This window comes from Netta rufina, assembly GCF_964035555.1.
Source record: "Netta rufina genome assembly, chromosome: 2".
NCBI classification, from domain to species: domain Eukaryota; kingdom Metazoa; phylum Chordata; class Aves; order Anseriformes; family Anatidae; genus Netta; species Netta rufina.
The window spans coordinates 33,531,152-33,819,509 of NC_140124.1; the positions used below are offsets into that span (position 1 = coordinate 33,531,152).

The 288,358-nt window shown below is 40.5% G+C and overlaps 3 protein-coding genes and 1 long non-coding RNA gene across 6 annotated transcripts in view; 2 read left to right on the plus strand and 2 right to left on the minus strand.

The window, feature by feature from the left end:
* Window positions 1-14,514: 14,514 nt before the first annotated feature.
* RAPGEF5 (Rap guanine nucleotide exchange factor 5) lies at window positions 14,515-175,524 on the minus strand. 3 transcript variants are annotated; one of them, XM_084282859.1, is made up of 26 exons: window positions 174,224-175,524; window positions 144,570-144,620; window positions 143,357-143,463; window positions 142,244-142,365; window positions 140,559-140,718; window positions 135,006-135,072; window positions 125,689-125,737; window positions 110,280-110,356; window positions 104,660-104,785; window positions 78,583-78,686; window positions 78,175-78,263; window positions 50,030-50,108; window positions 48,823-48,967; window positions 47,515-47,612; window positions 46,746-46,776; window positions 45,720-45,798; window positions 42,653-42,802; window positions 39,931-40,028; window positions 38,050-38,172; window positions 36,630-36,808; window positions 33,769-33,859; window positions 31,275-31,325; window positions 30,089-30,176; window positions 26,841-26,905; window positions 21,303-21,357; window positions 14,515-18,149 (listed from the first exon to the last, which is right to left on the minus strand). In XM_084282859.1, exons 1-26 carry the CDS (start codon window positions 174,431-174,433, stop codon window positions 18,031-18,033), a joined length of 2,613 nt encoding a protein of 870 aa, XP_084138985.1. In that variant the 5' UTR covers window positions 174,434-175,524; the 3' UTR covers window positions 14,515-18,030. The 3 variants fall into 3 exon arrangements, with proteins under 3 accessions (XP_084138985.1, XP_084138986.1, XP_084138987.1); XM_084282860.1 differs by lacking the exon at window positions 104,660-104,785; XM_084282861.1 differs by lacking the exons at window positions 104,660-104,785; window positions 110,280-110,356; window positions 125,689-125,737; ... (4 more) ...; window positions 144,570-144,620; window positions 174,224-175,524 and adding an exon at window positions 100,698-100,724.
* Window positions 175,525-260,313: 84,789 nt separating this feature from the next.
* On the plus strand, window positions 260,314-263,565 carry IL6 (interleukin 6; the record flags this gene model as incomplete). Its single annotated transcript, XM_084281596.1, has 4 exons — window positions 260,314-260,565; window positions 260,666-260,779; window positions 260,943-261,089; window positions 263,374-263,565. 4 exons carry the CDS (start codon window positions 260,314-260,316, stop codon window positions 263,563-263,565), a joined length of 705 nt encoding a protein of 234 aa, XP_084137722.1.
* Window positions 263,566-273,651: 10,086 nt separating this feature from the next.
* TOMM7 (translocase of outer mitochondrial membrane 7) lies at window positions 273,652-278,342 on the minus strand. The gene is made up of 3 exons (XM_084307029.1): window positions 278,187-278,342; window positions 275,041-275,089; window positions 273,652-273,873 (listed from the first exon to the last, which is right to left on the minus strand). The coding sequence occupies exons 1-3, from the start codon at window positions 278,287-278,289 to the stop codon at window positions 273,858-273,860; spliced, it is 168 nt and encodes a 55-aa protein (XP_084163155.1). The 5' UTR covers window positions 278,290-278,342; the 3' UTR covers window positions 273,652-273,857.
* Window positions 278,343-278,357: 15 nt separating this feature from the next.
* The window catches only part of LOC311222641, an 11,218-nt gene continuing 1,217 nt past the window's right edge, over window positions 278,358-288,358 (plus strand). The window contains exons 1-5 of the long non-coding RNA XR_014619364.1: window positions 278,358-278,440; window positions 279,277-279,347; window positions 281,992-282,027; window positions 283,170-283,266; window positions 284,630-284,785. This is a non-coding gene — a long non-coding RNA (uncharacterized lncRNA). The remainder of the gene's footprint in view (window positions 278,441-279,276; window positions 279,348-281,991; window positions 282,028-283,169; window positions 283,267-284,629; window positions 284,786-288,358) is intronic.

Genomic DNA, 288,358 nt, shown 5'->3' on the forward strand with positions numbered 1-288,358 from the left:
GCTGGCCTGGCACACTTTGTTACTGATGAACTAATTCTGCAAACGGCAAAGAAGGAAAGTCCCAGATTGGTTGGCCTCTCTTACTCTATGCTCTCTTCCTACATGAGGAGGTTCAAAGATGAAAATTAGCCTGGCTGACATGGGAAAGATCCTTCTCTTATGGTAATTTCAACAGAAAACTTGGCTTCTACCTCCTCCAGCCAGCAAAAATTGTGCCTGAATGAAATGATGTCGTCCCCAACATGATTACAAACTGGACTCACAGCAATTGTAGGACAGATTTTACAAAAATGCCCACAAAGTCTCAGCAGGAATAGCAATGAAAAACTCAGTTATTCCTAAACATTTGCGCACTTTGATCACAGACTGCTCATGACACAAAGGGGTCTGTACAAAGGAAACAGATTTTGAGGCCAGCAGCCCCGAACTGTGAGTCTGTAGCCATTCAACACAACCCAACTTAACTCACTTTTCCCACCATGAAAGGACCATGTATTCTGCTCTGATCACACCATAACGTGGGGCTAGTTCACCAAAAAGATACCAAAAAGCTGGGGGTTTATGCCAGAGCTCAGAAAATTATCAGCTGTTCAGCCAGCAGCCACAACCCAAACTCCTGTTCAAAGAGCCCCTGAAGCCCATGTACATCACAGAGGAAACAACATAAAGGAAAATCAGAAACATTTTGGCATAGACTCAACTCCCAGGAAGACCCTGTCTGTCTGATGCACAACTCACATTTCTTCTGCTCCCATGCCACACCAGATGTCTCATCAACATTGTATTTCTAAACCACTAATAAAAAACTCAGTGCTATACCCAAGAGATATACTTTTGCCCTGGCTGCTGTTTGAGGAGAAAAAAAAAAAAAGTAAAGTGTGCTTGCACTCCCGTGAAGGTTATGAAGAGCTTTAGCATTTTCACAATTTCCTTGCATAACACTACATGAATTTAGAAAGGCCATTTAGAAATTAGTGAAAATAAATGAACTTGTAAGTACTTTTTGATTCGTTTTCTCTCCTAGAAACTGCTTCCCAACTTGTGCTTTTATTGGGAAAATACTGTCATAAAGTGCACGTGGGTTTATTTCAGTCTTAAAGACAATTTCAAATGCATGTACTAAAAATGTAAAACTCCTGCTGGCTGTTTAGAATAAGACCAAGTTCCTCTTCCATTCCTTATGCCACAACTTTTCACTCTCCTAAGGCTTTCTTCAGCACAACTATTTTCCTTAAGTATTCCTTGTATTACCAATGTATTGCACCATCAACCCTGCTTACTCAATCTACTTTCTTCATTCAGCGTGCCACCAGCAATTCTTCAAATGCTCTTCACATGCTGATGTCTCCCCTGGATTTGGGCTTCCCAAGTCACTTTAGCCTGGTTTTCTAAAGAAAGGAGACTGATGTAATACTATCATCCATTTCTGCTGAATTACTCAACCTTAACTCATGAATTCTTCAGCCAACAGCGACTTAACTTGATATACAAATTTCTCATGTTTTCTGAGGAGTTGCAACTGAAGAGAAGAGAAAGACTCAAGATAATATCTTCTCCCTTCCCGTGAAGAACTGTCAAGTGAGGTCCACCTCATCAGCAGCAGGCCATACCAAGCTAGGGCTGAGCTGTGATGCACGTAGCCTGTGGCTGTCCGAGCAAAGAGCTGAGGGTGCTGAGCCCTGGGGGAGGTGGGCAGAAGGAGAGTCAGTGCTGAGGGTGGAAAGAGGGGAGAGAGGCTGAGAATAAACTGGTATACAGGGAGAAAAGCAGGGTCTGTCACAGTGGATATGCAGCAGGATAGAAAGCATAGAAATTAACATAGAAATCACCAATTTAAAAACAGGTTTCATTAATTTCACTGTTCACAGAACAATATGTTTAACAAAGAAACTAGTATTCAGCATCTCATTGGTACTATATTGGTGGGCTGGGGAAAAATGGAAAGAAGTGGATTTTGAAAAAGAAAAGTATTTTTCTAACTCAAACCTGAAGTCAGTGTTGCTGACAACACTGAAATCTGCAACATCATTTATGAAGGAAATTATGTCCACAGTGCAGAAACTACAGGTAGAGGGTAGTATTATTACCTTGCTTCAAATAACGACAAATAGATATTGTGTTAAAATAAAACTGTTGGAAGCAAGAATAAGAAAATCTTTTGAAAAGTTCTGAAGAAAATGCAGAAAGTGGTTTTGATCCTGGCACACTCCCACAGAGTATTTTGACATCTCTTGGTGAAAATTTGCTGTTTCAGGGTAGCGTGAGAGGCACTACCACACAGAAGAGGAAGGAAAAGAAAAACCAGTAAAAGCAAAACAAAATAACTCTTCTCCTGCTGCCTTCCTTCCCCCAGGGCAGGGGAAGGGTGCCCAATGACTGCCCAAGCAGCTCAGATCATAGCTGGATGTGAGAGATAACCTCAGCCCTACTGAGTAATTCCATGCAGAGATCACTGGGGTTTTTCACTGTTCAAGGAAGGAGCTAATCCCAGTAATTTTAACTTTCTGGTTTACTTGTAGGTAATCTAATTTGTGGAATTGATACTGTTCTTTAGCAAACTTGCCGTGTTGTGTAAAAAACTACTCATGGCACATTATGAGAAGCAAGCACTTGTTTAATGAGATTCTTTTATCCCTTGAAGATGTATACATGTTTGTATGTTATGCAGTGAGATGAAATTCAGGTTTTCATATCACAGCATCTGATTAACACAAATCAATTATCTCTACTGAAAAGAGGCAAAATTGTACCCAGATATTGCTGCTTCTTCCTACTGCCAGTGCCTGACATTTGTGGAGAGTATCAGGTTGGATCTGAAAGTGTGTAACAGTATTTGTGCTGAATTAATATGGAAAATAAACTAGAAGAAAACATTCAATTTTCAGTGTTGCCTGAAAATATTGCCTTGGCAAATTGCATGGAAGATATGAAGATATGACATACAATTCTAAAAGAAAAAATCCCTCCAAAAATTAGAAAAGGCCACAAAATGTCTCTTTTTATTTCCTCCTTCTTAAAAAAAAAAAATGTATTCTCCCTGCTTTCTCCCTCCCCTAAAAAATACCATCTTTTTTTCTCCTCTCCTGACACCCTTTAATTAATGCTCTTTTTTGGTGACACTGCACACTGTGGATTGCGTGCAGGAGTGGATGCATACCCCTGCTGAGCAATCAGGCACCCTGCAGGGCACAAACAAAAAGCCCCAGTGTCCGACCCGGCTGTCTCCTATGAATAGATCGCCCTTTCTTTATTAGGGTAAGAGATGTGCAAGTGCCTGTGTGTGCTGGATTTGGAGAGGAGAGATATACATCTAGGCAGAAATATAGTATGTCTTGGGGAAATTTCAGAATGTGACAGACATCACTTGGTTCTAAAAGGGATTTGGGGCATGCAATATTTACAATGTTTCTCAAGAAGGGCCACCATCACCCCAAACCAAAACAAATGGAAAACCCCCCAAAAGACATCATGTTGCTTCTCTGTTGATGCTGAGGTGTGTCAAACCTGCCACTCACCACCTCATCTGTCCCCCAAGGGTGGCCTAGCATCAACTGCCAGGTGTGGGAAATACAAAATCTTGGAGGCAATGAGTTGACACATGGGTCAAGGGATGCCAAGAAGACACATGCCAAGGGATGCAAAGAAGCTGCTTTGAAAGTTAAATTTCTGCAGTAAAAGGGTAAAATCTGAAAGGCACTGGAATACAAATGTCATCAACGGAGGCTTGGTCAGCAGCTTAGCTCACCTACACAACTATATATCGATGATTGGTACTTAAAGCCAACGGGATATTAAATTTCAGAGAGCAGGCGCTGGAATAACTTTATCCTGACATTACATCTGATGTGCCAAACACAACATACCACTCAAACAATGCTCTTCTCTCTGCTTTATCTCAGCTTAACCCCCATCATACCTGGCACACTGAAAGGAGGGCAGGTCACAGAGGAAGAGTTAAAATCTGATTCATGCCACCTGATGCATGAAGGGACACATGGTTACTTGGGGCACCACGAAGCACAGTCAGTAAGAATTTGAATACGCATGAGTTAAACCATTAAATTATCTACCTTTCAGCTGTGCCAACCTGTCAGTTTCAAAAGGATTATCCTGAAGGTAAACAGATATAAATAAATAAATAAATAAATAAAAGATCTAACACCACCGTACTTGGTCAGGTTACACTGCAAAAAATCCTGAGGATGTATGTTGTAGACTGGAGTCTTAGTTCTCATTCTAGCTCTCCTGAAATTAGGGAAACCCTAACTGCATTGGCAGAAGATTTAGTGACTATGGGCTCAACATTATGGCAACTATACAAGGAAGAACTGGCATTAACAGAGCAGGGCTATCCCTGAAGCTCTGACAGCCACTGAGCCTGAACAGTCAAGGTGCTGCAATGCAACTTTTGTGTACCCAGAACTAGGTGCCCTGCACATTGTACAAACACCGCGTATCACATCACGGGCTGTGTTCACACTGTACCAGCCCGCAAGTAGCAGTGAAAACAACAAAACCTCTGTTTCATCTCATGATATCTGATAACTACAGCACCAAATATGTAGGAATCTGATTAATTTTACAGTGTTAAACTGAGCTCTTCACGCTTTGTCCAGTAACAAGGCAGAGTTGCTAAGTGGCCGATAAGGAGTTCCATCATGCCCTTCAAGAAAGCAGAGGGCGTGGAGGATCATGCCAGCTGAAGTTGTGCTGTTGAAGGGCTGATGGGTGGTAAAAATGCTGGACTGAGGCTCAGGACATAGAAGGTCAACCCCAAACTTCCACATGCTCTAACAGTGGCTTCAGGCACACCAGCTAGAACTAAAACCCCTAAAAATCTCAGATGCTACAAATTTAGCACCAGCATCAGTGCTGGCTGTCCCCTTGGCCACCCGGAGGCTACACCTTGTGTCCACAGGACTTTGTGCACCTTAGGCTGAAGGCACTGAACAGATACAGAAAGGGCTCTGAGCACAGGACCAAAGCCCAGGCTTCCCCTGCCCCTGCCCAGCACACAGCCAAGAGCTTATCAGGATGCAGAGTCTGGCTCCCTCTTGTGCTCTGTCCTTTTAACGAATTAATTTGGGAAATACAATGCAGTGGAATATTTTTAACGGGTTGTCTGCAAGTGCCTCTAACATGGGGTTGGGGCACTCATAAACACTGTGAACTGGAAACCCTTCAGGTAAGGAGTTCATCTCCCCAGTCATTTGTTTAAACATGTTTTGGAATAGAAAAAAAATAAAAATAATAATAAAAAAAATAAATAAAAAGTGGAATAAGAATGCTGAAAGGGTTCTAATATTTCTAATCTTTTTTTGCAGATTTCCCTTTTCCACCAAGCCTCAGCTTATGGCTTGTCAACCTGGGCACATTTGCATTTGTGCAGCGCAGCAGGGAGAAGCCACTTCTCTGTAGCGATGTCTGCTTCAGAAGCCGCAGCAGCAGCTCTCTGCCAACATCTAGGTTAGAAATTTCCAAGGCAGAAGCTGAATGGCAAGACATGACATTTCTAATGTTTTACAGAAGGTGTCATTGTTGCGCTGCTCTGTTTGACAAACTCCTTCTGACTGTTCTGTAGCACACACAGCAAGTCACTTCAGAAAATGAACCTTTCTTTTTTTCCTTCTCATTCAACTACAGTCTATCCCATATTAAATGCAAGACAGGTTTCCTCTCACAGAGTTTGACCTTCGCAGAATAGACACTGAAGGCTACTTCTCCAATCCATTTTTAAAGATTAATCAAGGGTGTGTAACTTCGCAAAAATGTTGCCTTAAATTTCTGGTAATAATGGGAATTCTGCTTGAACCATAAAAAGCACATTGAAGCCAGTGTGAAACTCATTATACCATGTTATCTACCTTGTCTAGCACACCTGTATCGAGGAGGACTTTGAATAGGGGTAGCCAGCAGGTTCCCGAGGGCTGCTAGAGATGTTCCCCATTTGTTTTCAGGAGCCTCGGTATTCCCAGTGCCCATGTCGTGATCAGAGACAAGTTATCAAAAGACCAGTTATCAAAAATACCCCAAACGCCATTCCTCTCTGAAGAACTAGAGGGGGAAAATCGATTATGTATAAAAATAATGAGAGCCTAAATTAGCTTCTGCAGCTGCAGAGGAAGGGCCTAGGATGCCAAAAGCCTGAGTTTTACTGTGTTTTTATACACTCCTGCTTTATCAGCATGGTCCAGAGTCATCCCTGCCACCAGTGCTGCTGTAGTTACAGTTGATGTGATGCCTTTGTTCCAATGCTTTTGCTTCAGAAGAACTGAGTGTGATGATGCCACTTCCCCAAGTCAAATTCTGCCATTGACACTCACCTCACCCGTAAATGATTTTTGACTCTCCATGTGTTCAGCAAAGCCCATAAATGATTCTTGTACTTAGCAAAACAACTGAAAAACCAGGACCTAGAAACAAGCGCAGAATGAGGTGAGGACTACTTTTCCTGGAGAGAAATGTGTCAGTCAGTACCTAAACCCTGCTACTGAGTAGAAGAGCAAAGTCTGATCAAGTTGCCTGCCACAACTAAGGTTACTCTTTGCTTGTTTGCACACAAATTGAGGAAATAGTAAATACTTATCTGTATGTTTTTCAGGTGTGAGCTTACCCAGGATCTCTCAGGGATGGCAGGTATATGCCCTTAACCCCTGACAGCACATCTGTGAAATATTTTATGGTCCTCTCCCTTATGAGAGGGGGCTCATAATAAACTATTATCCGTTGTTGGGACTACTTTTGGCAAGGTGAGAACAGCTAAAACACACTGCCAGCTTCCAATTAGTGGCAGCTCCACCTGCAGAAGTCCTCTCCTGAGCGCAGAAGCCCCTAGATGGCGCTGCGATATTCCTCTTCCACTCGGCAGCACCGAGTGCTATCTGAAAATAGTTTTTTCCCCCCTTTTCGTTTCATTTTTACACAACAGAGTGAGAAAGTAATAAATAAATATATACAAAATAACCCTATCCAAATATCAGTTCAAATTACTTAAGCTTAATTCCACGTTACTACTTGAAAACAAGGCAGGAAACTTGATCTGATTCCCATCCAACCTGCTCCAACTAGAAATGTCTTTTTATTGATTAAAAGCCAGTCCAAAATGTTGTTGCAGTAAAGTATACCTGCACTGCTATCTGCTTTGTGTAATTGCTGTTCTGCCATTCTGTTATATTCACTGGTGCCATCCTGTTATATTCAGATTGTATCGTCTTGCTGGGCCAGACAAGATTTAAGACTTCCATAGATCTTTCATTTTGGCAGCCCCAAAGCATTTATGCTCCTTCAGAAAAGATGCTGTAAGATAGTCAAGCACCGGTCTTTGCACTGTGAAATATCCAGGATAGAAATAGGACAGATGCTCAATTTCTGTTCCCCTGATGTTCATTTTCTGTTCCTTGTTCCACTTCTCCATACAGCAGCCGAAGACATAAAAAGCAAGAAAGCAAGCAAAAAAAGACATACACACCCCAATTACAAATATTGAATGGCACTGCTGTTTTACTGGTAGTAGTCAGCTCGGAACAGGGCAGCACTAACATTAGGACATCAGCAATAACATTAGGTAAAAGCAGGAACAGGCTCATGACCCTGGATCAATGCGTTGCCAGCTCTACCAGCCATTAAACCTTGAGGAGGAAAAGCAAGTTGTGCTATTGTTACCTTGCTTGAACATGCTCACACGCTGATTCCTATGACCTGCAAAATTGCCACTGGGCATGAGTTAATGTAGCATTGGGCACGAACTGGCTTTCTGCCTGCCGCAGAGCCAAGGAGCTGGGGAGCAGTGCTGCACCCTCCTGCCTGACTCCCTCGCATCTCTCCCAGCTGCCCTCCACGTTCCCCTCAGGCACATAATTATTTCTGAAGCCTTCATTACACTTTCAGGTTTGGATGAATGAGTTTCAAGTACTAGAAAGTTAACAAGGGATAAGACAGAGCAAGCAAATGAGACATTTTCTTTTTTAGAAACTAGGTTAAGAATGCTTCCTCTTCTCCCTCAATTGTATCAGCAGCAAATTCATGCTCCCACAAGCACAGGTTACTACAAACGTGATTGCTGACATAAAGGAGAACAAAACTCAAGCAGAATTTATATTCATAGTTCCTTCTTTTGCCAATTACCTGATAGTGCGATCCTCTGCACAAGACAGGACAGGATTTTCCTAGAGCCAATTATCTGCTTTTTGGTCACAGTATGCTCTTGCTGGCATTCAGCCTGAGATATTGCAATGTAAGGAATACAAAAGTAACCCTCTCTTCAACCTCTCTTTAACAAAGATATTCACAGAAAAAAATAAAACCATTAAACTATATAGTAGTGAAACCCAAGCCAGTAAGATCTGGTTGCTGTTTTGGCAGACTGGGAGGCCCAGGGAGCAAACTACTGCTAGTAGCAGCCTGCTGAGAAAGATGTTAGGGTGAAGATTGGAGCCATGACTGTAGCAAGCAAGGAGAAACACCAGAAACCGCCCCCAGGAAGAAGGACTCTTTTTCTACCAAAAGGGGTTGCTCTGAGGAGCCTGAGAAAGGTGCTCCAGCTTTCTCCAGCTTCTAAAATGTCCCCTCAGGTCTGTGGTTGTTGTCTGTGGTATCTGACTCTATGCATATCAGCTTTCCTACACTAAAAGTGACTTGTGTCCTTAGGCTCGTCACAGAGTACATTACTTGGGCAACCATCAGCCAGCCAAAGGGAAGAGGAAGTTGGTTTAGGAGAAGCAGCAGATGTGGAAAGCTTGCTCAACCCTGTGGTTGAGTTTCCAGTCCCAAGCGGAAGATCTATGCCATCCCTGGAGGTGTTTGAAATGTGTGTGGATGTGGTACTTAGGAACATGGTTTAATGGTGGACTTGGAAGTGTTAGGTTGATGGTTGTATGTGATGACTGTAAGGGTCTTTTCCAACCTAAACCTAGATCATGATTTGCGAGTGACCTTGGCCAAGCCTCTTTGCTGCTCTCTTAAGTTGCTGCATGTATGAAACAGGTACAGTTATTTCTCTCTGCCGATGGTGTCTCTTAATCTTTGTGTGCTTTCGGATCCCTCTAAATGCCACTAAGTGAATAAGATTTATTGACATTTCTTTTATCTGCTGTTCACAAGCACCTAAGCCCAGGAAAAAGCAAGTGTTAACAGCCCTTGTCACCGCCCCAGGCTGAGCAGTGACAATCTCTGTGACCACAGTCACAACAGCACAGCAAATACACTCTGGGGAGATCCCATAATGAGCTGCAGGATTTAGTGATAGGATAGAGTTAACAAGTTGTGTGTGTTTTTTTTTTTTTAATAAGAGGGTTATTACGTAGAGGAAGATTGCCTTGAGATGAGTACATCTCCCAGGTTCATGATCTGGCTTAGCCTGCAGGCTCAGAAGCAGTGGCATTGTGCTTCTTCATAACTATAAATGATACATGTATGATAAAACTGCAGTTCTCCCAGTCCCTAAGTCACATCAAAATCTAGTTATTATTTTGGGGGAAATTCAGATTTTCCCAGAGTCCCTAAAACCCGCAGCTGCCACTGACCAGCAGCAGAGATGTTCAGCCTTTCTGAATTTTACTCCTTTTAGTAGTCACTGACTTCCAACCAGTGACTTGTAACATGACTGATTCCCAAATGCTCCATTGTTTTATGTGTTTGCAGCTTCCCTGTGACACCATATGCCAGCTCCAGCTGGCTGGCCCCAGTGTGCTCAGTCACTGACCCAGCTGTGCACATGGGGGCACTGCAGAAATGGGGAATTTGGGGTGCTGTGCCCAGGGTGAAGAGGACATGACCCATGATGGCAGAGAGATTGCAGACCAGCCCCAAAGCACCTAGCCCAGGTGCAGCACTGCCCCATGTCTGCTCCAGGGGACAACCCAGCAGGGCTGTACCTTCTGGCCTCCTGACAGATACACCTGAGAGATCTGAAACCAGGAGCAACCTGTTTTCCTTTCACAGTGCAATACATTTGCAGCACATTGTATTTGGGATCAAAGCCCAGCAATGCTATACAAAACAGCTTAACCTCCTGCTTTTCAGAGGCCAGGTGAACATAGCTGCAAACAAACACCAACAGAGCACATGTACAACAGCACCTTCCTCAAAACCAAAACATACAAACAAAAAACAACCACCACCATCAACAAAAGCACTCCTTGGGCTCACAGAACTGCTACTTGGATGAAACACCAAGCTCAGCATTGTGTTATTAACCCAGCAGGAAGGGAATTTGCTTGCTTCTGTCAAATGCATACAGACAACTCTGTGGCATGTTTGAAGAAGCTAGCCCAAGCCAAATGCTCACGTTGCAGCCAGCAGCTTTGGATGAGATGCTGACTCGGGGGGCTACTGGCAGATGAGGAGGTGGAGGTCTTTATTCCCATTAGCATCTGTCCTAAGTGAATGTGCCCTCTCATCATAAAAGCTGGAAACTAAATCCAGGGGGAAAAGTGCACAAAAAGGCTGAACAGATAATCACATCAATCCACTTAAATGGGAATCTGAGTCAACAGATCTAATAAACGGGGGTCAGCGGACCACACAGATGACAGGAGCCTTTCACAGCTGCACTATGGCCTTCAGTCCCTCGAGATCACACAGGCAGTTTTGATGCAATAAACTGTCTCTCCAGGCACAGGATTTCACCACTAGATGTCAACGGTATCTGAGTTTTGGAAAGGGAAGCTACAGCTACGAGCAGGTTGGCTGCAGGAAAAGTTTGTTCAAACTGGCAGCAGCTTTTGCTGGAAGCAACCACACCAACCAAGTCCTCTCCTTGGTCAAAACAATGATGTGCTCCTTACTGAGATGCTCCCTGTAAGAACCCTGCCTGTCTTTTCATAAAACTTGGCACTGGCAGTTTCTTCTCTAGTTCTTGTCAGGAAATGATACCTACCTTTGCCATGCTGATATCACTCAACTTCCCCAGAAAGCCTCAGCATTTAGCCCAGGTCTCTCCTTATTTGCACTTGCACAAACCCAGATCAAGCCTCCTGGACTCACTCATATCACTCTGAGAATTAATCCACACTGGCAAAAAGCATAAAAATAAAATGTAATTGGCTAAACCGAATTATACTATTCAGCAGAAAATCTTATTTAAAATTAAAGTTAGTTACTTCACTTAAAATGAAGTAAACCTCATCAAATAAACAGTAAGCAAGAATGTCTATATTAATTCTATACTATTTTGAACTCATTCAAATCATTCCTAGTCAAGTCATATGCCTCTCTGATAGTTCCTATCATCACATCATCATTTGTTTGGACTTACATAGAGGCTTCCAACCAACAATCAATAGGTTAACGTAACTCTCCATTGTTGCTCTGAATGAAAGGGGAGAGATTCCCTTACAACAGTAGCTGGGTTTGTTTCAATGGAAGCTTTTTCTGAGGTGTTTGACATAACCATAAGATTCCACATTTTCAGGGGATTTAAGGCTGACAAACCGTCACCCTGAAATGCTGAGCCAAATCCCTCAACAGAAGTTTGTTTGTCCTAGTCACCTCCACTGACAGCACACATCATGGGAGCAGGCCTATGCAGGAATCAGGCCCAAGTGGCCTCAGCAGCAGTTTAATTGCTCATCAAGCAATACAAACCTTCTTCATGCATAAAAGAGAGCTTGCACAAATATTTGTTAAAAGCCTGTACAACTTACTGTGGAATTGCTTGATCTGGGGTTTGATGTTCACCATCCTTTGTCTTCCCTAGGTTTGAATCATCACTATTTACATTTCTTGGTAAATTCCCCTCCAGCTCTGTGCTCTCAAGCCATCTGTCACAGCTGGTGGTGCCTCTCTCAAGAGACCCTTAGGTTAAATGGGTGACTTCTGTCAGTGTCACTTCCCCATGACAAGTAAGGCTCCGTCAAACCCATATTCCTGTGGAGAGGAAAGGACCTGCACCTGTGACAGAGCAACAGCAGGAGGCCAAGGCAAGAACCCAACCTGCTCAAGTTTTAGAAGCCTTGACAACTTTCTGCAAGAATTCAGGTGCAAGACAAAAGGAAAGCCTGTTCCAGATATCATGCAGTCCATACCCTGTCTTTCCACAGAAGTAATTATTTAAATCAATCAAGGGAAGCTACCACAGTAACTGTCCTTTGGTGTTCTTCTGCTCATTTAGTTCTGCTTAAAGTCTTCATTTCTTACTCATTTTAGACTTGTGCTTCTCCAACCTTCTGTAAGTTAAAGAATGTCAAAGAACTTGCTACCAAATCTTATTCTAAACATTGCTGAATCAATATTTCTTAGCACCCCCAGGACTGCTCTGATTCCGTCCTTCAGAGATAGCTGAAACTTTACAGAGAGGAATCAATGGCACCAGGACCTTAAGGCACACTACAGCTAGTCCACACACGCAAGGACAAACTGCTTATACACAAACCCTGCATTCTCCACTTCTCCCAACAAGTTAATGACTTAAACAGGCCAATATACAGGTGCAATCAATCAGACCCACAAAGAGCTTCCCCTTCACCTGCTGGGTTTATGTGGCCTCCTGAATAGCTCTTCTCTCTCTCCTGAGACCCAAATTAAATGGATCTTAAATGCTTTCTCTCGCTTGCTGTGTTTTTATCAATGATAAGGACAAAAATTACCTCTACCTTGAGGATTCCCCCTGGGGAAGCAGGACCAGGAAAGAGTTAGCAGCACCCTTCAGAGCAAAGGAAGCTTTCTGAGGCTTTCAGGATTGTCCCCCTTTCCCTCCTTTCATAGTCTGCCTGGGATAGGAGAGGGATGGAAGATAATGCTGAAGCCCAGCCAGTTCCCAAAACTGCAGAGTCTAGGATGATCTGTGAAGGATGGTGCCTCTGCAAATCACTGGCAGTACAGACCTCTGAGGTGGTGGAGTGAAAATGGCAGTGAAAGCTAAAAGCCAGTATGCAGACTGCATCATCCCTGACCTCCGAGGCTGGGCACATGCCAAAGCTCACTTTCCCTAGGCTTTCTGGACTTTTATAAAGGTCTTATGAAGTCCACCAGCCTTCTTCCAGGCTGGAGGGAAAGCAGAGGAAAATATTTATCTCCTTGCTTCAGACTGTTTATTTGCCCCATGTCTTCAGGCCTACACTGATAGATTAACTGCACTGTGTGATTCTCTGATACCTGATACAGCCACGTATTTCAAGGTATTACTGTAGCTACTTGTGCTGTCAGTGTGACATGGTGGTCGCTGTAGGAGCCGTAAAGGCTGAGTGCTGGAGCCCGAGGAGGTGTTGTTTAACCTGCTGCTTTGGGCTGTGTTGTGTGTGTGCTCAGCTGCCTTCCCCCCGGCAGACGAGAGCATGACCCAGGGCAGGTGCCCACTGTGGCATGGAAACCTGCTGAGATGTGAAACAGAGCAAATATTCAGGTTTATTTTTCAGGCTTGGCTCTTTCTTACACAGAGAAGAGGGAATCACCTCTGCACAAGGCAGGCAGACTGCCTCAGGGCAGGCCAGTCCTGTTTTGTACAGTTCACCCCAGCAAACTGCCCCCACCTGCTTCCTCTTGCCTTCCCATGGCAGCTTAAACTACATGTTTTTGCCACTGAAGCTCTTTTTTTGGTTGAGAAAAACAAGGGAACCCTTGCCTTAATAATTCAGCAAAATGGTTTGAAGGAACCACGTTTAGAGATCAGCTGCTGAGTGTGGCAGCCTCTTCTTATGGCTCTTCTAGCACAGCTGGAGCTGAGGCACCTGTCCTCAGTCCTACGTATCTGCATGGTCCTGACAGCATGGAAAAATCTTTAAACGATGTTATAGAGCTGTATCAACATTTTGGGCTTGTACCATTTCAATTATTCCAGTTTCAATTATTATACACCCTACCTAGATATCACGCTGTCACACGTACTTTGTTGATCAAGTTTAAAAGTCTAGGTAAGGTTCAGCCACTTAGAGGATGAAGCACTACCTGTTTATAAAGCACTTCAAACAGACATCACACCATAGGTACCAAGTGTTATTTGTGTGTGAAATAGCCAGGCTTGGCTTAGTGGTTCATAGTTTATGAGTGGAAAGGATGGAAGGAGCAGACAAGCCTCAGGTGCATTACAGAACACTCACTGCTCATTGCAGGCTCTGACTTTCACACTCCAGACAAGCTGAGAGAAGAGAGAGGAAACTGGAGAAGCAGCAGCAAGGACAAATGATGAGAGGGGAAAGCATTTGCTCCCCTCACTAAGAGGATCAAGTGCTGATAAGCAGACTCCGGGGAATTTGAAGATAGATGTACTCCCCTCTCCCACAGGGACTTCTCACCGTGGCTCTAGGCCCCTCTTAGACTGTGTGGTGATGATAAGGAACAGCTGAGACCCCGTTAATATAATCTCTGCTTCTGAAATCACCTAGTATTTATCAGCATCAGCAAGACCCACCAACCAGAGAGGTACCAGTGGCTCTGAATAGAGCCAGGCTCCCAAGCCAGGCACTGCATCCACCTCACAAACACAGCGAGGGGCTACGGAGTTGAATAAGTATGAGCATAAAATATTCTGGTTTGGAATAAAAAGGATGTGCGATAGGCAGGAAGGCACAGAGCCCAGTCTTCATTAAGGTAGTTTTTATATTTTGAAAAGCAATATTAAAAAACACTGGAAAATGCAAGATAAGTGTAACAGTTGCTTCTACAAGTTTTAACCTTGTATTGCTTGGCCATTTTGACATATAAATTATTGCTTACTAGCTCTCATAAATACACAACACAATTAATATGTACAGAGGCAGACAAGCATGAAATATGAAAAGGAAAACATTGGCAACATTGATTCTGGTAAATCAGATTATTTCATACATACCAGGTCTCATAGCGGTGGATAACTACTAGCTGTAGTCCCTGAGAAGTTAGGTAAATACCTTGATTTGGGGTTTTCTGTTTTATTACTTTTAATGCAAGCTGACAGCATTATGGCACTCAGAGAGAACATAACAGGCAGGTGTTCTTACCTCAGCTCACTGACTTCATCCCAGTATTTCTTAACAGTGTAATAAGATGACAATAAATAGGCTATGCAAATAAATATTACTCTGCTAAAATGTTTAGTATTTACATCTTTCTTTGTAATTTTACAGCCACATATCTTATTGTTTCAATATATTTTTTATTTTTATTTTTTTGCCAGTGTCATGCAAATGCAGTTAACTTCTATCTGAAATGGGGTTAGAATCAAACAAATAATGGAAGCATCTACATTTGATGCAGCAAAATCACACATCAGATGTGTAGGGTGACCTAGCTTTTTCCTTGGTTTTGTCTAATTACTCCTCCTAGCTACTCATGAAAATATGCAGAATATTTAACCTCAGGTGTCACTGTGATATACTGAACTTACAGGATTCATGGATTTTATCCATGTAACATAAATGTGGTATTGGGCAAGGATGAAGTTTAAAAATCACAGTTTTACCTGTGCTGGGCCCCGGGAGAGGCTATGTAGTGCCCCTGGCACTTTCACATGGTTTGTTTCTCCTCCCACCACACCTTCAAAGTGCCTGCCAGTCCAAAGCCCAGCTCTGCAATACTTCAGGTGTTGAAGGAAGACTTTGACAGGCCTTTTTGTTTGTTAGACACATTATTTGGGCTACTTGCCTTTCTTCTAGGTAACAGTTTAAAGACCCATATTTTCAATGTGAAATTGATGCACCAAAGTCGGTCCCTCAGACCATCAAGTCATATTTAAATAATAAAGGCCACTACAAAAATTAGTTTGTAAAGTTTTAAAAAATAGTCCAGTTAGCCAGAACTTGGATAACATGCTTAGTGCTGGCTTTGTGCCTTCAAACTGATTTCATGCCAGCTGTAAGGGACAGACAACACCCGATTCAGTATGAAGTTACAGTGGTGCAGAAAGCCAATGCTCAGGCTGGCTTGAAGCCCACTGGTACATTACCCAACAACTTACTTCAGCCAGTTTGAACTGGCAGTGAGGAGCCTTCAAGCTGGCTTTAGCATACTTTCAAATTAAAGCCAGAGCAGTTGTCTTTTTTATTTTTTTTTCCTCTCTTCTTTCTTTTCCTTTATTCTTCTCCGGCACTGCTGCTGCTTCAACAGCAGTAACCACCAAAACTATCACAGAGCTGAATGCAGTGAACTGCAAGTACTTTCTTATGCTCCCTCTCCCACAGTTTTCAACAGAACAACTTGTGGAATAGCATTATAACATATGTGCTAATGCATGCAGTCAGGTCTACATGCAGGCTCTTAAAAATAACATTGTAGTAATGAGATTTCACAAGGGGGAGCTCAAAAACCAGCAGACAATGCAGGTAATGCATCTAAGGGTGGGGATTCAGGGAGTGCTGGAGCCAGAGGAAGAACTGCAACAAAACAAGAAGCAAATTCAACCCATGGTTTGTGTTCTTACACTGCAAAAAGGGAGTCCACTGCAGCTAGTATACTCATCTGAACAGTTTTGGTCTGTTTGCACAAAAGACTTATTTACAATATGTGCAGTCACATCTACAGAAGAACATAGGAAATTTTTACTCCATGGCCAGCAAGAGTTTATTTTTTTTCTTTCTTTTTACTGGGTAAAAAGAAGATTTTTTTTTCTTAAAAAAAAAAATCATATAGTATTTGATAATAACAAAGTACAAGCAAATACATTTCTGAAACATCTGTTTCCTTTACAATAGATCTATACAATATTTCACAGATGGGAAAACTGAATGCATTCTACAGATTTTCCCCACAGACTACTTATTAAAGCTGCTTTTTAAAAATCCCTTTAAACCAGAGATAACACAATGATGAAGAGCATGCTAGTTCAGTAGATCCACATTTCAGTAAAGGAGCATCTTCTTGGACATCTTCCTCACATGTAAAACATAGGATAGAGATGGGCAGAGTGGTGCAATGTATCCACCTCCCTGCTCTGCAAAGGGACTGTTACTGCATGTCTGTGTATGAACGAGAGTGCCAGGCAGAGCAGCACACATTATTTTGTGTAACTTCTTCATGCTGAAAACCGGAGCTATGGTGAGAGCAGTGTGTAGATTTAGGTCAGTTGTAGACAGGACTTTAGAACTGCTGCCTCAGTACGTGCCCTGAAGTACTACTTTTAACTACATGAAAATTGGCTAAGGAAAATGTGTGAGGTGCACAGAAGCAGAAAGGGACCCTAACGCCAACAGCCTGGTGTTACACTGGTACCCTGCAGGGTGTACAGTGCTGTTCTTTAGGAACTGGAAGCTTGTGTGAGTTAGGTGAAATCTTACCTGCTAAAACAGAGCATTTCCAGAAGGTTAGTCAGGAATGTAGGTGAGCCTAGGCATTGCCTCTGAATTGACACAAAGGAGGGTGTAATACAAGCTGAAAAAAAGCAGCTCCTCTATAACAGTCTATAACCCTTTAAATGCAGTTAGTACTAAATCTGAGATAAATGAAAAGGAAGAAAGTAACACATTTTTTGTGTACAAACAATTGTGTCCAGAAACTGCAACAAAAGTGGATTGACTCCTACAGTGTGTTTTATAAAGCAGATTCCTAAGGGGCCATTACAGTATCAACTGTTTACTGACCTCCAAATCATGACACACTCTTGAACTTCACCTGGTGTGCTGCCTTTTTATGTTCCAGTCCTTGGTTGTCCACACTCATCCCAAAAAAGATGCTCTGGTGGATGCAGGGGAGCTGCCCGGATTGCACAGTATTTTTGGCAACCTTGAATTAGCGAGGTACACACTGCAACCAACTGCGAATCCCCTTGCTTCATGTTGCTTGCTGCAATGGTTTGCTGCTGTGATGTGACGCTTCCTTTCTTTCTAATACTGGCAGAATCTGCATTGAAAGCTACACTGGACCAAACAATATTTTCACAGAAACCAAGCTCTTGAGCTCAAAGAACACTGCTCCGCTTGGTGATGAGCGGGGACAGCACCAAGCTTGCCCTGCAGCTCTGTGAGCAGCTTCTTTGCTTGCTCTGCCCGATTTTCCTGTGCATGTTGTGTGAGCTACTGATAAAACTCAGTAAACTGTTCTCGTATAGGGAAGCAACATGCTTGGCATAAACATTCACTTAATTCAAAGTGCTGCAGTTACAAGGTTATACGAAGCTGTGTACGCTCACACGCGTGGCTCTATCCTGTGAGAAAGCTCGAAGAGAGCTTGCTGGTTGTCGATGACATGCAGGTGGTGGACGTATGGCTTCAGTTCATGGTGCTCTTTTGAAGGAACTTCATTGCCTACAGGACAGAGAAAGGGAAGGAGTCAGAGAGCTGCACCTTGCCTGCTACTCATTTCTGCATGCCAGCGACACAAAGGACTTGCTATTTCAGTGCAACCCATGAGGTAACAGCTAGATACAGGAAAGGGGAGGAGGAAGGAAGAAGTAGCCAACACCAGACAGCTTGCACACATGTAGGCAGAGCAGGAGGGGCAGGAGGGTGGCAGGACACTGAACTTCCCAGGAGGAAGATGTGCTGCTGCTGGGAACATGGGCGGCATGTCCCCTGCCAGGGCAATGCAAGGGCTCCCTCGCAGAGCAACAGGTAACCCTGAGCAGGGGTGGGTGATCCAGCCTGTAACTCCTCCACAGTTTCAGAACAAATAGGTAAGACAGCAGGCCCCCGAGTCATTTCCTTTGGAGAAGGTGAAAGGCAACAGTGCAGCAGATGGATGCTGAAGTTCTTCAAAGCTGCTCTGCAGGCCCCTGGGTTTTCATCTGTTAAGCTTTTGATTTCTGTCTAATAACAGAATCTCGCTGCTCTTTCATGGGAGCTTATATGGCAAGAGGAATTAGCTGCGCAACTTGCAAATTCAAGGGTGGCTTGAAGAGCGTGTGTTTTCTGCTACAGTTGTTAAGCTTGGCACGAGCTTTTGGGAACTCACTGCTTGTGAAACCTCCCAGCCGGCAGAGGCAGAAAAGGAAAAGCTAAATCCACTGCTACTGAGACAGGCAGAGAAAACAACAAGATGCATTGCCCTCCATTGCTGACTGCTAACAAACTGGCGAAAGCTGAAGAGCTCTGTTCCAGTCCTTGTCCTCAGGGAATTTTTAATAACATTACCATAAATTAAAGGAGAAAACCCTTAAAACTCCCCAAACCAATCAGCTTAACTTGCACGCTCCCTCCCTCTCTTTTGTTTCATTATCATCCTTTTTTCCACACTCTCCAGCTACATGAGAAGCTTTCCAGGAACCAACCATCCTACTTGTTTCTACTGAGCACTGTTTGATGCTATGCAAGTAACATGAGATGTCAAAGCAGCAGCTTCTGCATGCAGCTGCTAATGGTGTTCCTGGGAAGCTATTTTTAGGAGCTATTTCTAAGCACCTATCTGACTTCAGAAATGTGGGAGAGAACAGGACAATGTGATAAATCTGTGTCAGAATATATCAGTGACCTTTCTGGTGCTGGGGAATAGATCACAGCAGCTGTGCTTCATGTATTGAAAAACATTAGTATTTCTCATTAACACCTGAAATTACAAAAAGCTTCAACTGTGTTATTTGTTCAGGCTGCTTTGACTGATTTTGGAAATGCTATTATTTGTTTTCAGGATATAAAAGCATTGTTTCCATTAAAAATGCATTTCAATCTTACTTGGAACCTAATCAGCTTCTGATCCAGAAAGACACTTAATAGACATGATACAGTTCATAAACAATAATAATATTCCTTGCTTGGCTTTGTTTGAATTCTTTCCTACAGTAAGATGCCTGCTGCTCTCAGGCCAATCTGGGAGTTGATGCAGTAGAAAGATTCACATTCCTGAGAGCAAAATAAGCCCACTAGAAAAGGAAACTGTCCATAAAGTCTCGATAAATATTCAGTGAATTCATTTCATGCCTAAACGAATCTAACCAAAAAAAAAAAAAAAAAAAAGTGTGCCTACAGGGATATCTGTATAAGCTGCTTTTTAATGCCAGCTTCACAATAAATCAAGTCTGTGGTAAAATAAAATAACAATGTGTACTTCAAACTACCAGATTATATGATAAATCTCAGGTATTAACCTTAGATTTATGTTGCAACACTTACAAAACCTCTCATAAAAATAAAATAAAATAAAAAAGCAAAGATGAGATGAAAGCTTTGCAAAGAAGCTGAAAAAAATTCACCTCGTTATAAGGAACCAATGCTACCATTTTATAATGCCGAATAAAAGACATTTAACATAGAAATATGGGTTGGATTATTCATTATTTTCTTCAGTTTCTGGTTTAACAGAAGAAAAACAAAAATGTAATTCTTCTCCCATTCTTTCTGTATGTAAGTATCAAAATAACATAAAAACCATAGTAAGCAACCTTTCTTTTTTAAAAAGTCAGTGCACATGTGCAAGTAATTTTATAGAAAAAAAATTATCAAAAATCTTAATAGTATCTATAGTTCTATATGTGTGTACCTATAGTTCTATATGTGTGTAAATGTATTTATACACAATTTATTTATTTATTTTTGTCAGTGTCTCTGCTGCCAGCTGCTGAAAATACAGCTGCAAAGAAGATGGTTCAAACTTTCTCCATAACCATGAAAATCCCACATTCATGCTACAGCACAGTTCTGAAGCTCTTTGGAAAAGAGGTTTTAGTGGCCTCAGTAAATTACATATTTAGTGTGTTTGGCTTAAAAACTCTAACCACTTCCTTAAGAACTGTGGTGTTTGTCCCCATCCTGTGTTTAACCCCTCTGCAGAGAATGAGAATTGCTGAGGAGAAAAACAAACAAGGTTCCTCCTGTGTTACCAGCAGAAGAAAGCAAGCTAGGGTCTTCTAACATGGGCCTTTAGGGTTTGATTCTCTGGTGTCTAATGCTTCCGTGGTGTCAGTCTCTCCAGAACAGACTGAGGTAACTGAGTTATAGCTGGGAAACTGAGAAACAGCAGCCTCCTTTATTAAGTGCAGTTTGCACATCTACACTTGTATCTTGTTTTATCATTCCCAGTATTTTGGGAAGGTAGTAATTTTTGCAGGAAAATCATTTATATATATATATATACAGAAATAAATCTGGAAATGTTCTACGAACATTTTGTAAAGTAAAACTTTATCCAACTCTGGTTACTGCTGCCTTAACCTTCCAGAAATTACATCCCCTCTTGCCAGTTGCTTAAGTAGCTGGCAATATTTTTTTGCTGCTGAAATAAAGCAAAGCAAGTGGAAAGGAAGGAAGGAAGGAAGGAAGGAAGGAAGGAAGGAAGGAAGGAAGGAAGGAAGGAAGGAAGGAAGGAAGGAAGGAAGGAGGGAAGGAGGGAAGGAGGGAAGGAGGGAAGGAGGGAAGGAAGGGAGGAAGGGAGGAAGGGAGGAAGGGAGGAAAACCAAACAAAACAGAAAATACAATCACCCCCATGTCTGTAAAAAGGCAAATCAAGGAGCAAATCTGTCTACTTACCAAACTGGTTATTTCTGCAATGTCTCAATGATCGAACAGTATCTGCAATCATGTGCTGCAAAGACACATAGATAAAACATCAGTGCAAAAATCAGAGATGGCTTCTGTCATTAGAAAATCCTGAAAAGTCTCCTCACCTTATCCTGTAAAGCAAAAATCAACTGTAGTAAAGTAGTAAATGAGAACAGTGGGGGAACAACAGAAAGGCTACCCTGCTCTCTGGCTCAGTGGTAATATATGATGAAACAAGGTTAGTTGAGGAGGTCCTTATTGGTATTGCACAGATTAAATGAGAACAACTCCCAAAGAGCCCATGGAAAGCAATAATGAAAAACAGCCATACAATTACTTATTTTTTGTTCTCATGACTTTTATTAAACCGAAAGGCTACAAGAGGAAAGTCGTGCAGATTAGCTGGGTACTTCTGCATCCAACTCCTGTCTTTAGTGCATTATCCAGGGCCTCCAGTATTCTGCAACCACTCCTTCTGTATCCATGTGTTGTCTAATTGGGCTGCAAGCTCTCTGTAGCCCAGCCAAAACCTCAGCATATATCCATATGCTGCCTAGCACAAGCAGGTCCTAGTGTCAGTTAAGCAGTTTTCTGTAGTAAGATAACCAACACACAAAAATACAGCCCACATCCCAGATAGACAAAACACCCTAACATCTCCACAGACATTTTCCAAGGCATGGCATTCTGTTTAAAAAAAAAAAAAAAAAAGCTGTTGTTAACAGGAATATATTATTCTCTTGCCTTCCAAAAGGAGAATTTTGTCCCATTTTGGCAGAACGAAGTGTAAGCACAGTAAATGACTTGGAACCTTCCACACTCACAAGATACCTGTCTATAGAATACGGAACAAAAAGCATTCCTAGGTAATTAGAACAGCAAGTTGTGTTGTGGAAGAACATAAGTAATAACGAACCAGTCTTCCCCTATGTGTCTCAGAATGATGTACTTTTTAATTTATTGGGCTTTCCAACTAAAGAAGAAAGATTTTAATGCTCTGAGAAAATGAAGTCCTGGAAAAATGAAATGTGAAGTCAGAATACCACTGGAAAAAAAAATGACTTTTAACAAAGTATTAATGATGGTGCTGCAGAATTCACCTTCAGTTGATGCTGGAACAAAAAATATCTTTAAATTTGAACTTTAATTCTTCTTTCCAATCCATAAATCAGAGGTAAGAAAGATTAAGAAAGATGCATTTGTAGTTGTCAACTTCTCTCCATTTAGTGTGGGGCCATGTACAATGTTTCAGCAGCTATTTATATTCAGATTCCCTCATGGTAGAATAATTAAACCATCTTGGGATCATTGGTTACAGAATCATAATTCATCTGAAAGACTGCTGCAACAGCCATACAGCGGTGCCACAAGAACTGGAAATGTCTTGCCTTGGCCATTCTCTGGAAGAATATCATGGTAGTGCAGGTAGGAAATTCAGGCTACATGAGAGATTTCTCTTCAGTGCTTCTTAATACACTCCTGCAAGTATTTTTCCTCCCCTGAGTTACAAATATCTGTCCATTTTACAGTTCCAACAAATCATAACTCATGATACATGGTTTACTTTGATATGGCATTTATTTAAAACATTGTCATTTTACTGTTCTTCTGAGGTACAGTAAATTTTGGATATTCATTTAGATTACGCAGAGGAAATAAAAGGTTTAAGTCTGGTTTCTCATTCAGGCTCAGGTCTTCAACCTACAAAAACTGGAACTGTTCACTACAAATCAGCAAAGTAAACTCATTTTCACTAGATTTCACCCATACATCTGTTGAAGCATTACTCTTATTTATTTGATTGCTTCAGTGATAGAAAAGTGAAAACATACAGAATTTGGCCAACAACTTCTCACCAAATCTGATCAATGATTTAAGCAAATTGCTTAACTATTCATTGCAAAACTGTTCATGGTGTTCTTACATCTCCCTCAAAAATAAACAGAGATGGAACAGATTACCTGTCCTCAGCAAAATATGTATAAAATCAGAATGACATAGAACAGCTCTTCTCTCAACACTCAGGGAGTAGCTTACAGAATTCCTCTGCAGGAAAGCTTATCACAGGAAAAACAGCTTTAATGGAAACTTCACATTCAGTGAATCAATTTTTAAAATATATTTTTGCTACATGTTGTACTTCATTTGCCATGCAATCACACAATCTCTTGTGCTGATGTTCTTGCACCGATTATAATGAAGTTCCCAAGCGATGTCCTTCATGGTCAATAGTAGCTTTCCCAATACTCGCACAACTTCCACCACTGCTGCCACTGTGATATTTCTAACTTAGGAACATAGAATGTGTTTCATAGTTTTCAGCTGCTACCCTTTGAATCTAGCTCCTAGAATTAAGAGAACCCCCCCCCCTTACCACACACACTCTCATTCTTTGCTGCTTCTTTTATCAGTCAGTGTGGGGTCCATCGCAAGATAGCTTCTGAAGGTGATGCTGTGGTGGTGAAGAACTTATTTGTGTAACACCCTATTAAAGCAGAATCCCAAATCTCTCTTCTTTACTAGCCCAATTAGAGCGTCTGTCCATTTCCAACTCTCTGGGATCCAATTGTAATACAGAAAATCAGCTTACTCATCTGCAAAGTAAATGCTATTTCCTTACTGTTTAAACAGATGCTTGCGTACCATTAGTGTGATGAATAACACATTTCTTGTGGGTTTTCAGCCTCCCAGCTACCTAGGATCATTAGCACTCCTTTAACTGATGATAGCAAAAGCTCAGTCTTGGGAATTGTACAGATATTTGGGGGTTGGGGAAGGTTGAAAATCTTCAGCTGCATGTACAGTTTTCACTGCTGAAGATACTATGTAAGATGGCATTATCTAAAACGGTAATGGCCACTGACCTGTATTAGAGTTTGTTGAAGTGTATCTAAGACATGTCATTGTTAAGATATGGGTGATGCCTGCCTACTGAAAAAAAAAATTGAAGCCACAATTCAGGGAAACTACTCAGTAAATACACAGGAAATCTTCAGATGTAACGGTATAAGACTGCCTTTTCATTTATAGATGAAGAGTATATGGAATTAAATAGCAATCTAACTCTATTGTAGACTAGAGTTTACCCAACATTTAGTTAAATAAACCACTGCAGTCCCTTCAAATTTTGCTATTACTGGGTAACATTCCAAAGACAAAAGGTCATTTATTTTTCTACTCCTTGCAAATTCTTTTCTTTATACTTTGAATTAACTTTATCTTCACTGCAATCACGTAATGTCAAATCAAGTTCACTCATGGTAGGATTTTGTGGCAATGATGGCTTAAGAATATAAAATAAGCAGGGACTGCAGTAAGAGCTTATATATTTTATTAAACCATCTGATATTGTTGGAAAAAACAATGGTTCAGACTAACAAGTCTTCCTTCAGGTCAAGTGCTTAATGCAGACCTGAAATATTTCAAAAGTACTGACTCAAATGAAGACATAATAAACAGTCTTTGCTTTGAAATTCATAAGCAGAATCTCTACGTATTTATGACAGTGAGTAAATTCCTTCCCCAAAGCAGTAATCTGCTATGGTAGAATAATTCTTTTCTTCTTTTTCTGCAACAGCAAATTTGCAGGTGAGGTTCCGCAGCTTGACCCAAACTAAGCAGGAGTCAATGTCAACCCTAATTTTTCTCAAGCGGTCAGAAAGTGCTCAGCACAGTAATAAAACACCAGAAAAGACTTTCTTCACTGGGACAAAGCCTTTACAAGTAGAAAAGAAACATGGACATATACACGGTGATGTGTGAAGCACCTTGTTAGTACATTCATGCCCAGAGACTAAATACCTCAGAATCCAAATGAACCAGTGTGATACATATACTGTCTGAGTTTCCCTACACTCCTATTTAAATCTCTTCTAAGCTTCCACTTCTGTAGCTTGCACTGTTGTCTGCATTCATATGTACACAGGACTTGTGACAACCATGAGACAACATGTTCCCCAGGGTGTGATCTGACTAACAATTTGGAGGAAGTGTCAGTGTTAGCAACCCTCACCCCACCACCATCACACAGACTCTTCCCCCATTTAAGATGCCCCATTTATCCTTTTACATCAAAAAGGTGAAATCCTGGTTCACTGAAGTCAATTAGCAAAGATCCCACCACCTCTGGAGACAGTGGTGATAGGAAGGATAAGAAATCTTACCAAGCAAGCCCACCATACATTAAATGTATACATGACATTAAACAAACAAACAAGGTCTGGCTAAGATTGAAATAAGAATCATATCGTATATTTCCACTAAATTAATATATGGGCCAGTGGGGGGATTTCAGTAACAATTATTGTGCATCAAGGGCTAGTTTAATTTACATGTTAATTGGATGTACTTCCAAGAGGCAATGAAGAAGAACATGCTAATGAGTTTTATGCAAACACCTAAAGGTCAAACAGTTAATGGACTTGGGACAAGGAAACCTTTCATTAAATGCAAATCAGTGATCTCCTAAAGTCTGCAACAAGAAAAGGTACGGGAATCAAATAGAAAACACAAAAAGAGGATCTCAGGTTCAAAAGACAAAGTCTACATCTGCTTATAAGTTGAAAGACAATATAAGTTATGTTAGGATGTGAAAAAAAAAAAGTTCAACATCTGGTTCATGAATAACACCCTGTTTGCATGTTCATTCTTGAATAAGTGTAAACACATGATGAAAATAGGTAGGAACAACCCTTGGAACAACCATCTGGACTCACAGTGCCATTGCATATCTAGAGAAACCAGGAAGAACATTTTGGTTTCTTGATCAAATAGGCCAGACAAACAAAACCAAAACTTCTCCTTGCCAACACTCTTCTGATATATTAGCTATGGTTTTCAGTGCTACAGAAGTGTTATCAACAAAGAACTAGTGCAAATGAGAAAAATCAAAACTCCATCTGGAATATCATGCCAGCATAGATGTCACAGCATGTATAGAATAGATGTACCCAAGGATACTTCTATTATTTGCCTTCCATATAACAGTTAATATAGTAATACGTACAGTCAGATTAATTCACATTTTAGGTATTAGTATCTTCATCATCTAACCTAGATCATAAATTTTATTTTAATTTGAAATCCCTGGAATTGGCGTACCAGGCACTAGTGTTAAACTGGACCCACCTTCTCTATGGTGCCTTAAGAAAATATAAAACAACTCAGAGAAAGCTCAGGCAGGTGGACTTAACTGAGTAGAAACAGTCCACAAGGTGGTGTAAAGGAACAGGTCTCTTTGGGAATGAACTGAGTGGACTGTGTGGCACTGATGCTGGATACCACTGTCTCAACTATTTTACAGGACAAAAGGAGGGAGGAAGGAATGAGAAGATTAGAGGAGGAAGGAGGCAGGGGAGTTCAACTGATGGCTGTCTTATCCTGTTTGCTCTTTGAAGCAGCAGAGCTAACCTCTGTTTACTTCCTCTTCTTTCACTCACAAGTAAACCTTTTAGTCTTATAAGAGGGGGAAAGGGAAGAAGAGAATGAGAATTTCTATGAAAAACAGGAATGACAAAATTAACTTACCAGTTTTTCAAAATTAACAAGGTTATCCAGAAATGTTTTATTTCCTTCATGGATGAATGTTACATCTGAAAAAAAAAATATATATAAGGGAAAATAATTACTTTTCATGACTTTGTGGTTCAGTACAAAGAAATAAAATGACTAAACAACAATGAAAAAAAAAAAAAAGAGGAAAATATCCCACAAAGGATGGCCACAGTACCTTACAAAAAGGGAACAAAAGCTTGGCATGATAGACTTTACATATACATAGCAATAAGAAGATTTTCAAGTGAGAGCCCAGATTTCTTCCTGCTCTCTGCACCATGTGGGATCGATCCAGCCACACTACTCATGGCCATGCCCAGGCAGGGGCTGGCCAGTCCCTGAGCCCAGAGCTCCAAGGGGGCACAACTACCAGGCATGGAGTCAGCTCTGACTCCCCTTCATCTCCCTCTGTAGGGCAGCATCACTCTGAAGTCCCCACAGCGATGTGGGCTACAGCAGTGACCAGACAGTGAGGTTAAACACAAGTGACTAAACTAGAGTTGAAACCCTAGGTTGGAGTAAGCATTGTGGCTAGGCAAACCCCAGGGAGTTAAAAGACTCTTACACAGCATTGTTGGAGAGAATTTGCAAAGGTAAAAAAAGGTCAGTGAGAGGAAAAGGAAAAGGTTTATATTTGTCTCCAGGAAGGGAACTGAACACACTGTAATGAACTGGAGGGGAAAGAAAAAAATAAAAATTAAAAAAAGAAATCAGGCAAAACAAACATTGTGAGGTTAAAATTACAATTAAAACTGTAACTGGAGGTCATTTTTTTTTCCATTTTTCTTATGCCTGCTAGGACACGAAGCAACACCTGCCTCAGACATGAAATCCTGAGGTCATGGACAGACTCCCTATGGGGACTGAAACTCTGCCTCCCGTGGTGCATCCTCTGGGCAACAAAAATACTGTCAGAGACATCAGTCAGGGGTGTCAGGGGACATCACCACCACCCATACCCCCCTATCACTTCCCTCCTGCTTTAGCTGTGCACCGCATGGATGCACATGTACCCATGAGGACCAGGAGCAGCCAGCACTGGTTTAACGAGATGGGACTCTGTCACTATTACTTCATAAGTCACAGCTCTCTCTCTGCTGAGGTGCCAACCTCCAGTACACCAGTGTAACTGCACATCTCAACATTACCCTGTGCTCATCTCCAGGACTCCTTCTCATGTCCACTTGGTCCCCAAGCTGAATGCTAGTTTCGGATGGGTTTAGGACAGGAACCTGCAGCTGACACTGACGGTTGCTTTACCAACCTCTGTCATCCTACCCCAAAACAGCCAACCTGATTTATTTCCTTTTGTTTCAAAGATTCACTCTGTGCCTGAGGGAGGTTTTGTAATTGCTTAGAATGGAAATGGTAATGGCTCAATATGAGGTTGGAAACCCGAGGCTGGGACTCATTAGGCAGAGCTCTGCCTAAGGGGTGGATGGGGAGCCGAGATCTACTCAGGGACTCCTCAGCAAGTGGGGCAAGCGTGGGGATACGCTGGGCATGCCTCCAGCGCCTCTCTGCTTTTGGGTGGAACCCTAAAAAATCAGAGGGGAAGCAGGGAACAGGACCATCTGCACGTCCTCCACCTTTGGGGCACCCGGGGAAAAGGACACGGAAAGGACACAGCTTCAGGACCAGGCTGGCAGGCAGGCATTACTTGTCTCTGTATCAGTGCAGTGAAAAAACGTCACTTCTAATGAGGAACTTCTACTGGAAGCAGAAATTTCCAGACAGCTTTTTAAGTCTGTGACTGCAATGGATATCTCTCAGGGTGGAAGGAACAGAAATTTGCTTTGCGGCCAACAACTAAGAGTCTAGATAAATTCAGTGGAGCAGAAAATTGCATCTGAGCTATGTTGTAATGGTACAACACAGCATTTTATTGCATATTTGAAAAATCTGCCTGACTTTCTCATGCTGTCTGTGCTGTAAGAGAGCTCTGCATTTACATTTAATTAACTTTAAAAGGACATTCTGAAGTTATTTTTCATAATTAGTGAAAGGTTTATACTGATTTTTTTTTCTTGAAACAACTTTTCTTCCTCTTGTGTTGAAATACAGTTAATTTGTTGACTTATTAATGATTTCTGTGCTATTGATGCTTATTTTATTGGTCTTGTAGATAATTTTAATACAAACACGTTTGATACAGCATGTAGTCACATGTACTGTACAATACATTGAGAATTACCAGCCAGGGCAACATCTCCTTATGGATCACTGTATTGAAGAAGCTTACTGTATCATTTTGCAGTCTCCTTGTTATATCCAACACACTTTAGAGACATGAGAACATGCTGCATGAATGCACTTATAAAAACGTGCATGCTTTTATACCCTGTATTGCAACGCTGTGCAAACATCATTGCTACAAGTTACTTGTTTATATTTGCCTTCTTTTGAAGTCTTGATAATTGTATCCATCAGAATTTATGTAAACTCCTTTGATGCATGCAAAGAAGAGAAGTGCCTTATGGCTCCCAAACTGTCACCAGCTTGTTTAGAGACCTGTCTTCAAACATTTTAAACCTGCAGTAGTAGCAGCTTAGCATAAACAGCCTAACGAGAACACTTTCCAAATAAAGGACTAATCAAATGAATTTGTCATGTTCAAGACAAGACGATTAATAATTAATGACGCTGAGATAATGGAGTATTTGAAATACCTGCCACTGAATTAGCTGCCCAACTAGCTGAGTTAAGCAAGCAGTTTTATTGTGTATCTCAGACCTACAGGAGGCTTGACAACCCTCTCCTCTCAGGACAGAGGAAGGGGGCAGATCCTGTTCTGCATAGCTTTACAAAATCTGTAACACCAGTCAGTTTTGCTTCAAGGAGGCCAGGCAAACCCTCCCAACAGCAGTGTGACCATGGTTGCTTGTGTGCATGCAGCCTGCAGGACACACAGCACTGCTGTCTGCCTGACAGCCTCAAGGGGATGCAACTGCAGCCACCACAGGCTGCTCTGCCCATGCCTGCCAGGGAAAGCACTGCCATTTGAAAACCTGTGTGAAAATTGCCATTTTCCCCGTCTTAAAAAGCAGCTGTGTTTATTGTTATCAAGACTGAGCACTATCTTGTAGGTATCCTTGCGTCTGTCACACACATCATAACCCCATGTGAAGGAAAAATCACCTTTTAATTATATTAACTAACCATCACAAATTTCTGTACACGCACTGACATGACAAAAAAGAGTAGACAAGCTTCAACAATACCTTTCAGAAGTAAGGGCATGAAGGGAATTTTCGGAGATTTCATTTTCTTGAATGCATCTCTGTAAGCTTTGTGATTCAGAGAAGGGTCCTACAAAACCATTTGGGTAATAGAGAGAAAAATCAATAGGCTATAAAAAGAGCAATTCTAAATCCATTATCGGCTTACAATCTGAACATGACTTATATATAAAAAGGTTTCTTCGGAAACGAGGTAGATAAAGGTTTTCTAAACTAGGTGACTTACTAAACTGAACAGGAAATGTAAACAATGAAAACAACAAAAGCAATTATGTTCCTCCAGATGAAACAGTTCTAAAAATGGAGTAAGCTGCAGAACAGATTCACTTTGCTCTATGATTTCCCCACAAATTTCTATTAGCAAAATCTCTTCAGCTTACTTTCTAGCACTGATTATACCCTTGGAATATATTGCCGATTAATTTCTTCTTAAAAAATAAACACCTCCTTCCTTGCTCCCTCTCACCCAATAACCAAGAAACAAAACTGCCTAGTCTCAGATAAAAGGAACATATTGGACATTGTCAAAGAAAATAAGAGACTATGTATCATCAGTGTTGTGTAATTCAAAAACTCATCTCAATTTCCTCTATGAATAAGCGGTTTTGTACACCAGCTCACAGACATCTTGAAAACATGTTAATTGATAAAGGACTCAAAGTGCAAAAGCATGACAATTGTTAAAGGCTGGATTTCATGCTCCCTGCACTAGGCAGCGATCTCACCAGGCATCCAGCTCCCTGACAGCCAGAGGAAACACTTGTTTACTCAGCTTTAATAATGGTGAAAAAGATCCCGAGCCTCTGATTTTTTATTTTATTTTTTTAGCTTTTTAAAACTACCCTCCTTGTCTTCTGATATGCAGCACATTTCTTTGGATAGAGGACGATTAACCACCACAGCAACAGAACAGTTTCCAAACTGGTACTGGTGAACTAGCGACAAGTTTGCCTCTCTCTGCCTTTCCTCCAGCAGTCAGGAACAGGGCTTGTTTCTTTTTTGGAGACCACCTCTGAGCTCTGGAGAGCTTTGTGGCCTATGGCAAACCTCAGATGTGATGTAACCAAGTTTCAGCTCCAGATAATGACAGACGGTCTTGAAATAAATTACAAAGAAGAATGGCAAGTAACAACAAGCAACTCTGTTGGGCTGTCATCACTGTACTTACTGTCAAACTTTCCAGTTCAGTGAAAAGTTTCTTGAACTTCCCAGGAATTTTCTGAAGTGGGGAACACAGAGAAAAAAAAAAAAAAAGAAAAAAAAAAAAAACAAAACAGTAAATTTGATTTTAAAAAGTAGAAAAATGTTTATTATTTTTTTCTTTCTTTCCATGAGACTGATTTTTTGCACTTCCTCAGGCAGTTACTTCTGCTTCTCAGCTCTAAACACCCTACTTACAGACCTGAACATAATGCCTGTGACTGAAGCCTTGTCTCCACACTTTCACCATTCTTCTACAAAAAACTGCATGTTAGCAGCCATTTTTATTTTCTTGCCCAGCGTCCATATCTGTTGTATTTATCAAGATAGAAATAGTAGCACTGACTGAGGATTCAGATTCTGTAATCACAACCAGGTTAAATATTATTTTTATAATTGCTCTCTCTCTCTAAACTATGGGCTCTGGAAATGAATTGGCATAACTCTCAGTGCTTTTCAATACACCACCCTGGTGCTTACCCATGGTATTCCATGCTGCTCTCAGAGAACGAGAACTTCCCTTAAAAAACGAGTACCCCGTCTCTGAGGTCTCATCCTAATCCCACAGGGAATTGCACAAAATGCCCTCCTTGGGAGCTCAGGTACAACATAACTTCTTCCTTCATTCCCTATATGCTAATGCCTGCTCTATTCCATAAGCATCCACTCTCTAAGATGCTTTAATGGATTCATCTCATACTCAAAGCAATTGTTGTTCAATTTGAATTTTGCTTATTGTATTTCTGACTTGAAGACGGGTGTGTGGACCTGAATGTTTGCGTATCTTTTTTCCAGCTACACTAGTTAGCTCAAGTAGAATATATCCCCTTACTACAAATCTTGCCTTGCCTGTGTACTTAGACCACAACAGCCACGATGACACTACCAAAGAGATTTAGAACAATTAAGATTAAGTGGATGAGCTGTACGATTAAAATGCAAAGATAACTGAATGTGGAATTGCAATTGCACTTTTTTAATATCTTCAATCAGTGAATCTTAGGCTCATTAAAACACTGCATAGTGTGGAAAAAAAAAAAAAAAAAGTAGAATATGCTCAGGGTATATTACTTATTTAAGAATTCAAGTGCAGAACCAATATAGTTTAGTGTGTAAATTGTTGCTTAAATTTAGGTGGCTTCATTTACATGTGTAAGTAATTATAATTAATTTATAAACATTGCTCTACTTTCTAGAAGTCACATTACTAATGCAAATAACCTTCTGCTTTTGAAATTTCCAGTGCAGTAAATTTTTATAAAAAACACATGCAACTTCATAAATATTTTACACACAGGAACTTGACATATTTACAATGATACATATGCAGAGGCACTCCCTGTTCAGACAAGCAATACATTTTGTTCTTCCCAGAGAAGAACATCTGTGGCACACGATTTTCAGAGGGGTCTCACCGCACTGGAGAGCTCTGTGTGCTTGCAGGCTGGAGACACTTACACCACCATTGCCACCTGTATTTAGCCCCTTCCACTCTCCTACCAAAGCCCAAAGAAAAGAGATGAAGTCAACCCATAAGAGGGCAAATGTTCCCTCATGGGCAAGGCATTTTAGTAGCTGGAGAAACAAGGGGTTTCTGTATTGTTTTCCTCAGGTGTGTATTTTTTTCCTTTTTTTTTTTTTTTTTTTTTTTTGCTTTAACTGTTATTTGAAATAGCCTTGCTTATCCAAGTCCCTGTAAACTCCATCCCAAAGCAGCAGTCATTGCCCTCATTTCTCTACATATTTCTCTACATGCCAATGTCACTGACATACACGGTGATGTTTTCACATGCATGATTTCAGCTAAGAGGGAAAGACTTCACTGGACTGTGTTAGATAGCTTTGTGACCCTTCAACGGCCATTGGGTTTCAGCTGTTGGTGCTCAAGGGCATCTCCAACAAAGGAGATCACAGTTATTCTTTTTTACTTTGTGTTACATGTTAATTTTTTTGAGTACTGCCCACTTATGGTGCTAGGCGGGTGGCAAGGGATGAAATTTCTCTGTATATTACATTAAATGACTTCTTCCTCCATTTTAGTTTCATCAGCAAAGATATATATACCTTGAATAAATGAAATTATTCCATAATAAGGTATGCTTTGTTTAGAACCAATCTTATAAGACTTTCTTATAAGACTTTCTGTTCTGACATATATTTAAAATGCTAAGATAATGTACCTGACTTCCCCCCCATCCACACCCACCCCCTTCTTCCACAAACGGGTAAGATCTCCTTGCTTTGCTCTTATTTAGAAACTCTGGAAAGGCATATTTAGTTTTATTTGAATGGCTGTGTACCTACGGCTTCAGGTCACAGTAAAGTTTCTCTTGTGGCATTTGCCCTCTGTTAGATTTCAGCATGAAAAACAAATAATTAGGAAGAAAAGGCAATTCACCAGTACACAACATAGATGAAAAATGTTTTTGACAGGGTCTAAAAGATACAAAGATGTGTCTTACCTCCCAGGTCTGAGACAGCCGGCTGACAGACGCAGTGTTGAGACCCATAACAATAGCAAAGAATGAATTCAGATTTCTTTGGGCTTTACAGCTGTGGAATAAAAATATGAATGCTGTATTCTGATTTTTGTCCTCAGAATAAGAGATAAATGGAATGCACAGGTATCCTAGGTTACTGAGCCCAATTTCAACTCTCAGCACTAACATACAATCATCTTCCACATAATGAACTCATTAAATGTCCTATCATGGCCACCTGCAGTCTAGGTGATGTGGTCTCTAAGAAGTTTTTTAGTACACATTCCACTGTCTCATCAACCCTGTTGTTGGCAGGTTATTTTTCTTCCTTTGCTGTCAGAAGTAATTTTCCCTTTTCAATGTCCAAGTTACTCTCTGCTGTCCTTTACCATACAGAATAATTCCTTGACCTCTATTGTGTTGTATTATAAATATTTTCATCCCCTCTTTCATCTTTTCTGTAAATTGTACATCATTGGTTCCTTCAATTTTTCCTTGTGGTCATGGAGAGCAATCTATTTCTCTATATTGCTATTATCTTTCATTGAATTCTTTGTAATTCATTTTAACTTTTCTCCCTGCCCTACTTCTTACCAAGGAGATATGTGAGACAGTGGGAAAAGAAGGAGAAGCACAATTACTGCTTCACCTCTAAGTTCTTACATCTTTCTCCTATGCAAGTATAAAACAAATATAAAATATATTTACTTGGAACAGCGTCACACTTTGTCCTTGTCTTTAATTTGTCATCTATTATCACCCAAAGACCTTTGTCACAGCACTGTTCTTTACAATCACGCAGTTATTTCTTCAGCTCAGTATTAGCATTCCCTAGCTGAATTACTTTGCATCTATCTAAATTAAATCTTATCCCACTGTTGTTTGCACATGCCACTAGACTCCTTAGATCATTCTTTTTTTTATTTTTTTTTAAATCCTCCAATGCATTTGCAATCCCTCATCATTTTTATTGTCTGAAAATCTGATTAATGTTCAATTTACATATCCCTATAAATAAGTTGCAGTTTGCACTGGTTCCAATAGTGGTCCCTGTGGAATTTGCTTGATACCTCTATTCTTCGATGTTTCACTACATACAGTTGGCCCCTGCTTATTTCTAGTCCATTAGGAAATTTGAAATCCTGAAATAAAAAGATGTGTGCGTGTAAGAGAGAATCCTCGTAAGATGATTTTAGGTATGAGTGAATCCACTGTCTTCACTGGATTAATCACCGTGGAAAAGCACACGCCAAGGCCTTAGACTGGAAACTCTCTGGCACTTGTTACAAGTTTATATAAAGCTCACACTAAAGAGGCATAACATCTATAGATGGCACATCTCTCACTTAACTTCAAGTGTCGTGTCTTGAAGTTAAAAGAGAAAACAGGGAGCAGTCAGAGCTGCTCTCAGCTCCCTACCTCTCTGCCTTGGTCATAAACAAAACAGCAGGGCTGCTTGTGGCTGCACATAGCACACTATTTCTCCACCCTAACTTGTCCAGAATTTATGAGATATTATAAGGTTTTGTTTTAGAAAGATGATTTTTGGATTAAAACAAGACCTCAGCGAACTAGATACTGTCCTATTTGTATAGCAGTATGCAGATTTTGACATAACTGATCTGATGGGTGCTTCTCCAGTGCACTGGGAGAGCCTGACTTCCATTTACTGACAACTGTATTTAGTTTCCACAGCTTCAACTATTCACTTAACAGACACAGAATTAATTCACATAGAGAAAGATTCTAGTCTGGAGACAAATATATCCCTATTCATGTGAGACATATGAAACTTTTCTTGGAATGCAAATTAACACTATTGTGGTGCAAGCAAGGCACACAGAACCAACCAGTTTTGACGTAACTGGACCAAACTTGGCCATTGATAAGGCAGAAAATGAAAGCAGTACTGTATACCCCAGAACTTGCAACCTAAATCAAATCACATTTATGAGTTACACTAGATTAGATTAGAAAAATTCATTTCACCAAAGGCACTGCTTCAGTAGAGAACAGCCTTTTGTATGTAACTGCTTTGCAAATTAAATCAACCCAGTCGATGAGGGGAACAAATTATACATTTTCCATGAACATGCATATTCAAATATTGCAAAAGACCAACAAGTGGAGAAAGGCAAGAAGAATGGTTGCACATATTTAAATTGCTCCATTCCCTTGGTTACCCAAATAAGAATAATTACAGAGAGAAGAACTCTCTGTCTATAGTATATGTGTATTTTGTTCCAAGGCATAGAATAAATGCCAGTACTACTTACTAATAGTGCAAGAATAGACTGCCATATCTAATTAGGGAAGAACCTCTGCCCTCCCCTTCCCTTCCCCCTTCCTCCCCCACCCATTTCAAAAAATTAAAAGAGTATTCCAAACTTTTGGGAAAGTTTGCATGGGGCAACAGCTTACTGAAGCGAGTTTTCTCTCTAGAGGTAGGCCTTTAAAACAGTTTTCTGGTTCTCTTGTAGTCTTTGGAGAATGAGTGTTGCTGCTCAAATGTTTTGCAACATGCCTCCTCAGGTTAGCCCTGCTAAGAAAGGAGGTAGCCCTACATCATCATGTATTTTGCAGTTGATGCTGCAAATACACTGGCAGAGTAGCTGGGGAAGATTTGAACATCATACACTCCACCACATCTAATTTTGGCCTGTATTTGCTGTCGTTGTTTATGTTCTGTTTTATCTAGGTATGGTTACTACATTCTTAGAACTCAGGATGGCAAATTAGGTTTTTGTCTTTGCTTTGCACCTAATTCTCTTTTCCCACCATATATATAGATATATATAAAGCATTTGAATTCAAGGATTTTTGTTGCAACTTTAGTAACTTACTGGGCAGCAATCTTGATGAACTTTTTGACCAACTGTACACGTTTGCAGAGCTGGCTGCAGAGGAGTATCTCAGTGGCAACCCAAAGCTGGACCTCATTGCATCTTTGAAGCAGAAGACTGAGATTCTCAGTGTTTTCAGCACTGCCCTGTCTGCTGAATGTGAAGTATATGAGCTCTTGCTGGAAGACATTGTCAATATTATTAGGGATACAAAAATGACTTAAATATAAAGAAGTTATAAATTATGACAAATATTTCTGAGACAAGACTTGGATACAAATGGCTATTTTTTATTGTCCATGAGCCAATCACAAATGATTCAGTTTTTGGTTTGGCTTAGCAGTCTAGAGGCTTATTACAGTATTCAGGTGAACTGGAAGTCCTGCAAGATGTACTTTTCTTTTAAGATTTCCTGCAGTTCCACTTCTCATTTCAGGAAGATACAGGACATAACTAATCTGTCTCTTTCTGAATTTCATCACTTCTGTTCCAGCAGGAAGAAGCAACCAAATCCCAGAGCACTGCAGAATTTGAAAAATTTCCACTCCTATTTCTTGCTAAAAATGGCCAAATTTTCATGAACAGAAGCATGGGTCTTGCTTTCTGTGCAAAGAAAAAATATCTTGACTAGCTCTGTTTTGAAGTGTCTAACCTTAGCAAAAGAACATGAAATAAAAGATCAAGGAAAGCATCTGATGAGAGGCAAGGGAATTTCCCAGTCACTTTCTCAGAAAGTCATCACACTTTTCACTGAATGATATTTTCAAGTGACATTTTGTACTGTTAGCTGTGTGTTTTACTCAGAACCTCACAGCAGAACCTATCAAAGTCATTGAAACAATCCAAAGGGCACTGAAGTGGGATAGTATGACATTTTATAAAGCCTGCCCGGTGTTTTTTTATTTCATTGAAACCTAACCAGAGCAGTAATGTGAACATCTAACTTGCTGAAATAGTGATTTTTTTTTTTTTTTTTTTTTTGTATGTGTGTGTGATTAAAGTGAAATCAAGGTCACTTATTCATAGAGTCCTGTATTTACTGGAATATTGTTGAGTGCAAAGGACAATTTGCATCCACAACACATTAATACAGACAGTTTTTAGAGAATAATTGTGATCTTTTACTCTCTTGAGGCAAGTTTCAATAAAACCCACGATGTATACAGGGAACGTGAGATGCACCACCACAGGGAAGTTACAAACCTTTGTCAAACTTTTGCAGTATCAAGGATTACAACCCATGTCTTGGACCTGATTCAATACCACAACTACTGAGAACTGTGACATCATATTGTCATGACAGTGAACCAAGAACCAAGGAATACCAATGCTCCAAAATCCTGGTGCAATATCAAGACACCAAAGCAATATACTGCTGCATGAAAACAATGTACATTGAAGCGAGCATGGTGCTCCTCACCTCATGAATTGCATTGAAGAGGCTCCAGTCAAAATTTGTTAGTTCTAAGGCAAGATCCCAGGTGTTGATTCCCAAAATTCTCACAGACCGTTGCTGCAACTCCTCATTTTCAGCAAATGGGTTCTAAATAATTGACAAGAACAAAAAATTCTGAGCAAATGCCAAAAGCTTCACAATGAAACAGATGTTAGACCAAGGTACAAAACAGAGCTGACTGAGTAAGTAATCTTCTAAGTGCACTGAGGTGTTTTTTTTCCACACTAATCAAAATCAATGAGTTATAGCCTATTTAATAAATAGCCTGAAACAAGAATTGGTCAATAGGATCAATGATTTCCCATTGGATTTGGATTTCTCCTTCCCTTTCTCTTATTCTCTCTAAACCTTAAGTGTAGAACACTGACCAAACAGGTAATGAACATAATGAAAATATAACTTCTGAAATTATCAAGAAAGTAAATTTTGACACCAGGAAATTTTTGTATTACAAGGTAAAGGAATCATCATGCAAACACACCAGCTCCAGAATAAATATACAAAACTTGCCACCAATCCACATACATTTACAAACAGCATAAATTCAACATAATTTACTCCAAGTGCAGTTGCCAACAAATAGTAAAACACTGCAGGTTCTGACTCATAAAAGTTACTTAGGTTATCACTGTGGAGTTCACTGGTATCGCCAGTATTAAGGGTCATTTGAATTTCCATTATTAGCTCTGATTTTCAAAGGTTTGTATTTCTTTTGGTTTTTTTTTTTTTTTTTTTTAACCTCATCAGTCTGAAACCTGGCACATGAACCATCTGCCAAGATGAAAGATTATTCTTATCAGTTAAGCCATTACTTTGGTGCTATATTCTTGACAGTTACAGCAAGTTTTGCTATTTTTATTATGCAACTAATGAAACTAGATTGGCTGTCACCTGTCTGTACTAGAAACCCTTCCTTAATATTAGCATTTTTAGAGGTGGCTAGAATGCTGGAGATAATGGGGATGACAGATTACAATGATATCAGCATGTCAGCTCTTCAGGGCACATTGATCCAACAAAATGTAAATAGACATTTCTCATTGCTAGGATGAATGCACAGATACTTGTGCTGACAACAAATAGAAGTCAGATGCAATACTGTCCCTGCACTTTCCTCGAAGCATATGAATAATTAGCAGAAAAGATTAAATCTTGGAGTTGCTGCCTCACTGAGGTTTGGGGAAAGCACAGGGAGAGAGATTTTTCAATCCCATTTCCTGAGGACAGAGGGAATGAGAGAACTTCTGCCTTTCAACATGCTTCCCTCCCCAGCACCAGAGACATGGAAAGACAGAAAAACGGAAGAGAAAAGGAGATGCCACCAGCCACAAAATAACCATGTGGATGCCACAACACTGTGGTCATGCTGATACTCAGTAATTTTGGTAAAACTCACACTACATATATACATAACTACATGTAGTAATTCCACATTTGTAGGTTTGTAGAGTTTGTCTTCCACCTTCTGTAACTCTATACTAGCTATTTTATGTATCGTAAAAGCACAAGGGCTAAAAAAAGGAGTTGTGAGCTTTGAAGTAATCCTCATCTCAGTCAGCCCTGTACAACCACAAGCCAGCTTTTCTAGGCTGACATAGATTGAAAGATTTAAGCTTTATAGAAGCTTTGGTATATTTGAAATTGATGAACAAATTCCATTACTGTTCAGTCAAATAACTGCTGTTAATGCAAGATTTTTTTTTCAGGTATAGAACAGCTTAGTAAGCTTCACTAAGGAACTGAAAAATAAGTCATGTACTGAAAACACACTCTTAAATGAATAGGAAGCCCTTGATCTGGAGTCAGACACATAAAAAATTGGAAGTACAAAATACACATCCTTACCAAAGAATCAGTCAGATCTTTTCGGTAGACAAACATACGACTCGATGATTCAAAAGATTTTGAGATGGCCAAGTCATTTGGTTGTAGTTCATGTTTTTCTTTAAAAATAGAAAATAAAACACACAAGCTTCAGAAAAAGGAGTACAAGCTTCATATAAATACGAGAAAAAAACATTACAAACATATTTGTAAAGCCACTTATTTATTTTTTTTTAGAACATAACTAAGCATTAAACACACATATACCAATCATGGTTTCATCATCTCCACACTATTCTGAATAATAAAAGAAAAATGTCTCTGATGGTGGACGAGAGCACAAAGTCTTCCATAACCTGCTTTCAGTGTGGACTTCACAGAGGATAGAATGGAAAGAGACCCTTACATTTTCTAGTCTAACCTCCTGTGCATTAGTGAACATTTCATTTCAACCCAGTGGATCTACCACAAATGCAGTGACTTCAGTTAAAGCAACGTGTCTCATCCTCAAGAGACTGACCTGCTGTGTGTCACAGGCAGAAAAAAGAACAGGGGTGGAGAACTCATCAGTAACTGTTCAACCCATAGAGCAGAGGAATAACTGGGAAAAAAAGGGTCCTTGTTAATTAATTTATGTAGAGAAATGATTCCTCTAGACCTTTACCAATTTATTTACTAACCAGCAGGACACACCAAACAGCCAGCAAAGAGAAAGGACTTTTTTTCTCCACTCACTGGGCAGCGTTCTGCTCTGGGCAATTTCTCTGGGCAGAGAAAGGTGGGGGGGGGGGGAGGGTGAAGATCCAGAACACAGCTAAACACTCATGCCTTAGGAAAACTGTCTCTTCCTGCAGGCTCCAAGTAATCTTCTGGAGACCTGACGCGAAATTTGATTACAGTCACTGTATTAATGTAGATCCAAAAGCACGACAAGCATGTTGACAGCTGACTTTTCATGGCCTATGAGGGAGGGGTAGAAGCAGGAGTCTGAGTGCAAAACATCATTACTAACAATCCATTTTTCCCCTTCCTGTGCTCACACTGATGCCAGAAACATTCATGCTGAACTACCAGTATGTCCTTTCAAGATAATTTTGAATAAAAAGACCTTGCTTGTTCATTTAAAGAGTACAATAAAAACACATTCTTCAATGCTCAACCTGTTGCCCTCCAAGTGGATGGTGGATGACAGCTCTGAGTCACGCAAACAGTGAAAAACAAAGGAAAAAATAAAGCATTGGCAGGCTGCTGTTTATTGCACACAGCACACAAGTGGCAATGCATAGGAACAAGGATACTGAAACTGTGCTATCTCCAATTAATTCGTTCCATGTGACCAAACAGCATTTTGGAAATTACAATGGTCGTGTACAAATGATAGTCCTATTGTACCTGCATTTTAATGATTTCTTCTTATTGAACAGCCAAATGGCAGTGACTTCTTTTTTCTGTGGCTTTCTTAGGAAACAATGCAGTCTAGAGATAATAGCATGTTTCATTATTTATGAATTGCTGGTTTTCTTTAGATAACTAGGTAGTTAGCACCAGATTTATTGCTATCAGAGCAAAACTTGCTCTGCTCCTGACCGGGAGCAAAACACCCGAAGAGTAACAGCAGCAGAATGATCTTGCAGTGCTGCAAAATGCAATGGACTCGAGTTTGGGCACACACAAGGGTAAAACAAGTACATCTGCAAGTGATGTAACCCAGTTGGCCAGGACGCCTACATGTAATGCTCCCGTGTGGCTGCTCCACGCCCCGGCTCTCAATTGCCAGGGCAGGGCGCCATCTCCTTGCCACCCACACCAAAATCCTGCAAAAAAAGGTTATTTAATTGTGTTTGACATGGGGGAGGGAAAATGTGACCTCCACTTCTGAATCAGATAAACAGAACAAGCCAGCATTTGTCTGTATTTCAAAGAAGTAAGACTGAATGCAGTGTCTTTACAGGTTTGCCCTTTGTCTTGGGATCCACACTGGTTAATGCTGGCTGAGAGCACAGCACAGGCATTCTCAAGTCTTAGCCCTTCTTTGCAGGTCCAGCTTATCCTTTCCATGTACCTAGTTACATCACTTCCTTTATTTTCAATAAGAAAAGATACCGCAATGAAGAAAACAACCTGACCAGTGATTTTAAGGCCTGACAGACACCAAATAAAATCTTGGCTTTTGGCTGGTCCCTAGTGTCAGCCCACAATCAGTCTGATCCTCCACGTAAAGACAATAAGCCTTTCTTGGTAAATGAGAAACACTGAACTAACAGGCAAAAAATGTCAGTCATAAGCAATACTGCCTCAGTATCTTGACTGTGCAAATATATGTCTCCCTCCTTTCTCCTGGAGAATATTCATTCCCCATGCTGTAAATAAGAAAGCAGTCACACATACAGTATTTGCTATTCCCTTTTATATTTTAAAAGCAAACCATGCCTCATTGCCTTCCAAATTAATTTAGATGTGAAAGTAGATTTATCTGTGGGGAACAAAAAAAATATCTTGTAATACTGATGGATACGGACAGTCCTTTGCACTCCCTTCCCAGCATGGAAACACCGCATCCGGCAGGACCCAAGAATGAGCAGTTGCCATGGGAACGACTCTGGGATGCAGCTCCTCATTGTTCCCTGGTCATCCAGCTGTGGGCCCATGCAGGAACAGCTGTATACTTGCACCAGAAAATGTCAGCCCTCCCTTAAGGTGATGCACTAAAGGGTGAGTAATTGGATGAAGGAACGGTATTTACCACCAGAGAACGTGACTGTCACCAGTGCCAGCTCCTCCTCTGGGTACTGGATCTTTTCCGCTATAATCTTCAGTATCTCCTGTGCCGAAGCGGTTACTTGAGCTTTCACGCTGACATAGGAGTGCTCCGTTATATACACGCGGCAGAATACTGCACAGAGGAAGAAAGGCAGGCTCAGCAGAAGTCAGAGACCCTAGCAGAAAAGGGGGGAACGCACATACCCAGTCTCTGCAATACCCAAGCTGCAGGAAGGGCTACTCCCGCACCCTGACCAACAGGGATGTGAAACTAAGCACCAACCATCACCATTTTCCCCCTCACCACCCCCTCTTCCTGGGAGATGACAGGGACAAACAGATGCATTTCCATGGATGCATGTCAGCAACACCTACTCAAGAGCTCCTACCATGAGGATGCATAGCAGACAACCTCCTCTGCTGTCTATTTTCTCTGCAAACTCAGCTGTTACCACATTTTGCCCCTTCCTTTTAGGTTCAGATAAATCACCATTCTTCTGCTGCAGAAACTATTTTGCCCCTCCACTTTCACCTGGAGCAGTAAGTTCCTCAAGAGACATCTAAACTACATGCACTGTCGGGGTATGTTAGCACCAGCAGAGGCTGCCTGAACTGCAGTGCAATTTGTTCCAAAACTCTCTTCCTGAGTCACTTGCAGCACACATAAAAGGGACTGGTTTGGAGAAATTCCCTGGGCTCAAAACTTCCACGGAAGTCCAAGAGTTGTTTAGGCTCTGGGAGGGAGATTCCCATCAGTAACGCTGTGGTTGGCTCAAGCGGTACCTTGTTTCTGCTATGAAAATGATGTACGCTCCCTGTTTCCCAGAATTTTAGTTTTTTTTTTTTTTTTTTTTTTTTCTTTCTGAGTTTGCTGTAGCCAGATATTTGAAATACAGCTGCCATACTTAAAAGGAAAGAAACAGACCTGCAGACTGGCACAGATGTTTCAAAATGACATCTGCTAATGAAAATTGCCACAGCTCTGGATTCCTTACTTGCTTAAGTGCTTGAAATTTTCATTTTCTTCTACTTAAGTGGTTATTGCAGACAGGCTGCTACCATGACAGTATAAGATAATAGTATTCTTCTCCAGAAATGTTGTATTTTTACTGACAAATGTATGTAGCAATTTTGCCTGTTGTACAAATCTTCACAGCTTCAGGGCACTGTCATTAACTGAGACCATGCCAGAAGTGGTTAAGAACTCTATCTTACTGAGCATCTTTTTTGTGTTGTAGAAAAGAAAAACAAAGATAAGAAGGAAGGAGGAACTTAACATTTAACCTTGGGGAAGAAAAGTCATTTGATTTTATATTTTTTTTCTTAACCTATATCTGCTGGCAGACAGTAAATCAGGTGCTCATCGTGTGTCAGAATCTCTCTTCAGAATGCATAAAACTAGTGAAAAGGTAGATATATCAAACTGCACTCTAAATTACAAGGTAGAAAAAAAAATAAATAAGACAGCAATATTTGGCCTCCATATACAGAGCACAACACAACTTGCCTACAGTGAATTTGTTTGAAAACTCCACCTCTGCCATTTGGGAGGGGAAAGCGACAGCAATATATTAACTTATAATTGAGCTGTTGACATACCCTTTATTTAGCATCGAACCAACCTACAAAATCAGGTCCCTGAGAACAACTATCGTACTGATCCTCTTTCCATCCACAAATCCATGATCTTTATAGGCATGGACCATGACATCCCTTCAAGAGCCTACGCTGCCCCTCAGTGAGATGCAGGAGGGAATGCCACCAGGAGGCTGTGGGCACGGGCTGTAAACAACCCTGAGAGGTAACATTATATTAGGAGATAAAATGCTTCTAGTCTGACCTCTGGCCCTGAGGGCAAGAGGCATGGTGTGGCTTGGACAAACCCATCCTCTACAAGCACCATCTCTTGGCAGCACTCCACAGCCCATCCCATTTCCCTCTGTCACACCCAGGCATCTCTCTCCTCTCCCCAGCCCCACTTTTTCTATTTCATTTCCTCAGTACCAGCATCTTCCATGGCTCACGCTCACAAAGAGAGAGAGCAAAGCTATTTATGGCCTTGCTGGGTTCTACTCTTCTTGTCCCTATGGCCATGGGATCTGTCCCCTCTCTTGTGCCAGCACCTTTCCTTCTCATGAGCGGTGTCAGACTTTTTAAGAAGAAAAATGGATGTGGGGGTTCTCATCCAGAAATTACATTTTCAGAAGCAGCTTCGTCAGCCTAAACCTCAAGAAGATTTTCAGGCGCAGAAAGAGGCTACCTATCAGCAGAACATAGTGTAGAAAAAGACTTGGCACTAATGGAGCTGTTTTCTTGCCATGTCACAAATGAGCACTAAAAATATCTTGACTCAACATGAACTTGTGGAGTTTTGTTCCCAAGGAGAAATAAAGATTTGTTGTTAAAGGGCAAGGTTTCCCAGGAGAGAATTTTTCTGCCTGTTCTCTGCTCGTTTGCGTGGTGTTATTCTCCTCTCTGCCTACTTCCTCTTGAAGGCATTATGGGATAGCAAGAGCTTAATTTTATTATTGCATTACCAACAACGAAGGGAAGTCATATTTTGAAATGGTTGACATTAAAGCATAGTGGCATCTCAACCTCCAGAAGGAAAGGTTTTTGAGGAGAGAAGGAACTGACACCAGTTCTCAGAGTTAGCAGATCCTGCCCCACTTAACCTGACAGGCTCATTCACCTCTTGCACCAAACATCTCGGTCAAGAGACTGAAATCATGACACAGGGCAGGAATAAAGTCTGTTGGATAGGCTGCCTCTCCTGTGAATCACATAGCTCAGTCACAGAACCACTGGAGGAACTGGGCGGGGGAAAGCCCTTGAGGTATCATTCTACCACTGAGACCCTGCAAAGCTGGAGTTGGAAAGATAATCTTCATACAGCCAAACCTTTCTTGTTTGTGGCCCTAGGGTTCTGTTCAGAATCTGTATGTCCCATAATGTGTACCTTACAGGCAGCCCTTACTCAGAAACAATTTTGCCCTGACATTTAAAGGCAGCGCACTAGGCTTTTCCCCCACTCTTTCAGTCATACTTACTTTCTTCTGCTTCATTCATGGTTCCTCTGTGCTGCAGCCAGCTCTCCTTTAGACTGAACTGGTGGAAAAAGGTTTTATTCTGTGAGGGAGTGGGGGAGGAAAAAAAAAAAAAAAAGAAAAAAAAAGAGACAACAATGACTCTCTGCATTCCTGCCCTTTACAAAGCAGTAATTCACAGAATATAGCATTCAGCGCATACATCTGGCCAAGAGGTTTCTGTATAGGAAATCCACCCACCCTTTCCTGGATCAGTAAACTGGGAGTTGCTTACTAAATAATGGCAAAGGTGGGAATTTCTGAGGAAGTGAGATGTGCCTAGACCAAGCAGCCTCGACATTTCAAGGTTATTTGTAATCACGCACAGAGTTAATTTCTTATGCACTTATTCTTATATACATTTCCTATGTACCAATCAGCCTACCTGGCAATTTCACTGTTCTGCCCTCTACATTTCTGCAGTAACATTTTAAGCTTGTTATACGCTACAGCTTCAATCCAGAAGACTTCACTAGCTCAGCAGTTCACCTCTGCAAAGTTCATACATAAACATTCTCCAGTTGCATCTTTTACCTCTGGTTAAATAGACAAATCCATGTTCTTCTCTTTCTTTCTTTCTCTGTCCCTGTCACAACAAATCCCCCTTTACTCTGTTTACTTGCCACCTGCAGTCAACGCCTGTGCTCAGGCTGGTTTGCCGCATCTATCCAGCCAGGCAGGATGTGCTCCCAGACCTTTGTTGTTCAAAATATTCAACACTGACATCTCAGGACGTATTGTTAAGATGATAATACTGTCAGAGCCACTGCAGGTTAGTTCACACAACTGATATCTAGGCTACACTGGCAGGAAAAAAAAAAAAATCCTTAAGTAATGTTGCAGGTCTAGCCTCACTGATGTATCCTGTCATGTTTTTGGTCACCCGTCACTTTCAACTGAGACACCAAGAAAAGACGTGAAAGTGGAGAGGAGGAAAGAAAGTGAGATTGTAAGTTAGCTAGCAACCAGCAAGAAACAGGCTTGTGTTACCTTTCGGTGTGGTGAATATTCATCTACAGTGCTGAAACAAAAAGGAAAATCCATATCATTCTTTCCATTCAAAGATTAGGAAGTTCTAGCTATCTAAGTTTACAACATAAAAAAGCTTTTTTTAACATTAAATGTTCACCAGAGCATAGCTGCAGAGCTCCTTCAGTGAAAGCTAAGGGCATCTGACTCAACCAGAAAACTCTTCTGTGAATTGCAAAGTCAATGCAGAAAAAAGAAAGTCTGTGAGATCCCAGAGGACACTGATACCAGTGCCAGCCAGGGTCACAGCTCTTTCAGTTTCCCAAAAGGACAAATCACAGAAATGATTTCATTTGTTAGAAAAATGTGCCGAGGAAATATCTTTCACAAATACAGTAATTATTAGTAAAACAGTAACCCTAACGCAACCACTGCAAAAGAGATTTGCTTCTCAATACTGCAGGGAAGAGGAGAGAGAATGCATTGTTTGAAGTCAAAGACTGCTGGTTCTGAATTACATTTTGCCAGTTTTTCCACACACTACTGCTTTACTTGGAAATCATCACAACCAAAATTGATGGGAGCAATTGTAGAACACACTTCACCCAACAAACATCAGATAAAATGGAATAATCTAGCTTTACTTTAGAGACGAGATGTATTGTAAAAATAAATACAGTATTTGTATCACTCATCCCTTTATCTTTACTGAATTCCAGCAAGATGCCAACAAAAATAAATTACACTTTAAATAAAATGAGCTTTGATCACAAGTATAATCAATACTTACTGACGACGATGCATCCCAAGTATTTTCTGAAATTCCTTCAGTTCCTTCTCAAGAATGGGATATTCGTATACATCATCTAATACATTCCGGTATATCGTCTACAAAATAAAATAGTATCTGCAAACATCTGATAACTCAAAAATAAATCTAAGGTGCCACATCAGTAGTCTAAATCAATTCAGGCACTAGCCTACTGAAATAAGTTTCATCCTTGTTTTTATGCAATCAGCAGAGAATGTCCCTATTTAAATTTTCAGGCTAGTTCAATGCTCAGTTTGTCTTCAGAGAAGCACTCTTTTTATCAACACCAAGTGAAAAAGTAAAACGTTGAACTCACTAGTCTACAAATAGAAAGATAAAATGGCACTTATGGCTGTTACATGAAATGTGGATTAGTTCTGAACAATCCATTCAGAAGCTTTAGGACATACCACACCATCACCACTCATACAAAATGATGATAATTTGATTTAGACTTTCAAAATAAATGTTCTTCTTCACTTCCTCATGTTTGCAGGCATTTTAAATTGAGTCAAGACTTTCTTCAAATTTAGTTAAATATTCATTTTTTTACTTGAGTGAATGACTGAACAGAGCAAAAAGGCCCTCAGGAAGATCTCCAGTTACAAGACAAAGTTTTCAAGAAAGGTGAAAGATCAATCCTACAAATTCTCTCAAAATACTTTCATTTTTCTATCAGCAGGGAGAAAAAAAAATAAAAATAAAATAACATAAAAATCAGCTAGATCTAATAGATCTTGGACAAGTGAAGACATGGCTATTTGGCAAGTATAAAGTTTTGGTACTCAGATACTTGCTAAGAGGGGCAGAATATTTATGCATTTAATAAAAATGCATAAAGCTGTGTTTTCAATATACAAACATTGTGGAATACCATTATACTCTTCCTTGTACCTCAGACAAAGACTTCAAAACTTGCCCTTCATCCATGATCAAACTGACTGTAGACCCTGTTCTGGAAGACCAGTGTGTCTAAGGAACCTCCACAACTTTGTAGTTTTATTTCCTACCCTCTTTATTTTTCCCCATTTTCTAGACTGCATGTACTTTTATAATTTTCATACCTGAAAGTAATGTTTTTTTCATTTTGAATATATGAATAACAGATGCATGTTCAACATGACTTCCTCTAAGGCATTAAGGAAAAACATGCAAAAAAACTATAAATAGATATTTAGAACTAATCTTAAATATGAAAAATTATGCTTTTTTAATTTTCGCTGTTGAGGCTTTTTAGACAAAACATGGTAATTAAACACTGAAATGCATCAGGAACTGTTTCAATACCTTTAAAAATTGTTTTAAATGCTCATCTTCATGTAACCAGTCTTTATAGAGAGAAGTCCACTGAGAAACCAAATGCAAAACTTTCCGTTTCCTACAGGATACATCAGAGTCGTCTTCTTTCCCTTGATAGTTCTTTGCACAATAGGTACAGTAGGTTAAGGGAAAAATATACTAAGGGTTCACCGAAACTTCACTGAATCAAGTGACGGAAAAAACTTCATAATCACCTTGTTTGTTGTTTAGTAATTAAAGTTTTTTTCACTAAACTGTTCAGTTTTAAATGCATATTTATCCTCTTTGAAACATTAGGAATTTCAACTTTTTGGAATGAAATACTCAGCAATAGAAATGTCATTTCATTCCCTGTGTCAACATGATTTTTTTTTCCTTTCTATACTAGAGAGAGAAGTCTATAAAACGTAAAAACGGTTTAAAAGGAGTTATACGATGTTGAGTCATATCTTTCCTGTAGAAGTGGGAATGATCCTTTGTCCTGCACACAGATGCCAATTTGAACATCTGTATGAAGGAGGACAATGCATCATTACAACAACAACAAAAAATGAGCAGAAGAAGTCAGTTCTTTTTCCCTGCACAAATTATACTATCTGCAGAAATAACGCTATTCAGAAAAAAAATGGGGGGGGGGGGGAGTAAAAGAATCTATTTCCACTATTGTTATCTATTCACAAAGTAGAAATACGAAATGACACAAGGAACTCACTTTATACATTGTTCCTGTCCCTTCACTATTCTTTTTTTCATTAAGTGAAAAGATTATGCTTTCACGGCAAAAAGAAAAGAAAGTAAAAAAAGAAGGTTCATTTTATACCTGCAAGATCATTCAAGCAATACACCATAGCTTATGGAAATAATTGGAAATAGGAGAAAAAAAATTGTTTTGTCTCAAAATGATTTATATATTGTATCAAAATGACAAAAGGTACAGACATTGTAGAATACTTCATTTTTTTTCCTCTTAACATATTCTGAAGTATATTACACAAGTATTCTAAGAATTTACATTTATGTTCTGGGTATTTTTAAACCTGAACTTAAATGTTATTTTTGTAAAAGTTATGAAGATTTATATAGCTTTAAAAAAAAAAAAAACAGCATTTGCACTGTTGTTATGAATTAGGCCTGACAGTATACAAACATAGGTGTCACTGTGTGACGCCTGCTAATACAACACTTAAAAGGATATTGCCTCAGAAGAGCCTGGCACAAGTCATCAGTTGTCATGAAAACTGTGTACGTGAGAAGGAAGTCATCCAGGAGAGTTTCTGCAGAGGAAGACAAAAAATAATAAGGTACAATATACTGTTGAAAGGAAGAAGACCATATCTGTTATCTATTCCTGTGTGCATGGCAGGAACAGGAACTCAAAAAAAAAAAAAAAAAAAAGCCTAAAGAATACATCACTGGTTTGAAGACTGTTTCACACAGTTAACAGTATGTTTCCACTGCAGATGAGATCCTTATTTAACAAGCACATCAACTCTCATAGAGACAAAGAGTAGAAATATGCACAAAATAAGCCAGAGTTCAGCACTAAGAATCCTCATCATAAACACCACCACCCTGGTTGATTCTGCTGGATGGTTCCAGCCAAGCAACCTTTCCACCAGATAAATTGTTTTAAAATTTCAGAAGACAAGTTTTTACTAATAGAAGATGGAAAACTGTGATTGCCATGTACGGTGATGAACATCTAGGCATAGTTTTTGAGAAGCATGAACTACGCATATTGAAACCTTTAGCTGGTTTAGCTTGTATGCAACACTAAGTGCTGGGACATTTACTCTACGGTTTACTTAATTATATTATTCAAGTTATTTTCTGCTTCTGACATTCCTCCAAATGGTTTCTATCAGTGTTACTAAAACGACCTGAACGTACTTGCTGACAAAGCATTTCTACCCACTGCAATGTAGGACCTCAGGTTGTCAGGACAAGCAGTACTGCCAATTCAGACCTCAATAGAGCTTTCTCATTCCTCACTCCTATGCCACACTAATTTTAGGATTTCTCCAAACCTTTCCTACATACAGTAGTCACAAGAGGGAAGGTTGAAAGAACTAGGTTTGCTCTAAGATGAGAGGGCTCAGGAGGAATCTTGTGGTGGTCTTCAACAGCTCAGTGGCAAGGTAGAGATAAAGCCTAACTTTTGCCAGGAGCATGTAATGTAATGACAAAAGAAAACCATCAGACACAGATAAAAGGGACTTTTTTTTTTTTCCTTTTGAGGATGGACAACCACAGGGACAAGTTGCCCAGACAGACTGCAGAACCTCCAACATCAACAATATTCAAAGCTTGCTGGGGCACCACAGCCTGATCTTACTAAAGCTGCTTTAAGCAAGGGTTAGACCAGATGGCCTCCAGAGGTCCCTTCCAAAGAAAACTGCACTATAACTCAAACAACTTTGCTTCTAGTGCTAGTTAATCACTCATACATGATGTGTGATCTCAGAATTAGTTTTTATTTTGTTCACAAACACAATCTTTTAGTTTTCTGCAAACAGACATGAGAATTATGCCAGTCATTTTATGCCCAAAATAAAAATGACAGTTTTTGTCATTGTTGTTGTTGTTTGTTTGTTTGTTTGGATAAAACAATGCATTTTTTCTTGAAACTTGAGGAGTCTGCATTCACTGTGTTTCTTTGACTTCCAGCAAATACTCTGTGTTCCCTTTAACAAGAAATCAGTTTTGCACCACCTGCTTTACCAGATGAGAACAGGAGCATAAAGAGAGGCTGACAGATAAAGGAAATTCTGGTTACTTTTATTTATATCTATCTACCTATTTATTTATATCTATCTATCTATATATAGATACACACACACACACACACACTTATATATATTGTGAGGAATAAAGAAAAATTAGATTGACGACTAAAAGAAAATGATTAAATAAAAAAATCATGAAGAGAAATTAAAAAAATAGCATCGCAGGCTTTTGCATGAAGAAAGACTTCTTCCAAAGGCAGCTTCTTTCTTTTTCAACTATTACTGTGCTATATTACGGTATTATTTATATAAATACATAAATAAAAATAAATAAATAAATAAAAAGTATTTATTTTAGAGCAAAAATACTTTAGTGGTATTACTAGTTGTTATTAGTTAGCTATTACTAGTAATTGCTACCAGTACTCAGTTGTGATTTAAGTGATGGATTTACAGCTGTAGAGACTGAAGGACAGAACACCCCTCACAGGATGAAGATAGCTGTGCCCTCATTTCCGTATGTTGGCTTCCTCACTATTTGTTTATGATGTGGTCCAGTCCAAGCTAGTGCTTGTGTGCATGTGTGTAACTGAGAGCAACCCAGCAGCTTTTCATACTAAGGCTGTAATTTCACAATAATTTAGGCCAATTTAAGTCACAGCTGCCTTGGACCTCCTTGTCAGTAAATTGACCTCTTAGATGAGGTGCAGAATGGCAAGAAAAATTCATCCATGTATCATTCAGAGCCAGATATCATGTGAATATCACATGGATGGATGGCTAATGACATCCCACCCTGCGAGCACAGGATTCAAAATACAAATAATAATAATAATAATAAATCTAGATCAATGCCTTTTGCCCAGTAGTTCTTAAAAGACTCCTGATGTGAAGAAGCATAGCTAAAGCTCCTTGTATTCACTAATAAAACAAGTGGATTCTTTATATTTCACCAGCATTGCTTAAAAACTGTGGAAAGTACTATCTCTGTATAAAACAAATGTTTTGTCTCAGTAAATGAAAAAGATGTTGTGAACAGCTTGTTCTCTATCTAAAAGGCCTTCTATTCATTCTTTTGCATGTCTTTTGGATGATGCAATGCAGCTACTAAAGTTGGAGATTTCACAAACATTTATTTGGAAACTGTTGTTCCTGGAGCCAACCACCACATGTAATCTCTCATTTTAGTTCTTGACCAAACTACATGTATGTGCAGTGATACTCATGAAGTCAAAGGTACGGTTACAACAGATTATTTCCACAGTTGTCCGTTCTATATTGGTGATGCCAAAGCATCAACAATAAATAGCCATATATTCAGAAGAGAAATGAAGTACTAGCTGAAGGAAAGCTTCAATCCTTATCAGTGAACTTGAGGAATTGTTCAAAATACTGTGACTTTATCATACTAACTGGTGTTAAAATACCAATACAAAAAATTATTTTTAATACAGATCATGTGTTTTCCAGATGTCTGTTATCAATTCTTTTCCAATCTCAAAGTGTTAGGATAGGAAGAAAGGCTGGTTTTGATATGATTTGAGTTTTTGCTTAAACTTTTTGCACAAACAGTGTTATAGATATTACTAATGCAATTCTTTTTAAAACAAGTGACAATTAAAACTGTTTATTTTTTCAGATGTCCCACCAACTCTTTTTAAGCCCTCCGTTCAACTCAGACATACCTCTATCTGTTCAGTCTCTAGCTTCTAACGACTTTATCATAATAAGGTATACCACTCAGCCAACGCAAAGTCACAGAGTGGTTACTTTTTTTTTTCTTTTAAATACAAAGGAAATGCTAAGAAGTCAATATATTATGATTCCTGTAGTTTGTGTATAGGCTGCATTTCTTCAAATTGCCTCTGAACTTGTTTAGAGTTGTAAACCCTAAAGGAATATTTTGAACAAAAAAGTCTAGATTATACATGTGATCCATTAATAGCATCACTCATCTGTTAAATTACCTTAACAAGTAAGCAATGAAAATGCTTTTGCTAGATTAAATATCTATTGCCAGTCATCACATAAAGACTTTGTAATAATATTCATATTTTAAAACACCTGTACTAACTTGCATGTATTTCCCTTAAGTAGATATGTACAGTTCACTCTACATATCTTCTGTATTTTCTTCTCAAATGCACTGTAATTTAAGATAATTCCAATATAGTTTTATATGCCATAGCAAGGACACAAAATCTAAGTGCTCACTGATTCTTCAAAAATAATCTCTTCAACACAAACAATTGCAGGCTTCTCAAATACTTTTTGAAGAGTAATGTGCTCTCAATTACTAATTTGTTGGTCTTAACCTGCAACCAGAGAGAAAGTCTAGGCAAGAGACAATTTATTCACAGCAAATTATTTGTTCTGTGCTCCTAATGGACACTTAGAAGAGTACATGTCAAGAGGAAGGGCTTTAAGTGTACAAGTTGACCTAATAATTATGAACAAAATTCTTTCTGTTTTTTCCTCTTTAGTCATGGTTGATTTAAGAGTTTAAAAAAAAAAAAAAAAAAAAAAAAAAAGCAATTCCAGTCATCATTAATTATTTACAGTGCACCATACACCCACTCATAATTGCAGTGAAGTACCTCAGCTTTTAAACTTTACTGTCCCAGTTTCTGCATAAATTTGTGACCACCTTCCCTAGTTTTTCTGGTATTTATAATATCTAGTGAGAATAAAATGCACAGTAATAGCTGAAAAAGAAAAAAAGCTGCCTTTGGAAGAAAAGTCTTTCTTCATGCCAAAGCCTGTGATGCTATTTTTTTTTTTTTAACTTCTCTTCATGAATTTTTTATTTAATCATTTTCTTTTAGTCATCAATCTAATTTTTCTTTATTCCTCACAATTTACCTTTATTTGGTTAAGCAATCACTACAAAGTATGCAGTCAGCTTGCAGCTATGGAATATTTCATTTCAAAGACAATTTCAAGCATTTTAAAGATTCATTGAGACATGCAACAGAAACACCATGTGTTCAATGGGCTACTGCTCTTGCAGCTCTTTGGGGGCAGCCTTAGGCAGTAAATCTCACCACACTGAATGTGTGCTTTCACCACAGGCATAAAAATAGTAACAACTACAAAAAGTGCACTGTGCTTATTTGTTATTAAATAGTCAATTCACACCAGCTTCTGCTGAGACAGGTTCTCACAGGCTGTGTGTCTTCCCCCAGGTGAAAAAAGGCAATGTAGACATTGCCTTTACTGGCAGCTCTTAGTACCCTTCTTCCAGACTTTCTGCACTAAGTCCTTCTGCAAGATATGTTCAGGATGGGTAAGGGATGGAGAGAGCAGTATATAGGCATGGGATGCCCTGATGCACATGGATATCCCAGGGAACATTTGCTTTCAGTTGGCAACTGGAAGACCTAGAAAAGACATCTACAAGAGAAGTTACAGCTGTACTGCATGTGTACAGTGATGGGATCCAATGGCAACAACAATCTGGCTGGGAACAGGGGTCTTGAGTCCCAGAGACAGTAAACAGTCATATATTTGCATAACCAATCAGTTGTACCTTCCCATGTCCTTCAAAAAATCCACAGGATTCCCTGCTGCTTTCCATGTGCCCTCTTAAATGAATAGATCATACCCTTTCTCTCTGAGGGTGCAACTCTACAAATTTTAACCCAGTGTGAGGGCATATTTTTTTATATATGCACAATTTTAAATGGCAGGAGTGTAGAGTGGGTTTCTCACATGAATTTACACAACAAATTTTATTTCTTTCTTCTCCACTGTCTTCTCTAGACAGGGTATCAATTACCAAGGCTGAGAAAAGAAATGAATAAAGAGCTGTAGCCAGAAACCCTCTGTGGTACACCTTTAGGAAACCAGCACAGGCAGTATACTTTTATGTCTTTGGTATGTCTAAGACCTGTAAATTAATCTCAAACTTGGACATTTTCTTAAGCTTGCATAGTGGTACAAGGCATCAGGGGAGCATTATGATATTAATAACTTGTTACAGAAATGTGGAAAGAGACTTAATCTAAAGGATCTTAATCTTTGTCAAATGAAATAGAAGTTAAATTATTTTTATGAAATTAAATATTTTAGCTATCACATAAAATGAATTAAGGAAGAGAAGAAGTAGAGAAATATTCCAGTGCTACAGATAGCTACACCTAACTACCTTATCAATTTGTATATCCAAGTATTATTTACTAGCATGGGTTTAAACACACTTGTGTACATCATCACAGCTAGAACACTACACGTATACTCTATACATATTTACGTTATGAATATGTTCAATAGATCAAACTATTCAGAGTACACCTATTGCTAATATTAGACAACCTATCCAGCTAAGCCAGATATAACTGCTCCTAATGCCAGCACTGAGTCATTAATCCCTTTATACCCACAAGAAGAGATAACCTGATGACAAACTCCAGTTTGTTCTGGTTTTCTGATCACCCTGTTACATCCTGAATAGTTGTTGTTTTGCTGCTTCTCAATTTCTACCAACCAAAAAACTACCAGTGAAAAATAAGCCAAACACGTCTCCTTCACAAACAGATTGCCCTGATGACAAGAACCCTTCTCTTTTCATATCTGACCCTACAAAGCAACTTTTTACCTCTCGTTCTTCTTACTCTATGGTGTTTCTGTTTCCATTTTCTTTCTTTGTTATTACATGCTTATTTAAATATTAAGAAAAAATACATTTATGCAAAACATCTGCCCAACAATATTTTAAATATACAATGCATAATTTTGTTTCTAGTAATTACATTGTTTACAAAAGGTAACTTGCTCTGTATAGAGGGGTACAAACATACAGGCTCTGTGCCTATAGACTCTGTATCCCTTTATCTGCGGATTGCCTATGTCACGTACTGTTAGTTATTAAGAGGGTAATAGTGAAATCTTAAACTGTAAAGAAAAACAACTAATGTAGTTTTTTGTAAAGCTTATCACCCATTCTGAATATAAATCTCTTTCACTTCGCACTGTACAAATCCATTGTGAATGGTTGTGAAAGAATTATAGAAAGATTTAAGGGTTTTTTAGACCTGTATTCCACATTAAATCGGATTACAAGAAAATACAGATAAAGTACTGGAAAGCAAGTCTTTTTCCACTTTATGTAAAGTAGGTGTTCAGCTTTCTCTGAGGATTTGCTTGAGGAGACCAAACCTAGATGGAGAATGCAGAGGAAAAAAAAATCATCTAAAAAGCCTGAAAGAACAAGCTTCTGGAATTCACAGTTAATTCGTAAGTTAAAACTTAATGAGCTTTTACAGTGTCAAGTTCACAGCCCTTACTCTTGGATTTCACTATGAGTATGTGAAGAACTAAGCAAAAGGGTGAAGAATTCTTGTCTTGGGTTAGAAGGACAACTCTCAAAACCCTCTGCTTTCCCAGCCAAGGAAATTACTAAATACCCTTACTCTTCAATTTACCTCTCATTCTCAGAAAGGTATCAAACAGAAAGAGATCAGAAGATCTCCTCCATCCTGAGGCATGTTAAAACCTGAGTATAATATATTTAGTGGGCAGTGCATAGGAACTCCAGCAACATGAACTCTTAGTTGGAGTTACACACACATTTCTCAAACATCAATGCAAACTCTAAGTTTCATGCAGGAATTAGACCTCTTTGCTCTTTAGAGTGTGGCGGGGTGGGAGACTTTTTTTGGGGGAAATATGTTTTAGATAACATATAGAAAAAATACAACAGCTGTAACCCTTCATCTACGCCATCTCTTATTTGTGACTATGACATGCAAACACAATGGTATAAGCATACAGACATCTCCTGTGAAGTTCCTTATTTTAATGAACTAATCAGTGTTAACCAGAATTCTAAATTTAAAAATCACCAACAACTTCAAAATTTGTTCTTGCATTCACTGTGTCATCCCTACCTCACATGACCAGCCACTTTTCCTTAGCATTTAGTGAGGCTCACCCTACTGAGTGTGTTAGAAAAAAAAAATCCTTCAGTGTTTTATATCTTCCTGTCTATGAGTTAAATGTTGGACTCAACAATGCTAATGTATCTTGTGACCTCAAGACACAATCAGAAAAATGTGGGATTTTTTTTTTTTTTAATTTTATTTAAGAAAATACTCAGAGATGGGGTTAGCAATACCATAATGTTCAGAAATGGTTAAAACTTGTATTTCTCACAATTGCAGAAAAGCAGCCGTATGAGATAGGGTTACAGCTGGGCAAACAGACAGATGAAATCCCCGTGCTTGAGTAAAATGAATGCTGATTGCTTACTGTTCTGCAGGGAACAGACATTTTTTGCTATTTTGAATATGTACTTACTGAGTTCAAATTAAACTAGATGAGGGCCACAGCAATGCATTTGCAAGTTTTTGTGCCTCTCAGTGCTGAAAGCTCTTAAGTTCGACAAATTTTTTGTCATCCCTCTTACTCCTTTCCATAAAATGTGAAAAATTATAATCACACCTCAAGGTGGAAGCTGCTACACGTAGTCTCTGGTTCACATAATACTATGCAATGCCCTGAAACCTTTCAGCAATGCAAATGCATGTCCAGCAAGTTGTAGCTAGTAATCAGAAAATTGCTCGTTCTGCAGAAATGGAAAAAACGATTTGAGGGCAACTCCTTTTAAAGATAGAAGTTTCTCAATAATCTGTAATTCCACAGCAATTTACTAAAAATGTCAGGATGTCCCTCAGTACAAACAGTAAATGCAGACTGCTATCATTACTGTCTGATCTAGCAAGATACCATTCATAACAGCAAGGGTGCTGAGTAGTCCCAAATTCCCCTTGCCTTCAGCAGATGGCAGTGGCACTCAGGACCTCACAGGATTAGCCCTTAATCCAAAAATCAAATACTCCAGAAATGCTATGCCACTATGGGCACAGCTTGAAGCAAAAAATGAAAATCACGTTGAGAAATAAAGGTCAATATATAATTTGCTGCTAATGTATTAAAACAATTATAGTAGTTATGTCATCTAACCACTGAAGCTCTGAGAAATCAATGTGCAAAGGAATAAAGAGCAAGGCATTTATTTCTGTCGTTAGGTTAGAAAAAGAAAATATAAGGGCAAGATATTTAACCTGTACAACCAGAATTTTTATTAGAGCACAAAAATTGGAACTAGGAATAATTTCTAAGGTCACCTCCCAGTGATTTCTGGCAGTATTTTAACATCTGCAGAATTAATCAAACACATTCTGTCTGGTAAGGTCAAAGATCCTCCCGAAGTTGCATTCCAGTTGCTGCTATCATACATACTGGAGCAGTTTCATATTTTGTTAGAGGGACAAAAAGCCCTGAAACCACAGGCATAGAGCAAATGTCAGACTTGTCTAGCTTTAATGAGGCACTAATTTTTTTTTTCACATAGTCATCTGAAATCTGAAGCTTTTTTTCCCCCCTCCAGGTAGGATGGAGCCGTGGTGATTAATGTGCAGCTATAATGGTCTGGGTTATTTGAAGTTACAGAACAAATCCACTACACCTTATACATTTTAAAGTATTAGAAATATTGCCTATAGCTCTAACCCTAAGATATTGCTACTTTTTTTTAAAAAAAAAGAAAAAAAAAACAAACTATTGTAACTAAACCACTCAAGCCTACCATGCAGTGAAACTTCAATTGACAGCAGACTGAGATATCTAAAATATGTGCAAAGTATTCCCATCAGCCTAGCTGCAGAAAGAAGCCAGTCCTTGCTCGCCTCTCCAGTCTCCCGAAGTACTTCAGGAAAAAAAAAACACAACATCCTCTCCTTCCATTGATTGTTTCTAATAAGCCAGCCAGGCCAGGAGTGCCTGGAGCAGCAGGATGGAGGATAAAAGATTTAATGGTTCCCTTTCATCTATCTGCCTGCAGCCAGCTGCCTCGTGGGGCAGGGGAGGTAGGCATGCAGCAGTAACAGCGCAGCACACTGGATGGTCCTCGCTTGTTCTTTACCTCCAGCAGACACACAGCCCAGTCACCCACTTGTCTTGGTGAAAGTCAGATAAGTGCGAGACAATTTTCTATTTCTTCTTTTAAATGGACTTCTTTGTATCCCTGCCCTCACCCTCACCTCCAGGCACCCAAAGAGGTGCCAGGCTTTCCAGCCCTGGTCCTCAATGACACAATGTCCAGGTGCCACTGTCACCTCCTCAGGGGGGGCTGAGAGCTATGTTGGAAAACCAACTGCTTGGAAAAAGCAACCTTCAGATCTGGTGTCATATCAAATACATAAATACTGTCACATCTTCAAAACGAGATTGTGTGTTCTTTTTTGGGTCTGCATCTTGAGCTACTTTAGAAGGACCTAATTTTCAATGGCATTTCCCAGAACAAGAACTAAAATCTTCTGTTGATGTCCCCAATACATCTATAAAAATAAATGAGTAATTTAAAAAATCTTAATTGGCAGTATTTTCAAATACTACTGCCACCTACATTTTTAAATGTAGTGCCTAATGACAGGCTCTAAAAAACAACTACATTTGGACAATATCCAGTCAAGTCAATTACAATGACAAGTACAATGTAGGGACCAGAATAAACTCCACACTGGAGCATCACATGGGTAAAGAACAAGCCAAAAGGCATGTGGAAATGCCACCTCTCAAGCTTTGCAGGTCAGGTGCAATGCCTACAATTCAGCATGCAGCCTTACCCCCACCACATCCGCTGTTAACTGCTTTCCATACCAACTAGAGCAATATGTCCCTGGAGGGAACAGAAATGTACAGATCTGCTCTGTGTATTTTGAAAAGTGTTTAGCAAGAAACTTTGATCCATTATTTTCCCCCTACAAAGAAGCAAGGGGAAATTTCTTTGTGCTTCAGCCCGGGGAAGGAGATATAAGAGGAATCTTGTTTGCCCCTGGGACCCAAATTATCATAAATATGCTAAGCAGCATGAGCTCCACAACATGTGGCACAGGAACACGTGCAATAAACATCACCATGTCTCTTCAGGGACACAGAGAATGACAAAGCCTCCACAGGCAAAAAGATCCTGGCTTCTACAGAGTTGGCAGAACTGCATACAAAGGGAACGATAGTGTTTGCATCCAAACAAGAACCACGGGATTTGGTCCAAACCTCCGCATAAAATGGCAATAACATGTACGGGACTAACAGACAGATAACTCACAGATTTCTCTTCCAGCATGCCAAACAGCAATGCACTGGGTCAAATGACATCTTTGTTGTATACGGTTTCAGATGAGGTTAGGGTCTCACATTGGCAACTGTGGTACCCTGCCACGCAGCCTCGGGCACAGTAACCCACATCCCAACATCTTCTGCCTTATGAAGGCAAAAGGTACAGTGAAGGTGCCGCATGGTTGGTGTGTGCACACATCTCCACAGAATAAAACCCCAGTGAGGAGTGTCAGAGCTCTCATAGGGCAGCCATGGTTTGCCTCCCCACACAGTGAAAGGATTCCAAAAAGAAACAATATATGTCATGATGGTGGCGTTAAACCATAATTTTACATTAATTGTAGGCTTGCATACATACATATAGTCTTTAAATTATGAACCTGAAATTGCACTTGCTATACTGAGACACCCAAATCATTCCATTGAGTGGTTAACATGTAATTAAAGACAGCTTTTCTCCTTATTATTACTGACAATTATAATGGAAGACAGAGAAATAAAAAAGCCTTGTACATAGTCTATATGTGTAGTAAGAATATCTATCAACTTCAAACTACAGAGTTTGTCAGTACAACCTTGTCCTGACAGCAGAATGAAAGAAAAAGAAAAGGTTCCCTTTTGCACTGTTTAAAGATCACACAGGGGTAGGTGAGACACAAGGAATATACATTATTTGTTGTACAGCTGCTTGTGAGCATTAAAATACCTGCACAGCTATTTTATTCCCTGCAGCAGCAGAACTGTGTTACTGCACATGGACCTTTGGCTACTTATATACATGATTCTTCAAAGTTAGAAAGTGGGGATATTAAGCAAATACTTGATGAAAATCCAGTGGGGTGATTTTCTAAAGGTGAATACTCACTTTTGCCATTATTTCAGATTTTTTAGTGCTACTTAACAACTTAGTTATAAAAAAATACAATCAGAAAACAACTCTTAGATAAACATAACTTTGCACTCCTTAAAGACAGTTTTTTCTTTTGTATCCTTCTTTTTCAAGTCTTTTGTGACACTATCTCTCATGCACAACCTGTAAAGCATCTAACACAACAGATACATTCTCTATCCTGTAGAAATTGTTCTGTTTCCCCCTTCATCCACCCTGCCAGCTGTTCTGTGGATTTCCATGGGGCACAAAGGAATTTCCTTGGCTGAGATGCAAATTGTACCTTCCTGCACAAGCATACTCGAATCTAATGCAGTGTTTAGGATTAAAAAAAAAATAATTAACTTCAATAATGGATATAACATTGCATTAATCGGGGCCTCTTTGCTCATAGGCTCATTGACCATGTTTCACCACTACACAACAACTGGCAGTGACTAGCACTTGTTACCATCTCTCATTTCTATAGCTCTTTTTGTCCAGAAGTGCCAGGACGGTTTTCACAAAACATATGAGCCTTATTTTTCCAGTATTTTTAAAGTGTTCCAGAAGGGGAGGCATGCAAGGGCTCGGCAGCAGCACCAGCTGTGGCAGGAGGTACTTGCCAAAGCTGAGATGACGAACCCAGGGTCCTTACTCATCAACCCTGGGTAACATGCAGAGAACACCTGAACATTTGGCCTCCTACCAGTGAGCCAAAGCCACCAAATTTATCAAATTCAGAAAGTGAACCCAATGCAAAGTGCCTTTCACTTTCAAATTTCCAAACCCTTTTCAAATCAAATCGGCTAACAACAGCACAACTTCTACAACACCTTTCCAACACATTAAATGTATTATAATTTTCTTCAGAATGTCATTTTCTTTATTGTTCCTTAAGGGATGACCAAAGCTCACACAATTGTTAACAAATTTCAACTAAATTTGGGACAGGGGCAGCAAATTCTCAAAGATAATAAGTTGCTACAAATAATGAAATCAAGTTCATCTGTAGAAGAGAGTCAAATTATTCTCTCATTCAAGTAAAGGCTGCATGCAAGAACAGCTATGTCTTCAGACATGAAAAAACTCAGTCAGAAGAGATGAAGTCATACTGCCTCAAGCTGCTCCTGGTAGGACTGTTTCTTTGATTAAAAGATACCATCTCCAGCACTGGGACTACTAGTATCACTGAGATATTCTCCTTATTTAAAATTCTGCAAACTGTGTCCATCTCAGTTTCTCTAACAAGGTGGCCTATTGCTGCTCTTCTCATCTCTGCTGCACTAGGCTGCTGTATCTTGCCTTAGTGCAGCCTAGAAATTCCCAGGGCAGAGCACTCTCCTGCTTGCATAGCACCAGCCACAGACAGTGTGGCTGCTGAATGCCCATGTATATGTAAAATGGCTACTCAATATATTCCTGCATTTGTTTCTGTGAATAGCTGTGTTGTTGTTTTTGTATTTTTTTTCTCATTAAACTGCTTTACTTATTTAGTTGGTTATTAAGGCCAATTACAAAAATCCTTTTTTTTTTCTCCCCCACTGAGAAGCAATATCCTTTCCATACTATTCCTAGTTATTCTGCAGAAAATCACCAATTACATGATGTCTGTCTCCTCAAACAGACTGCAAGAACTTGTCCACAGGCACAGCCTGGTAACCGACAGCTTCTTTCAGCTCATATAGCAGTAAGCATGTGTTTACTTTTGTTGAAAGTCCCTGCAGGAGAAGGTAGCAAGGCATCTTAAAGGAAGACTGAGGATTACATACATCTCTTCAGCTAGCTAAATACCTCCTATAGAAAAGCATACATTTAAAAGCAGATTTCAAAATCATTTTTCAGAAACACATCAGCAGTTACAGTAAATATACAGGAGTTGGAATCAATTCTATTAGGAGCTGCTGCTTCAAAGACATAGCAGTCCACATCCCAGAAGGACAATGAAGTACAATATGCAAGCTCATTTAATCACTGTATCCAATTACATGGAGGAATAAATCATCACGCACATAACTATGTCTGAATTTTAAAAAGTAAATAAATCATGAGTAGTCAAACCAAAAACTGTGAATGTCTGGATTCACAGATTAGCAGGGTAAGCGGTGCATTTACTTCCCATTTGAAATAAGAACATCCAAAAACCATTAACATCACTGAATTATTTTAAGATAAATACAGAAGCTGCCTTTTTTCTGTTCAGTTTGGGGTTTGAATACGTAGACTGCCTTTCCCTGCAGTTGGTTACACAAAGTGGGGTTTTATAACCAATGCTCTTCACTGCCTTTGACGTTGGTGGTTGTTCTAAGTTACCATGTTTGGTTTCATTTCAGTGATTGTAAGCATTTCCTATTGTAAGCGACAATACCCCTACAGCACACAGGCAACAGGCTTATTTTACACTAACTCCTTTCAGAGATCCCAGGAGTCCACAAGCCAAATCCTCACAAACATTGACCTCAACTGAGCTTGTATGTGGTCTAATGACGGACCTCCCTAGCCTCTCTGCCCTGATTGATGCCTAGGACTCCCCTTCTTCTAGAGAACTTCAGAAAAGGAGCAGGCACTTCCGCTAATCCCAGAAATAATGGGGCTTTGGGCAACTGTTCTGGCCTTTTGCTGTTAAATTCTATACGACAATACTTTCTAGGAGGCACTGAATTCTCTCCATTTGTCAAGAAAACACAGTACAGCAGTTTCCTCCAAAGCTGATGGTGTTTTCATGTCTTTCGGATGCTTTTATAAAACTGCTATTGAATATTTATCACTCTTTGTAATCAAGTACATAGCTCTAACTTCCCAAACTGCATCTACTAACCTGGATTCCCTGAACAGATTTCCAGTCCTTTAAACTGAGATGTTAAATCAAATGCCCTACGGCCCATCCGCATGTCAAAACCCTCAACTGAATATGAAGATCTGACTCATTAACACTAACAGAATCTGCATGCAGACATCAAAGAAAAAATAAAAAGAAGAAAAAAACACCGTTCAAAATATTTACAGAAGCTCCATAAGCAACCCATGAGATGTGCTGAAACTTTTGCCTAGGGAGAGGGGCCATTAGACTGAAGAGAGTAGGAAAAATTCCCTTAAGCCAGCAACAGCACATTGAACTCAGGAAAATGTTTTTTGCTGCTTTGAAAGAGAAGAGAAATATTTGGGAGTACTGAAGGGGTTGGGAACACATGGGGATAGGCTGTGCTTCTGCTGGTGCAGGCTCTCCCATCCAGCAGGCCTGGGCAGGCAAGCTGGTCCCCACAGAGCCAGGGAGAGCCTGGAGCACAAGTTGCTGCAACACAAGCAGGCTGCAGGCAAAGTGTCCTTTCCTCCTTAACGCTCCCAGGACTGACAACCCAGACCCCAAAAACTCCACATATGCGCTTGGGGGCTTCTGCCCATGCCAAGCTTCAGGTGGCCAAAGGGCAGGGGTGTACGGGACGCAGAGGGCAGAGAGGACAACAAGGGGCCTGCAGCGCAGCACGTAGTGGGATGGAAATGAGATGGAGGAAGCACAGTACAGGGATACAATGCAGTCACCTAGAGAGGCTAAATATTTTCATTTGCCCATTATTTGTGGTTTCTGTGCTTTGGGGCACGCAAAACATCACAATACGCTCACTGCTGCTTTGAGGACTTGAAAGAAAAACCCGTGACAAGAGGATCCTACAAATGCTATTTGTTTGTGGCTGTTTTCTGCTGTTGTTTGTTTGCTGCTTCCAGCTTGTGGCCGTGCATCCCGTATGCTGTACTAACAGTAACAACAAACAAAATCGCACAGACAAGGCTCGCTTTGGGGTGGGGAATGAAACCCAACAAAGGCTTCATTATTGTATTGATGTTGGGGCTCTGAAGTCATGACTGAGAAAGAACAAAACCAGTATCTGGATTTCTGTTTGTAGCTGCAGCGGTTCCTAGAGATATGCTGTAAACCCCAAATCCTAAGAAATGAGGGTGGGGGGAGGTTAAAGAAAAGCAGGTTGTTGAATTGGTAGGGCATGGTGGGCAGGAGGAGGAGGGATAGCAGCATGCGGGGACACAGGGTGCAAAAAAAAAAAGGAAATAAATTGAAAAGCAGTAGAAGGTGAGGTATAATGGCCTCCAGCAACCCTGGGTTAGACAGCATGATTTCTTCATGATTACATTCCTAATTTGGTAATTTATATCTCCATCAAAACTCAAACTCAAACAAAGGAATAAAATCACAATTCATCCCAACTGTTGTCACAAGAATGTATAAGTTTTATATTATAGCTTCCATCAAAATTAGATCCATCAATGCTGCCATTTTATTTGCATTGATCTATTTTTTCCTATCCTCCCACCCCCCAATTTCTTTCCCTTCAGTGCCCTTGAAAACAAGCCATCACATTTTTACTTCAGAGAAAGAGTACTGATTTGGTGTCGGAAAGATCTCACAAGCATTTTTAACTGAGACAAGGTCATCTCACAATCTCAGTCTGACTCAGGAGACGCTATGTGAGCTACTGCCACAGCTACAACTCACATAGGTATTTTTCACCTTGTCTGAGAGATGGGAATACCAATTTACTTTATTGCAGTAACTGATGCTATTCTGAAAAGCTTTCTGCCAGAAGCAGCTATAGTCCATGAGTGCAACTGACACATCATGAGAAACCTTTGGCTGCCAAAGTGGTGTAATTCTACTCCTATTTCAACCTGTGAAAGGATCAAAATTGTCTTAAAAAAAAACATGCAGAACTGTCTTCAATGCCAGCCACACAAACTCCCTTAAAAGGTGCCATATATCCCAGCAGATACAAAACCGGATCAAGCCTTTCCTTTTGCAAAAGCTGTAGCAATTTAAAGCCTGCATTGTGCATCAACACAAACTTGTAAGCTCGTAAAGTTTCTGAATTTATGCAAAGTGCTCTCTGTTCCATTATTTCCTGGTTAGACAGGCACCTCAGCTTTCACTAAACTATTCTGATTACAACCATCTATTCCTACATCCAATAGCTGATCTTCTGGATTGCCCGTTAAAATAAAAAACAACAGCAAGATAACATAAACCAGATCAGAATACCAGCCAACCACATCCAGCATGAAGCCAATATGGCTGCAAGTAAGTTTTGTCACAGATGCTCTTTCCCCTTTTTTTTAACTCAGTCATGGTAGAGAGAGCACCAGTCAGAGCTACTGCAAGGCACAGCCGACCTCCATCACACTTCATAACCCAGGGCATGTTGCAAAGGAAATAGGAAGAGCGAGGACAGAACTTTGTGGAGGATGAAACAGAGAAGCAGCAGCAGTCTGAATCAGGACATCGCAGTCACCGCTATGGAACTGCGTTACGTGGGGTGAAAACTTTTCTGGCACCAGCATGCCTATCCCACAGACAAGAGTTCTCATGCAAAAGTGTTTATTCAACTGTAGAACAAGCACAGGCATTTGCTGCTGTAATCCAGCTAAGGGGAGCACTTTTTAAGGGAGGTCTTAAGAGCCTGCAGAAAGCTTCATCAGGCACTACGCATATGGAAATAACCAGAAATCTGTTCCAATTAATGGCTCATAAATAGGTCCTTGGCCATGGCTTTTTGTTCTTAATATACCTGGGTGTCCTCTGAGCACAGGGATTTATAGAAAATGCTAAAGTGAACGGTTGGAAAGAGAACAACCGCATCAGCATACTGTACAGCAAAGTATCACCGAATGGTAATAAAAGGGCGTATGATAGGTAGCTTAGTGAAGTAACAATAATTGTAGCTTGGCTATCATCCAAAACAGCCCTGGTCCTGCTCACGAAAAGACCAAGGCTACTACTTCCATAATACCGTGAAACTGTTTGAACTGAGGGCATGTTAAGGAGGATTGCGGGGGAAGGAGGAATTAACAGCATGAGAGTAAATTTAGTTCACAAGGGGAAAAAAGCAGCTTTGAAGAACAGATTTCTTTCAGCTTTTTCACACACAGCCTCAAAGCACAGGTCTTCAGTCTGCCAGTGAATCCATCCTTCCACCCTGTGGGCGGGGAATGAACACGCTCTTTATATTCCTCAGAAAATGTTAATCTCACAAAAAAATCATTGTGCTGTAGTGACATTGAGCACTGGAAACACTGGAATTCAAAGCCTGAAGACAGTGCATGAACTGTATTCTTGAACGCAAAAATGCAGTGAGCAGTTCAAGATTTTATGTTTTCAGTATTCCTACAAGAAAACTCCCCCACCTTTGCAGTCATCTTCCCCAAAAAATCTTTCAGAGAACCATATCCAAGATTTACAATTTTACACAGAGGCAGATCTCAGGAACGATGGCTTTGCTCTGTTCTGCAGACAAGCTTTCTACTTAGCAGCCATCACACAAAGTGCTAATAGCACGACAGGAGTCATTAATGTACAAACACCCTACTTATGTCGGCAGGCGGTGAATTGCTGTGATGTGGGAGAGGAACACACAAAGAGAGCACTGAAAATATCAGCCAGCTTTCAACAGACTGCAGCAATGAGAGGCTGAAGATCAGGGTTTGAGAATGAAAAGGGAGGAAAGGAGGACAACCACAGAGGAGGGTGAGTAAATACTGAGGGAAGATGCGGGACTTGTGGTGAAGGGCTCCGTGGCTGGGGTTCCCAAAGGACTGCATGGTCAGTGGCTCCTGTTGAAGGAACAGGATGTGCAGATACAACACAAGAAGCAGCAATGCTGATATTTTGATTTTGCCTTTCCAGTTCCTACTCTCACTGTTAAACAACCTGCCAACCCACACACAATCTGCTGCTGCTCCTTAAAGGGTCAGTAATACTTTGTTTATTTCAGACTTAAAGAAACACTTCACTCTTCCACCACCCCCAACAAATCAGTGGCTGCAATAAGAGACATTCCCTTATTAATCACGTCTCACTTCTTCTCTAGTGGAAACCATAGCTTCGAGATAACTGTATGTTTTAGAATTAGTCAACTTCTTGAGCCACATTCTAGGAAAACCTGAAGACAGGGCTGTATGTGGGTGCTGAGAGGACCTAGAAAATCAGGTCAGTTTCACTGTAGGGATTGTCTCTCCCTTCATATATTTCTTGTTAGTGGTTTAAATCTGTTGCTGCAGGGGAACTGAACCCAAGTAGACAGGAAACAAGTAAGAGCACAGTTTAGACTCATCTGACCATTTGGCCGCATCTTTGCATCAAGTCCACGTCAGCGTTGACCTTCTTCGCTTAGACATCCTTATGGATCCCTAGGACATGGTCCTGTCTCCTCTGTTCCTTCTGCCCAGCCTCCCAGGGGACAAGGCTCACATTCCCCTCCAGTTGACAGATAATGGAGAATGGCTACAGCAGACGATGTTGCACTGTGCTGTGTACTTAAAGGGGCTGAACTCTGGTCTGCATCTGCAGGGCATGACATGGGTTGCAACAGAAGAAATCTGGCATGTTTTGCCTCCAAATTTGCAGCTGTCAAACTGAGCAGACCTTCTGTATAGCATTTAAGCCAAACAGGGAATCAACCCAACTGGCTGGCATTCTAAGACGACATCTGCCTTGTCAAGAGAGATCTCTTTGGTACCAACACTGTGCAGCAATTCAGTTTTCATTTTTGTCCATATGGCCCTCAGTCCTAACCATCAGATCGGAGAACACTACTTACTTCTGCTAGGTTTGACTCTGACCAGCCACTCTTGAATTATTTGAAAAAGATTCAGGCTAAGGAGTACATTAAGGGGCAACCTCTACTACTCTTTCATCGCTAAAATACAAGCACTTCTATAAAATAAAGCCATGCAAGGATTTTTCTATCCCTTTCATACTCACTTTTTGGCTTGACAACACAAGGCAATCAACAATGATCAAAAGTACCATTTTGAAAAAAATTTCCAAAAGAATATTTCTCAAATATACAAATGTCTCTCTACAATCTCAGCTACGTAATGTATATATTAATTTGAAGATACATGTGACCATCCACATATTTGAAACATTTACTCCATTGGTTTGGTAATTCATTTCTATTTCCTAGACTTCCAATGACATTAGGGCAAGAATGATCTTACAAGTATCTGATTAAAACTCTTTAGGGCCATACTTGGTTTTCTAGAAATCTTACCAAATTCCCAGTGTCAAAGCAACCTGTCTCACAGGTAACTCATCAAAATGTTTACATCATCCAAGTCCACTCTGCAGTACAACGAATTAACATATTCTGCCTTTTACAACTTAAAAACAAAAAGAGCATCTTTCACTGTTGGAAGAAAATTATTCACCCCTAAAAAGTTCTCCTGCTAGACATGTGCTTGTCAATTCCTTTCTACTTATATCACAAAGATCAGCAAGCCCCCTTACAGTACTTAAAATATACATCTTCATAATAAATTATTTTACACTAGGCTTTTATGGTGTTTCCTTATCACTTTCTCACATAGCAAAAGGTGACAACTAGCTATAATGAACCACAGAAGTAGAGGGAAAAGTCTGAGAAACTAAAGATATTATGATCTTATTTACCTAAAACACAAAATACATGAAACAACTGGGGCCCTACCATCTCCCACCAAAACTATTCTTGCACAGGATACCAAAAGTTTATTTAGGTGCATGAGGTGCCTAGGTGCTCCTGGGCACACTGAAACCATGCGTTTGCTTGATGGCTACCCTTGGTTCCTTTCCCTCCTCGAAAGGGTCTGCTTTGCTAATTAGGCTTACCATATGAACATTGTTTGAGGTGATGAACTGTAAAATACCACCAGCTTCTACGGAGAGAGCCCTGACTGCTGAGACAACAGGATGGGCATCATTCCCAGGCTGACTTCAGGAAACCGTGCAGCAGGAAGGCTGGGTTCATGGAAACAAGGGAGCAGACAGAAGTGTCTGCCCACAGCATCATGAACAGGAAATTGCCCAGTGTGAGCAGAGGGCTAAGGATTTTAGACCTCACTGTATACAACGGTGCAACAATCCAGGAGCAGCATTTATCATTATCTGCCTTTCCAAGAGACTGACCTAAACTAGTTCCTGAGCGCAAATGGAGGGGAAAAAAAAAAAAAAAAAAAAAAAAAAAAAAGCAACAGACTTTTTCAGGCTTTGCATCCTCACTTCCCAGAAATAACTGCATGAACTCCTGCCAGGAGACGGTATCTTTGACACATTCCCCTTGCTGGCATTTCCTATTAGCCTAGGCACCGCAGCGTGTGACACGCTGTCTGTAGTGAATCCCAGACACGACACTCCTTCTGCAGGCTGATTCAGCTAACTAATGTGACAGAAAATAACCCCAGCAAAGAGAAAAAATATAGTTTCCTATGACGATATATCTGCTTGGCCCAAGGTCAAACCAAGTATATCAGAGGAGAACAGGCTACATGATGGTGACCAGGTGGACCAACGGAGGATGTCACGTCTCCCTATTTGAGCAGAAGCCAGTGCCTTGGTCCCAGCACAGGGTTCATGCCTCCCTGGTCCCAGCTCCAGGCACCACTGGGCCATTCAGCATACTCAGCTTAGCAAAAAACTGCTCACCCTCTTCTGCCAGCTGAGCTAGTACCTTGCTCAGCTAACCCAGCCGCAGGAACCAGTGCCTTATAATGTATATATAACCTTAAATTCTGATCCACTGCTTGCAAACTGCAATGTGCTACATGCCAAGCACCCAGTCAGATCAAGGATCCCCAAAAAACAGAAACAGGTCTTGGACAGGGGCCAATAGAGGATGTCCAGAGGAAGAAAATTACAGCAACATAAAAAAAAAAAAAAAAAATGACAAATACCTATTTGTCTTTCTCTCTCCGTTATACCCTCCAAACTTCCAGCAACTGGCAGTGTAGACTTCCCAAATAGAAGTTATATTCACATCACTGAAGTTTTGGATTTTTTGCTATGACTGTGCCTTATTTGTTTTCAAACCCTTCCAGACCTTGGTTTCCACAAAATACTCACAACAGTTTCACAGTTTATTTGTGCATCATATTAAAGAACAAACAAAATAAACAAAAAAAAAATCACCACCACCAAGTTCCTTACTACGTATAAAACCAAAAATTTCACTGTATTACAAAAGACTTCCTAATTAGAAGCAATGAATAATTTTTCCATATTCACCTTCCCCACGTAAGCCATGGTCTTATAGACCACACTATATCCCCTCCTTTGCAGATACTGCTTTCATATTCTGAACAGCCCTAGACTATTTAGTCTCAGATACATTTAATCTATACTTCTACTCACCCTTGCTGCCCTTTCATGCTTTTTCTAGTTCATTTACAACCTTTCTGAGCCATGGGAGAAGAAGGAACCAGATGATACATACCATAGAGTTACACAATAGTGTAACTATGGTTCTTGCTGGTCTTCTTTCCTAATTGCCCCAAATATCATTTTCCTTTTTCATCAATGCTGAACAGAATTTTCCAAGAACTATCTACACTGTCTCCAAAGACCTATTTTCTGCATGGTACTTGCTATTTCAGCACCTCTGCTGAATATGGATGATAAGGATTTCCTTTTCTCCATGTTAGAGAATTCATTACCTTGCATTTATCAAACTTGAATCTCATCTGCAATTTCATCACCCAGTTGTGCAGACTTTTACTCCTTTTATCTTTCTTCAGCCACAGGGCTGGTTTGAGTGGGCCCATTCCCAACTCGTATTCCCAGTGTCACATTGCCCAATTCTTATTACTTTCATGAGGCTATTTTTGAGTTGGATCTGCTTCCTCATCTAACCTACCTTTCAGAGACAGCCCAGTTAAGCTTGTCAGTATGACAGTACGATGTGACTGCTCAAACAGGTGGTCAGAGGCAGGGATAACAGGGCATACAAGAACATAACCTTGCATGGCCACCAAAAATGAAGCCATGGCTTCATTTATCATGAGATCCTCAACCAGTTAACAAGTTAACATTATCAGTACGTTCAGTTAGCTCAGCTTTCATCCCACTCAGCAGCACCCCAGTCTCCACCAGCAACTTCTCTCCATTTTGATCACTGGCAATTTACCTTTCCTTTCCCTCAGCGCCATAATCCTGCATGCATTTCTTCCTTCTGCTTTTATGGGAATGCTACCCAGTTTCCCAGTGGAAAGCCATAATCTGAGCCATGTTCAGCAGGTAATTTCAACTCTGGTAAGTACAGCTGCTAGAGGGACAGGTCCTTCCCTCCTGCTGCCCTCACTTCTTTCCCACTCTGTGCAGCCCTCTCCCTTGTGGCAGGGACAAAGCTTGTGCCTCTGAAAGATTCAGTGGATCAGGAAAATGATCAGTCTAAAAACCAGTAATTTAGTATTTCCTGGGTTGGTGTCAGCCGGGATCCACAGCAGGCTGGACCAGCACAGCAGAGGGATTGGTGCGGCAGCAGCAATGAGTGGTTGCGGAGGGCTGAGCTGCTGCTTTCAGATGTAGCTGTAGCATCAGTTTATGCTGGAATAATGGATTGGTAAAATGACAACCTTATTGCTTAGATGCTCCCCAAATAGAACTATTTCTTTTAATTGGCATCACATTTCCCACCTTCCACTGCCACTGAAGCTGATTTATATGATAGATTACACGGCACTGTTAGGAGTTCAGCAATTTCATATCTGAGTTCCTTTAGAAGTCTTTGGGGAGTAACATCTGATCCCAGTGATTTGTAACTATTCATTTTATTGATTTATTCTAAACCTACTTCTACTGACACTTCAATTTGAGACAGCTTAGACTCATTGTGCATGAAGAAATGGTCCTGCCCAGGAACCTCCCTGAGTTCCCTCGCACTGAACACCGAGATAAACGATTGCTTCAGCTTTCTGCTCTTGTCACACTGACGTTGCTCCGTGCACATTAACTCTGCTAAACTCCTGTTCCTCAATACAGGCATGACAGTAATATGCATTTAGTCACTTCAGTTCACCCAATTTTCCCAAGACTTTGGGGAAAAGTTTACAAAGATGGTCAGAATGATGACAGACAGCATTTCAGTACAAATGACTAGCGAGAGATAGGGCCAGCAGAATTCTATTTTCTCCATACTAAAAGCTGGAAAATAGGATCACAAACTGTTAGGCAAATATTTACTCTCCCTGACATTAGTCCCCCATGCATCAGATATACTTCTGTTGATTTTGTGGCAGTCATAGGAGTACGCTTTATGACACCTTTTACTCATCAGGAACAAGGCATAGTGAGCAAGAACATTCTTTACAACAAAGAAACAAAAAGCAATCAGATATTTTTTTTTCTAGGATTATTAAATAAAAGACAATACCTGAGAGAGGCAGCGCTGTAACCCTTTTTGGCAGCACCATTTAGCAGTTCTCTGACTATGACTGCTTGTATAAGACAGTACCATTCTCCTAAAAAGTCACATATAGTTCCTCAGAAGGTGCCTTACACAACATCAAAGCACTACATGTCCAAGTGTAGAAGCAATGGATTAAACAAAGGTAACCTTTATTTAGGTAGCACTTCCAGTACAAATAGGCATGGTCTGAGAACATTTCCTGCATGCTAGGTTATGATCTGAAATCTCCAACTGCTTCTGTGTGAGGGGAGAGTTCCCACTAATCCCAGGACCATCTACAGCTCCAAATAAAATGGCACAGCATGGTACAAAGGTCATTACTCCTTTCCTCCCTATTCTGAAGACATTCAGATTACACCTTTCCACACCTATTTTAGCTAGGTCATGAGGATTCACCCTCTTTTTCTGTCCCATTAACTCTTCTCCAGGTTTTCATCACCTGCTATCCTAATTTCTGCAATAACCCATCTGACAACAGTATCATGCCTCTCCTTTCACCACAATCCTTTTCACTGAGTCCATTAAAAAGATCCATCAGTTAAGATGGACACCATCACATGTTGTTCCAGTCATATCATTCCTCTTTTACTTCCTTTCTACAGATCTCCTGCTGCTTCTTGCCCTCAAAGACCTTCACTAATCAGTCTCGTCTCCCTACTCACTCCCCAATAATGAATCCCATGATAGGGAGCTAAAAGGAAGGTAGTGTCATTTGACATGATGAGGGGAGATGATCTTCTGTTTCAGCAGTGTTCAGCTTAAGCTGCTTGAGAGAAATGGTCTAGTGGACCGAAGGAAATGGCCTGTGGGATGCAGGCAGGCATGAGGAAGTACCAATATGGGTCATTCCAGAGGCCATCAAACCTTGAACACAATCACTCCAAGGCAAGATGGTATGTTTGAATAGCAACCAGACAGAGGATACTCGAAGACTAGATGAGATAATATTCAGGAAAGGAAATGCTGCTCATGTCCAGGAAAGAAAAGCTTTTGCAGGAAAAGACAACAATTTTGAAAGAAGAGTTTTAGTTATCAGGAAGGGATTAGAGATCCTGAGACGCTAAGATTTGGCCTCTCAGAGATTACTCGTTCAAATCCTCATCCTTGATGAGGATTAGCCAGGAGGTATGCCTAGCATTTTCTGCTTGGATATTGACATATATGAAGGGCCTTACTGTTCAACTCTAAAAACTTCCAACTGCCCTCTAAACTATGCACTCAGCAGACACCCCCAGTGACTCCAACAATCAGAAATGATTCAAAAAGTTGTTAGTTACAGAAACAGAAAAATTTTCAGCCATCTCACAGTAGGAAACAAAAAGAACAGCTTTCTTTGGGGGTACATGACAGTTTATAGCAACTCAATGAGATGAAAACTTTCTCCCTTTGAGATGGAAGAATGTAGATTTGTTGTGGCATCATCTTAAACTGGGACTTGTAGCTTAAGATGATGCCAGAGAAACTCACATATAATATAGCCTAATATAGACATCACCAAAAAACCCTGTCATTAACCAGTTATTAGGTACAAAACCTTGAAAAGTCTTGCAAACCTCAGGCTTTCAAGACATCCTTGCCAGCAGAAGTCATCCGAGCTACAGGCTAGTCTGGGTGTGCACACTGCAATGTCCCATTTAGCATCCTCAGTTGCTGTAACAGTGTTCAATCTCTTCAGGCTGGGTGAGAGAAGGTATCCCCAACTCTATATTTTGGCAGCTCTTGTGAAAGAAGAATGCTTAAGGTATCTTACTACAGGTTTAGTGGCAGCTGAAAGGAGCCTTGAGGCCTGGGCTGGCCCACAGTTAAATATACTCCAGACCATCCCCAAATCTCCCAGCAAAAAAACAAACAGCTACCTGCTGACTTGGCCTAGGAAATGGCGGGTGGCTGGAAGCAATACGTGGAGCATCATTCAGCCATGTCAGTGTATACAAAAAGCGGTGCTCCATGACCATGCTAGCCCCAGGGGACAGCGGATATTTGCTGTTATGACCACTGAGGGGCTGCTCTTACGATTTGCTATACAAAAGCTGGGAACGAAAACATGCAGAGCACCCCTCCCTGAGAATCAGTGCAAAGGGTCAAACAGAACAACAGCCCCATATGCACGAGCATATGTGACAACTGCTCTTTCCCATATTCCATGCAGCACAAATAAGCAAACCCGGCTGGGGGCTGCAGGGAAAACAGGAGGCCAAAGAAGTCATCCTGCAACTGGCAAACCAACAGCAGGAGCAGCAGCTGGGTACAGCAACATCATCCTTTTATGTTCCACAAAGCCATGCCTGGGAAGACACAGACTTGCAGGACCCTGAAACTCAACCATCCTCGGAGATAGGCCAACCTGCAACTACAAGAACTACCTGCAAAGGACAGCAAATCCAAGCAGATAAACCACAGAAGGATGCCTTCAGGTGCACATGCAAAGATGTGCTCACTGTACAGCCAATATCCCATACCTCCTTACATCAGCTGCTACCCAGTCTGCAAAACAGACTGATCAAAACTGTCATGGAGGCACCCACCTCACAAACACTGGGAAACAACTCCTGAAGGGTTTTATTTTTAAATTCTATACTACCAGATTAATAAAGTCAGACCAATAAAAAATAAATAAATAAAAAATAAAAAATAATAAATAAATTAAAAAAAAAAAAAAAAAAAGATTAACTACACAAGGAAGTGGAGAGCCATCGGGCAAGGTTTACCACACTTCGTTGTGATGGAAAAAAAAAAAAAAAAGAAAAAAGAGGAAAAAAAAGAAACCACAACTACTTTGTTGCATCCCTGGGATCCAGCTAATCCTGGACACAGAACAGAGCTAATTGCTTCTTTCTCAAAGGAGATGTGATAAGGCAAGAAGAGGTGAGGAGAAGCCAATCAGCCTCTAAATACACTGCCATCTGCTAACAACCAGTCTAGTAGTGGCTTTAGCATTTGTTTGGAAGGCACTTTATCAGCCCCTCTCCCTAACAATAAGAACAGGTTTATGAACTGCCTCCCGGTGATGCGAAGAGGGGGAAAAAAGAAAAGGTAGGAAACGTGAGGATATGTTCAGTACCTAATGCTTTTCATAAGGAGCACTTTGTATTTAAAACCCCTGAAATATAATGCATAACACTAGTGAAAATCTCATTGTTTTCCAGCAAGATTATGAGCTTACAAAAGAAGCTGGAGCAGTCCGTGAGGGCGGGTCGCTGATGTCCATCAATGTGCAGGTGATAAACATTCATGGGGGAACTTATTCTGCATCTAACATTTGACCTTAAGGGTCAACGAAGGACCCTCACTGCGGTGCCAAGAGCTGGCTCAAGTAAATCACAGAGCTGGACTGACCACATCTCTGCAAGAGAAACAATCAGAGCCTCTCTCTGCACTAAATATTAATGTCTAGACAGACAAAAGCAGCACTAGGAATATCATAATAATATCGCCACCAGACACTCCGTATATTTCTTCAGGGCATCCATTCATCTTCGCCAGGAATATGCCTATTGTCCCACATTAAACTAATGGCTTGTTCTGAGGACCCAGTCCTGACGTTCCTCTGGGAATCACAGACGTTATTTATATTTTCAGTCACTTAAAAGGATTAAAGTGTGTTTATTCTCAGTAATCTCATTTGTAGAGGGAGAGATATACAGGCATCAGGAGTATGCGTTTTAACCCCGTTGGGAACAGCCAAATGCCAGGCTCTTTTTCCAGCCAGCTCTTCCTTGGCTCTTCAGAATTTGGGATCTCTGCAACTCTCAGCAGCCTGGTGATTTTGGGATGGGATCTCTGCAATTGTCACTAGCCCGGCTACTTCCATTCAAACTAGCTAGGAATTGCATGTTGCAGGCACTCCTGACAAACTGCCACAGCAGCTCTGGTGACAGCAAGCTGTGCGTATAGCCAAGAGATCCAGCTGAAAATTAAACTGCATGTCAAGTAGCCCGATCAATATAATAATTGCTCCAGGCTGGAACAAATTACAGGCTCCGGCTGAAGACACCCGAGTAGAGCATCAGGCTGCACACGCTGTTATCCTGGCTTATGAGAAAATTTAGAAGCCGCCTTTATGAAACGGAAAACATGCCGAAGCACTCAGGGGGAGCACGGTGAGGCTGCAGCGCTCACCCAGTGGTCCGGGGGATGCTTTAGGGCTCGGGGAACATCTTGTGCGGTTACAGCCGCGTCCAGCGAGCTATGCACAAGCCGCCTGCTGCTGAGCTGCGCCTCCCGGTGACCGCAGGCTCTCGTTGCCCTCTCTTTGCTCCTCCGGTTTGCACGGCGGGTACCCAAAAAGCTGCAGCCGGCTTCCAGCCGGGGGTACCCGGGGCCGCCCCCCGTCCGTTCCCCCCCGTTCCCATCCCGGGAGAGCTCCCCAGGGCCGGGGGTCCCGTCGGGGCTCGCTCCTTACCGGTGTCTTTGTCCTGCGCCGCTTCCAGGTGCAGATCGCTCAGGAGATGCTCCAAAATCTTCTCCGGCGTCCCCGCCACCACCACGTACCTGTCGGAAAGCAGAGAGTCCCCGGAGTCATCCTCGGTGGAGGACTGCGAGCGGCTGCTCCACTCGTCCTCCTCGTCCTCCTCGTCGATGTACTTGAAGTAGGGCACGTCGAAGGTGGGCAGCGGCCGCTCCCCCGCCAGCGCCTCGGGCACCCGCGCCCTGCCGCTGCCCATGGCCCCGCACGGCCCCGCACGGCCCCGCAGCGCCCCGGGCCGGGGGCCGCCGCCGCCTGGGAGCGGAGCGGAGCCCGGCTCAGCCCGGCCCGGCCCGGCCCGGCCCGGCACAGCGCTCCCAGAGCCCGGCTCAGCCCCGTCCTTACCTCCCGCGCCGCTCGGGGGCCGGGCTGCGTGACCACACCTTCCGCAGCACCAGCGCCGCGCCGGCCTCCTCCCGAGCCCGCTCGCCGCCGCCTCCATCCTCCGCCTGCCGTGACACAGAGAGAGAAAAGGGGGGGAGAGGGAAAAAAAAAAAAAAAAAAAAAGAAAAAAAAGAAAAGAAAAGGTCACGGTCAGCGCCTGCCCGAGAGGCCCGGCCCCAATGGCAGGATGGGGTTAACGGGGGGGGGTCTCTTTGGGGCAGCGCCCTGCGCTGGTTCCCAGGGGGATGTGGGGTTTCTGTGTCCCCGGGATGGGGTAAATTGAATTTTCCAGCGGCCAAATGCAGCGGGGAAAAAGAGCCCGAGGGCTGCCCGGCGCTCCGGTGCCGGCTGAGTGTGCGTTCTGCACAGCTTCCCTCCCGCCCTGAAACAAAGGCAATAAAAGCGGTGGGGCAGGCACGCAACAAAAGCCGCTCTCCAAACGCTTCTTGGGCAACCCTCCCTCCTTCTTATAAGGCAACTTTTTAACTCGGGGACCAGCCGCCCGGCAGCAGGGCCCACTGAGGCTCGGCTGAGGGACTCGCCCCTTCTGCCCCCAGCACCCAAAGGCGGCTGGCCCTGCTGAGCAGGAGGCTGTTGCTGCATGTGTGTGTCAAGGGCACAGTACCCAGCAGCAACGAAGACTGGGAGTAGCCTAAAATTTTCTGAGGAACACATCTCGGCAGCACAAGGGAGAGAAACTCCTTTACCGTCCCCCCTTTCGATTATTTTATTTCTGAGACCCGGTTTAGTCTGACTGCCACCTCTGGTTGTCAGTGGGTGCAGGCATGTCCAAAGATGCAGCCCCTGCCCTGAAGAAGTTTTCTTTATCAGTAAACAACATGTAGAATTGATCTATTAAATTTCTGCAAGGTCAGACGTACAGGTACCGAGCCAATTAATGTCAGATATTCATTGTAACACTCCCAGGGGACAGTACTGAGAAGACACGGTACAGGAATACTGATGCATAATTGTAATCTTCCATTTCACCAGCCCTGTTTTTTTTTGTTGTTGTTGCCTACATATATGAAAAGCTGCAATGAAAGAGGCGACGAAAGAGAAGGAGTGCGAGAACAAGAATCAGGCAAAGCATTAAAGCCACTCAGTAACAAGGGGGTTTATACAAACATACATCTCTCCATTTCTCTCTGTCTCTCCTCTGGCATCCTCTAAGACAGCCCTGATACTCATCTCCCTGTGCTCACTGACATGGCAAACTGCAGCATATATGGGGCATGCATGTGATGGATGGTGCTGTGTTCGTACAAAGCATCTATATGGGAACGGGTTTTAAGCGTATCCATACACATTTACATACAGGAGCAGCTGGCAGCAAGTCAACAGTGAGCACAGGGAGAACGAAAGCTATATTGTAATGAAAGGACATTAACAATGGTCTGTTCTGGAAGACAGTGTTCCTGCTTTAACATCCCACCAAGCAGAATTATTTCCAAAAAAAAAAAAAAAACCCTCTTGGATAACTGTATGCAAATTAACTGCATACAGCACCCCGGTGGTGAGATTCTCATAAGGCTCTTCTTTTTGTCCTTTCATCATTTTCAAGGAAGAGTAAAAAACAACCCCTTTTATCAGGAAGGAAAAAAGTGTGCAAAACTAAGGCCAGTCAGGTTCGATTTGGATTTTCATTGCCTATAATAATTATTTCCATAAAAGGGGAAGGATAGGGAATTTCTTTATTTGGCTATCATCTGTTATAAATAATTTCACTTTAAGGAAAGAATTATTGCTTCATTAAAACCCTACTTATGCATGACATAATTTTGTGTTCAGCCAGGCCCTTTAATCATACTGCAAGCAACAACAATTAACCTGAACAAAGCAAAGCACAAAGACAAGTGCTATGTATTCTCCCAGTTTTACAAGTTCTGATTTCACTACCGATATTATTCTGAAATGACATAATGGCATGCTTCATTTATTGGAATCCTGAATGGTTTGTGAAATAATTAATTCTTGCTGGAATACAACCAGGCAGCTCTCAGCGTGCTCCATCTACAGCCAGTGGCAGATGAGGACAAGGATGCCAGGGGCCCCCAAGTGACAGCAGCATGTATTGAAGAGCAAGGCAGCACCCTAGCTGAGTCCCTAAAAGTCAGCACGCTGACTCAAGTGACATTTTCATCATACTGTCAATTAACAATGAAACCTGCCAGCACTTTTCCAGACCATTACACAGCCTTAAGAAGCCTGCACCAGCCTCGAAGGAGCAGAGCAGCTCAGGGTTGCCATCTCTCCCCCTTTATGGATGGGAAGATGAGAGGCCATCCCAAGGCACTGCTGTAGATGATCAGTGGCAGAATCACAACTCAGGCTCAGGTGGGTGACACTGGCACCTCATCCCAGAGCCTCCTGATGCTGCCTACTTGGCATTTACTTTACTTTGTATTTGTATGTTTACATTTGTGGGTTTGCAGAAGCACATCAGTAGGGTGAAGAACACCAGAGGTGTTGTAGAGGTTAATCGTTGTCTCCCTCCATACGTGGCCTTGAGCAAGTCACTTCCCCAGACTCTCCCATACCTCAGTTTTCTCTTCAGAAGCACCATTTGCTCCTATGCTACACACATGCTAGGAATGTTTATTTCACATTTATTACAGCTTTTAATTAATCATCTCACCTCTTGATAGCTAAACACAGCACTCTCAACCTCTACACTACTTACTGGCGGGCGCTTTGAGCAAGCAGGAAGGCCCTCTGGACTTGGCAGATCTTTTGACCACTATTACGGTCAAGTTTCCAGTGCTCTCATCTATCTTTCTCCTACGGAGATAGGCCATTTATCTCCCGGGTAATATATTTTAACAGCAGACAAGCACTACCTTTTTTTTTTCAGCATGAAAGGAAGCCTGGGGTGGTATAAATATTTATATGCTTACTGGAATGAGACACTGGGACTCCTTGCTTAGCGGGCCTTAACTTGTGCAGGTTACGCTTTGCATGGGTAGGAATATGACCCTCTGAATTACCACTGAAGTAGAAGAAAGCAGAGGTACCTATGACAGCGTTGCAAATAGCCTTGGTGTGCCAGTTTCATTAAGGAAAACACTTGACTTCTGCTTTTTCTGCTATTGGCATGGAGGAACCTGATCTGTGGCCAGTGCAGCCAATAACTTGGATATCAGTCAAGGACATATCCGTGTCTCTTAAATTCCTTAGTTTGGACTTGCAATTAATTGAAACAGGAGCCAACACAGAGAATGTGCTGCCTCTAGCTACTAGAAACATCCACTGCTAGAAATAGAGTTGAAAAGCTACCGTACGTCCTAACAGCTCTTGGCAGCCCACTCCTTCTTAAAAAGAACAGTGCTCTGCAATGGACACGGGCTGTTCAGAAGCCTGCTCCTTTGAGTAGAAATTTCATTTTCACATAACTCCTCCACGGAACAGGACATCTGTGCAAATATTTTGTTAATTTTAGCCATTAATGAAGCACCTGCTATATTGAAACACCACCAGCTAGCAAGGCAAAATACGCACTTCCCAATGACATAGCTTCAGTATCTGTACACCTGCTTTTTAAATAAAAGGACCTGATCCAAGTCTACCCAGGTCCAGAGAGTCTCTCACATTGTTGATTTTAGTGGGTAAAGTAACACAGAAATTAAGAGAGAAACTGAATAAAGGCATCTGTAAAATTAATGGAACACCAAAAATCTAGCCTGCATACAGATTTTCCTGCTGCCAAACAAGGGAGCAAAAGCAAAGAGAAGAATCTTTGAGCAATAAGCAACATAGCAAACTTTACACAGACTATCTGCTTCAAAATCACATTAAATAACAGATACTGACTTCTCAAGGAGGGCAAGAACATTTTGTTTTCATAGCACAGTTTGGTAAAACTGACTCAACGCAATCAGATAATGCTGATCACTTCTGCCTCTTTTCTTTTGATGCTGGTGCCTGGGCATGCCCTTGAGAGGCACAGGAAAAGTCTAACATGAAGGATTCCTGGGGCTGTTTGTGTTCTGAAGAGGAGTCCCCCCTCAATGAACCCATGCAGCTTCCCTGCACACAAGTCCCATGCCCACGTGGAAATAGTTCTGTGTAAGACATGTGAAATGCAAGGGATGTTGGAAGGGGCTTGGAAACACAAGGGAAGCTGCTCAAGTAGGTGAAAAAGCAGGACAAAAGCCATCAAATAACAAGATCCTCATGTCAGCAGACTGATACTTTTCATGGACAGGTAGAGTTTTGCTTAGTTGTTGTAATCAATCCCTGGCACATATTACCCATTCAAAAAAGGAGTTACAAGAGCACAGTCAAGAAAAAAAAAAAAAAAGTCACGTCCAAAAACAGGGAAACACTAGTTGTTATTCTTTAATTTAGCTCCTTTGGGAAAAAAACAAAAACAAAAACAAAACAAAACAAAACAAACAAACAAACAAACAAACAAACAAAAAACACTCTGCCCTGTTCCACAATACAGCTCTGCTTTGTTCAACATATGATAAGGAGTCCTCCTGGGTCAAAGCTCAGACAAAATGCCTGTACAAATTGTGAAATGCCTGTATAAACTGTGTTTTTTGGCCTCTGACTTGGCCAATTGGGGTGGATATTCATGAAGATGGCAAAACCACAACCACCACAAAACACCACCAAAGACTATTCCCCAACGGGATTTCAAATCCCTCTTCAGAAGTACAAGGGCATAAGAGCTTTTCAGAGAAACTTCAGCCTTTTTTTTTTTAAACACAGCAAAATGGTATTTACATCGAACTTCACTCTTAGCAGCCGCTGAACCATGTTGGCTACATTTTTTCATTAAAATCTGAGGCAGACACCTTTCAGAACAAGCAGATAAGGCTTGACAATCTCATACACAACTGAAAATAGATTTTCACAATGTGAGGCATTTGCAAATGCTAGTAGTACACAATGAAATTAGTCCTAGCTATAAGATACGAACATATTTACATTACCTACATAAAGTCCAAAAAAAAAAAAAAAAAAAAAAAAAAAAAGCCATCCTATTAACAGCTTCTCCTATAAAGAGACACTCTTTCAGACAGCATCTATCAAAGACCAAAGATGATTGCCTGCTTACACTTTGCTATGTTCTTCACTTGAATCTCTTATTGTGGAGAGTGCAGATTTAGATTTAAAGTCACCAAAGTACAAATAGATGTACAAAAATGGCCCTATTCTTTACAGGATATCCCTCCTTGTTTGACAGGAAAATGGAAATGAACATATCACAATTAAAGTGGAGATGGACTACAGTATCTCTGATCTCTGTGGATAATACATCTCAGAATGTGTTGCAGTATGTCACTGAGTTTCGAGAGACCAATATCCCCATTAATAGGCTTGATTCACTTTCAACTACAGCAGGAGAAAAGCATTTCAAAGTTACCAGCACATCTTAACTGAGCTATATAAGGAAGAGACCAGTAAATATTTTCTCTGCAGTCTTTCTTTATTCTCAAAAGATAGAAATAAAACATAACCACTGTTCCACCTCTACTTAAAATATCACAGCAGGAAACATTTTAAATGGGACTGCCTATTTTGTAGTCAGTTGCATGACCGCCACTTTTTCCAAATTTCAAGGGAAAAACTGCCTTATAGTACTGCAGGAACATCAAAAGCATCTTTTCATATAACCATTCTTACAAATAAAAAAAAAAATGCACAAAAGGTTATGTTATTTTACTTCACTCTAAAGTATAGCTCACAGAATACTCACATTTCATTTCATTATTTTTGTCATCTCATGAACTTTTATCCCATTCCTCTTTGTACTTTAATATTTTTGTTTCTCTGTGCAGGTGTTAAATCTGCTTTTGAAGCCATGTGCTAATCCACAGCATACTGGGAGAAACAGAAATCCACTAATGAAAAATTAACATGGCTAACACAGGGATTTCATTGTAGCTCTTGGCAACTTCTGACCAGTCTGGAAAACTACAAAACAACTGAAATGATTCAAACACCATCTCCCCAGCAAAGGGATCATATCAAAACTTCCTGGTGGCCTCATGCTGAGCTATCTGTCTCAGCAATGCACAACAAAGAGCCCATACCCTGTTGAACAGAACCTGCTCTGAATTTCTTTGCAAGCAATGGGGAAACAAGCATGAGCCACATTTTGACAAAAACAAAAAAAATAAAATAAAAAATAAAATCCTTTGTTGCTGAAAATAATTTTGAGCATCACATTCAATAATACCCCAAGTAAGCCCTGTAACAAAAATTGTTGGAGCTGTCATCTGCATACTGAGCATGTGCTGCAAAGACAACGTTAATAACAAGTTACCCTTGTAGAGGGGTCAAAAGGATAGTGCTGGTAAAACAGAGATGACAGACAACAGGCATCAGGGAAAAGATTAATATCCCTACACAGTCATACATCAAGGAACTCAATTTTTGCCTGTAATCCCAAAACTGCTGAGAGTAGGATTATTTCTGCTTTTCCTATCACTGAGAAGAAAGAAACCGCTCATGGGGATAGGGCACTGCTAAATGCAAGTCTTTATGTGAGCAGAAAGGTCCTGGGGCAAAAAAGCCTCAGTCGCCTATGTTCCCAAGCTCGATCAGTGGTCCCACTGCAAGCAGTATTGGGGCTTCATCGTGTAGGCCACTTAAAAACATAAAAATCTGTACAGTTCAGGAAAGACAAAAGGAGCAATAGAAAAAGTGCCTTTCACAACAGGTTAGCGACAATGAGTCCAAGCTGAGTTCTCTGTACCCCTGTTTGTCCTCTGTTACCTCAGACTATTGCCATTTGAGGCTAAAACATATTTATGGATTGGGGTTCAATGCAAGGAAGCAATACCTCTAATGCAGGAAAAAGAGCATATTTACTAAAATAACATGAAAGAAAGCATTACTGGAGTCACAACCACAAAAGTAATGATACCGTAGCCTTAACCCTCCACACCTCTTTGTTGGGTAATGAAAAATGTGTTTTTGAGACAACTGAAGGTTACGCATTTCGGTTTTCCCTTTCTTTGAGCACACACTCTTCATAGCTCTTAGGAGATAAGTTTGACAGCCTGACAGAGTGCTGCCACCTCGGCAAGGACAACCTAGGAGACCTTCCCTCTGTAACCACACAAAAGCTGAGGGGGAAAAAAAAGGTAGGAGGAGGAGGGGGGACCGAAAGACAAAAGGCATTAGGCAGTATTTATATTGTTATAATTCTCTCACAGACAGCAGGGCAGCACTTATTTCAAAAACACCAGGATATGGGAGAATTGGAGGCTGGAAGCTGAGAATACGTGTATTTGTAAACAAACAAACAAACAAGCAAGCAACACACCGTGCAATATAGCAGGGCAAATTAATGTGACTTGAGAACAAAAGGGGCAGGTGCCAACTATCTCTTCCAGTTGCCTTGCAATGAATTGTGGTGGTGTGAAGCTGGCTGGACATTTTCCAACACAACTTTTTTTTTTTTTCTGACTGAGAAAATGTGGATTCCCCAGAACTGAAATTCTGCCAGGACATGTCAGTTTGAAGAGAAACCAGGCTGCCAGGCTCTCCGCATGCCTGCCTCATACCTCAGGCTGGCAGGGCTTTGGATTCCCCAGCCCCTTGCAGCTGGAGCCTGCACGTCCTCATCCCAAGGTTTCCAGAGTAGGTAGCAGGAGAATTAAATCTCTATTTCTCCTCTAATTTTGCAACTGTATTATTTTCACCTGAATCAGATTTTTTTTCCCCCAGGGAATGTAAAGCTTCCTACAGGACAAAAATCCTAGCACCAGATGCAAGTCTCTCCCTTGCATTTAGAGATGAAGCAAGAGATCAACCCGCCAGCTGCTGACACGAGTGTCTTCCAGTGCTGTAGCAGCAGAAAAATGCATAAGGAAAATAACATGATGACTAAAGTACTGCTTGTCTAGGAAGAGGGAAGAACTGAAGGATTCACCCCAGATACCCCAAGATTCATACTATGTGCTGTTATTATGATGTGCCTTAGGGAAAGAAAAACCAAAGACAATTGATATACAAAAGCTCTACTTGAGAATAGCCTCAACATCAGAAGGGTTAAATTCCCAGGATATAAGGGCAACTAGATAACAAACTGATTAACATCCAGAAGAGGTGGAACTTAGCTCCTAAGGCAGTCCACATACAGCTTTCACACAGCCATGAAAACTGCAGAAGATAACTAATATTAGTTGATTGCATTTATTACCGTAGACTAATATTCACCTTGGTAAGGACACATGTGCAAAGGCTTTACAACCTTTATAATGGGCGTAGCACTTTCTCCTGAAAGAATGGAGGAGATATAGCAGTAAATATATGATGCTGTCAGCTTTACGGTGCTCTAATTACCAGTGTTGGGCACCTACAGCTTCTAAGTCAAACAGACAAGATGGTTAATCTCTTTCTTTGCCTTTCACACCAATTTATACATGGTGTGAATTAAAATATTGTTTTAAAAAACTGACATCCTGTCATTGTCTACCAGAGAAACCTTTCTCTCTTACTTTTGGTCCATAGCACATCTCAGTGCTGACAATACCATTATTCTAATAATAATAATATCAAAAAGTAATTTTTTAATTAAAAATAAATATATATGCTATCCACATTAAACCAGAAATCCAAATGTGGAAGATTACAGCTTGCCTACTATACTGAGGTGCTGTTCATTACATTTATCACTGTAAGGCACATACACTTCTCTGAAGCCCCTATGCTCACAGAAGAAAGCAGTTGATTTCTCACAGTCAAATAGTCAGCAAAGGACCTGGTTCAGGCCTTGCAAACAAAATAATATCTAAAAATGAGAACACTAAATAAAGTCATTGAGCTCATTTTCATCAACTTCAAAACCAAAATCTCTCAAATGCACTGACGTTTAACAGCAGCATCTAACAGAGAGTGTGAAAAAGCACTGAGTAAGGCATTTAAAAAAATAATTAAAAGCTAATGTTGAAAATAAAACCAATTTACTTAACTTCCAGCCAAACAGTAAAAGTTACAAAGTAGAGTTTATATCCTGTGTTTTGGTGTTTTTTCCAACTAAGTTGGATATAATGCTATGATTTCAAAAAAAAGGACAAATCACCATTAATATAATTTTCTTGGTTTTAGATGATGGTTTCAGCTCCCCCCAGAATAGCCTGGAATGGCCACTGTTTTTACTAATGCTTTCTAGTAGTTCTTTTCTTGCTTAATTAATTCATACATCTGAATCATTCAAAAATAGATAAGCCTCTAATCACTTGCAGGCTTGATAATGTATCCTAAGTAGATAGCAATGTGTAGAGCACACAAGGAGGCTGTCAAAAAGAAAGGAAAAATGGGGTAGAAGGAAAAATAAAGCTCAATCCTTCCATCTAATAGCAGGAGGTTTGATTCTGCATCTATTACATGGGATAAAATGCTCACTGACTTCAACACAGTCTACTACAGAAATGAGAGAAATCATGCTGCCTCTATATAAGATTAAAAAAATGTTACATACATGAACAAGAGCAAAAGAAAGGTTTTGTTTTTTATTTTCTTTTCCTTTGCTAGAAGATTTGTTGTCCACATTTAGCAAAAAGTATTAAATGAAAGAATTGGGAGGGGAAGGAAGGTAAGAGCAGGTTAACAATTAACCAGCTGTTGTGAGCAATAATTCATTCAAAAGTGAAGGTTACAACACAAGCAAGAAATTTTGTTGCAAGTTTACAACAACAAAAAATATGTTTTTATTTCTCCTGTTTTATGATTTTAAATAATCAGATATTATTTTTATTTTGCTCCAGACAGGATAATGCATCTGATTCTTAACTACTTATATGCTCTAAAAATGTGTTTCAGTATGAGTGTTGGGAGTCTCCTCTCTGCTTCCTTTAGATAATACAATTGTGTCCAGCTATAGGAGGAAGGTAAGTTAGTTATACCGAAAGCAATCTCAACATTTATTCAAGTTATGGAATGGAAAAATGCATAGTTACCATGGCAACTGGTAAATCACATGGTATCTGCAATGAGATGCAAGGCATCTTGAGTAAACACTCATACGACTGCCCGTGTGTCCTCACAATGTTCCTTTGTCAAGGAACATGCATAGAAACCCCAGGGTCTAGATAGTACTGTCCCTTCTGCAAAAAGTTGGTACAAGTAATTCAAAATTTTATTTCTGCATGGGATAATTTAATTGGATCAGTCATTAGAACTGAAAGGAATACTGGGAAAATAATTAAATAAATAAATATTTCACTAGGATGCACCTCAGTCAAAACTATGAAAGCTTGAAAAATGGTGGAGTGTACCCCTCAACATCACTTTGGTCCTTGGCACCAGGAGACCATTCACAATAGCACTAGAAAAAAATCTTCCTGATGGAACGAAGAGCTCACAGACAAGCATCAGCACATCCCACTTGGGCAGCTGAAGCTGTTACTGCCTCCAGCCATCTGCCCCACCCTTCTCATGGATGTTGCCATCCCCAAAACAAGGACATCTGATCTACCCTTGAATCAGTCCTGAACCACGCTGCTGCATGCTTTTCCAGGCTCTGATATTATCAGCAGCTAACATACAGCCTCTCCCTGAGGGGGCCTTCCCTTCTCTCAACCCTTGACAAAGATAGCTCTCTCCAGAACAATCCCCTCCAACCATATTCCTCTACTGCCAGTCACATCCACAAAGCACCTAAATATCCATCACTCTCTGGGCTCTGACTGTGGTTTCTCCAACCACTATCATGCCCCAACAAGGTTCCCTATGCATCCTTTTAATCCACCAGATTCCTGAGCAATCTCCCTTGGATTTTTCCTCCTTTCTCTACTTCCTTTCTCCTCTCTCAAAATATCTCCTCCTTCTTGACCTCCTGAGCAACCTGAAGTTGTGTCACCTGTAAGAAGAGAGAGAGAGCAATAGCACGATGCCACTTGCTAGCTTCTGCAAATGTCCACTGACAAATATCTTCTCCTGATCCCATTCTCCTCCTCACAGGACATCCCATCACCACCAGACAGCATCACACAAAGTCCCCGTGACAGCACCCAAGAAATACTGAAGCTCTCATGCACCTCTGATCTTGACCCCTCTTTCCCCATTCATCGATTAGACGCCTTCCTGACTTCCATAGCTTTATAAAAGTTATATAGCTTTATACAGTTTTACACTCTTTTTGTGTATAAACTTGAGATCTCACCTATCTTCCCCCTTATTCAGGAAATTACTTTTATAGTTGTATGTCTCAGAAAGTCATCCTATCTCCTAAGTCATGCCAGTAATAACTTCTTAAACCTGTTCTCTTTGCTGTTGCTGGGCTCTTCCTTCCCATCCAGCTGGCCATTTGCTGTTTGACCTGAACTTTGACAGTTAAGGAGATGCCACGGGTGAAGAAGAGACATGCTCTGGAATTCATCAGCTGTCAGAGAGGATTTGAGTAAAAGAAAGATAAAATGAGATGTGTGAACAAATGACCAGGTCTTAACTCTCTAATAGAACCCTGTGGAGAGGGTTACAATATCCAAGTACTCCAGGGAAATAACTAATGATCCTTTCTTCAGTTCAGTCATGTTTCAAGAAGCAATTGCCTGACTTACTAAGTGCTTGAGACTGCCTCAGTAATTGCAATGATTTATTTTATGCATCATCATAACTACAGCACTAGGTCGGAAGGACTTGTGCCTTATGGATGCCTTGAATTTTAACATAGCCATAGGAGGATTAGGAGATTGCAGTCATAAAGACAGAGCCCACAATAATTCAACAACGATAAAAAATGACAACGTTTATAAAATCTTATGTATCTAAAACATTAGGCTTATGTAAAATTTTTAATAAAATCAATCCTAATTTCAGATGGTTTGAAACAGAAGCAGTTTACAGTTTCCTCTGCTCCCTTGAAATGCAAGTGATCACAGTCTAACATTCGTAAAGATCTGCTAGGACTTTTTTTCCCCTCTGTTTTATACCTCTATCTATCCCAGAGGAAAGCATCCCTCCTCAAAGCCATCTACACTCAGAGTTTGCACTGGAGTAGTGCAAGACCTTAGTCTTCTGGGCAGTCATTTGGCATATGAGTTATAACCTTTACACATAGCTACTCACTCTCCCTACCATGACAATGCTGTACCAAAGAATATTTTGTGAGGTTATACATCTGTGATGAACGTGGATATATTTGCATAGCAACAAAAGGGTTTGATTAGCAGCTTCTCAGGAGTCTGCATTCTTGTGACATTACTTAATGCTGGCCTCTAGTCACCTTTCCTTTTAGCTACATGAGGCTTCACTGGAACAGAAGGACATTTTTAGGATAATGATAATTGAAAGTGCTGTCATCACCAGAACTTTCAGGCTGTTTGGAGACCTTGAAGACAATTCCCCTCCAGTGCCCTAAACTGTTCCCCCAAGATAAATGTAGCAAAAGTATTGCTAATCTTCAGCACTGTTTTTCCAATTGCTTGTGCTTCAAGGCTAGCAGTGTGCAGAATACAAAGCTAACCCAGTTTTCAAGGTCAAAATGAAAAACACCAATGATAGTCCACAGTAACTTTCATTCATTTGGTATTCAGGATGCATTCTTTCTGAATATTATATCAGAAAATAATTGCCAATTCATCAGATTTTAAGCTTTGGCTTATTAAAAAACAGACTATGCTAAAAGTAAAATGCAGTTTTTTCTTTGATCTGATTAAGATGTTTCTATACAGCATTATCTAAGCCTCTAATTATCTGTATCTTTATATTATCTCATTTGTTATTTAAATATAAGTGTATTCATAACAATCCATTTTGATGGAAAACATTCATATACTAAAAAGTGGTAAAGCAATAGAAGTCAAGATGCTGAATGTCAAGATGATAGGGTCTATAAATGAAAATGTTTCTCTACTTTGTGTGTGCCAGGAAAACAAGAGCTCACACGACATTTGGCAACAATTTTCCATGATGAAGCAAATCTTCGTGGCTTTCATTTTCCTAAAAGCCCCGGTCTATTTAGAGTTAGCTCCTTGCCCTTAACAATGCAAGACAGATAAAGTTCATTAAATATATTGTCTAAGGTAGCAAAGAGAAATTTTGCTATAGCAGTATGTGCATCGGAAAATCAGAAGGGAGAAAAATAAAAAAATAAAAAAGATCGGAACAAATTATTTGTTACAAAAGCAAAAGTGGTACGGGCATTTTGATACTATGAATTGTGCTGCATTAACAAAATTGCCAAAATAAATCCTAACCACAATGGGAAGTATTATTAGGTTCTTAATCAATAGGATCTTTTTTCAAGGAGGCTGGGCACCCAACTATATGACGCAGATCTTTTCCATGCACAAGAGAATTGGAATACAGGAAACCACAGCTTTAATGAATTACAAGGAAAATTGCAAATGCCTGTGAGATTATAGCTAATTTTCACATTATAATGGTCAGCCAACTTTTACAGCTTGTTGGTATTTCTGCTGGAAAGCCAAACCTTCATTTCTCCTTACTGCAGGTAAGACATGATTTTCTCCAATAATTAATGACTAAATTGCTTTTATATTACTATCGTTATTTTTATTTCCATTCTTATGGTATCCTTACTACGTATTGAACATCATGCAAATTAAAAACTAATAGCATTTTAGAACAAGACATATGCATGATTTACTGTATAGCTTTTGTCTAATACAAATATTTACTATTTTCATGTCACGGCAATGAAAACAGTACGTGTCAATTGATTAACAAGTAAATATTAGCTGGAGTTTAACAGCTGCTGTCAGGGAAAACAGTGAAGTAGAATTATATCATCTTTCCCTGTACATTAGAAAACTAACTTTTGTAATATGGAAGAGACAGCCATATCCGTACGAATACATAAGGGCATCTATAACAGCCAAGGGTGCAAGAGTGAGAGCAGAGGAGTTACTGGGAGCAGAGGAGTTACTGGGACCACACAGCCACCCACATCTCTGCAAGAACAGAGCAATTCTGTTTTATGAATGGCTATGGGTCCCTTACAAACTAATGCAGGTGCCTACCTGTCTGCTGTAAAACTGGAATGTGTTCCTCCAGTGCCAGCATTGATTACTGCAAGGAAATGCCCAAAATTGAATAAAACCACTCAACTTTTAGAGGTCTCCTGCAATGAAGGCTATGGCTGTTCCTCTTGAGCAAAAAAAGTAAGGAAGTACCTGATTAAGGTCCTATAAGGTCCTAGCCTGGTGGCCAGGCTCCGCCACCAGCCTTTCCTTCTCAGGGAGCCAGCTATGGCCCCATGTACCTTTGAAGGGTTATCTGCAAGGTAGCCCAGTGACCAGACAGCCTGCACATATCGCTTCTTCCAGCAGCAGGCACTGGCTGGAGAGAGCAGGAAAAGGTGACATTCACAGCTCTGACATCCCTGAGGTAGGGGCACAAAGGTCTGTGCAGGTCTCAAATGCAATTCCCTATATTCAGGTTTGCTGTGAAGAACTGGAAAGGAGACTGAAATATTTCATAAACTCCTAGAGGAAAAAACTGATACAATCTGAAGAGATAAAGAAGAGAAGGGTGTCACAACAGACAGATCACCAGGAGAAAGTAGTTTCTTTGTGTTAAACTGAGACTGTGTGGAAATGACTGCTTATTTCTACAGCATGAATAAAAAGGTTCCATAAGTACTCCTTGTAGGCAATCAGCTTTGATTTTGTCAAGGTTTGCAGTCTATTTAATGAATAAATATGGACAGCATGAGTTAACATTGGCACATATCTCTACAGAAGAGAGAACCGGGGACCATGAGCACCCTAAGTTCCTTGGTGGAGGAAGGCTGCCACATCCTTAATGAAATCATAGGAAAGGTCCCAGATGCAAGATGCCATCATCTGCAGTTATCTGGGTTCCCAGCAGGGTATCAGGCACTGCTCAAACTCCTCTGGAAAATCTTGTGATGCCAGAGATAAAGCAAGCAGGACATTCCTCACCCTCCACTCCAGGCTTGCTTCTGCCTCTGTGGGGAATGGGAGTAAAGAACCTACTGCAAAGAGAATTTTGTTTAGAAGCTACCTATTTATTTTAAACAAGTTCATTGCATCTAGGGAGAAAAAAAAATCAATATAGCACAATGATTAGCTCACTAAAGGTACTGTGTGTAGACTGATTATTTAGACAGACTGAATCAATCTGTTGATTCCACTGAAAAGATTCAAATTGCACAGGTGGGGAGACAAAGCCAGAGGGTTGGTATACTTTCCAGCCACGTGCCATCCACACAAGGAAACCTGGGCCTGAATGTGTCTGCTTTTTAGCTTGAAACCTAAACAGCAATGCTTTGCATGTGAGAATTGAAACTGGCCTCTTCACTCCAGCCAGTTCTGATGAGGGTCTTTTCCCTTGATCCTGACCTTATTGGTTCTCTCCATTAGCCTGCTAAATATGGCCGAAGAACATATTTTATAAACACTTAATTGGTATACTGTTGTAGTTTTACACAGTTATTTTTAAGATTCCTGTGGTGAACAATCCATTATTTTCCATAACAAAAGTGTGTACTAAAAAAAGTCTGAAGTGATATTGCATTAGCACCCCTGAAAGGGGAAGAGAAACTGTGATATTTCAACCAAACCAAAAAGGTGATGTACATTCACATTTGGAGCTAGTTCCCTACCCTAACAAAAGAGCAGAATCTCCTTGGTTCTTCCCAGCACTTGCCAAAACAGAACTGCTGCTCCTGACAGAGCACGCCCAGGACTGCTCCCATCACCTCCCAGAGAAAATGGTGAAGAATGAAGGGCTGGTGCTCTCCATCTGCTACTCCAAGTGAGACAGCAGAGTCAGCCAGATGTGTAGGGGGCAGAGCTGATGCACAGCCAACACAGGGGCTCTATGCCTCTTCCTTGACCAAACAAAGCTGTATAAATCACTATCATCACTTGTTCAGGGCTTACCTCAGTAGGGAGCTTAGAAATCCATCTAAGGCATGCTCTTCAGCAAGCCTTTAAAGGAAATACCTGATGCTATTCATGATCTTCCTGTGTTAGGTCATTCTATTATTTTCCAAGTCACCAAATGAGGCTAAAGTACTTTTTCCTTCAACCAGCACCGCCTGTCACTTCCACACATTGGAGTATTCCCTACGCTGATGTGCACCTTTCACTCACTGAGCAACTAAAAAGCTGGAAACTGCTTGCCACATGATATCAGAAAGTAAACTCGAGGAAGGCTGCAAGGTCATTGCTAATTTCAAACCCTATTTCATGTTTCTAGATGAAACATCTAATTTAAACTTTTCGCTGGGTAGTTAAGACGAAATCCATGCATATGCACTTGAGACCTCATTTTTACATGCTGTGAATTAGAATACAGAAGGTGCTGCACACAGCAGTAGGAACACTAATCAAGGAAGGAGAGGGGAATACCCACTTTGATTTAGAGAAGGACAGTCAGCAAAAATACCACTAATCGCCTGGGTTTTCATTCCTTTGCTCTTTGAGCTGCCACATACAACCAAGAAAAATGAATTCAAGTGGTGTATTAACTGCTACCAAATCAGCATTCTCCACAGGTGACTGTGTCAAGCACATATTGCAAAATGCCACCACCTTCCAAGGCTACAATGCAACGGAAGCGTTAGACCCCAAGGGCTATAGCCTGCTCTCCCTGAAAAACACCTATTAACATCAGCAGGGGCTGAATTAAGCTTTATAATGCAGACAGGCACAGTGAGTGACAGAAAAGCTATAGCAAGAGGATAAGATTTGCACATTTTAGGGTTGTATCATGATTCAAATAAATAAATCCTGGAGAAAATAAATAAATAAATAAATAAATAAATGCAAGGTCAAGTTGTCTTTCCTTTCTTGTTCTGAAGCCCTTGATGCAAATAGGCTGACTCTGGTAAAGGGGAGGCAGCTGAATGAAAAGGAAAGGCTAAGTTTTCACGCCAGCATGCTCCAGGTGATCTTGCCTGCAGGAACAAATGCTGATGGCATTTATTCCAGTGAGGTCATGACACAGGTTGTCAGACATCTGCAGAAAGATAGGTTGCTCTGGTAGCTGGGAAGGATTGTGGTGCCAGCACAGCAGTACCTGCAATCAAAGGAGACCTCACCTTGGCTGGGGCATCCTGCTGCTGGAACCACACCGACTTCTGCAAGGGCAGCTCTTACTGCAGAACATGCTCTGGTGCAATTTCTGCTCAAAACATGAGCAAACTAACATGTACAAACAATGTCAGTCCGCAGGAAACATGTTCACTTGTTTAATGACACTAGCCACATGTCTCCTGCATTACTGGCCCAAATCTGAACTTGAGTGGAGCTGAAGGTTCTTCTTGAATATATATATGAGAATATGAGGGAGGAAAAAATAAATAAAATATATATTTTATTTAAAAAAAAAAAAAAAGGAGACTAGAAGTCCTGAATCCTTTTGAATGACTGTTCCCTGGACAGGCTACCAAATCTCAAACATCCTCCAGAGAGGATGATGTGGTGAACAGACAACAGCTTCTGGCTTGGCAATGGTTTTCCAGTTACCTTCACTGTTTCATCTCACCCAGGTCCACACTGTGAGCCAGTGAGCTGAAGCCAGACATCCTTGATTGGTTTCAATTCCAAGAGAAAAGAGAGTAAAGCAATGAGTGACTCAAAAGCTCTGCATCACTGAAAGGTGAAGGAAAAAAACTACTACTCCTGAACTTCAAAAGCTGCTTGGAATTTCTGACTTAAGTTTGCAAGGTACACATACATGGCACTAGCAACTTTTTGGTTTTAGTCTTCCTGAATTTAGATAACAAACCACCTTAATCTGACTGAGAAATCCAGGCGCTTTTCCTATTCAGAGTTCCCAGGACAAGCATAAAGGTAATTGTACAGAAGTAGGTGGCAGGATACACCCACTGTATTATCAGCATAACTGGGAATTTATCTATGTCATGAGTCAGAAAAATGGAGAAAAGAACATTCAGAATGTCATCAGATGGACTGGTCATAAAAACAAAGGGACAGAACAGTAAATTTAGATGTGGAAAACATTACAATGGGTGCTCTGAATTCATAAACTGGTAGTCTGCTTATCTAATTTTATGTAAGTGTTTGGACAGTCTGGAAACATAAGCAGGTAAGTGGTTCATACAATTTGTTTCTACACAAATGAGTAATAATGAGTCTTGGGAACAAAAGAAAGAAAAGGATAAGAGCTAATACGGCTAGCCGCTACAAAGGTTTGGGCTGGAGAAAGATCTAGGAATTATGCAGATGGATAAAACTTCAAAACAAAAAGAAAAAGTTCCAGGGAGGATAACGAGAGGGCCCAAGCCCAAACAGGATGAATGTATTCAAGCTCTCATCAAGAAGAGGCTGCCGTCAGCAGCATGGCAGCTATTGCCAGCAAGGATCATCTTGGTCACTGCATCTCACTCCCATCCCTTACCCACTTCCCTGTAGCATGTAGGAAACTGATCTGATTGAAAACCAACTCCATCAGAGAGGTGCATGCATTTTATTTTTCAGCAGGATTATTCCCCATGCCCATTCATGAAGCAGCACCAGATGGGGCTGGGAACAAGGTGTTGGGAGTGGTAGAACCCCAGGCTGCTCAGTGACTGCAACTGCTGGCCTTGCTGCTGCCCTGCTCAGGTTTGTAAGATATCTCCTCCCTTGCCCTCAGTAGCTCAAAGTCCAGCCCGCCTCCAGCTTGCTGGGATGCCCAAACCGTATCTCAAGGATCTCAAAGCAATCTATCAACACTAATTACCGCAGGTTTTATAGCACCCTTTCAAGGTCCTGCTGTTCAGGACCCCATTTTATATCTGGGTAAACAAAGGTGCAGAGAAGGGACAGGACCTAGAGAAGGTTACATATTAAATAACCAATAGAGTCAAAAATAAAATCCAAGTGTTGGGACTCCCAGCATTCAGTGTTAGCCTGTGGGATACCACTTGCCCTTTTTACCCCCTCCGCCCCATTAGCTAAACTATTGTCACATATAGGAGTGAGTCATCACCCACACCAAAGAAAGCCCAGCAGGCAAAATGTGCGCATGGAATTTCCTTCTATACAAAGTCCTTTAATGTTACAGAATAAATCAAAGAGGCACAAATTAGGCTTTCTTTTCTTTTAAGTGCTAGGCCAAGCATCTGGAGGAAAGAAAGTATTATGGGAATACAGAACCTGACTCAAAGGAAAAGAGTGAGTTTCCCAGTATCCTGCACATGCTCCCATCCTACACGCACAGCACATCATGTGAGCACAAGCGTGAATCTCCTCCGTTGTGGGATTTTTTACAGGAAGAAGGACCTTACCACCTCACTGTCTCTTTGCACAGCTGGCAATTGGGCGTTATCATCCAAAACATGGGCCACATTAAGCACACTCAACAAAAGGAATAGTAAATTCTCTTAAAAACATAGGAAAATAAAAATACTTTTATATAAAAAAAAAAAAAAAGCCTTTCAAGAGACTGAAGCAAAACTTTTTTCTACCAGCCAAGCAATCCCCATTCTACATCTGAGCAGTTTCCTGTTCAACTTTTTTGAACAGGAAATTTTTTTCAATCGCTGTTCAACTTTTTCCATTTCAAAAAGATGCCTGTGCCTGTTCCACACTGAAAAGATCCTAGGACATGCAGAAGTCTTTTCTTCTCAAAAGATAAAGAGGTTGGCTTACCCAGAGCAGGTGATCACCTGGGGCTATGTATTCATTCCAGCAGATGAAAGATCGACATTCAGGAACAGGACACGCTCTGGAACATGACAGAACTAATCCGTGTCCCTGTTCCTCCTCATTCAGGCTAGAGACTTGAACTTCAGGTTACCTCCATGGCAAGCATGCACCTATCTCTTAATTGCTTACTCTTAATCAGAGCAATAAACTGACAACCTCACTGATTGACTTTTTTGTTGCTGTTGTTTTTCTTGGCTTTTAGTTGAAGTCTACAAAGTCAAAATTGCAAACATCTTTCCCTGATACAGTTGCCTCTGCTAACGCTGTAGGACTGAAGAGATACGTAGGAAAATAGCTAAATTCCTTCTGTTCCAATGATTTCAGATATCTATACAATCTCATCTCTATTTAAGCCACAAAAGTTCCCACAAACACTGACTGTGCTATCTCTGTTATGTCCATTTGATCCACAGTTCTGCTGCAGATACAAAATAACCTCCATTATAATAAGAGGGACACAAAAACAGTAAATCTACACTCAAGGCACCTAATCGATCTACCCCAGCCAGAGAAGACGTAACAAAAGTAATGATGAGGTATTTTTAAAAGTAAAGCACAGATTTCAGTCACCTTCTGCATTCAGACATCATTGGATATCACTTGTTTTAAAGAATATTTTTCATCCAAGCCCTGATTTCTGACAACCAAACCAATGACTGCATCAGCACGAGGACATCGCTTTGCCAAGGTAATGACCACTGCAGCTCCGGGCATGTCCTGACATTCATTCTCCTCGCTTTGCAGGCATCCAGCTGGACAGATAGGTGCACCCTGAAATAACCTTGATGTCTCATGGCTGGAATTTCCTCAAGAAATTCTTCAGTTGTGAGTAATCTGTACAACCCCAGGCTCTAAATCGTTAATCTTCTTTTGTAAGCATTTTAACAGCCTCAGCCCGTCCACGAACCTGCTTCAGTGAGCAAATCATCTGTCTTCTTAATGAGACCACTGATTACAAAAGTTAGTGCCCAGTAAATTAACAAAACTGTCCTTAAATATCTGTTGTCCTTCTGAAAATGTACCTGCCTTGCTATGATATAGCTCTTTCATCTTGAATTGGCTAAGTCACAGAATCAATACCTTCAAGCTGTATGTATGTTCATACTTTTAAACAGCGTGTAACTCTTATTAATACATACATTAATCTGTAAAGGGATTACCAGATTTAGGAAACACTTCCCTCCCCACCAATGCACTGAGGTACTGAAATAGCCCCAGATAAGAATATAATTTATGCAGTTGAATAAATGGATTTTTATTCTTCGGTTGGTCTCTACACATTAGAGAATTGTCAATTTTCTTTGAACGTTAGTGTGAATTTGCAATTCTCATCTGACTATGAAAACAACAGTATAACCTAGAGAATATTTTCCCTGTGTTGCTGAGGTAAAAAGACTTTTACAACACTTTTACAGTTTTGTTAAGACAATGACTTTATAAAAGGATGGGATTTTCTTAATCAGTTCAACACTTCGTTGAATTAGTAACTGGAAATACTGTACAAATAGCATCAAGTCCCTTACAAAGGCATTATTTAAGTGAACCTGAAGGTGCTTAAAAGAAGGTCCAAAAGAACATATAATGTAGATGCATATGCATCTCAAATGTACACTTGACCAAAAAAGCAATGACAAATTATTTCAAATAGCTTTATGTACAGAGCTTGTTTTCTATATTATAACTTAAAGGAATGAAATATTTAGATAATATAAAAACACAAATATCCCATTTTCATTTTTCCCAGGCTTATGAGCACAATTTGCTTGTAATGATAAAATTACAACTGCAAGCTTGCGTGGTTATTTTTAGTCTAGCCCACATTTGAAGTTAAAATAACTTCTGTGCATTTTAGGCAAGTAAATAAAATAACATAAAATGGTTATCAACACATTTTTACCTTGTAGGAATGAGACATCTCAGAGAAGAAGCTGATCTGCCTATTTAGAAGCTTATTTACTACTACTTACTCATTAGCAAAACTGAAGTTTAGGAAACCTAACACATATGGTAGGTTCATTGCCTTAATTAAGAACCTTATTCTAACACATTAACAAGTGAGAATGGGAAAAAATCACTGTAAATTAGTTTTTGTTTTACTCAACAAGTCTGTAAGCACTATTACAGTTAGAGAATTTTGCAAACAGTATATTCACTAGAGAGGAGTTTGGCACTGTGCTGCAGAAGTGTCTCAAATTCCAATATACCTGTCTAACCTGGTCATAACAAGCTTGTGGTGCCAGAAACAAATAAGCAGTTCACATACAATAGAGCTTGTGGACAAAAGTTTTTAAATTATAAAGAAAAAATAGAAAAGAAAAAAAAATAAAAGAAAATAAAATAAAAGAAAAAAAAAGATAGCACATACCACAAACCTGAAACTAAAGAAGTATGGACTTTCTGACTTGGATGTTGTATGAAGTATGAAGTAAAAACATAAGCATTTACAAAATCAGCATATATATGTACCCCATTTTGTGCCATCCAGAACACATCCAGGCCCAAGGACCCTGTTATCTCTGCCACCTCAATTCCTAAATGAGCTGTTTCCTCCTGTGAACCACCCAGCTGACACATTTCCCCTCTCCCAGACCATCTGCTTTTCTTTCTGAGAAAAAATAATTGTATTTCACCTCATTCTGAACCAGCAGCCCAAAGCAATGAACGTTTCACCTGCCCACTGTAGGCCACAGACCACAGCCCCCAGCATCATACCTTGAAAAACACAGTTAGGTATATCTGCCCCAAAGCCTCTGCACTGTAGGAAGACCAGGCACTTTTGATTCCCCAGTTTTCATTTACCTTTCCTACATGAGTCAAGAAGCTCCATTCCCAGATCCAGTTTAAGTTGGTCATTAGTTACTGGAGCCACAGAAGGGCTTACCAGCCCTGCCACAGACTAGATCCCCATCACACTCAGTGCTACAAAGACAGGCAAGGTTCTTTTCCCCAAGCAGCTCCACACCTCATCCATTTTATAGGAAAAAGCTATTGGGTACATTGGGTACCACATTCTTCAGTTGACAGAAAAAAAAATGAGAGGTTGTACTAGTCTGAAAAGATCTGTTTTAGAAACACAGTGAGTAGCAAGAGAGGAGCCACAATTCCATCTTCCTGGCATTTTTACATGAGTGGGAGGTGTGGAATATAGTCCACTTAGACTTGAAGTATGCATATTCAGAATTTTAGCCCTGTGCTCAAGGTTCTTTGTTTTTTATTTTCTCCTTTTCACATCAGACATTTCCTTTTCACATTATGACATGAGGAAATGGCCTGAAGTTATGCTAAGGGAGGTTTAGATTAGATATCAGGAAGAATTTCTTCATGGAAAGGGTGGTTAGACACTGGAACAGGCTGCCCAGGGAAGCCGTGGAGTTTCTTTCCCTGGAGGCATTTAAGAGATGAGTGGATGTGACACTAAGGGGCATGGGTTAGTGATGGACTTGGTAGTGTTAGGCAGATGATCGAACTTGGTGATCTTAAGGTCTTTTCCAACCAAAGTAATTCTATTATTCTATTCCATATTCCCAGTAGACAACAAATCAAAACTCCATTTTGAGCCCCAATACCCCCTCGGCCATCTAGGAAACAGCAGTTTTAGGCCCAGACCTAGCCAGCCAGCTCCTGCCGTGCTGAATGAGGGGCCCTGCGGCATGCTCGTGCATTGCATTTACAGAGCGAACGGCAGCCTTCTGAGGAAGGCCGACCATCCGTGAAAGCGCAGCTTGAGCTCACCAGGAGGGAACGCTGGTGAAAGCTTTAGTGCAGAGAAGCTTGCTGAGAAATGAGGGTCCTGTGGAGAATGTGCCAAGAGGCTCTGTTTTACTGCCTACAGGGAGCGTGCATTATCCTGTGTTTCTGAGAAAGCAATCTAAGAGAAAGCTAAATGCTTTTTAAAAAGAAGAAAGAAAGAAAGAAAGAAAGAAAGAAAGAAAGAAAGAAAGAAAGAAAGAAGGAAAGAAGGAAAGAAGGAAAGAAGGAAAGAAGGAAAGAAGGAAAGAAGGAAAGAAGGAAAGAAGGAAAGAAGGAAAGAAGGAAAGAAGGAAAGAAGGAAAGAAGGAAAGAAGGAAAGAAGGAAAGAAGGAAAGAAGGAAAGAAGGAAAGAAGGAAAGAAGGAAAGAAGGAAAGAAGGAAAGAAGGAAAGAAGGAAAGAAGGAAAGAAAGAAAGAAATGCTACACATCAGTTTGTAAGGACACCACACCCTGAACATGTTGTTCCTCAAACATTTCGACTGAGCACCAGGGATTGGGCAGTAAACTGATGCCAATGAATCTGCCATCACTCCCGCAGCAGCAGGACTGGGGGGAGCTCCAGAAGCCCACAGACAGGCAGCACTCCCAGCAATAACCTGCTGCTCTGCTCCTCAGAGAAGAGCAGGAACAGCTGCCTGCAGGAGTGAACTCTGCCCAGAGCCAAATCCTGCCACATGCGCCAGAGCAGCTCTCGGATGGGAAGGGAGGGAGAGGAAGGGATGGACACTCACATCTTCCTGAATGTTCATGACCTGAGTTCCCACTGCCCCCACCAAGGCAAGGCTTTTTTTTTTTTTCCTCCCAGCAGCAGTAAATTACTTGACTAAGCTAAATTGAGAAGCCTGTGCCACACCTTTCCCACATTCAATGGTGCCTTTCTGGTGTATATTCCTAACGAAATAAGTGAGCTGGGGTCTTAGTGCCCACACTGAGGGCTGCAAGCCTCTCTCACAGCTGGGCATGGGCTGCCAGGCCAGTAGGTAACAGCCACATCACCACCCACCCTACAACCAGCAAAGTGCAGAACAGGGTGGGGGGAGCACACTGAAGCTTGTTATTGCCAGTGCTAGCTGTAAGATGCTCCCCATCTAGAAATAAAGGGCATATGAGGAATGACCTGTACTTGGGCTGCAAAGGCTCTCAGGCAGCTTTTGTATTTCCTGGCACTCCTAGATCTAAAGGCACATCGTTACCCAAGAGCAATAACTGCTGTGTTATACCACCCAGTAAGAACATGAGCAGCTCGCTCGAGCTGCTGCTAAACTGGAGCCATTCAAGTCCTAAGTAGCAGCTATTGCAAAGCATCATACTTTTCAAATGAGAAGAAAAGCTGAGCGCCTCTTTCTTTTCCATTTTTAGAGCTGTGCTGTAATCTGCATAGCTGCAAAACCACAGCTGACACCCCACCACCCTCTGCAGTGACTGGAGTAAGCAGCAAAAACACTACTGAATTTTTGGACTATCCGTCCCAATATACCCTTCTCCCCTCTGCCCACAAAGCCTGTAATCTTGCTTCAAAATCCCAAAACACAATTAGGAACCTTTCCTGGCTTAAAATCTTCTTTGCTTAAGCTCCTAAACTTTTAATTGCACTTTGCTGATACGGTTTATAGATATATGGAAATTCTGCCAGCTGTCCACGGCCAGTGAATCAGCTGAGGAACAATTCAATCTCAGGGATTTGCGCCTGGCTAATTACTCTCCTCCCTTGTGCGCACCTACTGATACAATTGCATATTTAACTACATGAGACTAGACCGTATGCACTGCTGAACAGAACTGCGTGAAGCTCCGAAATAAGAATTCATCTCTCTCTTTTTCCTTTGTACAGCCTTACTTCAGTAGGAAGGAGCTTGCAGAGGAGCTGAAAAGTAATTCTTTTTTAAAGCGTAAGTCTTTCTTCTGCTGCCCAGCAAGTAGAAAATGGAAGAAATTACATATATATGACAGCAAGATACACGAGGACAAGGTAGGATTTTTGTTGTTTCTTGCAGTTATTAGCCTGGGCACCTTTAGCTGAATATGCAATCAGAATAGAAATCTTTAGCAGGAGAACAAAACTAGGATACATTGTGCTATAAGCAGAGTAGTCATGTTTTAGTGACTTTTCAAATCCAGTTATTAACATTTGAATAAGTGCTTTCAGGAGCATTAAAGAGAATACTGCTTTTTTTAGTATAACTTTGGTTGAAAGCACTTTTTTTTTTTTTTTTAAATGAAACTGCTGAACTCCCTATCCTTTTTAATTCACTCTGAAAAGCTCCAGCCAATGCTTCTTTCCAAAGCAGCAAAGTAATTTTCTTTAAGATAAATTAAATATTTTAAGCACTCATATTCCTTATGTGTTGTATAAACACATCCTAAAAAGGACAAGAATTTCATAATCACTAACAACAATTTGGTGTTAAGCATCCTGAAATAATCTGCTTTTTCATCACACATAAGATATTAATAATAGTAACTGACCGTTACTGACAACATAATAATTTAAGTGTGCTGACAATTATTGAATTCAATGCACTTCAGAGAAATGTAAATGACAGAAGAGAACAGCTGTAGCCCCATGACTAATGTGTGTCCTGGAATCTGACCATCAGCTTTGCTATTTCAGTTTACTGACCTAAATCTCCCTCCCCTACCAGAAACAAACAAGAAAACCCAAACAAGAAATGTCTTACTTGTTCAGTCTTCTCTGGTTGTTTTCTATCCGCCTGCAAAAACTGACAGTTTTCTCGTGCCAGCTTCTGGACTAGCTCAATCCGTCCAATGTCATCTCTTTCCTGAAGCTTGCACAAAACCCCTGCCTTAAGGGTGGGAGAAAGAGCAAACAGATACTTAAATCCACAATCCCAGGACATGGCACTGCCACAAAATTTCAACCTTAAAAGAAATGCATCTGTTTTATCATATTTGCTGGAACTCCGTGCCGCTCACTAAACACAAAAGGGATCGCTGCTCCCTGGGAAACAACTCAAGAGCTGAGGCACATCTGAACCTCCAAATGTGACTACTTTGGAGGAACGAAGGCAGGGCTAACTAACTCAAGTGCTACTATGTGTGCAACTGATATGCTGTGTTTTGTTTGTTCCTGTCAGCCTGTTTCCTGTTACATCAGAACAAGCGCAAGAGGTTAAAAACTCATGGGAAAGTTAGCCAGGAACAGCCCTGGAAAAAGAATGAAGCGCAACACAGTCACTCCTAAAAATAACAGGCTGCAATTCCCATCGCTCCAGCTCCACCAATTTTTCATGTATGCAAGCTGTAAGAGTTAAAAGAAAGTTGCACCGCATTTAAGTATTCTACTTAAAATAAATTATATAGTCCAATTCTGTTTAGGATAGAAAATGAGATTTACTTTAAAAACTGTGCTAGAACTACTTTTTAGCTGATATTCTGCCAGTTATACAAGCTATGCTGATAGCATTTCACCATAACATGCAGCACTGGTTGTTTTATAACAAGGTTGTATATATAAATTCAGATTCATGCTTGCACACAGGTACACCAGACCCATGCCTTAGAAAGTCAGCTGACAGGCTAAATTGCTCACTGAAAAGTCAGTGGCTAATATTACTATCCATGATATGGTCATGGATATAGCCTCTGCATCAAGAACTGGCTCGATGATACTGCACAGCTTTTATTAACCCAGATGTTTCCTGATAGTACTGCATATGCCTTGGCATGTGGCACAGCTATGTTATTGCTATATGACTTCAGAGGCAATCTGCAAATAAATCTTTATCCTCCACACTTGTCTTTCTACTACTCATCCTGAGTTTTATTGAATCAGTGTTTGCTCAAAAATTCATAAAACATCTTGCCAGTCAGGACCAAAACCCAAGGATGTACTGACCACCACCCCATAGTGCCATGCACTTCCTGACCCTCCAGCCTTGAGAAACTCCTGTCCATGACAGCTGAAGGTATGTGAGTGCTCATCTGAGCTACTGATCCTATAGTCTGCTGTTTTCTCCAAGAAAGAAGAAAACATGGATTAAAAGTTCTTCAGCTGGAGAGGGTAATGAATCCACTTTCTGAGTACCTGCTTCAATGCTGATGGGAAAAAAAAAAAAAGAAAAAAAAGAAAAAAAGTTCCCCTTTTCATTCTTACCAAGTGATTTGAAAGAAAAATTTACATGCCTACATTCCTCCAGTCTGGATGAATCTCCTCACAAGCCTCCATCAGTGACTTGTACTCTAGAGAAGGAAAGAATTTGGGATACAGCCTGTGCTTCACATGTTCTATGCTTCATCCCCAACTTCCTGAGGCACAAAACCTTTTCACATAATGAATCTAAGCACTGGTATGAAGGTCTGAAATCCACCAAAAAATAAGGAATTGCAGTGCCAAACTTGAAGATCCTTACATTTTCTGTGAGATTAGCTCCTCATCTCCCAAATCAAGGATATGGATTTATTAGCCAACTTTGACACACTTGTCACCTGCAGATCAGGAGTGAGATGGATTTTATTAAATGCAGAAGAATACAATGAACTAGTTGTCCAGACTCTCTTTAATCAATATAGAAGAGGTACCCATGAAGGGTAATATTTTTATTTATTTAACTCTACAGTACTTTTTAAAATAGCCAAATGATTTCTTTCCTAAAACTCACATTTTTCTCCACTAATATACACAGAGAGCCTAGACCATTATCACAGATTTGGCTGATGTGGGGACATCAGCTAGAGCCAAGCCAGCTTATTTCATGGCTTATGGATGCTTCTAGCAGAGTGTAACATCTGTGCACTCTAATCCCCACAGGCTTATAGGTTAAGGACAACTCAAAGTGTTATGGCTTTGGGACTATAAAGATTTGCAGCCTCTCTGGATTTGGGCTATAACTACTGTAGGGGCACTTTTCACACCTTTACATTGCACCCAAGAAGTCAGACCATGATCTACATGAGGCATGGATGGTTACGTGTTCCCATTCTTCAAATGTCAGATATCCAACAGGAATGCCCCACTCAGTCTGCTGAACAAGTATTGATCTCCAGCCTGCGAAGCAATACTTAAAGGCTAAAACTCTTATTTTAAGCTGAGGAAGAGGGATTTCACTTTGGAGGGAACAACCAGCTTCAGGATGTTCAAGTGGAAGAAACATCCTGGAAAAAGGCTACTTTTTGAGCACATGGCCCTCACCCCCTTTCACTGTGTGTTCAGGCAGAACATGCTATTGCTTTCTACACAGATAAGCATCCCACGGAAGAAGTAACACTAGCTACAAGCCCGTTATCCCTGCCACAAATACTGTCTGTATTCAAACTGAGAATTTCTTTAAAGAATTCTGTTATCCTCCTGCTTCAAATAACCACCAAGTAGAGACATTACTTTTTAGCATGTGCCTACTCCCCCCACTGTTTTTTAATTTAAAGAATTGTAAAGAATGGGAAAAATATATTTATTATATTGGGCTGCTGGAGGATAAAAAGTCAACTAAAATTTTCTGAGAAAGTTAGAGTAATATCAAGTTAAGCATACTTATTTGGCTCTGGCAGTAAATAACACTTAAAACACAAAAGTCTAAATATGCTTTTTCATAATTAAGAAGGAAAATACAAATCCCTCACTCTTAATTTCATTTTCCTCAATTATACTGACTTTCCACTATAAATCTTTCTGCTTAATAATATAAGAAACCATCCATCTCAACTAATTAATTGATGACAGCTTCTAAAAGCTGGTTGTGAAGATACTGTTAGTCTCATATTACTGGTCATTTTCACTTGTCAATATGAATTTAATTTTCAAGTAATACCTCTAAAGCTCTTAGGCAAAAGGGTAAAGACCAGAAATCCTACTTGTAAAATGCAATTGCAATCTGTATTTTCTGCAGGCACACAACCTACACAATCCTGCATGCTCAAATGTTTGTGCTTAGCCCTCTGATTCAAGTATATCAGCAGAGATGCAAGTACTAACCTATGTGAAGGTGAAAAGTATGAAATTGCATATTTTAACCAGCTTTAACTTTCTGAATGATAGCATAATGTAGGAGCTTTACAGTGAGGTTTCACTACCATTCACAGCACAAAAGTACTATAATAAAGGTGTTTATGGAATATTTGAAATGGAATAAGGTAAAGAAAGTGAATTAGTCAATACTCAGGTTGGAAATGGAAAAATGCGGACAATACACTTTCTTTTTCAGCACATCCCTTTTAAAATATTTCATCTGCAAAAGCCATAAATGAATATGCTAGTAATGATATGGAGGTGAATTAAAACATCCCCATGATGACAGGATGGCACACTGTTTATAGCATGCTCACTTTCAAAAATCCCTGTACTGAATTTTCTCCACATTTCAAACAGTTTTGTAACCTAACTCCAAGGCATGACAATTCTATACTTAACAGAGTAGAGTTTAGAGCAGGCACCACACCCTGAAACTTTGCTAACAGAAGAGATTTTTTTCCCCACTGTACCTCTGTCTCTGTCTGCATCTTTTGAAAATAATGTAATTATTACAGGCTTCACCTTTGATCAACCTGAAAACTAAGAACCATACACCACTGTCTAGACAGATCATTTGCTTCGCTCCAAGTCACTTGCATGGTCTCGCTAAAGTGAAAAAATCATTCACACCCTTAACCCAAACTGTATTCAGTGTTTGCAGAATGTCGTTTTTATGGGACTAATGAACAAATTAGAGCTACAGTTGCTTTGACAATGCCACTGCTGTCTTCCCCGTTGAGTACTTCAACACTTCTGTTAACTGCTCAATTAATAATTAATTTTAAATGTGTTTCAAATTCTTGTAAACTTTAGAAGGCGATTTACAACCAAATAAGATCTGAGCAAAGAAATACCAACAATTAATTCTTATGTTTTTTTGGTCATCTGCCTATGCAATCTTACTAGCTGTCTACTTATGAGCTTTGAGCACACATTGTAGTCTTTTCTTTCATATCTCTTATATAAACACAAACAAGTGTTTCCCCAAAATAATAATTACAAACATAAAGTAAAACAGAGCATTTATGAAAAATGGAAAAGAAAATGGTAAACCAGATTATTTTTTGTCAGTGATGTTAGTGCACACACAAGTGTAAGAGGACTGACCTTCTTTGTCACACTGATGTCATTTAGGAATCAAAGTTAGGTAACAAAATTTTCATGCCTTAGGGCTCCTACACTTTTTTCTTTTCAAAACAGATTAGTGACTTGCTGCAATTAAGAACAGAAAAGCAAAGGTCATTTCTGAACACCTTGCTCAAGTACTACTGTGAAGACTGTGCTAAAAGTCCCAGTTCCAGGCTGATACAAGAGGTATGTCCGCATGCTCCCAGGCTCTTGTGCCTGCACCCTCAAGGTGTCTGTCATGATCCCGGTCTGCTACAGAAGGTGTCTGCAGTCTCTTCTGCACTCACAGTGCTCAAGAGAACCTGTACCTCTAGAAAGACACAGGTATTGCTGACATGGGTGCAGGGCTTGTACCTATTAGAATGCTGTTAGTCAGACATCAATGCAAATCCTGCTTCTCATAGATCATAGCTGGCAAAACGTAAAGAAAGAAATCAGAGACAGGAACAACAAGCTGTATGTGTCAGGAAAAGAAAAGGTGACAACTGGTGGGAGATATAAGATTTTCAAGAGGTACAGAGAATTAAAAAAAAAAAAAAAAAAAGTCAAAAATGGGAGAAATCAATTTTAAAGTAGAAACAATAATCAGTACCAGTACAAAGATTAATATAGTTATGCTTGCTCAGTTTGAATGAGTGAACTGAATGACTGAATGAACTGAAGATTAATCAAAAAAGATTCACAAAATCAAAAGGGGTAAGAAATCCCACAGTAAAATACTTGAAAATGTAGTTAAATTTCTTCTGAGTAATATCTAGAAGCATGCTTTGGTTGTAAATGAGGGCAGTTAGGGAAGGAAAGAAAAAAGGTTGTTGCTTATACTCAAGTGACTCTTAAGTATCCTCATTTTATTGCATGTCTACTTACAGTGATTAAATTTCAATCAAAATGTCATATGCCCTTGCCTCTTAAACACATCTCATTTTATTTTCACATCTGGTATATGCTACGTGTATTATCTAGAAAGAGCAGAGAGAATTTAAAAATGCTGCCCGATTTCAACATCATGGGATTAATTCCCAGGGTGATCATCAATCTTATTCTAAATAGTCACATATGACATGATCCAGCAGACTTTCTCTTTCCTATGGACTCCCCACATTGGGGCAAATCCATTTCCCAGTGCTAAAGAGCTATCAGAAACAGATCCTTCAACTTGTAGATCTGAAAAAGTCTCTGAGATGCTGTTAATCTTATACATTTACCTGAGCATCAGAGGTATCCTTGAGCTCTTCTAGCCCTCTTTTTTCTTGACTGTTGTTTTCTTCATTTTGATGAATTGCTAAAATAAGAAAGAAAGAATGTATTGGAAGTGTGTATGTTCTAATCACAGGAAGCCCAAAGCAGCATGGCCCAGGCTAGATCAAACATAACAAACATGGTTCCAAATTTAGCTTTCTAATTAAGTCATCGAGTGGTTTTGGACTGACTTCTATATACCTTATTTTACCAAAGCACTAAAATGTAGTATTGAATAGGTATATTCCTGCTGCTGTATTATTCCTGATAAAGAAGTGCAATGTAAGGAAACTCCCATCTTTTCTATATCTTATAACAAGACTTAATGACTCATGACGAATGAAAAACAGACATCCCTTTATTTTCATTTTATTGCAGAAGGTCAATTCAGACTAAACAAAATAACCAGATTTATCCCTCATCTCAACCTTGGAAAATTCTATGTAAGCAGTGATCTCAATCTCAAATACCACCACTATCCATGAAAATCATTTCCAAAAATAAATGGTAACAGAAGACGGTCTATTGAAGATTATTCACAGCTAGCTCAATAAGAGAAACCTGTAGTTTAGCTCAATCAACACCACTTAACACCAGCAGAGTTTTGCCAGACTTCGGAGAAAAAAGTTTTAGATCAGACATGAACTGTGGAAGGGCTGAATCAGAGATATCAGCTTGTCTATAGCTTAAGAAACAGGGACCACTTTTGGAGGGACACATCAGACTTGTTTTGTAAACAGATGTATCTATAGGGTGCAAAAGTACCTACAGAGCCCAAGTGGAACCCCTTCCAGTCAACACTCCCTCCTACAATATTTTGGTGGGGGGACAGCAAGCCCTCAGCCATTCTGAAATGTGACACACAACAGGGAAGTCAGATAAGACTCAATGAAACATGTGAGAAGTGACTTTTCTTACAACCACCACTCTCAAATACCATTGTCCTTTTTCTACACACTAAATGACTTGTCCATAATAGCTGTAACCACAAAAGCATCCTTGAAGTGACAGAGCTCGCCTATCCCAGCTTCATCAGCCACCTTCACCAAAGCTGTCCTGAGCTCTCAGCCTGAACCTTTAGACACAGCCAGGTTACCGCAGCTGAGCTGATGCAGGTAACTGGTGCCATGAGATCTGGCTTGTTCAGTCTGCTGCAGACACAAGGTAAAGTTCGTTTAAACCTCCAGCAGCATCCAGCACCTTAAAAGAAAAGTATCTTTAGACTCTTCATGAACTCTAAGGATACGGATTTATTTTCTTTTTACTGCAGGATATCTGTTGATATTGCTATGCCATAGAGGTTGCAATTCTTCTTTCTTCCTGCACGGTTATATCATTAAAATAAATAAATAAATAAATAAAAAGTAATACAGATGCAATTATAAAAAGAGAAAAAAAGTAATTTTGTCAACGCAATATATTCTATTCGATTTTTTTTTTAATCCACTATCTAAAGAAAACAGAGGTCTGATACAAATTTGGACTAGTGGCTTTGCTGACACCATTTCACCAGCCAACCTCTGAAATTCAGGGTGAATGCTGAAAATACCAGGTTAGTCTCTAGTTGTAACACAAATCATTTATAATTGGGGTTAAATCACAGTAGTCTTCAAAGCCAGGTGAAACCAAAACATGATTGTGACACTGCTGGAAAAGTAACAATCCAGTAAAACCATAACTGGAGTTCCAGCCTCAAAAGCCTTGTGTGGCCCCTGCTTTCCTATCCCATGGTTTCTCAAGGCAACCTACTCCAAGCAGCCATGCCAGAGGCTCTGTGCAGCCCCTTCCCTTGTAGTCCCAGCCTTCCTCCTCCCAGAGCTGCAGGGCATGAAGCATTCAGGGTATGGATGTGCTGAACGTGACTCAGAACAACAGACATGAGACAGGAATGTTGCAATGCCAGAAGGCAGTAACGAATGCTAAAAATACATTTGTTTGAGCATTTGTGAATTGCTCAAATCTATGGCTGTGACAGAAGAAACACATTTCCCTAACTCTCCTTTTACTTTCCTCGTTTTTCCTAAAATCGATTTGTGCTAGCCACTGATGGCCAAAGCATCCCCTCAGATGCTGGCTGCTACTCATGGCATTTTAAGCAACCAGGTGATCTCCATGGGTCCAGGCAGCTTCTCCCACAAGCCTGAGCAGGTGGGGATGCTGCAACCAGCTGTGATGGGGAAAAGGTTGGTGGCTGATAACCAGTTCCCTGCTGCTCTGCTATGGGTGTCCCCACCCTTGCCCAGGGCCAGGGCCAGTGCCCAGACCTACTTTGACCAAAATGAACCAGCCAACCTTAGAGAAAGAGCACACAGCTGCTACCCCAGCTGGTGAATAGAGAGGGGACAGTACTAGTGACAACAGCAAGCACCAATGGCTGTGGGAAATTGCATCTTGCAGCTAGCCCAAAGAAGAGGAAAGTGCATGTCCACAGCCTCCGCAGTTACAGACAGCTTCAGGAGCTGAACAATTTTAGCATGAGAAATTTTACAGCTGATGAGAAAATGGACTCAGTTTAGACATACCCTAAATGAACCCATGATTTAAAAAAAAAAAAAAAAAGTTGTTTTTGTTTTGTTTTTAACCAGCAATTTCACAGCTCAGCTCTAAAAACGCTGAAAAAGTTCATAATCCAAACACAGCTCCCCTTGGCTTCAGTGTTGTTTAGACTGCATGAGGAATGTAGAAAAGAACCAGTAAATATTTTCATAAAGGAAAAAAAATAATCCTAGACCTTCCAGTGATGTGTCCCTAGCCCTCTTGGGAGGGAGGGAGCAGAGTCAGCCTCTTTTTCATGACATTTCCATCACAAACCTGATTGGGTAAGAGACAGGGAGGACACAACAAACCAACAAACACACAAGAACCAACTACAGTTTGAATCCTTTAGCTACATCGAGGGAGTAATACTGAAAGAATCACACCATCTAATACCTTGTTTTCCAACAAAAGAATACAGTCCCTTGAGAACTGAGGTGGCCGTATTGGCAAATAACAAGCCTAAATTATATTTTCATGGTTTCTGTGTGAAAAGATTATTACATGTTTTGTCTATATATAAAAAACAGAACAACAACAACAAAACACCATGAATCTCTTAAAATATTCCTATAGGAATACCATACACCTATTCCATGGGTCATCACACACACACACACGATACAAATTGCTGTATCTCTGTACACAGCCTGCATCCTAACCCAGTACCAACTCACAGACATCCCATGACATGGGACGTACACAGGTTTATGTGTGCAAGAATTCCCACGCAGGAAACCAACCTGTGGCTGTGGCCTCAGCACTGCCCTAACAGGCTCTTGTGCATGCAATAAGTGTTCAGCCATAAAGTATAAGAATTCAAGGGTAATTTCCCACTTACTCTCAGTTGCCTTAAATTTTTGACTAAAAAGACTTGGCATTGCAAATTCTACTGAAGGAAAAGCAACAGGAAGGTTAGGGTGGGATGGGAAATTATTTCCCAGGCAAGTGTTGATTCTGGGACAGCTCCCTAAAACTGTGATGTGTACATGCAAAAAAGTTGTGAATTTTGGAGCTGGGCCAACCACTGCCTTTACTGCCAGCATAAACCCTGATTCTCTCCTTATGATACGAATGCTCCAGCACATCTGACAAAGTAGCAACACCACAGAAAAGCAAAGGGGGTCTACCCTGGTCTGTATACAAATGTATAGTGACCGGCCCCCTTTTCTACCTGCAGCATTTCTCCTCCTTTGGTCTACGGGAAAGGTCACCATGAATGAAAGAAAAAGATGTTAAATGAGCATTAGCTTGTTAATGTGCAGCTCAAATGCGTCCATTTGCAACTTAGCCTAAGGAATTCATGATGTTGACTTTTCTATGGTCACTTCAGGATCACAAGGGGCATCATCTGATTTGAGTTCCTTGAGTCCCTGTGGACCACAGCTGAGGTCTAGCTAGAGGACTCTTCTATAAAACTAACTTTGGAATACAGAGTTCTTGTAGGAGAGAGCTTTATCCTTTAGCAATCTGATTTCAGCTCATTAAATCAGCAGAAAAAAATAACAAAGAAATAAGAAGGAAAAGTAAATCATGTACTAGCTATGTCAGCAAAGTCAGCCATCACAAGGGGATTAGAAGGGAAAGGGAACACAACCATCACTGATACAGGAACCAAGCACATCCTTTGTGTCAACATTTCTGACCCACAGTGCTCCCCTGCTTTTATGGCCTCACCACAGAGTTTAAAGCAAATTTAAGATTCATCTCCCTCAGCAGCCTGGAGAATCGGAGGCATGCCAAAGAGCTCCCTGCTAGCCTGCCTGGCATGCAGCAGGGTCCCAAGAGCCACCCCCAGCACCGAGTGCTGTCTTGTGCCTACAGAAGCATCACTGCCAGGGGATTCAGCATTGCACAGTGTGCTGCCCCCCAAGATGTTGCTCTGTACACCCCATACTTGAAGGTAAATTGTGTTTGATGTACAAGATTTTTAGAAGTCACATCATACAACACGTACTTTGTGCTACACAAAACAGCAGAATCTTTTGCCTGAGTGAAAGTAGAAAGGACAGTTTAAAAAAAATAATAATAAATCCATCCATAAAAAAGTCCTGGAACCCACAGCATTACAATCTTCCCAGAGGCTTTGCTCTATTGTGCAGCAGCACGGCTTTCTTCCTCTGCCATAAATGAAGTTTCTTCTTTCTACCCCTTCTGGCAGCGAAGATAACCTTCCCCAGACAAACCCCTGCGCTATCGGCGCTGCAACCAGCCCCACCAGAACAATACCACCAGGAGAGGTGTGAACTTCCTCCCTTTGGCTTAATAGGGTGTGAACTCTGAGAGCTAATTATTTAAACGCTGCAGAGGGGACGCCACCACCATTAACCATTTTGCTGCTGGACAGCACGACACGGCAGGCAGGGACATCTGTTCGTCCTACACTCAGCTCTGCATCACTGCTGGCTGTCCCACACCCTGCCACCCTTGCTGATCCCTCTCTGAACAGACATAAACCTGGGTCCACAACCTTAAACTAGTCTGGGTTTGATGCCCTGGTTGAGAACGAAGCACTTTGGCAGCAAGCAGCAGAGGGGACATCATGCCAGCTGGCGTTGCCACAGCTTCAGCCCCCAAAATCATTGTGACCAACAGCTTCAGCCCCCAAAATAAGTGTCTGCCCAACCATGGGACCAGGATCTTTTTTTCCTAGGGCAAAGGGCACCTACATACCCTCCACAGATGGGTGGCAGGCAACACCTTGGCACTTGGTAAAGAGCCTATCACTGAATAGAAGAATTCTGTTTATTTGACAAGCCAGCAGATTTTCACTGCTGGATAGTTATAGGCTATTTTTCCAGCCTTGTCAAACTATCACTGCTGAAAAGACCTCAGGAATCTGCAAGAAAATTCCCTGGGGGAAAAGTCCAATGCTCTGAATCTCCAGCAGCCTGCACCAGTTGATTTATCATCAGCTCTTGGGAAGTTCACAACTTCTAGCATTCTTCTTATATCCCACATTTTTTAGAGGCATGTTTCTTCTCTTTCTGTTTTTCTCTCCCTCCTTTCCCTCCTTCCCCCCCCCCCCCTTTTTATCCAAAGGAAGTTTCCAACATGAAACTTCTCAGAAAAAAAAAAAAAAAAAAAGGCATTTTTAAAAATCATATGATTCTAAGCCCAGTTCATGTTTTTTGAAAACTTTATTATTTTGAACAATGGAGCTTGTGATATCCCTCCATCCCTATGGAGGGCATAGAGAGGGCTCTACAGAGGTTGGTTACTATGGCAGCTCAGGGCTGTATGACGCTGTCATGTTTGCTGATGCTTATTAATTTATCAGAGTGGGGAAAAAAATAATAGTTCCAGTTGATACAGTTGGGGAAAATAACAGACAAGTCCTCTAGCTTATTACACAAGGCACTAGAGCTGAGTGGTGGGAAGGAGATGAGCAGCAAGTAAATGTTTTACAAAGCTCAGGTCTGGAGGACCATTTAAGCCAGACCAGATCTTCATACATACTGCTGTGTTTTCCTAGTTTTATTGCAAATAAAATGGGGAAAAACAACAAGCACGGAACAACTTTGAAATCTCCAAAAGCTGCGTATAAAACACAGTGATAATCCCAGGAATTAAACCCTCCAACTGAGAATTGGTTCCTTATTTACCATGAAACTGTAATCTTTTCCCAGAAATTACTGAAAAGAGAAAGCTTTTTAAGCTCATCCTTAACATGATTTCTTTTATTAGCAATACAAAAATTGCCTTTGAGCTTTCTCATTCCTTGCCACTATTTCTGCATATATATATATATGCAAATCATTGTACAGATTTCCCTTTTCTGAGTACACTACATATCTCTGAAACAGTTGGCAGGCCCTTGGGGGGGTGTTGCCCAGACAGCTGTGCAATCAGCTGAGTAAATCAGCTAATTAAAGAAACAAAGAAAATGCAAAAATTATTAAAGAGTCTCCAGCTTACAGCCTTGTTCATCACCTTTGTATCTAAAAAGGCACAGCAAGCATGGAATGGAATAAAGTTGCTTGTAAATTTGGGAATGAACTATTGCAAAATTGACAATGATGCTAGTTTCTCTCAAATACTAATCTGAGAGTGATGATACCTATGCTTTGTATCTTAAATCAATTTCATATAAATTAATTCTTTTTTCTTTTTTTTTCTTTTAAATGACAGAAACATGAAATGTAATGTCGGTTTCATAACAGATTTCAGTATGTAAAAAATGGTCATTAACTTCTCCTTGACCTTAGGTATAGAACTAATATTGAATTTGCAGAGAGGCTCATTATGCTCATCTAGTTTCCATTCAGAAAAATAAGTTCCCAAGGGTCTTAGTGCTACAAGCCATTTTTCAGATCTGAAATAGGAAACAGGACTCCTGAAAATTATGCAAAAAAAACATTTCCTCTCATTGCAGAGTTTATCAAAAAGGAACAGATAAGAGCAAGGGTAGGAATCAAATCTAAACAGAGCAAAGCCAGACTGGTAAGAACGGAGGCTGACAGATGTAGATTTGATCTTTCTGAACCACACATCATTAAGTCATGGTCCCTTTTCACTGCATCTGAATGACCATTGGAGGACAAACCTCAGTTTAAATGAGACTTCCTCCTCCCTGTGTTATATAGCCATTGTAAATTAAAGAATGAGTGCACAAAGTAGAGCAACCAATATTTCCCAACTCAAGCTATGTGGCCAGCAGCCTTTGCTACTATTCTTTTCACATTCTAGTACAATGTTTTTGTTAGAAATTTCTGTTTATTTTATTTATCAGAACTGAACCCTTTTATCTGACTTTGAAGGCCCATATTTCATTCAAGATTGTGCTGTGTTAGAAGACCATGATTTATAAAACCATTGGCTAAACAAGATGGGCATTTCCTGCTAGATAACCAGCCACCACTGATTTACCTGGCCAGGGGAGATTTGGTTTTAATTTCCTGATATGTTGTAACACATACAAAGGAAAAGCCACATTTCACACATGCTTTGTGAACATATGACCTCATATAATTTTTTACCAAGGAGAAAAGAAGTGGAAAATGAGTTGCAAACAATATAGGATTATGTAATGTTAAGTGATGTTCTTTGTAGCAATAGCAGCTCAAGGAAAACCATTCAACAGCTGAATACACAAAAATTTTACCCAGTGTTTTTAGACATTTCTTCTCATCAACATATTTAAAATTAATTAAAAAAAAAATCAAGCAGCAACAAATGCATCTCTAAAAAAGCTGCCTGAAATGAGATGCTGGAAGAGTGGAGGAAATGGAGCTGGGAAATGTTCATACAGGCATGCAGAGGGACAGTGACAGAGCAGGCTGGTGCAAAGTGAAACTTCACTCTCTATTCCATGGAAATAACCTATGGGCACGGCCAGGAAAGGAACAGGAAACAAAGAGGACTCTGAACAAACACATTCTGTGAACTCTGTAAATGCCTCTCCCAATGGACTGAAAACAAAACTTTCACCTGGGAACTGTTTTTTGCATGATTATTTTCATTTTGACCTTACTGTGCAATCTCTTACCATGTATTTGCAAAACATCAATCATTTATGCAGCTATTTTGCATTGCTCATTTTCATGTATGCACCTTATAAATCATGCAGAAATAATGATGTCTCAAATTCTGAAACTACAAAAAACAGAAATCACTGGGTAGTATGAACCAGGTGGTCATTGACACAGCACAGCAGAGCTCTATGCGTGTCCCACACTCTGTCCCTGGTTGCAGAGCACAAAATGCTCCGCTTACCAGTGTTGGAGGGAGCCTGACTCCATCTTCCTGAAGTGCTGCCTGCCTACATGATTACTTCTCTTCAGAGCACAAAATCCTAGAAGCACAATGTAACTTTAAAAATATCACTGAATATGTTTTCAAGTACAACTTTTAGGCTGAATAGGAAAAGTAAAGGTAAAGTTACTGAGCCCAATCTAAAGCTCAGCACGTGTGCACTTTGATTTTGAGCATTTTGTAATTTATCTCCAGGATAAATTACAGAACCATAGAATCATTCAGGTTGGAAAAAACCTCTAAGATAATCTAGTCTAACATTTAACTAAAGTCCACCACTAAACCATGCTACTGAGTCCTACATGCACACGTTTCTTGAAGACCTCCAGGGATGGTGGCTCAATGTCTTCCCTGGGCAGCCCATTCCAATGCCACACAACCCTTTCAGTAAAGAAATTTCTCCTAACGTCCAGCCTAACCACATTCACAGAAGAAATCCATCTTATTCTACATATTTTGCTAAGTTTGACCCTTCCTTTCAAGAACTTGATGGTTAGTGGAATTAAAAGTTGTAATGAAATAAGGTCTTACTTAAATCAAGTAAATGAACCCACTGGCAACAGACCTAAGGGGACACAAAAGCAGCATGATATTTTTGATATAAATGTTGTGTTGTAACCTTTCCCTACCTTTCAAACTCTCTCAATTTTTCCACAAAGGAAAAAGTACACGTCTGTAGCACATGACTGCCATTTTGTTCTGTGAATGGGAACAAGTTCCTCCAGTCCCTGAGGTTTTTCAATGGCAGAAAATAAGTGATAATAAAATGTGCCCATTTCACAGAGGTATTATATATCTACTTATTTACAAGACTTGTGTCTTTAAAGAGTACCTAATATGTTCCAGATTAAAACATAATATGGAACTGCTCCAGTCTTTGGTGACCTTGGATCATGTATTTTTAACTTCATTTTCAAGTATGTGTACCACTCCAAATTCTCAAGGTTTTCTGCATCTATATAACAACTCTTCTACAAGGAAATAATGACAACATAGAACATTCATACAGCATTAACTGACTTTTTTTTTTTTTTTTTTTTCTAATTCTTATGGAGGAAAGTTACTAGGAAGTCTCACAATGATATGTGCTACTTTAGGAAAAGGGCTAAGTGGTCAAGACACAGCTTCCTGAGTTAAGTAAGCTGATAAAACAGCTCAATGCTGCCAAAAGGCACATTTCTGGGCTCCTTCCCACATCCAGCTCCCCAGCCCATTGATAAGAAGCTGCCTCCCTTGCTTTGTACCAACTCCAGCACGTCTCAGCCCTGCAGAACAGCACTGCACACACATCTGACAAAGTGTGAGCTCTTCACACCCACATTCAGGGCAAGGCGAGCAGGAGCACCCCTTCTGGAAGCACTGAACTGTCCAATTTGCTCTGCTGCAAAGCCACACATCAATGTGCCACATTGATGTGTGGCTTTGCAGCAGAGCAAAAGCCACACATGTTTGTTGGCACACAGGCTGCTCAGTGTAGTCAGGTCTAAAACCATCTGTGCAGATCTGCCAAGAGGATCTAAAGACACTGAGTAGCAGGGAGGAAAAAAAATCACATATAAAGTCCAATACTGACAAATGGAAAATAACGCCTATTGGAAAAATCAGATGTAACTGTATGAGGACAACAAGTAGTGCTCAATCACAACTTTGAACAGTTTGGTTTTCTAAAACATATTAGCTCAATACTTAGTAGGGATCAAAAAGAAAAATATGAAAAAAAAAAAAAAAAAAAAAAGAGGATTAATAATTAATTGAAATGTTACAAAACAGAATGCTATAATACCATTTTAACTTCAGTATTAACTCCTGCCTGCATAAACTTGGGTGCTTCCACATGTTAAATACTGCATGCTGTTCTGACTGCCCTCATCTCAAAACAATATAATAGAAGACAATGCAAAGATTATCAGAATCAAAGAGATTTAATATAAGGAGTGACTAGTGTTTTAGCCTGGAAATGAGACAACTCACTGAGGTTATGACAGAAGGGCACAAGATAGTGAACAGTATGATGACAGATTGGAAATGGATTATTCACCATTTTACATAACCAAAAAGTTGTATCACAATACACTGAGGGTCATGGTGAATGCGCTTAAAACAATCAAGAAAAAATATGCTTTCACATACCGCACACATGAACTGTGGGACTCACTGCCACAAGATGTGAAAAAGGTCTGAAGTTAAGTGGGTTCAAAAAGCAATTTGACAAATTAATGGAAGGAAGGTCCACCAAGTGCTGCCCATCTCAACAGTGTGAGTACAGCAAGACAACTCTAGCACAGCCCGGTGGATGCTGAGTGAGCACATCAGAAAGACTGCTTGTACTCGTTCTGTTTCCCTGCCCTAAGCATCCTCGAGTCATCACTCACAGTGGGATCAGAGCTGGGTGGACTTTTAACCTGACTCAGCCTGGCTGCTAGCGTGTTTTTAACCAGGCTGACTTTGCCTGGAGTGCATTTAAGTACAGCCATGCAAACAGCTCTGACAGCCGTGCTCAAGAGGTGGTACTGCGGCTGGAGAAAGGAAGAGCTGTTCACAGCTTGTTTTCCATTCATGTCGGCAAAGCTCAAGCCCAATGACTGGTTCGCATTGAATTGTCTGCCCCAAAATGAAAATACTAAGCACACCGCATAGACAACCGAGTTCTGACAGAAGCAATGCAAAAATAAAGGGGAAGGGTGGATATGCATAGATGTAAATCAGTATTAAGAGGGAGGCAATCCACAACATCTCAATAGAGTTAATATATTGCAAACTCATATTATTATAAAAAAAAATATATATATATTGCTTGTCAATTTAAGAATGGTATGACCAAAAAGTATCTAACGATGTTATGCAAAACTGAATCACGTTCCTAAGAGGAAGCAAAAATGCACACAAGAGCAAGGGCTTTTGTGGTTGCCCTGCAGGGAGGGGAGAAGTGACCCCCTGCTGGCTGCTTCCTTTAGATATAAAGTTAAAGGAATTTGCTGGGCAATGCCAGGAGTACAACTAGGTTCATGCACACAGATGCAAGGCTTCCTGCTTGTTGACAGGATTAACTCGAGCTCAGAGCATCCACCTGACAGACTTTGATCAGCTCTGATGTATCTGTGTAGCTACACCACTGGCTAGAGTCTCCAGCCTTAGGCTGTTTGCTGCATTTTCTCCTTGTTTTAGCCACCATTTTTAACACATAAGGAACATGTCATGAGCCATGACAAGCAATTGAGATAAATGCCAACCCTTGTAAACCTTCAGAATGGAGGCTATATGTGTTCCAGCACACTCGCAGAAGCGATCAGAAACCAGAAAGGTATAAGTAAACAAAACAATTATAATGCCAAGTACCTGCAATTAAAAACAAAGTTGTCTTCTTCTCCAGTTATTTGCTTCCCCAAGACCTGTTACCAAACTGAGGTTGACAGCATTTAATCTATTTATTTCTGAAGTTAACCAAGAACAATTTTAATGCATTTTTTAATAAGCCACAGAGAAGTGCATAAGCTCATTTCCTCCTCTTAGGTCAGCTTTATCATGAGAGCTTTATTCTATTGAAATATAAATGTGTTTTCTGGTTAACAGTGTTACTAAAGTCCATCAAGACTTCACGATTACAGACATGAGTTTTACCCCAATTTTTAGTTCTGTTTACAAAGGAACTACTGATGCTGAGTTCCCTCTGCATGAGGGCTCTCAAGTACCTATCCATCTGCTTTCACCTTGCTATTGGAGTGGTATAAGTGCAGTGTTCATTTTAAATAAGAGAAATAAAAAAGGGAAGTCTTTTCCACAGCTTACAATCTTTTCATTCCTCAGGTTCTGCATTTTTCCTTCAGCCATTTGCCAGTTTTATGTTTTTCTCTTCTTCTCCCACCCCACAATAAAGACTAAAGAACACCTCTGGAGGAAAAGCATTCTCCTCCACGCCCTACAGGCTTCATTTTCTGCTAGCTGACATTCTCCATCAAGCCAGATCCTGTGCTAGCATGAATTTGATACTCTGCCCTGCCCCACATCAGGCTCATCGCTCTGCCTTGGTTTTCAAAGCATTTTGTCAGTAGATACAGACAGCATCTAAATCTCTGAGCTGAAGCAGCCATTCTGACCCAAGAACTCAAACAGCTATAATCACTGCTTCTCATACACTGAATCTCTTCTACCACTGTGTAGCAGCCCAAGCTTCATTTCAATAAAAACAAACTGCTTGTTTCACCCTGATAACCAAAGGCAATGTTTCCAAGCACAGCAGATATTAGTGGTTGGACCCTATTCACCTCCTGCAGAGGAAGCTGAGGTGCTTGTATAGCACTTTTCATGCAGTGTGGCCCAGCGATTACTACGACAGTCCTTGACATGTAATATTAAAACTTTTATCAGCCAGTTTTTCTAATGCAATTAAATCACCCAAAAGTGCCTCTCTAAAGGCAGAGGTATATTCAGAAATTAAAGTAATTTAGAAACAAATTACACAGTCTTTTTATTAAGAAGGAAAATACTCTTTTTTTTTTTGCTCTTACTGGTAATGCTAAGAAGCTGTCCAGGGAAAACCTTTTGAAACACTGTAATTTAAAAAACACCAAGCCATCAAAAAGCAGTACGGTGGAAATTTCTGCTTTGGTTTTCATGCTGCAGACCTCTAGGAAAGCTTTTGGATACTGATGTAAAAAAATAAAAATAAAAAGCACTCAGGTTCCACCCAGCCAGGTAGGATGATGCCCATAGCCAGCCTTCATCAATCCCAGGACATACAAACCTGGCACCCACATCATTCACACCAGCCTGGAAGCAAACCAAGGCAGCTGGCCCAATAGCCATGTGCCGCTCTTTTAATGCCAAAATCAACTCTGTCTGATCTGTGTTGGTTTATTTCCTGGAATTATATGGAGTCTTGGACAAGGTTAGAAGAACAATATCTTAGAAAGATACTGTGGCTTTTAGCTCCAGAAGTACTTTCTGTGAAATATGCTTTAGTTCACCAGGCACAGCATTGCTCACAACAACTGCTATGCTGTGAACTTAACCATCAGCAATAAAACAAATAAGCATAATCAACCACCCTAATTTACTTCACTCCTACTGTAGTAAACGCATTAACTTAAATTAGTCCTTACAGTTATGCCTGTTCAAGTAGCCATATTTTTTTTTTACAGTCATCCAAGATGAGGCATAAAGAAATGCAAATTTCAAAAACAAGCGTGTGCTAGTTAAACTGACTAAAGAGGTATCTTTTGTCCAGATCTAAACCGATATTGCTGGTGTTTACATTAATGTGTTAGGAAAGCCTGGTCAGCACTTTCCAGCTCTACAGGGAGCTTTGTTTATTTAAGGCTGTGATTTTTAACTAAAATATTTCTACCTGCTCCCTGTGTTCTGCTTACTCTCCTGCAGCTCATTCCTGATCCGGCTGCCCATCCCATTTTGTACTGACACAACTGCTTATGGAGCCAAAAGGAAATGAGATGCTAATTCAGGTTAAAGACAACTCGTTTGGGGAATAAGGTTTTGTTTGTTAACAATAGCAGTAATAATATTTGCCGACACAACTGAAGAGGAGAAATAGAAACAGAGATTTCTTGGAGCTGTAAAATGGCTAAGTACAAGGTACGTGGAACCACTCTCTTAACATATTTTATGGCAAAACAAAAGGAATCTTCCAATCCTCCTTATAATAACCTGTTCTGCTCTGCACTAAACCAGAGCAGAAGCATTTCCATGTTCAGACATTAACATTGAGGTGGGACTGGGGTGACAAAAGGTGAGGGTAAGCAGGTGAGGGGTGTTGATGTTTTTGAACTACTACAGCAGCCCCAGAAGCAAAGCTGTGACACTCACAGAAGCAGCTCAGGTCTGAATCCACGATTCAATTTATGATTACCTTCTGCGGATTTACATTTACAGATGGCAATGGATGTAACCTATGGGTACTTCTATTTCAAGACCAACAGGCATCGCAGTGTCTGCAATATTTTTGTAATACTTATATTTGCATACAGAAATATTTGCAGATATGCCAACCACATCTTCTGGTGTCTTTAGTTTAAGATATTTTGTGTGTAGCATATAATAACTTTTGTGCTGTGCTTGCAAGCAGCAGGTAGACAGACATACAAATCATATGACACCATATTGGTTACAAGTCAGAAAATAGCTCAAAGTCCAAGATCCATGATCTCAACTTCTAGCAAAATCACTGAAGTCACAAGAGATGCTTCATAAAAATAGTCCCAGAGACCTTAATAGCTTTGGGAACATGCCAATAAAATTTAAGTCAATTCCACCTCTGGTTTACTGTAGTAACACATTCAACTCTCCCTTTGCCACAGGTGTTTCGCCCTCTCTGCAGATTAACTATCCTACAGGTGTAGACACTGTAGAGTTAACTCTGTATTGAGTCAAGTAGATTTCTTTACTCTGGTGTAGTAGTGTTGTGTTTTTTTAAAACTCTCAGGCAGAGCTAAGAAAGTGGTTGTGCTGATAAACCCTGACAAAGCTGAGATGACCATGTGTCTTAGTATTTCTTTACACTGTATCACCAACATGTGCTCTAGTGTTTATATTCTGAGAGGTTTTACAGTAATCCACTTGGCTTTTCCCTTCTACTGCCCTGATAACAGAGAATTGCCTTCATAGCCCTCTGTATGTACCAGAGGAGTCTTAAGAAAAGCATTTTCTCAACACATAAAGTTGGTCTTTTGCTTTAGAATAAAGAAACTCACCTGACATGGCAGGTAAAATACAGCAAAGATGGCATGAAATACAGGGCCATAAAAGCAAACACAGGAATTTTGTTGTTGTTGTTGTTCTTTTATAAAGTGGAAACCCAGAGATAAAGATGACATTGGCCAGAAAGAGACCCAAGTTCAATTCAACCATAACATTCAGATTTTATCAGATAGGCCATTAGATGTGACAAGTGAGGGGGAGTAAAACTTCACAGTAATTGCACTGTGCTGTGTACACAGATTCTCCAGTGAGAGAGGAACAAGGTCTGCTATCTTTGCTTCCCAATGTTAATGAGACAGCAGTGAAAATTCAAATACTTCAATAACAAAAAGGAACAATGTTATAAAAACCTCTCTAAAGTCCAATCTGACTCACCTGACTTCCTTGCTTTCAAGGCAATGACAGCAGCCAGCTCTCTCTGTACCTAAAATACCAGGAAAGGAAATGATGGTTATTGTTACTGATACATAGTAAAACAAACACATAAAAAAAAAAAAAAAAAAAAAAAAAAAAACATTGGAAAGATACAGGCTATCAAGCCTTTGGAGCAGTAAACTGCACACAGAGTTATGCAGATAGTTTTGGAACTACAGTCACTTTTTCTAACAAATCTATTTCTTCTTCAGATGGGAATTCTGTGACTTTTTTTAAAAAAAAAAAAAAAAAAAAAAAAAAAAAACTTTAATTTTATGTAAATACTTCACATTCCTTAGGGAGGTGGGCAATCCAGTAGCCTGGTCTACAGCATATCCCGTTCACAAACACACACTTAAAGCTTCTTCCTTGCCTTGTTAAATGTTTGCTCTACCTCTACTGAACACACTTGTAATTCTGGACTTTTGTGCGACTCTAACATAGGTGCATTTTCCATGCTGAGGTTTGTGGATATAACCAAAGTTCATTTTTGGAGCCTTCAGGAGGGAACAACCTCTCCTAATAGCATGACTGAGTATTTTAGGACCAAAATTTAGCTTCAAACAAACAGGCAGAAATAGGAGCTATATGGTTTCCACATCTACAGGTTATATTACTAGACTGTGATGAAATAACCCTGCCATGCTAGCCATCTCCCTTCCTCAGCCTCCTGCTTCTGCATTCCCTTTATTTTCTCTATAATCTCTACACTGTCAAACAGTCTCATTACCCAGCTCAGCCCTATACCTACTTCCCTCTGTAGGTCTGTTCCTTATTCTATCAGTAAAGTTCAATAGTATGCATTATTTTTATACTTTATGCTTCTCACTGCCATTGTCTATCCCCCCTGCAGCTGCCTCAAGTGCTCTCCATCTGACCTACAACACCCCAGATGCTCTCCTGCATACACCACAACTCTTCCCTTCCTCTGTCCTATACTCTTGGGCTCTTTTGTACACCTGGCAGCTTCTTTCACCCTCCCCCATTCCCCAAGGCAGAGTGTCCTTAGTGTAACAAAATAACTTTGGGACACTCCAACTGTTTTTCTATGGATTTTTTTATCTCTCTGTACGAAGGCTCTTGCACTGCATACCAGCCATCTTGCCTAGCAGACCTATGCACAGCTCAACACTGTTCTGAAGCTGAAGTTCTGGCATACAGTTTCTGAGAGCATATGACATTTAAAACATCATTTGCAAGACATGGGGTATGGTCAGTATAAGGCATTACTCCCACAAAAAGTTCCTGTAGTAATACAATCACTAACAACTGTCAACATCCCGCTCTTACCACTCAGAAGAAAAGTTTGAAGATATGAAACCAGAACAGTTGATTTTACATTGCTCTGAGCAAAAAGGCAAAGTGCAGTGGTTACTAGGAGAAGACAAAATTGCCCAGGACCTCTCAGTATAATGGTAACCCCTGCATCTGCTGATCAGATACAGAGCAGCCACCCAGGAACATGCTCTACATGGAGCAGAAAGCACTCATACCAGAGGCCACATCCTTCCTCTACTTGCATACTTCCTTCCCTTATGGCAAAGGACAAGGGAGCTTTTTTGCTGTCTTTGCAAGGTACAAGGATATTTTCTACTCCTTGATACTACCCCTTGGAGAGGGATGGAGTTTTCTGGCACTCCAAGCAGGAAAATATGAAGACAGTGCCACAGATTTCTTAAATGTCGTCCTGTTTCCAGCACAATTGTGCAAGCTGGCAGTATTACCTTCCCTTCCTTCCTTCCTGTACACTCATTCCCATGTCTGGAGAACCGTTAATCATGTTTAATGTAAGCATAAACTGCAAGTATAATGGGAAAGAACATTTGTTTTTTTTTGGCAAGACAACTTGTGTGCTTACTTGCAGCAATTAATATACACTAGTAATGATACATGCATGCTATCCAGAGTTAGAGTGGGATTTTCAATAAAAGCCCAAGTTGTTTCTGAATAACAACACCGAAATTTCTCTTGGCAAAATGCTCAGACATCTCTCCCTTCATTAAACTCAGCAGGAGGTATCGACGTCAAAGCCCCAATCCTGGTCTATTCTCCCAGGTTACTGACAGTACAAAACAGTGCACTGATGTCTCATCTTTATCTTTTAGTGTTTTAAAAATATGTTATCTCAAGATTAGCCTTGGGAGACACTACAATCTGCAACAGTTGTAAACATTTCAATTAACCCAATCAAATAGAATTGGAAAAATGCCCTCTTCTCAAAAACAGAAGAAAAAACAACATTGTGCCATCCAGCAATTATATTTACAGTATTACTTTTGCTTATAACATAGTACATTCTAAGTGTTTGAAAGACGGTGCTAATATCACATACAATAATACAATTTTTCTGTATTTTTTCCACGATATGCAAAATATCTAATTTTTTGCTGTAAGCCAAGTGGGCAGCTAGCACTGAATTTGATCTGAGCAAAAACACTAAGATGAAACAGTTGGAAAAAATGCCCCTCTAGTCTTAATATTAAGCAAATGTTCCTTCACCAAAGGGTTTCATCCTGTCTGTCTGAGCTCCCTCTCATAGGATTCACCCAAGTCACAAAGAATTGGTGCTGATGAGCATCCTTCTAGTTTTGCCTGATGCCCCTAGATTTCATACTCTATGTGCTTTTGTCTGTTTTAGCGTAAGCATATTTGGCATCTCTGCTGGACATGCAATTCCTATGCATCATTACACCAATGGAAATCGGTGCACAACAGTCATTCCTCACTGCACATATGCCACACATTATCATACTTCTTCCTAACAGGATTTCAGTTACTGCCTGTTTGACAAAATCGATAGTTGCACATCACATTGCAGATAATAATCTAGACTCAAAGTAAAACATGTATTCACACAAGAGCTGTGCCTACCACAATAAATTAAGATATTAAATATAAAAGATTGGTTTATACATGTAGCTTGTTGCTACAAAGCAAACACTGTCTAAATAGCATCCTGTTTTGAGTAGCAATGCAGATGTCAAGACTGATTCAGCTTAAATGCTAGCTTACCACAACATGTTTACAGACATATTACACCAGTCAAAAAGAGAACATTTTGTTTGTTGTAATCATATTACCACATCTTGCTAAGTTTTCTTTTTGCAATAAGAAAGAACAAAAGCATTCACATAAGTACCCACTTATGTTTGCTTGATTAAATACAAATTATATTTTATATGGTGAATCTTCCTACCTTTAAATGGCAGGTGGATATTTCTTAAAAAATATATATATACATATATATATATAATTTTATATATAAGTCACACAAGTGTGAAACCTGGGGAGCTAAGGTGATGTTTTCATAAAGATCATATGATAATTCAGGTTGGGAGGGACTTAAGGAGGTCTCTAGTCCAATTGCTGGTTCGAAGCAGAGTCAGCTATGAGAACAGAACAGGTTGCTCAGGATTTTCTCAGTCTAATCTTGAAAGCCTCCAACAATTGAGGAAGCAATCTCCCTTGAAAGTCTGTTCCACTGTTGTAGTTCCTCACAACAAGAAGTTTTCTTTCCTTGCATCCAGTCTGAATCTCATTACAATCAAGCCAAAAGCCCAGCTTTATCTCCTTGGTATGTTCCCCAAAGGCCCTGGCAGGCTGTTGTTAGGTCCTCTTGATGCCTTTTCTTCTCCAGGCTGAAGAAGCCCAGCTCCCTCAGCCTCTCCTAACTACGCAAGTGTTCCAGCCCCAACCACCTTGGTGAACCTCCAACGGACTTGCTCCAGGTTATCAGTCTTTCTAGTATTGAGGCCTCAGAACTGCATGCAGTATCTTGACATGGTCTAATGAGTGCCATGTAAAGGAGGACAATCACTTTCATCACTTTACTAGCTATACTCCTGTTAGTACACCCCAGGATGCTGTTGGCTGTCTTTGGTTCCAGGGCTCACAGCTGGCTCACGTTCAACTGGTATCCACCAGGACTCCCATATCCTTTCCAGCAAAGTTGCTCTCCAGTCAGGCAGACCCTGACCTGAATTGGTGCAAGAGGTTAACTTGCACCAGGTGCAGGACTCAGCATTTGTCCCTGATGAAATTCATGAGGTACTGTTGGTCCATTTCTCCAGCATGTCCGGCTCTCCCTGGATGGCAGCCCTGCTTTCCAGTATACAGTCCTCAACTTGGTCTCCTCTGCAAACTTGATGAGCAAGCAAGACTTCATCACCTCTTCCAGGTCATTGACAAAGACACTTAACAGGTCAAACACCAGCCCATCAGCAACCCTCTTGTTGCCAGCCTCTAGGTAGAGTACAGTTCATCAGCTGTGAACCTCTGAGACACACCACAGAAGCAGACTTAAACCTGTCCGGTTGTCCAGCCATTCAGACTACAACTCTGCTCAATCAGCTAATGACAGGGCAAGGGGGAATGGTTTTAAACTAAAAAAATTTAGGGGAGATTTAGATTAGAGGTTAGGAGCAAATTCTTCACTCAGAGGGTGGTGAGGCACTGGAACAGGTTGCCCAGAGAGGTTGTGGATGCCCCATCCCTGAGGGTGTTCAAGGCCAGGTTAGATGAGGCCCTGAGCAACCTGATCTAGTGGGTTGTGTCCAGGCTTATGGCAGGGGTGTTGGAACTAGATGGTCTTTGAGATCCCTTTCAATCTGAGCCATTCTATGATGATTCTACGCTGTTCTTCTCTTATCCATGAATCTGGTCATTTTCTCACAGAGCGCATAGTTTTGCATCTAGTGGAGAGTTCATACCACCTCTACTTTTTTCTGTCTAGAGCAGTCTTTTGTGAAAGTATTCCAAACCTCAACGTGCCAAATAGGACTTCAGGTCTAGATACAAAGTGGCAATCCTTAGAGAATCTCAAAATGAAATCCTGCAAGAGAAAGCTCTCAACAGTGGGGTTTTGAAAAAGAGTTTAATTCACTCTTTGCACCTTAAGAAATGAAAGTTTGGTGGACTCTAAATAAATGTATTACCTGAGTGACTATCTAAAGTACCAGGAAACTGTATTTGCCAGGTGCAATGCATTAACATCCTGATATTCTTTCTTATCCTATCACAAGGTGATGTAACAGCATTGCAGGGAAGCATTCATAGCCATCCCAGAATGCTCTAGTTTTAACAGTGCAACAACACATTGAATACGAAGCTGTTTTTTGGGACATGACATGGAATGCATGACAGCTCTGGAATGCCTCTTTAAACCCAGGAACAATCAGTACTTTTTCTTAAAAATTCACTGCTCAAAAGATTATCCAATGCAAACCTATTTCAAATGGCATTTTAGACTGCTTGCATGTCAACTGTTTTTGCAGGTTAAGTTTGATGTTGTCAGTGCCTCATTGTAATGAAGCATATGATACGAGCATAAAATTTGATGGGCTCCATTCAGTTACCTTCACTGACTCTGCTTCTTCCACTGCAGAACAAAGAGTAAAGAAAAAATGAGAGCCCACCAAGTTAATTTCTTGTCTTTTGTATCACACTCTGCTCTTCAAAGAGCTGAATTGCATGCTTTATGCACAAATTAAGATGAGAAAGAAACCTCTGCAGTTTTTTCCTACAGCCCTACTGACTTTGCATCATTTGCCACAGCTATCGCTATTATCTTCTATGATCTCAATAGCCATTGTTTGAAACCAAAAGTGCATTTCCCTAACTAATCATTTGAGACTGGCTGAATCATCAAAAAAATATCAAATTGTGCAGTGAACACAAAAAAATGGAGTTATATAAAAGAAACAACACCTGGTAACAAAGAACACTAGGGGGTAAGTAATAAGAGAAAGGCCAACGTGGAAAGACAGACCACGGTAAAGAAAAAGAGGTGGAAAAAGGAATTTGCCAAACTCGTGCAAGTGCCTGTTGTCTGTGCTAGTCACGCTATACTCCCTTTATACAGAATAAATGCATTACCATTGCAGCCTAAGATATGTTTATTATTCACAGAAGCAGACTTCCAAAATTAATTACACATTCAGCATCCTAAAAACACCTATTTCTACTGACTGTATGGAGTGCCTTGGAAAACTAGATCAGATGTAGATGTCTGCCATATGGTCACTTATATTTAGGTGAAGTGAGTTCCACATTTTGCAACAAAAAAAAAGCTTCTACAGGGATACAGAAATAAAAATTAGACCTTACAGGCATGCATGCTTACAAGCTTTCCCTGCCATTTCAGATGCTAAAACAGTGATTTCTATTTTAGGCACACAGATACTTCCAATGTTGCTCAGGGTGTATCCTCACAATCAGTTTAGTTTTGCAAGTCTGGGAATTCAATTTCCAAAAGAGAAAACCTGGCAGAGAAGCATCCTCCTGACCTGATACAGAATGTTTCAGTCCATTACAACAAAAGCAAAGAGAAAGTAGAAGAGACAGTAGAAGAGGCTGGTATGCCCTGTTCCCTGTTGGGATTTGAACCTCCATACCTAGAAATACATTAAAAAGTCAAATCTGATCTCCAACTGCTTTAATGCTGGTCTGTAGATAAGGTTTTTCACTTCTGAAATGCTAGTCTGAAGAGTATTGTGAGCAGGATTCTGAAGTATGGATTCTTCGAGTAAGAGTGATTTGATTCTGTAGAAAATACAAGGATATTCATTGAGCCAAAAAGCAAGACAGTGTGAACAAATTTTCAGTCACGGCTAAGAACTTCATGTTTGGTTTCCCGCTCCTCCTCACAGGACTCTTTTTTTCTCCCCATCACAAATTCTAAGGCTGATAGCTAAAAATATTGAGAACCTATACCTTGTTGAGGACAGCACTCTGCGGAACAGTGAAAGTTGATGATTCAAAATGCCTTGAGAAACATGAAGGCTCTCCATAAAGTCTTAGTATTTCAGATCCCAGCCAATTGGATGGAGGAAAAGTGGGAGAACAATATTATATGCCATTTTCTCTTAGAGGGGGAACTTCATATACAAATGTTAATATTTGAAGGATTCTGCTCTGGTCTCAATTTTTTTGTGTGGCTGGGTTGTGTTTTTTTTTCTTCCTATGGTTGGACTAGAAAATCATTATGAGAGCTTGTAGGGTTTTCTGAAAAGACAGAAAATGAAGGGAAAAAAAAAAAAGATCAGTCTTTTTGACACCACTGTGGCAATGAATGGGCCTCAGGCCACCTAGAAATGCAACTGCCTAACTTTTCTTCAGTTAGTTAGCTACAGTCATAAAACAGCTCATTAAAAATAAAACAAAATTGAACATGTGCCCTGTTGCTGGAAATCACCAAGGATGTAGTTCAAAGTTTTGACCGTGCAAGATAGATGTAAAGTACTCTGAACTCACTGTCGATTACTCACGTGTTTAGGGATATGCATTTTCCTCAAGTGCATCCAGTAAGTTAGATCCAGTGCTTAAACTTGGCATGTCAATGTGTTTTGTTGATTACTTCTCTTTCTTAAACTGATAAAAATATTTTGTTCTTCTACTTTTGAGAGTGGATGCTTTTGAGGTATACTGACAATGTTTGTTGTTGGTGGGTTTTGAGTGAGGTTGTGTTTGTTTGTTTAAAGATATGACTTTGCAATAAGTATTTTTCTATTTTATCTCCCAATAAAACTAAAAATGGAGGAAAGCAAGTCTGAGTTCTTTCTTCTCTCTTGTTCAGTGTCAGGAGAAAAAAAAAAAGTAGAAAAAAGCAAGGAATTTGAATATAAAGAAAATGTAAAAAAAATAAAGAGCAGTTTACAAACCATAGAATTTTCTAATCTTACAGTTTAAATTATTTTGTTTAGTTTATTGAGCATTCAGAACCATTTGTCTTTACACAACTTAATACAAATTCTCTTTTCTTTCCCTTTTTCAGAGTTTCATCATATTACTTTATTAATTTTACTTTTTCTTTTTTTACTTACTCTTTTCCTCATGCTTTTCTTCATGAAAACTTTTTCACCCTACCTGGCTCACTGTCATATCAGTACCTTCTCATGTACAGAAAACAGAACTAGCACTAATTCTATGTTTTGTTTATATTATGATTTAGAGGTGTTGAACCTTATTATCACAAAATCATCTGAGAGAGTAAGGAATTTTCTTCTTATGTCTAAGTGGAATTACTTGAACATCAGTTTGTACCCATTGCTTCTTGTTCTGTTGTAGGACACCACTGTGAAGGGGTGGCTCTGTCTTTACTCTGTTTCATCAGGCATTTATACCCACTGCTAAGATCCTCCCTGAACCTTCTCCAGTCTCTCAGTTTCTCCCAGTTTTCTCAGCTTTTCCTCTTCTGTCAGATACTCTAATCCATTTATCATTTTATCATCTTCATGGTCATTTGCAGCATTCACACTAGTATGTCCATGTGTTTCTTGCACTAGGAATCCAAAACTGGACCCAGCACTCCAGTTGTGCATCACCATTACTGACAGGAGGGGAAGGATCACCTTCCTTAAGCTGAGGCTATCACTTGCACTAATGCAGCCCAGGAGGCAGTTGACTTTCTTGGCTATGATGGCATGTTGCTAGCTCATATTCAACTTACTGTCCACCACAAACCCTTTCCTGAAAAGCTGCTTTTCAACCAGCCAGCCCTCAGCCTGTACAGGGCCACAAGGTTATTTCTCCCCTGATGCAGGACTTTGCATTGCCCTTTGGTGAAAAGAGACTCCTGTTGGCCCATCTCTACAGCCTGCCAAGACCCCTCTGAATGGCAGCACACCCCTTTGCTGTATCAACCATTCCTCCCAGATTTGCATCATCTGCAGACTTTCTGATGGTACACTCTCTCTCATCATCTATGTCATCATATTACATGAGATCAAGTGAATCTAGTATAACTTTCTAAAGCCCAGTCTTCTTAGAACAGTGATTTTACATGCTAAGAAAGATGCATCAAATTCCAGCACAGAAAGGAAAAACTGTCATTTATTATGATGGAATTTACTGAGGCTAAACGCAGTTGGGAAGCCAAATCCCAAGATAACCCAGCTGAGATTCCTCAGAACTTATGACTCCCCTTGACCTCCGTCTCATTGTTGCGTTCACACTGATGTTCACTTGACCAAAAGGATCTGAGTGCAAGCTAGCTGGCAGAAAAAATCATCGTGATCCTCTAAACTGGCATTTCCCAGGCTGTGAAAGGCCTGGGTTGTAAGAAAGCAGACAGTGATCCTTCATTGGACTGATTTTAATATCTGTAGAGTTACACACTAAGAATCTAGTAAAGCGTCCTCATTTCAATGACAAAAAAAAAAAAAAAAAAAAAAAAAAAAGTGGTTTGCATTATAAACATCTGCTCACTAAGACCTGAAAGGATCCAAATCATGATGATGTTTCAAACATGATCAGTACAAACTTTGATGCAGTGACCTTACCGCAGAAGTGAGACGAGCAAGAATTTCAGCATTGGTTTCTGTCGTATCTTCTATTTTTTGATCAGGCCTTAAAAATAAAAATAAGATAATATTATTTCTTTCATTCTGTTTCAACATCTTTTGATTCCTGAAAAGCACAGAACTGTGTGGCTACAGGCACTAGTGTGGAAGGGCTTTTGAGATTCTGCATCAAAAAGATAACTGCAACATGACAATAATTAATTGTGTCAGTAATGACAGGGTATACTCTTTGTCCCTTGCTGTCAAGAACTCTTTTGATTAAATTGTTAAAACAGTGAGAGAATTCTTCAGCTATAAAAACATGACGAAGAACTGAAGAACACAGGACCCTTTTGACTCATCTTTGCTTATTTGAATGCATATTTTTCTCTGCTAAAAATGTACACCATCAACAGAGCAAAGAGTTTTCCATCTGCTTGCTAACAAGCTTTGCTCAACTGTGGAACAACACCTTCAATAGAATGCATGCTCACATAGATAAAAGCAGGCAACATCAAAATCAATACAGGACATATGAAGTTTGATATTAAAAAAAAAACACGCATGAAAAGAATATATGTAAAAAGCTATAAATTAGCAAACTAAAGCAATACCTGAGAACACTATTAGGTTTCATTTACGTTAATTCACAAGACAGAGGGACTTTGTGTCATTAAAAAGAATAGGGTGGTGCAGGAAGAACCCTTCTAGAAGCTGTCACAGAACTATGGCCCACATGGAGTAAGCCACACTAAAGTTGCTGTGGGATAGAACTGTTTTTCTTTAAAATAGCCCAATTCCCACCAGTAAAACATCTGTGAGCCTTTCAGAACAAAACAGAACAATCAGAAGAAAGATACCAATATGATGGAGTTATTACTATGGGAAAAAGAAAAAAAATGGAGATTTTTACTTTCTATGGTTTTCAAGAAGTGTGGTGTGCCAGCAAACTGAGCAGATATGCAAAACTCCAGCTGCTGTAATAAGCATAAATCCCAGGTATTAACAGAAGCTTCTATATTTGGCTAAATTATTTAATTGCTCACATGATGTGTTTAGGGAGAGAGCTCACAACATGTCTGGAATATGCAGCTGGTGTATTTGTGGTTCTTACATCCCATGTCCAAAAACTTCTTTACCAAATTAAAAAATTAAGGTCAGAAAGCAAAGAATGACGTATGTATTTGTTTAGGGGCAAGCATATTCAAAACACAATGGTAATTTGGATTAGAAATCACACTTTCACAACTGCCTATCCTATTCAAAGAAAAATGTGATTTAACATTTTAAGTGTTATAAACCACCCAAAAAAAATAAACAAACAGTTTCGTTTACAGTCTGATTTGGTCTCTTTATAATTTGGAATGAGATGAAAATAGCTGACCTCTTTAGATGCCTGCATTTACCTACACATCTGATCTCTTCCAATCTCTCAGGACCTGGACAAGTCCAGGTTCTTCTAATTTGGAGGCAAAAGCCAGCAGCTTGGTACAGACACAGATGCAAGCCGTAAACCCAGAAGAGCATACAGCACAGCTATTTTCATCTTGGGTTTTTAATCACTTCATCTTCTATTTTAAAGTACTCCCAGTATTCATCTGCATATGTGCATCAAACACTTATGGAAACACTAATGTACTAAAAATTATCGTCAGCTTTCCAGAATCATAGAGGAAGTGTATTTTGATAACCAAGCTAATGGAAAAAATAAGACTGAATGGATACTGAGAAACAGAATCAGGACAGTTAGCACTTTTATTTAAATGGACCAACCAAGGCTTAGTAGGGCTGGTACTGAACAAGGGGTACAAAGCCCAGACAAACAAGCCTAATACCTGTACAGCTCAGTATAGGCACACTTGAGCAGAACAAAATGCAGAGATACTTGCCTTAGATCTTCAGGAAGGCATGACAGATAGGCACAATTATTGCCTACCTATGCACCACCTAAAATCGAATACATTGCTTCCTGACCTGCTGACAGAGGAAGCAATACAGCTGTGCCCACAGTCCCGTGCCCAGACAGCACCTCCAATACACAACACGTACTGCACACTGGCTTTACAATCTACCTACAATGAAAATAAGAGACCCAAGGATACCTGAAGGCAATTCACTTTCAGCAAAAGGTTTCCAGGAACTTCAAAAGGCACTGTCTAAATAAATATCCCATCCTGAACAAGTGGATTAAAAGCAATTTACTTAGAAAAAGAGGTTACTTATCTAAATAAATGCATTATTTTCAGTCAGAAGATACAAAATATAGTATAAAACTTCTGGAAAGAAAATAAACAATATGATAGAAAGGAGAAAAAAATCCCCTATTAATATTCCTTCAAATAATTACAAAAAATGTTGGATATATTCCAGTACCCAGAACACCCAATGCATTCTAGAAATGTGGCACTGGGAACTAGGTGTTGGTATAAACACCCCCTTTGATAAGAAGGAAATAGAAGCACATAAAGATCAAATGTCTGATACAATGCCATTGCAGTCAGTGGGAAAGAATTCAAGAGGCATTGGATAAGAGCCTAAGTGACTGCGCAAGGCTGCAAGGAAGTCCATGGCAGGGCTCTGAATACAGATCTTTTGTTCCCATGTTAAGCCAATATTCATTTCTTTTCCATTCAAGTAGAATTTGGCTGTGATTACCATCGGGTGTTTAATGACCCCAAGAGGCCTCAGCATCAGTCCCACCTCATCTGGCAACATCTACAGTGGCTCAGAGTTGTGAAATACACATAACAACATCAGCCCTCAGTTTAGCACGAGCTGCTGAAATATCCTCCAGACCTGTCTTTTTTTCCATGGGAGATTCCTGCCCAATGCCATGTTTAATACAGGCAATTTGACACTGTCAAAGGGCAACAGGGAGCATTTCCTCGGGAACTGCAAGCACACCTCAGCATGCAAAGTACTACTTTAATTGCTGAACATGCTCCAGTATTACTTGGAAACACTTAATACTGCCCAGAAACAAACAAAACCATTCAAAAAAAAAAATCTGGACGGGAAGGCAGGACCAGAGCCCTGCCTGTTTCCAGAAGTGCTGAAAGAAGCCTCCAGAGCTGCTGCTGTCTAATCAAGTCCACAGGCTGCTGCTGGGTGAGCAGGTGCTCCTGGGACCCACCAATGCACCCAGAAGCTCAGGCACGTGCAGGACTGCTGTCTGCCAGCTGCAGAGAAGACAGCTCATCTAGTACCTGGGCATGCTGCAAGATGTCCAGCATTGCCTCCTGGTACACAAGCAGGCAGTCACTTCTGATGAAGCAGGAAAATAATTAATAACATTAAGAATTTCTCTGTCCCTGTGTACATTTGGAATTAATGCTAACAATACAGACTATACAGAAAACGCAACAGAAAACTGAATACAAAAATACCAAATTAAAAGAAAGACAAATCATCTAATGGTACGAAAAACAACTTATGAATTTATCTGAGAAGATGAACACTCATTGCAAGGAATCACTTCTTTCTTCATTAAGAAAGAATATATGGGTCTATTTTAACTTGGTGAGATAACTAACACACACTTCTTCACATCTATTTTCTTTCAGATAGTGTTTTAGCAGTTCATTATTTGCATCAGGCATAGAATTCTGAAACTGGAAAAGCCTCCTTTCCCTTTAATATCACCTTCCCTGGAGACTATAACATTACTTAACATTCATCTCCTTCAATATGTATTTCAAAAAAGGCACCCTCACAATCTGACAGGTAAAACCTCCAAAAAAAATAATTCTTCAGTGACAGTGTTCCCAAAAGGAATCCAACTTTGACTAAAATTTGAATAATGTGAGCGGAAGGAGCTGGAAAGGTACATTACTGAATAATTGTTCATTTCATGTAGCAGGGAGCAGCCTCCACTTGAAATGACAGTTTCACTGGAACAATAAAATAGCAAAAGCAGACTGTAAAATAGGGGAACTCTCTGGCCAAGGTCAGCATGCATGACACATTTTTAACTCAAAACCTGAAAGGACTTCAATCTATTCTCTTACTCAGCCAGCATCCTTCATGTAACAAATCAATACAAGCTATCTGGTTTGTCTTTTTGATGCAAAACCTTTGTACAAGTAGTCATGAATCATGAAAAGTTACCTGATTTGCAGTGAAAATGAGGAAAAACATAAATTCTCACAGAAGTCAGGATGAAATTGCACCAATATTTAAGGAAAGACCAAACTGTTTAATGCCATATTAGGCTGTAAGACAAGAATTTCTATTTCCAAAAATATTCAAAGATTTTGTCCCATGAGTCATCTGCTTAGAAGATCACATTCAACCCTCTGTTTTTGACAATTTGAGAGCCTTGTCACTTGTCTTTACTCACTTTACTCACTCAAGCTGACCAAATAAATGTATTTTCAGGGGAACCCCCACTCCAGAACTGCTCATTTCGTGTTGGTAAGGGCAGTCAGCAAGAGGGGTAGGGATCAAGTTTCTGACCTGAGCCAGGTAAAGTTACTGAGATTTTTTTCAGTCAGCTCACCACACTTAAGGCTCAGATTGAACATCTGAATTTAAGTAACTGGAAGTGAGATACTTCAGTGACTTTGCCTTTATACTCCTTTTAAAGATTTCTGTTAGACATATTTGAGAGAACGTGTTTTTTTAAATCTGTGTAGAGAAGAAAAATACTGGCAGAAAAAATTTTGTCTTTGGCATCAAAGAAAAAATAAACCTCCTGTTGCCAGAGTAATAATTCTCCACAACATAAGTATCATGTTTAAGGCTTCATTATGCTAGCGACAATGAAAGAATTTAACCCAACATGTCTACGCTGGCCAGCTCCTGCAGCTTTGCCAAGGCATGAGAGGTCACAAGCCTCCAGACCTCACTGATGTCTTTTTTTCCCCTCTGCATTTTGGCCTCTCACTGTGGAACAAACAAGTATGGTTTCTTTCCAGCTGCTCTAAATAGACAATGTTTAGAGTGCAGCTGTATCGGCACAGAGGGTATGTTAACAACCAAGAGTCAAGTCTAAGAGCAGATATATAGGAAGGAAAATTCTTAAATGGCATATTCTGCATGAGGAATGGCAACAAGAGGCTACAGGGCACTGACAAACACACAACAGCAAACTAAAAATCAGATAACTGAAGCTACCACATTTTTAATCATCCTCTCTATCTGATAGCTGATCCTCACCCAGGACGAGGGCATCTGGTCTACTATAGTCAATCAGCTACACAATATGTCTGCTGCCAAATTAGTGCCAAACCTCCAAATGCAAGAGAAGACCCCCCAAAAAATAAAGCAATTTGCCCAGGTAAAAGAGCAAGCTACAGTCAGCAAACTAGTACATAAGGACCACAGTATCTCAAAAACCCCAAGTTGAGTGCCCTCATTTATCTAGCACCCAGACTTTCTCAGATACTAATCACAGTGCAGATCACAGAAAAGCCCACCTCTTCAAAGTTTGGCAACCCTGAAAAGAAAGCTGACTCACTTGTATGGTGGCTGGGGCATAAACAGTGTCATTATAAGGCAGTTGCTTACAAAACAGTTAGCAAAAGTTTAAAACAGCTGCATATGCCTACTTACATGTCAATCCTGGGAGGAGCCAATGGCAGTAGTTGAAGTAGGAGCTTTACACCATTCTTCCAGCATTCGTCTTTCTCAAATTCACAGAAAAGGTAGGTACATTCATCTGCTGAGAACTGGTAGAAAGCATGAGCATCTTGAAAATACAGTTGTCTGTCCACTGTTTAAAGAAAGAAAAAGATATCCTTTAAACCTTTTGCATTTGAAGGCTGTGTCCCAAACACCTTCTGTATTGCATCCAACTTTAATTCTGATATGCACCACTACACAGGAAAAAAGAATCACAAACAGTATAATAGCAATCCTGCCTTCCAGTATTAATTCAACGCATCTAAACAGAACAATACCAAAAACTCTATGTGAAGATCTCCAGGTTCCTGACACTAAAGCATTAAGACTGCTGAGTGATCAATTTTGAAATCAGTTTGGAATTGGGGGGTTTGGCTGGAAGAGAAAAAACCTTTCCCTTTTCAAACTTCTAAGCTTTGATTTCCATTAGCTTCTAATCTGTTCTCACTAATGGCCAGGCACTAGTGAACAAAGTTCAATAATGCAGATGAAAAGATGAAAAGGGTACACTAGGCTAAAAAAAAAAAATAATAATTTTTCTAGGTTGAAAAAGGATCAGAACAGTTTCATGTCTAACATTGTCTTCATAGCACACTCAGAGATTCACCACTTTTAAAGCCACTCAGCTGATGCTTAGCACATCTTTATCCCGGCCTCTGCACAAATTCAAGGATACTGGTTCTGTAGAATAAATCCAGGTAAGGTAACGTAGTTATATTAATAGCCGTCATCTTCCCTGGCATAACTGGGATTTAACTGGATTCAAACAACAGGTTCCAAAGCCAAAAACACAAGTTCCTACTGGGGGAGTCACTGAATCCTTGTTGATGCCACATTATCAGATACACCATCAGTGTAGCTGTAGCAGCAGAAAATCTTGAAGTATACTCTGTGTGCAAGCTGACACTGAGAAGTCTCCCACAACACCTCTCCCTCTCACAAGGAGGAAAGGAAATTGCGTAACACACCCCAGGGCTGGGAATGCACTGAGTTAAGCTATGCAAGTAGTTACACCTACAGTGGTACTGTAGTCCCTCAGGTTTCCAGATGTTGGTTATCCTTGTGGTTATAACCAATGACATCATTTGGACCATACCCTTAAACCTGGGGTGGAAGGGGAGGCAGCTGGGAAGAACCTGGCATGACAACCGCTTCAAGGAGCAGAACGCTCTCACAATCCATTGTATTCTAAAACTATGGAAAACAGAGAGAGGAAGGGGAAATCACTAATTGCTAGAAAAGTCATCTGGCAAATCTGTGATCTACAGTGATTAAATAGCTGCTGTCTTCTGAAAAAAATGTAAGAGGTTGAGGAGAGAGGAAAAAAAGGCTCAAAGAGACATGCACACTAGCTGCAACTTGGCAGTATGCAATTGCATTTGCAAAAGCAAAAGGAAGGAACTTGCCTAAAAAGAGAAATTCATCTTTGACATTTATGAAATGAAAGGTCACAGAGGTAAGCCTACTGAAGAGGTAGTAAAATAAACAAGTGTAACTAAAAATGGATCAACTTGCTTTCCCCCACACACACCTTCTTCCTCTCCCATAAAAAATAAAAAAGAATATTACCACATGCAGAAGAAACTGATAACGTTCCTTACACTATCAACACTGACCTGATAATATAATGCCCATATCCAGAAGCAGCTGCCACACTCCAACTGCCATAGATCTGCACTTAACAAATGGGCAGTGCTCCAAGAGCCAGTCTACCAGTTCTGATCCAACACAGCTCCTCCTGAAAATAGACAAAGCATTTCTGTAGCATAAGATGCAATTAAAGTTAGTTAAAATGTAATTTTATAAAGCAGTGTGTTATTTTTTAAAAAGAGGTAGTCCTTTTGTTCAGCAGAACAAACCCCTTTTTCTCAATTACTGTTTTAGGTAACCCTATTCATTTCAAGGAAAGGAATTATTCTGGCAAGTCTCAGGGGCACTTACAACAAGGAAACTCATGTTAGATGAGTAAGTTCCCTTACATATCTAATTCATGTAGCACACTTCACAATGTAAAATATTTTTATCATTTTGTGCTGCATATAGTCTTCCAAAGACACAAAAGAGCTAAATAAAATCCAGCTTTTAGCCTCAAGATTTTATTTCCTTTCAGAGCATAGGCATAAGCAACACAACTAAACACCATACATGCAAGACCTTGAGAGTTGCTCTAGGATATACTTCATCTTGCATATGATTGGTAAACTTTTCTTTTTAATTCTTAAGGAAAAGTAACTTTTTCCTCAAATATGGATATAAATAAATGGTGTTACAATAGAGACCTACATATTTTGGCATAACTGAAAATAGGAGGAAGCATTTATACTGCAGTGTAACACAAACACAAAATCACTTCGTTACAGAAATATTCCATAAATTATATGCAAAAAGAAAATCACTGTAACTAAATCCTAGGAATCCAGTTAACCTCTTCTGTAGCTCCAGACTAGGACTGAATTTACCACTCTTTTCAGCAAAACAAATGCCATTGTATATGAAACTGTAAGGAATTAAATTAATGGACATACAGACAGGCAGGCCATCACTGCTTTCTGAAAACTGACAAGGTAACATAAGAAAAAAAATTAAAACCTCATATTTTAAGAGAACATTTTAGTTTCTTAATAACACACACAAGATCTTACTTAGAATTTAGTCTCTTTTCAAATAAGATGACAGACAAATGCAAATAAAACCCATGCAGTTGATTAAAATGAATGATCTTGGGTTACCTGCAAATTCCAGTAAGGTACACCCTGTCTTTAATCAGGTCAGAAGCTTGTAGTGTGAAAATATTCCTGAGGGCTCTCCCAGCACAGGAGGAACTTTCTCCATAAATCTGAATGAAAAGAGAAATAAAAAAAAAAACACTGTAACAAACAAGGATTTATTCCCATTGCAGTAAATTGCTTTGCCACTGTCCCCTCCCTCCCTCTGAGCTATGACTTCTCCCCTGATAAATGACTAGCAAACTGTCAAAGCCTCATAGAAAATGCACCCCAACTTCTGCCATACCTACTCTCATCTACCCCCATGGGCCAGATGACGTACATCTGCCTAGAAGAGCAGAGATTTTACTATCTGCCAATTTTACCTTTGAACAACAAATATGCCTAAATTAAAACAAGTGTCATGCTAGTGAAGAAGAAAGACTTAACCACTGCAAAACCATAAATACAGTGGAAATTAAAATTATTCCACATGTATTTGTGTTAAATAATTGAATACATACTAAAATACCATTTCATATTTTTTTCCATTTTGTTTAGGATCTTTGTGGGTATTCTGTAACAGCTACAGGTCAGGTACTTTGCACCTTGCTGTGAGAATGGGGTCCTTCAGAATGGCTACAGGTTTTGATTCCCCCATGCCCTTACACCTTAAGGCTGCAGGTGGGTCTATCAAAACAGGACATAAATTCCATCTCTCCTAAAAGCATGTTCCACCTGGGTTCCATAGACTACTCCTTACTGACAAGTTTAACTCCAGCATACATTTCCACATTTCTTCCCAGTACCAACAAAACACAGCAGTACCACAAACTACTAATTTGAAAGAAAAATCATGTCACAGTTTCACCTCTTTTGGTTCTTATGTTTTTGAATCTTTCAAGGAATAAAAAATAATCCTGAGACAGTGAAGTCTCATGAGGTGCAAAAATAGAGTTCTCACACTCTAAAATACTGAAAAACTGCGTTAAACTGGGAAAATAGTTTAAATGGCTAGAAAGCAAGTTCACATCAGACTTCACAACAATTTTGCTGGCAAATTCAGTAACAGGAATTAACAATTTCTAAAACACAGATTGTGATTTGTTAACTTGATTTAACTGCAGGCCACATCTAGAAGTGTCTTCAAAGCTATGACTAAGGGGTTGAAATAAAGCAAAGATATTCCTAATACGTTGCTATATGAAATGGAATTAAAATGAAACTTGACAAGTACCTTGTTTGAAGGAGTTTCCAGGTATGGATTTGAAATTCTTCTGGACAGGGTCTGTAAGACAGTTTGGTAGTATTTTAGTTTTGTTAGGTGAAGTCGCCAACTAAGACATTTTACGTTAGGAAAAAAGCTTGGTAAACTCACTTCTGAGTTGTTTGCTACTTTTACTCTGGATCTAGTAAAGAAGCTTAGCAATAAGACGAGTTCTGTAGAACTATTTGGGTGAGGAAGGGCCAGAAACGACAGTGAAAATTTTCAAGATAAGCCTACAAAATGTGAAGTGAAAATACAGTACCATGAAAGCAGGATGTACTAGAGGAAGGAAAACGTAATTGTGTGGGCCTTAATACTTCTTAAAACAAACAAACAAATTTCAGAAAATACACCTCAGTCATAGAACTTCTTAAGGAACACCACTCTTCTTAAATGAAAATTTTAATTACAGGGAAAAAAATTACCTTTTATTAGGATAAATGAGGAATCATAAGGTGACTACTAGGAATGTATCATTGCTATAATGGGCATCAGCGTTACCTCTGTCATGCCACATGTTGCACTGGTAACAGCATCTCAGAAATGGATTCTCCAAAATTAGAGGGCATTCAAACAATGATATTAGTAAGAATAATAAAGGATTTGGATAAAGATTAGAAGAGAAAGAAAAAAACCTATAATTAATAACCTTTAAAAGGTGAGATTACAGGAGAAATAATGCCATTATACAAAATAATGAAATAGCACAGAGAAAAGACGGATTTTGTGTTCTCTGTTTTATATAAGGTGAGAATAACAGATCACTAGGTGAAATTAGAGAAGTTTCATATTTGAAGAGACAGAAAGGAAAATGACAACTCTTTGCCGCTGGGAAAAGCAAATGCCAAAGTCTTACTGGCATTCAGTAAAGATCGTTGATTCAAAGTTATAAAATTAACTGTGGAATTCTGGAGATAAACATCCATGCAAGAGTCAGGTTATCTCATCCATATTCACCATGGTACTTCCATATCTTGTCAGTGTTGAAAGACATGACCTGTCCTACTCTGATGCTTACTGGTAATTCCTATCTCACTACAAGCTGTACAGTGCACAGATAAATACTGCCTAAAAGAAGCCTGGAACTGGAACAGAAGAAATCGTGCAGGTGCACTGGCAGAACAATAGGAGGATTGTGTGGTGCTTGCTCACATTATTCCAACTTGCAGGCAAGATAATTAATTCCTCACTTTGAGAAGGATCCAATTCACACATGGTACATTATAATCGCAGGAAAATCATCCTTCACACACCATAAGAATTACAGAATCCATATTTCAGTAAGGCCACCTGCTTTCCACCCTGCCCCCCATGTTCTTGGTACTGTATTTTTAGAAAGGGAAGGGAAGTGACAAGGAACCACATAAGTATCAATCAGTGTTTACCCTTCCATGCCCAGCAAAAATGTTAGCATAGTTCCATGCATAACAGCAGACCCATACAGAAATACTGTAACATAAAAGCCTGATTCCCCTCGCCCATACCCAACAAATGTGTCATAAGACTGCAACGGTGCCTCTGGCCTCACTTACTCTTTCTAGCAGACATGTCATTAACACCTCGATGTTACAGCAGCCTTACATACCGACATTTCAATTGATTTGTGTCCAAGCTTTTCATTCAACAAGCCTCACTTATTACAGCAGCACGTCCAAGTTCAGACATCGATTTCCCCCCTCCCTGCAGGCTGGCACTAACACTTATCTGCAAGCCAATTCCAGTGATGCTGGTGGGAACAACAGCCCAGCAGTCTGGTTTTCTGAGGAGGAGTGAGTTGAGACCCCCTGCCTCTGCTGGGCTCTCACCACTGGCCTTGTGCCACCCATGCCACTTGTCAGCCTGGCTCACTAAAGAGGAGGGCAAAAACTCAGTACAAAAGGACTGGAAATAAAAGTATGACATTTCAGTAAGTTGGAGCAGCTCACAAAGTGTTGGATGAGCTCCAGAGCCAGAGTAAGGCTGCATAGGGGAGTCAGTAGAGATGAGGGGAAGGAGGAAAGGGAAGGGCAGCAAGAGCTCCCCTGTCTGGCAGCAGGGAGCCTGACCCACTCAGCAGCTGTGGGGACCCCCAAGCTGGGTCTGCACACCTCCCCGGTGCTTCAGACACAACATGTGCCCAGCCATGTTTTATCTGGGCCTGCAGTTGCTCTCTCTGGGCTAATTTCAAGTGAAACTGGTACCTTTACACTTCCTGCTTCACATCTGTTTTAAGAGGCTGGACTAGGTCCAAATTTGTCACTTTCTAGAGCTTGCTGCCCTAGCACCGAGATAACTAGTTTTGTTTATGCACCACACATCAGTGGGCACTAATGACATCCTATGAAGTGAAAAAACATCAGGCAGTAAAACTTTGACTTCCAGTTCAAAGTCAGACATTCTTTTGGGTTGCACTTACTAAGCCACTACACACAACAAGAAGTCAGTTCACAAAAGAGAGAAAATGGCCATGAGGGCAATGTCCCTTTTTCCACCAGACCACAGAAGACCTACAACATCACAAAAACTGAAATCATGTTACTCATGTACTCAGCTGTCAGAAGATGGCTGGAGCTATGAATTACTTCCAACGAGTCTGTAAAAGATGACTCAGGCTGAAAACTAATAGAGCAAAAAAGTTTTCTAATTTATCCTCCAAACCACATGGTGCTAGTTCTGGTGCAGGGGAGAGAGAAGAAATTCACAGCCCTGAAAGAGGAGAGGGAAAGGCAGGACAATGGTTTCTTTTGGTGGTAGCCTGAACCCAGATCAGCCCAGAGTAAGCATAAAAACAGAGCCTAAGAGTGTACATTTATGCATATCAGGCAGGAACATACATACCTGAAATTCTACAAAGAAAACAGAGATTGCATAGGAGAGCCACAAGACCCCCAAAGAAGTGGAAGTGGTGTTCCGGAATAGAATAAAAGTGATCTCTCCTGTTGATGCTAGCAAGGAGGAAGCACCACTCCTCCCTGAAGGTATTTAGTAAATACAGGCTGCTTTTCCCAGATGACTCCCCACCACCACCACAAACACCAATTCAAAACACATTTGCAAATAACTCTTAGAATGAGCCAAATAGTGCTTTTAAAGCAAATTCATTAGCTGTCAAGTGAACAACTTGTCCCTAGTGACAATCACCTTGGAAGAGGCACCAGGGCCTGTGCCAAGAGACACGCTGCCAGCTCAAGGAGAATCTGCGCCAAGCCACGAGGCAGGGAAGAGATGGGGACGTGGTGGTACATTTGGTCCTGTGATGGGGAAGGAGCAGGTCCAGAGTGCTGGGTGCCCTCTGGGAGGGCTCTTCTATAGTACATGAGCAGGTGTACATAGGGGGCTTCAGGTTCCCCATAGGGGATGCCAGAAGGAGGAAACAGGGAGATGAACCTTTGCCTGGGTGAGCATGAAGTACAAATAGGGCATTGGGACTGGCAGCCCATCTTGAGGGCACAGCCTGCACAGGAAAGGAGGCTCAGGAAAAGGTTTTAGAATAGTACTGCTAAGATCCACATCTTTTTACACCACAGATAACATGGTCTGAAATTGGGAAACACTATAAAAGTTGTTGCTGTGATATTTAAAACCAATAGAAACACAGGGAGCAGAGCAGATTTTTAAAATTCCAGCTAGATTTTTAGAAGCAGTACCTAATTAAATGACTGATGCTACCAAGTATGGCCTATACCTGGGTTTAAATTTATACAACTTCAGCTGGACAATTGTTTTCAAACAAGCTGAGAATCTCTCCAATTACATAAAGTTAAGCATGTGAGGTTATTGATGACAATAGTTTAATATATGAGCAAAATCCAATTTCTGAAGGGTTTGGAGAAAAATTCCCCCATAGCATATCGTACAAGATAAAGTGTACTAATGAGAGCATGTTTCAGTCTTCATTTGAAAGATCAGGCATTGCAGCACTGTGAGATATTGTGTTAGTTCTTTATATGACAGAGTATTGAACTGGCTCGATGACAGAAATTCCCTATTTATTTCCTAGAAACTGGTTAGCGTTCTAACCACAGGATAAGGATACTACAGAGCATGTTCTCAGTCATGCCTTTTGGGGATACATTTGAATTTTCTCATAGTTTTTAAAATCTGGGATTTTGATTTGGCTTCATCCCTACTTCAGATGATGTTGTCTACTAGCTGCTTGTGCTTTCCCTCCTGCCCAAGCTGTTCCAACAACTGCTGATATTTCTGCCTTTGCCAGCAATGCAGTCGTGGTAGCATCAGCGATGCTCCATACATCTGCTAGCAATTTAATCCCCATCATGCTCAGAAAGACACAAAGCAACAGCGCTTGACGCTCCAATTCAAGTGCTTTCCTCTGCTGGGATTTAGTACAGTGGTAGCAGCCAGCAACTTGTCTACACTAGAAGTCACACTAACACTACAGAAGAGGCCTTGGAAATTGTAGGGAAATAATAATTACAAATACAGGATTCAAGGCCTTTCTTCTATTCTGGTATTCCTGCGCAGCAAGCAAGAAAATAAAGCTTTGTGTCTTTTATATTAATTAAGGAATTGTTTTTTAAAGTTTATTTTTATTAATTAAGATTGTTAAATATTTAGAAGAAGGAACAGGGGGATTTAAACCTGTAAGCACCTTTAAACTTCAAAGAAACAAGGACAGAATCAGTGTTGTTCCCCCAGCAAATTGTTTAAACTTCCATTTCAATTTTTTCAAATATTTAGCTTTTCACCTAGTTGTATTACCAAAATCTGGATTAAGAGTTTGCAGTGAACAGTCAAATTTTAATAGTTTGTGGTTTAAAACATTCAAATATATTTGTCTATTTGATCAGGCCTTAATCTGCGAACATACCCATGATCATCTTCATACTGATAAGCAGTTCTTGATAAGCAGTTCTAATAACATTTGTGTATAAATATAAGAAAATGAGTGTTTGTAGTTTCAGGACTTTATCACTATGTCCCTAAAGAATTTAGCATAGTATTTTGTGCATTCCAAATTGGATTACTCGGTGTGCTTAAAATTAAATAAATACTTCAGTGCTGTACTCTATCAGGGCTTATTTCCCTAAATATAAATAGCCTGAAAACAAAACAAAACAAAAAATTAAAAAACACCACACACCATCAAATTTGGAAACACATGTGGTGTATTACAGACTACCTGGTAATGAGATCATTTCTATTCCCTGAAAGGGGGATTTCTGCAACTGCTCAAAGCCTGAATCCTAAATTGACTAATGTGACCACAAAGGAAATTATACATTCAGATGGATTTTGAAAAAACATTTAAGCATCCAAGCCTAAAATGCACTTTCACAAGTATTCACACTGGAAAGTTCTCACATTCCAACCATGAGAGATAGTGTATATAAAAAGATCACAAAGCTGAATCCAAATTCACTTACAAAAACAAACACACGTTTGTGCTTTTCTCTCTCCAATAATCATTCAAATCTAACACTGCTGCTCAGGAAAAAAAATAAATAAATAAAAAAATCCAGCAGGGGTATTTATTAATTTCCCTCAGGCTTCTCTCCCACTCCACACAATTCAAAAAGTAATTATTTTTTTTTCCTACATAGATTTCTTTCTCTCATTATGAACCCTGAAAATGATAATATCCTAATAACAATAGAAAGGACTGTAAACGTTCAACTGATGAAAGTCAGTATTTTTTTTCCCCCCTTCTAAAAAACTGATTTGCTCAAAACAAGCACCTAAATAATAAGTGAATTTCCATTCCAGCCCTGATATGAAAATGAATCCTGGCAGAAAGCTGGGCTATACCTTCCTGACAATCTATCCCCAACGTGCAATACAAGAAGGCAGCAATTTCTGTAAGAATAAAATGCTCATTTAATCCAAGTGCTTGGTCATTCCACGCAAGAAGGGGGGAAGGGAAAGAAAAATCACTGCACAGTTTGTGTTATTGCTTGGCCAACTTCACATTTTTGCATTTGATATCACTCACTTCTATAGGGTTTCTGAGCAGAAATTAGATATAGGCGTTGTGTTTAACAGATGAAATGTTACTGCTGTTTGACGGTGGCTGCATATAGCGAGTATTGTCATGAATCCCAATCCGTTTCCATGTGGCAGCAGATTTTTACTTGTGGTTGCTAAGGCACTGCAAGCAGAGTTGGTTCTGCAGATAGCTGACTTTCAGCAGATATCGTTCATAGGAAATGTAGAATATGCCTGACTTTCTGCCAAGTAATATCATAGCAAACAATCTTCCCCACTGCTCTTCTCAAAAGCCACCATCAGAATCCATGGATAATGAAGAACTGATGGAACAACTTCCCACATTAATATTAAAGATGAAATATAAAATTCTTTATAAAGGAAATTGCTTTGATCTTCTTAAACTTCCTATACTTACGTGTATCAGAAGAAGGTCAAAAAGCTATCAAATAAAACATCTGTATTCAGCAAAGCTTGCAATTTTGGGTTCCCAGGTGAGACCGAAGAGCTCTCTGGACACACCCAAATGGGTCATTAGTGAAAGGAAACTGAGGAGTGCTTTCTCACCCGTTTTCTGTACAAAAGGAACTTGCACGAATCTGAATAAGTTATTTCACAAAAGGGAAGTTTACTAATCACGCTTCGTTCTTGCCTCCCCCAAAATGAAAGAACTGAGGAAAAAAATGGTTATTATTTATATAGACAAACAATGCTCTTCAGGTTTACACACTTATTTCTGAGACAACAGCCATTATAGGAATGTGTTTAGAAGCATCTCTGCATTTTCCAGTATATTTCCCACCAAGATAAGTAAGATAAGTATGGTGGGATGTAACTAACTAACTAAAAAAAAAAAAAAAAAAAAAAAAAGGTTATTTGAAGCATAGAAAATCTTGCACAAGACACTCACACTCAAAAACTTTTAAAGCCACCATATCCTAACAAGGACTATAATTTACTGCACAATAGCCAATTTTGTTTGCAAAGCCCTTTTCTTTACCCAAAGTAAGTTAAGAATAGGAATAAAAAGTGACAGAAGAAAATACAGAAGAATGGGTCAGTTGTTCTTTCCTCTTTCCCAGTCGTATCATGGGAGGAAAGCCCTGGATAAATCCAGATTCAGGAAGCCATTGACAAGTGCCTGGACCTCCTCTGTACCTGTCCTGTGCCTCAACTACAGCAGCAGGATGCTGCCACTGAAATCAAATCAGTTCCAGAGAAATAGAGGAGTGGTGAACCATTGGAGGGAAATAGCTGGGCTTGTCAAACTTTATGTTTCTTACAAGAAAGGAGACAACCACTCTCCTGGTGATGATGCAGTTCACAAAATGACGCTGCTGACAAACAGGTCGTGTGTGCCTCTTCTCTACTTCTGGCTGCCTCTTCCCATCCCTGCCACCCTTCTGCCTTGGGCTACCCCTCATGTTTGTGAAGCCACTTACTCAAATAAGCCAAAGTACTAGTGGCTTAAAACTGGCTTAATGAGTAATGATTGATTTTAAACCCGATTACCTCACTCTGCTGTGAGCAAGACAGGCAAAAGGGAGCACAGGCAAAAGCAGTGGGATGCAGAGGGAGGCAGGAAGGGACAGCTGGGCTCAGAGGAAGCACTTGTTTATGCAGAATTAAAACTGTTCAAGGAACTATGGCATGAAATACATCTAATAAACCCTTAACTTCTCTGCCCTGTTAACACGAACAAAATTCAAAGGTGTCAGAGCAGAGCACTAGTAATGGGGAACTTAACCTCCCACCTGCATATTCACATGAGTACATCATTTAAGTAAAACAAAAAACTCACCTCTAACTCCATAAAGCTATTGTAAACTGAGTATGCTACAAGTACAGTTTACAACATAAAAACAGAGCTTAAACGTTTGATATTCTTTCTTATAAAAACAGTGTTTTTTTTTAATTTATATGCTAATGCAATGCTTGCAATGAGCATTTTTTTAAAATATGAAAAGCATAAAATCAGTTTTACTGTTTCTATGTTTAATATAATGTTAAAATATGCATAATACCTTTAATTGACTACTTGTGTTTCTTCATTAATCTAACTTCTTTATTGCAGCATTTTTGTTCCAGCTTGCAGTTTCAGTAATACCATTCATTAATGTTCCCTGAAATGCTTCCCAATACATTTCACTCTTCCTGGCTGTCAGCATTTTACAACAAAGCAGCATCCTCCCTTTTTTCAGTACAAAACAGGTGCTGTAGAGTAAAAATTGAGCAATATCACTGTATTTATTTCTCTTTAAACCTTAGCACTTCATACACAGAGTAGATGTTCTTTGTAATCTACCATCATGTTCCAGACCATCAGCATCTGATTTGGTTTCAATCTGGAGTATACCACCAAAGAGCAGGTGGGTATTTTTTCATTATTATTGAAATATTATACAACAATTAATATTTCTAAAGTGGCACGTGTTATAATTTAATAATAAATTATTTGAAACCTCCAAAAGAAAGCACGCTGGATATTTCACACTACAAATAAACTATGTTCCCAATTTCTCTTCACAGAGATCTGAATGAAGATGTTAACAAAACATTGAAATAAAGATCAGGAGTGGGAAAGTGTAGATTGAAAAGCTCTACATATGCAGGCAAAGTACCTCTGATGGCACATTTCTTGTGCTGCCAGTGAAATACTTTCTCATGACATTTCAAAATAAAAAATAACAACAAAAAAGGCAAAATGGCACAACAGCTTGGCAAAGAAATTCTGCAAGTCTGACTCACAAGCAAACAGTAGTAAAATAAATTTAGGAAAAAACAAGGTAAAGAATTTCATCATTAGTATGGAAAAATGGCATCATGGAAGAAAAATAAAGATCACTTGTCAAAAATACTGTATGGCCCCCACTTTTACAGAGGTGCATCCTCTGAAAGCACTTACAGTACAGCTCTTATTTTCAATCAAATGACTTCAGACAACATCTCATTTAGACACAAGCATCTATCTAGTTTATTCTCACTCTGTGTACTACTCTACATGCAAGTCATATAATAAAAATGTTGAATTTATCCTAAATTTGAGAATAGAATAAACAGGGGTAGGGGAGAAGGACAAAGGTTTAACAACATGCAGAACGTAAGTACTCAGAAACTCAGTTAATACACTAATAAAAAACAACAAGGGAAAGCTGCATATCCCAAAAAATACATACAATATATGCAAGCTCCTTACCTCCCCAAAGCTGCCATGTCTCTCAGAACAGCTATATTAAAACTCATGTACCATCACCTCTTGAGACATGCAAATCTTATCTATGTTTTCATCAATGCAAATACTTGTTTGGGTTATTGACTTCATAAAACCAACAAACGTTTGTTTATACATTGATCAACTCCTTAAACTGTCACACTTGTTCCCCTTGTTATTTGTTGTCCCAGCAGTATGGTTAAAACTTAGAATGACTGAAAATTAAAATAATCATCATGCTCACAATAGTCAGACTATTGCTGTGTATGTGCAAATAGTACAGAGGTTCCTGCAAATAAATTTTCAGGGAAAAGGAAGAAAGGGGGAAGAAAAGCCTTGCTAACAGTCACCTCTATGCCCCTGCCTCCTCAGGGGGGTGGATTTCAGAGTCAGAGAGGGCTGATGCATTTTATAGTCATTATAACTGCTATTTGTAGCCTCCCCTGCCATCAGCCTAACCTGCCAAAACAAGAAAACCCATTAAATTTCATGGTGGTTCTTGGAGGATGCAGGGAAAGTCTGAGAAAGTGGCAGCCATTCTATGAGGCTGGCAGATGTTAGTTTTGCAGAGCTGAGACCTACAGAAAGACATTCTCTGAGATTACAAAGTGAGCCACCAGAATCATGTAGAACTTCCCATGTAGAACTTAGCAGCTTCCTACATGACAGCCCTGTGACTCTCTCCCCTGTCCTGCACTACTGGGTTTCTGTCTCTTGCATTCCCTGTCTGGTACCAAGGCCTTCGTCCCAGTGGACAAAGATCATGTAAACGAGTAAGGTACCCCTGCCAAGAATAAAAGTTAGCTGCAGGTGGATGGAAGTGCTTATTCCCCTTTATTTGTGGGTCATGAGATCATCTCTGGGACACAGAGTAATTTTGGGCACTTTAGCACAGGAACACATTGACTACCAAGAGCAAAACTTTCAGAGCACTTGTTGTGTGAGGGAACTGGGTTGGTCCAGCCAGAAGACAGGAGTGCAAAGAGGGCTCTAATGCCACCCTCCACTATCCAAAAGGAGCTACAGAGGAAACAGAGCTAGAGTTTTCTCAAAGGTGGACACTTTCCTAGACACAGCATTTTAAAAAAGGGGCTCTGAAAGTGACACATTTTTACAATAGCCTTTCACCAACATTTCTCACCCCATGTGCCAGGTCTCACCTGCTGAGTGTGCTGAGGGTCACTGTGAAAGGACCTACCTCTGCTATCCACACTGCTGCAGATAATACTGGTGCCAGAACTCTGCCTTCAGCAGCTCACATTTGTCAGAGATTAAATATAATAAAATTTTAAAGCAGACAATCAATTAAAGAGGTGATTTATCTCACCCATCACTTACAAGACCCATCATGCAGATGTAAGTTCTAACGCTCCCTCTGTGGTGGTATCTGATGAAGTTGGCAGAGTTAGGTAGCTGATTCTCCTCATTTCAGACTCAGGGGCATCTTTGTGAATTGCCCTGGTGACCCTGCTGCAAGGATGCTCGCCTCTGCCACAAGAGTTGTAAAACACAGCTGAAGGGCAAAAATATCGAAAGTTGCTACAGCTATTTCAGTGAATGCCTGTCCACAGACACAGGAATAAAACTTCAAATACTAGCAAATATTCAGCAAACCAACTGTGAACAATCCTGACAGAATAAATAGCAAAAATGTCAATACGAAGTATATATTATTGAATAAGAAAATCCATTAAAATCTTAATTTATTCAAAAGCAATTTACAAATAAAGAAACAATTTTATAGATTTCAATAACTACAGCATATTTAATGCTTGACATACAAAAAGACAGATTTAAAATTCCATGCTTTCATTATGATTTATGAAAATAACTTGCAGTAAATTGCATCAGTTTAGCTTATTATTTGAAAAATGACTATATTTGTGATTTTTTTTCCCCATGAGCTGCACATAAATAGTCCATGAATTACATTACAAGCATATAGAAGTATGTTTTAATGGCCCTGTTCTTCACTATTTCAGAGAGCCCCGTGTTTACCGCTGCCTGCAGGATACATAGGTCAAAAAGTAATTTCCCAAACTTTTTTTTTAAAGTAGATTGCAATTATTCCTTTCAGGTACAAGATGCATGTTCTACATTTGCTAGCTGAGGCACCTAAACAAAAGGTTGACATTCTTTATTCCTCGCTCCTGATAAAAACTGATTCTCTGATTTTGCAGTGACTGACCTATTGGACAAAACACCAGACCATTCGGTGCACCTCTGCTTTATTCCTGCATCTCTCACTGGTACCAGCTTTCTACATGGGAAGGCAAATGACTTGCTGTGGGACCAGCGATGATCACTTTGCATTTCAAAGCACTTTTAGACAAACTAGTCAAGATCAACTGTGTCAAAGGCTCAAATGAAACTATCAGCTTTCACTTTTCTTACTTTTTAGATTTGCAAAGAGTAGGAGTGGCCTCCAAGCCATGTGAACAAGCTACGATTAAAGGAGCTCACATTATAATCTTAACAGTTGGAAAATCTGCAGTTGTGTTGTTTGTGTTGGCAGCAGTCTGCTACATGACCTCTGGGGAACAATATTAATTTCACTGACAGTAGCTCTTGGCACAAGTTGGTGCCAACCTGCTATGGACTGAATAGTGGGAGTTCTTAACCACTTCCAGAAGAACAGCTGTAATTTACTTGTTTGTCAAAAAAAAAAAAAAAAAAAAAAAAAAAAAAAAACTATTGAAGTTCAACTATTTTAGTTTCACAAAGGAAAAAGGCTTTGCTATACAAGAAGCTTAAAAAGCATCCAATACACAAGGAAAACAAATACATAAAACAAGAACTGTTCCCTTGAATCACACAACTTCTATGTAAAGTAGATCCAAGAACTCCTCACCTGCTCTCTACACAGCCTGTACTCTGTTAGACATCTGTGACCAACACCCTCGAACACCATGATTACACTGACCTTATCACACTAACCTTTATAACATCATTTTTTTGTGCTTGAAAACCTTTGGTTTGTCAGTCCTGTTGAAGCAGGAATAAATGAAAACTCAAGTGCACTCCATCTCCAAAGAGAGACTTATTACCACTGAGATGAGGAGAGACTTGAAAAACAGGGCAGTTCACCTGTAATTTAATCCTGAACATACAGTATCTAGAGTAATTTGGAATGTAATGTGCAATAACCATAAGGATAGGGTTAGAACATGAATAGCAGTTTAACATACATGAACTACTAAAAGCAGCTTAGGTAAATTCAGCTTTCAGTAGACTTTGATCAGAAAACAGCATAGATGAAAGGCACAGATGAGTCTTGCAAATTTCTGAGCATGGAAAAAAGCAGCTCAAATGCCAAGTACTTAATGGATATAAGTTTTAGTTAAGTATGATAACATCATATCCAAGTCATGTAAGTGACATATCTTGTGCTTATTAAGTTATTAAAGTAAAAGATGTGCTCAGCACCCCCATAATGTCACATAAACATTTCAGACATTTTTAGATTGGGATCATCTTCACAAATACAGGTTCCAGGTTCAAGGACAAAAAGAAGTCTCTGAACTTAGGCAAGATTTCTGCCCTAAAGAGGCAGATTTCCCCGATGGCACTCCTTACCCTTAACTTTAATTACCTGCCTTTCTCCTGAAGTATATTTTTATTTTCATTCTTTATTCATATAACATTTTCTGCACACATTTCAAACTACTAAAGCACATGGGTATGTCATTTATTTATGTTACATTATTCTGAATTTACTCACTGTAATGCAAAATTACATCTTAAAGACAAAGTCCTTCCTTTTGGTGCTGTGGAAGTCCATTCTCTCTGCAGAAGGGCTGGGGACCTCTTGAGATTTTCCAGCTGATAGCAGGGAGTCAACACCTTGAAGACCTTGCTCCAGCAGGAGACATTTGAAAAGATAAGGGATACACTCCTCACAAGGGTTCCCCAAAGAACCCTTACGAGGGCTCTCTGCATTCACCATTTATTTTCTACACAGTATGAGCCAGATCAGAGAAGGCCAGCACTCTCATCAGGCTTCACAGCACAGGTGTTCATCCAAGCTGACTTTAAGCAAAAAGTCACAAAATTTGACAAACTACTCATGTGAGATTGATGTTCCACTCAAATTCTTCAGAAATGAAAGTATTAAACTGTAGAGCACTAAACAATTTCTGGAGACTCTCTCTCTATATATAAAAATACATATTTTAACAAAGCCTAAACTCTAAATGAATAAATAAATAAATATATCTTCTTTCAACTGGTCCCACAGCAGACCTGACAATCTCCCAGCCCTCAGGAAAACAAAACAGAAACAAGAAAAAAAAAAATGAAAAAAAAAAAAAAATAAATAACCCTGCATAAAACCAAGACCTGATAGTTAAATCACAGGGTTCCTCTCTCTTTAATTCATTTCTTATGTGTATTAGGAGCCCTTTAAACATATAAACATCGAAAAGCACCTTTTTCCCATTTACAAGAAAGGTTCCATTCCTTGATGAGGTAAAAAAACAGTTTGAGAGTAAAAAAATTAGAAGATTTTTCTATTTTTACATCCGATTAAGTGATCTGAATTCATTAACCTTTAACTGCATTTGCAATTATTATCTAGTTTTGCATCCCAACAGAAGTCCTACCATCTGATGTCTATGTACGTCCTAGTCAATCTTATTCCCATATTCAAAGGCATATGTAAAAAAAAAAAAAAAAAAAAAAAAAAAAGGTGCTACAGTCTAAATTAGCATTAGAAGAGATAAATGTGAAAAAAGAAGTCCAGAATATGAAAGTATAGCAGGGATCAGAAGATCACAGTAAGTGTTTAACTGGAATTGGCACAGTCCAGTGAAAACTGTAGTAAGTAGCCTTCCTACTCAATTGTTTTTCTGCATTTGTCTCTTGCCTTGCAAGTTGTGGATCACCTCTTAAAGGTCTTTTCAAAATATACATGAGGAAATAAGCAAAGCCTGCACTTACAGAATCTGAAATTACACCTCAGAGGAGCATCCCAGTTCCTCCACAAAAAACATCAGTGGTAGCAGCACAACTATATTTAAGGAAATTGTACTCATTAGAGCATATAACAGAGAAGCAGAAGAATATTAAGTGAACATAAGCATGCTTATCAATTGTGTAAACCATCACATAAAAAAAAATAAAAATAAATAAAAATAAAAAAAAAGTAGAATAGCCTCTGCATTACTCACAGCTAAAGTGTAGCTGAACATATCCTGAACAACACATCCTCAAGGAGCCAGCAAAACAGTCTGCTGATGCTGTAGTACAATTAGAGGAAAGAACTCATACATCACTGCCTTTCTACAGGGTCACATGTCCACCACCTGAGGACAGTCGGGCCTGGTCAGTGCTAGGAAAAACCCAGTTGAGGAATTTCTGACCATCAGACTAAGAAGCAGCTCAAGTATTCCCTGTCCTGTTTGCTGCTGCATCCTCTTCGCCCTACCACATGCACAACTGTCCAAGGCTCTTCTGGGACCCTACATGAAGCAGGAGCTCTGACCTGAACCACCTTCTTCTGCTTCACTGGACTAAGTCACAAAGTCATAGAATCATCTAGGTTGGAAAAGACCTTCAAGATCATCAAGTCCAACCATCAACGTGACATACTGAGTCCCATCACTAAATCATGTCCTTAGTGCCACACCCACACTTTTTTTTTTAAGTGTATACAGAGATGGGGACTCCACCACTTCCCTGGACAGCCTGTCCCAATGTTTAACCACCCTCTCTGTGAAGAAATTCTTCCTAATACCCAATCTAAGCTTTCTCTGGCACAACTTGAGACCACTTCTTTGCATCCTACTACTAGTCACCTGAGAAAAGAGACACCCTCCGTTTGGGTAGCTATAGAAAGTGACGAATCATAGAATGGTGAGTTCCTTGAAAGGATGCTTTGTCCCCTAGAAATTAAAGAGTTAGACTGACCATATTTTTTCAGGTCTAAGGTCAACAAGAATTAATTTTCTTACTCTTTAATATTTTGCATCATAACCCACGCTTGCAACTCTGATCTCTTCAATATGTTGTTATCCTCCTTCCCCTTGCCCACCGTATCCTGGTTACCAGCCCACCCAGATTTAAAAGTCAGTAATAAATACCATTTTAAGTCAGCAAGTGTTTTCTGACCTACGCAAAGCAGGAGGTGGGAGAGAAAGAAAGAGGAGCTGCTGGAGACCTGCTGTCTTTAAAAGTTGCTTCAGGCAATATGTTCACAAAAGATGCTAACTTGTTAGTGAAGTTTGACTGAAATCAGGAAAGCAAAATGATACAAATTATTAATACACTGTAGAACTCCCCACTGCCGTTATTGAACTGTCCAAAACTAAGAGTCATACTCTACAGATGTTTCTATAAACACTAACAAAACCCAAGATGTCAGTGACATAACAGCCTGCCCTAATCAATTCACCAAATGAGCTTGGGCCAGTCTGATGCCCTACCAAAGTAGGTAACACCTACTGGTGTTAGTAGGTAACACCTGTTTAACCTCTTCTAGACCTTTCACCGTGACAATCTCAGAAGCCTGTCTACCTCAATTTTGTAGCAGAGACACCTAAGCCATCAGCTAATCTCTGGTGCTAGGGCAGATTGATGGCAAACTGCCAAACTTACTGTAAGAAACCATCATTTTGAGATACACTGTCTTTAATCAGTTTGCTCACTGCTCCATCCTTTCCCACACCAGATTTTGGAGATGACTTCAAGCCAGTTGTTTCAGTACCACTAACCACATAGGCTTCACCAATTTCACCCAAGCCACCAGTATGATACCTATTTGGTCACCTCCTAGTTGTCAAAAGAAACTAGAAAAATAAACAGTTTCTGTACCTTCTTGGTACTGGGATACACACACAGATGCTTCTGATGTGGAGACGAGGAATTACGAGAACAGGGATTGAAAATAAAGATGCAGGAATTTGGCAAGTGTTGGGTACAGAACAAATGTGATCATCATCCTCTTGCAAGCACCTCATCAAGATGCTTTTCCTTTCACCAAAGAGAGATCAAGACATTCCTGGTGTTCCTTGGGTTTGGATTTGATATGCTGAAACCCACAGGTTTTGCTGGTCTGTTAGAAGCACCGGACACACCAGCAGAAGTTAGCTGCAGGGCCTCAACGACATCACTTCTGTCAAGCAAAGTTTTGCCTTGGAATTCACATCCCTGCTCCATCCACCAGGATACGATCAAAAGATCAGATGGGTTCATCAACAACAAAGCAATGGAAACGGGAACGCTCCAGGGTTTGGGAGATTACATGGGAGGTTTGTTTGCATGTTTTTCACATGCCTCATGCTTGTTGACATTTATAACTTCTCCATTTGTGCCAAGAGATAACAATGACTGACTCACGAGGGAAAAAGTCGCGGTATAAAGAAACAAGCATACACACTGAAACTGGAGTTAGCTGGCTCAGGCTGAACAGAAGATGACTCACAGACCCGCAGTATTTAGCTTTGTTTCTAAAAGTCAGATAACACCAGAAACTGCTACAACAAGGGGTGAAGTCAGTTTTCTTCCTTAACTCAAGGTAAATAACAAATACAGAAATAAAGCAAGTTTTTGGTTTGGGAAGACTTACTAACCTTATTGTTACCTCTTAAATGCCATGTGACAATTTTTAACTCCGGTTTATAAAGAGTAATTATTATTGTCTCTGGATAGTTTCTTTGAAAAGAATCTTATTTACAGAACAAAAGAATGTAATATTTCCTTATCCACTCCCATCATCCTGCCACAAATTTTCCTGTAATGTGTTTTGTTATTAATAAGAAACTGAAGTAGGTCCTTTTCCCCAGCCTTGACAAATGGGTTGTCAAAGACCTTAAGTCTAATAAGAGCACAACTTTTAATAGCAATGTAGCTATGTTAGCTACCTTTTGTGCTTAGATGCAACAGTCCACTATAGAGATGTTTTATGTCTCTGATTTTAATAGAGATTTGCAAGCTTAGAGAACAGTTGTCAGTAATGCAGCATTCTTCAGAAGTCTTTGGTAACTGGTTTCTGTTAGACAGTTTTGTTCCAAATAACAGTTTTGCCCTAAAGTTGCCAAAGCAGAATAATAATAATAATAAAAAAAAAAAAAAAAATTATTTTCCTCCTCCTCCCCACCCATTCTTTGACTGGACAGGTAGCTAATTCTTAGTAAGCATACATGTATTCTCTAGTCCATCACTGCAGCTTTTAAAAAAAATACTGATAGTAGCAGAGCCAAAAGATACTCTTGCAGAGCCCTGCTCAGTGATTATTTGACAGAGTTGTTGGTTAGCAGTCTGCATAGCACCTCCCAAGCAATCATTTCATAGGAGTTTCAAAATTCACAAAGTCTTCTTTTGTTATTATTTTTAAACAACAATAGAGTCTTTGACACAGTACTTTGTAACAAGGTCAAGACTGATGAAATTAGCTGGTTTTCTCATACATTCAGAGCCAATCTATGTAGCAATACCCTATTGTTATACCTCAGCTTCAAGAGTACAGACTCATACTAATGCAGAGAATTCCCCTAATGAAGCTACAGCAGTTGATTCTGAAAAGACAAAATACTGTAATTGATCAAGCAATAGCAAAGTAACGAAGGACAAGAACAGGATTCAACAGTTCCAAACACGAAAATACGAAGATATCCCGATGTTACATCCTAGGGTGAATGCTGTTTAATAAAACATAGTATTAATACAAGCAAATTTTGCTAATATTATTTTAGTAGATTCACAATCAGAAGTCTATAAACAACTTCATTTGGACCTAATCAAGGTAGGTATGTGGACAACTCCACATTAAATTATGTTCATCAAGATCAAATGCAAATGCCCACTGAAAGGAAAAAATGCTGACAACTTCTGTGGTTTTAAATTAAATGTACCAATATAAAGAAAGCAATCTGAATGGCTGTGAAGACATTTCAGTGAAGAAATGATCTATGCCAACAGGAACTCTACAAAGATAACAAATTTTTAGGATGAAAAGCACATGTGATGGAGAGAGGGAGAAAACTGAACAATGTGTATAAATCAGCAGTGCGGTCTCATCTAGATTATATTCAGCACAAGCCATCACAAGTTCAAGGGGACATTGCCAAACCAGAAAGTTCAAAACAAGGTAACAAAAACACCTCTGAAAAGGAGATTTTTTTTTTCCAGATAGTCATCTAGAGAGACTGGGATTGCTATCTTTAAAAGACAGTTGTAAAAAAGAATACTTAACTAACTGTGCAGAAGTCAGCAGAAATGAACAAAATGGTCACTGAAATTAAAGGTGGGCTATTCAAGTCCAATCAAAAATAAACATTTTCATTAACACAAGAAAACAAAAGTTAATTTTCCTTCCCCTGTAATGTCACTATCACCAAACACTTCACTCAAACTCTGAAACCATGAGTTTCAAGATGAGCCTGGAGCCAAAATACCAACAGATTCATTAAAAAGCTGGATTTCTAGGAGTAACGTGAACAGCTGTAGCTACAGCAGTTCACAGTAACAGCCACCATCAGAATATAAGGTATCTCCAGCTATTTGAGTCCAGAAAAAGACAACGTATCAGGCAGACTATATAACATTTGTCCAAAATACTCACATGATATGATAGAGAAAACTTTTATCCATGGCTACTGTTACCTGTTAGAATAACTTTAAAATTTGTGGATGTTCAACCAGATGAGCCATTATCTTGACCCACTACTATGTTTCGTATCTACACTAGTTTCCTTTGAAATAATCATATTTTATTTAAATAAAACTACTACCAGTATTATGTAAATATTTATTACCACATTGAAATGCAAATAACTGAGACTTTTTAAGCAGGATTTCAGATAAATTCTCAGTTAATGCATACATTGTTTGAACGGAGAACAGACATCTCAATGGAAATAAACAAAACAAGAGACATCACTCCAGCTGTTCAGCTCGGAGACTCACCAGTCCTAATGCATGTCCTGGCAACCTAACAGACCTATTGATTTGCAGCCATTCATTGAAGTGCAGTGAAAGCCATAATTAGATAAATAGCTTTGGTAAAACTAATCTGAAACTCATTTGTTTTGGGACTGTCTGTTTAATGAGATAAAACTAGAAATTAAATATCTGTTGAATGTTCTTCTTCATATTCTTGAACACAATAAAAAATATAAATAGATGTACTCATTTAACTGCCATTATTATTTTTGCATTTTATGTATTTTGTTCCAGCAATTGCCATCAAAGACAATTACAGAGACAACATTTATGAATGACTACACTAACAGGCTGACCAGTTCTATCAATCTCTTTCATACACATGGGTACTGAGTTATAAAGAGAACAGGTGTTTTCATCACTTGTAAATACTTTTCAAGAGAACAGGTTACAGTTTTATGAAGGCATGTATAGGATAAGTTTTTAAAGTATCTTGGCATTATCATGTCCAGAGATGGAGCCTTTCTTTGTGAACAGAAGTCAAATTCTGGTTAAGTTTTCAATGTGTTTATATCAGCAGGATTATTATATTTTTAAGTGATTTCTTCCAACAAATTGCTGAGGAAGACTACTTTACAGAATTCCTGTGTCATGATTACAGTGAGCGCAATTCAGCACTGGCATGGACAAGTGTTACAGTTTACCAGTTAAGCCAAAACATTCGGAAGCATGGGATACAGATGCTCTCACCTTTCCTCTTTGGCAGCTAACTGCTGGATTCTGTTTTTGTTCATTTAGGACTTGCATCTCCCATGAGCTTGGCCTATCTTCACAAACTCTGCAAGCTTCAGTTCATCCCTTAACACAGATTCAGCAACAGCCTGGCAGCCCACACACCCCAGATTTGCTTTCTCTGCCAAGTGGCTTCAGGCGATGCAGAAATGACACTGCAACAAAGTACTGGGATGCGCAAGAGCTGGGATCCCCATCAGATCTGATGGATTCTTCCAGCTCACTCCTTCAGCCAGCCAGTAAACAAAAAGCTATTCTGTAACTTTCAGAACCAACCATGCATACGTATTGTTTTTTCTCCCCTTCTTTCCATATTTAAAAAAATCAATTTATGCATCACCAAAGTGCATTCACCTATGGGATGAATAGACCATTTGCTTAACAGTGTGCAGTAGCAGTCTATGACAGTAAATGATTACCACATTCAGCTGAAATCATAAAGTGTTTTAGGATCACTGAGTAACTATCTAAGCCGAACTTGGATGGAAAAAACACAATTAAATGCTTAACTTCTTAAAAAATAAGCAAGTAAAACATAAACACCTGCTCTGCTTCCCGCTCCCCCAACAAAGCAACATCAAAAACTCTTGATGCTCAAAAGTGGTCTGGACCTCAATTTTCTGTTTGTTTTTAATTCAAAGAAATGCAGTACTTCCACTGGTTGGCTGCTCTTCATCACTGACCTGTGGACCATATACTATCTACTGCAGGGGTATGGTTTGCCATACATACAGTAATATCTTTGCAAACAGCCACTGCCCTTTCCTTGGTGCTGCTTGTTCCACAGTCCCAGTAACAATGCTAACAAGCAATCTGCAGAAATGCTCAGAAAAAACAGCAGTGGGAGAAGCTACCAGCAGATGAAGCACACGCAAATAAAATGCACTCCATAATGAAGCATTGATGAAGCTTCTGGCCTCTGAACTATTTCTTTCCTTACTTCTCCCAGCCCATCTGTTTCACAGTCATGTAAGGCAGTCATGTAAGTTGGAGGTTCAGGAAGCAAGGACAGAAAGGCAGCCCTCTTTGATCAAATGAAGCCAAAGAGCACTCTCAGAACAGGACAGCCTCTCTCTTCCTCTCCAAATACCTGATGTCATCTTTCCAGCATCTACCTGCTTAGATAATACAATCCATGGAGAAACAGACTGTACATCTAATTTCTTTTCAGAAGCAAAGTGAATAGAAATCCAAGGAGGATGGAGTACTTAATGTTCAGTTTACTGAAAGAGTATCTAAACTGCACAACACAAGCTGTGGCATTTTATTCTTGGTATGTTGTCGTGACTTTTTTGGTAGCATTCCAAGTATTTTCACACTTTGACAACTCCATTCTGATTTGTTAAAAAATATGCATAATCAATCATGAAGTTAAGTTATAGATGTATAAGTTACCAGCATTATAGTAAATACTAATAAACTTATTTGGAAAATAAAATTATTACAGACATTTGTGCTCAAAAAAATCAGCTGTTTTCATCTGATGATACATGGTGAGTGTGAAGAGTTCAAGTCAGAAGCCAAATTAAGGGGAGAAAAAGAAAGTTGTATTCCTCATAGCCAACCAATTAAAAGGGCAAACTAGAAATTGTTCTGTACTTTAAGATTTATTGGGTTAATTCAGTTCTAGAAACTGAACTCAAAAAAATCATTACTGATACTATGAATGTATCTCTACTTGTGTATATTTATACACACTGACAGATTTTCTCCTAAATCAGCAGAATAGTGCAAAAAAGAAAATATAAAAAAATATATTGACTTTTAATCAGTTAGCCTGCTGTGTTCTCTCTAGGAAAATCTCTCTTAAAAAAAGGAATTCATCAAAATAAAAAGTATACTATAGATTTAGATACTAATAATTGACCATGGATTAACGCAACAGCCATAAGTAGATCATTTTACAAAGTCAGACTAACCCAAGTCAAACCATAAGTTAACCAAGATAAAGGACATCATGACAATAATGAATAGGCACTGTCTTTTACACCTGAAAAATTGAAAGGATAATATTCAGATCCTACCGCCATGGCTTTTAATTTTAGAGCCTCAGTGACTTCATTTTTATCCTTAAACTCTTGCCAAAAGCACAGATACAATTAAAAATATTTAAATCAAAAGGTGGCACATAGATAACATTTATGCAACAAATACTAAAAACTAACATAAAACACTCCACTGAAATCTATCCATGTGTATGGATCCTAAGAGATCTGCAAGACTTAAGGAAAAAGAGGTTTTAGGTTTTGTGCATGAAGAATTGCAATCAGCTGTCTTCAACAGAGCAAGGCCATGGGCAACCTGCCTAAGACAACCCTAGGTCTACCGAAAACAGGGCAGCCTCACACTGCCCACTGTTAGAGGGTACCCTATTTTATTTCCTGTACTACAGCACCATCCTGAGCCCCAACCAATACTTAGAAAAGATGTCTCCCATCCATGAGTGACTACAGCATCTGTTGGCCTGGGGATCCAACACAGAAACATGGAGAGAATCCATTGAGGATCTTGAGGAGTTGAGCAGAGTCAGAACATAAGTCCATGTTCTGAAACCCATCATTTCATATGGTGACTGCATATGCTCAAAATATGGTGACTGCCTGAGGAAAGGTCAGGAACCATCGATGGACAGGAACACTTCAGATATAACCATGTAGGCAACTTCTGTCCACTGCCTGGGCCTACCGGTGCAGTAACTCTGCAGCAGTAGGTACTCCACATCTTGACAGACACCTTTAAATCCAGTTCTCTCAAAGAAACTTGTAATAAGCACAAGAGGAAAACATAAACCATCTTAAAGATATGGAATCTTTTGTATAAGGCCCATAGTAGTTTACATAAATATGGATAAGCTTCCTTTCCAATATGTGAAATATTACTTTTTTTTTTAATATTAAGGATAACACATCTGTTTTATTGCAATGGCTTTCCATGAGTTATGTTGAAAAGATGGAATATTTTATTTTTCTGTTTTTACCCTTTTTAAAAAGCCATTGCCTCCTATTTTCGGCATTTTCATTAGCATAAAAATGCACAGCTTGTTTTGTTATTTTCTCCCAGTACAGAAAGGCATTCAAATCACTGGGGGAACACAAGTAACAACAGGTGAATACAAACCTTAACACAGGTTGTCATAATTGCACAGCACTGTGCTTGTTCACTCATCCCCTTTGTCTAAGAAATCTAGTGTGGATTATCCAATAATGCAGCTTTGCAACCAAGAAAATTAAAGTATACTGTTCCATAAAGTGAATTTTGTTTAGTTCTGTTTAAATATATAAGAGGACAGTCAGCTCACTTATAAATCAAGCCTTCCTCTCCTCAAGATGTAACACTAGCAGAAATTTTCCAAATACTTGAACACGTTCCTTTTAATTTCAATTGAGCTGATTTTATTTTACACAGAGATACTCCTGATGGATTTCTAAGCCACAAAATACAGCATCCCACCTGAGAATCTGCAGGCCACATCCTGCACAAAGAGGAGCAAAGCTGAAAGTGAAATTCAGGATATCCTTGTTCAACCAAAATTACAAAAACATGCATGACCAATACATATTTTCATCAGTCCCTGACTGAAAGTTTTATTACTAACACACGAAAAAAGCAGCACCTGAAGACTGAGCACAGGCAAAATTTACTCAAGGTGCTTTCAGGTTGAGCTCAATTTGCAGCAGTGGTTAAAGATAAGACCATGTTTTATAGCAGCTGACAATGGATCAAAGGGAGTCACCAGGATACAATCTGGCCAAAACAGAGAAAGGAAGCTACATAGGTCCTACCCTATAGCAAGCTGGTGCATTTTCTGCTTCAGCAGAACTTCTGTGCATCTTCCATAAGTAAAAGCCACACGATGGCACCTCTTCCCTGCACGTGGGCAGCATCACCTGCACCCATCAGGGGTGCCAGAAAGTGTCTGAAATGCCAGCCCTGGCACTGCCAGCTGCACCTACAGTACCAGGGAAGCCACAGGCAGCATAACTTTGGGTTCTGCAAAGCCTTCTGGGTTACTCTGGAGGGCAGAGGAATGGGTTTGCCTTAGGTCTCATTCAGCTGTAGTTAATAAAGGCCAGGCGCAATTTCTCAGATGTCATAACGCATGGGCTAATTAAGAAGTATTCTCAATTTAGTAATTCACTGAACAGTGACTATGAAACAAATTATTATGCAAATAAACACAAGAGACACAGAAATTCCCTGTCAGCTACTGTGGTCACTGTCGCTAAGATATTTTACTCATTACTCAACATTTCATGTGTCACCAGTCACAGACCTGACAAGCTAAAGGATACTGTGAAAGACAATTATCTTAATCAAATACATTTAGTAGGAATACATAATAAGCCTGATTACAATAGAAAAATTTCAAGACTACTTACTGAAACTATTTTTAGCCCCATAATAACTGCCAAAATGATCAGGGTATTAAGCTACTGAGTAGAACTCTTATGGCAGGCTTTAAAGCAAAATGTCACCAATATCAATCAGCCCACTTCAATAATAGCTGTGACAGTAAAACTTTCGATTCACTAAGCCAATCCAGTATTTCTGTGCACTGATTTCAATCAGCACCACAACACCACATCTTTTAAAGGCAGGAAAAACTCCAAAAGTAAAGCATCTATAACACATGTTAATATAGGTACCAACACGATTGTTCTCCTATTTTTTTCCTACTCTTCTCATTAACAGATCTGGTCAAACAAGGATAAATGTGCTAATGAAATGTCTTGATCACACAAAACATCAGGCGTTCTCGAAACAAATGTAAACAGGATGGCATACAGGTAGATGAGGTGACTTACAGGACCAAAATATTAGAAGGATATACTTTAGCAGCCTGAGATACAAGGTCACTGTCAATAACAAGATGAAGAGCATCAAAGAAGAATATGAACTGCTATAAATGTCAGTCATTGGTGAGAGATTAACTGAATACAAGTCAGATCTATATGCTTGTCTCAATCAAAGGGTAACTATGAACTACCAGTACAATGTAGCCATGAAAAGAAGTACTGGAAATTCTGAATATTTCCAGCAGGGAATTTCTAATGTCCTAGCAAAACCTCATTTACAACATTATGGTTTCCCCAATTGCAGCATGAACTGATTCAAGGAAAATAACTTGAATGAGGTAACCAACTGAAAGCTTCTTACAAGAGACAAATAAAAGTTTACAAAAATGTAGGCTAAGAGGGGTTAGGATACTTCGTTTAATTAAAACAGATTGCATATAATTTGATGTTTTTCCCTGCCAAAGAAGAGTTCTCTGCAATAGCACGACAGCTGCCAGTGCCAGAATATATGACAGATCTCTCTAATACCCTCCAACCCTCCAACTATTTTCAGCTTGGGAACTTTCTGTGCTTGATGAGGATTATTTATGTTCAGTAAATTTCGATGAGCTTCCCTAGTCTCCCCTGAACTCTTGTAAACTCTTAGCTTTCATATCCTAACTCCTTAGTTCATTTTCAATCTGTAGCCTTACGTCCGGTTTACATGTTGATATACACATAGGGCAAAGCTGTCACTCAGAACAGAGCTAGGGTCTCTTAGTGTGAAGGTCATCTGAGAACATATGCCTGGCTGAAGACCTCTGGGAACCTCACAAAAGTCGTTACAGGATCTCAGAAGAGAAAATAGTCATGGTGTTTCTTCAGTTTCAAGCAAGTCACACAGGATGGCCCATGGTGAAAATTTCACAATATCAGAGAAACAGCGTATCAGAGTAGCACCATAATGTACAGAAGGTTTTCCAGCAGCACTACTGTGACAAAAAGCAACATCCACACTCAGGTATAACAGCACTGTTTTGGTTGTGTGTGAGAGTAAACCTAGAAAGCAGAAGAGGTCATTTTAAATGTGTATGTGTCTGTGTATGTGTGCAAGGTAACTGTCCCTCTGACTTCTGAGTGCCAGAAAGGACAGCAAGGCCAGTTCATGACTTGTGTACTCATGTTTACTGCTTGTACACTCAATACATGCTTCAAGGAGGCAAACTAGAAAAACAGAAGGCTCCTACTTACCAAAGATTTTCAGAAAGCATGTGGCAGAGGGGAACAGCTCCACAGAACACACTGAGCCAACATAACACATCCCTCCTCTGCCTCTGCACAAGCTCTGGTGGGTTGCAATATGTCTACTAGGCAAGGAACCCAGCTGAATCCACCCACCCCACCAAAAAAAAAATATAAAAATAAATATATATATATATGTATGTAGGAATAAAACTAACACAGCAAAAGACTGGATGATTTTCTGCTATTTTATCCAGCAGAAACAACAAAGCACCAAGCAGAGGAAGAGGAGTAAAACCCACCCCTCTCTCAAGCTCACTGTGAGACTGCAGCCAAACATCCAATGCCATCTCAGATATCTGTGCTAGACCTGCCCTTAGACCTAATTTAAGAACATCCACAGTCACGGACAATGCCAACATCCACTGCAAAGTTCAGGAGCTTTAAAAAAAAAAAGCATTGGGCATCCCCAGCAGAGGGATTCAAGGTTAGCTTTATCTAAATGACTAGGGTACAACAGAGTATTGGCATTTACCTGGGTGCACATTTCCCATTTACATGGGAAAGTGCAAACAAGATGGGTACTGCAGCTTTTCTACAAGGTGTTTTTCCACCTCAAAGTTCTTCAAGCGTATTAAAATCAGACACATGCTGACATAGAAAGGCAAAAATGTCCTCCTGTACTTTGGTTTTGGGGTTCACTGAACTGAGAGAAGAATGCCTGCTTTGTTTTATCTCTATTTTATTCCACATTGTTCAATTATCCCCATCTCTGGTCACAAGTTGTCAAACAGCCTAGTACCAAGGACTGAGAGGCCTAAACAGATTTAAAAAATATTATTCCACCCCATACTGGTTTGCAAAATTTATTCCATTTTTTGTATACTACTCAGTGCTCTCCCCCTCCCCTGCACCACAGGAAGTATTCTAACAGCATGCAGTGAAGTACATCCTTAAAATAATTATAGCACCCTTAACACTTCCATTATACTTTATTATCCATAACCTCCAAGCATGCATGCATGCAGATTATCTGTGTGTTATAGATGAGGAAGCAAACTGCACTGCAGGCGGTCCCTCAGCAAGTCAGCATCAGAGAGAGACCCCCCCCTCTTCAGGGGTCATAATATTTTTCTAGGAAATTAAACAAACCAGAATTTCAGCTGGTCAGCATTTATTTGAAAACAGCTCACCTAAGTGAGCAACATTCCTGATGAATCCAGCTGGACAAATAAGACTCTCAGCTTGGTGGCTTAGCAAACAAAAAAAAAAAAAGAAAAAAAAAAAAGCACAAAGAAAAAGTCACCAGAGACTAAGATCAGACTAAAAAAAAAAAAATTTGGGGGGGGGGGTAAAAATGGCTATTTCATAAACAAGCAAAAGAAAACCCTCCAAAAATGAACTTTGGATTAACCTGAAATACTTTGCTGAGGTGGAATTAATAAATCTTTATTTCATATTTGTTTTATTCAACCCTTTTCCAACCTTATTTTAAGGCTTTTCCAATTTGAGAGTCAGGTTTAAAAGGAAGAGACTAATTAAAAAAAAAAAAAAAAAGTGCTTTATTTTACTAATTTAACATGTCTATTCCCAGTCCCAAATATTGACATTTTCAGGGTTGAAGTTATTCTGTAAATGAAGTGGAAATATATGGAAAGTGCCATCCCCCTAAAATTTCATCTCTGGGGGGAAAGGGCACGTGGAGAATGGAGTAGGCAGGAACCAACACGGGCACTAATAAGGGAGCCAGACTTCTCCCTGGGGAATCACATGTGTGGAAGAGATCCTTCGTGCACCCCAAATATTCACCCTGTTTCAGAAGGGAACAAGTGACACTGACATTCCCTACTGGGCTGTCAGCCCTGCCTGCATCCCATGACACCCCACTAGAGACCTGCATCACTGAATAATTCCAGCTGAGTCCTGAGGAGAGGCAGGAGAATCCCTGCAAGCCCAGAGCTGGCAGAGCACAGCAGTCATGTCCTCCACATGGCACTAAGCCACCAGCCAGAAGGTCCTGCTGGAGCCATGCAGGATTTCCATGCAGCATTGCCAACTGATCCAAGATCTCCTGGAATGACTCCAGCCAAGCTCACAAACTCTCCACACTCTCTCCAGCTATCCTCCTGTCAGGATAGACAGGTGAAGAAAAACTTTGCAAGGTGAACCTCCGGGCGAAACAAAGCCACGGATGGTACCACTAGTAAATTTGGCAGCCTGTAACAGGGCACATCAGCACAGATGGGCTGACCCTCACCTGTTAGGAAGCAAGACGGGACCAAGGCTTCATCAAGGATGACTGAAGAACTGCACAAGCCAGGAGCCATGCAGGCTTCTCATCAAGGTGTTAGCTCACCCAATTCCAAATATTTACAGAGCAAATGCTCACAGTGATCACTTATCGAATGCTTTCGGTAGCAGTGAAGAGTAACCACGATGATCAGCCTGGGCCTGCTCTGCACGGCATCTCCCTGAAAAGGCACAAATCCCTTGTGCTGAAACAGTGTTTCAGACCTGCTCCAAACGAGCACAGGGACCAGCAGCTGCTGGGCACCGCTTCTTTCCTCCTCACAGGGGGGCTCACTCCACTGCTCTCCTGGGGTGCTTTTGAATAAATTAAGCTCAATGCAGAATTCAGAAAAGGTCTCATCTTCCCTGGAAGATGGACACCTGTAGTAAACTTCCTGTTAGGGCAGAAAGGACTTGGCCATTTAACACTCACTGAATCCCCTTAGCCCTGTGTTTGGATGGACACTTGCCAAGTGGATTACAATTTAACCCGAACAATAAAAATCATCAGTCATCTCCATACAGACTAGTCTTTATTCTGTGGGTTAAACTCACCTCAGAAAGAAACTTACTCTAGAAGAAGGCTCTGAAACAAAACATTGTTCAGAAATAGCTCTTTTCCTGTAAATATACGTACTATCTTAATCCCATTTATCTTCCCTACACATATATCTTCTTACAACAAAGCAGTCACATAGCAAGTTTCATTTTGAATTCACACCCTACTCGATTTCACAACAACTTCCCCGTGCAGAGAAAGCGTTTATTTACACGGGCAGAGTGCTGCAATGTTGATTCGGGCGCAGACACACATCGTAAATGCTTCTCCCCACTGCCTACACAGGTGGCTGTCGGTGCACCACAGCCCCACGGCATCTCACCTGGTTCCCCACACAGATAAAGCCAAGGCTGTGGGGATGACACCAACCCCTTCAGTTTGGCTACCAGACAGTGGGGTTGAGGCCAGGTTTGTGTAAGTTTTGCGGTGACTTGACGCCAGTCCCACCCAGTACATCTCCAAGCACAAGCGGGGAGGTTTTACAGCCTGGTAAAACCGCTCCATCAACCTTCCCCAAACCGAGGGAGCCCACACCTAGGATCCCCAACCCCACGACCCCACTCACAGCCAGCGAGGGCCCAGAACCCACCCGAGCTTCGAGCGCTCGAGGCCACGACCTCGGCCCCGAGGCTCCCACACGTGCCCGGCCCACGCGAGTCCTGCCAGGCCGGGAGGGGAAGGAGGGACGAGCACGACGGCGGGGGGCAGCGCCGGGCGCTATTTGGTTTATCGGCAGGGGGCCGCCACCGCCGCCCGGGGACCCCCCGCATACCCCGCGGGGCTCCCCCGCCGCATCCCCACGTCTCCGCCGGGGCCCCACGGGCACGGCACCGCCCCGGGCCCCACGGGCCGGCCCCGGTGGGCAGGCCGCGGCGGGGGCGCACCCCGCGGGCTCCCTGCATCCCTCCCTCTCTCCCTGCATCCCTCCCTCCATCCTCCCTCGGCCGCTCACCCGGTGGCCGGCGGCGGCCGCGCTCTTCCTGCGCAGCGTCAGCCCGCTCCGCAGCAGCGCCGGCAGCTCCCGCAGCTTCTGCCGCAGCTGCACGGGCGGCGGCGGCGGCGACGGGTCGGGGGCTCCCCCGCCGGGGCTCCTCCAGCCGCGGGCCGGCTCCGCAGCCTCACACGGCGGAGGCGGCGGCATCCTCACGGAGCCCCCAGCCATGCCGCATCCCGGCCGGGCTCACGGCGCGCAGCCCCGCTCCGCCTGCCCCCCGCCCACCGAGCGGAGCGGAGCGGAGCCGAGCGCGGAGCCCCGCGGCCCCCGCACGCCTCGGCCCCGCCGGCCGGGCGGCAAAGCCCCGGCAGGAGCTGGGGGAGCCGCCGGCTCCCCTCCACCTTCACCTCCCCCGCCCCGCGCCGCGGCTCCGGCGGTGATAAAGTGCAGGTAATGGGGAGGAGGAGGAGGAGGAGCGGGCGGGAAGAGGCAGAAAGTCCTGTTAACTCCTTTGCGCTCAGGTCCGGCGCCGGCTGGGGACCGGCTGGGGTCGGAGGTGGGCAGCGAGGGGCCGGGGGGTGCCCTCACGTCCTGCCGGGGGACCCGAGGTGGCCGTCCCTTCGCCTCTGCTCTGTCCCGGGGGGCGGCTGGCTTGCAGTCCTTCAGGTAATCCCTGGAAGAGCTGAGGAGGGAGCCTTCGGTGCCAGAAGCCGATCCCGTTCACTCCTGGTGCAGGGAGGAGGCACACGTCGGGAACCCCGTGCCTTGAATTACTGGCGCTGTGTTTCACCCCTGCCTGAGCCCTCGCAGTGGTGCAGGTGTCGCTCCCTTGCTGCCAGACTCTTCTTGTCTGTGTCCTTCAGAGCACTCGGTGTAAGGTGGGGCTCCGCTTGCACACATCTTCTGCCTCCGAGCTACAAAAAACGCTGACCTGCTCTTCCAGGTTGAATTCACCTGTGCCTAAAAGTCTCAATAAATGGCATTATAGTCAAGCCACTCTCATGGAGACATTGCAAAAAGCTGTCCCCCTGTCCCACCTGTGAGGTCCAGATCTCTCAGGGACCAGCTCCACCACTCAGCCAGCCCAACAAGGAGCTGTCTTAACCAGAAAACTAACCTTACAAAAAATAAAATAGTTTTTTTCTCACTTGTGCTTCTTAAACCAACTCAGCTGGGATCACAGAAGTAGTAGAAGATGTGCAGATGTGCACAGCCCATGTCAGGGTGCAGAGGTGCATAACAGCCGCTTCCAGCACCAGTGTGGCATTGGGTTGACGGCAGGTTGCTGTGAAAAGGTGATCTTGCCTGCAGCCACTGGACAGGTACTCCCCTCACAACCCTTACACGGGATCTGGTACCCGTCTGACTCCAGTCAGCTGGTCAGTCTGGTGGAAAAATTACGCTTCAGGGAATAATGAGTTTTCCATTGGCCAGAGAGCTGAATTGATCCACCTTGTGACCACACAGCTGCAGGATCAGGGCAGGCAGCAACCTGGAAGCAAGGGAAAGCAGAATTACTCCTTTCTGCAGCCATCCATCATTAAATCAGCTCATCTGCATCCTCTGCATGTGACTTCATGAGCAGTGCAAAGCAGGCTGAGCCGCGTACTCCTGAAAAGGGGTGGTTTTGTCCAGCCACATTCTGCTGCCACCTCCTTCCTGCTAGTACCAACAGTCGCTGTCCATGACATGAGCCAAATCAGAACCAATCCACCTGAAAGGTAACTGTAAAAAATGTTCAGCTATTTTAGCTGGCTGATGCGGCCCATCACACAAGACCTATAGCTGACACAAAAGACAGAAAAGGGGCAGAAATGCACTCTGCAGTGACAATCCTAACTTGGGTCAAGTGCCCTGTACATTCCTCTACCCCAAAACACCAGGGAGATTTGTGAGCCCCAATTTGCAATATCAGCTCCAGCCCTTTTGAAAGGGCAAGTGGGATTATGCCATAAACACATAGCCAAGGCTGTGCTGTGTAATCAAATAGGAGGAACGTGAAGAGCACTGGCTGTTCTATGCAACTGCTCATGTCCCATACACTTCTATTATTTCATCTGACTTGTGCTCTCCAACTGCCCTGCAATGTGTTTTTGACAGCTGTGTTGCCTGGCAGCCACTTTGTCACAGCTCAGGATGTAATTACAAGGAGAGGTGTATCTGCACCCAAAAGAATAATGCATCCTTCGCGTGTAGGCTTCACAAAAGGCCCACGGTCTTTGTCCAAGTCTTTAGGCACCGCTATAATGCAAACAGCAATAAGACAACTCAGTGAAGTGTGACTTAATGTGACAGACTGAGGTATAACCAGAAGTAATTTGTTTATGCAAGGAAAGGATAAATTATGCCAATGCTCAGAATTTGTTGTTTTACTTGTTTTAAAACCAAGCAAGGTAAATGTACATTGACTACAGCATCTGAATAGAAATACATATGCTCTGCAGCACATTTTAAAAAAATAATCTACTGGGTAACATAATTTGGACTAATAATGGTAATGAAAGTGGACTAGATAGTAGTTAGGTCTTTCTATTTCTAGTTTGGATTATTCCATTTTTTTGGAAGATCACGATAAGAATTGTCTAAAATTAAACCTTACATCACTTTTTTTCTTATGTCATAGAAGATTTAGCTTGCAGAATGAGCCTGATACCTGTTCTTTTTCCTTACAGGAAAGGGGGAGGGGAGATCAAAACTAGATCTGGTCACGAAGTATTTGACAAACCATTTTCATTAAAAAAAAAAAAAAAAAAAGACAGTATGTTGTATCCAAAATATTGTGTTCAAAGAACCTTGATTTCAGTGAACTTTCCCTGCATCCAGAGCAGGGCACTGGGGGAACTGGTCTGTATCCTCAGTGGGCTTGGCCCAGGCCTGACTACGGATTTCCTGCCCCTTGCAGGCATCAGCAGTAACACAAAAGGGATTTCAGTTCCATCTGCAGGCACCCGGTAAATTCCAGTTCTCCAGAAAGTTTAAACACTTAATTTGGTCTGATATAAACCAAAATCCAGAGACGAGCTCTGCAGAAGTCTAGATTTGGATATACCTTCCAAAGTAGAGCCTGAATAGGGTTTTGTTCTCTCACTTGCAAGAGACTTCATATAAATTTAGGAACATGTATGTTTAAACCAATACAGGATGGACTCTGGAGACCTAAGCAAATCTACTGAAGCCTAACAGATGTGGGGCCTGGGAGTGTCTGCTTTTTTTGGTTGTTTGTTTTTCTTTCATGGTCTAGCACAATCAAAAGAAATGCAGTGAAAACAATACAAGTCGTTTCATGCCTATGTGTGTTTAGTATCATTTTTTTTGAGTGGATAATAACAAAAAGAATAATGTATAATCAAGTTGTAATGAGGCATAATAAACACTTATTTTGGACTTTAAGTGTAGTGAGTTCCTGACCCCATCACAACAAGCAGTAGGTGCCACTTTGGTTTTGCCTACAGCCGTGCAGACAGTGCAGGAACGGAGCTGGGGAGTATCGGGGCACAGGAGCCGGATGCGAGGGAGCCACACAACATACACAACAGACAGCAATCCTGAGCCAGCTGCCTGCAGCAGTGTCTTCTGAATATTTGCTCTCCCTGACCTGGCAGGAGCCATTCAAAAGAAAGCAAATTTTTCCAAAGCAACAACACCCTCTGTACAACCAGCCAAGCATCACTTCCTCTTCCCCAGGAGGTCGCTCCTGCTGGAGGGGGGCAATGCTTTTCTACCATTGCAGAGAATGAGTCCATTTTCTTCTTCCCATCTCTTCGGAGAGCAAGTGAGCTGTAGTACCCATGTACGTGCACCTCTGAGGCATGTGTGCACCTCTCCATCCACCACACAAGTGGGCAGGTGGGCAGCCAAGCACGGCATTGCAGTGCATGCACTGTGGGAGACTGGGCACCTCTCACTGAAACACGCTCTTCTGCTTTGGAAAGTCTTCATTGGTTCATCCGACTTCAAAACCAAGCTGTTCATCACTGAGGGCTGCTAGGAATCCTCTCTGAATAATTTGCTGCAGGCTTTTGAGTAGTTAGCTCCCTTTCACCTGATCAGTGGGATCTCAGTGGTGTTTTAAATGTTGGTTGTATTGCAAACTTACTGTGGATATAAATAGCAACAATTGATTATCAGAACCATATGCATCAAGGGCATGTGTGTGGGTCATGTATACATTTTGTTTGGAAGTCTTTGATTTAGTTTCTAAAGTGCTTTTTTGTTTTTGTTTTTGGAAAGCAAATATCTACTTGGTTTAGTATCCTGTTATCACATAGAGCAAATTTGGTGAATTCAGCTCAGAACCACTGCTTGCTGCATTTCAGAGATGTGAAAGGCCTACAAATCATAACGTAAGTTCAGCAATGGAAAGATACCAAAATGGGAATGGGGGATGAGGAAGCAGGAGATCAGCACAGGATGTGACTTGAAAGACAACAGAACAAGAGAATAACCATAAAAAAAAAAAAAAAAAAAAAAAAAAAGGGAAGAGGTGAAAGATAAAGGAAACATATGAGTAGGTGAAACTTTTCAAGTAGTTTCATGATTTGTATGACTCAGAGCTGGAAAGGCATTTATACAACCCCCAGATTTCTCTTGATGGCCTGTGAAGATCTTCACCACACCTCCCGACCCTCTCCAACTCTGCACCGCCAGCTGCCTCCGCTCTGCCCCCAGCACATTGTTCAGGCTTCAAAACCCAGGGCACCTTCAGCTCAGCCTGTGTCCTGCCAGTCATCACTCAGGGAATTGGGCCATACTCCCCACTAGCAGCCCTTCAACACTCAAAAATGAGAGAGCTCCAGAGCATCCTGAGCCATGAGATTTGTTCCTGCTGTGGTTGGAACGAGTTACTGCTCTGTCCACAGGAATGAGTGGCTGGGGTGCAGGGTGTTGGCAATCCTAAAGGGATATCTTCTTGCATTTACTTTATTCATTTCATTCTTTTTAAGAATCTCCGGACCATGGTGACAGGGGCATTGCTAATGTAAATACAGCCCAGAGCATTGTTTGGTACACAGCGAACTTTTGTTTTAATATGAATAAAAAGAGCAATGAGTTTGCATTGGTAATTGTGATTGTCAGAGTTAATGAACCTGACTCGACTCTTCAGTTTGATTTGTCTTTTAACATACTTGGAAGCAGGGGACCTTATGACCCCTTGGGGAAATTAAAACTCTTATAGCTCTCATGTCTGGCCTTTTCTGTCAAAACAATGTTGTCATTGAGCTATTGCTCTTTCTCTTACAGGACAAAATTAAACTCCAAAGCCAATAAGATTCTCAAAGGAGTTTGTTCAATGTTTATTCTTTTTTTATTTAACAAAACACAAACCTCAAAATGACAAATCAGTACCTTTTAATTTAAATTAAAAGAAAAAAAAAAAAATACACACCACTTATAAATGGACCCATGGAAGCTGGGAGTTTTTCTGACAGCTGCCACCAAAATTCAGGTTCATTTACCCCCAGGCACCTGAGCATATGCATGATATTTATTTATTTTTTAATGTCCAATGTGAGAAGTTTCACATACATTTACTGCAGAGATGGTGTAGGAAATTTTGAAAGACACAGATTGCAGTTAGGAGCCAAATTCTCACTGAAAGTCAGTGGAAGATCTCTCCTGTGTGATTGATGGTTAATCTGCATATTTATCTTTTCTTCCTGAGCTGTTAAATTCCATATTTATGTTTAAAAGCATATTTTCTATTTTGTTTATTTTTGTTTGTTTCTTTCTTTCTTTTCCATAACTGTAAGTGTGAGGATGCTTAGCCTGATTTTGCAGAAACTGGGTTTAAGACACAGCCTCTGTACATCTGACAGCCCTCTATGAATCTTTGAATGCTTAGGCCCATATTGAGCACATTTGAGAGAAGTACAGAAATCCAAAAAAAAACCCTCTTATATCCTAAAAGTATTCCGAAGGTAGACAACCAGTTAAGTGCTGTGGTTAATGCTTCACTGAGGTAAAAAGTGCAGCACCTCGTATGAGACATTAGAAAATCCAGATAGGGTTGTAACCTCAGGACACAAATCCATAGAAAATCAGGCTTCATTGATTCCCCCATCACTACAGAGCTGTGATGTATATGTACTTGTTCCCACATTATTTGCATCCCTACAGCATCCACTCAGCTTTCACATGAGCCAGCTACCTTAGTATAACATTTTCACTATTGTATTGTCATTTGCAAAAAGATATTTGCATATATGCACACATATTTATGCAAGGGCCTCTCTTGTTTTGCTAAGTACAGCATCAGTATCTCTCACTGCCTTCATGTGAACAGACCTTCACCCCATATAATCTCTTTGATGAAGGAAAAATACAAAGCCACATATCACATATTTTGAGTTTTCTGCATTAACCTGGGTCCATGTTGACAAGTTGTTCCCAGGAACAGTAATAACAGTAAAATATTTTCATTCCAGTTTCTTGAGAGGCTGGAAAAATCAACAAAAGGATTGTATGAGACCAGTTGCCAGAAATAATATTGCAATTTTAAACACCAGGCCATCTCACAACATCTTGTGAGTAATGAAATGCTTCAAAACATTTTCTTTAATTTACTTTGTTTGCATTGTGTTCTGTTTTTTGTTTTCTTTTAAATGTGCCTGATTTTTCCTGCTGAATAAGAGCACAGCAGCTGTTGAATGGAAACAGTGAGGCAGATGACTGGAACAGAAAATCTCTGATGGGGTTTCAGAGAGGAGTCTGCATCTGTACAAGGAATGCCGTAGGTTTGCTCAACGGCCCTATAAGTTTCTGTGGTTTTATTAAGGATAATATTTCCTCCTGGTAGAGACGGACAGATACAGACAGAGTGGCACTATCAGAGGCAACAAGGCTACAGAGAAATCCAAGCGGCTTTGCCCTTTCCATTTGGGTGGTGGTAGAGTGGGAGGGCTCACCTCAACAAATCTGCTGGCAGGTGTTGGTGGGTGGTTGCTTTGAGGAGGTTGGGCACTCCTGGTGACCAGGAGTCAGGGACGAGGTTGCAGTGATCCTGGCTCTGTCCTTATCTGTCCACAGCCAAACCATGAACATGTCTGTCCTCCACATCTGCCAGTGCTACCACACAGCAGCACTGTAGCAAACACCTGGGGGGATATAAGACCTTCAGGAAGGCCAAGAAATCACAAGGTGCATGAGTATCTGTGGTCTAGGTCTACTAAGTGACTTTTGAATGTATCCACATAAGGGCATTTTGAACTCTGTGTCTACAGTTACACCTTGGTGGTCGCTCAAGTCTCAGTCCAAGAGCTCTCCTAGCATTCCCCATAAGCACTGACTGTTCAGCTGTCCTTCAGGGATAACTTCCTTGTGGGAAAATCTTCCATCACTTTTGTAATAACCTATTCAAGGAAGCAGTAGATGGATGGTGCAGGGAAGAAGAGATGACAGACCACAACAGCTCTCTCCATGCCAAGACATGAACAGCTGGGAAAAAAAGAAGAAATTGGCTTTGTCCTGGTTAACCTGGTCTCTCCAGTCTTTTAGCCTCTGACTGCTTACAGACATGCCTGGAAACTTCTGAAAAAGCAGTAGGAATCAGGGAATTAAAGAAATTGTGATGGCAAACCAGTGTGATCTAGTATGTACATTGGTTAGTCCAGTACAGAAAGACCATCCATGGAAAGTTATAGATATTGGCTTGTAAAGAGGGACAGGTTTCAGTGAGAATATCAGCTACAGAGGCTGAAAATGTTTATGATTTTCGATTTTGCCAGGTGTACTTCTATATCAGAACAGTACTTAGCTCTGGGGTGTGCGCACATTAAGCTGCCTGAAATGTACACAGGTCACCAGGGAGCACCCAGCACTGTTCAAGAGGACACCTACAGGTCAGTCCCCTGACAAAACCACATCAGCAGCCTTGCAAAACCAGCCAGAGGAGACTCACAACAAAGTCACAGCATTTTTCTGGACCTACACACAAGAAACACATAAGATGATTTTTCTATGCCCATGAGAAAAAAATGCTCAATCTCACTGAAGCTGCAGAAAAAAAAAGACCTTTTTTGTACTCTGCCTGCAAGACATTTACAGCGTTTTCTGAGACTTGGATGCACTACCATTGTAAACAATGTTATATCTGTAATTGTAATGATATAAAATTATAAAGTCATGTAAAGGTTAAGCTATTTCTAAGAAAATACCAAATAAAATTAGTCTAATTAACAAGTTGACAGTGAACTTATTAGCTTATGGACAAGCAATTCCTAGACTACCTAATGATGTATTTAGCTAATAGCCCAAACAGTGTGTATCAAAGCAAATTTAAGGTAGACATTCTGCCAACTAGAGGACCTGGCTAAACTAATAAATTTGTAGCTGAGATTAATTTTTGAAACAGATCTTCAATACTCTTATGGCAGCCCGCCTAGACTGTTGTGGTTAGACAGTAGCAATTCATGCCTTTTCTTCCAGTATTTTTACTCATTGACAACACAGTTTGTGAAGAATATAACTTGGAAACCAGCTTAGCACCCTACATCACAATTAACACTCAAAACTTTAAGACAATAATCAAGAATAATACATTATTTCCCCATTTATGTGATAAATACATTTATGTGACCTCCTCAACATAATCAGATGTTTACAGCCAGACACTTCTCTTTAAACGTTGTCCTTAGCAGTGATCCTAAAAAAGCCCTAATAGACATGAAGAAAGCAAACAGAAAATTATTTAATTAGACATTTAAGTTTCTGCTTCCCGGTTCTTTCCAAACAGCATTTATCTCAGGAAGACTGACTTAGTGTTTAGTTAAGATATAGGTAGCTTTCTGGTAATGATAAACTAATGGACTAGTAAACTACTCTTACTGGTTTGCAGTGGTTCTGTTTCTAGCATTGTTCGGTTGTTCCACTTGCTAGAAAAGAAGAGTAAATACCTTGTCTGAAACTTTCAAAGGTTCAAGTGTCTCTGCAAGCAAATACAGTAAAATAAAAAAGAGGTGGAAAAAAAAAAAAAAAAAAAGGAATGTAAGCGTCTCAAGAAATCTGATAAAAACAGGATGAAATATAGTGCATCCCTCTAAGATTATATTAGGCCTCCACTGCAAGCTAAGAAAATCTTCCTATCAGCCTTCACTGATGCTGCCAGTCAGTAAGTACTGATTACTGATTAAGTAATTCATGAAAAATTCTATTTTGGCAAGTGAGAATGCTGTCTGAATGCAAAGTTATTAAAACTAAATGGGTCATGTAAAATCACATAACTTGTCCTGTGAGCTCCACAAAGCTGAGCCAACTTTGAGAATGTCTGAGAACTTCTCACTCTGAGAACTTCTAAGCACATCAGATCTCATTAAAAACTACAACAAAAAATAATCACACATTTCAGAAGTCACAGAAAATGGAACAGAACCAGTCTGTTTTTCACATAGTTCTTATTTACACCCAATGGGCATACATACAGGCTGAACACATCTATAGATCCTTACTACAAAATGTTAGGTGCTTTCACACACACACACATTTATTTATTTATTGTATTGTAGGCTATTTCTATTATTTCCACCCTGGATTAGTTCAATTAATTATGGCACAAGGACAGGACCAAGAAGCCAGGGACACAAATATTCAGAGCTACCCATAAAAATGTCCAAGCACACATATCTCAGGCAGAAGTCTAATGATCACTCTGGAGGTAACCATTTAAAAAGAGGGGCACAGGAACAATCTTCCTGTCAACACTACTGGGAGAAGGAAGGGAACAGCTTTTGACATGCGATTTGATATCTTCATGACATGATGTGGTCACCTAACAAATCTCTCTTGATCCATGGACGGCACCTGCAGATCACCCCTGATTTTCAGAGATTTCCCACATTTCTTATATTGATTTTTCACCTTTGGTTTTTGTTTACCTACAGTGTGTCTGCATGTAAAAAGATCAACCAGGCTCCCTTTACTGTCAATGTAGAGAAACAGGTGTTTGTAGGTTTGGATTCAGCCACTGTATTTTGAATGAAGCCTGTCTTCCAAATGACTGTTTTTCTCCACTAACCATAAACCAAATTTAGGCAAGCAGCTCAAATCTAGACAGCTGCACTGCAGACACCTAAGTTTTGCTCTGGGTTTTTATTCACACTTCTGCAAATGGGCATAAAATGTAACCAAGCCAGGACAGAGCATGTACATCACCTATGAAAATACAGATTGATCTCATACAGTACAAGGAAATTGAAAACTGAGCATTATAGGCTGCTCTAGAGTAATTCAATTCTTATCTAAAGCTGCACAGGTGTATAAAGTGCAGAAGCCAACTGTGTTGTTGTTTTATTTTGTTGGGATATTTTTCTTTATAAAATCTCAAATTCCCTGTCACTGAGTGTTCCATAATACAAATACATATGCAAATATTTGTTATTTCTAATAATAGTTGTGTTTATTTCTCATAAATTGTACAATACTTGTGATTGCCAGTTTATCAGGATAGCAGTCATTGGCTTATTTATGAGAAGAAAAAAAAAAGTGCTTGAATAACTTCAGCCAAAGTAAACAAACCTCTGAGGTAAATGTATGCTATGCATGCCCTTCCTGTTCATCGTCTTGGATATCAGTTGCATGCCTGAATTAAATAAACAGGCTTTATCTCTTGTTACACCACAAGAATACACATACCTGCCTGCAAACTGTTTGGTTTTGGTAGGACCCACAAGACAGTCTTGGATCTGAACCCCTCAACCTCTTTGTCACAGGGAAAACAGTAACTCTCAGGAAAGTCATATACAAGCAGGCTATGTGTTGGTTAATCCATTCCCCAAAGGCTGTGTTTCTATGGATGAATGAACAGGGTGCAGTCTGAGGACAGTGCCCAGACTTGCTGCATTTTCCAGGCACAGGCAGCCAGGGGCAGAGCTGGGGAGCTGAGGAAGGGGGAATATGTTGTGCACTTGCACTCCAGAGTACATGAAGGAAGTCACTGAGATTTTAAAGACAATGAAATTATTCAAACAGTTCATCCAGTTTTAACAACACTGAAGTAAGACTGCTGAAGTAAAGCTTCCAAATTCTTCCCTCTTTCTGCTTTGAGACTGTCACGGATTATCTCTGGCCAACGTACCTGCTCAGATCCTGCTTGCCAGCCCAGCTATCAGAATTATGGACATCATAACCATCACACTGACAGATCATCATTCCGTTGGGACACTAAGCATAAGTCCAGGACCTCTGTCTTTAACACAAAGACTTCAATGGGCACCAAGGGTTGCCAAAATGAATGTGTCCTCTTCCCCAGAAGAAAGCCTGCGGGCCCCGTGGGACATTACCAGTGACACTTCTGACAGTCAGCACACTGACGGCCATATGGCTCCGTCTTCCTACCTTCTACATACGCCTCCATAGCTTTCTGGCACTGCATGTGTTCCCCTATCAGAGACACGAAACATGAGTGCCAAATGGCAGAAAATAAAAGCTGAGACTGTCCCACACTCCCACAAAACCTTCCTGCCCACCTCCCTCCGCTGATGCTGCCAAATCTCACCCCAAACCCCCCTATGATTCACAGATGGTTTAATCAGTCCTGTTCAGATAGATCTTGTGACTGAACAAGCACCAGAAATGGAAGGCACTGTGAAAAGGTAGCAACCATACCCATCACGGCTCCCAGGGCCCAGTACTTTCAACCAGCACAAAGTTTCATATGCTTAGGAGAGGACATGAGACAAGAACAATGAATTCCACAGTTGCTTTTCCTCCACCATGTTAAGCAGATGCCACTTGACTAAAATAGCTGTCATAGAAACTATAGGAGAAACCTCTCTTCTTCAAAGGCATAATTGGGCATGCAAAGTATCCCAGGTGCATGGGTAATGGCCTGCTATTGGCTATGGTCAGCCCTTCTCCACTCTATTTCTGAGCAAGCTCACAAAGAAAATAACCAAAGATAAGTACAGTCTCATATAATAGAATCTTAATGCCTATATTTAGATTCAGGACATGGATGTGAAACCATTTTAGTTGATGAAAAATCTCCTGTAGTCAGTGGATAGACAATAAACATCCTTTCTCAGACTCCTGGAGCTGCCTCAAGCATTTGATGTCTCAGACACTCAGACCCTTTCCCTGAGAAAGAAAAGCATGGTTCAGAGTGATTGTCTGAAATGATCTGAGTTCTTTCTGGAGCAGAGTACCCAAAAGTACCATGAGAAAACTGCAGTTTTATCACAAATTTTCATACAGCTTTTATTCAACACCTATAATCAATCACTAAATAACAGCAGTAGGAAAACCAGGACCTAAGTTCCCACAATATAGAAATGACAAATAGCTTTTACATCTCCTCCAGCAGATACCCCCAAAGACACCAGTACTTGGATGAGATCTGTTCATAAATGAAGAATGACCTGTGGAAATTGCATGCAAGCAAGGCAGAAATGATAAGAGAGAGCAAGAGAAAGCATTTGGAGAGTTTGCAGTCACAGCTCAGTAGCTGTGGCTGGAGGAGCGCACGTACACTTCCTCAGAGCAGACTTGTTACTTGGAAAGTCACTTGTGTTATCTTGCTGAAATCAAGATCTCACATAGCATCACCTAACAGTCATTCCTGGCTGGCTAGGAAGCTTGTTTCTGGTAGATGATAATTGATTTTAGTAAGTCATGCCTTGATCATTCACCGTCTGATTATAGCATGCAGTATGTCTTGGCAGGAGGCTGATAAAACTCTGCTGAGTATCTTCTCAGAAACACAAACATGCCAAACCTTGCTACCACAAGCAGCTGCTCTGTTGTACACAGCTCTCCCCTCTGGAAGAACACACACCAAAAGCACACCATGGGCCTGACTAGTTTTACTCAGCACTTTGCAAGAAAGCACAGTGCAGTTGCGCTGTAGGAGCCCCATGCAGGTGGGGAGCCGTGTGTATTTATGAACATCCACACTCAGCTGAAAGACTGCAAGTGATGACACATTGAAAATGCTTTTGAAATTGATTCCAGCAGTTAATTACCCTCACAGTTAAAACTTTGCTCTTTGGAAAGATATTTATAACAAGTATTTTAGTCATCTAATTGAACTGTGATTCAGAATACATAAGTCTGGGAGCCCACGTTCCCTGCATGTCCAAAGGGAACGACACAAATATGAGCACATGGCTCAGAGCACCTGAATAGATGCACAGAATCACACGGTGTGAGTATCTATCTTCGTCTTTGTTAGTTTAAGATAACCTAAAGCCATGTTCTAGTTCAGGTTCATCGCCTTCACATAATTACTTTTGATATAGCAGAGAAACATTAAGGCAGAGCAAATCCGCCTGTGAATACAATGAGAATCATAACACAGCAACGTGCAATCAGTAGCACAGCTGGAACTTCAGCCCACACTTCTGCACTTTGCTAGCTTGTGATAGGCTTAAGTACGTACTTATGTCCTGCTCAATGGGGCCTGCAGAAACAGATCTCAGCTGTTATAACAATGCTTTTGACTCTGGCACGCATCCGTGTGAGGATTTCCAGCTTCTCAGATTTCCTCAGAATATTCCTTGTTTCCTGGAACATTTGGAAGGGTCACAAACATCTTTCCCACTTCTGTGCCAAGACATCTTCCAGGGCAAAGAGTTCAAGTGGCTTTGTTTGATTCACTTTTCCCAGAGTTTGTCTCAAACAGGAGTGTTGGATTAAAAAACAAAACACAGCAAAACAACTATCCAACAAACCAAAAACACCCTACCTTCATTTTCTCTCTATTGCTGCATGACAAAAGTTAGTGTTACAAAATATTTCATATTCATCATCTACTGACTTCAGTGGCTACTCTTTCAGACATAAAACCTGGGCTGTGTTCTTTCTCGTAGCTGTTTTCTAGCATATCCAATGACGTGTAATTTGGGGACAGATATACAAACTGCTCTCCAGAAGTGTGATGTTTCTATCTTCTCCTAGCAGCATAGCACTAGCTTGTGCTGGCATGGGTGGGCAGGCTATGAGACATTCAAAAGCTGCTGAGATTCCCACCTTGCTGTAATGGCTAGGTCCCTCTTCCCTCTCCCTTGACATTTTCTTTTATTCCAGCACAAGGCTCAGCAGAAGAAAATGGACTGGGTAGAATGATCTCAGGGGCAGAGCAAGTTTTCAGGGCCACCATGGATCAACTGTTTGGTTTTACTCTGTACCAAAGACAACACAACCGTTTCTGTTTCACATCCCACTGACAAAATCAGAAGCAGAACAATGTGGGGCTGAGTGATTGAGCATATGTTCTCGCTCTGTTCCCAGGTGGCGTGAAGCACAGTCACTGCCTTTTGATGATAATGTTTTGCTTTCAGAAAGATTGAATACTACATCCTGGTTTTCAAATAAATAAATAAATAAATAAAAATAAAGTTCACTATGTTGACCATTTGCCTGCTCTGTTGAATATGCGGTCAGTAGTAAAACACCAGATCACGAGTCAGTGCAGAGTACTGCTGTAGTATTTACACTCGTCTATGCAGAAGGCTTTGGTCAATACAGGAAATGGTTTTCTAACCCTTTCACATACACTTTCTTGCTGGAAATTCTTTACAGGCTGTTGTTTCCCTCACCTGAAATTTTATAAATGAATCACCAACAAGAATGTGACTTCCCTTATGCATCTTTTAAACTGCCCAGCCAGGAACCGTTTTGTATTCAAGTGAATTTCGACATGGAGAAGACTTAAAATCTAAACCCTCATTGACAGGCATTTAGAAAAGCATGCTATACTACAATGTCACCTTACCTTTGCTCTTGAGGCTGAAGTTTCTGAGAAAAATGTGCAATGTACACACTGATAATGCACAGATGCACTCACACAACACATACACATTGAAGTGCATTAAAATTTACATAATCTTACTTGTTTTTTGTTTCTTGTTTTTTGTTTGTTTCTTTTGTTTTTGTTCTTTTTTTGCAAGTCACTTTATGTAAACTCACTATTGTGCATATATATACAAGTTTGCAATGGTATTGAGTGTCTTCCTCAGCAGTGTCTCTAAATCATTGAGCAGACTACCCATTACTGTCACTATAAAGTGTCTACAGAATATATAAAGACTCTGCCTTTTATATATGCATTAAGCTGGGTTAAATCATTGGATCTAATTAATCTTCTGTTACAAGTAACTTTTTTTTAAAAGGTGGTCAAAGCTTTATGTACAAATTGGTATGGAGAGATGCACTAGGTTAAAAACAACTAAGCTCCTGTGGCACAGGCAGTCCATCAGCTGAATGACAATAATTGACCATGAGCATGTTCTTAGCATGCCCCAATTGCAGAGTAAAATGTGTTAGTTTAAACCACCATGAAGGTGCCCGCACCCTCAAATAGTCAATAGGCTGCAACGTGGCTATTGGAGACCTTACCACATCTTAGGACAGGCTTAATTGTTCCCTTGGTGTAACCTGAAATCTTCCACTGTCACATGCAAGGTTGTAAGGAGCCAGAAGAGCTGTTCATTTTAATTAGGTTAAGGTACGGAAAAAGAGCAGGCATTAAGAACCTCCCATAATGTCGCTACAAGGAATGAGACATAATGCATCTCCACCACCCTGGGCTGGGCAAAACAGTGAAGTCTCCTTGTTATGAATTGTGAGTCTTAGAAGAGCAGGGTCCACCTCAACTCTCAGTAGTTCCAGAAAGTTTTAAGGCTACCTGAAACAGAAAATTGACTTTTCAAAAGACCAACATGAAACATCATTTTTTCCTTTTGGTTCCACATTGTAAAATTGTTCCATTTTGAATACAGATCCTGCTTATCAAACACTATGATTTTACATTGCAGTAAAGCTGCTACTATTATATTTCCTAGCATTCTTTAATACAAACAAAACCAATGTTCATTTACTCACTTAGTGAACCAAGTTATTTGATGAAAAAATACCTAAGTTTGATGAAACAAGCAAAGACAGGTAATGCTTTTCAACAAGATCAAAAGCTATATCAAAACAAGAAGGTTTCTATGAAGAAAAGAATATTTGAAAAAAAAAATCAATGCTCTGCTGCAGGGGAACTGTCTTCTCCTTTAGTCAAAGAGTGAAAAATATATAGTGAGTAGTAACAGTGCTGGGAGCATCTGCTAGCTACAGATACATTTGTGATGATACAGGCCTCATCCCTGTAAAAATCCACAGAGGTCTTGCTGGTCTTGGATTCTGTCCCTTCTCTTCAGGCCTTAGTCTTTCCCACACTCCACTTCCTCAAAGTTGTCTTGAAACCCAAAAGAGATTTAAAAAAGAAAAATAAACTTTTATTATTCTTTGAGAAACACAACTATTTTCCGAGGAGTATCAAAGTGGAAAACAGGCTGAATAATCAGAACTTGGTCTTTATGCAGAGAGCTAGTTATCTTCTGCAAATCCTAAATATTTTGCTCCAAGTTATCTCCATCACAGAAGAGAGGGTCAGTAGTCAAATTTATTCATAGTTCTGAATTAGAAAAAATAAAAGAGAAATCTCACTGATGATGAAGATACCAGAGCATGTTGACTGAAAGAAAAAAGAAAAAAAAAAGCTTCACCGCTGCATGAATGTTCCTGTGCAAATGTGGATGTTGTTCAGTTTGACTTTTGACAGGGTTTCCCACAGTACCCTTGTATCCAAGTTGAGAAGTTACAGACTGGTGAGTCAGAATGCAAGATGAATGAAAAGCTGGACCACTGGGTTCAAAAGACAGCATTCAACATTTGGTCAAACTGTCATTTGGTTATAAATGGCAGTACCAACGTTGACACTATGAAGCATTTTCATCAGCAACCTGGATGTTGGGGTGATGCACACTCTCAAGAAATGCACAGATCAAACAAATACAGTCAGAAAGCTGAAGGAAAGAATTTTTCATATTGATGTTTATGAGGCCACTGTGTCCAGTTTTACATCCCCCAGTGAGCTCAGAACACTGGAGTGAGCTCAACAGAGAGCTACCAACATGGCAGGGGCTGGAGCGCTTGCCCCATGAGGAGAGGCTGAGGGAGCTGGGCTTGTTAGCCCAGAGGTGAAATGGGTTCATGGAGACCTAACAGCAGCTTGCCAGGGCTTTGGGGGAATTACAGAGAAGATGGGGCCAGCCTCTTTTCAGAGGTCAGTAGGGGTTTGGACCAGACAACCTCCAGAAGTCCTTTCAGTAGTTCTGGGAAATGTTTTGTATGAATTTATAAAGAGAGGAAAGTGGAACCTTGAAATGTAACCTTTTAATTCATACAATCAAGTAAAATGAATTTGTGATTTAATGTAGAAGTACTACACAAGCCTTTAATCATGCAAATGTCATCTGTGTTTTCCTTCTATACAGGTTCATAAGCTGTGCTTATCAACATGACATCTGATCAACTTCTAGGAGTGCTCTGAGCAGCATAACATCTGGCATGTAGTTTGTTTCATGGTTACTGGCATTCTCTTCTATCTATTTAGATCTTGACTCCTTTTGTTAGGGACATTCACATAAACAGGATGTTTCTCTTTCTGCCTGTACTGATATCCTATTGATGCGAGTTCTCCTGCAATAGCCATTTTTAGCAAGGTAACATTAAAGGCTGCCATTACCAGCAAACAAAATCAAACCTGCCTTCAAAATGACAAAATAAAATGGAATCTTGTCCAGATCCTGCTAAAGAAACTGCTCTCTGTCTCCACTTTATCTGATAGCCACAAATGTAATTTGCACAGCTGTTCTTCAGGGACTTATACAAAGGCTTCAGGCTCTGGGAAGGCCTAACCTTTGTTTCTTTCTGGGTTGATTCTATCTCATTTTTATAAGGTCATAAATCAAGGCTAGTGAGAGAGAAAATATATTTGGGCTTTTGAATACAAAATGAGTAAGAAAAAAAGCTGTCATTTAAAGCAAATTCCTCCCCCACTACCACCTCCTTTTTCTTCCCAAGTGCAAGCTCCCTGCTGTACAAATCAAAAGTATGCACCGAGATGGTGCCTAAATCTTTTATGAAATGGGCCCTTCACTTGCACTTCAATGGAGCTTGCTGCGCATTAAAATTTCTTTTAATGGCAGAAGGAAATAATTCTGCAGTTATGGCTCTCTACTCCCTGCTGCATGCAATATTTGGGCTGAATATGGGACTTATGGAAGGGTACAGGTATTTGTGTTAGTGTCCTTTATGCTATATTCTTATGGGCCACAAGATCTGAAGGTCCCTATGGTCCTGTAAGGGTAGAAAACATGTACCTCTTGAGGTCCATGAGACCCCTATATACATTCCACAAATAGCTCCTATGCCTACCACCTGTAACATCACTCATCCTGCAGCAGGCACGTAATAGCATGGGTAGAGTGAAGCAACCCAAATCACTAGCCATGGTGGGAAGTAAGCCAGCATGGTTGCCCAAGGACCCAGCTGCGTGCTAGCACTCTCCTAGGGAGCAAGTAGAAGTGCCCCTGGGAAGGCATGACTGTCCTCCTCGGATGAACACCTCCTGGAGTTCCCTCAGCCCTATAGTGTACTCCTCTCATGGCTCTAGGAAATGGGGGAAATTTGATGTGAGGTAGCTTATGGACATGCACCAATTTGCCTAGCCACAGATGAGCAGATTCCCTGACATTGGGCATGTTCCTTCCTCGGCCCTCTTCCTTCTCCCCAGCTATTTGCCACCTGCACAAGAGCCCCCCACTAACCACATGGCAGAGGATATACAAGTACTACCTTGTTTCCCCGAATCTTGCACAATATCATCTATACTGTAGGAGGTATCTCTGCTGCTCCTCACCGTTGTGCAGATGTCTGAGCACTGAAAGAATTGCTTCATTCTTTCCTTAAGTTGTTGACATTCATACAGCCCAGGCAAGACTAGCTCAGATCAATGCAGCTCACGAGGGTGCATGCTTGCAAACGCATTTAGCACCAGCCTTCAAAGCAACCCCCTCAAGCCCAAAAACAACAAAAAAGGAGGCTTCAAAGGATCTGTCTACCCCCTCCACAACATAATGTCCCAGGCTCACTGCAAACAGAAGTAACAGAAAAATCTGCCCTAACAAGGTTCAAGAAAGACATTGAAGTAAACTCAGCTGGATTCCCTAGGAAGAACAGACTCTTTCACCATGGAAAAGACATTTTTTTCTAAATGGTAGGTATGTTTAATAATACAGAAGCTGCAGTACCATCATCCAAATATTTGTTTTTATCCCTGTGCAGGCAAGCCTGGCTCTGTTCAACAGTCAGATCCTGCTTTACTGTACACTTCCAGCGTGAAATCCTTCCTTACATGTTTTTCAGTTTTATAAATACCTGTCCTACCTCAAATAAACCCTTCCCTGTACTGTTTAGGTATAAACTCCAATTACAAACTCATGGGTAGAGCAGGGAAAAGACCTCATTTCCTTATACTGTAACTCAGCGTATTTCAGTGTCTCAGTTGTTGCTTTGTTTTTACCTGGCATCAGATATGAGATATAAATTGTGCTTAGAATAATTTTTCATCATTGTTTCTTGCAGGTATCTGCCAGTGAGTTTATTAAACCTGAAAAAGTAATACCAGTGTTTTTTTCTGAACCAGAAGTCATTAAATCTAATCAGTTTTCTATATACATGTTTAAGGAAACAGAACTTAAGGTACAATCGATGATAAAAAATGTTCAATGTCATGTTCCAGTATGTTACGTTTCTTCCCATGCTGCCTTGGTACACAATGTATCCTATTTTACTTCAGCCTGTTTTTCTGGGTTTAGAAGCAATTGTTGTAGTGTATCAGTACTGAGTGTTCTTGAGAAGACTTTTACATTAGTACACAGCTAAGATCAGGGTAGATTCATGCTTTCTAGGTGCTCCTGAAATAAAGTATATGTTTTGCTACTGACAAACTCAGGATGTTTGTAATGAAAGAAAAGATATTTTCTCTCTTCCTCTGTCCACAATTATTTGGAATATTACAATAAGACACAAGAAAAGCCTTCAGGAATGTCACTGAATATCTTGATTTACCATTTGTTTTTAATCTTGCCCATCTAGTTCAGGCCAAATCCCTGAAATCTCATTTTCTTCTCTGAAAATTAATGAAGAATCTCCACCTGACATTTGGAAGCTTCATGGCACAGTCATTCTCATTTTCTCATACTAATTTACTCTAAACTCTGACTGCACAGCTGAGCAGTGACTACCATACAGACAGACAGATAGATGGATAGCTTTCCCACATATCTTTTGATTTCCGTATCTACCACATTAAGGACTCACTACCTGGGATGTGTTTGTCTATAATCTTGTTCAGTAAAGCACCTTTCTGTTCTAACTTCAAAAGACAACAAAATGTATCTTTCAATCTGCAGTGACTGGCAGATGGCCATTACCAAGTATCTTACTTTCTTTGAGTGTAGTTCATCAATGCTTCATCAATGCCATTCTCTATGTCGTTAGAAGACTTGAGTTTGTAGTGTGGGGTGTTGCTTTTTTTCCCCCGAAATCACATTCCATTGTCTCTGCAATCATTGTCTATTCTCGTCTTCACATAATTGCTGCTTTATTAAGCAAAGTATTTAGAAAGTTCCTCCCAAAACCTTTACTCTGAGTACTTTTCAAAAATTAAATGCTAACAGAACAATTTCTCTCCTACCACTAGAGGAATGCTAAGTAGCAGGACCGTTGGTTTGTTTTTTCTTTTTTTTTCCCCGTTTTTTAAAATCTTCTCCCCTGAAACTGTATGAGATAGTTAAACACTAAGCTGATGTGGGTGGCATAAGAACAAGAAATATTAGAACAGCACAAAACAGGATAGTACAGGATAGATTTCCTGTCCTGAGAAGGTAGACAAGAAGTTGTGTGGGAAGGCCAAGTGAAAGAGGAAGAAAAGAAACAGAAGAGAATAAGAGAATTTGGGTAGTTTGTCTGGGACCTGGTCTTGCAAATACATGCTGCCGGGGCCACGCTCTGCAGATCAGACTGCATAGCTTCACATGGGACAGAGTTATGTTAGAAGGAGATAACAGCAGAGCCAAGCTGATAATGATGCTGTGTCAAGTAAACCACAGGAGGAGGTTCACATATTCAAAATTATTGTTTCACCTCACTTAGGGAACTGAATATTGCAGCACCGGCATTCACAGACTTATGCTGATGCTCTGCTTGCTCAGTTTTAATTACAGGCAGATATGGCAGGAACATGCACAGAAATGAAACCTTGGTCGCAGAGGTGCTTGAGAGCAGCTGTTCCAGCAGCAGTCACCAGCAAGGCACACCACCACTAGGAGGATGACACCTTTCCAAAGAAGCTGGAGTCAAGAATGCAGTAAGGTGCCTTTCAGTGGGAACATGGGCACAGAGGAATCTTTCCTCACACAACTCATTTTCAGTGGACAGTCAAACACCACTCACTGAAAAAGTTTTTTGATAGAGAGATGAGGCAGCTGAAATCAGAAGGTCCGTGGAGCCAAGCCATGGGGCTAAGGCTGGCAGGGACTAACCTCAGCATCAACGCTTGGTGCTTGTGCTGCCATATACTGACAAAGGTTCGCTCATTCTGTATGCAGAGCTTTTACTGTCTCCCTCTGCATATTACCCGGTAGATAGCCATCATGTCATTTATTATTTACTACAGCTTTTGACAAATTGAATCCTGGCAAACACGGGTGCAATTCTTCTGAAAAAGTAGAACTTTGTTCATTGAGAAAATGGCACCTGACATATCTGTGGCATCCTGCAGGCTCTGCTGGAGGGCTGGGCAGAAGGAGAGCCACAGCTTCACAGGGCAGCTTACCATATCAGGATGAGTTCAGATAATGCCTAAAAAACATTACTTTTTTAAGACAATGAATATACGTTTTACAGGTGTACTGCAGTGTACATTCAGTAAACAACATGGTGGTATTTCTTTCCTAGGTGAACAGCACTACCATCAAAAAACAACTCCTTCCAACATGGTGTGGAAGTTGGAAATAAATAACCCTTCTCACCTCAAGCATTTGACATACTGTCAATCTTCAGCAGGCGCAGTTATCCCCAGAGCTGTATTTTTAAAACAATTTTTCAAAAGCACATCGCCAGCACATTGTCAGTGTTCACAGTTCATTGAATCACAGAACCGTGGAGGCTGGAAGGGGCCTCAGGAGACACCCAGACAGCCTCCTGTTGAAGTTTCTTGTGGTTTTGCCCAGTCAAGTCCTGAAAACTTCCAGTGGCACAGATTCCACATCTTCTCTAGGCAGCTCTTCAGCTAAAAGTGTTTTCAGTTTCCCTCTTAAAAAAAAAAAAAAAAAAAAAAAAAAAGCCAAAAAAGCCTCAAATCTTTCACATTCTGGGCAACACAAAACATTTTTCTTCTGATTTACTGGAATGGTTTCAATACATCTGACAAGTGACAACCAGTCAGGAGGAAATTCCAGCAGCAGTTATATAAACACCTGAAAATAGGTGTGTTTAGAGAGGGAATGTTGATGCTGAGCCATGGCTGTGCTGCTACAGGTATTGCTAGACTTTAGAGATAGCACAACGTTAGTAACCCTCATCTGAACAACCCCAAGGTCAGTTCTAGTTGGATATCATGTGCGTTTACATATCTTCATGTCAAATGAAAGAGAGAATAAATTACACCTATATCCACCATTTTCAATTTTGAACCAATTTATCCACAGTGGTTGTAACTATTCAAAATGTTACTTCCAAAAAACTGCACAAGATATATTTTTCATATCAGGCAGAGCAATCCCTTCCTCCTGTTGTGAAGGAACAGATCGTTCAAGACGGGAGTCTGGGCTGTGCTAAAGACAGCTAAAATTGCAGCCAGTTCCCAAAATAGATGTCAAAAACCCAGCAGGCTCCTCTTCCCTCCACGGCTGCCCACACTGTGGGAACTGTTCCATCAGTGTTACACTCCTTAGACAGCTCTTCTCCCACCTCCCCAGGCCCAAAAAGGAGAGCTTGCCTTCTGCCCCCATGATTAGCCCTGCCCACACATGCCCTCCTCCCCCAAGCTGGCCAGGTTTAGCTTGAGAATTAAACCCTGGAGAGTGTCCAAAAAAAATCAGGTGGTTTACTTGCATGGTAATAAGGAATAACATTGATATATGTCTGCTTTTTTATTTCCACACCACGCATACTGAGGAGAAACTCAACCCTATGCAGAGAAGCAGATTTTGAGCCACCAGTATGTGAGCAAGGAGGTAACGGATCAGAGCTCCCACGTTCAGCAGATGGCAGGTGAAAAGCCCATGCACTCACCCAGGCTGGTGACAAACAGGGAACCTTTCCTCATTGTTCAGTGGGCACAATTTGTGTTGGCACAATCCTCTGCAAAGCCACTCCTACCCACTTGCAGTAGTTCAGCAGGGCTCAAGTCATGCCTCATGTACACAGAATTATCTAGGCTGGAAAAGACCTTCATCATCACTGAGTCCAGCCACCACACTGAGCTACCAGGTCCCATCACTAAACCATGTCCCTTAGTGCCACATCCACACATCTCAAATATCTCCAGTGATGGGGACTCCACCATTTCCCTGGGCAGCCTGTGCCAATGTTCAACCACCATGTCCATGAAGAAATTCTTCCTAATGTCAAATCTAAACCTCCCCAGCACAACTTGAGACCTTGCATCCCACCGCTTATCACCCGAGAAAAGAGACCAACATCCTCCTCTCTGCAAGTTACAGACTTTTCCTGGGTAACAGGAGCCTTATTGCCTCTCAAGATATTTTGCAGCACCAAAATTCTCACTAGCACTGTGAAATACAATCCGGGCTACTGCAAGCTAGGCCCCCCACTGGGGTCTCTTGAGTTATAATGCCATGCCTGCTCTCGGTGGTCACCCAGTTAGCAAAAATAGCTTTAGATGAGGTTGGCTATAAAGCAGAACTTGCAAGAGAGCTTTCTCCTTTTGCATGTCCTGCAGATGCTGGAAGCTCTGCAAGTTTGCAACATCAGCTTGCTGCCAGGGGAACTGCCTGATTCCTGTCCTGTTGGAAGAAAATCCCTCTCTCTCTCCCCTGTTTTTTTCAGGATGTTTTGAGAGTGTCAATCCTGAGGCTTCCTGCACCCAGGCTTCCTCTCCCAGCTCTCTCCAAAACCACAGTAATGAAGCAATCAGGACCTTTCAGCAATCAGCGCTTTGGTATAATCCTTCCTCTTTGACAGTCAGTGGGAAATAAATCACTGGCTGGAGCTTGCTACAAATACACAACAGAGGCATGTATAACATCCCTAAAAAAATGACATGAAAGACAGACTAATCAGGGATTCTACAGATATCAGAGAAAGGTATTTTCTATAACAGAGAAAATACCTTATTTTCCTGAGTATTTCCCATGCAATTTTACTTTAGCTTCATGCAAATGTAAATGTGGAAGGTGGAACGCAAGAGATCTCTAGAGGTTCTGTGAATTTTCAGCATTAGTAAACAGAGGTTTAAACAAAATTTGAAAGAAAACACAAGCTTTCTATTGTTCAGTGTATATGTCCTTACATGAAGGACAAGATGAAGGAGAGAGACGTGGCCAGGAGAAAAGCCATATGAAATTTCACCTTTTGACATAATCTAAATGAGGAAGCTGGAATGGAAATTGGAACAGCAAAACAGCAGTTAAAGCATTGATTGGTAGCAAGGGGTTTGGCTTAGAAAAGGATTCTTATGCTCCAAATATTTTTGCTGATGACTGAATACATTCCAGCACTTACGTTAACTCTCTCCATCACCTCTTAGGAGAAGAAGCCTCCACAGATGCTGAATCAAACCACACAAATGGTCTGGATCAGCATTTAGGAAAACACAGATCAGGTTTTTGTGATGTTGGAAGATGAGCACTAGCAATTCCTTTCTAGCTGTTTCAGGCACCTACTGGAGCCTGACACACAGATATTCACTTTTAAATTCCAGTTCATTGGACCAGAAATCTAACAGCAGAGTGCTCTGTCCAAAGTACGTTGCCTACTGCTGTACATTTGTGGAGCATGCATTGATTTCAAAGAGGTTATAAACGTATTTTTATTCCAACTTTTATCTGCTTCACTCCACAATGTATCTCATCACTTCCCTAAAAGACCTGATGAAAGCGACAGCTCATTATTATTTTTTTATCACCCTTTTAGTGATGATAGCATTAGAATTCATCACCTTGAGAAGACACAGGGCTCTTCAAGTTGCAGAAACTTTATGTTTAAAGTTATAATTTTGCTTTGAAGCCCCATGTCCTGAGACTTCAAAAAGAATTTTCCCCTGCAGTAAGGAAAGATGGAGGAAGAAAAATAGACAGCTGTAATGATGCAAGTTGAGGTATCTGATCTCACAGAATACGAATACCTTGGAATCTGTACGTGAATTTATCTTAGTATTTTCTGAAGCCAGAACAGGTACCCCCAAAGATATTGTATCTGCAATCTGCAAATGACTCCTGAGTCTTAGATCACTGACCATATGTCTTCAAACTTTTGTTGTCATTATACCTTGTTGCACACCATGCATTAGAGAAAAGCCAATTGAGATATTATAAAAGAATTTGATAAGCCTTTCTGTGCCCAGAGCTCTCTGCTCTTATTCCCATTGGCTGACTGATGCACAAGCAGGACAATATGAACCCAGTCTTCAATTAGCCAAGTTAATTAGTTCCAATAAAATAAAACCCAAACCTTTCCACCATTGCAGAAAAATTAAAAAAAATAAAAAATAAAAAATAAAAAAAAAAGAGAGAGAGAGAGAGAGAGAAGGTAAATTTGCTTCCCACTCCTTGTTCCTTCAGTTAAAACTGAGTTCATCTCTTGGTACTTGCACACCTGATCACCTGCCAACATTCACAAACCTAAGGAAGTTAACAGAATCAAGGAAATGGGGAAACCCATGGGCATAAAATAGGCAGTAAACATCAAAAGGGATGATCTCCTTTACATCTAAAGCACATATATGTCCCATAGCTCACCTATTAGCTCTTTGATGCTAATTCCTTTGGATGTAGAATGTATTGTTCTGATAATCTTTTTACCAAAACCAAGACTTTCTTTTTTTTTTTCCTACATCAAAGTAGACTGAAAGTTCTTAAAAATTTAATGTTATAAGCCTAGTTTTCATTCATTTCTTAATGGCCAGTTGAAAAAAAAAAAAAGGCATGGAACATCTGGATTCTGGGAGCTGTCATCTCCAGTAACGTGTCTGTGATACTGTCTGCTTTACACCTACCCTACTCCAAGATAACTTTCATCTTCCAACCTAAAAAGCAAAAAAACCAAACAAACAAAAAGGCAGTAACAAAAAAAAAAAAAAAAAAAAAAAAAAAAGCAGGTGGATGGGCCCATGACAATCCCAAGACCTACTCACATTCCAAAGACCCTGAGTTGTGCCTGGGCAGAGCAGCAGTGGACATAGGAAAGGCTCATGCATGCAGGTGGATGCAACAAAGGCAGCCAGTATCAGACCATAAAAGAGGAGCAGCGGGGAAGAAGCCTGGCAGATGCATTTTGCAGGACAGATGGGGCCAGACGGGGGGGTAAGTGGACACAGACAGGAGGCATCTGACAGAATATTGCCTGGTAGGTAATATCATAGTGATGATGCCTCCATAAATGCTGGGGATAGGAAGTTCCCAGAGCATTTGAGCTGGCTCCCAACAGCCTCACAGCCTTTGTGCTCTGTACTGCATCCCGGTGAGGTCATTCCCCCTTCCTCCTTCCTCCCAGCTTTGTGGTGAAGTGACGTCTTTGACTCCAGACCGGACAAGGGCAGAGCAGATCGACTGATCACTTCCTTCCCAAGGCAGGTCTTGTCTCTGCCATGGAGCACAGGACTGGGGCTATCTTAAGACTTTTCAAGGTACTGGATGGTGGCACAGAGATGATGAAAGACCCACAGCCCCTGACAGGGGAGAAGCTGCTGTGTTTCTGCTAAGTGGTTTAGGAGATTTTTGTGTCCAACTCACAACCCTGCAAAACAGGGAAGAGGCATGTTCACCAGGGAAATGCTGCCCGTTGGTCAGGGGCTGTCCCCGTGGCCTGAAGGAGCAGGAGGCACAGCTCTTCAATACAAACAGGAAGCAGTGCTTCCTCCAGTTCCCCTGTTTTCTCTCAGAATATTCATTTAGAAAATTCATTCTTACCATACCTGCTTCACATTTGAGAAAGAAGCCTTTATGAGAAGAGAAATGGCAGCACAAAGATCTGGGAGATGTGGGGGTTAGTCCAGCAGAAATGGGTTGGTGATTTCAGGCCAACTTTATCCTCAGCTTGAGGAAACCTGCTGCTTGTATTGAGCATAAAAGCAGTATTATTCAGTCTCACTTGGCTAGATCAAGAGTACATACCCCATGTTTTGGGCTGTAGTCATAGTGCAGAGCAGCAGTACAGCCCCGCACTCATCCTCATGTAGTACATTTCCACAGTGTTTGGGGAAGGGTTTTGGTTGACATACAGAAGGTTGCTTTCAGAGGAAAAAAAAAAAACAGATGCCAGGCGTGTAGAAAGTGTGCTTTAAGGCTTGCTGGGTATGCAAAGGCACAGAATTCAGTGTAAAACAACCAAAAATGAGTAGGGATTAGTGACAGAATGTAGGAGCTGTTGCATCCTGTAAACATTGCTGCTAAGGCACTTAGGGCAAAGACTGAAACCGTGAAATAAAGACACAACTGCTCGAGGCAAAACAAGGCCTGACAATACATTTGGTATATCAGAGAAGCGTGCTAGAGAATTCATTATATGACAGACAAGGGAAATAAGGATAAACAATAATTAGCTAAAATGCTATCAGAGAATGCGATGCTGCTTGCATCTAGAAACATTTTAATCAATCTCTCTGATATTACACATTTATAAAGCTTTTAAAAGGCTTAGCAGTTCATTGATGGAAAAAATAAACAAACATACTTTTGTATCTATAAATCACAAGGTGTGTCAGTGGTACTGCAAAATCATAAACTAAACCTTGACTGCTAAATGATGGGATCCCGGCTGATCTGATGCACCATTTAATTTGTCTGGTGGAAACCTCCCATTTGTCTTGCTTTCCAAGTTACTTGGAGACTAGCAATAACTCTAGCTAAATGCCAGACAAAAATGCACCTCTGAGTGGTCCTTAAAATAGGATGCCCATGGAGAAGCTTTTCCTGCTGCATGTGGTGTGCCTGACCCTTGCCTGGACAAAACTGTCACCTGAGCAAGGTGATGCTCCCAGGCAGCAATGCATGGTGTATGCTTAGCATTGGAAGCTGCAGGCAGGTATGGGTGGTGATTTTCAGGGCTGAGCAGGGCTGTGTTTGCACTTTACTGCACATCACAGGTCTAGGCAGCACCAAGGGGGCACAAAAATCCTGCCTGGAACCTGGAACAAAAGCTGGGCTAAACCCAGCTGAATTTCACTCAGACATGACACCATGCTGACCCACCTGACAAACTGTAGCAAACCTATCCAAGCTGAGACAGGACATCTTATGGAACTGATGTTTTCCTTAGTTACTTCTACCTTTTTTTTTTTTCCTGTGAGAATTCACACAGTTTCCAAACCCATTTTAATGTAGATTTCCAATACTTGCAAACTGCATTATGCCACCTAACAATACAGCACGAAGCTGATTCTCCACCATGTTGTTACATGAAACCCCTACGGCACTGCAGGAGAAAAGCAGTAATCAATAAAATACTACTGCATGTGGTGCTCGAAACAAAAGACCGTATTCTTCTGAGGGCAGTTTCAAGAATAGGCATCTTCTGTGAGCATGATTGTACTCAGACCTCATTATATAAAAGCACTACTGGATTAATTAGTTAATGTCTCCTAAGCCTTTTGAAGAAATATGGGATTGTATATATCAATGCTAGCTGTTATTTATTTGAGAGGTAACGGGGAATATTCTGTATCTAACTGTGACAATCCCCTTTGGCTTCAACCATGAGATCTCAATAAAGAGGTGCAAGATCAGGACAGAATCCAGCTTTAATTTTTAAAAACATTGCCTTTACCATCTACCACCTTCTCCAGACTTCAAATTCTACTCCACTACAAATAAACTATTTTTACACAAATGCAAGGTATGTTACACCCACAGAAATCATCTGTCCCTTGCTTCCAATTTCCTCACAAGCCATAAACCAACACACCATGCCTGGAGAGGGAAGAAAGCTCAGGCAGCTCTGAGAAACACAGAGCATGAAAACAGCAGAAGTACTATGTAGTAAAGGCATGGACAACCAGGGAGTTATTACACGAAAGCAGGATAACCAGCTACCCCAGCTCTTAACACTACTTCACAAAAATCAGTTAGACACATCTGTGCCTATGTCAAAAAACAAGACAAATAAACACCCTAAAACGCAACCCACACAGTCTCATAAGTGTACTTGAGAGGATTGTGTTGAGGCAAGAAAATACTGTCTAGAAAGCTATCAATAAATTAAACCCTTCTAGAGAGATAATGTTAGATATCACTTCTAGTCCTCCTTAGTATTTATACCTTCCTTTAAGTTGGCTTTCACAGGTTTCTTAGACAAAAACTTGAGTATAAATCTCTCTCCAGTATGCCTGAAGTTCAAAGGAAGTAATACATCCCTAGAGGGATTCAGTTTGTTCCCCAGAGAGGTGCTGTAAGGGTGGGAACAGACTCTTCCCAATGGTGAACACAGTGTCCCCAGTAGCAGTCCCTGGACATACAATTCTGCCCCTACACTGCAGAGAGGCTCTGCAATTCATCTGAGGAGAACACCTCCTGAGCCATCTTTTTAACGTGTGCAGGCGATGTTCAGAAAGCTCAGCCCCCTACCATTTCTGTGTGGCATGCATCTGTGAGTAAACTCAGTATGGATCTCAGCTCTTCTGAGGTGATAAAAATACCACAATTATAGACAATACCTTTATATCTTGCAGGTTATATCAACAGTTTACTCCTTAAAGCTTGCCCGTGTTTAAAATATGTGTACTTAAATTAAGAAAAATAATTAGGGTAGGTTGCAAGTTTTAAATTCTATTCCCCAATAACACCAGGAAAGGACAATCTGATGTTGGAGAAAGAAGAATTTAAAGAATTTATTTCAAGATAAACTAGTGTGCTGATTCCAGAATTAAAGACTGGTCCCATATGGAATATCCCTGGATCAATAATCCTGAAGACACTACATGCACCTAAATACACCTCTGTCCATCCAACAGTGTAATCACAGCAAAACCTTAAAAAAAGAAAAAAAAAAAATTAAACCAATGCAAAGAGTTAAACCAATCAGACAATTCAAAAAAGGCCAAACTATGAAAACCAGATTTAATTACAGAACCAAAAGGCAGCACTGTTCAGGAAATTGGAAGCATGGATAATTACCTTGGGAGATTCAAAAAGTCTTTCTTTTACTGCACTAGCTATCTCCATCCATTATTTAACAAGGATGCCAAATTAGCCATTTTTGGTGTCAGGTTGCTCCTGGAAAAGCTGCAGCAGCCAGGGGACAGAGTGGCTCATGCTGCACTGGTTCATGCTGGGGACAAGGGGCTGCACTTTGCTCGAACCAGCTCAGTTGTCCCAGTCAGTGGGCTCTTGGTCACCATGTTTCAGGTTCAGCACATGTCTGCCTATACACAAAGCAACTCCTTGTGGGATTTTCTCCTAGACATCTTCATATTCTTGTCCCCCTAGGATGTTTGGAGCAAACTCAGTGAGTAATAAGAGTAAATAAAGGAAGAGGACATTAAAAGACTGCAACGATACTTTACTGTTCTGTCAGATAAGGGGACATCCTGCCACCAAGCCTTTACATGTCCCATCCTCTTTACACCCCTATAGCTTCAGGTGCTGCTTGCCACACATTTCTGCCTGTGCCCAGACCCCCTGCTCCCTCTCTCCCAGCAGCTATCATTCTCCATCTCCCATGAAAAGGACTTGCAATTCCCCCCTTTCATCATCATTCTGTTTCTTCTTTGCTTCCTCTTCTAAAGTTTAATGTTCTTGAAGCTGTCCTGGGAGTCTGGGAAGCACCAAGATGTGTTCTTACACATGCGTGTAGCATCACCCTGCTCTCAGGAGCATCAGAAAGGCATCATCCCTTCCTGCAGCCCAAGGGAGCATGGCGTGGAAGAACGTACACCCCAGGACTGAGGCAGCGGGACAGCAACAGCTGGGGGCTGAAGCCCCCAGGGAATATGCCCCAACATCCCAACAAACACTTATAGCGCAGCGCCCATTCACAACCCAGTGCCCCAGATGGCACCAGCCTGGGGAAGAAGCTGAACGGACAGCCCATTTCTTCACCATAGATATTTCGGAAACGACATTTCCTGGATTATTTTAGTTTGCTTTACCAGTTGATCCTGCGAGCAGAGGGAATTTCTGTTTTTTCTCTTAACGACGTTACACAACATTGTGTTGAGCCGCATACATACAGCCGGAGGGAAAACTAGTCTTAGCAAGTACCTCATCTTGGCAATCAGTTTTTAAACAGATGTTCAGCTGTCGTAAGATGCATTGTAGTAGTGGGCTGGGCCCTAGTACAATGTGCAGCCAAGGATGTAGCGACAATTGTACAGGATTAATTAAACTTCCTGAATGACCTCACTTAACGGCCCTGCAGAGACCAGATAAGAATCACACAGCTTGGCCAAGAGCCTTAAAAGGGAAAGGAAAGGGAGGGAAGAGGACTTTCCGTAAATGCATACTTCTTTCCCCGGTCTGGGTTTCAGAGCAGCACCTGCAGGGCCTGGCAGAGGGCAGCATGGCTCGGTTTGAACAAAGGGAGCCAAATAGGTCAGGCAAGCAAGCAGATGGCCACGGGCAGCCCCATGACCTTATGGCAACACAGGCGGTCCCGCTTCCTTGTGCTTTGGTACCTTGCCCTTACATAGCTCTCTCTGCCCACCCAGGGACCCCAATGCGCCTGAAACCCAGCAACACAAGGCTGGGGACACCTATGCTGCAGGTAATGCCGTTTGCTGGCTCACTTCCTCAATCCCCTGATAACTGCATAAATTCATCAAAAGCTGTCTCTGTCCAGCTGACTATTATCCCACGGTCCACTCCCCACTCAAAGAATAAAAGACCATCACTAATTTGGCTCCTTCCACCTAGATCAATCCTCCAAGACTACCTTAGCTGGCTTTGCAACCTGAAGACACCCTCCAGATGCCCTCTTGCCATACATCCTGGTGTCATGCTGCAAAAACATCTGGCAGGTTGCAATCCAGTGCTCAAAAGATGGCCAAGACTGCCTTGTTCTGGAGAGAAAGAGAGCTTATCCATAGACATCAGCTGTGAAGCATCCCCTTAGGATGACCGGGACCTGGCTCATTTTATTTGCCCAGCAGGGTCACTACACAAGGCTCAGAGGAGATATCCGCTGGTGCTGCTTTCTAAACACGAGCCACTTTACCTGGGAACAAGGATTTGTTCCTGCAGGTAGATGCTGAATTCTACCATGATGCTAGGAGCATGATTTTGTGTTCTCCACCCTTGTCCTATCCTCTGCCTGTTTAGTGGCTGGGTTTTCCATCATGCCAATCAACGCACTAAGCAAGGACATGATCGCTGTGGGCCCAGACATGGAAGCAATGTTGGCATACAGCCAGAGATAGGATTCTCCTTTCTGCAGCAGGTGAAAGATGAATTATTTTAGGTGTAAGAAGTAAAACTGGAGAAATACTGAGATTCACAGTTTCTGAGTTATAACATGGCTGCTTCTCTTCTATGCACCCATGTTACTTGCTGTGTCCCTACAACACTGCAGAAAACATGCCCCTGTAGAGCTGTACCATTCACGCTTGCTCCATCAGCACCCTGCCTACACGCGTACCAAGTGCCAAATGAAATCTTTCAACTCCACTCATACAGCCCTGCCAATTACCTTGAAAGCAGTTTTGCCTGGAAGACATATGGAGATAGGAGATCAGAAAGTTACCCACAGAATGGAAAATATTCTCCTACACACATTTTAATTCTCAACATAGGAAATATCTTTTGCTTTTCTTGAACAGGAAATCAGTGATAACAGGAGGGTGATCACAGAGGAATATTTGATCACCCTTCTGTTTTGAGTATCACACACATTTCTAATGTATTTGTGTGTTGATCTTGCTATATTACAAATAAAATGAAGGGTTGTAAAATACTGCTGGAGAAAGTAAAAGACTAGAAGAGTTAAATAACTTGCTGAGGTCCCAGAGCAAGTTGCTGATAAGAATCAAGAACAGAATCTATGTGAAACAGCAAAACAGACCAGAATCCAACATGATTGGCAAGATGCCTATTGATTTCAAAGGGACCACAATTTAGTCCCCAGAGTCTCGACTTCTAACCTGCCATTCCTGTGGCACAGCAGATTATCAGCTGAGAAATTCCTGTTTCAGTCTGATCACCATGATGAAGCATGTGAAATGCGTCTTGATAAGCAAGTTAAGATAAATGCATTTTTAAATACAGTTTAACAAAATAGGGCTAGTACATGTTGGTACCATCAAAGACAGGATGAAAATGTTTTCTGGGATTTATTTGCTTTATGTGATCCTGGAGTCAGGTCCCTGCTGTTCTTACAGAACCCAAAAGTCCAGAAAAGAATATCATTGGCTTCAAAAAATCTCATCAAGTTTCCTTTCCAAATGAAATGTTAGTCCCATAGAATTTAGAATATTGCATTCAAACAGGGTTAAACACTTTCATTTAGTCTTTAGCATGGGTTTAATTACTGTACAGTTTGATCTCTTGGAGCTTTCCCTTCCCAATTAGACACTGCAAGGAAATAATTAAGGACAAGAAGAAAGAATGTGGATGTTACCACACTCATTATGGGGCATCTCTTCTCAGCAAAATAATAACAAATATAGCTAAAACATTGCAATGTTTCTGTGGCAAAATTAGATGAGAAGAGCCATCCATAGCTGGCAAAACATGTCTTGTACAATGACAGTTAGACTGGCTACCAAAACACTCCATCCCGTGAGCACCTCTGAAGTAAAAAGGACATCCTTTGTCTCAAAGATTGACTTAACCTGTGGCAAGAGGCAAGTGCAGAGCTGCCTGGCAGCCCCAAGGCTTTCTTCATGCCCTGGTCCAGATCAGACCAAGACAATGCGTGACCTGAGTGACTGCACAAGCCAGCTGTGGCTGAAAGACTCTGGGAATACCAGCAAACAATGGGACTGCACTGGAGAGGCTGATGGGCAGTAGTCATTGTTTGCTTTGCACAATCAGAAAATAGCAGTATAACATCTTCTGTGCCTTTTGTTGTCAGCTGTTAAGATCCTATAAAAGAGCTCTGCAGTATACATGTTTTCAAGTTTGCTTTCCACACATGGGGCTCAACACAGCTTTAATTCCTTTAAAAGCACACGCAGACACCTAATGACCTTGTTCAGATTCCTGCTGAATGTCTTCTGCATAATGCCCAGGCTTTATGGTAAAGGTGTATCCTAATTAGAAAAAGTAATAATTAAACTCCAAACCAATTCTTAAAACAGGTACATTTAACTGCTTACAGTGGAAGAACAGAGCACACTCTTTTCCATGGACATGCAAGGCCACAGAAGCATTTCTCAGTCTAGAGGTTCAGGTGAAAACAGCCCCAAAGTTCAGAGATCCTTAGTTCTAGGTCAGGCCTGTGACTACAAATAAAAGCATCAACCTTAATGTTACAACAAAAAGCATCCACAGTGTAAACAACTGTTTGATCTGGAGTGCTTACAGTGTACAAACGTGATTCTTCAGGACTTACTCAGATGAAGTTATCCCTAACTTGTAGATATTCACAAAAATGATTGAAGCAGTTATTTTCCTTCAGTATGGTTTTAAAAGTTTTTTTGATAGAAAAGCAAGCAACAATAAAACATGCACATTTAGATAAAAATCAGCCTCATCATCTGTGCTCAAGTTGTCTTAGGTAAGATGAGACTTTGAAACTCTAAGAATGACCCAAAACTCAGCATTCTCAGATTTTGGAGAAGGGAAAAAGGGGAGGAGGGGGGACATGACACATTTGGTTTGTGTTTTCTTCTACTGACTTCTTTTTTCCACGGGTTTTATTAAAGAAATACTAGCTTGCTTAAGTTTTTTGTTTGTTTGTTTGTTTTTTTGTTTGTTTTTTTTGATGTTGTTTTTCTTAAGAGACTTCCCTACTAGATTTGACAAAAACACTTAGATGATATTTTGGACAAGTTTCTGCAGAGGGTGATTTTTAGCCCTCAGCCTCTAGGCTTTTCTACCACCTCCTCCCATGGTTTGGTGTCTCTGCAACCACACAAGCACTCACTGTCCCAGTGCCCATCAGTTTGCAGACACTGCCAGAAAGCCCAAGGATTGTCGAGTGCCACAATGCTCCTCTTGGCAGGATGGTGGCCCCCAGCCTGAGCCAAGCCTTTGCTGATTTCCTGCCAGCCAGAAATCATAGGAGAGGTGAAAAGAGGGCAAATCCCATGCTTTAGCAGAAACCCAAAGCAGTTGCTTTGTTAGGGAAAGCTTCTAGAGAAAATCTATCCTCTGTCATATGACAGCTATCCACTTGCATCCTTTAGGGACATTTTCAGTAATTCCAGACACTTTTTTTTAAGCATTGTGTTCATGTAGGAAGGCTGATAAACTACCAAGACTGGTACTTGCAGAACAGCACATTATCTGGAGAGCCTCATGGATTTAGTCTACCCTTAGGCAAGACTGGGCCCATTCATAGCAAGAAAAGAAGTGTTAAATACACAGCATCAGTGCAAGAAAAGTGAAATATTTCCAGATTTTCTCAAGATAGAGCAGCTTAGCACAGAGGGAGCTTCCACAGGCCATCTCTGACTTCAGGCTGCACCCTCCCAGCCCCTCCACATCTCCTCTCCAGATGCTGCCTCTGCAAATAACATTTTGACTTTTATCTAGGAACATGAAGATGACCAGGGATAACTTCCTCCTGTCCTACTCCATACCCCAGTCTAGGACTAGCATACTTGAAACCTGCTGTCTTTCAGCCCCTCTGCAGATTATTTGCAACCTTTAAACAATGACCTGCATGCACCCACTTTCCCATGTCGTACAATGTGCTTAGCATTTCCAATACTTTCCCTAAAGATGATGGCAGGATACGTACCCCATCCTGAGGAACAGGGAAGCCCTCTCACAACTGCCAACAACTGCTCTGAAACAGGTCATCAAACCTTTTTAATTGACATTACAGGAAAAAATCCCAAATGCTTTCAATGTTGAAGAAAAAGACGGGAGGGGGGTAGCAATGTACTTCAGATCCCCTTCTCAGGAAGAGGCTTGAAGAGGTTTCAGCTGCAGCTTTTCCAGGGTCTTCCCTGTCCTGAGAAGGATGTTCTGCCCTGCAGGACTTTGGTTAGCAGCTCAGGAAATAAGGGTGCAGTACAACGAATCTGTGAAAAACCTTGATAAATAGGAGTTAGGGGGGGGTCAAGGGGGATGGTGTAGAAACCAACTGGATTTTTATTCTATACTTATTACTTCTGCCAACTAGCATAAATTTAAAGAAAAAAAAAAAAAAAAAAAAACAGCAGGCTGTCAGAGGGAAACACCTGCAGCTCTTTGAGAGTCCCTCTGCTTTGAATTTGAACTTCTTTGTTTTACCAGTTTAAGTGAAGCAATTAGTAACATGCTGCCAATTTTTTTTTAACATGCCTCCCAAACAAACGTCACCCATGAGCTTTTGATAAGACCATGGCACACAACAGACACAGGGGAGTGATGACTCCAGGGTTTGTTGTTGTCACACTTAAAGCACAAAATACCTCTGCTCTGTCCCCAGGGGTGTGGAAAAGCAGAGTATCTGAATAAAATTAGCCTGCTGGGTACCTAAGAAAGACAAGTGCATGCACACAGAGTGTACTGACCCCATACTGCTCATTCGGGGGTTGATAAGGAACATATGTGAAGACATTGTCGTACTGGAAGGATCTGAAGACTCCCTCCTCCCCTCAAGCAAGTTCCCTTTTGGCTTCACAGCTTGATCCTGGGTCACTACCGCTACTCCTGTGATCTCCACCACCATGCCTGTGCAACCAGTACAAGCTTTCCCTCATGCAAGCAATAAATTTAACATAGTTTGTTCCCTAGAAACATTCATCTCAGCAGTCCTCCTCCGCCCACCTGCGTCTTCTCTAAATCCTGCTGCTCTCTCTGCATTCATTAATCCCCCAGGCAATTCTGCATTGACTGAACTGATGCCTGGGAATAGGAAATTTTCCCCAGTGGGGAAAGAAAAAAAAAAAAAAAAAAACAGGAAAAAAGTAGTTAAAACTCATTTTAAAATGTCTTTTTAATGTCTGGATGACAGAGTCCACTGAGACAGCATCAGACTGTTTCTTGGGCAGTAGCTAATACCAAAGCTTTGGTTCTGTTCCCCTTAGAGCACGTAGCTGTGTGGAACAGAAGACTTTTCCCATGAGATGCCACTTTCCAGGAAGGTTTTTTTCCTCACAGGCTGAGATCTGAGACCACATGCCTGGAGGCCCAGAAAGGCACCTTCCTCCACTTTATCTCAACGCTTACTACCACATAAATCATTAACATACGGAGGTCCCTGGCCTGATGTGCCAACCCCAGCTCACCTTGCACTTTCCAGGACACTACAGAGGCCACAGGAGCATTTTGTGAACCAGAAGGGCATGTGCTGTGCTGTTGTATTGGTGGATTTGAGCACCCTCAAGGCATTGCATCAGGCAGGAGTTAAAACGGGCATACAGCAGTGCAGTACCTCACAACACCATGAACCCTGTGGGGCCTACACAAGCAACATCAGGCCCACTCACTGAAACCTGCATCCCTTTGGGGGCTGTGCACCAAAGGTCACTCAATCTTCTGCCTGCTTTTAATCCATTTTAAAGCTGTCTTTTCATTAACATAACACAGCTGCAAATGCAAAACCTTAAGCTTCTCTGCTAGGGATTTAAAGAGGGTAAGTAAATAAATACAGTGGATGCGACAATTCCTAATAGAGAGGATTTTTTTTTTTTAAAACAGAGGTAAGGGTACTTTTTGAGACTTATATTCTAAAAGCACTCACAGACCAAAGATCAAGTTGCTTGATCAAGATCTGTGGTCCTAAGAATAAGGGGAAACTCCAAGCACTTGTGAGAGCGACATTGGTTAGGCCAACATGCATCAACCTGTGCCACACCACCTCCAAAGACCCCTGCCCTCCCTAGCTCTCAGCCCATCATCAAGGGGCTTTAGTTCTCCTGTGTTGCCTTTTGCTGAATTCTGGCTTTCGTGACACCACGCCTGACAGCATTAGGACCACGTTCTCCTAAGGAACTCTCTCACCCTCTGTGCGGTGATTCTGGGACCCCTGCCCAGTTTACATACCCCAGGAACTGAGCACTTGCCTGCCTTGTCTGCACCAAACAAGGTCTGCTTTTGACAGCAATCTACAGGACAACATTGCCCAGATTATATGGAGGCCAAGATTTCTGCACAAAAAGCACAATTGTCTGTAATTGAGCTGATGGATTTGTTCTTGTCAACATGTAAATGGTCCAGAATAGCTGCACAGTTCTTCTTCCATGCTGCAGTTGTCAATGGACTTAAATCACTAGAAAGCTTTCTTTCCTACCCCCTCCCCTCCCCCAGCTAAACTCTGGATATTGCCTGCTATTAGAAAAATGATTTCTCCTACAGCTCTGGACCATATGGCTGTGTTAACATTATTGCTCAGATTAAAGACTTTCAGCCATCTGCTGGGCTATCAGCATCCGTTCTCTGCCTGTCCATACCCCAGCTCAGCCACTGCATGCTGAAGCAGGGTACATCCCTGGTTGCAAAGGGATTTCTCTACCCCACACCTCAGGGCTGTGAGCAAGAACTGGCTGGGCAACAGTTTATTTATTCAGGATGAGCCAAGCTCCTCAAGGGGCTGAGAAACCTCCTCTCTCTGCATATGGGCTGAGGTCAACATCAAAAAACGTTGAAAAAAATGGCCTTTTTATTACACATGCCACCACTCTTCAGGTCACACCTTTCCCAAAAAACTGCTTCTCTCCCACTCCATTAGTGCCACTATTCCCAAATCTTAGACTGGCCACAAAATCTTAATTTTTGCAAAGCTTTCTTTCTTGCATTGGAATGAACAATGTCACTAACAAATTTTGAAATCTGCTGGGAATGTAAATTTTTCTGCAAGAAGAAATATCAAGCCATATGAAAATTCTTTGCTTTTTTTTTTTTTTTTTTTAAATAAAACTCTAGAATAGATTGGTTCCAGTTTGAAAGAACCTAGAAAAATTAAGACCAACTACCTGATCACTTCAGAACTAACCAAAAGATGGAGCATACTATGTCACCTAAATGCCTCTTAAACACTGCCAGGCTTGGGACATCAACCACATCTCTAGGAAGCCTAAATTGCTATAGTTTGCAAATGAAGAGTATTCCAGTTTGCACATGCAACTTAGGGTATTGATAGGAGCTGTTATTAACTAGTTTGTACACAATGCTGCCTGAATACAGTCCAGTCAGCATTAAAGAATTGGTAATGAGGTACCTCAGCCCAGCAACTCAGAGATCTGTGAATAATGAAACACCAATGTTGTATCTCGGGTGATCAATTTCTGTGAGTTTTCAAACTCCTTATTCTGCATTTAAATATTTTAATATTAATTTATTCTAATGTCATCTCAAGTGAATAATGAGTGATATCACAATTGTGGTTTAAGAAACCTCCAAGAAAAAAAAAAAAAAAAAAAAAAAAACACTATTTTACTTCTGCTTGACCTGGTTATTAAAATATAGAGTACCAGTCTTTAAGCAGAAATTTCTCTATAACAAGCCCCAAAGGCTATTCAGCCAACTACAAGAATTTTATGTTTACCTTGAAAGCACTCCTTAGTATAGGCTAATGATATCTAAAAACACCCCTAAAACCTGCAGTTACGGGCTAAACAACTTCTACAGTCTAGAATGAACTCAGTAGGAAATGCCATAATAAAAACAGGAGCATAAAAAAAAAAAAAAAAAAAAAAAAAAAAAAAAAAACAACTAACATTCAAGCAACATGCACCAACAGTGTAGACAAAGTAGGCATTTCTTTAAGGCACCTAAATCTTTTTTGTCTGACCACAGAAATTCTTACCAATCCTCCAAAACCTATTGGTACGTTTTTGGGGAAGGAAGGTTGCAAGGGGGGAAGAATCCTGAACTGCTGTACTGCTGTTTTGCATTTTCCAAAGCAGTTAGAAAATGTCAGTTAGTTCTTATGTTTGACCTCCAAATTGTATTTCCAGTTAAATTCATTTGTCAAAGCATAGGGAGAAAATTAGTATTTTCTTTTTTCAGACTTTCTTGGGCACATTTACTCCTGTAAAAAGCAATATCAGATTAAAGTGATTCTCCCCTCTGTATAAGAGGTGAAAAGGAAATTTAGAAAATAAATCTAAACAATTCTTATCATAGCCTATTTCAATTACCACCTTTCTGAATACACAGTTGTGCTGTTGTAATTAGGTACAGAGTCATTATATGTAGTTAGATACTACAATGACTTGGCAAGGCACATGCAATGTTTTTAATGCAAGGTTAGCTTGCCTGTGACTGTCAGAAGTGTACCCTTACAAGCTCACAAACCCTTTATCCTGACATAAGTTGGATCTCCATGAAAGGAAAATCAGAATCTCCCCCTCCTGGGGCACCATTCTTGGCCCACATCCTCACCTCTCCGTTGCTTATAGAGAATCAGGAAGAAAAGCTGGTCCAGCTGAAAATTAGCTAAAACAATCAGACCAGTAATCAGTTCCCCCTTCCAGCACAGTGTGACCACACAAATGGCTTTTGCTCATGTCAGGGGATGCTGCTGCCATGAAAGGAATGAAAAAGGAGGGTGAAATCACTACCTCTGCTAGCTGTGCCATATTATGCTTGCTTTAAGCAACCATGCACATAGAGCAGAGTTTGCTCAGTGTGTTTTTCTGGGTGTTGTACCAAGTTAACATCAGGACATCTAAAACGAAAGCACTGACAAAGGTTTTAAACTGGTGATGTTTTAAAAATAATGGATATAAACCAAGTATAGGAGATACTAAATGACATATGAGACACAAGGAAAAGGGAGCAAGATTCTGAGTAGCAGAGCAGCTATGGCAAGATTCCCCAACAGAACCCAAAGGGGTTGGAGGTGCCAATGCCGGGAGCAAGTGTGGACCAGAGATCAACCAGAGGCAAAGCAGGAGGGATTCATTAACTGCCCTTGAGGCTATAAAACTTGACAGCCATTGAACATCATTTGAATCTGTCTTTTTGCTTTTGGAGGACCTCATCACTTTCCAATTATTGAAGAGGACAGTGACTGTTTCTACCACAGGCTCCAGTTCCGCATTGTTCTTGATGCCTCTCTCATGTCTCCTTCCTCTGAAGGATGTTGTCACAATTAAGAATGGTTTATGTATCTGCCTGAAACCATCTCGATTCAATTCTATCAACCAGTCTAAGAAAACTACTAGCTCATCTTCCAAAGTTTCTTTGCCTCTATGGTCAATATTAGAATAATTTTTAGATAAAGTATAGATATTGTAGAGGTTCAAAATTAACCCACAGTGCATAACTACCTCAGACAACATATACAATACCAGCATTCCATAAGAAACTAAAGAAACCCCACTACTGTTCACAGAATCACAGAATTTCTAGGTTGGAAGAGACCTCAAGATCATCGAGTCCAACCTCTGACCTAACGCTAACAATCCCACTGTTGATGAGAAACTCCAGGAGGGAAGGCCTGCTTGCTTTTGGGGTAAGTGGCATCACGTAGGAGTGACTGAGGAGTTAAGATGCTGTCTTCGGAAATAGCAAGATATTCTAAGAACAGGTCATCTGTCTGCATTAGGTGGCAAGCTCCACTTGCTGACTCTTTATGTCAGGAACCTGCACTCAGAAGTGTCTCCTCAAATGTCATTTCCATGCAATATTTTTTTCCTAGTGTGTATGAGTTCCCACCCTCCTGGCATGGAGTGGCCAGACTTTTCACTGAAGCTACTGATCTCATCCACAAATCTGTGACAATTATTTCAAATGAGCATTACATTAGGTGGAGAAGAGGCAATGAGGTCAAAGACACCATTTGAAGTTCACCAACTGCTGCCTCACTTAGAGAGGTTTTTTTTTTCCCCATCCACCATAGCCATGGTGAATGTGCATAGTCCTTCTATACCAGTCTGCTTGCACACCTGTGGTGTTAAACCACACATTTGGAATGACACCAAGGAAACTGCTTGATTGCATTGTGGTCCTTGCTGCTGACAAATGCAAGACTGCCAGGTTTCAGCACAGCAGCAGCTCAGGTTCTTTAGCAACACAGACAGATTTCAAATACAAGTCATTCAGCCAATGCATTGCTCTTCTGAAATGTGAAGAGAGGCAATCAAAGAAATTGAACCAAAATACAAAAGGCTGCAGTCTGGCTCTCTTTTCCTGTATGCAGCTGAAGCAGCAACATACTTAACTAAAAAAATCAGTATTCAGTAATGCAGCTGTAACTATCCAACACCACAGAGTATCATAAATATCCAATACCTATATGGCTGAGGCCTTACTGATGCAACTCTGCTTCTGCAAGGATCAAAGCACTCCAAAACAGATCAAATGAATAATTAATAACCATTGCCTACATCCCATCAGCATGAAATTGCTCATTTAATTCTACTCAAAGTTAAGTCAGTTTCCCAAGATCAGACTTCTTATGAAATTTACTGCAAAATCCTAATATTCCAGAGATGGATTTCCAATGCTGTTCATAGTTTGTTTTTTTGTGACATCTTGACAAAGTGAGTTCTCTTCAGTGCTTGCCTCAGCTGCAAGTTATAAGCACATGCATTAAAAAAAAAAAAATAAAATATGTCTGAGATCTTGATCTGATGTTTTTGTATTCCTCAGTCTGGAAGAGAAAGGACTCATAAGCAATTAGATAAACCCTCTAAAATCATAAGTGGCATAAAGAAAGTGAATGGTTACTCAGTTTTCCAACACAAGAACGAGTGACTGCCCAAAAAACAAGAGGAGATAATGGGTATAAAGCAAAGCATGATTAAGCTGTGAAATTACCTGGTACAGGCTATGCAGATGCTGAGAAAGACCAAGAATTAAGGAGCTTTGTAGGAGTATAGTTAATCAACATTCCTAGTAATTGAATTCCTCACTTACACAGTCTAGTAAGTATTGAATTATTCTTCCTGGACTTTACTGTCTGTATTACCTTGTATAAAAATGGGCACCTGCAAAAAGCAAGTGAGTATTCCAGTCTGTAAAGGGAAAGGTGTGCCAGTTCGGACATCTGAAAAAAATTAATATACTCTCCATCTCAAAAATGTATTTTAAAAATCATATGGCAACTCTTTTGTATTGCAGTGACTATCAGTAACATTGTTGATGTAAAACCTTATCTACTCAGTATTGTCATCTCAATATCAAAATAAGTTCTAGCACAATCACACACCATTGAAGCTTCTGACCTTTTAGAAGAATTATCTGAAAGGCAACTCAAAATATAGAGAAAGCAGAAACAACCTCTTTTATTGTATTTGATGAGGAGGAATGTGGGAGAGGCAGCTCCCAACTTAGACAAGAAATATAAAAATTGAATTCTTTCCTGAAACAGGTCAACATATAACCATAACCATATTGAAAGCAAATGATGCCAATGACAAGCACTCTTTCAGGATCTGTAAACACATCAGTAGAACCCAACCAAGGACTTCATAGACATAATGAAGCTCTGAGTACGCATTTCTGATGGCTGCAAGCTTCCACCTGCATTTTCTCCGGATATTTGAGATCCTGGCAGGGGACTGCAGGTGGGTAACTGCACACCAATAGCTGAGAACCTGGGACTGAAGTAACTGTGATGTTTTAAAGACCTGCCCAACACTACTGAAGACAAGAACAACTGCCTGTATTTGTATTCCACTGAAGGCACACAGTACATTATGTAGCACATTAGACTTAAAAGCTCCCAGTGTATGAAATGAATTATGCAGCAGTGTTTATTGAACAATTTTACTAATAAGCCATCTTAGATTTAAATAATAATATTTTTATATGTAAGGCTTACAGTAGAAATGATTCATGCATTCAAAGTGCCTGGAGCAAAGTGTACCTTCCTTAGAAGGAAGCTTACTAGAGCTAAGAACCAAGAGTTTACCAGCTCTGAATAATAATGGGACATAGTAACAAAATGCCTCTGTTTTTTTCTGCCATTTCAGCCGGTCTAGAGGCAGCCTTGTGACTGGAGCTCAGGACTGTAAATATTAGGTATGTGAGACTATCACAGGTAGCTAGTGGCATTAGATGGCAGCTCTGGCAGCAGATTATTCTGTGATGTACATCTACTGCTAAACATTGCCACAGACAGAAGCTGATGTAAAACTGATGAGAAACGTGAGGTGAAGTGACAAGGAATTCATTTTTGGATTTTGGTCCCATTACATTGAGATCACCCAAATATTCCAAGAAGCCCATTAGAAAGGAAAAACACATTTGTTCAGCCCTGCTCCACATGCTTTAGAATCTTATTGATTTATGTGTTAGTGTATGGAATATTATAATTTACTGCAATTATAGAATTACAGCCATATTACATTACATAAAATTGGTATCATAATGTTGCATAATTATAACATGCAATATAATATACATACTAATTACTATACTATGCAACATTACATTATAGTGTATTCTGGCATTTCCCATGCTCCAACTGCAAATTGCTAGTAAAAGCATTTGCTTAAACCCCTACCACAGCTCATTTTAGCTTTCCAACCTACCTTAATTTGTTTTCTTCATATCTTGCATGGTCATCTTCACAGTTTGTGCCTAACCTGGCTTGCTTGCTGCTTCACCACAATATTTTTGCCTTGGCACATGTGGTTATTCAAATCTTGTCCTGGTGGATTATAAGCCATTTCAAATTAATGGAGAATTGTTATAGAACCATCACAAAACTACAGACGAATAAAGCTTTGCCACTACTGAATGTCTGACTTTGTCTTTTTTGCTAACTAGAAAACAATCTTTTGGAACTATTAGTGTATCATAACAATTTCCTTTGGTTTGAGTAGTATATTATAAATACCACATCTACCTACTAATTGTTGAGCACATCTGGAATCAATGGATCAGCTACAGTTTGCAGCAGTCATCTTTTACGGTCACATCTATTAGCTGTGATGGGGAAGGAGTCTTGGCCTGGGTCACCCAACAACCTGCAGCCTCCATTCCAGCTTTACTGTGTGCTTTGCACTCTCCTAGCCAATCTTTTATAAATTTATATATATACACACACTAAATTAACAATAATGTTAAATAATTGTGTCATTGTGTTTTGCTAATTTATATTCAAACACATTATCTGTATTACTGTCACCTATGGACTTGTTCCAGTTTTAGCTAACTTCAAAAATAGTGTAATTTCATGTTTTCCCTCTGAATTTTTGCATAGAATGAATTATGTAACTAAGGACCAAATCCCAGAGGTAGACAGAAGTGTTGTTAAAACTTTGCTGCAATACCAAGCAGGATTTATAGCTTGGGTAGCTGAATTTCCCCTCTGAATTAGAAGTTACCACAAGACTTCTTGTCATCAAGCACAGCCAACAAGGGACTTGTGTGGTGGCCATGACAGACAAGACAGGGGTTCTGCCATCCACAGCCACAGAAAGAACAAGCCAGGTGCATTTTCAATAACATTTTCAATGTATTTGGAGTTTTCCATTTTAACACAGAAATAGGATTTCATGCAGAATTTTGTAATACTCTATCTGAAACTCTTTTCTTCTTCCTCACTAGTTCTAGCAACTTCTCCTAGTTGATGGTGATGCAGAGAGCTCAGCATCTCAGAGTGCTCCACAGAATAAAACTCAGACTCTAATCATAAAATGATTCGCCATTTGACCAAAGAGCTTGACTGAAAAATAAGAACCTAACATTTTTCCCTGCTTAATTTAATTTGCATTGTGTCTTTCTACTTACTGGTCTCTGTTAATGCAGCCCACTTTGCATTTTTGGCAAGTGAACCTTCCTATTCCTAAAAGTGTTTTTTAATTAATCCAGAAGGTTTCTTTCAACCCCCATCAATTCCTCTTCCCTCTACCTATTTGTGTAAAGAGCTTTGGCCTAGATTTTGTCACCCAATGATGTCTTCCAGGAGAAAGCCTTCCGAGGCCCATTTGTGTTTCAGGATGGGACTAGAGAGCTGTCTTGCTTTCTGCTCACTCTAGGAAGCTGAGCTCGTGCTATACTAATCACCTTTGATAACTTGTTTTGATGAGACATGCTGATTCTGGTTTCTGACCTTAAACAGGTTAAAGGGGACGTATTTTGCACCACTGAGCAGTCATCCTATGCAAAACTGACCCTGAGGATATGTCTGGCTGAGTAACTCAATTTGCTGCTATTGAAAGTTTGCTGCCATGAAAAATTCAGCTGTGGGCTGTGGTTGTAAATACTGATTAGTACTCCAATAATAGTATTTAAAGAATCCTTTGTAACTAATTTATAGCTATTCAATATTTAGATTCCTATCTCCTTACCATGACCTCACTATCTGCCTTCTTGTAACCTAAGCATTTATTGCTAAAGGTAAGCGAGAGTGATAAGTGGCATGCTCTGGCTTTGATTAAACTCCTCGTACTCCCTTCCGCTGCTGGAGGAGCAAACCACGGGCTCCCAAGGCGCTAGCAGAAACGCCTACAGCGGCTGAGCGGAGCAGAGCCGGGGATGCTCGGGCAGCTGGCACCACCTAGCGCCCGCCGCGGCTCCGGTGCCTCCGCACCCCGTGTGTGCGCACCGGGGGGAAAGGGGGCAAGGAGAAGGATGCCCGCCCCAGGCAGGGCCAGTTGTGGGGTATTCCGGCATGAGCAGCTCAGGGGAGCACAAAGATGCAGCTTCAAACCGCAGAGATTCGTCCATACACTCAAAAACATTTTTGAAAATTCAGATGAGAGGTAAACTGGTTTTAAGATGCTTAAAGCAAAAGAAAAGTTTTTAGAACTGGGACATGAGGAAAATACTTGCAAAAAATCCCTGAGCAATTAATTGAAAGACTGATGGCTTTGACAACAGTACAGCCTCAGGGTGAGGGGAGAAGAAGCCTAGAGCTCCAGCTAAATTGGGGCTGGAAAGCACCTGCCACAGGGAGCCAGTGCTGACAGTAAGCAGAAACAATGGCTGCATCTGCCATCTGCTCTGGCTCAGGGGCTGCCTCCGGGGATCCTCTTAACCTGGATGGCTGGGGTTGAAAGAGCCTATGGCCTCAAGCAAGGTGGGGCTGGAAAGGTTCTGTCAGAAGGCACATGAAGAATGCAGCAAAAAACCTGCTCTCCTCTCTCTAAGCCATACTGACTACCACCTTAGCTTTGGTATTAGCTCATCTTTGGGATTGTTTTCCTGCCATAATTACATGCAACTATGTTTTTAGCCCCTCCATTAAACACATTAGTACTTTAAATCCCCTGATAGTTGTGGGTTTGTTGTTTTATTTTATTAGATTATTATAAGGCTGTTTTTTCTTTATTTAGCTGTTATTCACATAAATCAGATAAACACCAAAAAAAAAAAAAAAAAAAAAAGTTATATATGCATTCCATGAATTCACCAAAGGCAAATTAAAGCACTTCAGACATTAGTTCTGTGAAATTAGGGCTATTTTGTCCTTATTCCTGTGAAATTAGGGCTATTTTGTCCTTATTTCCAGCTGCTTTATCACCTATCTTCTGTGTGCAAATTCTGCCTGATACAACTTTCTAGTATTCCCAGCTCAACCTAACTAACATCTGAGATGTGGTCCAGCAAACCACGGCACACAATAGCACAGCAGGGACTGGTACTGAATTCTAGGACAAAAAAAGCTGCTCATGTCCAAGCAGGAACAGTAGCTAACAGCCCTTTGGCTTTACATTAGAAAATGAGTGGACTAAAACTATTGAAAACCTACAGTCTTTCCTGCATATAAAAACATACACTGAAGTTCTGCTTACAGATCAGAAGAGGCAGCACCACTGTAAGAGGCTGGCATTTTAACCATAGATTCACACTGGAAGTGTGAAAAGAGGATTCACACTGAACCTTGACTCAGTATTCATATTTCTGTCCACTGCTAGCTCCATTACCCCCTCAGAATATCTTCTACAGTAAGCTGATGTCTCAAAAGCTGTAGTTTCTTCTCAGCAAACAGCATCTGGTTTCCAGGCTCTCCTGTAAATAAGTTTGCTTTACACTGAAATGGTGAAACAGGTGAGGAGAGTTTTGAGCTAGCACTGTCCATCCCAGAAGTTAGCTGCATCCCATTCCTCCATGGTAACAGCCAGCTTTCCCAATCTTTGGTAAGAACTACCAATAGACTTCTAATGCACAGAACAGATGCAGACTGCAGCCACACAAAGCACTGTGACTCACAGACACTTGATCTCTTTGAGGGAAAAAGCAGGATATTTATTAAAAATAATTTTCCAAATGAATGTTGCATTTGTATTAGAATGCTTTTTGTTTATGCAAAAAAAAAATAATAATAATAATCTGCCACTTGAAATAAAGCTATTTCTCCCAAAGCTTTAAGTTTACCTTTAAATTGAGACTACTCAGGCAATTGAGAATCACCTTTTTATAGCTTATTGCTGTTGGTAGTTTCTGAATTCTTTTCCTTTTGTCACCTCTAGCAGCCAGGACTCTTGAGCTGCTTCCTGGATGGAAACTACACCTCTGCCTCCAGCTGACTTCTGGTGTGAGAGCCCCAGCACCTTGTCAGTGAGACCAGGCAGAGCAGTGGTGTAGAAGGGCTCAGGATCTACTCAGGACTGTGCAGCAGTAGTGGTGATGCACCACTGGGGGCAATCACCATCTACAGAAACAGCACCTGGTACCCAGTGCAGAGATCTCAGCTCAGGCAGGACTTCTGCAGGAGGGTATAACCCTTTCAGGTGTCTGTGTGCAGCTCTGCACAGCTTAGAAAATAAACAGAAGTCTGTGCATGTACACAGAGATACAACCTCATTAAGATTACAGAGGATATAATAGGTTACACAATTGGAGCTTACAAAGGACATGGGATTTTGCAGTTTAAGATCCTGAGGAGATTGTGCAAGATAAACAGAGTCAGAACCCTTAACTTCAGGAGAGCAGGTTTTGGTTTATTCAGGGACCTTGTCAGGATCCCATGGGAGACTACCCTGAAGGAAAAGGGATGTAAGAACAAATGGCTGGTCTTCAAGAACAGCCTCCTCAAAGTAAAGCACAGCCCATTCTGACATGCAGAAAGCAAGTGTGGGAGACAGGCACCATGGAAAGGTCAGTCCATTCCTGGATGAGCAGCAATGAAAAATGAAAGCAGACAGAAGGTTGAAGCAGAAACAGGCTGCCCAGAACAAATATAGGAACATTGCTTCAATTTACAGGAATGAAGTTGAAAGGCCAAGGTTCCTCTGGGTTGGAACTTGCAGGGCACATGTAGGTCAGTAATAAGGACTTCTGTAGCACATTGGTAACAAAATGAAGTCTAAGGAAGACACAGCCATGCTGCATAATGAGGCAAGGAAACTAGTGACAGAAGACATGGAGTAGACTGAAGTGTTAAGTGTATTTTATTCTATCCTTAGCTTTCGTCAGTAAGGTCTGCTACCTGGTCTTCCATTTTCCTAAGCCTCCTAGTCTGTGGGACTTATTACCAAGAGAGCACAGACCCATAATGAAGCAGGAGTCATGACAGCCACAGGTCCCACCAGCAATTAGGCACTAGAGCCTTCAGGGCCTAGGATGGGCTCAAAATGTAGTGTTACAGGAGAAGAGGGTACAGCTAAGGAGTACTGAAGTCAGTTGGATAGATACAAGTCCCCAGGAGCAGGTGATTAGACCACGAGTCCAGGTCTTCTGATGAGCAAAGGGAATTCCTCTTGGGAATGAGCCCAAATGGGATAGCCAGAGCAAAGTTCCTCTTTGTTATGCACAGCTTTGCACTGAGTACTGAAGCTTTTCCCAGACCTATTTCTAAATCTGACCACTACATCACAGACCCACATCTGATGGAGGTAAACAGTGCATTAAATCAACAAGTTAAATTGTTCTTCTAGTGCATGCTGGTCAATGTTAGAGCAGTGTTAGTGGAGGCGTGTTAAAAGAGGATGCAAGAAGTGCCTTTGTAAAGTGTGTATATGGATAGTGAAGTAGGATGTCCTTGCTAAAGTGCTGAAGGAATGGGATCTACATTCATTAAATCAAACACAAATAAATTTGGTTAATGGTATAACTACATTGAGGGAGAAAAAAGTAATGCCTAGACACTCTTTTTCTTATTCACACACTACCATTTCTCATCTCCTCAAGTGTGATGAAATCTTCCATTTCACAAACCACAATGTTATTCAAACTGTAAAGACTATAGTTTCTTATGTAATGGCTTCAAGATCCTCTAAAATGGAGAAAGTATAAAGTCCTCTTGTTAATATTTCAGATGGTGACATTTCTTTTACATTCACATCATAAACGTGAGAGTCAATATACGTCAAAATGGCAAATGATTTAAATAACAAAAATGATAAATTACAATGGTTGGAAACGGTCATAATTAATTTTGTAAGTGATAGTCTTATCAGAGAAAAATGTTTCACAGGTACACTAGTTTACAGAACAGAAATAATAACGCTGTACCTAAAACTGAAGACACGCAGACCACTCCTTGCAAAATGCCAGCATGATTCAGTTGAGATTCAGTGCTCTACAGTTTAACCTCTGATTCCTGGACATGCTCTTGTTACTTCTTGTGTGAGCAGTTGTTATCATCCAAATGTTCTTCCTCACAAAGTCTGTGGCCTTGGATCCTCCTGAGAGTTACATGTGTCCTTTATATTATGGAATTACTGTAAGTGGGCACTCCCATTGGTTTCAGCTATGATGTGGGGAAAGGTTCTGTGCTGGCATCACTTCCAACAAAAAACAGAGGACTCTAATATACCAATGCTCCTGAGGACATGTGCTAGCCAGAAAGGGTTCATGTGCTACATGATCCATCTATACTCCTCATAAATGCTAAAACATGCCTTACACACAAGACTATTTCAACCTCATGAATGTTTAGAGGCAGTTAGTGAAAAAGGGTCTCTTTGTTGTTGTTTTTTTTTTTTTTATGAGTCGTGGAAAAAAAGGAAATTGTGATGATGGAAATGCCATTGGAGTCATACTTGTTGCATGGTACTATTCTTTCCTCTACAACTGTATGCAAATTCTTCACTGGGTTTTACTGAGAGTTGATGTTTCCTAGGGAAATCCCCAAATCAGAATTATTCCAGTATGAATTTCATAATTCCATGAAAAGTTTCATAAAATTGTCAATCATGTCACTCTCTAAAATCATCTTTGCAATTGCAGGATATGTGGTTACAGTAGAAAGGGGGAAATGCCTTGTTAACACACATACATTTATACAGATATATAATTATTACATCATATATTTTATAATAACTATAATAATGTATAATATTTTCTTATATATATTGTATATATAAGTATATAAAAATGAATTTTGGGAATCTTCTCAGTATATATAAATATCTGAGGGGTGGGTGACAGAAGGAACCTCTTCTCAGTGGTTTGTGGGGTTAGGACAAGGGGCAATGGCTGCAAGTTAGAACACAGGAAGTTCCACACTGACATGCAAAAGAACTTCTTCACGGTGAGGGTGACAGAGCACTGGAACAGGCTGCCCAGGGAGGTTGTGGAGTCTCCTTCTCTGGAGATATTCAAGGCCTGTCTGGACGCCTACCTTGGCAGCCTGTTCTGAGGAACCTGCTTTGGCAGGGGGGTTGGACCCGATGATCTTTCAAGGTCCCTTCCAACCCCTACAGTTCTGTGATTCTGTGAATTCAATTTAATGTATATATATGTATGTAGTAGTGTGCGTATGTACATAATGTATCTGTATACAGCACAGTTTACCACTGATCTCTTGAAGCCACATTATTTGGAACAATGTCGGTTTAAGTCATAGTATCCACATGCTAGGGAAACTAATATAAAAAAAAAAAAAAAGTCAAATAAACGAATGAAAATGGATACATATGTCATGCCAAGAAAGACTCAGCAAATGCTTTTCCAAATTGAAAGTTAAGCTTCACAAATCTATTGGGGTTCTTTGAAGACGTCTAAGAGCATGTAGACTAACTAGCCAGATCCGGCTGATATAGTCCACTTACGTCTCCAAAGTGCATTTAACATGGTCTTTTAAAGGAACAAAGTTTCCACAAGGTAAAAATAAAGGATTCTGCATGGGTAAGCAATGATTAAATAATAAGAAACCACAAAGAATAGTCTTTTTCTCGGTGGAGGAAGTCACCAAATGAATCCCACTCATTTGTGTTAGAGCCTTCGCTTTGTCATATATTACAACATTATGGGGAAAACGTCAAATACTTCAGTAGCAGTATTTGCTGATGAAACTATTCTAACTCTTTGTGCTGAAAGTAGTGACACTCTGGAAATTGCTGGCATGAAAAATTGCTGGGGCAGAGAGTATCAGCAGGTGCAGAAAAGGGTCAGGCAAACTCAGGGACAATATATCTCTAAATCAACAGGGAAACTGACAAGGCAATGTCATGTCATCACCTAGATTCCTTGTTAGAGACAGAACACTGAACTAGGCAGACCATTTCTCTGACTTAGTAGAGCATTTCTATATATTTTATGTACACTTTTTAAGAGTAATAAAGACATAGGTTAGTTATGAAAAACTACAGAAGCAGTCCTGAGTTGCTGGGAGATTAAATTGCTTGTGGATAAATTTGTTTGAATAAAAATCCTAAATTCACGAACAGAATGATAAGCTTTGAACTAAACATTATTGCTCAGAAATGAGATCTTGGGGTTATAACAGAAAGGGCTATGAAAACATCCATTAAATATCCAGTAGGACTCTGTTAAAGAAAAATAATGCAACAAGATACTATACATTAAAAAATAAACAAATAAAAAGAGGGAAAGAAAGAAAACATTTACAATAAGACATCTTAGCAACAACAACAAGAAAAAAAAAGAAAACAAACAAACAAAAAAAAACAACACAACAACATGCAGAGAACTTTTTTTGACTGACTTGTGGTTTTAATTTGCTATTGCTCTATTGAACTAATGGCTGAATTCATTACCACATAGCTTGCTTTCATTTTCTTATATGAGCATGTTTTTTCTTGACCCAAGTAAAACAGGATATCCATCTTTCAGAATTTCTGTCCTACCTTTTGCAATACCATTCATTTGTATGTGGTAAGAGCACAAGCATTCAGCAAATTACATTGTGGTCAAAGGAAGTTCGCAGCTTTTGTATTGCAAGAGGATAAAGCTTTTGTTGACTAATGTGGGACTTCCTACTTCCCCTTACTTTGATGTCATATGTTTAAGTTTAAAGGAAGAGCAGCAGAAATAATAAGTGTTACACTGTTTACTTTATCTCATTTTGCCATGACACTCAGCTTTAGTGAGAGCAGATTTAACCAGCCTGTTAACCCGCTGTGGGTGCCCCTATTCCCTTGCCACTAGGCAGACTACCCTTGTGTCACCCATGCAAAGGGTATGAGATCTGCCTTCACCCCATTAGTGAAGTACAGTAGTTTCTCTTTTAAAGAAAATGCTAACAGTTCAATGTTTTTGCTGGATTGTCTTTAATAACAAAAATGGACTAAAAATCATGGAGAGAGCCTGTAAAATAATTTTGTTTTGCTGAGGAGATTTTTCAGTTATATCTGACTTACTGTGACAAAATTGGTATACATATTCATTTCTTAACAATTTTCAATCCAAAATTTTAGTTTTATTTTGGAAGGAAGGGAGTGCCCAGAGTAGAATTTTAGGACCTGTTTGCTCTAGGAAAATCCACTATGATAAGAACTAATATAGGGAACTAAGTTCTGACACTGCAAAGTTGAAAGCAACAGCAAGTGAACTGCAAGTGAAAGTTGAGCAACTAAGACTCTTCGAGACAGTTTGTTTCTCGTTTTGCAATTTTCATTTTACTAACTTTTTAGCTTCACTAGCTAGATAACTTTTGGTCTAGAAGTAGCACAGAAAGATCTTCAGTTCTTTTTAATATCTTCAGTTCTCTTTAATATCACCAGTTCTCTTAAATATCTTTATCAATGATCTGGATGAGGGGATCAAGTGCATCCTCAGTAAGATTGCAGACGACACCAAGTTAGGTGCGTATGTCGATCTGCTCGAGGGTAGGAAGGCTCTGCAGGAGGATCTAGATAGGCTGGACTGATGGGCTGAGGCCAACTGTATGAAGTTCAACAAGGTCAAGTGCTGGGTCCTGCACCAGGGGCACAACAACCCCAAAAAGAGCTACAGGCTAGTAGATGAGTGGTTGGAAAGCTGCCTGTCAGAGAAGGACCCGACCCGGGAGTATTGGTTGATAGTCAGCTGGATATGAGCCAGCAGTGTGCTCAGGTGGCCAAGAAGGCCAACAGCATGCTGGCTTTTATAAGATGCAGTGTGGCCAGCAGGTCTAGGGAAGTGATTGTCCCCCTGTACTCGGCTCTGGTGAGGCCGCACCTCGAGTACTGTGTTCAGTTTTGGGCCCCTCACTACAAGAAGGACATCGAGGTGCTCAAGCATGTCCAGAGGAGGACAACAAAGCTGGTGTGGGGTCTGGAGAACAAGTCTTATGAGGAGTGGCTGAGGGAGCTGGGTTTGTTCAGCCTGGAGAAGAGGAGGCTCAGGGGCGACCTTATTGCTCTCTATAGGTACCTTAAAGGAGGCTGTAGCGAGGTGGGGGTTGGTCTGTTCTCCCATGTACCTGGTGACAGGGTAAGGGGGAATGGGCTAAAGTTGCTCCAGGGGAGTTTTACGTTGGATGTCAGGAAAACTTCTTTACCAAAAGGGTTGTTAGACATTGGAATGGGCTGTCCAGGGAAGTGGTTGAATCACCATCCCTGAAGGTATTTAAAAGATGTTTAGATGTAGATCTTAGTGATATGGTCTAGTGGAGGACTTGTTAGTGTTAGGTCAGAGGTTGGACTAGGTGATCTTGGAGGTCTCTTCCAAACTAGATGATTCTGTGATTCTGTGATCTTGGTCAATGAATCAGCATTTCTGTCCCTTCAACTGAGGTGTGAGAGCATGCAAAGCCAGATCTCAGGGATATCCGATAGATTCTCCATGAAATGTGAAAAATCCTGGCCAACCTGCTTCATAGAGTTAAGGTAAGAAGTTAGATTAAAATTGAAGTGTTTGAACATAAATATTGTTTTTTTGGGGGGAAAGGGAAGGGAAGGGAAGGGAAGGGAAGGGAAGGGAAGGGAAGGGAAGGGAAGGGAAGGGAAGGGAAGGGAAGGGAAGGGAAGGGAAGGGAAGGGAAGGGAAGGGAAGGGAAGGGAAGGGAAGGGAAGGGAAGGGAAGGGAAGGGAAGGGAAGGGAAGGGAAGGGAAGGGAAGGGAAGGGAAGGGAAGGGAAGGGAAGGGAAGGGAAGGGAAGGGAAGGGAAGGGAAGGGAAGGGAAGGGAAGGGAAGGGAAGGGAAGGGAAGGGATGGGATCAGCTGTTTTTAAAACACTTTCTTTACTTGTAAAAGGACTTTGATTCTTCAAGTTAAATTACATGCATATGTACCCTTTAGAAAGTATTTTATAGGGGTGTTATAATGGTTCATTCACTTCAAGTGTGTGTCTATTCTCCCTGATTAATATTACATATCACTTAAAAATAAGTGGGTTAGGAGGAAATTGCTTACAATGAAGCACATGAACAGGCCAGGATCACACTGTTTCCTTTTGGATACAGACACTTCAAGATTGTCTTTACTTCCAGGAATATGAACTGTTTCTTCAAGAGATTCTCACCTCATGGGGTGTCCAGGATGAGTTCTGCTCAGGGGAGGAGACAGTCACTCAGCATTTTCACATTTTGTTCAACAGATGATCCCACCTTCACCCATCACCTTCTGGGTCTTTCCTGAAACTTTCTGCCCCAGGAACGGTAGAGAGGTGTTAACCTCAACAGGATTTCTACCACAGACATCTAACATATCAGAAGTATGAACTTATCTGAGGGAAAGGATGACATTAATATTACTACCATGGGAAGACAGAGAGATTTTCCTGAGGCTAACCACAGACCAGATAAAAAGATAGCAACATTTTCCATAAACATTTTTAATTCACAGAAGTTGTTTCATCTGTGAAATATTTTTTTCAAAATAATTTCAAGATAGTTTCATACACTTAGCTTCAGCTAGATAGCTTCATCAATTCAGAAATTAACTGATGTCAGGGGACTCAGGTCTTCTTCATTTCTAATGTTATCTCCATTCCTTTAGATATCACAAATTCCTTGCTAAGATGATGGATGCTGCAATAACTTTGGCTTTAGGTATCTAGAAAATGAAGAACACTACTGGTGTTTCAGCTTTTAAAGGCAGATGCTTAACAGTGGCCTACAGGAGTTTCTTATGGCCATCAAAACATGGCCAGTGGCTCCCTGTCTGTAGTATGGTAGGCAACAAAAGGACCATGTCTGAATCCTTCCCTACTGGTGGTGTCTTCCAGTGCAAATAAAAAGAGTCTTTGATCAATTCCAGGAATTAATGTGTCTCTACATGTTCTTCAAACTAAATTATTTTATTTATTTTTCACTTTAAGCTAAATATCTCTCTCAAAATTAGGTTTAGGGTTTGATTGGGAGGGGCTAATTTTGAATATCTTCATTTTATGCCCTACACCTGCTACATCCTTAATATGCAGTGCATAATTAGCATGTAAATGATTATAAGGAACTTCATGGAAGGTGAAGTTTGAAGCCCAAAACAAGAAAGAAAGGAAAAAAAGGAGAGTTTCTAACATTGTATCATTGCTTTTAAAAGGAGTGAGACCAATTTACAGAAGCAAACCAACCATTAGGAACCTCTTTTCCAGTGAAGGTAGTTACAGTAAAACCACACTTTCGAACATTGTCCTCTTAGATTTCATTCCTAATCTATTTCATTCATTTTATGTTTCATTTCCAGCAATGAATAAAACCCTGAGGAGAAATAAAACTAATTATTTGTACATGGCCCCTCACGATCTCCTATTTGACTGTGTCAAGCCAGAGTCATTCTGCTGACGCACCTCCCGTCAGCCGACTGTACAGTACAGCGGTGGCTCTCCTTCCCTCATTTTGCTTTCCCTTTCCACTTGGCAGAGGTACGTGTGTGGGATTTCAGAGTTGCCTGCCAACTTTGAAATGAGAGATGTGTCCAACTCTTATTGGTCGCTCTCAATTTGTAAGGGATAAAACAACAATTTGAAGTTTCAGACAAATACCAGGAAGGAAAAAAATTCTTTGCTGTTGATTTACTGGAACACACTATCATCAGGACTTGAAGGGAGGGAATTTAAAAAGAACAAATTGCATGGATTACGCAAGTTATTAACTTTCCAAGCTGATGAACAAGACCAATAACGCACACCCTAGAGTAAGAACATAGGTAACAAACATCCAATTCACAGCTGCCATGTCTATCTTAAAACTGATCTCTGCATAACTTTCTAGACTAACCAGTTAATACACTGGCTCAAATAATGGCTGAATTTTCCCCTTCTCCTCTGCTCTGGACTCTTTTTGACCTCTAAATAGGACTGCATCCAAAGTTATCCTCATAGCACTGTGCATTTCCAGTTTAGTTTGCAGCAGTGCTTGCATAAATTAAAACTAAGAAGCAGCTTTCTGATGCTTCCTAAATCATATCCTTAATTATGTAAGTAGATGCTAGTAAGATTTTAGGGATTAGACCCAAGATCAGTCTAAACTAGCTTTTGAGGTACAAAACTTAAGAAGGACATCAAACCATTTTTGAAACATAAGCTGGAGACTGCATTTCCCATATACAGTATCTCACCTTTAAAATATGATATATCAGTTGGGGAATCTTATTCTAGAGACATCATAAGATTTTTGTGGGAGTTGCAACAGAAAGAGTAATAAGAGGTCTATTAAACTTGGAACCTAATGGTGGACTACAAAGCACGAATGTATATGCAGGGCTTTGCATGAAGACTGAGTAAGTGTGAGATATATGTATCTTGCAGCAGCCAGTGAATTCACAGATTTTTAAATAATATCTATATAAAGACTCTTTCTTAAAAATAATAATAATAATAAAATAAAATAAAATAAAATAAAATAAAATAAAATAAAATAAAATAAAATAAAATAAAATAAAATAATATAAAATAAACTTCTTTTGAAGCAATATTATACAAGGTAAAAGAGTAAAAATAACATAAATATCTTAAAGTAAGAAAAATGTTTTTACCAATTTTTGGCCTACAAAGAGTTCTGCTATTTAAATACGACTCAGGACGTTTTCTTTATTCTTAGGACTTCCTAGGAAGTTATCTCAGCAGCCAAAGAGGACCTCATATAAGTTAGAAAAGAAGAATTTATCCTGGCATAAAAACTACTGATTAGCTTTTTAAAAGTGGTAGGAGTTCATGTTGCTATTTTTAAAATTCTACATTGATCCAAAAAACCCACGCCATTCCTAAGAAATGAAAAATACTCTGAAAGCCTGATAAAACTTTTGGGGGGAGGGGAGAGAGGGAGAGTTTGTCTCCAAACAGTTTTCCACTGCCAAAAACATAAGTAATTTTTCAGTCCAAGTAATTCATTTGAGGATAGTTGTTTTCGCATTATATCAGAGATCATTTCGTACTCCTTGTATTCCAGATGGTCCTAACAGGCTACCTAGTGCTTGTAGGTACAACTCTGGTACAGCTAGGAATCTCACAACCTTACAGGTGTTTTACCATTACCCCAAACTGGAGCTCTAATGCCCTTTGTCTACTGCAGCCTTCTATAGCCTTCCTGTGCCTCCCAAAATTGCCACCATCTCCCATGGGTTCCCATACTTTTCTGTTGGAAACTGAAACTAAACTGCTTGCAAAGACAATTTGCCCACCTCTGTACTAGAGGTATAAACTAAACGTGTGGAGGCAATGTGTAAAGATGGATACTGGTTTCAGTAGTCTTTCTGTGTAACAGTTTATTTTTTTGGTGCATTTCATATCCATTTATTTTGTCCATGAATGCAAAGTACTGGTAGTTCGAAGACCAGATATAAATTCCCACAAAATGGATGTTGTCACGTTCTTCTCCTTTCCCTGCTCAATGGAAAAGCTGTGTACAGTACTGTTTATTATGTTCTAGCAGCTTTTTCTTAACACAAGGCATAGGACAAGAGTTGGACATTAAATCCCAGCAAGGTAGTGTCCTTATGTTTAGATCACTGTATCTAACTACACCCAAGCTTTAAACCAGTCATGGCAATACCAAGTTTAGGATAAGCACTCAGTTAACTCCCCCAGTGTCCTAGGAAAGCTTTGCACTCTATACTGAACCATCTGTTACTGTGAATATGCTGCCAGAAGATGCACCAGATAACTACTTCATGGGACAATGACCTCACTCACTACGTTTACTCCAAAAATCACTAGTATGGGGTCCTGGTGGAATTCTTTTGTCACTGCCTTCAACTTCCCATAACCTCACATCCCCAAGACCTTGAAGACAAAGAACTGCCAGATTTTTACCTGTGCTATGTAGGCTGAAGGAGGTCAGTCTGGTGCTCTCCTGGCCTGCCCATAGGTTAGTGTGTTAACTTTCAGCCTCCTTAGCTCCCACGTTCCTCACAGAAAGTGCCTAATTCCCCTTCCAGAACATGCATATATGCAGCATGCTTTTAGATGACTACTATTGTGTTCAGTGATGCAAATATACTTTATTCTAGTCTCATTATTTTTCCACAGTCAGCTCAGGAGAGATTTTTTTTTCTATTTTATTTCACAGACATGGGATAGTGTAGCAACAATATCACTCACCAACAACTTTTTTTGAGGGGTTGCCTTTTCTCATTTTAAAGAGAGAAGATACTTTTCAAGAGTCTGTTTTCTAAAGCCACGGAAATTATTTTTTTTGCCAAAGAAAAGGGTGAGTCAGGCTGCTCGCAGATAGTACACGCAGATCTTTTAGAAGTACATTAAACTGTTCTCTGGGAAATAACTCACATCTGACTTCACAGCTTGACACAGCCAGTGCAGGATGACCAGAACACCATCAGCACATGAATCATGCAAGAGCGACAGGTAGCTGAGCACACAATGTTATGTCACAGTTACATCAATTTTTAGAGTACTAGAAGAGAGAATAATAAAACAAACAAACAAACAAACAAACAAATAAATAAGTGTCAGAGTACAACTGAATCATTCATTAGAAGCCAAAATACTGTGATGAGCCAGCAAAAAAAAAGCACCAGTGCATTCACACCCATATTGCCCCTGCTGCCAGCACGGCCCAGGGTGGTGAATCCCAGGGGAAGGCATCAAGCAGAGAAGATCACAGCATTCACTACCCCCCATAGCTTTTGGCAGTCAAAGAGAGACTATTTGCTACAATTTGATTCTGGTACACAAGAAAAAGAAAAAGGCAAAGAAAAAGGCAAAGAAAGATAAATCAGAATTTAAAAAAAAAAAAAAGGGATAAATAAAACAATTTAGAATAAAGACAGTGCACACAAGCAGGGACTAAGGCATCCACCAAGCATTGTTAGACGGCATTTTCTTGTCTCTGTAACAGACTTTACTCTTTGTGTGGGAAGAGGACTATACTAATGCACACAAGTCCTTCTAGGCCCTGTACTGACTTAGTGCACTATTTGTTCCACTCTATCTGATGGAGCAACTTGCTTCCTATCAGCATACAGTGTACTTACCTGCTTGCTGGATGCCAAAACCAGCCAGCTGTTGCAATGCCAGTTACACTGAGCAGAAATAGCTGAGCGTAATTTAACCTAGAGAAAAACTGTAACACACTGAGGAGTGAAAAGACTGGCTTGTTAGTTAGGGAGAGTCCAGAGAACCAGTAACATCTGCTCCTGCTAGGTTACCATTTCCAGAAGAGTATTTGATGGCTCCATTTCCAGAAGAATGGAATGAGAAAGTCTTTCCTAAGAGGGTGGCTCCAAGATAATTTAGCGAGCTGTTGAAAACATGATTTCTGATGGGTGGAATTCACTAGAAAAGACACTGTAAAGTTTTCAAAACTGAAGTCCATGATGCCAATTATGTTCTTTGGCATAATAATCCTACACAAAGCCTAGATCCCAGGGGAGAGTTACCATATCTTGTGCACTAAATTTTGTGCCATTATTTCAGAGTCAGAACGGTAAAAAGCAAGAGCAATACCTGAGATACATGTACAGGATACTTGTAAGGACACCGAAATGCAGTTCCCATCACTACCAAAAAACAACCACAGATGTCAAACAGGGAGCTGTGACAAGCATACCCAGCTTCTGGAGCACTGAAGGAAAAGGTCATCCTATTTCAGAGGGGATGATGCTGGATAGACTTTGTTTTTAATTTCAACAGATATTAAGCCAAACATTATAAAAGAATTAGTGACTGGGTCCTTTCCTCCGGCATACTGCTGGGAAGCTGTAGTGTTTAGAGGCTGTGATCTCACTGACTCTAAGGAAATTCAGAAACAACATCAACAGATGAAGAGGTGGCAGCAAGCCAGGCCAATTTTGCTCAGAAATTTCTGCTGGTGGTGCCTGCAGAGCTATCAAAACCCTGGCTGAGTGTGACCAAGCCAACATGAGAACCAGGGGAGTTTTATACCACCACACAGCGCTAGGGAACCAACATGGTCCCATCATTCTCACTCCAGAACATGCTTTTGTGAAATTATTTTTCAGTTAACTCTTACTGTTGGCCATGACAGGGAAGCCTGGTTTTTCTTAATGAGAGTTTTCCACTAGGGCAGGAATGTTAAGAATTCAGCAGCAAAGACTGAAACGTTAAGAATTCAGCAGCAAAGACCAGCAATGTGACATGAGATCAGCCAGTGTAAACATGTGGCATTCCTGGCTTCATGGAAAGTATGAAGAAACAGGACAACTTTCCTTTTGAAAGTCCCAAAGCTCCAAAACCAGTCTAAAAAACCATGGTTACCTAATGTAGTACGCAGGCAGGGAGAAGTGAAGAAGTGATACAGAGACGAAGCCATCAGCCACACTCATAGGAAATATCCATATTGCACCTTCTTAAAAAAAAAAAAAAAAAAAAAAAAAAAAAAAAAAAAACCTGTTTTAGGGTCCTGTCCAGTTTTAGTTGGTGTCTGTGCTGACAGGCTTCTGAAAATACAGCTGTAGGGAGAAATATACATGGTACTTGCAGGCTGCAGTATAGCTTAAATATCTTCCAACTGTAGCTCCTATAATATCCTTCAGAGAGAAACTTCTGCTCTAGCCCATCAGACCTGCAAACAATAAATATTAAAATTCCATTTGTTTGAGATAGAGTCTATGCTAACAGAGAAAATTCAAAAAGCTCAGGATCTTTCAAAAGTTGTAGGCAGGAAGTGTGGCTTGTAACAAATTCTGGAGTTGGAAGAATGGAGGATAACAATTTAGTTCTGTGACAAAAGGCTTATTACAGTCCAAATGAATGTGTTTAAACTCCAAACACCTGTCACTCAATTGTAATAGAGTGAATATTAAGAAGAGTGGTTTTGTAACAAGACAGTTGTAATGAGTCCAGCTTTTGGTGATGCTGAGAAAAATCTGTTAGGTAGTGGCAATGTGCTCTGATTTTCCTCTGATTAGAGATAGTTGGGGTCCCTCTTAGTCTGTGCTACCAGGGCACATCTACTTATTAATCCAGCAGATGAAACATCATAGTATATTTATTTCTTTAAGAAACTCTAGTCATTGAAACACCATTTGTAGAAAACAGGCAGTAAGTTACCCTTGGGTTCAGGTTCATTGCACTTTATGATTAACCTCCAGGCCTCGTGTTTTCTTACCTTTAATTTGAACATTAGACATCAAAATTAAAATTCTCACGTGGCTTGAAAAATCAGTAAAGATGAGTGTGAAACATCAGTTAAATAATTTCTAAGATGTAAATAACTTGTAATGTGTACTTTTGAAAATAGCATTTGGCCTCAAGGATTTTCCTGGGGGCTTTGACATTCATTCCTTATGTCTTTGGACAAAGCAGCTTCCCTGCACCTTGAATTCCCTTCCTGCACAACAAAGAGAATGACTGTAGGTAATCTACTGGGGACTGACTGTTTGATTAATTACAGTGATATTGCTACTGCTAGCAGCCACTGAGTCAGCCAGGGATCACCACTTCTTCATGCTCAGGATGCAGTGCAGCTCATCACAGTTTCTTTCATAGAAAAAGGAAGCAGGAGAGGACCCTGCACAATCTTGGAACGCTTTGAACAACAGCTCCAGCTCTCGCTCTCGAGAAATCACAACCATTTCCTCTTGCATTTCTCCTTTAGCACACTTATGCTATACTGACCAACCATGGCTCTCAAGAGGCGCCGAACACCAAGCTTCAGATGAATGAGTCATCTTGAGACTGTGCAAATCAGATAATAGGGCTTAGGAAATTGGGAAGAGAGATAAGGGGGTTAACATTCCTTTTTTTCTCCTCACAGGCTTCCCAGGAAATAAGGTCAACTTATTTCAGCAAGAAAGACTTGCAGCTTCTTCTTTTCTCTCTTAGCAGGTACATTTGATTTCTGGTCAATGGATGGTGCTTGCTGTTCCCTTTTTCCATTGAAACCAAGCAAACCATTGGCATCTGCAAAGCAATGAGAGTGAAACCACTTCAGTCTCTTTCAGGGAGACTGAGAGAGGCTTTCTGAAACACAACAGGATGCGAAAACAGCAGTGCTTTGTGCAGGGCTCCACAAGGAGCACTTGCAGTGGACACACATCTTAGTGCAATGCTACACTGCCCAGAGAACTTCTGCTCATCCTGCACACCTCTTCCAGTGACATCTTACCTTAATGCACTGCTTTGAAGTTATTGCTTCTGACGTCCAATGTTTGGCAAGTGTGGTCTAAACTGAAAAAAAAATTAAAAAAAAATAATCCAAAAACCAACTCATTTTCTTCTTCTGTCCGTGTTTAGGGTATTTGGAAATTACACAACAATAATTGCCAAATTCCATTCACATTCCCCCCACCTTCCTGACCAGTCAGCTTTACTCTCAACCTCACATACAGTAGGCTTGGCTCACATCAAGACACCCATCCTTCTGAATATTCTATGTGCATAAGTGTTATGACAGCTGTGGGCTGTGTCAGGACTGGCCAGCTGGGCAGAGAGCAGGGAGGAGGGGGCTGAAGTAAAGATGACAAAAGGCAGTTGTGACACCAGGCTTTGTACAGAGGAAATCAGGGATTGTGTTTCAAGTGCAGCTAAACTTTGATGGCTCCTCAGCATGTATATGAACTCCTGTTTTTCAATAGCAGTGTGGTTTGTACTTGTATTGTTTTGCTTTTTTTTTTTTTTTTTTTTAATTTTAATCAAGATGTAGCCACAAGCCTAACACTGAAAATAACTTTTCCTTACCCCTCCAGTGTAGACAGTGACAACACCTTCCACGTACACAGACTTCTAGACTTAAACACTTGGCCAAGCTCTGGCACCGTCAGGTAGCTGATGTGCCATGGCATTAGTTACACTATTTTACTGTGAGAAATCTCATGGGTTTAGATAGAGAGGCTTTCCACAAAATTTCAGATGTAAAAACATCTTTTCTCTTTGAAACACAAGATAAATAGAAAAATAAATCACTGCCCAACGTGGGCACTTGGATTGTTATATGTGGGATTTGAGCCTCAAGATTTGTTTACGATGCCAATCTGCCTCAGTGCATACTGCTTGATTCAGCCGAAAATACATCCCTCTTGCACGGTGCCTCTGCAGCAAGCTGCAAAGCTCAGAGGCTTCATTCTGCAGATGAAGTGGGGTTGCCCCAGAGATGTCACACATCCCAGGAGTTCCCTAACACTGGGTCAAGAAAACCCAGCTCAGGTCCTGGGTTCCTGCACTGGCTCTGCTGGAGCCAGGCTGCAGGCTCTGGAAAGCTTATCCACTGATGTCAACAGGGATTTACCATGTGACCGTGTGTGGAAACAGGCTGTGCAAGCTGTTGCAACTTACAGTAAGAGCAGCAAAGGCAGCAGGAATATTACAAGCGCCTTTTTACTGCAGCAGTTTGTGCTGAATGAAATCCCCGAAAGGCCCTGACAGCTGTCCTCTAGCAGGGTAACGGGTGGTTAACAGGACAGAGAGTAAGTGAGACAGCTGGAGGTTCCCCAGGGCAGCTGTGGAGGTTCCCATATCCCAGAGATAACACTCGTATGAAAGGAAAATAAGAAAAAGCAGGAAGTGATATAAAGCAGATATAATTCACATTTTCTATGACCCAGCAACTTTCCCCAGGGCAGAAGAGAGCAGAAATCAGACGTGAGTTTGCCGTTTTTTGTTTTTTGTTTCTGGAATAATAAATAAATAAATAAATAAAGGATCAGTCATGAGGTAAAAACACTTTGTAAGACTGTGAGTCAGCAGAAAAAGTTACTTGCTTAGAAGCCACATGAGAACGTGGCCAGGATGCAGCAGTGAGTCAGGGAAAATTGGAACTTGGGCTGCTGCCCTCACCCTTCACCCAACCCTTTGGTCTTCATTTAATAATGTGTGCACCTTGGAACAAGGCAGTGAGTTTACACAGGTAAAGAGAGAGCTCATGCTGTGTTGTGTAGTCAGCATGGATTCAGACTGCATGGTACAAATAAAAGTACTGGATGACATTATTTTCCTTTTCATTAGGTGGTTTTTGGAGCTGATCTTCTACCGCATCTCCTGTGGTGTGGTCCCAGCAAAACAGGATGGTCAACAACAGAGGAGCCCTCGGGCATACACACTGGTATAAATCCAGAATGACACAGACCTGGATCCTCTGTTTTTCCATAGGAAAAATAAATGTGAGGAAGAAAGCCTTGTCTCATCACAGCCCTACCCTCTGGTGTTTTTAGGGGAAGACCCCTCTGAAAAGATAGTACACCTTCTAGTAAATCACACATTGGCTTTTCTGAGAACCACCACAAGGACACTGGAGCAAGGAATTATGTCTCCAAGATGGGCACAAAACTTGATCTTTCATCTCATGGAGTCAAAAGAAGACAGGAATAAGTCTCATCCCCAAGAAAGACATTGAGAGGGTAGGACCAAGTCCAATTGCTCTCTCCTGTCTGGTTTACTTAGGCAACACTGTAGACCCACATATGATACCTCTCAAAGCATCTTTGTTAATGGCTCTTAACCAGGTTACTTGAGGTTGCTTACACAGTTTTAACTCAGAATATGAATTATACACCCTTACAGCACTACTGCTAGGTCTTTTTTGCTTAGTCTCCTGCTTTATTGCATAAAGGTCTCAGTACAGGCTCCACACACGGGAGACTTCTTTGCTTTCCAGGTCCTTACTGCCCATAGTCCTGTCACTCTGAACAGTTTGTAGTGCTGCCTGAGCAAATAAAGGAGATTTTAAGATTTTCAGGCTGTCCTGCTCACCTTTTAGGAAGTGTTAATTGTCCCTAAACCTTTCAGATAGGCCTATATAGTGCTTTTCTTTCCCCTGATATCAAAGGATAGTGTGCAGACCCCATCCAGAAGTAAATCTCATGGCAAATAACAGTGTATAACTCACATGGAAGTTCACTTTCCCCCACAGATTTTATGATCTGAGATACAGCAAAAAGGCAGAAGCCAAATGCAGAGACAGGAAAAGTGACAGAGGGTAGCAGTGAAGGCAGGTGTGGTTACATGACCTAGTCAACACAGAGACTTGGTAAATTATGAGCTGTTTCTGGGTGGTTTGTGTGGTAGACACCATGAAAAATAGGGCTTAGTGAAAGAAAAATAATGGTCTCATGAATTTTGAAATAGTACGATATGCAAAACCATGAGGCCAGGGGCTTACTACAAATCCACGCAACTCGGGACAGGATCTGCAATGTTATTCTCATCAGACGTGGTTAATAATCACTCTTTCCTTATTGCTCCTCGTCTAACACTTTAAGCCTCATTGCTCAGCACTCTGAAATCTTCTGAAAGATTAAAATGAGCAACACTGGTGGTTATTTTTTTTTCCCTAAATTTCTGCTGACAAACCCTGCCGACGTGTTAGAATACACTGTTGGTTTTGGGCCACTGCCAGAGGATCAGCCAAGAAAAAGTCTGTGGGAAGCGTCAGGAGCAGAGACTTCTCACCAGTCCTTACCACTGGAATTATAGGAGTGAGTTAAATTCAGCTATGCAATCCGCAGGCGTGACTGCATCCTTGCAGATGTCAGGCTCCAGGCTCAGGACCTGGTCTCTGTCCAGTTTCTAAGCCAGGCTGCCAGAGGTCACCCAAGGACCACCATGACCTGACTGGTGAGTCCGCTGGGGATAGCTGGCTCAAAACTGTCCGTATCTTCTCTTCAGAGTCCCCTCTGAAAAGTAGCCCTCCCTCCAGCACTAGCTAAAACAGAGGCTGTAGCTTCAGGTGTTAAGGAAGGTCTACACAAAAATAAATAAATAAATGAATAAAAATGTAATAAATAACAGTCTCTCCAACCCTGCACTGTTTAACCCCAACCCTCTTCATCTTGTTTCCCTCTTTTGCCTCCTCTCCATCAGCAGCACAAGCACAAACCAGATCTGGAAACTGTTGTGGATGAAATCTGTGTCTCACCGCATTTGTTGGGGGGACTTCTGTTAAATGCACATCAAAGTTCAATCTGAGAAAAGGCTTACAAGACTATTTACCAGTTTACTCACTCAGACACAGTGTCATTCCTTTGTTTTGGTCAAAGATTCAACACTGCTCCCCAAAACATCAATAAACTGCAAGGAAATACCAAGAATACATTAATTGATCAACTCTACAGAGACTTTTGTTTAGCTAGGTAGTTTAAAAATTTGGAAATTCATACCCCTGTGTAGTTCCTCTTTGTTACTCAAGGCAGTATATCACCACAGGCTCACTGATGCAAGTGGCTGTTCATGAACAGCACCAACTGTCCCCCTCCCTCCCCTAGCATAATTAAGAACTGTTAGAAGAAGCACACTGCTGAAAGGAGCATGTCAGCAGCTGTGTTAAGGGAGTGAAGAATATGACATTGAAGGTGAAACATTTCCTCTACTCTTATGTGAATGTCAGAAAAGCCTCTCTGCCTAAAAATCTTCATGTGCATCACTTTGATTTTCCGGAGGATGTCCAAGCTTAGCTATGAAGAATACATGTACACACTACTGCTCTGGAGAATGTATTCTGCTTGGAGTCTCCTTTGGCAATCTTCTGGGTAACCACTAGATTTTTAATTACTTAAGTACAACCTACCTGGGGAAAAAGTAATAATAATAATAATAATAATAATAATAATAATAATAATAATAATAATAATAATAATAATAAAGCTGCAAGAGCCCCTGAAAAGCAGTTCAGGTCATACATGTACTAAAAAGTTTGCCTCTCCACCCTGTCTTGCATGGTAGTTCTACATTTTTTAATAACTATTTCATGACTTAATTATAATTATTGGCATTCAGATACTGCAGGTTACCTGAGGGCTACGATAAGCATGTGAGAATACCATACTCTAGGAATGTTAACATTGGATTTAGTTGCATCTGCTTTCACCTTTGAGCTTCTGGTGACCAGTATCATTGGAATGGGAATCATTCTGTGTCTCAGTCAAGAGCACTTTCTGCTTGTGGCACTCTGAACAATGTGCCAGGATGGAATAAAAGACTGACAAACCCTCTCAGAGGCTGCAGGGCTCTAAGAGAGTGACAGGGAGCTGAACTTATTAAGACTTGTGCTTAATGTAAAGATATTAGCGACAGTTTAGAAAACATTATAAATTGTAGAAAGGCAACTAAAAATTGTGTTTCTCCTGTAATATATACAATTATTAAAAGAATTTTACTTAGGAAAACTAAAGCACGAGACATCTCTATAAGATTTCTAAAATCTGAAGTAGGAAAAATTTGGTTTTGGAGTTTGATTTCATTTAAACTGCTTGTTATTTAAAGGAAAAGGTAAAAGCAGTTTTAACGCGCATGGGAAATGGACCTATCACTGTTATTTATGCCTCTGAACATCTCTTCCTTCTCATTTGCTAATACCTGAACACAGCAGTAATGTTACCAAAATGGAGGATCCTAGGCTCCCTCACACAATAGAAGGCTGAATGCAGCCAAGAAACAGAATTATACTTTTCTTGAGGTGTTTTCAATTCTTGAAGATTACATAATTCTCATTAATCCTTACTGTATATTAGCACCACGAATAGCAGAAAGAGAAAATAAACATTTAAAATGTTATGGACCAAAAACCCAGATATACTGGACTAACACTGGCCAAGATGTTTATGCAGTTGAAGGGTGGCTTGAAGTCCTTATGCTTGCTTGATAGGGTATTTAACTATACCGTGCCAGTAATTTTCCCCACACATTTTATACTGAAATAATTTAGCAAATCTCTATTTTCCTGCTTAGGCAATTTATCTTCAGGATGAATGACTACAAGCAAGCTGAGGGCAAGCATTTCTTTTCAGTCTCACCCACTTCAGAACCTCATGACCTCCCAGTACTTTATTAAGTGTTATTAATGCCACTATTAGAGCCATAATATCCTCAGAGTGTTTCAGGTGCACTTTTGATGTTAACAGTAATAATGGTAATAATTGTAATAATAATAATGAAATTTTTATCCCTTGTGATGATAGACTTAGAAAAACAGATAAATATTCCCCAGAGGCTCAAACTCAGCAAATCAAGTATAGAAAGAAAAAAAATATATTTAATATGCATTTAGCCTCTTGCTCTCTGGAGTTTCTTATCACTGAAAGGTCTGTACACCTGACGATACTGGCATTGTATCCTCCTGATAGGATTCATACTAAAAACCCACCCACAGCAGAGAACAAAATAGGCTTATCTGTCCGAGTTATTTTTTTTTCAGGGACCAACAAGCAGGCCATAAAGTTGGCAAGGTTTGTCTGAGGAAGCCCAAATAGAGTGGGGAGAAGAGATGTGAAGATCTTCTCATTCTTCCCATCTTTGGGTATCCCTTTTGGCAGCACCCTGGCTGGTCCAGCAGCCTACACTTCCACTGCCATTTTGTCACAAGGAGTGGGGAGGGTATTTTTCTTTACATTTTGGAACAATAGTAAAGAGAACATTTCCTTGACTAACTTGCACTTCAGCTTCTCTGTTAAGTCGGAGAATGTGATGAAAATGTTAGTCAAGGTAAGATCCATTCAAGTCCGAGCATGAAGTTGGTCGTTTTTGCAGAGCGAGAGGTGGAGGAAAACATTTTAGCAACTCTAAGAGAGTCTAGGAAACAGTTCATGTAAACTTGCCTGAAATCAAAGCTAAAATGGATGGATAAAGAGTATTAAAATGGGAATATTTTAACTTCTTCACATGCCAAGTTATTCTTTTCTAGAACTATGTAAGCAGCCAGGCCAAAATGAGTACATGTGTTGATTGAATTGTTTGGAGGATTTTTTTTAATTTCCTTTTTAACATATGTATAACCTTACATTTTTAAATAAAATGGTAAGAATGATAAGCAAAACATGTTGTCTAAAAATACTCATGTAAAATGCAAATGAGTTTATTTCTTTGGGTTCTTTTTGCTTTTCTAGGACTGAGGCCTGAAGCTTTGTTTTCTTTTCTCAGAAGACTTTAAAAGTAATTCACATTCTGAAAGCAGTTACCAGTTACAGCTTATCCTGTTTGTTTTTCAAGAGAATATGAAAAAATATATATTTTTTTACATATAAATGTACACAATTACCACAGAACACAATTTACCAGTGCTAACCATTTAATTGCCATAGGCTAGTAACACTATTGTGAGGTCTGTAAAAAGGACAGCATGAAAATGAAATATTAGGTGGATGATTTAGCTTACAGATGTTCTGCATTCTCATCAAGTGGTATTCTATGTCAGAGAATGACAGTTTTAATTTCCTTTGCTGATTGCTCTGTTTAGATTACTTTGACGCAAATTATTGCTTTTACAAGAATGTAGACCAGCTGGAAGGCAAACATCTCTCCTAATAGTTTTTTTCTCATGTTCTTTATTTTCTGTTTCTTCATTGTCTGTAGTGGAGGTGCAAAGTCAATCCATATAAATTTGGTTTATAATCACAATTTCAATATTTTTAGGCATTCAGGTGTAAAAGCTGGTCCCTAAATTACAGGGCCATAATTCTAGCTTAGTCTGGAGAGCATGTAGTAGCAAATGAAATGGTAACTGGACTAAGCAGGATCAAGTAAACATTTGATGGATTCAATTACAATGGTTCTTAGTTACACAGTTTAACTTTTATGTGCATTTAGCCATTGTCGTAAACATAGGCTAACTGAAGCACAAGTTTCCCTGACCTTGAGCTTAAGGAGTCTATGCTTACAACACAGGTAATTACACTGAAGCTACTGGTACATCTGTTATAACACCTATTATCCAGAAAACAGCCCAGCAAAATCTGTCCCAGAGGCTGCAGCACCTATTTGAACTTCCACACCTCGCAGTGCCTCCTAGACTGGCCACCACACTCCCCCTTACCAGCACGTTCAGGTAAAGACCTTGTTCACTGTGTGTCACCTCAGACCACACTCTCCTTGGAAAGACTCCATGCAGCCAGGTGCTCCCAGTGTTTCCAGCGCCACATCATCCCCTGCCTTCTTGTGCACGGAGACCATCCTGTGCCCATCATCACTGCCAGTCCTTCTGAAAACTGGTTAAAGTAGGAAGAAAGGACCATCCTATCATGGACTGCTGGTGTTTCTCCAACAGCATTGATGGCAACTTTGACTTCTCCAATGAAAGCATGAGACAACAAAAAAGATGGATCTGGCATGTTACGTGAGTTGACTTGATCTCTGCTGGGTCACATGAGAAGGGCATGTCCCAGTGCTGGGCTGCATATGTGGACTGTGCCTTCTACAGGTGGGTTTAGACTATGAGACTTTTCTCCTCAAGTATGAGCCAAACAAGCCAGGTTATCTCTCAGTGCTGAAGACTGGCTCAATTACTTGTCCAGGCTTTCACATTTCATATACAGTTTGGCCAGGATTTGTTTGCTCTAATTTAGTTGCCAGAACCTTTTCCAAACATCTAATGCTACATCTTTGGGCACCTCACTACAAGAAGGACATCGAGGCCCTGGAACATGTAAAGAGAAGGGCTACAGAGCTGGTGAAGGGCCTGGAACACAAGTTCTGTGAGGAGCAGCTGAGGGAACTGGGGTTGTTTAGTCTGGAGAAGAGAAGGCTCAGGGGAGACCTTATTGCTCTGTACAACTGCCTGAAAGGAAGGTGTGGGGAACTGGGAGTCAGCCTCTTCTCACACTTGTGATAGGACTAGAGGGAGAATGGCCTCAAGTTACACCAGGGGAGGTTCAGGTTGGAAATTAGGAGACAATTCTTCCCAGAAAGAGTAGTCAGGCACTGGAACAGATTGCCCAGGGAGGTGGTGGAGTCACCTTCCCTCGGGGTGTTCAAGGAAAGGCTCAACATGGTGCTTAGGGACATGGTTCAGTGGGTGACATTGGTGGTAGGGGGCTGGTTGGACCAGATGATCTTGGAGGTCTTTTCCAACCTAATAATAATTAGGTTGGAATAATATTTATTGATAATAATAAATAATTATTATTATTTATAATAATGATTTTGTGATCTTTGCCAGTGAGTTACACATGGCTAAAATCATTCGCAGGCACTGAAGCCCATTTTCATGTTAATAAGCCATCTCACTATACATGTTCTCATACATAATTTCATGCATAGACATAAATGTGTAATTTCTAAGTATCTTGCCCTCACTGCCAAACACAATTCAGATCATGCATCATGCTGGATCATGCTGTTGGAGCTCAGTTTGTTCCTGAATCCGTCTCAAAATTTTACAATGAGCCTTAAGCTCTGATCCCACACTTTGGCACCATCTCATGGGGGATCATTTATTTCACTGCTTCCTTTGGGGTGCAACTGGGCAGTAACAACAAAACCACAGCCATCAGATCCTTTCAATCTGTGGCCAAACTATCATCCGGTACCAACCCAAAGCACTTGTGAAAGCAAGTACACCTAGAAATTAGTTTCCCAAGGAAAACAGGGCCATGCACACCAGCCACTAAGGCACAGTTCTTACCAAAGTATGTGTGTAGGAAACACAACCCTGAACATGTGGCAAATCTCTTCTTTTTTTGAAGCAATTTTGGCATCTCCCAACAGTGAATGCACATCGGGAACACAGTTACCACCTGCAGTAATCAGCTCAGTGTGGTAGAAGTGCTTGAGGTCCCTGAGAGGAGTCAAACTGTCTGTCTTTATTTCAGTGGAACAACACTGACAGAAAACTGAGTTGCAAATGATTAAGGGATCTTTCCTGCTACTCTCAGGAATTAATGGACCTGAAGGTTCAAGTGTCTCTCCCCCAGAGAGATGGTCATCTCAGCTGAACAGCAGTCTCACTGGATGAGGAGTTACAAACTGTTCTTGCTGACTCTGCCCAGGCAAGTGCCCCATCTTTTGCAAGCTCTGTCATTCCATGACTCAAAAGTGAAAGTCATGTCCACTATGCTTCCCCATTTCATTTCGCCTTTTAAATTGCTAAGAGATTTTGACACTGAAACTGCAAAATAAATAGAATTTGTGAATCTTTCTAGCAAAACTCTACTTCCCCTGCTTCCTTTTTCTTCATCTCCTCTTGAATACTCTTTTGAATTTTTCCTTCCTCCCTACCTTTTCCTATCTTTTCTATATCCCCATTCTACTTCATCTGTAGTCTTCTCCATTGAAAAATGATAGATTTTTTCCAACCCTCAGCACTTCCTTTTGTTCATTACTTTGGTCATTCTCAGCTCTCCTGCAAAAAATACTGAATCTTGTGAAAAATAAATTGAGGAAACAAAGTGATAAAGACAATCAATAAGTAATTTTCTAGGTTCCTCTTTCAAAAAATGCAGGGAAAGCATCATTTCTGCTACTAAACTGAGGCCCAAATATAAAAAGAGATGGCTAAACATTTTCTGCCTTGTCCTTGTGTGTCCTCCCTGTAAGGCACAAAACCTGGTAAAAACAGCCTTGTCCCCAGATCTCTTTCCTGCCTACCACCACCATGCACAATAAACGTGTCAGAAAGGTCTGCCTTAACAGCAGTTTGAGTTTTGAGAGGTTTTCCTTTCTTTGATTCGTCCTGTCACTAACATGCTGTGAAGAGTGTCTGGGAATGTCCTCATTTTAATGGGACATGGGATCTTTGGGGTGGAATGCACCTCTGGAGGTCATCTGGGCCACCCTCTGCTTAACCAGCCAGTTCAAACCTGGGCCAAGTTGCTCAGAGTCTCATCCAGTCAAGTTTTGTGCTTCTCCAGTGCTGGAGATTTGATGGCAATCTGGGCACTTCTTCCAGCATCTGACCTACCTCACTGAATAAAGTTTTTTTCTGGTTAGGAAATTTGTCTCGTGGTTAGGAAGCACTTTCTTGTTTGAAAGTCACATTTCTGTTCACAGCTAGTTTATTCCCATGCGTTCATTGCTATCCCCTCAGATATTTGCACTGCTGATAGGCAGATAGGCAGCAGTCTTTGTCCCCTCTTGGCTTTGTTTTGCCAGCCTAAACGCAGCATCCATTTCCCAGCTCCTCTCCAGCACAAAGCTCTCCATCCCTCTGACCACTTCAGGCAGCTCTGGGCACCCTGATGGGCACCAGACTATCTCTGCTTAGGCATGAATGATATTTAAATGAAATCTCACAAACATCTGGGAATAAGGGCACTATGCTTTGTTCTTTTCTGTTGGATATACCTCACCAGACCATGCTGAGATCACATCAGCAGCATATCCACTTATATACAAGGATTCTTCTCTTCCACAGTTATTTCCATCCAATGCTTTTGCTGCCATCACAGCACCCAGCTCATAAGTTCATTCCTCTCCATGAACTTAGTAACATTCAGCAGTGCTCTCCCTTTTAACCAGCTCTGTCCACACCCAGGAAGTAAACAAAGAATACTTGTTAACAGGGCTATGCTACCACATACCAATCCCTTCAAAATTCATAGGCACACTTTGCTGCACAATAATCCAGGAGTTTTCTAGAAAAATAAAAATAAATGCCAAATTCTCTGTATCTTGAATTCAAAGTAGAAAAATTATGACAAATCTGTGATCCAAAATGTCCTGCATGCATAATCATCCTAAAAGTGTGCAAAAAGAGCCTACCCGAGCAGTAGCCAGCAGTATGCTCACAGCTAACTTCCATTGACATCCTCTTTGCAAATCACATCCGAGCACCTAGAATTACCCACGCCCTGTCCAACATTTGCATGCTGGATGAGAAACTGAGAAGAGTGCTGTTTGGATGCTACCAGTGGAGCTGGGACTCCCTAGCACAGAAAGAGGTGGCTGTGGGGCTGTCAGCAGATGAACTCCTTTCTCTCTGTGCTGGAGGCTATAGCTCTGCCCCACACCACAGTAGCATTGGCAGAAGTTGCCCACACACCCTTAGTCCAGCTCTCAGCGTGCACAGGGGCACCAGCTCCCCCAAACCAGCACTTTAAGCTTGTCTGGTTTTGTTGGGCATAGCTCAGTTCTGGAATTACTGGCTGGGAAAACAGTGAGGAGCAGAGATGGAATCATGGATGAGGAGTTAGCTACCAATAGGCAAGATTTCTATTCCCTTCCAAATCTCTTTGTTGAGAGATTTATGTTTATGCCAGCTGTATTATCTTTTCCAATCAGCATTCCCAGCAAAAGAGTTACAAGCACTGCTATTAGAGCACCCGTAGCTAAAACAGTTTCGCAATGTGGGGAAAATCAACAAGATGGACTTTGTTGGCCTCTTCCCAATCTTCTTGAACTCAGTGGCAAAAATCCCTTGGTACAAGAGGTGCTGGTATGACAAAATCTGTTCTCCTATAATCTTTGAGCATCTATGCATAGAAATAGATTCTAAAGCCATTTTTAACTTGATACTCCATATTGAATCATTTTCATTCTGTAAGTTTAAACATTATTATAAATATAATCCCTGAACATCTGCTCAAAACATACGATAAATACCCTATCACGTCAAGTGGAAATTCTAAAATTTTACCCCAGCAATTTGAAGCAAACCTAATTCTTTCATCTGCTCAATCGCTTACTAAACAATCATTTAAAAAAAAAAAAAAAAAAAAAGACATGAGAAAACTGCCAACAACAATAATCCTAACCTTCTGTTGCAGCCCAATGATAAGACCACCAAGCTGAAAAGTCAAATTGTGTGGGCACTACTGTTAATTAGGAGAAATGTTACCTACATGGTATGAGTTGTTAAAGAAAAAAGAGATTTTTTTCAGCACTGTAAACTAACTGTAATGAATAAAATACACAAGACTGGAAAGTTAGAAATCAGCAGAGAGAAATGACACAAACCATGAGAATGTGACTGGTTATTTGTAATAGGATAATACTACATTACTTACCTAAAACCAACTGTTTTCTTTGCCTAAGCATGATCTTTTATGTCAGCGTATCACATGTCTTTTTCCTCTGGTGCTCAGGCTCTTGGAAAGATTCCATTTATTTCCAGGAAACATTTAACATATTCCTCCTATGTTGCATAAAATTCTGCCTGAAAAAGAGACACCTACGTCTGCCAGCTCAGCATATGCTGAGAAATGTGCATTGAAAGTAAAGGTTTCAGTCACCATACCTTAAAAATAGCTTTATATAGCGGAACCCTGGTCCTGTGGATGTCTTCGCATGCTTCACTGCTGTGTAGGCATAGCGTTACCACCAGTGACAACAAGACTACTCAGAAACACGGTGCAGGCACCTACTATTTGAAGATCTTCCACATCTAAGACAATACTGTGCAAGAAGCTGGAGAAATGGAAACATGAAGAGAAGTACATCTCAAGACAGCACTCAAAAAGTGACCCTTTGGTGAATATTTAAGAATAACTCCAGACCATGTGAAGTGCCCAAGACCCTTGTGTGGCTCCTTTCAGAGCCAAGACTAAAACTTCTGTTAGAGATGCCTCCCTATGCAAGAGTTTCTCCACCAGAAAACAGAGTGCGATTATAGTTACTGTCAGCACCACAGCAGAGACAGGAACAGATTCCTCTTTGCTCTGGGTCTGTAAAACAACATGTTGAGTTTTTGGCAGCTTTGCTGTGGATTATCTGGATGGAGCTTGAACCACAGAGCGGTGGGAATGCCCCAAGACGGCCAACCAGCTCCAGTTTCCCCCCTCCTCCCACGGAGTGCTTTTGTCACTGCCAGTATAGCTGATGTATGGCACAGCTGAAATTATACTGTAATATAATATATTTAGTGTCTATGATACAGATACAGATAGTAGAGCTGAAGAATTTAGTCTTCTTTTCTGCATCAGGATGAAGAGATCTATGCCACTGAGGACAATATTCAAAACAATGAAGCTGTGGTTCAGAAAGACAGTCATTGTGGCTTGTTAGTTATCTACTTTGTGGAAGTATATCGTGGTGACTGGGCCCTGATGATGGCAGTCCCTGGCCCCAGGGCACTTCTGTTTGAGGTGTAACATCATCAACACTGCTACCAAGCTCCAGGGCAAGGGACACCAAGAGCTGATGGTTCCCTGTAATGATCGTTTACATGTCAGGTGATATACAGTAAAATTCTAATCTGACATCTCTTTAGATGTGCCCAATTTTAGCAGGAAACATTCTAGACTATCATTTACGATTCAATTTCTGAGCAAACTGAGAAAGCCAGTCAGCTATCACAGATGTCCTGCAATCTAGAAACACCAGGAGCCATTCCTGATTTTTTTAGAGCATTTACAGTGAAAAAGTAATATTTTCTATTTTGCGTAAATTACTACTTCAGATTTAATAAAGTCATTCCAGATCCCAAAAAAGGAAGAAAATAAGGGTAAGGCAAAATTTTCACTGGTATTTCATTTTCTCTTCAAGGCTGTGCAGTAGCCTTGATTTACTGTAGTGTAATATAAGGATTCTTTTCGTGTGACCTTTTTCTTCCTTACTTGAGAATGGCAGTTTAGAAGGATTTAGAGACATGTTCCCATTGTATAGTTTGTGACCTTTCACAGTTATTCTCTTCTTGTTACCCCAGGCTTATCAAGATTATTAGTGCTTAAGGGGCTAATTCAAAGGAAGAACTGGCACAACAGGCAGAGTGACTTCATCCCCTGGCAATGAACTGAGTGTCAATGGCAAACAAGGGATTGTCAATGGCAAACAAGGGATTTTAAGCAGATGTCATCTAATGTATGGGACCAGTAAATTATCCCTTTCTTATACCATCTGACTGGTTTTCTTCCTTGCAAAAGCTCAACAAGTTATATATGTTTCTTACCTTACTAGCCTTTGATCTAATGGTACTACTTTAAGAAATGTTTTCTCAAATCATGATGAGAGGGACTAAGGCTAAGGTGAGAGTGAACAAATTGTACAGAAGGTAGGAGGGATGGTAGAATTCATTTTCCGCATTTTCCATTCATCTGTCTTTCCTTTTAGATACGAGACAGTGCCAGGTTCATAATGAAATCAATAGGAATGTTGACGTTAAGTTCAGTGTAAACAAAATCCACCCTTTTACAGTAATTTTACCATACACTGAGAAAATTTAAAAAGCAACTTTCCTTCTGTGTGACATTGATTTTTCACTTTTGATGGGCAGTTATTTTCCTTACCCCCTGTGGCTGCTTCTCTAAAACAATACACAAAATTTGCTCTATACATACATCATAAGAAAACTATGAAATATGAAACAAAAAGGAATTCTAGGGAAGTTAAAGTACTCTCCTCCTTCTACATTTCTTATCATTGTAAGAAGCCAGAAAATCTTTGCTTTGCTGACTCTTGGCAGACTTTTGTCCTGCAGAGGATTTTGGTAGACCAAAGAGCAGTGAAGGTCGTAGCTAGCCCACACACCAAACCCCTTTTCAAAAGCTATGACTTCTAGAGGTTAGGATCTCATGAAGTTTGTAGTCCAAAGGATCTTGCAACCTATTCAAATTGCTTAGTATAAAAAAATGGCAGGTGTGGACTTACCTATTCAGATGGCAAAATACATACTAACAGTTGTCTAAGACTCCAAAAATCTTCAGCTTGACTTTCTTTTCTCTTTCATGGGCATCAGGCAAGAGGAGTCCTTTCAAAACCACAGGAGTTACAACAGCATAAAACATGTGCAGTGGCTTTCTGTGAGCAGTGGGTAGGGCTGGCTAAAAAGACCATTTAGGGAATAACAAACATGTCCAAAATATAATGTGAAAGATGAAAGCGTGAGGAGTCAGAAGTCCTCATGAATTCAGATTGAATTTAGCTACAAGATTTTTTTGTTATGAAAAGTGATGAACACTTAAATTTCTTAAAACCTTCTATTTTTTTAATCTGGTTTCAAGAGTATGTGCTACTTTGGAGAAGTGAGAACTGAATGCTATTTTGGGATGAGGTAAAATGTTCTTCATGTTTGTCATAACGACAGTTTTTTTTATTTGCAGTTTTTATTTTTATTATTTTTTTTATTATTTATTTTATTATTTATGCAGTCCTAGGAATCAGACATCATCACACTGACACAAATGTTTGGGCAGCCATGCAGAGAGTCAGACTGTAGAATAGATCCCACTGAAACCTGTTTTTATTACATTCCTTTGCCAGGTTGTTTTCCGATCAGATCCTCCCCCCAGCTGCTCAAATGTCAATACCAACACACATGGGAGGTGGTGAGAAAAAGTGACTTGTGGCAGAAGTCAAGACTGTGGCCTGGCAGTGCCATTCCTTTGAGTAATGGCTTTCCCATGCTGATATTAACCCACAACAGCTATGGAACCACATAAGAAGTGTCAGGCAGAAAGCAGCAGATTTCACTAGACAGGTATGTGGCACCTGGGCTGACTGGGAAACATAGATAGCACATAGCTGAAAAGTGCAACACTCACCAAGGAATATATTCTATATGACTATTTAAAATTCCTTTAAAAGAAAAATAGCTGAAAATTAATTTTTAAAAGGTAGCAATTTTATATTTGTAAAATATGGAACACTGCACCAGAAATTTTGCTTAGACTGTTACAAACACATAATTAATATAACATGAAATGAAACACATAAGTTTATTTTACCATTTTTTTAAAAGCACCTGTAATTCTGAACTAAGTCCTTGATCTCTGTTCATGTTTGCTAATGTTTGTTGTATTTATGGGGAATAAAGAGAATGCACTTCATTTTCAGACATGTTTCAAAAGCCTAAGCACTTCATCCTGACAAGTCCAGGCAAGATGCATGAGAGAAATGTAGACCATAGAAATCCCAAGACCTGAGCCTTTATAAATAACAATGAAGAAGAGACACAGGAGTGACGTGATGCTGCAGAGCTAAGGTACAAAGGCAACAAGGGAGATACCCAACGCATTCCCTCTTCACACCAAAATTGCCACTGTCATACACCATTTCAGGCATAGGGGACAGTTAGGGTTTTTCAGACTCCTTTGGTTCATCTAGACTGCTTCTGTTTTTTTTAGTGTTCTTTTTTTTTTTCTCTTTTTTTTTCCTTTTGGTTTCACATGTATTTTTAAAACCAGCAGGGGAATCGCTACATTCAGGACGAGTGATACCAGGGGACTTTACTTCAAGCAGCACCTGACTGGGGCAGACAGAGCCATGGTGTTCCCCTGCAAAGAGATAAGTGAGAGACAGTCAAAAAAACATGAGGAGCTCTTGCACCAGCACAAAAGAAACAACAGGGAAAGGAGCTTTTCTCCCTCAGGAAAACAGATCTCTCTCCCAGGCAGCCAACACTGAACTTATCCTGGGTTTGGGTGTGCAGACCAGCTCTTCCTCCCAAAACACAACCTATGGAGGAAGCAGAGACAATACTGTGGGTCCTCAGTCCTGCCCAGGCTTACTCAACAGCTCTGAGGTCACAAGATTTCTTGGGAATCGCTTTCTATTTCTGCCCAAGGGCTACATTTCTTGTGTTATATACTGTGGCAAGCATCACCTGAAATACAGGCCAGCCCACCAAGACAGCACATTGATTCCTGACCTCTTCTATCTGATGAAAAATAGTTCACTTTAAGAGGACAGAATGTAAAATACCTGATGGCCATGATTACTTTTAGGAGTTGGAGAACTTTCCTGTAAAGTAGCAAATCTGGGTTCCCAATCCCTTTGGATAGGAAAGAGATGTGCCTCAGCATCTCCCATATCCCCATTGAGCCATCTAAACTAAAACCACCTAGCCTTCTAATTGGCCACCTGGTGGAAAGATCTAGTTGGACCTAGACCATTTGAACCCTCTGATGATTGGATCAAAGTCTTTATAGCCACCTTGCCCCCTCAGGATACTTTTGTTTCAATAATAGTAGTATGGGAAGAGTGAAGATTACAGATCCAGCACAACCTATTAATCCTTGCTGTTATAGTGTTTTGACGTGCAATTACAAAGGGCTCCCACTATAGTAAATAGATTCCCTTTAGCAAATTCAGTATAGAACAATAAAGGGCTTTGTTAAAACCTTCACAGCAAGGAGGAAGTTACTTAAGGCAGTTTCTGAGCAGTGATGTTAAGATTTTTTGACAGGACTGTAAGGCCAAAGGTATGACCATAGTGGCAAACTCCTCAGTAGTTCCCCTATATCACTATAGGATCCTTGAGCTCCAAAAACCTTTGTATAATTGCATATCTGTTGTAGCAGGTGCATAGTGTGTCTTGTTTTTCTAGTTATTCATCTCCTACGAAAAAATTCCAACACATATAACTTACTATTGAATGTTATCTCCCAAAGAGAGATGCACTAAATTCTTGCACCTGATTCTGGCAATGGAGTTATGATACATTTATCAGTGGTCCAGTAAAGCATTACTACCACCTTGTAGCATAAGTAAAAGATAGCCCTCTAGGTGGACAGTCTGTATGACTCATTACGCTCAGATTGGATATAAAAATGACACCTACTTCCACTTTAGACACCTCTCCATATTCTAAACTCTGATGTAGAAGTAAAGCTCTCTCAAGCCTAAGAAGTAGTATCTCTTGAATAATTTTGCATACAATTATAAAAATAACCACTGTTCAACTTCAGCTGTCAGTTGAAAAAGAACCTTCTGCTATCCAGGAGAAAAACACAAGAGGATGACTATACGACTTGGGTTAGGTAACTTACAACATTGCAGAAAAACAGTCATGAAGTAAAACAGAATGAAGATGCATGGCTAGAGGTCAGACTGAGTGAGAGAACAGCCTGATAAAGAGATCATGGTAACAAAAAAGTAGACTTGAATGTAGGTAAATACTTAGATCTACAAGGGTCTCATTAACAACATATCAAATTTTTATGTAAGATTGAAAGAGATCCTATGCTTACAGAACTGAACTAGACTTGGCATGCTCTCAGAAGTGTGATTGTTTCATAGCTAAACATTGACACCCCTTTGTTCTCCTTTCGCATTGAGCAAGCTGTGCGGAAGAACTTACCTTTTGAATGTTTTGTAAAACACAATCTACTTCTAACATACTATGTTAAAAAATGATAAACAGTAAAAATAACAAATAGTTACACCATTCAGTACCTCTGATATACTCTAACTGCTCACTGTTTTCTCTTTTCAGCTTCATCATCTTCCCTGATGACTGAAAAACCTTCCTCTTCTCTTTAGTCATAGAATGTCTTTGAATTTTCATCTTTCATACTTAGAATAGAGCTCAAATGGAAACAAGAAGTTGTTTAAACACAAGCAGAATTTACAGTCAATTTACTTTCAAAAGCGGACAGAGACTTTCTATAGGAGCACAGTCCATCAATAATAATGCAAAACACAAAACTCATAATAAAAAAGGGATCTTTGTCAAAACCGTGTATACACAAGAGTGGGCAATGGTCACGAAGAAGCCAAATACAGTTAGTATGCAGGTGCTGAGCTTGTGAAAGACAAAATATGGGAGAATTTGTAACTCGACCAGTTCTCTGCTCTGGTGCCTCATGCAGCCATATGAAAAGGTGTGCAGCACCATGATGGAGGCAAAGTGCGAGCTACCTTCCTCCCATGAGAAAGGCTTATGAAATCACTTACTGATGCCATTTATCAGTGCAGCCACAGCAGAAAAGTACTACTGGGGCAAGTCTAGGGTGACTGACGAGTGCTACCTTAATCCCATTCCAGAGTTAAAATGGCTGTTTAAAACCACTTTGAATCATAAAGGAGTACATATGGGTATCTGTCTGCAATCATTATGATTTGGCAGGGACATGTCTATTTAGGGTGACCTGTGATATTTGGATATTCCCCAAGAACAGTTACCTCCAGGGCCTCTTTAACTTGGGACCACATACTAGCCAGCTTGACGGTTGATTAGAGAAGACCATGGCACAATTTCTCTTCTCAAGACTAAGCAGATAAAGTTGAAAATTAGAACATAAATTAAAGCTAAGAATTTTTCCTCTAAACCTCTAATTTAGCCTAAGGCATGGAAATTCATGGTATTTGCATATGATATGCTCAAGGAGAAAATTTGAGTCTATTACTACATATCCTAGTCTTGTTTAAAAATGATGCAAGCCTGCCTTTAGGGAAAGAAAATGAGCAATCCCCAGAGCTTTTCACAAAAAAATCCCCAACATCTCTGTGGTTCCCTGCTGGCAAAGAACCAAAGAAAATTTCGATGCAGCAAAAGCAAAGGTTGTTCCTGTGTGCCAGTGCTCTTTGGTGTCATGTGTAGATTCTCAAAGCAATGTTTAGTTATGAGAAACATGAATGCAGGATATCAATGTCCTGCTCAACCTGTTCATTTCAAGTAGAGCACGGGGCAGTTTGGTTTCATTTTCTCCTATTCAACCTCTTGGTGAAGCCGGTAGTGACTTTTTATTTGAAAATACATGGAAAAAAAAACAAACACACCTCTCTTCTGAAGCCTGGGATTTTTGATGTAGGCTCTTGAAGATGATATCACTAATGTATCACAGAAACTGTGGAGAAGAGACATGGAAGCACTTACTGACCCTTTAACTTCAGCAAATAGTACAAAAATACTTAACAAGAAATAAGCCAAAAAATGGGTGAAGTGTTCGTGTCTTGATGGACAACAGAAAACCCATCTCTTAAAGAGCTATAGGAACTCAAGATCCCTTGTTAATAGTTTTGAGGGTACCCACTATTTTTGAGGTTTTGTTAATAGTTTTGAGGGTACCCACTATTTTTGAGGGTACCCACTAAGAAGGGTTTGCACGTCAGGATACAGCCATCTGTTTTCTGCTACAGCATCTAGTAGCAGAAGCATTTTAATGGCATTGTGTAAATTTGAGTTCCTCCTCTTGAATGCTGTGCTTTGTGCTGGATTGTCAAGCACTGAGTTTATAAGGCATTAATTAGCAACTTCCATGGGAGCATGTAAGGATACTCTGTACTTCTGAAAAGTCACACTGACACTCAAATACAAAGACTAAACAAAACAAAACAAAACATAACAAAAATCAGTAAGAAGCAATAAAGACAGAAAACTTAGAAACTTTAAGATGAGAAACAACAATTGGAATTTTTTTGTATTTCACTCTGAAGATATAACTAGATGCATTGTCAAGAGTAAACCCATATAACAGTGATCAGCACAAAAAGGTCTTTTGGACACTGCTAAGGAATGGACATGATACAAGGAAAAAAGGACAACATCAAATAAAATCACAAAATTAAAAATTACAAACAAGACTAACTTTCAGAAAGCCTGCTGAAAATATATTATTAAGTAAATGTAGCATTTCATCAAGTTCAGGTGATTTTAGGAATAGTCGGTGTTTTCAGTTCAGCTAGGTAAAGGGCAACAAAAGGAAAGCTGATCTGTCTGTAGGGAACAGGTCATGAGCTGTCTGGAATTGGAAGGAAATGTTTCTCCTGGATGTGCATCGATGTGCTATCACAAATGGAAACGAGTGTCCATCCCTGCTGTATCTGCCCCTGATGAACCAGAAGGAAAACACCAGGCTTGTCTGCAGTACTGAGCTGATCTGGTCTGCTTGTTTCTGGCCTTTGGCACCTTGCAAACAAATCCTTGATATGAGTCACTCAGAGTGTTAGTTTTATGTTTTATCCTTTTATTCTGTTATTAATTCTGTTATTCTAATATTATCCTCTTATTGCTATGGCTTCTCTCTGCTGAGCACCAGGCATGGTTCTGATTGCTGCTACTGAGGATCACTCTGTTACACTTGCATCTCAGTGCTGTCATCTCCCCCTGGGCAAAATCACTACAGCTGCCTTTCCACTCCAAAAAAAAAAAAAAAGTATTCTGCTTCTTTCCTGAGGTTGTCTATCCAGGTTCTTCTGAAAAAAATATATATGTGTGTGTGTGTGTGTGTGTGTGTGTGTGTGTGTGTTCTGGCAGCGTCTGCCTTTGTTAAAAAGGAGAGTCCACATGAGGACACCCAAGTGCAGTCACACTGTGTCATCCTTTCTCCTATGCCCCATGTTACATCTTCCACACTCCAGAACCAGAACTGGGTCTTTCTCTGCTTCTGTCCACCCGAGATAAAGGTACAGATTTCACAAAAACAAGCCCGTTTTGCCAAAATCAGTTCGAGACATCCCAGCAGTTATCCTGGAGCAGTCGGTCTCAGCCCGTGCCCCACGCGATGGAGCTGGACAGACTCACATGCCCTGGGTGAAGGATCTCCCTGCGAAATGTTAAAATTCCCACCGCCTCCCCCCCCCCCCCCCAGGCAGGTGGAAGGATAAGGCTGCAGATAACAGGTAACTGCGTGGCATTTCCTGCGGTCCTTGCCCTGTGCTGGCTGCAGGAGCTGGCCCTCCACCCGCTGTGCATGGGACGCGCATCATCCTGTGCCTGTGACCACGTACAGCTTGGACGCGTGCAGCTAAACGAGCGCGTTTAGCCCCGTATTTGTACACAGTAAGAGCATGGGAAGCGCAGATGTAAATCACAAACCACTCGAAGGCTGTGGCTCTGATGCTGGACACCCGACGGGCGTCCGTGCCTCTGTGCAGGCTGACAGCGAGGGGGACGCGGGGACCCCGCGGGAGGGTGCCCGGCCCCGAGGGGCTCCGGGGGGCTCCGGCCCCGGCTGCAGCCCCTGTCCCGGCCCGGCGGGGCCAGGTGAGCCGGCGGCCGCGGCTGCTGCAGCGGGAGCCCGGCCCTCAAGGAGTTACCGGTTGGGAAAATGACTTCATGTTTCTGCCCGGCTCCTCTCGGCTCGCCCCCCACGGCCCCGTTTCACAATCCCGCCGCGCTCAGACGGGGCGAGCGCACACCCCCGTGTTCTCAGCCCGGATTTTCCCAGGCCGTGAATAATCTCGAAGCCCCCTCGATAAATACACGTTCAGGGATGCCCGGAGCTCACTCAACCCGCCGGCCTCTCCTCCTCCTCCGAAGACGGGACGGAGCCGAAGAAGAAGAGCCTCACCATGAGCTCTCCCGACGGCTGCCAGGCGGCGAGGAGCCGGGGGCCGCCCTCCCTCCGCTCCGCCGCCGCCCTGCTGCTGCTGCTGCCGCTGCTGCCTCCGCCCGCCGCCGCCGCGCCGCTGCCCCTGGCCGCCGGCCCCGACTCCTCCGGGGAGGCCGAGCCGGAGGAGGCCGGGGCGAGGCGGGCGGCGCTGCCCGACTGCGAGGCCCTGGCCTGGCTGCTGCACGCCCGGGCGGCCCGACTGCAGGAGGAGGTGGGTACGGGGCCGCGAGGGGGTGGTCGTCCTCCTGGGGTCGGGGGGCTGCTGCCCGCCGCCGAGGTGCGACGCGAGGTGTGGGTGTCTCTCCCCTCAGATGTGCGAGAAGTTCACCGTCTGCGAGAACAGCATGGAGATGCTGGTCCAGAACAACCTCAACCTCCCCAAGGTGACGGAGGAAGACGGCTGTCTCCTGGCTGGCTTCGACGAGGCAAGGAACCGCTCCCCTTCTCGCCCGAACCCCGGCAGCAGTTTGGGGCCTGCCCCAAAAGCAGCTTGTGCCCCCCTCCCTCCTGCCCACCTGCCCCTACAGACCACGCTCCGCCGAAGCCACATCCGAGTTAGAGCTGACCTTCTCACCTTTCCCTTTCCAGGAGAAATGCTTGAAGAAACTCTCCAGCGGGCTTTTCACCTTTCAGACCTACCTTGAATACGTACAAGAAACTTTTACTAGTGAAAAGCAAAAAGTTGAGTCGCTGTGCTATAGCACAAAGCATCTGGCAACGACGATAAGGCAGATGGTGAGTTGTTTTTAAATTTACTCAGACAACTTTTGTGACTTAGAACTGATGTGTAGTCGGAGGAATAGGGAGCTTGCGAAGCCAAACATTTCCCACTCTTACTTCTCTCAGGATGAACAGGTGACAGCAGTTCCTTATGCTCAGATATTTAACCTTATGACTAATTTAAAGGTTTTGTTTGTTTTGTTAAAGAAACTACTCTTCTTCCCACTTACTGTTTTCATTTTTGATTTCCAAACTGACAATTAAATGCAGCTTTCTGTTTAAGAACAAATATGCTAATGCTGCCTGGCTGAGACTTCTCAGGCAATTCTTTCCTAACTGCAGTTCAGTCCTAACCTCCTAATGTTGCAAAACTCCAAGAAATACGATAACTTATCTTAAAACCCACATGAATAATAGTAAATACAGTTTTACAATATTATGAATCTTTAAAACTCTCCAAAACAAACTTTTCTAGTGAGCTGTGTGGTGTATTCAAATATCACTAATTTACAATCAAAGAAAACAGGTAAATTCAGAACATAAGTTAATGACCCAACTAAATTAAAGGCACTGCCTATTGAAAAGCTTGGTTTTGCTTGCAACCATCATGGGGAAAAATATATGTATATTCTTTATAGACATCTGATTCTCTTTTGATTTAGTAAACTAAAGGCTATTCATTTCTGACAGCTGTTTTGTGTGTTTTGGAGTGCATTGAAAGATCACACTTTAAAATTCATTTCATTCCTGCAGTTCTTACTCATGTTAATAATCCTTAAGATGAATACTTTCTTTGTCATCAGTGAAACTTTGCATGAGTAAGAACCACCCAGGTGAGTAAGGATTCCAGAATTAAGAACTGCGGAAGTCTCAGGGCATTATTTCCTTCAAGGTGCTTTTCAGTGTTGAAAAGGCCATTGTTTGATACTAATACCTTTCTTAACATATTTATTTATGTTCATCATTCTTTAAGTGAAAGGAAGCTGAACTGCTTTTTTCACACTGTACTTGCTAAGAATAATAGTCCTGTCATAAGACAGCAGCTGAGTACTGACCTCAAACTCATTAGTTTGCAGAAAGTTTGTTTTATAGCTCGGTGAGACTAGCCTTTTCTGAAAATTATAAAGGTAGAGGTAATTAGGACAGGTGCAATTAAACTCAATGGTCAAATCAAACCCTTCATTTGAAGGAACTATGGAGATTCTGAGAAAATCAGGAGCCTTGATCTCCAGGGTGGAAACTTTTCTTTATGGGAAGTCTCTCTGCTGTTTAAGGCAAGGAGAGCAGATGGAAAGAATCTGTCATTTGTGGTCAAGTCGATCCATTAGCAAGATACCTGTCTGGATATCCAAATTAAAAAAAAAAAAAAAAAAAACATGCAAAAAGGTGTCTGACATACCTGTAACTAAACATGATCAGAATCCACCTCCAAGTAGTCTAGACACAAGTAAATGTTCAAATGTTCATTACTTTAATTTGACCAAAAAAAAAGTTCCAGAAGGAGGTGCACGTGCTTTTGTCACTTGTTAAAGAGTAGGACAAATCTTAAGAACAGGATGAATAAGACACTTTATAATTAGACTTCTAGAAACTGAACTGAAACTGCTCCATGATTTGGGCAAGTCCCATTTAAAAAAGTCATCCAGCCACACCATGGGACAAGCTCTTCGAAACCATTTGGGTATCCAGTTCCCAGAGCTGACTGCTAGAATTAGATATGAAACTTCTCTTACTCATCTTGTTCTTAGGATGCCACACACCAAAGAAAGTGGTAATGGTTAATCTTCCATGTATCTCAATGCCTGGAAAGTAGGAATTAAGCAGCTAGACAAGTTTGGTGTCTTTTGAAAACCGTTAATCTACCACCAAATGCGAGAGCACTTGAATGTCATCTAATTAACTTATGATTCAGGATGCAGCAGCCAGTATGGATTAGGACATATCATGTTCAGCATCTTCCCAGCTAACCATATGGTAGGTGGACACCAGGCAAAAGTGTTTGATCTGTCCAGTGCAGCGCATTTGACTGGAACATGCAAACCAGAACAAACGCTATAGATTAGACAAGAGCTTTTGATTCTTCTGGAGACATAGCAGCAGATACAAACATACCTCAAATCCCACGCCAGAAGTGGAGCTGTAGATATACACAGGTTGCAGGGGGGTCTGCCGTGCAGAATGCTGTGCAGAATGGGTGAATACACAGCTGGTTGAAACATATTCTTATGTATAAACCAATCACTGTCAAGATTGTTTAAACCATTTTAACAAGGGCACTTCAATATTCTGTCTTTCACAGGTGATAAATCCTGATGAAGTGGTCATCCCAGATTCAGCTACCCAGAAATCCCTCCTCACAAAGCTGAAATCGGATAAGACCTGGATAGAGAAAATCACCACACACCTCATCCTCCGAGACTTTACTTCATTTATGGAGAAAACCGTGAGGGCTGTTCGCTATTTGAAAAACACCAGGAGTGTCAGTGTCTGAATGTTTTAATTCGGGCATGATCCTTTGTTACAAATCTGTCATGTGGCAGATGACAGTGTTGTTCTGTTTTAAGAACCAGAAATAGTAACAATGGTTTTCATTTTTATATATCCTCATTTCCTTCTAGGAACCTATTTATTGTATTTAAAATATTTATTCATTTCTAATGATTTCTATTTATATTTTCAATATTTAGAAGTAATTTAAAGAAAGGACCTATTTTATTTCATTTCTAATGTTATTATTCAGAATATCAACTTATTTAATATGTATTTGATACCAAAAGGATTTTTCAGAAGCTAGATTGTTGTATAACTTATGCTTTTAAAATATTTGAGATTGCATTTATGACTATTTATATTTTGTAAACAAATAAAAACTGATTGAAAAAAACCTGTACAACCTGTTTGAATTTTAATGAGGATGGAGGGAATCTAATATATCTATATTTTAATGCCAGTAATTATCAAAATAACTATTTTCAATAATTTAAATTTTTATCAGTATAATTAGAGCAGATAGCTACATAATACATCTATACATACATATACAGCATAATCTACATAAAATTCTTAAAATGGTATATAAATAGATGTACTGTATGTACTTCACTGTATGTACTGTATTTACATCAGTATGTACTGTATGTACTTCAGTACTGAATATGATAAAGCATTATTGCTCAAGAAACAAATGGATAATGAGTCCCATAAATTTAATAGGGAACACTATAAATTTGTAAATAGATGCTTACAAGTCAGCAATCTATTTGAAACAAATAAAGTGGTCAGATACTGAATTAACAGGTTTGATATAACCTGATTATCCTCTGATTAGACTTACTGCTGTCATTCAAGGGAATTTTCCAAGTTTGACGAAACATTTCTCCCCTCCCCTGAAGATGTAGAAAAAAAATATCTTAGGATCTTTCGCCAGGTGAGAGAAATCAACATATTATTGCTAAGACATCAGTGACTCATGATGATCCAATCCATTTGTCTTTTGTCATTTATATTCCACTAGCATGGAGAGGTCACTGTAACATGAATGCAAAATGTTGAGCACTGCAGAGAAAAAAGGATCCTTAGACTGAGTACCAAACCACTGAGATATTCCTTACCTGTTTCATCTCTTTCATTGTGGCTGTGGACATACCTCATATACCCAAACACATAGGAATTTAGCTCATAGCACACATAAAGGATGGAGTCCCTTGAACTTTGTCCTTACAGTGTGAATGGAAGAACATTAATGACCCTCTCTCTTGAGCAGCACAATGGTGCAGATGAGGAGATGAAAGGCATGCCCTGGAATGTGGATAAGGATGTCAGTAAATTCTCCTCTTCCTCTGAGAGATCTGATCCTCTGCGCACGCATTCCACCACTGGGGATGCCAAAACAGTGAGCAGTCAGCTCACAGCATGCATCTCAGAGGCTCAACACAAAGTGAAGTACAATTGCTTTGCCCAATATGGTAAAAACATATGGCTCAAATTGTGCAACACCTCAGGAAAGAATGAAGAGACCTCAAAGTGGTCATCTTCAAGATGTCTGTGGCGAGTGGGGTTTCCTCGCAACATAGAAGACAGTACTTCAGCTGTCTTGGCACACAGTCAAAGCTCTTTTCAAAGCCTACCTTTGCAGAGATTTTCTTAGTGAATGCTTGGTTAGAGAGCATTCTGGTGCTTACCATGACAGCTAGGGGAGAGCCACAAAGTTTACTCAGAAAAGAGCAAAGTGATTTAGGTAAAATGCAACAACCAGTCTTAAAGCCGCTGGGCTGCTGTCTTGCATGCATGTGGCTTTGAGAAGGAAAGAATGTAATTTGCATCTGTTGGTCTAGATGAAACTCTGAAACGTCTTCAGTAAGAATTCAGTAAGTGTCCTTAAAAAAAAGGAAGTTCTCTGAGTGAGGTCATGTATGAAGGGTTTACCACCAAGAATCTTCATTCTTCTCCCTCTTGAGATAGCAGCAATGAAAAATAAACATTCTCCATTCACATGTACAGCACAGATCATACTGTATGTGATCCACAGGAGACCTCAACGGGGGTCCCAAGTTGAACTCTTCAAGGACTGTATTACTATGTGAGAGCAGAGGGGAAATAAAAAATAAAAAATAAAAAACTAAGGAAGGAAGAGAAAAAGAATCTGGGCTCACCTCTCTCCTAGTACTGGGTGATGGTTAAGAATCATTATAAGATTGTTATTAGTTACTATGAAAACCTTAACTAAACAAACTCACTCTTTGAAAGGATTTCCTTCTGGAATTCCAGGAGACAGCCCAACTGCAGGGTACTGAAATCTCGTGCAACAGACTGACGAGCATCTGCACTTCCTACCTGCACCCTTCAGCTGGCGGCCACCCCATGTCATCCGTCACCATAGCAAAGATGCAAACATTACTACATTTCAGGATGTACAATGTGAGCAAAGATCACTGCTTGCTAGGAGATGCTGCTGGTGCTGTCACTGAGGTGCCACCATTTTACCTGCAGCTCCTCCACAGCCACCTGCAGTTCTCAGGGTACCTCCACGCAGCAGCTGCCTTGCTGGCCATTGTTTGCCTGTTGCTGTGTCAACTTCAGGCACTCTGTCCCCAGGATAAGTACCATTTTCTGGAACCTACACACACTGGTGCCTGTGACACACAAACACTCATAGTGGAGTATTCACATGGAATTCAGAGAACTAAACGCTGCTGAGCATGTTAAGAAGCCTCTCTAACTTATCTTCCTTTTTCTTTTTTTTTCTCCAATTCACTCTATAGGAAGTATTTCACAATAAGCAACAAATACACACGAGCATTTACTAGTTGGTAGCTCAGCACAAACACATATAAAAACGGAAAAGAGTAGAAATGATCAGTCTACATTTTTACAAATTGATCCCCCAAAAATAACTGTGCTACTTTTAGCAACAATGAAATCATAGAATCTTCTAGGTTGGAAAAGACCTTCAAGATCATCAAGTCCAACCATGAACCTGGTCTACCAAGTCCTACCACTAATACATGTCCCTTCGTGTCACATCCACACGTCTATTAAACATCCCTGGAGTCTCCAGGGACTCCAACACTTTTCCGGGCAGCCCGCTACAATGCTCTGCTACCCTTTCTGTGAAGAAATTATTCCTAACATCCAAACTAAACCTCTCCTGGTGCAACTTGAGACCATTTCTTGTGTCTTATCACTTGTCACCTGAGAAAAGAGAATACCCTCCTTGCTGCAACCTTTCTGTTGCAGAGAGTGATGAAGTCTCCCCTCAGCCTCCTCTTATCCAAACTAAACCACCCCAGTTCCCTCCGTCACTCCTCAGTTGTCCTATATGACCCGTGTGATGGCACTCAAGATGATCTGCACCATGACCTTCCCTGGTAATAACGTCGGACTGACAGGCCTGTAGTTTCCAGGATCCTCTTTCCTGCCCTTACTGCAGATTGGAGTCTCATTCTCTAACCTCCGGCCAACTGGGACCTCCCCAGTTCACTAGCACTGCTGGCAAGTTACTGAAAGTGGCTCTTAAAAGACAGCACCTCATAACTGAGGGCTAATTCACCAATACTGAGCAAGGCAAAAAAAGACCTGGTAGTAGTTAATGGTAAGAACTGGGAAACTACCTAGCAAACAAGCCTTACGGCTGATGATGCACAGGACTAGGTTCTCCCCAGACTGTGAAGCCAGCTAGTTTGCCTCCATGTTTGTCTTGCAGCTCTATTCACTAACATCACCCAGAAATTTTGGAATATACTCAACAGATTACAAACTCCCTTTATCCCAAATTAGCTTTCCTAATGCAGGAAGAGGGTAGAGAAAGTTACATTAAAAGGAATGCATGCACTCCGTAGTATGCAAGAAAAAGCCTGTGGTATTAACAGACAGTATCAGAGGAAGATAAGTAATAACATTTGTCTTGGTGCGGTAGTCATGACACTAAAATGCTAGATAAGAGAGAAAAAAATATCATTTGAAAAGACCTAATACTAAGGTAAGTAATCTGTAATGCAGAATTACTTAGTTTTTTGACAATGATGGTCTCATTTTCCTAACTTTTTAAATGTATTTTTTCTTAATAGAAGCCTGATGTGAAATAAACAAACAAAACAAAACAAAACAAAACAAAAAACATTTCAGGCACGATCCACTTCTGTGAACACGTGAACTCCATTCAAGACAATTTACTAAGGTAAAATCCTCACTTCAGAGCTTGCCTTCAAATCTTCTGTAAAGGTCTGAGAAATAGGTTTTCATGTACACAAGATACTAATTTCTTTATGAAAACATCTCAAAGCACAAAGAAAATAAATGGAGCAGACTACAGAACTTCTGCTAAATCTACAAAATTTATTCCAGAAGCACAGTAGGATGTTTGAACTTTGCAATCATTTCATTTGCTGCATTACATTCATTTCAATAGTGTCATAACTGTCTGGTTTTCAAAATCCTGAAATATTTGAATGGTGACTATATTAAAAAAGTAGTTAATTGCAGTCAGTGAAGATACACAGCAGTACCATTGCCTGCCAAGTAAGCCAATGCACCGATGTAAATTCTAAATTTTGGCCGAAAGAACAGATTCTTTAAAAAAAACTGTCTCCGTTTCTAGCACCTTCACTGACTTTATTAATGGCTGGTGGTTAGTGAGGTTACCACGAATGCTAAGGTTAGAGGTGGAGGAGTATCCACCACTAGCAGATTAAATGGAGCAGTATCACTTTTCAGCAGTAATGAGCAATCAGATAGACTTAACTAGCTTTTGAAACTTCACCCAGAGTCTCCCACTGTTACTTGTAACTAGTAATTTAATTTAAACAATAAAATAATGAGAAGATACATATACAATAGTATACATCACAGTCAGACCCTGAAGTTCTAGAAGTGCTGATAAATATACGTATTAGTATAAACCTTATGGTATTTGGTGATAAAGTTTCTTTAAACTCTTACTTATTGAATTGAATGGTTAGATAACAATTTCAGATCTCTCAATGAAATACTTTCTTCCTGAAATGATGAAAAATAAAACCAACCCTCTCACCCCCAGAAAATGCAGTCTCTGCAGGCTCCAACACTGAAAGACTATTTCATCGCCAAGCTCTTAACTAAATTAACTCAATTCTGTAATTTTAACATATTTACCCTAATCTCAGTATACTTTCAAGGCAGACTTTGGGGGTCATAAGATAACACAGTACAGAAATTTTGCAGTCTGAATTCCTACTGAATTACCAGAATCTAAGAAGAATCAGTCTTTCAAAAGAAAATCTATATGCAAAATAAATAAATAAAACATTAATCTTCAAATTCAGAAAACTGAGATTTGATTTGCCCTACCATATTTATTTCTACCAGACAGTGCTTCCCTAACACAATGTGGGCAATATTTTATTGTTTCAGCTAAATTTTGACTAGTTTCAATAAGAGCAAATGTATTAGTGACTAGCTGTTCATCTCTTTGAATTTATATATAAATAGATACAATTCTACATTCTGCAACATATAAAGAAGGAAAATGATATATTTGCAAATTATATTAAGAGTTTTACTACCTGAGAGAATCCCTACTGTGGCACACACACACACAGATGTAAAATCACCTACGGAAAGTTCAAAGTCCAATCTTCAGCTTAAAAGAGAAAAACTGCCTACTGTGTTATCGCTAGTACATAGCAATAGTCTTCCTCTCTCTTCTTCCACTTCTGCTAATAATTTGGGTAGAGATGAAAAGGGACCACATCTTGACTACACCTGTAGATCCCGCATTAGCAATATTAACAAATACAATGAAGTTCAAAGATGTTCCTCAAATTCCAAGACCTATAGTCCTTACTAATCATATGGCTCAGTGACCTGGGACTGGGCTATAAGAGAAAATGGAATTTGTTAGAAGGGAAACCATTTGGGATGAAGGCAGATATATGGGCAATCTTCCAGTCTTGCTGGAAAAGGCCTGTTTTCCAGTTGCAGTGTTACACCATTTGGGGGCTTTCTGTAAGAGTAAAAAAGATCCTGAGAAACACCATTAGGACATAACTGGAAATCCAGGTTTATCTCACTTCCCAAGCTACTAACTGCTCATTGCTTTGCAGTTGCTTGAACTTCTTAAGTTATTGTTGATAGAAATTTGATTTCTTAATCACAAGAAAATATAAGAGTAAATTCTCTTTTCCACTTGGCGGACGTGCATCTCCTCTGCCTTACCCATTCTCTAATCCTGAATTAATAGAAGCATAACTAAGAAACAATGAATGTAACCCACAAACAGTTACTGCGTTGCACACCATCATGGAAAAATATTTAGAAATTGCAATTAACTAATCAGTTTTAAAAAGTAAATTAGTCATATGACATTAAACCAGGATGTGGTTTACTCCTGTGGTGAGAACAGATGTAATGAGCTTTTATTTCCAAAATTCATCATAAGTACCATCATAATTTAAATTCCAAGTATATAAAGAGATATTTCCAAAAATATCCAGGGTATATAGCTTGTTTTAGCATTTTTTTTCCCTGTTAAAAGCACGTTAGAATCCTGTTGTATTTACAACATGATGCAATAAAAACAAAACTTAAGAAGCACTTTGTCATCTACAGCCATTTTGTGAGACAGCTGTACACAGAAAAGCAGCAATGGTTTTACACATTGCCATCGTGTGGGCCTGTTGTTACAAAATCATGATAATTGCTTTGGTTTGCAGTGTTTACGTGTTTGAAAACTATAGGTTTAAGTTACTTTGACTTTTGCTGATGACTTAAGGAAACTAAGCATGTATCCTCTTGCTTTTTAACTGCGATGCGATACAAAAAAATGACATTACGCCATTACGCTGGCTGTGTCTACACCAGCAACTTGGAGAACAAAATACTTGTTCCAAATTTCATATCAGCTTCGTTGTTACCTCAACTGACCAGTCCTTGAAAAGCTTTTGGGGCAAAAAGGTAGGTTCCTTTGTAGATTAACTTACTGCGAACAGATCTGTAAACCATTTTGTTTATTCTCCCCTGTTCAGTGGCTACACTACAAGGCACAGAAAGTCTTTTCACACCATGCTGTCAGGAGATCCCAGGAGAAACCCACCAAACTCACAAGACTCCCCCAGCATTACACACCAAGCATGACAGGGCTCTGGTCCTTGGCTATGTACACACCTGTATTTTTCTCACAGCTTACATGATTTTCACTTCTAAAAACCTGGTCTGCATTTCATACTCCTTTACCCTCTTCTGATCGATCTCATCTTTATTTTTCCAGACTTTAACTTTCTCCTTTTTTTAAAAAAAAAAAAATAAATAATAATCTATTATCTTTATCCCCCTTTACACTTGTAATGACCATGCCCTAGGACAGTTCTTCAGAGATGGAGCCTGCTCATTTCTTCAGTCCTGGCTTAAAGACAATTCCTTCTTCACAGATACTCTCCTCAGACACCCATCAGGCCATTGGCTGGTGCCGCTCTTGCAGGAGGAGGCCAAGGAGGTGGAGCAGGACCTTCCGACATGCAGAAATGTTGACTTCCTCGTGTCAAAGTACCTTGCTCATGGTACTGCAGGTCACTTGAGATGGACAACAGGGCATTCTTCTCACACTAAAATCCTTGAGATTTGGCCAAAAAAAAAAAAAAAAAAAATCCCAAAGGTTTGATAAACAGCATACCAAGCTACAATCTATGTCAACCTTTGATCTTCCTAAGACCAGTCCAGGTAGAAACACTGCCCTTAGCCTCTTGCACAATTATTTGCACAACACACCCCAGCAACAGCTTCCCACGTGGGGCACTACACTAAGATTATGGCAACCACAGGCATGCTCCACGTCCACTTGGCAGGCACAAGGCATGCGGCCATGCCATTCCTACGTCCGGGTAAGATCCGATAAAGATACCTCAGAGCAGGTACGTTCTGCACAGCACACAGGTAAGCACGAATGATTTTATTTCACACCTCTCAGAGCATGGCCAAAGCATAAACTTGAGTTAAGCTGTGGAAGTCACGGCCTGATTTTCAGTAAACTACACGTTCTGACTTCATTCAAACATCAGAGTTCATGCCTGGTCTCAAAGGACTGCATCACAAATCCCATTTCTGAAAAGAAGCCATACTTGGCTACAGAAGCCACTGATCCACGTGACAGAAGTCTGCTGAGTGGGAAAGCCCCTGTTTGTTTCTAAGTGTCTCCCATCCCATGATAAAACAAACGCTTTTGGGGAGTCTGACAAACAGGAAATGTATTTGAGTCCTTCCACGTTAATCCAGAGGCCTGCCCTCTTCCTCCTAGCAACACACAAACACTCTTGACAAAACTGGTGTATTTGCTGAAGTTATTTTAAGAGAATTAAGATTCTTTATAGTAATCTGTTCAAAATACAACTTCAAAGAACAGGGATCTGTTCCTACAAACATGTCTGAATTTTTTGAAAATGACAGCAACTATCAAATAAATTCAAGGTATTGCTAACAAAGACTCCCTTCATTTTTAAGTCTTAAGAGAAAAAGACTTCTCTGATCCTGTTTTTGTTACGTTATAATTAGTTACCAAGACTTCTGGTTAATGGCTATTCAACTCTTTTCAAGGTAAAAATGAGTTTGTAAGGAGTTTCAATTACTTTTTATTTAGAAAGAGAAACACTGACTGCATTAATCGAACAGATTTGTAATATATATCAGCATTCAATTTAACTTGACTTGAACATACTAGGAAGGACAATTTATTCCTGAACTTCAAAGGCCACAGGTTGCATGTTAATGACTTTCGTGAACCACACTTGATTTATTTTAAAAGAAAAACAATTGCAGTCATTTATCTATAGCAATGATTCACTAAAAATTTGTTATCCAGTGTGTTTAAAGCAAAATTCTCAGAATAAGCACTGCCTAAGCAATACTTATCTAATAATTCCAAGTCTAAAAAAAAAACTGAACTAATTACTTACAAGGGAAATTTTGACGATAATAAGGTCACAGAATCCGGCCTGTGCTTGACATATCCGTGCTTATTTATACACTTTTAACAAAAGAGACAAGAACACTTCCCCATTTGGAACTTCTTGCCAAATACTATTGTTCCTGGAAAGCTGCCAGAGCGACCATGCGGTGGTTAAGACCCACAAACCACATCCCCAAATCTGACACACAACAGAGTATATGAAATACACTTTTGCAGGTGTTTTGGTCCACAGTTGCATTTTGGGTATTGTGAAACACAAAGGTTGACTTTGAGAAATCCATGTTACTTTGCACTGCTACCTTTGATACACTGAATATATTTTGCACAGTAACATTTCACTACGAATTCTGATTGCTCATTTTCTCCTCTGCTATCTCCTATTCCTTAGTTAAATTAAATGTAAAAACTGCCTGAAAATCTACAGGGTTAAAAAATCAATCTGGAATGCCTTTGTTGCAACATTGCAAAGAAACTTTTTGTTTGTTTTGTAAAGTATCACTGCACAAATACAAACTAGCCTGTATACTTCTAGATGGGAGAGTACAGTAACCTAACCAGTTCAGCTTTTTGTGCTCTGGTTTCATTACTGAAATGGAGAATGCCAAGTGAAGACAAAACCACCGTATTCCAAAGAACAAGACTTTGGAACAAAAGAAAAACACACCGTAATATAAGAGTCTTCTTCCCTCAGCTGTACATCAATAACTTCTACTGTACACAAACATACACACATACACAGCAATTTTGTCACGTACTCCCAACCCTACCCCTAAATTACAGAAAAATTAAATAGTATTTAAAGGTAAAGTCAGAAAAACATATACATCTCTCAAGCCTTAAGATATCCAGAGCCAAACAAATCCAAAAGAAAAAGAAAACAAAAACCAGGCCTGCACAGAGCAACCAGCTGCAGAGGTTTACCAACATTCAGGCAGAAATCTTTGAAGAATATCAAAACTTTTAAAACATCAGCTCAGTTTTCTGGTTATCATTAAAAGGAATAGGTACCCAAAATTTAACCTTGTTATGACGATCTGTGGGGGTTGAATGTCACCAAATTTAGAAAAAAAAAATCTGGTTATCGTTTCTATAATAAAAAAATACTATATTATATGTAATGTAAAGACTTGAAAACAACACATATGCATTCAAATGTATTTATTTAATTACACTGTGATGCAAATAAGTTAGGTCCATATAAACTCCATTTTGTTGTATGTACAACCTATGTCTTTTGCAAGCTGACTGAGCCAGCTGGTGTAAGTGTCCGCCTCATCCTCTGGAACATACACATCTTCAGACCCTTTCTCTGTCCATCGTCTGGTTCTAGAGCAGGACAGCCACATCTTTCATCCCCAAAGCAGACTGAAAGGGGGAAATGAAGGTCAGATTCACAGTATGTGTTTGTTTTTAAATGGATTTTTCAAAAGCACAAGTCAGAAGAAACAGCCCTATAAAAGTACAGAATAAACACTACCCATAAAGAACAGTGAAATAAAGCTACCTTTAAAATAAAATTTAAGCCTACGGAGCATGAACATGTGCCCAGAAAAATGAGCATCTGTAAGCTTTGGAGTAAAACCAAACACATGCTTCTGGTATCTGTATATCTTGTTATACTAACTTTATGTTGTGCAGACATATGCAATAAACCAAAGAAAAGAAAAAAAAGTCTCAAGGTACTAGTGAAACTAAACAGAAATACTGCCAGAAAAAAAAATTACTTCAGCAACTTAGTTCTTAAGACAATAGGATATTTTACTGAAACTGTAACATCCCTGAAAATGGAATTTCTACGGTTAATATATGACCTTGCAAACAATACACACCAATCAATTATTTGTTTTAGCAGCATCTCTGGTTCTGTACAGCAAACAAAGCTATTTCAAGAACAGTAAGAGTAACACTTCCTTCATAACCTTAATTTTGGTAGTTTGAGCCATGGAAACTCTCCAATAAAATTCAAATATCGCAAGAATTCAAGTGTTATTAATGCCAGGATGTTGCAGCAATAACAAATAGCCCCACAACAACCAGGCAATGAGAGCATATGTACTTTGATTCATTACAGTGATTAATATTAAAGGATATATCCCTTTATTTAATGCAGCTTTTACACAGTTTCCCACCCTACTTGCAAAGAGGGAAGGAGACTGGGTTTTATTTTAAACTCATGTTAGAAAGCTAAGTAGTTATTCCTAGGTGCAGAAAGAAACTTGCATAAACTACCCTTAGAACAGATTAGAAGGGCAGCTTCCACTCAAAAGGTACAGGAAGTTCCATATATTAAAAACTGCATAAGATTAAGAGCAAAATACTAAGGCCCTCCTAAGAATTCGGTTTGCTGTCTGTTCTGGTTTAGATTTCTAGGCAAATAAGAACTGTGACCAGCTCTGTTATCACCCAAAACAATTAAAAACTATGGGTTAAAGCAACTTTTTTTTCTTGCTGTCCAGCATGAGCAGAGATGACAATTAAAACCCTGACCATCTACAGTGTTTTTTTTAATGCACATTTGGACCTGATACATACCTCCAGATTGTCGGCTCGGGCATTCCAGGATCTGCACCCCTCTTAAAACCTGAAGTGAAACATACATTAGATAAACACTCATATGTATGTGCAGATTTTTACACAGCTAGAACAGCATCAATTCATTCCAGCCCATTAAATTGCAATAAAAAGAACAGGGAGCTGTGATTCATGAAGACATAGACTCACCTCAACAGAAACCAAAGGGTTACAAAATAGTCAAAATAAATAGACTTGGGTGTATTTTCTTTATTATTATTACCTGTATCTCTCTCTGACTTAAAATTCAGGGTCAGCTAGCTATGTGAGATGGTAGAAATGAGTTACCCCAAACATCAAGGCACATGTGCATGCATACACGTACCCGCTCACGGCTTTGACTGGGATGGAGGCGTTTTGTTTTTTTACATAATGGCTTGTACGATGCTGTGCTTTGGATTTTTGATGAAACTTAGCAGCGATAACACCAACGTTTTAGTTGCTGCAGAGCAGTGCTCACGCAGAGCCAAGGACTGTTTAACTTCTCACACTGCCTTGCCAGCGAGCAGGCTGGGGGTGCAGCAGGAGTTGGGATGGGACACAGCCAGGACAGCTGGCCCAGGCTGGCCAGAGGGACATCCCACACCATATGGCTCAGCAATAACAGCTGGGGGAAAGGAACAGGAAGGAGGGGATGTTCGGAGTGATGGCATTTGTCTTCCCAAGAAACCATTACGTGTGATGGGCCATGCTTTCCTGAGGATGCCTGGATGCCTGCCTGCTGGAGGGAGGCAGCAAATAGATTCTTTGGTTTGCTTTTGTCTTAACCCACAAGTTCTTGCACTTTTCCCTTTCTGATTCTCTCCTGCACCCCACATGGGAAGACTGAACAAGTGGCTGGGTGGGAACATAACTGTAACAACCCCCACATGCAGATTTTAGGTGTTATTATGAAAGCAACCTGGTCAGACAGCATCAACAGTGACACCTGTAACTGGTATAAGGGCTTGAGGAGATGTCCTGTGACGGCACCTGAACTTACAGCAATATTTCAATAATAGCTCATTGAGTTGAAGATTAGAGAATTCTAAATCTTTAACCAATTAAACTTAAAACCATTTTGGGGAAAGGGGGTGGTTAATTACAGAGAGTTCGTCCCCAGCTAATGACTCAAACACTGATTCACTAAAGCAAGTGTACACTAGAGCAGCAATTCAAGGTACAGTTTACTAAATAGCTTTAACTCCTGGACTGTAAATTAAGTCCTGAAACAGAATCATAAAAGACACGCATTGTTCAACAACATGCTTACTATGTTTACTGTATAGAAATTGATGTTATATGGAAAAAACATATTTACAGACTATAACTAATCAGTGACAACTTTCCTGAAACACAGGCCATGAAGGTTAATGGAAAAACTCACACTAACTTCATGGACACTGGTTCAGCCCTTTGAAGATAACCTTGTCTGATTTGAGGCTGTTAAACATTCTGACCTATTTTCTTTCACTGCCATACTTTCCAGCAGAAGTGATTTAAAATTCATGAAATCATATTAGCAGTTGAACTATGTGTGTGAAACAGATTTAGCTAATGTTTCTGGTTTTTCTTTTTGTTTGTTTTGTGGTTTGATTTTTTTTTCCCCCCTAGTACTTTTAAATAAGCAAGCCAATTCAACAAAACTGTACTTGTCTAATTCACCTAAGAGGGGCAGCCACTTCAAAACAAACATTAAAAACAAATAAACAACAAAAAATACAACCTGACCAATGACCTGGAATTGCACATCTCAGACTCCCTTGTACTTATTCTGAACATCCTATCCTCACCTAGGTCTTCCAGAGAAAATTAAAACAAATTGCTGAAAACTTCATTGCCTGTGTTTAGTTTAGCCTGCATTTCATATACGTGGGTCAATACCAAAGTTTGCCTTGAAGCAGTGACACCAAGCACGGTGTAGCCCCTTGCCCATGTAATTGCTGTACAAAAGAGGTTCCCCCAGTTCTACAGAATCTGAGTGGCTGCCACCCCCAAATGTCTGCGGCAGACAAGGGTGGCACCTGCTTACACTTTATGTCCTTTTATTAATTACAGCAGGCAAACTTGTAAGAAGACAACATAGATGTGGAACAGCATACTTATCGCTTGCAGGTAAGAAATTAAACAACTACAGTTTTGTTTCTTAGGGTTACTCAACAAGAAATATACCAAGCACCCTGACAGCCCTGCCCATGGCGGGGGTTAGCACTAGGTGGTCTTTACGGTCCCTTCCATAGCTTCCATTCTTTGGTATTGGTACAGCTGCAAACACACTGGGATGGCTTTATTTAAAGTGCTTAAGTTATATGCTTTCCTCAGAGCAAAGAGTGATTTTCTCAGATACTGTCGTAAAAGTGAAACCAACTGAAAACCTCAGCAGGAACAAAAGTAGGTCGCAAAGCACTGCTGCAATCCCACCCCCAAATAACCAATTTGGAAATAATCGATAAACTAAGAACGAAAACGTAATTAAACTTTAACCTGACTCTGCCAAATCGTTTTACTTGTTGTGTTCAAAGTGACCCCTTTTATTTCTGGTTGTTCGAGCATGTGTGTAACTGATTATCTATTAAGCGCCTCGGCCCTTTAAATTGGGTTTAGATTTTATATATTTTTACGTGTTATATTAATTCCCCTCGATTAAAAGAGCCACTCAGCTCTGCCTGCAAACACGCACAGCCCCGGCTGTAAGCGTGTTAGCGCTCAAGGTGAAGATGTCTGCCTGCTTCGGCCGCCTCCCCCAGAAGGCCCCACACATTTAGGGCACGAAGCCTCCTCTCCAGCCGTGCCTGCTGGCTTCCCTGGCACCTTTTGGCAGAGAGCAGCGAGCAGGAGCCCCGGCCCCACCGCACACACGCGCTTCTAAGCAGCCCGTGCCCTTCAGCCACCCCCACCGGCGGCACCACCGCGGGGCCCCGCACCAACACACCCCAAAGCCGCACGGGGGCTGAGCCGAGCGGCTTGGGGAGGCTGCAGCCTCCACCCAGCCTCAAACAGGGGGGTCCCCAGCCCCCTGCCCGAGCCCCCCGAGCCCCCCAAGCAGGCGGGGGCCGCCCAAGGGAGGCCCCGCTGGGTCGCCGGGCGGCGGAGACCCGCGGGAGGCCGGCGCCCCCGCCGCCACTGACCTAGGTAGAGCACGACGGGGATGAAGCCCCAGCGGATGGCGAACTGGCCGCCCTTGAAGAGCTGCTGCAGCCGCTGCTTGGCCTCCTTGCTCAGCTTCGGCATGCTGGCGGCGGGGGAGAGGGAGGAGGAGGAGGAGGAGGAGCCGGGACGCGATCGTCACTCGGCGCCGCCGGGGAGGCCGGGAAGGGGGAGGCTCGGCCCGTCCCGGCCTGCCGTGGGGGCCCCTTTGGACGGCAAGGGGGTGAGGAAAGCTGTAGGTCGCTATTTTATTTATTTATCTATTTATTTTATTCCCGCAGCGCTCAGGTTTGTGCTCCGTGGAGGCTGGGAGGTGGCGTCTGGTCAGGGAAACGTGAAGGGGGCTGCCCGCCCCGCTGCGGGGACACACTGCGTGGTCCCTGAAACCTGGGGGCTGCAAGGTCGGCGAGGGTGATCGGGGAGAGGTGGTGTGCTTTTAGACCTAATTCTTAAAAAAAACGCCTGTACAGAGCTTACGGCTTGTTGTCCTCGCGCACTCAGAGCCTGGGTAAGCAGTAAGGCACTTTTTGAGCGTGTCTGGTCTCTGCAAGACTTCGTCGCACTGCCTTAACCCCAAGGTGCTCTCAGTTCGACACCGCTGCCCGTGGGACATCTCACTGCATGGTGGCGGTGCCTGCAAGGTCGGTCATGGCCGTGCTGCTTTCATTCCTGCTTGAGCAATCCACTGTGTTTTACTGTAATGCCACATCCAGGCCTGCGTGTTCCTAATATCACTGACGTGGCAGCAGTATTAACACTGGCAGTCTGTATCGTCTGCTAACTGTGTCAAACTCCTGCCGTAGTTTGGAGGGGATTTAATTGCATATAGAAACTAGGGTGGGAAAAAAAATCACCAAAGAAATTGCTGCTTGTGTTAGACCAGAATTCCATTCAATTTTGTTCATAATCATGGTTTACAGTATTAGTTTACCTAGGCAATAACTTCTAGTTCTGTGGCCCACGTGTCATCTTAGGAACAACTAAAGGAGAGTGCTTTTAGATGCAAAGAAAAATTCCAGGGCTATAACAAATACCATTTGCAAATAGCTTTTTCCACACTTCTTCTTTCAGTGCATGGATGCACATTCTGCCCTTCAGAGACAACGAAGATACGAATTTGTAGCTCGCTCCTTGTTTCCCAGGTACGGACAGGTAGCAACCTGCAAGCTGCATCAGTGATCCTGGTGGCCCATAGTTTGCTTTTGTGAATGTCTACTAATAGTCAAAATGTGGGATATACAAGATTATTGTGGTGATGTAGTGAGAAACATACTGTCTGTCAAGTTGTAGAACGTACAAACAGCCTGTCCTCATGAGAACCAGTGCATATTTGCTATGTTTTCATATGCATTAAACATGTGATGGGTGACACCAGTAATGCTAGTCATGTGGCTGATATATCTAATGATGTGTAGTAGATAAAGCTCAGTTGATGAGTGGCTTCTTTATCAGCCGAACAGCTTATCCCTGAGGCTGCAGGCCATCATGAAGCCACCCCTCAGCCTCCTTTTCTCTGGGCCGAACAAACCCAGTGACCTCAGCTGCTGCTCATATGTCTCACCCTCTAGACCCCTCACCATCTTTATAGCCCTCCTTTGGAAGCTCTCTAATAGTTTTATGTCCTTCTTATATTGTGGTGCCTAAAACTGTACAGAGGACTCAGCATATTAACTTATTCACACAGAATAACACATAATTTCTCCTTTTGGTGTCATTTCCATTCACCTGTGCCTGCTCAGAAGCACGTAATGATAGATTTTTGGGCTTCCAAGAGAATGAACAGAAGGGGTTCATTTTAAGTAATGCTACATGCAGCCCTGTCAATGAGTTATTTCTAAGATGTCCGACATATCCAACAAATACTTTTGACATATCTAACATCCTCATACAAAGATGGTCAGAGGGCTGGAGAACCTCTCCTATGAGGACAGGCTGAGGGAGTTTGGTTTGTTATTGGGGTTGTAGTAACACTTCTGTGAAGGGTATTGGTTTTACTTGAATTATTTATTTTCTTTTGTCTGATAATCAGGACAAAAGCACTTGAAATGGTGTGCCCAGGAAATCAGAGAAACAACAGCCATAAGTGTTGGGTGACAAAAGTAGTAATACTGTATTGAAAGCTTTTCATTACAGAAAAACCCTTTGAATTTCTTTTGTCATGTAGTTCATGGGACCAGCAACAACTGTAAAATATGAAATAAAGTTGCAGGGGTTTTAACTGGCACAAGAATGTGAATCCGTAATGGGGTTTGTTCGTTTGTTTTAATTTGATTAGCAGTAATTCTGTACGTGCTATGTTTTCATAGCAAAGAAATCACAGAATCACAGAACTGTCTAGGTTGGAAGAGACCTCAAGATCCTCTGACCTAACACTAACAAGTCCTCCACTAAACCATATCCCTAAGCTCTACATCTAAACATCTTTTAAAGACCTCCAGGGATGGTGACTCCACCACTTCCCTGGGCAGCCCATTCCAATGCCTAACAACCCTTTCAGTAAAGAAGTTCTATACCACTGTAAACTGGCCTCATGTTTCCATTTTTAATGGGTGAGGGAGAGAACTGAAATTCTTGCGGACAAGTCTGAATCATTTAAGCTTCAGTCTCTGGTTCAGGGAAACAATGGCACTTGGATGGCTTTAGCCATTTTTGTTGCCTGGTACAAGGGGTACATTTCAGGCTAAAGAATTCCAGACCTCTGAAGTTTTATCTCAACACAGCACAAATCCATGCAACAGTGTGTGCAATCCAGAAGGCTGGAGAATGAAACAAAATGAAGTAACCTGTTAAGGTCTTGAGACAAATTACTGTAAACTCTACAATGGAAATCCCTGTGTACCTCCCTTATGCAATTACCACTTTTACTTCTAAGATTTCCTCTTCCATTTACTGTGAAGAAACTGGATTAAATTAACCTGCTGGAAAACAAAGTTAAAGTTTGGCTCTGTTTAGGAGGAACTTATATTTTGAAGATACTATGGTAGATATTTCATACTGTAAATCGTTATAAACAAACAACACAGGACATATTTAACAGATTTCCGATCCAGGTTGAATCTTTATGATGTCAGTGAAAAGGGGTAGCAGATAATTCCTAGGCTTTATATTTTACTTAATTATTATGATTAAACTTTCTATAGTGTCCTAGTAATGATCATCTTTTTCTTCCATTCCATTTTAGTATTCCTGTTCAGTTAGTTTAATAAATCCCAGCTACTCTGCAGTACCACCGCTCTAGGAAATGCTGCTTGTCAGTTTGTGGAAACCACATTTCACAGAAACAAATAGCAATGGAAAGCACTACAGTCAAAATAAAAAAATAAAAATACTAAGGCTGTGTGATTATGCCATTTGGGAAATGTCAGAACTCTAAAACGTCTCTTTTTCTCTTGATTGTTGTAAGAGCAAAATCACTTGGGGTTTAATACATTTGGGCTTTTGCAGTTAGCATGTTTTCAAAACATTGAATTACAGAGCAGTGACACATCAATTTTTTCTGTCCAGATTACTGTCTCTTTCATATGAATTTCTGTGTGAAATACATATACACTGGCTGTACTCTAGCCTCTATATAATATTGGATATTTCTAAAAACAATTATTGTCAGATGGGTGTCCAGAAGATGAGTAAAGTGTGATCACTTTACTAGGTGAGTCTACAGTGGTAGAAACAAAAGGCAAAGTGTATTTTTTTTATATATTTAATATAATTAACGTACTATTGATTTGTTAAAAAAAAAAGATGGAGATGGGTGCAAGGCAATAATTACGTTATTTTTCATTACAGCTCCTGAGGCCAGTGAAGGACAAACAGCAGTCTGAGGTGAGAGAGCATTCAACGAAACCTCATCAAATGCTTTCCGAGTTCTTTGAGAAAAAGTACTGTTGTGCTTAAAAATTAAATATTACGTGCTGCACACGACTTTCATTTGAACCTGACCTTCCCATTCTCCCCATCTTCATTTAATAATGACAATCAGTGGTTACAATAAAGATACTGCTACTTTCTACTGTAAGTAGTTACCCTAAAAATATAAGAGTTATGTGGATGTTTTTATGATTGTAGTGCTTGGCCAGAGATGAAAACAATCATCTGACTGCTTGCATAGTTGCAGTAATATGCAGAAGTCTGATGAATTAAAGGATTTTCTGAGGCCAAAACTAATATCTATGTTCACTCATTCTTGTTTGTTTTTTTTTTTTGTTTTGTTGTTGTTGTTTGGTTGTTTTTTTTTTGTTTGTTTTTTTGTTTGTTTTTTTAGTTAGGCTTTTTTCTTTTTTTTTTTAAAGCATCTGGGCAGTAAAGGTTTCAATAATTTTAGAACAATTTTCTTCTAAAGATACTGGAATGAATACTTTTCACTTGTCCACAATTTAAAACTAGATTTTTGGTGCTGAAGAATATGTTATTGTAACAGCACATGCCCACAGAGGTTTTACAAGATTTAAAAGATGCTTGTTTTAGGCAGATTTTTACAGAAAGACATGATGAGGAAAACAGTGATTATATTTGGATTTGCAAAACAGTCTTTGCTCTTATTATACTTGTTTTTATATCAATTCTGGTCTTAGTATCTGAGTACATTGTATTAAGGTTAGGCAACCTTAAAACGACTGAGAATGTAAGTCTTTGCTATCAGTTGGCAGCATTGCATATGAAAATGAAATATTTCTCTTTGGTCCAGAACATGAAATTGGAGCATTAGAAAAATTGAATTTTAATTAAAATTCACGTATAACTTCCTTACTTCAGAGTGGTTCTAATTGTATTTACTTAACATCCATCAACAAAAGAACATATATGCTGCTGAAATAACTTTTTCTGACAATGAAATATTTGAAAATCATAACCAATCAATGCACAGCATTAGCTTCACTGATTTAAAATGGCGCTTTTGAATTCATTTGTTTCAGTTCTACAAAAGCAGTGTATACAACAACAACTAATTATCTCCTTTTTATAAGCAAAGAGAAGACAAATAGTAAAGCAAAAAGAAACACCTTGGAGTTGAAACATTCCAGATGGATTTGGAAGAGTTCTGTGTGGATTTTCTGATAGAATGTGAGTTTTTGTTATTTAATTTGAGTCATTGTTAAAAAAGCAATATTTTCAGTTACAGTTTATACCCATATGTATCCTTCTTCCTTTGATACTAAACAAGAACAATGTTTGTTAAAATGAAAATTTAAACAAATAAATAAATTTGAATTTTATAAGCATAGCTTTAATTCTTAGTTCAAAGATATTCTAGGTGTTAGTGTTGTCATTATAATAGTTTCTAACAACTCATGTAATGCAAATTAGAGGATGCAGTTGCAGAAGAGTTCAGAGCATAATAGGTATGGTAAAAATCTGTGTATTTCTAGCATTTGAATAAGATTACCCAGTCAGCAAAGGAAATGTGTCAAATACATACTAATTCTCTCCCGCTATATCTAAAAGTTGAACAGATTAGTAAATCAATATCTGCATTCAGTTTATCTATCTTGATTGTTCACTCTGGGTGTATTCGCTTCAGAAACTTAGAGAAAAACCTTTTGGCACATTTCAAATTCAGCATGGCCTAACTGTGATGTGAAGAGCAGTTCACACCCCTTCTTGCCAAGCTTCAGTGGGATACACTGCATGAGCTTCCTTCCGGAATGGTGATGTTCCAGAAGGAATGTCAAGTTCCAGAACTTGAACTTGAACCAATATTAACAAGTGTCAGCATTTATGTCTGACTGTATTTTTCATGTTTCAGTAGTTCAGATTTCACTGAAAATTGAGATCTTCAGCACAGGGAGGATTAAAATCATTAAAATCATTAAGGTCTTTCATACATGACCAAAGGTGATCCTAGAAAGTTCTTTTCTTCCTTTTCAGGTCATATTTAGTGCTGTCAGGATTAAGTGAAGAGTACCTCATGCTTAATGAAGTTTTCACCATTAAAACTTAATCTCTTAAGATGCTGTCCCTTTTGACTTTAATACTTTTTTTAAGCTTTGTCTATTTTAGCATAATCATATTCCATATTTAACCCAGACAGATGTTTTTAGGTTTTCCTGATTTTAAACTATTGTCCAGCACCTTCTGTCTGTATTGACAGGCTAAGTCACATGTCTCTAAGTTTGTCTTTCACTGTTGCCTTTCGCTGTTTCCTATAAAATGTTATATGAACTCCTAAAGTTTTTGTTTTGAATGACAACCATTTCAGTAAGAATTTTATCATATGCAGAGGACGTTCAAGGAACTCTTGAGAGTTCCTTATGTTCTGCATTATAAAGTCTGTTAGACATACCTGACACAATCTGACCCTGACTTTCAAGCATTTGAAAGGCCCAAATAAAATTACATTTCTATAATACTTTCATTCTTTTTTTTCAAGCGTACATTAAGTGTACATCTGAAGAAACTGCATTTTACTGCTCCATTTTGGGTTTAGGTAGCAACCACAAGAGATTAAATGCTGTTGAGTGTAATGAAGTGTGAAGATGACAAGATAAATGAACCAGAGGCGCCTCATCTTCCAACGCACAGCGGTACAGGTTTTGTATTCCAGACACAAACATCACCTTGAAGTCATACTAGATGAATCGCTGTAAGTATAACTGAGATAATTTTTGTTTGTTTGTTTGTTTTTCTCCGATTACCTTTGTGCTTTAAATATGGTCCTCCTGAGTTAAGCAATGAGTTAATTGCCTGTGAGATTTGTGATGGAAAGTTTTCTCTGAAATAAACACAGTACTAGAAGTTTTTCTTTCTTTTCACACACTGGGAGGAAGGACTGCTTCTAGTGACAGGGTACTAGACTAGAGTGATCCTGGTCTCTTAGGATGCTAGTACTTAACTGATACATATCGCTCAGTATATTAGAATTGTTAACTGTACCACAGCAAAATATTTTTCTGTATTTTTTAATAGTCCCTTTAAAACCACGTGCAGAGTGTTACTTCCCATGTGAATATTAGTTCTGACAACTCTGGTATGGATGATATGTTGGTGGAAAATGTGAAGGACGGGAATCAGCCAGTGAGCCTAGATGGGACTTTAAAAATATATTTACAAATTATTTAGCTACTATGAAAAAGAAAAGGGAAGCTGACAGCTGACTAAAGGTCTCAATACATTGTATCAGCCTCTCTCAATTTAGTTCCTCTTCTTCGTTACTTCAAGACAACATTGATCTAAAATTTATTAGCAGTGTTTCATTAACACCAGTGGAGGGCAGGCTTGAATTGGAAACTCTGCTTGCTACTTCAATTACTTGAACTTAAAATAACAGATAGTCCCTCGAGCTCAAAGCTGATGGAATTTCTCTACTATTCTAATTACTCTTCCACTGGATAAAAGCTTCTTTACAATTGCTGTTTGACAAAATGAATGTTTTGCTGTGTTGCAGAAAGAATAGTGAATGTTTAAATAAAGATGATAATATGAAAGTGGATGAGTCAGTTTATTAGCAGCTGTGTGCTATTCATGGGGGAGAATCCATGCTGCTTAATAATTAATCACGTATATCTTAAAACGGTTTTTAAAAATGAGTGGATATCATTATCCCCACTTTATAGATGAAGAAACTGAGGAATAGAGAGGTAGCTTTGCAAATTATCGATTTAGGTGATCTGCAGAGGCAAGAACAAAATCCAGATTTCTGAGATCTAGTCCAGTGCTCAAGTATATCTTTTGCATAAATAAACTATGGTATGTCTAACAGCTACAAACATGGAACTGACTGCTTGCAGCCCAAATTGCTGAGGAGCTTACAATAATGAAATGGGCAGGTAACCTGACAGGCAATGCTGTTTCTCCTCTAGAGGCTGGGTAGTGGTCAGATCAGTTGGCTGAAGATCTGCACTAAAAATTGTATGTTATTAAAACAAGTACTCTGCATGTTCTTGCATATTTGTCATTTTTTAAGTTAGATTGTACTCTCTCCAAGGAATGAAAAGCCTTTCTATGTAGACCTTAAAAGCCATTCCAGTCTGAGTACTAGGAAATGTATGGTTAAAAAGTCAATTTGCATACAGGTGAAGGGTTAAGATACTAACTGATTGTTCCTCCATTCCTTTCATCTTTAATTATGAGGGTTTCAAATTATGAGCAAAACTTGAAGCTTCCTATTAACTCACTGAGACCATCCTATTTACTGTACCTGTGGTCAGTAACATTCATGGGATTTGTGACTCATCATTAAGTGTTCTCCTTCATTAAGGCACTAAATTGAAAAGCTAAATATAGTTGCTATTTTTATTTGATTAAATATATGTATTCTACTTTTTATGCTGTCTTACGAGGTCATTACCCATTGTAACAGCTTTTAAAGTATTAAAATGCTCTGCATTTATTTATGTGTAAGCCTTAGCATAAATTGTTCTGTTTCTAGAAAAGGCTGGAGGCATACTGTTATGAAGCCTCCCATGCCTAAGACTTGTGTAAGACATACCAGAGAACATTTGGTGCTGCATATTAAAAACTCCATGTGTAGAATGAGTGAGCACATCGCACAATGCATTTTTCCTTGTTTCTTATTGCTAGTTTGCAGTGGCCATCGTGTTGATGGTGTGAATTAGTCATTGGTTTATGACTCCAATGAAAAGGACCACGTTCAAAATCATAAGGTAGAATGTAAATGAGTGGGCACTTAGAGTTTGAACTCATTTTTGGTTTATTTCCAGACAAATCTTGTTAAAATAAGAGTCAGAAATGTCTGGCAGTGATTTAAAGTACAATGTGGCAATTATCCCAAAAGTTATTACTGTACATTCAGGCAATGAATTTCAGGTTGATAATTTCTCTGTGTACTTTGTGTACCTCACAAAGAGTTGACATCTCCAAATATTCATAACTTTCCATAGCTCACAGAAGCCTGAAGATGCAATTCAAAAGGGAAGAAATTAATTTTCTCTTCTGCACAAGGTATGCATCAACACTTTTCTATTTTTAAATGATTTTTTGTGTTTATGGCTTACAAGCTGTCTGACAAGAAAACTTATCCTCTCAAAATGACCACTAGTTGAAGGTGTTTACTTACAGACTAATTTTGCAGCAAATCAGTACCTGCTTGCACAAGAAAAAGCAAGAAAGCTAAGAAAGCTAATGGTTCAGTTGACTAAAACTGTTGCTTTAAGACATGTGTTTCCCACTGTGAGACTTCTTTATTCTTTAATTCATCCCTAATTTTAAATTGCTGCTTGTAAATTTCCAGAACAAAATGTTTCATACCCCCAGGGTAAATGTAATGATATGGGGAAGGATACATGTAATATACCATAGTTTAAGTCTAAAATTAAATCTTAATTCCAGTGAATTAAGACGAATGTCTTCCAGTATCTTTTAGATTTCCTGTATTTCAGCATGCAAAGGCTTTAGCTCTTTTGCTTAACAGTCTCAGTCTCTTGCAAAGCACTAATATTCTCTTCATCTTCAGTGCAGAAGTACAATAAAATGGAGGAAGTAGCACGTTCTGCAGTTGGAGAGCAAAGATGTGGGTTCATGGGAAGGACAGCATCCGTCTGTCCCCAGATAAATCTAAGTCCATCTTCCTAGCTTGTAGCTGGTTTTGTTTACATTTTGCTCCATAAGAAAAACAGAAACTCTTCTTGGTAAAATTTCCTTCAGATTACAACCAGAGATAAACCCATTCTGTACTCCTAAATTAAAGTTTTCTTGTCAGATAGTTTGTAAGTTATAAACATAAAAATCACGTACAAATAAAAAAGTGTTGATGAAGCAACTATTTGAAATAGGACGAATATGAAAATTAACATTGAAAATGCACTGAAGATGGGGAAAAATGAGAGGATAGTTCCACTGCACCACCTCTATCTGTTCAATACACTGAGCTAAAGGAGAATTTTACCTTGGTGTTGTTACCTGTGTGACTGATTACTTATTTCAGTTAAAACCATTAGTAGTTGTTAAGGGTAAATATGCTTGTGCTTTTGAGGGCATGGCAAGTGTTTCCTACTGAAAGCTTCACAGGTTTTCAGCTCCACTTCCATGTAGCTTCCATATAACTTTTCTTATAGCAGTCTTCGGTGGTATATCTATTTGTTTGTACTCAACTGTCCCTTTTATTTGTAATATATAACGTGTTCAAAAAGCTCATGATTTAGGAGTAGTTAAGATATTACTACCTCAGAAACATAAAATGTCATTGTTATGTACACTT

Coding starts and splice junctions, on each gene's coding strand:
- RAPGEF5 (XM_084282859.1), bottom strand. CDS start 174,433: ATGGCTGGGGGCTCCGTGAGGATGCCGCCGCCTCCGCCGTGTGAGGCT. Junction 143,464..144,569: donor TGGAAACTCCTTCAAACAAG/GTACTTGTCAAG, acceptor CTTTTCATTCAG/ATTTATGGAGAAAGTTCCTC. Junction 50,109..78,174: donor GGCGCAGGACAAAGACACCG/GTAAGGAGCGAG, acceptor CTTCCTCTGCAG/AAACTCTCCTGGATGACTTC.
- TOMM7 (XM_084307029.1), bottom strand. CDS start 278,289: ATGCCGAAGCTGAGCAAGGAGGCCAAGCAGCGGCTGCAGCAGCTCTTC. Junction 275,090..278,186: donor CCCCGTCGTGCTCTACCTAG/GTCAGTGGCGGC, acceptor GTTTCACTTCAG/GTTTTAAGAGGGGTGCAGAT.